This window comes from Aythya fuligula, chromosome 1 (genome assembly GCF_009819795.1).
Source record: "Aythya fuligula isolate bAytFul2 chromosome 1, bAytFul2.pri, whole genome shotgun sequence".
Taxonomy (NCBI): domain Eukaryota; kingdom Metazoa; phylum Chordata; class Aves; order Anseriformes; family Anatidae; genus Aythya; species Aythya fuligula.
In genome coordinates, this window is record NC_045559.1 from 110,884,920 (window position 1) to 111,139,161 (window position 254,242).

Below are 254,242 nucleotides of genomic sequence, written 5' to 3' on the forward strand. Positions count from 1 at the left end.
GGCAGCGCCTCAGGCACCCCTTCTCCCTTCCCCGCTCCTCCTTTGTTCCAACTCCCCCTCCGCGGAGCCGGCGTGAGGCGCAGCGAGGCCAGCTCCCCCCCACCCCCGTCCCCTCCCTCCCGCCCCACGCCCCCCTCATCCCCGCCCTCAGCTCGGCGCTGCCGCCTTGCGCTCTACCCACGGGGCGGCGGCACCGGCGGCGGCGGCGGCGGCGCAGGGGCTTGGCCCCGCTCCATGGAGACCAATGGCATCGCTCCCGCCCACCCCCGCGGGCCCGCAGCCCGGCGGCGCGCACGGCCGCACGCCTCAGCCCACCATGGCCCCGCCGCAGCCGCAGCCGCTCGGGCCGCCGGCGAGGTGAGTGCCGCCCCCCCTCACCCACAGCCCCCCGGCTCGGCCGCCATCGCGACGCGAGGGGGGAGGCAGGGGGGTGAGGGGGGGGGGGCGGGAAGGCGCTGCCCGCTCCTTCAGGGCCGTTGGCGTTTGGCGGTTGGGGCCGTTACGGCGGTTGCGGGAGGGGATGGGGGGGGCTCAGCGCGTGCTCCCGCTGGCGGGAGGGGGGGTCCCGGTGGCGCGGGAGGGCGCCGTGAAGGGGGGAGGGGGGAGGGGAGCACACAACATGGCGGCGGGGGGGAGGGGGCGGCGGGCGCCGCCGAGACACGAGACGGCCCCCCCCGCACCTCCCCCCCTCCCTCCCTTCCCGGAAGGCGGCCGGGGCCGCGGCTCGATGGTTGCGCAGCGCTAGAGCGGCGCGCGCTGCGTCACGGCGTTGGGGGGGGGGGGGGAGCGCGTAGCCAATGGGGAGGCGGCGTGCGCCGCGCGGGGCGGCTCGCGGGCCTGTGCCGCGGTGGCTGCTGGGAGCGCGGAGGAGCCCTCGCGGCTGGGCAGGAAGGAGGAGGAGGGAGGGGGTGAGGGGGGGGGAGGGCTGTCATGGCGACCAACATCGAGCAGATCTTTCGCTCCTTCGTGGTTAACAAGTTCCGCGAGATGCAGGAGGAGCAGCAGCAGCAGCACGGCGGGTAACGAGACACTCACCGGGCGGCACGGGCCTAGCGCCGCCTCAGGCCCGGAGGGGGGAGGCCCGGGGCCCGTTTTCGCCTCAACATGGCGGGGGGGGGGGGGGAGGCGGGAGCGCGCGTTGTTCCCCGGTGAACGCGCACCCGGTTTGGCTTTACGGCTTCCCAACGTTGTCCTCGCCGTCAGGGGGCAGGAGGGGAAAGGGCGAGCGCCCATCCGGCCCGTAACGCTCCTCTCCTTGCGTTTAACTTCACCTATTTTTTTTTTTAATATATATTTTTTATTTTATTTTATTTTTTACTTTTCTTCAGCCTTATCTCACCAAGCAAGCAAAAATCTGCTAGAGGAGGTTGTGTGGGGAGTTGAGGAGCCCTTTTCCACTTCATACCTAAACCCCCCGGGGGCTGGGTCGTTTGATATACAACCAATACCTTGGTCGTATTTTTTTGCTGCCTTGTATTCAGTTGGCACGAGGCGTTCTGTCGCAATGAAGCGAAAGTTAACCGAAAAGTCGGCGTTTCGCTGACAGCGTGGCTTCTTCAGGAGGCTAAAATGTTACGTTGAAGGGCTGAGTGTAATAAGCGCGCATGAATTAAAAGTCCAAAAAGGCTCAAAATTGCTTGTATTATGTTGATATTTTTTTTGGTTAGTGGAAAGGTAGAAGGCCAGCCCAATGGTGACACAGTCCCAGCTGAGCAAGCCAACCCTTCAGATGACACTGTTGCTGGTGCTGGGAGTCGTCAGAATGATCAGATAGTGCAGAAAATAGAGGAAGTGCTCTCTGGAGCCCTTGATACAGAACTGCAGTGCAAATCAGGTAAATGAAAACGCATTTGGCAAATACGTTCTTGTTTAAGAAGGCTGTCGTAGTTCTTAACATCAAGTCATTTTTACAGAGGCAAAAACATACTTTTCCATATTAATCCACTGAGCTTCATCTGACAAGTTGTGCTTATTGTAACGTTCATTAAGTATTTTTTTGTCTTCTGTGACTTAAAACTGCAAATGGACAGAGAAAGACATAATTGAAAAAATGACGTTGGTTAATACATAAAATCATTATTTAATATGGGAAAAAAATCTTCTCTGTCCATTACAATAATGATATAATATATAGATAATATCTATCTGCATAGAAAAAAAATATTTGTTGATACATCTGAAGTGTTTTGTGCTTTATTCTTTATATACCTGCTTCAGGGTCTTGGTATTCAGTTCTTATTAAGAAAGCTAGTACTGATATGGATAGAAGGACTGTTGTGTTATTTTGGTGTGGTTTATAAGATTATTTCTCAAAATCATCTATTAAAATTCAGAACTGTATAACTAACTGTTCTGTCGGAGTGAGATGCTCTGTCGTTTTGAAATTAATAATGTACTTACCTTAAAAACGTAGTTACTTAGATTGCAGTCTTCCAGAGATTAATACATTTTTACATAGCCATCTCACAGCATCAATAAATTACTGGATTTATTCTTCCAAAAAGTGGAATTTGAGTATCTCTTCTCATGGGACTAGTCTTTTCTCTAAAATTTCCAAATGGGGACAGTCACTGAGATGGAAGGGTGTCATTACTCGGCTTCTAATTTTTCAAATTTAGATTATAGGTGGCTGCTATGTTCTTGGTAAGTATAGTTCCAGATGGATTTTTTTTTTTTTTTTTAAGAGGCAGTATTGAAAACTTTGACAGAAATTTTATATTTCAAAGATGTTATTTGCAACGTTTTGGCATTGCTGCTTTCTGTTTGTGTATAGTGGGTTGTTTTCCTTGAGCATTTCCAACAGTCTTTTACAGGTATGCCGTACAAGTAGCGCTTCAGGCTGGCATCTGGTTTGTTTCTATTTTTGTTGTTCTGCTGTAGAAGAATGAGGCAAGTTAACATGGTAGTGAATATGTGAGAAACATTAATCTAGAAGTTGATAAACTTAACCTATGGCAAATATTTGCACTGTTGATGTGTAAAAGGAGTTAACGTTACAGTTAGTCAACAGGGATTATTTGAAACTGCTATGCAGAAAAGTTCATTTGACTTTGTTTGCAACTCTTTCAGCAATGTTGGTGGAAGTGCTATTTTTTGTTAAAAATATTATGTACGAATATGTGAGCTCTTAAAGCTGCCCGAGATGTGTTTATAGGATGTTATTGCTCTGTGAATGATACTACGATTGCCCACAGTTTTTGAATGATTTTGCATTGTTTACTTCAAAGAGTATGCTTTGTGGTCACAGCCAGATTATAATTGGAGAACCCATATTGCTGCGCTGGCCAGTATAAGTGTAATCACTTAAGGTAACATGCAGATTTTAATATATATCTCATATTTAACAAAGGCTGCAGCAATTTACCTCTAGAAGAAAAGTTTTTTTTCTCATGAAAACGTGGGACTAGATGCAAAGAAGGGTAAGAACCTAACACAGCTTAAATTCATAAGGAAATGAGGTGTAGAAATAAAAGGTGATAGAAATCCAGTTTTCCTCTTTATTTCCATGTCAGCGGCTGGCTGCCTCTGCAGTCACCCAAATTTATTAGTTTCCTGTTTGAAGCAAAAACTTCATTAGGTGCTTGCATATTGGCAGCATCTCACAGTAACTGCAGTCCAGTCTGAGCATCTAGTCTCCTGCAAAGTCTTAAAGCCCCTTTGGAATCAGGAAAGTAGATGCTGCTTCCCCAGAGACACTTGAAGAACTTGATCAGTCAGCGAGGAACTTAATTAGTGAATATGCTTAGATCAATTCTAACAGGCTCATAGTATGGGGCTCGCTCAAGAGCTGCGGTGGTAAAACTTTTTAAAGCATACTAGAAGGTAATGGGCTGGCCATATTTTGTATGCTAAACGTGCCACCACTTAGATCATTTGTCTGGAAAATGAGTTTTTCACTTCCATCTATACCTTGATGTAGTTTTAAAAATACAAAACAAGTCTTCGGCCTCCTGGGAGAATGCACCACCGAGTTGTATGTAGGTGGAAATTTATCCAACTACTTCTTGGAAAGCGTCCTGTTCCCAGCAGGAGCGTGTTGCTGACCAGAAACAATTAAGCTGTTTGAAAGCAGAATTACTTATTTTCACTTACAGTGATTACTGAGATGAAAGGTAAGAGTGCAGAAGAGGGAGTGTATGCCAGTTGTGCATGGTAGTTTAGTGAAGAAGGCATGGGTGTTAAGTTTAATTTTTTTTTTGTACCTTTTTTCCATGTACTTGATTACTAGCCTGAAAAGATGTTTTAAATGTAGTTTTAATAATATTTACAAAGAAAATATTTTCTTTTCTAGATGTAGACAAAAATACTGTGAACAGTAGTACTCAGTCTACAAAAAGAAGCTCTACTGCTGAAGGTGAAGATGAAATTCCTAGGAAAAAATCAAAAAAGAACAAAAAACACAAAAGCAAGAAGAAGAAGAAAAAGAAGAAGAAAAGGAAGAAAGAGAAAAAGCATAAAAAGCAGCCAAAGGAGTCAAAGTTGAGTGCACGTCATGGAGAGCATGCAGACGTACAGCCTGCTGCTCACTCAGTGCCAGAGAAATCAAGCTCCACATTGGCTGTACAGCATGGAGGACTTGGAGATGCAACTCTGGCTGTCCAGATGCAGCCAGAAGAACTGTGCTTAAAAGCAAATGAGGGGCTTGATAGACAAGCTTTAGGACTTGTTTCCCATTTGAGAACTGATTCTCAGCCATCTACAGAAAATCTTGGAAGTGAGAAGGGGACTTTGTGTGCAACAGATCCTCAGTTTAATTTAGAAGGCAGCCAACAAAATGCTAGTATGACTCAAGCTCAAATTTGCACTAGAGAAGAACAAATTAAACAGTCTTATGGAAATATTTATCCTGTAGCTGTTAATGTGAATGAAAAGGGTGACTTTTTCGTTACTGGAAGCAATGCTTCGTCTAGCATCCCATCTGGAGTTGCCAACAAATATGAACTTCAGAAAGCAGTTCTACCTTCAGAGATGACAGAAGCACTAAAAGGTACAGAGAGTGCTTTGAGACCTCAAGGCCCTGGGGAAGTGAAAGCTTTGGAATCTGAGGCCATGGAGGTGCTGGAATATTCGGAAGCATCTCTAAAATCTATGGCACAGGGAGGAGTGAAAGAGCTGGAAATGACTTCAGGATCTGTGTCTTTGACAAGTGATGTGACAACAATTCCTAAATCTGCAGATCTCGATACTGTGAAGGCAGCTCACATGTCTGTGGCCATGGAAGAAGTGAAAGTTACAGGAGCAACTGCATTAGGGGGTGTAAGTAGAACTCTGGAACCAGTCCTGAATCCTCCAGTTTTATCTGATAACTTGAGAGTGGCACAGTGCAGCTCCATGGAAAGTTCGAGTGTCTTGGCAGCAGCTGTGGAACCTGTAGGTATGATGGGAGATAGGAAAAGTAAAACAGACCCAGATGCAGCTTTGCAACATTCTCTTAAGACCCAGATGGAAATGAAAAGTGCCAAAATGCTCCTAGCAGCAGGTGAAGGAACTCCTGATTCTGCAGCAGCGTTCTTACAAGCTAAAGTCGTCACAGAAACAAGAGGCTTGACAGATGCGCATGTGGTTGCAGAGACAAAAGGTTTGCAAGCAACTTCAGAACCCGTAGCTGCTGTGCAGACTCTCATTCCCCGAACAGTTCCAGAAATCCAGATGGTGGAGGGTTTTCAAGGTCCACGAGCAACCATGGAAGTTGTGACAGGGACAAGAACAAAAGAAACAAGTCAAGCTACTCTGCAACTGGAAAATACTTACACTTCAAAAACTTCTGAGAGTGAATCAAACACGAGAGGTTTGGAAGCAACTCCCCTGTCTTTGCAGAAAGAAGAAATGAAAGGTCCAGCAGGAGTCTTAAGACCAATGACTGTGGTAGAATCAAAAACTTTAGGAGCAACTTCACCCTCTTTGCAAATAGGAATTACAAAAGCTTCAGAAGATTTAGGAGATCCAGAGTCTGCGGGCAGAGCAAAGATGAAAACTTTGGAAGCAGTTGTGCAGCCTGGGGCCCTTGTAGGGGCAAGGGGCTTAGGAGGAAGTGTGTATTCTGAAGCCAAAACTGGCAGCACAGTCTTAGAAGCAAATTCAGGATGTCTGGCTGTAGAAGGAAGGTCAGAGAGGACTCCCGAATCAGTGATTGCACATGTAAGAAAGGAACCAGTTACAGAAATGATGCATATGGCTGTAGGGGAGATGAAGGATTCTGAAGGAGCTACAAGTTCTGCCATTACACAAGCAAGAGGTTTGGGTAGCTTGACACAAGTTGAGGCAGTTGCAGAGGTAAAACGTGCAGAAGCAAGTTCCAAAACTTCAGGCTTAATACAGATGAAAAATCTGGAAATGGCTGTGGGATCTGAAACAAGGACATTAATGCAAGACCGGGGAACAAATTTGATACCTGAGGTGGAAGATATAAACAAAGCAAAAATGAGCAAAGAAGTAGTACTAGAACCTGTGCAAAGAGTAGCGATGAGTACTTCGGAAACAAATTTGAAACCTGTACACATGCAAGAATTGGGAGCAACTGTAGAATATGGGACTGGACAAAAGCCAAGTGAAATTGAAACAGCAGTAGAATACAAGGCTATCAAAGCAGCAGAGTATTCCAAAACTACTCCAGGACCTTTGCAGGAGCAGAGAGGTGATTCAGAAGCAGTATTAGAGCCTTTGCCAAGAGCAGAAATAAGTATGGCATCAGAAGCAGTGACAGAATTGAGAAACTTGAAAGAAACTTCAGAATCTATGATTTCAACAGATGGGAGAACTCAGGGACCTACTGTAGAATATGTAATTGCAACAAGGAGGACAGGCACAAAAAAACTTGAGGCATCACCTATGATTGATGTGGAAGAAGCTTCAGAAACTGAGAAAGGAATGACAGCAAAATATTTGGAGCCAGCATCAGAAGCTGGAGAAGTGAGGTTGTTGGAAAGGATGAAAGAATCTACAACAGCAGAAGTGGAAGGTTCTGAAACAGTCAGAGAGTCTGAGGTACACATGGATGTCCAAGATCTGGAAACTTCACAAAAAGCTGCAGTGATGAATATCTTAGAGGATGCTTCAGAAACATTGACTGTAACAAAACAACATTCAGAAGCTATTCCAGAATTCTTGCACACTGAAAAGCAGGAACATCTGCAAGCAGTTTTTGAAGCCAGACCTACTGCAGAAGAGGCTCCAGAAGCGTTGAGTGCTACTGAAATGAAATCTTCTGAAGCAGTTCCAATAACCGTGGACGCAAAAGATCTGGAAACAACGCTGGAATGTGGAGTGGCTGCAGAAGCACAATATTCAGAAGTGGGGCAGTGTCAACAAATGGAGGATGTGAGAGTTCCTCATCAGGCTCAGGAATATGACAGGCTTGTTGAGAAGAAAGATGCAGAGCAAAGTCTAGCATCTGAACCTTTTGTAGCAGTAAGTGGTCAAGAGATTACTCCAGAATCTGTGTCAGCTTCAGAAACAGCTTTTAGTTCTTCACATTCAGCAGGGACTCCCGAATCCATGGACACAAGACAGTTGGAAGCAGCTCCAGCTTGTGTAGCAGAAACAAAAGATTTGGAAGCAACTCCTGTTCCTGAGACTGTTGTAGAGCTGAAAGATGCAGAAGCAGTTGCAGGGTCAGAGGCAGACACAAAGGATTTGGAAGCAGCTCCAGTACCTGGTACTGTTCCAGAAGTTCCAGTGCTTGGGGCAGAGGCAGGTCAGTCGGAAGTAATTCTGCCAGCTGAGACTGACAAAGAAGCGGCAGCAGAAGAGGCATCGGAAGCGAGAGATTCAGAAACGTCTGATGTGCAGCCTGATGTGGCAGCACGAATGAGGGAGACCCTGATGAGGCTTCAGAAAGTTGAGAAAAGCAGCCATAGAAGCAGTGAAAAAAGTAAACATGATGCAAAGAAGCAAAAAAGGAGTCGCTCCAAGTCCCAGTCCAGGTCTAGGAAGCGGAAGAAAAAATCAAGGTCCCGTTCTACTTCCAGGCGTTTGACCTCTAAAAGAGCACGTTCTAGGAGCAGAAACTATTCAGATTCCAGAAAAAAGCATTCCAAATCTAGATCCCGGTCTGTGGAGAAGAGAGAGAGAAGATTGTCTTCCCGGAGGTCCAGGCGTAGACGTTCCAGGTCGTCTGACCGCTACAGGTCTAAGTCCAGGTCCCTGGAAAAGACCCGAAGATCTGGGCACAGACGTTCCAGGTCATCTGACAACTACAGGTCTAAATCCAGATCCGTGGAAAAGAGAGGGAGCAGATTGTCTTCCAGAAGATCCAGACGCAGACGTTCCAGGTCTTCAGACCGCTACAGGTCTAAGTCCAGGTCAGTGGACAAGAGAGGGAGCAGGCTGTCTTCCCGAAGGTCCAGGCGCAGACGTTCCAGGTCTTCTGACCACTATAGGTCTAAGTCCAGGTCAGTGGAAAAGACCCGAAGGTCCGGGCGCAGGCGTTCCAGGTCATCTGACCGCTACAGGTCTAAGTCCAGGTCGCTGGAAAAGACCCGAAGGTCTGGCCGCAGACGTTCTAGGTCTTCTGACCGCTACAGGTCTAAGTCCAGGTCGCTGGAAAAGACCCGAAGGTCTGGCCGCAGACGGTCCCGGTCTTCTGACCGCTACAGGTCTAAATCACCATCGGTAGAAAAGAGAGGGAGCAGGTTGTCATCCTGGCGATCCCGGCGCAGGCGTTCCAGGTCCTCAGACCGTTCTAAATCTAGATCCAGGTCTTCAGAAAAAAGAGGGGGCAAAGAGTACTCGTGGAGGTTCAGGCATAGAGGGTCTGGTTCCTCTGATCGTTCAAAATCAAGGTCTCGGTCTGTTGAGAAGAGGGGTCGGAAGACGTCTGTAAGAAGATCTAAACGTCAGCGCTCCAAGTCTTCTGACCGCTACAAGTCTAGATCCAGGTCAGCAGAAAAAAGAGATCGAAAGCAGTCGTCACGGAAATCTAAACGTCAGCGCTCCAAGTCCTCTGACCGTTACAAGTCTAGATCCAAATCAGTGGAAAAAAAGAAAGAGTCCTCACGAAAATCCAAGCGTCGTCGCTCAAAATCTTCTGAACGTTACAAGTCTAGGTCTAGGTCTGTAGAAAAAAAGCGCAAAGAATCTTCAAAGAAATCCAAACGAAAGCGTTCCAAATCTTCTGACAGCGTGAAGTCAACATCCAAATCTGTAGAAAAAAGAGAGAGTAAGTTATCGTCAGCAAAGAGCAGTAGCAAGCATGCAGAGTCTTCTGAACGTCAAGAGTCAAACACATGTCTTGACAACGTACATGGTCCTGAACCTTTCACAAGTGAAGGCAACTCCAAATCTTCTAATGGTCCCGTGTCAGCTTTGTCTCTTGAAGGAGTAAATGGCCCAGAGCTGCCACCATCGTTAGAAAGTAGATACTCCAAAACTTCTGATAGTCTTGAGACAAGCTTGTCCTCTGCTGAAAAAACAGCCGATTTGCAGTCTTCTGCGGTGTCTGAACATGGTAGCTCCAAAACCCCAGATGACCAGGAGATGAGATCCGCATCTGCTGAGAACGCAGAGTCTTCGGAGCTTTCTGTAAGACTTGAAAATGGATCAGCCGCACCTTATGGCTCTGACTTAGGATCTGTGCTAACTGAAAAAGCAGCAGCTCTGGAGTCTTCATCACCACCTGAACTCGCTTCCTCAGCATCCAAATCAACGTCCTCATCTGTTGAAAATACAGCGACAACTTTAACAGAATTTCAGCTTTCCACGTCCCATGAAGATGAGTCAAGATCTACATCCCTCAAAGAAATAGAGGGTCCAGAGCCTCTTCCGACACTTGAAAGTGGATGCTCTTTACCTTCTGATGATTGCGAGTCCTCTAAAAAAATCGAGGTTCAGGGGTCATCTGTGATGTCTGGAAGTGTACTTCCTGATGTGCCTGGCGATCGTGAATTGGGACACATCCCTGCTGAAAAAGCAGAGCTTCAGAAGTTTTTGCAAGTACCTCAAAGTGGATCTTCCCAGTTGGCTGCCAGCACTGAGTCAAGGTCACTGTCTTTTGAAACAGAAGTTCAAAGACCTTTTTTAGCACCTGAAACTGTTCAGTGCTCTGAGTTCCCTGATGCCCATGAGTCAGCCTCCTTGCCAATCGCAAAGGACCAGATGCGGGAGCCTTCTCTGGCTTCTGATAACGGGTCTTTGGAGACTCCTCACAGACATGAATCAGCATCCAGCTTTGCTGAACAACCTGAGGAGCTTCCGTTGACGTCTGAAGGTGGGTCCTTCGAGGCACCTGATGGAAGAGTAAAGGCTCCAGATGCTTCCCTGACATCTGAGTGTGGTCCTGTTGAGATCACAGCTGACTGCATTTCAACTTCATCTTCTGCAAAAATGCGGGAAGTTGTCTTGACAACTGTAGGACAAAGCTGCCAGTCTTCTGAAGCTTGTGAGTCCAGTTCATTTGCTGAGAAAATTTTAGATGGTCCAACATCTTCACAAGTACTTGGAGTTGGCTGTTTTGGGTCTTCTGAAGTAAGTGAATCACGATACCTGTCTGCTGGAAAAACTGAGGTTACAGAATCATTGGTGATGTCTAAAAGCGAAATTGCTGTGTGCCATGATGGCCATGAGTCAAAATACAGTTACTTTGAGAAAACAGAAGGTTCAGAACTGTCAGTGGCTCCTGAACGTGGGTGTTTTATTTCCCCTGAAGGCTGTGAACTGACATCCACTGCAGCTGAAAGACTGGAGACGCAGAAGCCTTCTTTTCCACTGGAAAGTGGATTCGTAAAGTCCACTGATGCTTTGGGATCAGTAAGCACACCTACTGAAAAACTGGAGGCCACAGTGCCTTCTCATACATCTGAAGGTGGGCTTTTCACATTGCCCGATAGTCATGACTTGAGAGCTGCCCAAACTGAAGAAGCAGAAGCACAGACGTCATCTTTGCCCTCTGAACTGAAGTACATTGCATCCTCTGATGAACACACATTGAGATCTGCCTCTGTTAAAGAAACCCAGGTGCAGGAGCCATCTCTGATACTGGAAAGTAGATACTCTGTTTCCTCTGGTGTTCATGAATTAACACACACCCCTTTCAAGAAAGCTGAGGTAGAGGATGCTTCACAGATACCTGGAATTGAGTACAGAGTGGGCCTGCATGGCCCAGAGTTGACATCAACCCCTACTGAAAAATCAGAGGTGCGGGAACTGTATCTGGCTAAAGAAAGATGTTCAGTGTCTGTGGAGAGCCAGGAATTGCTGTCGCACGCTTTTGAAAAGACTGAAGTGCAGGAGCCTGCTCTGACACGTGAAAATGAATGTGTTGTATCCTGGGACCACCAGGAATTGAGGTCTAGCTCTCCTGAGAAGGTGGAGGTCCAGGAGCCTTCTGCAGTACCTGACAATCAATATGCTTTGTACTCTGAAGATCAGCAATTGCGGTCTTCCCTTGCTGAAAAACCAGTGGTGCAGGAGCATTCTCTGCTGTCTGATAGTGAATATGCTCTGTCCCCTGAGCGCCATGAGATGGCTGCCAGCCCTGCTCAAAAAGAGCTGCAAGAACCTTCTCTGACATCTGACAGTGAATATCCCACGTTCCCTGAAGGCCAGGGAGTACAGTCTACCCTTGCTGAAAAAGCAGTGGTGCAGGAGGCTTCCCTAATACCAGGTAGTGAATATGTTGCATCCCCTGAAAGGCAGGAGTTGTCATCTGCTGTTGAAAAAACAGAAATGCAGGATTGTTCTGTGCTGTCTGAAAATGAATACGACGTATCTCCTGAAGGCCGTGATTCAAGATCCAGCCATGTTGAAAAAGAAGAAATGGGGGAACACTCTGAAACATCTGAAAGTGAAAGTTCAATGTCCTCTGATAGCCAGGAGTTGCAATCTACTGTTGTTGGAAAAACAGAGGTGCAGGAGTTGTCTCTGTCTGAAGGTGAATGTACCATGTCTCCTGAAGCTCAGGAGCCGCATTCCAGTCCTGAGAAAGCAGAGGATAAAGAACCTTCTCTGACGTATGAAAATGATCATGCTCTGTTCCCTGAAAGATATGAACAAAGATTGACTCAGGCTGAGAAAACAGAGGATAGGGATTCTTCTTTAACATCTGAAAATGACCATACTTTGTCTTTTGAGAGCCAGGAGGTAAGATTCACCACTGTTCAAAAAGAAGAGGTGCAGGACTTTTCTCTAACACCTGAAAGAGAACACGCAGCATCCCCTGATGGCCAGAGGTTGAGATCCCTCACCACTGAGAAAGCGGGCGGGCTTGAACCTTCAATGCTAAGTGATAGAGCTTCCATGTCCCCAGATATTAGTGACTTGAAATCTGTCCCCGTTGAAAAGATGGATGATGAAATGCCTATACTGCCTGAAAGAGGACGCTCCCTGTCCCCTGACGGCTACAGTGTGAAATCTGTGCCTGGTGAAGAAACAGGGGATCTTGAGCCCTCCTCAACATCTGAATGTAGACATTCCGCATCCCCATATCATGACAGCCATGAGCCGAAGTCTCCCATGGAGGAAGAGGCTCTAGAGTCCTCTTTGACTTTTGAACATAGGAGATCTGTGTCCCCTGAGGGCCACGACCAGAAATCCCTCATAGATGAGGAAATGGAAGATCGAGAGGCCTCTTTGACACCTGAACGTAGGCGCTCCACATCCCCCGATGAGCATGAGTCAAGGTCTAGCGGTGGTGAAGAAGCAGAGTATTCGGAACAACCATTGACAACAGAACGCAGATCCTCTGTTTCTTCTGATGAGCACGAGTCAAGGTCTACAGCTGGGGAAGAGGCAGAGGACGTGGAACCCTCCTTGACAGGTGAACGAAGAGACTCCACGTCTTCTGATGAGCGTGAGTCGAGGTCCACCACAGCTGAAGAAGGAGAAGATCGGGAGACCTCCTTGACAGCTGAACGTAGAGACTCCGTGTCCTCGGATGAGCATGAGTCACGGTCTACCGCTGGGGAAGAAGCAGAGGATTTGGAGCCCTCTTCGGGAGGTGACCATAGACGTTCTGTGTCTCCTGATGGACGTGAGTCAAGATCAACCACTGGTGAAGAAGCAGAGGACCGGGAGCCCTCCTTGACAGCTGAGCGTAGACACTCCACATCCTCAGATGAACATGAATCAAGGTCTACCACTGGTGAAGATGTAGAGGATGCGGAACCCTCCTTGGCAGCTGAACGAAGAGACTCCACATCCTCAGATGAGCATGATTCAAGGTCTACCACTGGTGAAGAAGCAGATGATGCAGAGCCTTCCTTGACAGCTGAACACAGACGTTCCACATCCCCTGATGGACGTGAATCAAGGTCTACCACTGCTGAAGAAGCAGATGATGCAGAGCCTTCCTTGGCAGCCGAACGAAGAGACTCCACGTCATCAGATGACCAGGAGTCTACCGCTGGTGAAGAAGGTGAGGATATGGAGTCGTCTTTGGCAGCTGAAGACAAACACCAAGAGTCTATGCCTCTTGAGAAGTCAGAGGGACAGGACTCCTCCTTTATGTCTGAAGGCAGGCGTTCTGAGTCTTCTGAACGTGAGAAATCTAGGTCTGAATCTGTTGAAAAAATATCTGACAAAGAGTCTTCACGAAGATCTAGGAGCAGGCGCTCTCCTACTCGCCAAATGAGCCGATCCGTATCTGTTGAAAAAGCGGCAGACAAAGAGTCTTCACGGAGGTCTAGACATAGACGCTCCAGGTCTGCTGCTCGCCAGAAAAGTAGATCCACTTCTGTTGAAAAAGCAGCAGACAAAGAATCATCACGGCGATCCAGGCGTAGGCGCTCCAGGTCCACTGCTCGCCCACTGAGTCGGTCAACATCTGTTGAAAAACCAGCAGACAAAGAGTCCTCACGAAGATCTAGGCGTAGACGCTCCAGGTCCACTGCTCGGCAGAGGAGTCTGTCCAAATCTGTTGAAAAAGCAGCAGACAAAGAGTCCTCACGGAGATCCAGAAGCAGACGCTCCAGGTCTTCCCAGCGCAGATCCCAGAGATACGATACAGACTCTCGCTCTAGACGGAATCGCTCCAGGTCTGTAACGCGGCGAAGAACATCAAGATCAAAATCTAATCGTCGCTCTAGATCTAGCTCGTTGTCGCGTTCAAGGCACAGAAGGAGGAGTAGGTCAAGGTCAGCATCAAGAAGGCGGCGTTCTTTATCTAGAGACAGACGCAAAAGATCTCAGAGAAATAGATCAAGATCTGCTGATAGAAGAAGGAGAAGATCAGATTCAAGGGATCGTAGGATATCCCTCAGATTACGGAGCAGGAGTCGAACACCTATCCGTCAAAGGCGATCGAGGTCAAGAGGAAGGAGACGGAGTTCCAGTAGGTCACCAATTCGACTGCGACGATCCAGGTCTTCAGGGAGAAGAAGGGGCTACAGCAGATCACCTGATCGCCGTAGGTCCAGATCATCAGAAAGATTTTCAAGCAGGTCACCTAAACGTCTTACGGACTTAGGTAAGTGATAACGTTTATTTTTAGTGGTTTCATAATTACACAATACTTTGCTTGTTTACACAGTCATATTTTAACACATCTCTGTAGCATTCATAAGGAATTTATCGAGGTCATTTTGTGCATTATATTTAAGCAGTAACTTTGAGAAAACGTTCATGTTGAACCTGAATCTGCACTTCCCCTTTGGATGCAAGTGCATTTAAAGCAGCGATACATGTATAAAGTTTATATATATAAATATACTTCAAGGCTTTTATGCAAAGGTAGTCTGCCGCAGTCTTGAGGAACACTGTTCATTGCAACTATTGGTAAAGGCCAAGTAGTCTCTAAGAAAGTTAAGAATTTCTAGTTTTCTTGAGAGCAAACTGGGAGTGAAAGAACATGCAAAAGTAAATGCCAGCTGGGGAGTTAGCTCTGATGTTGGCTGTAACTTGTTTTTGTGTTTCTTTTACTCTTTCTTGTCTCTTTTCCACTTTTGTATCTGATATTCAAAAGCATTGCTATAGTAAGAGGGAGGTTGTTGAACTGTCAACCAAATGCATGATATGGAGGATTGATGGGCTATGCTGCATGTTTTTATGGGCTTGGAAATGCACTTTTTTTCTTGATATTGATGTAATTGGCTAGTTTCTAGCTTGCTTAGTTCAGGTTCGTTGTGTCAATAGTGGCTGTTCCCTGGGGTTTTGTAGGTTGAGGTTTATTTGCAAGCAAGGCCTCAGACTGCTAGGGTGTGATACCAATTGGTGCAGGTCTTACAGTATGGAGATCAATGTTGGACCAAGATTTTTTTCAGTTCTTTTTCTTGCACTACATAGAAACAAGTAACACTCTAAGCACCAGGTTTATGGCCCTAAACGTTGTTTCTCACATGGTGTGAGAAACCATGCTTTGCTTTTTGATGTGGCTATGGACTATGTTCCTTGCTGTGGTTGCATGCATGTTAGTTATTCCTGCTGGAGTTTTGGTAGGTTAATGTTCAAAATGTAATGAGAAGTGGAACTTAAGCTTGCTTCTGAAAATACTGCCAAACCCAGCTGATTTGAAAGTAAGAAAAAATCCTAATGAACCTACATCACTTCTCTGTGACTGGAGGAAGAGATGCCTTGTAGTTCCTTTAAATCATAAGTTTCATAAAGAAACATCTCATTTTGAGATGAGCTCTTGTATAGTAAGCTCCATTCGTGGAATGTAGGATTTTTTTATTCCTGTCTCAAAAAAGTTACCATGAATGCCCCAGAGAAGTATTAGAACAGAACATCATTTTGTATAAAGTGTCCTTAGAGTCTACCTTGATGCTCTGATTATGCAGCAAGCCCATATATATTTCTATTGCTTAAGTAGTAAAGGAATGTTACCCTTTCAGGATTTTTGTTAAACTTTATTTGCAGAGGTAGTGGCAACTTACTTATTTGCAAGCTGGCAGATCAAACAAGATATACTTTATTTTCATTCCCTGTTTCTCTGATGCACAGAGGGGTTAACTTTCTTTGTTTAGACTTTGTTTAGTTTGCTAGAAATGCTTATTTATTACTAAAATATCAGGATTTTTAAAAAATCTTGTTTTTTTAAAAAAAATATATTTTTTTTTTAGACAAGGCCCAGCTACTGGAAATAGCCAAAGCTAATGCAGCTGCCATGTGTGCAAAGTCTGGTGTTCCTTTACCACCAAGCCTGATGCCTATGTTATCTCAAAAGAAGGACGACAAAGCCAGTCAGAAGTCGTCGAGAGATACACTGAAGGAACTCACAGAGGTAAGTGAGAACAACAATGCTGAACTTGAAAATAAGCAAGCTATTTTTTGTGACTGCTAGGTAAACTGTTCTGGGCTGCAGTATGCCTATAGTGGTTATGTATTGCTAGGTCAAACTGCTGTTGAATATAACGTGGGGATGTGTTCTGCACCTGGCCAACCTCAAAATATTTCATAAGAAATCTGTGATCTTTTAGAGCTGTTGCTTCTGGCTAGGTTTCTGCACTACTAGCGGAACTGAGGCAGTATTAGTAACTATTAATTCCTAGGTTTTTCTGTGTAGTAGTTTCATGAGTTTATTGGCAATTTTTTATACAGTTAAGTCCTATTCAATTGTGGGATGCCAGACAACCTTGCAGCCCTTGGCACACATTCTGAAACTAGCTAGTTTTACAGTTTTCTTCAGATTGGATTTAACAGTTTGTCTATGCTGTTTGCTGCATGAGTGTCTAGCAAACTTAGGTATGTATTTGATAATGCGTTTAAGAAGTCAAAGTACATATATTGATAACGTTCCTACACGACTTTCTCAGATTATACCTCCTATTTTAGAGAAGCAAAATATAATTTGTAAAAGTGTTGTCCATTTCTGTTAAAAGGTCCAGGCTTATTCACAAACGTTATTTCCCCTGACTTTTTTTTTTTCTTTTTCCCAGAAATGCAAGAAGATTGCTCAAAGCACAGATGATGTGATAGTGAATAAGCCTCATGTTTCTGATGAAGAGGAGGAAGAACGTCCTTTCTATAATCACCCATTTAAGCTCAATGAACCCAAACCTATTTTTTTCAATTTAAGTGTGAGTACTTCTGTGATTTGCAATGATGTTGTTTGTTGTTGAGGGGGTGTAAATGTCCTGTTAAAGCCCTTCCTTTTGACTGATGCTCTTTGAGGGCTGCTTTCGGCTTTGTCAGAGTTTGTGGTGACGTTTTCAGGACATGAGCATGTTGGAAAGAATGAGGGACTTTTTCTGCATATGCATCTGGCATTCATATGCTTTGAAGCATGGGTCTAGGTATATTTTTCAGCTGCATGTTTAGGGTTTTTTGTGGCCATGAAAGTTCGCCCTGATTTTTCAGAGTATAAAGTATCGTGAAAGTATTAATATGCTAAGTGAAAATATAAAAATAATGTATGTTTATATGTTTAAATATATACATTTTATGATGTATGCAATATAAGTAGTGATACATATTTACATAAAATGTGTGGTAGAAATAAATTTATGCTTTATATCATGCCATTAGTAGCGGTACTATGAAACTCAGGAAATCTTGGGGTTCCATTTAGGCTCTGAAGAGGATTGTTTAGTGGTCATGGGCTGCTGTACCTATTCTCCATAGCTTTGACCCATTTAGCATCATCCTTTCCCATTGTTTCTTTGTTCTCGGCTTAATTACTGTTCATATCCATGTTCCTTTGATAGTGGGAGTTTACCCAGCGTTATCAGCTTGCGTGGGCTCTGTTTGCCTCTTGCCAGAGGAACCTATCAGAGCTTTGTGTGGCCTATTAAGATACTAGCGAAACCTTCTAAGGAAAACAGCCTCATAGGCTTATTTTGCTTAGATACCCGTGTTGCTATTAAAAAACACTAGAAACTGAAAAGGTTGAAAACTACTTTCTGTATAGATAATAATGTAGAGCTTTTTATCATCATACGGGTATTGCAGATGCTTTTTTTTTCTTCCCAGAATTTGCTTTGAGTTTGATATCAGTAAGCAGGATGACTGTTTTGTGAAAACTAAGTACTAATACCAAGTGTGTATGCAGTATGCTATTTCTCAAAGACATGTTGCAAGTGTTATGTTTGTTCAGGTTCTAACTTTTTCCAACTTTTTTTTTTTTTTTTTTTTTTTTAAGACTCCCAGCATAAAACCAGCACCACCACCACAACCAAAAAATCAGGTCAGCCTGTCGAAGGAATTTCCTGTTTCATCTGGGTCTCAGCATAGGAAAAAAGAAGCAGATAGTGTCTATGGAGAATGGGTTCCAGTTGAAAAAGGAAAAGAAGATAGCAAGGATGATGTTTTCCCCAAACCATCCATTGAGGTAAGGAAGGGAAGGAAAGCGTATACTTTAAGAAAAAAGAAACCATTACCTGGTCAGTCTGGTGCCAAACTGCAGCCTGCGAAAAAAAAACGTGCGCATAGGTAGTATCTGGCACTCTAATAAGCTAATTAGCTGAACTGCTGCAGTCTCCAAGTTTGCTCACCGTGTTCGTTTGAGCAATGATGAAAGCATCCTGTACCCATACTGTGTGCTTTTGTCAAGTAGCAACTTTGTTGTCTCAATAGAATTGAAACTTTTGCTTGAAGATTGAAAAGCAAGTTTCTTACCCAGTTTCTCGGAAGGGTTGTTACCCAAAGTTGAGATTTTAATAAAAGGAGTAAGAAGTAAAATCGTCCTACCAATGTTAGAGCAATAACATTGAATCGGAATGTAATCCATTAAAAATAGATCTGAAAGTAGTTTTTAAAACTGCTGTTTCATTGGATGTATCTACTCATTTTTTCAACTTTATAGTCACGTTTTCTTATACAGTTGTCTTCCATATGGCCTTCTAAAGGAAAATTTGATTGTATGTATAATAAACTGAAAAAAATATGTTTTTCCCCTTGAGATGTCTTCAAAAGGATATTTTGTTGGGGTTTTTGTAATTAAGTAAATTATTTAAGATATTTCTTTTTTTTCCAAGTTGATGTCACTTTATTGCATCTAAAGACTTGTTCTCTCATGCCTTTCAAAGCAAATAAATAAGAAAGCCTTGCTTTCAATTTCTGATTAAATCATTTTTCACCTTGGTGCATTTTGTTTTTCAATGATTTTCTAAGATTGTACAATTCACTTCCCAAAGCACAGTTGGTATTTTCTTCTGTGTTTTTCACAGCACCAAAATCCGTGAATTTAACACATTCAACAGACACTTTTATTGTACACCTCAAAGGCGGAGTTTGAGGGTCAGGCACTGAAATTCGCTGTTGTCTCAGTGTAGATATTAACTGCTGTCTGGTCTGTGTCAAGAACCACTACTGAGCCAAATGCTCTGAAATGTTTGTACAGAATATTGTTCCCAGTTACAAGTGTATGTATTTTTTTTTAAAAAAAAAAAAGCCCATAGGGTAGGAATGTTTTAAGCTAATACTTGGCCATGTTTTTACCAGGTGGTAAAAAGTCTTCAAGTAATTAATGATAAGCTTGGTTCAGGCAAGCTGTGTAGATGTCCACATTCAGGTTGCCAAAGACAGGAGGCATTTGACAAATGGGGCTAGACAAGCACTGATGGTTTGTGTATTGATGATGTATAAGAAGCCTTTAAAAATGGCATTGGAGTAAATATATTCAACATAGCTTACCTTTCTGTCACGTGTATCCTTATAAATGCTTGTAACCATTTTGTCTGTTTATATATTTTGTAAATAAATATTTTCATTTGCATTTACCTTAACGTGGTTTGTGTTAAGGGTGATTTCGAGGGTCAGTAGCTGACAGCAGAACATACCCATTCCATTGTGTTTGGCAGTCCTTAATCTTGAACTATAGGAAAATTCTTGTAAGAGCAGGATCCCTGTACGTTTCTCCAGGGAGTTTGAAAGGTAACAGAGTGCTTCTCTGCTTAATGTTATGACTTACTTTTTTTTAAAACGTTACGGGACTCTTTGTGGATGAGATTGCTTCTGTTGAACATAATAAGCCAGATAAGCTCCCTTGCTGCTGGAGTAAGGGTAGTGAGGGAGCGTGCTTCAATCTTCAGGAGGTTTGACATACAATTTACCTCCATTCATATTGCTTGCTTGCTAATTTTGGTATGTGCTTGTCACAATTCTGATTCAAGTCTGTGTTGATACTAAAAATGAACATATAATTGGTTTTATTATCTTTTTGTTCAAGTCACAGGATTAGTTACGGTTGTAAGCTGCCTAAAACGGCCCTGCTAAAATATTACAGATTACATTAACACCCTAACACTTCATTAAAACAGTTGTTTGTGGTGGTACAAGATGGAGGAAAAAAGTCAAGCCTCTATTAATCTGAAGTATCGGCATGCGTGTAGATGCCAGGGAAACGTAGAAGGAACAAGTTATGTTTGAAAGCTTGAAAGTACAGAGATAAAATGTTGGATTTAAGTTTGGAATATACAGTGGTGACTATTATGCAGAGAAGCCCTCTTGATCTAAAATGCAGGAAATGCATTTAGTGTATCAGTGGACTAACAAAGTGTGTCACAAAATGCTCGTCTTTGTTGTCAGCTTCTTCCTGCTTGATTCAGTATTTGTGTGTGTGGGGAAAATGTTATGAAAACTCAGGATTGGAAAGGCAAAACTCTGACAGAGAATAGCATGCTGAACTTGAAACTGTTTTACTTGACTAAATAATAACAACTTTTCATACTTCAAGCAGAGATTTTTTTTTCCAAGATCCAAAGCTGCCATCGCGTGTCTTGACATAATACAAAGCCATGCTGGTCTCCAAAATGGTGACTGACCATGTGGGGAAAGTGTATGGGAATTCTAACTAACCAGGGTATCTACTAATAGGCCCCAGTCCGGTAAAGCACTAAAGTACACATGTATGTTTAAGTATGTGAGTGGTCCCAATGTGATTTCAGTGGACTACTTGCATGCCTATGTGTATTGCTGGATTGAAGCTTTTGGTGAGTAGAATAACTTTCATTTATCTCCTGAACCAGTTTCACAAACAAAACTTTAAAGAATTATTTGAACTGTATAAGGGGGAACTTGTTAATACAAGACAGTGTATAATGCAAACAAATGTTCTTTTGCAGACATAAGTATCGTGTTGAGTGATTGATAGAAAATCTTTGAATTCTTCTTATGCCTTGTTTATAGTCTGTGTTTTTGTCATGTGGGACAATACATAAACATTGAAGTCAGTTTCATAGACTCTTTGGACTTCATGGGATTTTGAGTCTGTCTTGGTCAATGCCAGATGCTTTAGCAACATGATAGGGAATGATACTCATGGAGGAAATACTTTTTGACCTGAGCTGTAAAAAAAAACAACAACAACAACAACAAATCACCTTCCCCCATCTTAAACTAAGATTTAATAGCCAGAATACAAAAATAATTGCTATGTTGCATGTGATTGTAGACTTTTTTCGTCTGCCTGTTACTGTTATTTCAGGATTTACTAAATTCTTGATGTGTCTCTTGTGGCAGGGATTTTCTGGGTTAGCTGTATTCTTCTTTCAGCAGAGTCAGTTTTAAATTGGTTTCGTTTTTTTCCACTGGCCCTTTATTCTAGTATAATGCGAGAGGCTGAGGTTGTGAGATGCTGACTAATACTAGATAAGTCTGTTGTAATACAAAATACCAAAACCAAACAACAACAACAACAACAAAAAACAAATACAAAACACCTAATTTTTGTCTCTGTGCCATTTGCTGTTTTGATTATTCGGTTTCTTCCATGATTTAAAAAGTTCCAACACTTTCAGTCTCCTTCACATGCATGTGTTCAACTAAGTTTCACGTGTCTCTGGGTATTGTTGTTTTTATCCCTTCAATCCATAAAGGAGATAGCATTTGAAGCACAGGTACTTACATAAGAGCTGTATACCAGCCATAATCTATGTTCTAACATACCCAAATGTTTTTTTTTTTTTTTTTTTTCTTGGCTGCTGTGCACACAGAGCAGAGATTTTAATTGATCTTCTTTGCTCCATATTTTTACCCAGATGATTTTGGTTATGTGGGAGGTTGTTTGATTTTTTTCATTAAATTTTATTCTGGTTTAGCAGCACAGATATAAATAATCCTTTCCAAAACAGTCAGTATTGTGAACTACGAGTCTGGTTTCACTTCTATGCAGTTTTTTTTTTTTAATGCTGTTTATTAAGCACTAAAGCCAAGTTCATGGAATGCATGGGATTCTTGCTGTAGTATAGCTTGAAGTTTTAGTGTGACTTAATAGGGTACTCATGTAAACAGCTCTATATGAAGGCCTTTTTTTTTTGTTTTTGGTAAAATTATGTTTAATTCTGTTGGTTAATAAGATTCCATTGAACTCTAACACCCAAGTATTAAAAAACAGAACTTTCAGGGACCAAACCAGATCTCTGAAAATAAATCTTTAGAGATTTTTTAAATAAATCTTCAGATATTTTTTTATGGGCAGATCATACTAAATTATCAGGGTGTTACAGTTTAACTTCAGATTTTCTATTTGTTTAGGAAAACTCAGTGTATGTACATAAGAAGTAGCCCCAGGATTTATTTTTTTTTTTTACGTTGCCTATTTATATGCCAAACCAAAACTTTGATGCGTAAAACAACTCTGTAGTACTTGTGATATTTGTTCTGCAACAGCTTTTTCCAGATCAGATGGGATATTACTATTTTTTGACGTATTTTTAAAAAACGTCTTTTTCTTCCTAGGGTGTGGACATAACTACAGCCATGAATGATCGAGCACTGGCTCAGAAAAGGCTTAATGAAAACACGTTCGATTTAGAGGCCATGTGCATGCTAAATCGCGCACAGGAACAGGTATGTTGCACTTTTTCATCAGTGTTTTGATCAAGTTAAAAAGTGTAAATGTTTATTCTTCATACCACTTGCATTTCCTATTTGTACATACATGTATATACAGCTTCGGTACATTTTTTTGGAAGCTCAGCTTATGGGCACATATTTAAAAAAAAAAAAAATAATAATAATTTGCCTTTTATAGTGCTAATATTGAACCACAAACTTGCTAGACTCAGAGTTCAGGCTTTAGAGTTGATATAAAAAGATACTCAGTTTTTTGAAGTCTCTGCATAGAAATGAGTGTTAATGAACATACTACTAAACACAAGTGGAGAATCATATGAAAGCTATTGAGAAGCAATAGGAAATGGTTGTGACAAAATGTGCAAAGTCTTTGTTTTGGTCTTACATTGATTTTTGTTTTGTAGATTGATGCCTGGGCTCAATCAAACTCCATACCTGGCCAGTTCACGGGAAGTACAGGAGCACAGATACTGTCTTCGGATGAGCTAACCAACAGTGGTCCTCAAGCATGGATTAGAAAGGTAGAAGTTATGCAGACATACTTGTCTAAATATCACATATTAAATATCAGTGAAAGTATCGGAACATGCCAGAAATGTGCTTTAAAAACCTATGGTAATGCATGTGTCAACTACAAGAGACTGAGTTAAATCTTTGTCTTCGATCAATTTAACTACTTGCTGCTGCTGTGTTCATTTTGTTGTGCGTTAAGACGTTGATCATGACATTTCAGTCGAACGTCTAGAGTACCGCAGTAAGATGTGCGTCTGATACTTGAGTCAGTTCATACATACTTACACTGAAATGACATTCACGATACTGGTATGGCTGCAGTGGTAGGTCCATCACTACTTTTACGGGATTGAAGCAGATCAGGCAAGGTTTGATCCTGATGTCATTGAAGTCATTGATACTTTGGCATCACCTTCAGCAAGCCAAGTCCCAAACGGCCATTCTGTTTGGCTTGGTTCTGTCTGATGACTGCTTTGCCTCTATTTGTATCACCAGTGTTTTCTGGGAGTCAAAAATTGGGAGTATTAAAACAGGAGTTGCAGTTGGGTTCATAAGTTCAACGTTATCCTCCAGTGCAATAGTTACCTCTTCCTACAGAGTACTGCTGGCTTATTTTGGGGGTGTGATGCGTCATACATACATGCGTTTTATAAGTTTAATAAGTCATGCTTCATCTTTGAAAACGAATGCTGAACTGGTTCTCTGTCAAGAAGTAGAACTGAGGAATTCAAGCAATATCTGTATTTCAGATGAAAAAGAATGAGTTATGGTGGTTATTTTCACAAGCAATGTAGTTGAGTATATGCTGGATCTGTTTATCCTTCCAGAATTTGGTGTTAAGGCAAACCTCAAAACTGGTAGGTTAGACTTGAGGCATAGCTAGAATTTTCCACAAAACCTGGTGTAAACTGTGAACACAGAAGTCTAGAATTATGGCAGCCTAAAAATAGAAATATTTTCGTCAAGATTCACTAACTTGTTTTTCCACTTTGTATAGCCAAGCAATACAGAGAGCCAGGCAACACAGAGGTCCAACTTGCTAGATGAGAATCTTGGGCTCTTGGTATGAATACCAAGTGTAGATAATAGTCTTTATTTTAAAAATTATCAACTTGTGAGATTGTGACAGAACAGCTGTGATTACAATAATTGTCCCTGGCAGAGGAACTTAGAAATGTAAAGCACACTCAGCAGGGAGGTGTGTTGGTGAGGAGAAGAGAGCTTTTTCTCCAAGAGGCTTGCGAAAGAGATCAGCAAGCTTCCTGAGGGTTCTGCCTTTCTGCATACCTTGAGTGGAATCCCAAGGCAAAGGAACGCAAGCATCTCAGATCATCTCTTTCCCAAGCCTCGTTCTCATCCCCTTTTCCTTCCCTGAGGTTCTGTGCTGGTGGTCTTCTGTGCCTTGCAGTAACAGGAATGTCCGCTAAGGAAAATTAAGTGGAGAAGTCATGTGTTTTTTCTTGGTCTTTTAACTGTACTCTGTCGTCCGACTGAAAGAAAGCTTTATAAGGAGAAAATGAGAGAAGAGTCTGGTGTCTGGCTTGTGGGCATAACTGCTGTGAGGAGCAGAAGCTTATTGGAATGTTTTGTTGAACCTAGAAATAAGAGTGAGTTGGCAGAAGCTCTTACGTCTTTCCCATAGCTGTAAAAATGTAGTGGTTTACGGTAGGCATCCTCCTTGGCAAGCGTCGTGTAGTTTGTCAGAATGGAGGCTGCTACTGTAAAGAAGAAGAGTTGTTGGGTGAAGATCACTTCACTCAGAGGGTGGTGAGGCACTGGCACAGGTTGCCCAGAGAAGCTGTGGATGCCCCATCCCTGGAGGTGTTCAAGGCCAGGCTGGATGGGGCTTTGGGCAACCTGGTGTGGTGGGAGGTGTCCCTGCCCATGGCAGGGGTTGGAACCGGATGGTCTTTGAGGTCCCTTCCAACCCAAGCCATTCTATGAAGATAATAAGAAGGACGCAGTCCTCTTTCCTGCTCGGCATTCCTCAGCTTGACTTCTTTTGCTCTTTCCAGGTTCATGTTCGCACACACATTGCCATCAGACTCATAGGATGACAAGTAGTTACAGTCATGCGCCCTCTGCAAAATGCGTTAGGGCTAACCAAGTGTCTTCCTGGTTTTAGGAACGGTGGGGCCCATGAAAGCCTTCCCAAAACTCAGGTTTGATGAACTTAATGTGGAGTCGTATCCATACGACTTCACAGGAGGGAAAAAAAAAAAAAAAGAATTAGGGATAATGAGTTCTGAATGCATGTTATCTTTCTCAGTGACACGAATACGAACCGACCATGAAATGCAAAGTACAGGTTACGTTTTATTTAGGCACATGAAGTTGTAACATAGTTCCTGTTAATTACGCGATGCAGTGCTTGAAATCAGAATTGTACTTACTTTTCTTTTCTTAGGACAAAACAAAAGGACATATTTTTGACATTAAAAGATATATTTGTAATTTTCATCTACTAGTAGGGCTATGGGACTTTTTGGGATATGTGGCATGTGTAAATTACTGCAATTTTCTGACTAAAGATGGAGTTTACTCCAGGTGATTAGGATTTCATAGGAGATTTCCATAAGAGAGCACGTGCCATAAGAGGACTTGTGGATGTGTACTGGTTAGCAGAAACAGAGGCAGTGTCAGCTAGGTATTTGGTGATCAGGTGAAGAGAACATCGGTAAACAGAACATCTGACATGCACAGACATTGTGCTCGACAGAGGTAATGACCAAACCAGGTAGCTGTAACGAAACAGAACAGCAGTGCCAGGAGGGGAGAAAATCTAAGGTACTTAGAGAACTTGTGTGATAAGTGCTTTTGTCACTTTGCATTTCCTGGATTTCAGCTTGCCATTTTTTGTTTTTTAAACGTTAAAAATGACTCTGGAGAGGTAATATGTACTCACACCAAAATATGTTCGGAATTTCAGTTTTATCTCAACCAAGTTTTGAGGGACTTAGCTACTGAAACAGTTCCGTGACACATTTGAATGAGTGACATACCAATTAGGAGTAAAGTGTGTTTTTTTAAAGTAATACACTAATTCATGATGTTTATGCGTAGGGTTCTGAGCAGTATTCGTAGAGGAATGATAATGTTGTTAGGCTTCTTTATGGTTACAACAATTACGAACAATAATATCGTTTTCTTCTGAAAAGTGGTTTCTGTTTCAGTTTATCATCACTGGTGTAATCAGTTCACAAATAGGACTCGTTCTGGAGGTTGCTTCTTTTTTTATTTCTTCTCACAAATACACAGTGCTGATTGAATAAATGTCAAATCAGTGGAAGCAGTCAGATTTTTTTCCAAGCAAATTGTTTTGAGCTCTGCTTAATCAGACTTTTAGCACAGTCACCACTTGATTCTGGATTTACCATCTTAATTCAACGGCCTGAACTTGCTCTCCAAAACAAGGTTTTTGCAACATTTTACATGCACAGAGTAATGCTTGGGGTTTGTTTCATTTCATTGTGCTAAAGCATGACAAGCGATTTTACAGTGGCCTCTAAAATGCTGTTTTTTGTGTAATAAGTTCTGAAAAATTGGATCTTTTCTTCCATTCTTCATAATCTAGCCATAGTAGATGAATAAAATGCTAATGATAGAGGTAAAAGTAAGTCTTGTGATTATTACTTGCACAAGGACTGGTATGTCTCTTGCCAAGCTGACCTTTTAGCAAGTTGTCAAAATACCGGTATTCTTACTGCCGTATGTGTCACACAAGGAGCTTTATTTGGAAATGAAAGCCAGGTGTCAAGGCAAATCAGCCATGTTATATTGATTGGTTATACCAGGCTGGCTTCTGCTCAGTCCTCAAGATGTTTTTTTCAACTATCCTCAGCTTGGTTTCGATTGATTGTCTGCAAAAGCTGTGAACAGAAATCCTGAAGCTGATTGTGAGCGTAGTTTTTGTAAGGCATTTGATGGGATCCTTTGGAAAGATGCTCCCCCTCTCGTACTGGGGAAAGAATGTGGCTTCAGCTAAAAGTGCCTCAGGTTGTATAATGGAAAACTCGGTTCCTTTCAAGTTTCACGAAAAATACTTCACTCATAAGTTCTTGGAAGTCATTCTTAAAGTAATCTGGAGACAGCCCGTTGAGCTACAGCTGGAACTAACTGCTGGCCTTGAAGGCTTTGTTGTGCTTTCCTTAATAAAGCATTGCTCAAAAGAGAGAAACCTGCCTTCTGACAGAACCTGGGCTTTAATGCCACATCAGCTTTGTGAGAAGGAACAGGTATTTTCAAAGAACGTCCGTTGATAATGTGCTTCAAAACCTCTCAAATAATATTTTGGAAACTGCAGCTGCTATTTTATAGTTTTATTTAATCCCGTATATTATCTTTTTTTTTTCCCTAAAGATAGCTGTTGCAGTAAAAGAATGGTGACTGTGTAGTTCACATTGTCTTTAAGCAAAAAGCAGCAAAATGATCTTTCAAGTGTGATTTTTTTTTTTTTTTTTTTGTTAAAGCCCCATACATGCTAATTTTGGCATTTGTAGTTTATTTTTGATAAGTGATGCTGATTTCTCCCCTTCTCTCCTAATTTGTTGCCCTAAAGTGCCTAAAAAAAGGGGAATAATTTTTAGTTAAAATTACTGGGGGGAAAAAAAAAAACAGCTCCTAACTGATCAGGTTTTACTGTGTAGCCTGCTTTTTAAAGAAAAGTTAGTGACACGAGAATTTGGCATGTTAGTTGTCTCCATCTGCTGGCAGAATGGAAATGTGCTTTAATTGGCTGACTTCATGGAATTCAGAGATCAAGAGGAAAGATGGCATCAAATTTTTGTACTGCTTTACTCAATTTGGGATTAAAGAAAGAAATATTATAGTTATTTTCTAAATAATTCATTCTGACAACAGAAACCAAGTACTTAGAAACCTGAGGTTAGTTGTATTCAATACTATTCAATTTGATACGGACCAGATCTGCAGGGGTACCTGGCTGTTAAGCACTTTGTGGGACAGAAGAAGCCTTTTACCATTTTTAAAACTGAAAAGATGCTTATATCTTGCTTCCTTACTCTTGTTATCATTTCTAATATTTTAAATTTTTAAATATGATGAGAAGCATAGCACTAATTTTTACTTATACTCCATTAAAGCATGGAGTACATTTGTTTGTATTGAATTACAAGAAAGAAAAGAGGCACATAGAACATAATTTTACAGGCAACGTTAGTGTTTTGTATTTGTTTTCTTACTTAAAATTTTTTTTGAAGAATATTTTTCCCTACTGCCGTCCTTCTTTGCTTCATTAATAATCTGAATCAAAGTAGGCGTCTTCCAGCTCTCTTCGTATTGGTGCTAGGCTTACTTGGTTTAGCATTTTAGTGTGATGCCCAAGTACAACTGTTCTGTAATGAAACAAAACTTAATCATTTCTAAGTCCTTGTTGTCTTGCTTATGCTGTGCATGTTAAAAAATCAGCACAATATTTAAAAAGAAAAAGCACAAACTACCCAAGTTATCACATAGGATTGTGAATCCATATACTAGAACAGATGTGGTTTTGCCTTTTTATTTTGATTTTTTTCTTTAATAAACTGCATTTTGGAATTTAAACCTCCTTATTTCCAGTATCTGGAATTTATTCAGGCTCTGATAATTATTGTATAGGAGCTCAGGGCTTTAATTTTCAACTTGGAATATCACTACCTTGACTGTTTCCCTTTTTCTTTATACATTACCCCGACCCTCAAATTGGTACGTCTGCAGGTGTGCTTAGAAAGCTGTGTCACAGTAAAATGACCTCGTCAAGAAATGTCACTCTTTCACTTGTGAACTGAATACACGCTGGTGATAATGAAACAGATGCTTACATTGAAAATTCTATCATTGCAAAGCAGGTACTAAAGAGGAATCGGAACCCAGGGTGACATTGACTGGGGTTTGTATCATTCTCGGCATGGTTGCCCTTTTCTTATGAGAGGTTCCTGGAAAAGAGAGGGGAGAATGAAAATGGAAGTAAGTAAAAGCCATTCTAGGTGTCTAGATCGAGGCAGTCTGTATGGAGGAAGTGATTGTCTCTGCACACACACACTGCATGATCTGCACCAGTCCAAACAAAAGTGAAACTGGAGAGGTGGGTTTAACCTCTCTGCTCTTCCATCAGAGCGCCCTGTGAGTAAATGCAGCATCCAGTTGCATGACTGATAGGTATTTCCTTCACTGGTTAATAGGTAAATATTTGGAGAAGTCTTACCACAACCTTCAGGATTTTTTTTTTTTTTTTAATCTTCTTAACACCATGAATAGCGGGGATTACACACATGCGTTATTGGCGTGCATCAGTTGCAAATGTTGAAAAGTTAATCCCCTTAAAAATCCGTGATCCTTGGTCTCTGCAAAAGTAAGACTTCTGGTTTTATTTACTTCCAAATTGGAACCAAGGAACTCTTGCCAGTCTTTCTCCAAATCTCGGAAATGCTTACTTTTGCAAGCACAACTCAAAATTCAGGAGGAGCAAAACAACAACAAAAAAAGGTTCTACTAATTTGCTTTGATAGTAAGTAAAATTTCTACAAAACTACTAGGCATTGTATCCTCTAACCTACTATGAGAAATAACTGATGGACTTATCAGTGCCAGTGTGTAAACTTGTATATTTTAAGACAAGCAATTTTTTGCCGTGATGGAAATGATTGACTTACTTACTTGGGTCAGTGGGTGGGGCAGAAGAGAGATGATAGTTCACAGAATAACCTGTGAACTTTCACCCCTCTATATGGAAACTTGTTTCAGGGTCAAATCCTTGTAGCTGCCTTCTTGCCACGGTCAATGCCAGCCCTACTATTCACAACACTGCGGCCATCGAGGCCTAGGTACGTAAACATTTAAGGAGTTTTTAAAGTTCTTTACATCAAAACAGATTTTTAAAATTTCTGTTTATAAGCTTTCGACAGTTAACAGCTATTGTGTTAATGATGATTTGAAAGAATGTGACGACTACTGCTGCTAAACTGTGTGGCTAAGCGCCTTTTTTTCCTTTAAAAAAAGAGAGAAAAGAAAAGCCTGTATCTGTTTCATGTGGATTTTCAGTGTAGAACTTGAATGTGCAACTGCCGTGTAATAAAATGGGGAAACTTTTTATGTTTAAAGTACGCGTAAACACGATTTGAATGTCATTACTAAATGTGCTTGTATTTTGTTCAATAAATAGGTACACTTGGCACAACTGTTGCCAGTTAAACAGTTAACACTGCCTCCATTCACGAGATGCGAAGAGACGCATTGGAACCAGAGTAGTGTGTTTAAAACTGAACGGTTATCATTTTGTTAAGTTCGTACGTCGGAAATGGGTCACTTGCCACTTTTGGATTGTGCTAGGATTTTCTTAAGTTGTTCTTTTTTGGCAATATTGATTTGTGTATTGTGTGTCTGCGTGAATTCTGGTTTATACGGCTGTAATAAAGCTAAGGTGTATTTTTCTGAATTGAGTCTGTGAAAGGTTGTTAGGAACATTTTTGGAAGCTCCCACTTAAGTTTTAAAATCCCAGTCCTAACTTTAGGATTTGTTTTACTTTTCTTTTTCTGGATAGGATCAGTTCTTAAGAGCAGCCCCTGTAACTGGAGGAATGGGAGCTCAACTGATGAGAAAAATGGGCTGGAGAGAAGGAGAAGGGCTTGGAAAAAACAAAGAAGGCAGTGTTGAACCTATTATGGTTGATTTTAAGACCGATCGGAAAGGTAAGCACTTCTTAAATGTTGTATGGCAGTATAAACTTCTTACGCATATTTTGAAGATAGGCAAAGTAATTTTTGAAGTAGTAAGCTTTTTTCTAGGTTCACTTCCACGGAGAAAATGAAAAGGGTGATGTAGGTGATCTTGATACTAGTGTTTCAAGGCCTGGATTAATTTTATAGGTCCTGTCCTTAAGCCTGGGAACACTTCCAGAAGTGTTCTTCTTCGTCCAGCTTCCCCTGACTATCACCTTCTACTTTAAAAAGGGTTTCTTAGCTCTTAAACGAGGGATATGCCTCAGTTGAATGTTTGGAAAAGGCAAGACAGGGAAATGAGTTGTGGAAAAAACACTGCGCTTGGTCTGGAGAAAGTGGCTGAAGCAGGAATGGGACAGGATGTAAGGACTGCTTAACTTTAAATTGTGGTGAAGGACAGAGCTGGGAGCTGCAGAGCTGAGTTACGGCTGCCTTTCAGCTGAAGTCCTGACGTGAATGGAGTGTCATGCTGATTTTTAGGTCTTCCAAACGGATGGTTTGCTTTCTTAGCCATCTGATATACCTGCTTCTCCATTTCCTAGCCTGATCCTGTGACAGCCACCTCTCCTCAACTGCAGTGATGTTTCCCTGCTTGCTTTCAAATGTTGTCTTAGCATCCTTTCCCCTTCATAAAGTCCATGGCCGCAGGTACAAAACTGTTGCACTGGTCTCATTTGATTCAAGAGAACTAACTTTTTACTTACAGGCTGCCTAAAGTGGCAGCATGACTTATACAGTTGGCCATCTTGCCAGCATATTCAGCAAGACTTCAGTGTTCAGAGGAGATGTTGATGAAAACTTTCCATCTGAAATACCTATTCAAATTTTGAACATTGTACGTAAAAAGATACAGAATTGTAGCAGTTAAGATTTATCATTTAATTATTCTAATATGCATGTTATCAAAGTAAACAACTTAGCGCTGACTGCAGGAAAGCATTCTTATTTGCTAGCCTCTTCAATATTAAAAATAAAATAAAAAAACAAATTGCACCCCAGAGTGGGGATTTTTATTATGTTATATAGATAACATCTAAAATTAAAGCATAAAATATTTTTAATTATAAAATTATTTCTACCTTCTGTCAATGCTCATAATTAAAGAAGAAAACAAAGCATGTAACTGGAAATGTGAAGCTTGTTTGCAGAGATGCTGTTAGTTCTAAGTACAGAGACAGTTCAGTACTGCTCAGTTGATCAAACTCATTAAAGTGTTAATTTATACAATTTGGATATTAAGGGAAAACATGAGAAATCTTGCCCAAGCTAGGAAAATATCCATTGCTTTCTGAATTCTGAAGACCTAGTAGCATAGTACCGTTTTACAACCGAGAAGTGCAACAGTCTCAAAATACAGAACACAATAATACAGACATCTTGGTTTAACACAAACAGTGACAAAGCTTGCTTTTCAGTTGTTTGTCTTCTGTGCAACTTTTCCATTTAAAGGGGAAAAAAAAAAAAGATACTCTGGTGACAGTTACTGTCAGGAAATTCTTCGAAAAATGTTCTCTTTGTTCCTGTTACTCATTTACTGTGGTCTTTGTAGATGCTGTGTTGTAGAGTTCTCACCGCTGGTAAGAGTTCCTTCAATTTAGCTTGATTATTTATCAGTCAGAGGGAAGAAATTGAAACCAGAAATTTGAGGATTGTTCTTAAGCAGCCTGCGTTACATAGTGGTGGCTTTTTGTGGTGAGGAGGGAAGAGTTGTCTCTGTACATTATATTGCTTGCTTCTTCTCACATCGTAGGAAAGAGGAAGCTATTGCTGCGCGTCCTGTGAACCCTTCTACTGATAAAAATAATTCTTGGGATGCACACTTTCATTACAGCTCAAATTTCTGGTTCTAAAAGTGTGCCCCAGGATCTTCCACATAGTTCCAGATACAAATTTCCTTAACACTTGCAGAATTTAAAATTGAAATTTCAAGGATCAAGCCCAAAGTTCAAAGCCAGGATAAGGTCCTCTTTGAGCTGGGCATGCTGTCACAGATAGTTTGCTGTCTCTCCTTCATACAGCTTATTTCTCAATTACATGAGGAAGAAATTAGGTGGAGCTAAAAGACATCAACTCCTAGCACTTGATGGATTCATCTTTAAATACTGATAAGCTTAGTGATGGATGGGTTTTGCTTTATTTTTACCTATTTTTTATATTTGGTTATTATCATACTGAATCTTCTATTATTCTCACAAAAATCTGTTCTGTGTTGATAAAGAATACGCCTGGCTCAAAATTAAGAAATATATTTATAAGGTGACAACTTGCATTATGAAGAAGCAATGCTTCACGCATTACAAGGAAGGAATTGAGCAGTGGTGATACATTCAAGAAACGTAGCTGAAAAGCTTCTTCATACGCAAGTGTTCTTGAATGCTTAAACGTATAAAAAAGTCAAATTTTCTTAAGTTCTTTGTGGAGGTTTAAAGACCGTTGAAGTGAAGGCTTAGAGAAAAAACGTTCAGCACGTGTATATCACTGAAAATCAGGCTGAGGTCTTAAAATGGGGTCTGTCAGTCATTAAGAAAAAAAACACAACCAAAAGAAAACAAAAACACAGAAACCTTCACATTTTTAGAACTTATTCACAAAATAAAATACTACTTCTAAATACAGGAACAAGCAGTTTACAGAAGAGATGTTCAGTAAGCTTCACTAAGACATGAACCAAAAAGTTGTCTGCCTGTGTCATAGGTTTCCATTAGACCCTGCTTTCTTGGATAGTGGTTCAGATCTGTGGTCCTCTGGCAGAATTGAAATTAAAAACCTTCTTGAACACTGCTGTTGGTCTCTGTACAAAGACACTTGCTCCACCAGTTCTGAGTGAAAAGCAGAGCTAATCAAAGTCTGTCGCAGCTTTTCTGAGAATCCCTCTTGAGCAGCCAGGGGCAAGGTGTGGAAGATGAGTGCCAGGGACTCAGAGTGAGGGAGACACAGTATTAATGCACGAGTGATGTAAGAATTGTTTGTTCGGAGGAACTCTTTGGTTATTTTGGATATAAACTTCTTTAATGAAAAACAACAAAAAAATACAATTTTCATTTTGATATCTATGGGGATTTAATGCTACTTGAAAAGTCCATATTTAAGAGCTGCATGAATATTAGGATGAAAATCTAGTAAGGAGGGGAGAATTTTCTTTTAAAGCAAAAACAAAAAGCCAACAAAAATAAGCTGAAGGAACAGGAGGAAACTGGAAACAAATGCAGTATCTCCCTGTCTTTATTCACCAAAGCAAGGAACAGAAACAAAAATTGAGGTAAGAAACAAAGTACCGTTGAAGGATTGAAGTCAGAGAAATTCTGAACCACCAGGCAGATACTTTGTTCATTTGCAGCTACTTAAGGTAAGGGCAAACTGAATTGAAGGAAACGTGAGTCTTTTCATGAGTATGGTGTGGTTATTGATATTTGGTACATTTTTGACGATTGTTATATTTTATCCTTTACTCTTGAAGATTTTAAAAAGGAAAGTGTTCTGCTGTTACGTTTCACAGTGGCTTCCACTGAAACTTGTGCTCTGTTTATTACCTTTGGGCCCAGTTGCATGCTTTTCTGCTATTTTATGTTCAGATGCAATTGAAATCACTAACTGGGCTCTGAACTTGTCTGTTAAAAAATAAATAAATTTGAATACTCCTAAATAAAGAGAGCACATGTTATAAGGACACTATTATTTGATACAGTAAAAGGACATACTAGGTACGTTTGATACTGGTCAATTGATGTACTTCACATGCTTGGCATGTTAAGGGCAAACTGTTAAGGTAGTGGATGGCTTTTAGGTTGCACAACAGTGGTAAAAATAGTGAATGAGAAAACGGTTTGAAGTTTCTCTCATTCAGTGTTTCTCCAAAGAGGGTGCAGAAAACCAGATGTTTCCTGACTTGCTTAAGACTGCTCAAAAGTTTCTACTAGTTTGCTTGCTAAGAATCTTACGGGAGCACTTGAGAAGGACGTTGTCTGTAGTATGGAGATAAAAAGAAAGTGCTGGATGAAAGGGAAGTTTGAAAGACTTCTGGGAAGACAGTCATACGATGTCACCATGTTTTTGTCTCCACTGCTGTGTGTTAATGCTTTCCTTAGGAGAATACAGAAACTGTAAGGTGAGAATCATAAATATAAACTTGATCATGTTTTTTCTAGGGCTTGTTGCTGTGGGAGAGAAGGCACAAAAGAGATCTGGACATTACATTGTGATGAAGGATCTTTCAGGTGAGAATCTTATCTTGAAAAACTCATTCAAAATGATTGCTCTGGTAGCAGCACTGCAATTTCACATTATTTTATCCTTAAGGTAAACATCCAGTTTCTGCATTGATGGAGATCTGTAACAAAAGAAGATGGTCACCACCTGAGTTTGTGTTGGTGGATGATAGTGGGCCTGATCATCGCAAACACTTCATCTTCAAGGTACGTTTGAATATCCTTGCTTGCTGTTCGTTACTCTATTAAAAGGTGGTATTAAATTTCTTTGTATTTGTGTATTCCAGGCTGGTGCATGCTGGGCAATGTCTCAGTGCTAAACTTTCAGTCCAGTTTCTGTAAAGGCCAAGTCAGATCTCTTAAGCACGTAAAATTGTAAATCCATCGAGAAACTCTGATCTCGTTCCACTTGTTAGTAAAATGATTCACTTGTGTGGAGTCACAGTCTCGCTTCTTATTTGCAGATGTTGTTTTAAGTCTTGATGTTTTAGATAGTGAGCAAGGCTTAGTTATTTCTGTCTGATCTTAGAATGTGGTCTTTGTTTTCTCATGTGATTATCTTCTATTAATAATTACCATTTGGAAATGATTACGCTCACAGACTAGAAAGGAATTCTGTCTGCCCCTGAAAGGGAAACAAAGAGGCTCTTGCTAACACATCTCTTTTCCCTCTCTCTCAAACAGGTGAGAGTCAATGGAAATGAATATAGGCCTACTTTTGCCAGCCTTAATAAGAAGCATGCTAAAGCCACAGCAGCAACTGCGGCTCTCCAAGCGATGGGACTTGTACCAAAGGAAAGCATGGTTAATACCACCATGTTTAGGAGTGCCTCACACCGCTAGATATTGTTTTTTATATTGACATTATTTCAGATAATTTTACTCTGCACAAAAATGGTATTTGCCCTGTCATGTTGTAAATACATTGGCAATTCCCACGTTGTAAAAACTTGTACAGACACCTTCAGGTTTTTCTTTTGTACCATCAAAATGTATTTAAATCATACTTAGTTTTTGGTATGTTTATATTGTTTACATTAGTGATGTAATTATTTCTTAAATGACTAAATCAGACGACAGACTCTGGAGGCATCAGTAATCTAAACCCTTGTTTTAAAACTCATGCAATTTCTCTTCAATATGGAATGTTAACACTTTCATACTGTTTTGTACGATGCTGCAGTTTTCCCTGGTCTCGGTAAAGCTACTCTCGCACTTTTGCCTACAGCTGGTAAAAGGCCACGCAGCTTACCTTAGTCTAGTCAAGGCTGGCGTGTACTGCTGGACAGATACTGGGCCAGTACTGTTACCCCTGTGAGAACGCAAGCAGTGGTAGCCCTGTTGTACAGTGTTAATTAACGCTGCGGCTTCTCTTGGAGTTTTGGTTGGGGGTTCAACTCAGTGGTGCACTGCAACTGGCCATGCAGCCCATACTCTAGGACACACGTGATTAGGCAAAAGACTTGCTGAAAAAAGGGATGGCAGAAAGTCCAGCAATGGAAACCGATGAGACCTGGCGATTTCAAAGCGACTCTCCCTGCATGTTCTGAGAAGGGAGATAACGGAGTTGTCTATTCCAAACAAAATTAACACACTGCCTGATGTTGATTGTATGGATTTGTGGTTAATGTGAATTTTAAAGTCTAACAAATCTACAACTGGATTGGGGGGAGGGAGGGGATAGAATGATGCTTAAATTGTTGTACCCAACTTGGTCAATAAAGCAGCACAAGTTCATAATCTTAATCACTGGTCAGTAAACAGTAATTAAAATCGATGCCAAAAGAGCTTTGTGAAGAAACGCACAGTATAAAATTGCCCTTTACGAGGAGTAGCGGCAGCTGTTAGGGCTGCGGAATCTCTTTAGTCATGTTCAGTTGCTTTAGACTCTTACCAAATTACGTCCTTGGGCTGACATTTTCCGTAACGGTACTCTGCCCTCAAGGAGACAACCTGATCCAGAGTTTTGGCAGTTTGATAAGGGAAAGGAGGTAGAAGGCTTCTCCTTTTATTTTTTTTCCCCTCTTAATTTAAGAAGTATTAGTTCTTTAGCTATGTGCACTTTGAATTGGCAAGGGCATTGTACACGTTTTGCCAGATGTGTCTGTGTTACGAGCAGACTGCCAGGACTTCTGTATGGATTGTAGTGGTGCAGGTGCTTACTTCCGAAAAGTCTTTGAGGTCTTTGTGTATTACATCTACTGACCAGAGCTTCAACGGGGACAGGAACAAAATATATTTGTACGCAGTAAGACTGTGCTCAGGCCTAAAGTGAATGAATGACCTTTGCGATGGCAGTAGGATCTTGGAGGTGAAGAATTACTAGTAGCTCTTCTTCCACAAAGTAAGTTATTTGTGTGTATTCTCTCAACTGTTACTGAATGAGGTCTCTTTCTTTGCCCTAAATGAACAAGTACCAATGTCTCATTTTGCATACAGCAGAGAAGAGGTACTGGGTTCTCTACCACACACCCAAGAAATAAAACTCCTTATTAGTCTATCAAAGCACTCTAGAAATGCCTAAGTTTTTTGTGGACGTAGTTGTCTCTAATTAAAGTTTTTTTCCCTTTGGCTTCTCACCTTCAGTCTCTGTGTAAAATTGTTTGAAGATCTCCTTGCCTCATTTGCTTGAACTAGTTGTAAGGTGCGTATTAAAAAGCTGAAAGGGATGGTACAGCAACGGGAAGGCCTGCTGTGGGAGAACTGGGCGTTGTAGCCATCGTAGCTAAGTCTGGCTCTTTGATGTCTGGCTCCAAGCAATTAACTCAGGATGTGGGAGGCAGCTCCTAAAAAGGCTTTTGGTTAAATGTCTGCTTTGATACAGCTGGAACATCAGCGATGTTGGTCGTTCTCTTCGGTTTACGGTGTCCATGTAAGCACTGGTTTCACAGCTGTTCAGTATCAAACCTGGAACATAACCTCTTGTACTTGTTAATTCTGTTCTTATTTGGTCTGTGTTCTCCATGTACAATGTAGACATACGTGTTATCTTACAGCAACAAGGAGCAGATGAATTCAGTCCCATAGAAGACAGCATTTAAAAAGTAACTGTTTAGGCAAATTCTGGATTTCATGCCTTAAAGACATGGTACTGTATGTAGATTTAACCTTTGATTTTTCAGGAAGACTTTAAAAGAAATTAAGGTGTGTAGTACCTTAATTACGACACTTCTTGACTTTGAGGTTTCTGTTTTAGTTCCGTTCCTGTTTAGAATGATATATGAATTTAAAGCTAGTGCAGAGATGTGCTTCTGTTAAGTTTGTAAATTTGCTTTGAGTGTCCTTCGCATGCAGGAATAGACAAGTAGTCGTATATTAAAAAGACCAACTAGGAAACACTCTCTCGGGACCTGTTTATTTATGCAGCGCTTTGGCTGTCTCAGGGGTGACCAGCCTGTGACTCCTGCTAGGGGATGACATGAAGTGTTTGCCTGTTGGATTTCCTCTTGGTGCGGAACTTGCCTGAGGAGTGATCTCACTGAAAGTGCTTCTGACCTTCCTGGGGTGAGGAGCATTTTGAAACAGGTGCCCGAGAACTTGTAGCGAGCTTCCACCAGAACAAATTCTTGTCAGTCTACTAATTTTAAATAGGTTGGGCTGGAGAGGTAGGAAGGTGAAGGTCCTATGCCTTGGGAAATTTGAAAGTGTCTCTTGAAGAGCAAAAACTGTCTAAAGTCTTCGTCAACTGCTGCAGCCTTGATCTCTCAAACAAGTCACACTTGTAATGAAAATTCACCCATTTGGACGGGTTAAATAGTAATTAAAAAAACAGTGTTGGAATAATGCTGATACATACTGAAAATACATACTTGGAGTGGAAGAACAGCAGCCTGGGCAGTGTAACACTGTAGCTCTTACAGGAAAAATTAAAGGGAGCCAAGCACACCTCAAGGGCAGCACACTTAACCACAGAGTTACAAGCAACAGCACCGTGCTTCTGAGATTGGAGGCAGAGCTGACTTAGAACCAATGGAGTTTGCATTACAAGGAGGAGCCACAGCTTCAGGTAATGGTGCACAGCAAGTGGTAAAAGTATCCACTAGCAAATGTTTTGACATTTCTCTCTCTGAGAGCCTAGAATGTGATTGTTATTTAACAAACCCAAATTCATACTGGAATGAGTAGAATTTAATAACTGCCAGCTATTAATTGCTGTTGGTTTATCTCCGGAAGTCTGACATGCTGGATGTGAAAATACCAACTGCAATTACCAGTAACTGTAGCGTTTCCTAGAAGCAGATAATCTGAAGTCTGCAATACTGAAATCGTTACCAGCTTGAGTAATTACAAGTGTTTTCCCATAAAGGCAGCTACAGCAGGGTTTTACTGTATTATGTTCACTGACTTGTTTTGTACACAAGCTGCTGTGGATGATGAGCTGGGCTAAAAAGTTGGTTTACAGCAAACTGCAGGGCCCTGCAGCAGAGCTAATGGAGAGGAAGAAGATTAAAAAGGCGTTGAAGTAACTGTTTTCTTAACGTGACTGCAGGTGACAGCGCTAACACAGCAGCAACTTCAGAAATGAGGTCTTCTGGTATTCCCTGTGATGCCACCAACACTCGGTTTTTCACTACTGGTGTTTGATATGAAGCAGTAATGTACTTCGACTGGTCTTTACATTTCTCCTTGAGTCAGATTGTGCTACATGAACACCACCAAAACTGTGTTTTTTAAGAGTTATCGTTTAATATTCTAAGCTGCATTTTTCCATCACAATATAGAGACCTTTATCCAGCTTTATCTAGCTTTCCAGATGTCTTGGCCATTAGACTATTAGCATCACGGTAGTTACTGTAAAGCAACAACGTAAACATAAACTATTCAAGTATAACTGTATACATGCTGTACTCAAGTGGTGTAGCTACAAAATAACTTGGGGGAGGGCAAGGTTTCATCACACCTCAGTCTGCAGCCATTTGCTGACAGACTCCAGTTTCCCCAAGTCTAATGTCACTGCTCCAGAAATGTGGCATTGAGGTGAACAGGACTCCGCTGGGGTAAAGATGAGAGTAGCATGACCACAAGCATTGCTTTTTCTTTGCAAAATAGCGGTAGAATTAGAAATTTTGCTTTGAGTGCACAAGCAGGACAATATTCTGCAGTCACAGCAGCATCGTACTGCCTCTCGTTTTCTCTGCGTAACTGCGTTGTTTCTCCAACTCGATCTGATTCATGTTATATTATACAAACTGCCTGTTAAAAGGGTCTTATTTCAAGATAAGTAGATTTGGGAATACTGGACGGTTTTGCCAGCAGTCCTAGCCTTTTAATCAGACTCAGCTGGAACTCTGTGTCCATTTGACTTTAGTCTTCTGGAGTTCAGAGGTTACTCTTAAACCAGGAGGTGCAACATTATTGAGGTTTAGCTATTGTGCTCCTGGCAAGGTGCTTTAAGCAGTGTCAGAAGGAAGGTGTATGCTGAGAATCCCACCCTGCAGGAGTGGGTTATGGGTTACTGCACAGAGGAGCAGCTCCCTATTTCACAAGGGAATGCACATGAAAAGAAGAGGCCTTCCAGCCTCAATTCAGACCACACGAGAACTGTTTTTATAAAATTTTATTTTAAAAAAGCTTTCTAAAATACAAAAGGAGATGTCCAAAGCCTTTTCCTTAATTTCCTTTGAAAGCCCTTCCAAGTGTTTTATGGTGGGTGATGTGCAACATTGGCTGTGACATTCGCCTAGGTTACGTCCCTCCTAGTGCCGCGTAGGTGCTGCCTGTGTGGACCTGAACGCAATACAGCAACTGCACCCTAGAGAGCTTCCTGATCTTGATTCCGAACCTGAAGTGACGTGTACCTAGGACTTCCAGGTATATGCGTAGTCCTTCATTTCCAGAAATCGGATGGAAGATTTTCCCAGCGTTGGCAGCTGGCTCAGCTGATCCAGAGTTTTAGAATGCAGTCCACACTTAGGAAGGTCTTTGCATATGGTTTCCTGAAGAAGTTCGGGAGAAGAGAAACGTGTAAACATAACAGTTTGAAACGCCTGTAGGTTTAAGTGTTTATTTATGTACCTCTGGGGAACTTGCCCTAAAAGCTAGTTTTTTGACGATGCCATTTCTGAGGGAAGAACAAGCCGCAGGGACTGCCGGGGGTGATCACAAGCAGTGGGGCACAGCCCTATGTATTTAGGAAGAGTCTTGTGTCACTCAGCACGCTCTGGTTTGTAATAAAGATGCTATTCCTGACAGTATTCCTGACAGGAAAGATGGCCTCTCCTAGTTTGCTTACCTTATTCGGGGCAGTGCTTGCGTTATCAAGGCTAGTGTTAAACACAGCTGTTGGCTCATGGGTGTAGAGCACTGCAGAGAACGCTCCTCTCTGCGCGGCCTTCAGCAGCATGGTCAGCGAATGGAGGGAGTGCGGCATGACGGGGCCGATGACCTCCAAGCTGAAGACATCTTCATATGCCAGGCGAACCCTGGCTTTCGCATTGATGCTTCGAGCCTGGAGACAAAAGCACAGAGGATTAGTTTTTGACACACCAAATCAAGTCCGAATTTTCATTTACCTTAATACTGCAGTGCCACAGCCCTGTTACAAGCTCAGAATGTTTTTAACTGTTGTCAACTTAGAGCTCAATACATACATACAAGTATCACGGCAGTCAAAATGCTGACTCAGGCTACAGCAACAGAATTTACTCTGTTGTACCTGAAGGAAATACAGTGACTATACAAAAACAGTGATCTACTTCTGAGTGAAGTACTTCTCTTCTGCTTCATTACTGGGAAATAGGGGCTGCGGCGTTACTTACTTTGAGCGTTTGCATTGTTCCGCCTCGGAAAGCAATGGGGGACAACAAAGTTGGTGGAAGCCCTGCCTGCGGGCCTGCCACAGCCACGAGGCTCTTGCAGTTTATCAGGAAGTTCAGTAAAGTGAAGGTGTTTGTGCCTTTCACCAACGCGAGGGATTCGGGCTTGTGATCCACCTGCACTTCATGCTTCTCCTTCTGACTGAATTGATTGGAGTCCAAGGAAAAACATCAGCAGGTGAAAAGCATCAACGGACCCAGGAATCAGAGCAGGGCAGGTCAAGAAATGCTTCTGCTCTCCCTACTCCTTCAACCAATCAAATCATTAAAACAAACAAAATAAAAACAACAAAAGCCAACCCTTACACTTAGATTTCTTACTGAAATATTAAGCAGTATCTCAAACCTGACTTCTGATTTCATTATTAAAGCTGTGAGATACGAAGTATTTTCAGGTCCGATGTCTAAACAGCTGGCCAAACATATTTAGTAAATATCTCTGAAGTTAGCAACTCCTAGTTTTACTATGAATTTCTCCTCAAAGCAAACAAAAAATAAGCATTTCACTTTAAATAAGGATTCTGCTTTTGAAGGGAGTCCCCTGATTGTCCCCACTTACGATGCATTGGTGTGAGGCAGCCTCAGGAAGCTGAGACAAGATTTCTCTTTTATAAAACTTAAATCTATACCACAAGAATTCCCGCTGGGTTTTCCCAAGCAATACACTGCGATATGCAAAGAAAGGATACAGTTTAATAGAGATAGCATCTTGTTTTTTAACCTTATCTCGGACTCCCATCTCCTCAAGCCAAGAGAAACTTTCATCATCATCACTTGTAGCAGGTTCCCTGAGAAACACAGAATCAGTTTTAGGAGCAATACTTTCTGTGAACCTTTTCCAAATGGAATGTGCAGGAGTCTAGAAGCGCCTTTGAATTCTAGCATTTGATAAGACTTACTCTCCGTCCTCAGGGCTTCTGCTCACTTCAGGGCTTTTAGCAGCTTCTGCTTCCAAATTCACTTCAGAGTTTTTCTGTTTTCTGGTTCTACTTTCTTCTACCAAAGGTAAGGAAAACTCTATGCCTTGAACAGAGGAGGAAGGGGAGCAATGACTGGTTTTGTAACGCACAACCACTGCGATTTATCAGTAAGGAGTGGTTTCACCTTACCTTCGTTTCTCATGGCCTCCCTTAAGCCTCTGGTTGTGGGAGAAATCACGGCTGTGATAACATCGCTCCCTGCAAGACCAGCTGCACGGAACAGGACGGTGAACTGGTAGGTGCATACGTAGAAGTAGGGACACAGCTTGGCTTTGAGCAGGTTGTACAGAGAGGTAAAGCTGACAGACCTGCAAATTAGAACCAAACAACAAATGAAGCATCGAAGACAACCTGCTAACAGGATTTAGAGAATTCTATCCAAATCAGCAACTGTGGGTGGAGAGGGGCATTTAACACCAGAAGGTAGCTTTGGACTTAAGTGTATTTCCTTAACCTGGTCCTCAAAATAATGAGCATTCTAGCTGAAGCAAAAACAAACAAACAAAAACAAACAAGCCACCAACCAAAAGCATGAAGAGAACTTCAAATCTCAATGTCTTAATCTTACTAAACATGGGAATTCTGTGGTTCCACGTACCATTCGCTCATTAGCGCTTGCTGCAAGGCTTCGTCCTGTGACCACGGGCAGGCCTTTCCAGCTATTTTCCTGTCTGCTCCAATACGAGGGAACAGCTGCAGCCAGGGCAGCGATGGGTGAAGCCAGTACACGAGACTTTGCTGAAAGGCACAACGCAGTTCTGTTGACAGTTTTGGTTCCTAGATTACAAAAAGAAGTTCATGAGGACAGCAGAACTTTACTTAAGACAACAGTTATATTTTGGGGTACAAACACAATTAGATGAGTAGTCTAAATGAACCTTACTCTTAATGCAAATAAGATCAATACAAAATGCAACCAACCTTCACTGCCAGCACATGAATGAAACATGCAAAGGTACGTTCTCCTTTATAAAGCTGGAGCTTCAAGCTCCCTCTGAAGTATTATTACCTGTACGCTCTGTGGCAAGTTTGTTTCTGCTGCTCTACAATGCTGAGCAAATCCTTGAGCTTCCTCTTGTGCTTTTAAATGCTCTGCCCAGGTAAAAGGTTGAGAAGACATAAAGAGAAGTCGTGTTTTAATACTCCAGTCTGCAGGAAATTCATGCCTTGGTGAGGTGGGAACATCAGGTGTAAGAGCAGGTAAGTGAAGGTCCTTACAAAACAAAAATAGCATCAGTTAACCCAAGGAACATAAAAATAATAATAAAAAAGATACATGTAACTAGCTATTTGTATTTTCATATGGTTAGGTTTCTTCCCAGGTTGATTTAATACACCTCTCCTGACAAGCAGACCAGATTGTGGACTAGACAAGACTGCAGCTATTACATGTAACATCTGAAATTCAGTAGCCTTTAAAAACACATGGCAAACCTGTCATTTCCTGGAAGTTTCTGTCCAGTTCAGTGTAAGAGCAAAAGTGTACCTAGCTCACGTTGATCTCAAGGAAGTATTTGCACTAGATTAAGGGCCCATACTTATTCAAAAGTAGTTTTTGAGACAGATTTTCTAGATTCCAAGCTACATAGTTTGACTTTTCATAAGGTAACCAAAGTGACAGTTTATATTCAACTGATTAAATCAGTAACCAAATTCTAACAGCAATACTGCATTGTATTGTTTACAAAAAATGATGGTTTTTGTTCACAGCAGTCTTTCCAAATGTCATTTAAAAAAAAAAAAAAAAAAAGCTTAGTCTAACAACAGCCTTTCATTTAGTCCTCTCTTGGTGATTGTTAGTGTCAGTTGCTTCCTAAAGGATAAAGGAAAAAAAAAAAAAAGTACTGGAGAGTTCCAGGGCAGCTTGTTCTCTTTGAGAGGTCATTTTTCCTATCCTGCTATGTTAGCTTGATGGCTAATGATTTTATAGATTCAGAAACTTAAGTTCATCTACTCAAAACTCTTTCAAGGACTGTTTTTCAGGTATTCTCTTTCCTACGAGCCTGGCGAAGCAGTGCATGTTCCCCTTCTGCAGCTGCTTAAGAACATCCTTACCTCAACAAAACTAAAACCTAAGAAAGAGGGGGATTACGGTAACTAGACTAATCAAACTGGAAGAAGAGAGCAACCTCTGTCAGCTACAACAGTGACAGTGTCAGGAAGAAAGCTGGCTTTTAAAACAATGTCACCTTGAGGTAAACTTCAAGGCAATTTAAGGAATCAGCTTGAACACTGACATGTTAGTACATCTTAGGTGAGGATGAACCAGTTCTAAGTTAAATAGCTTATTAGGCCTATCCATGAATTACAAACAGCTGGAGTTGTTTCAGAGCCATTACGTGAAGCTTCGTACATTGGCTAAGGTGAGGACGTTGGCTCCTTCAGGCCGCTCCGCGTTCCTGCTGGGCTTATCTTCGTAAGCAGACTCCAAGAACTGAAGGAAAAAAGAGCGTAAGACGCATGAACTGAGGTAACATTTTTAAAAAACGAGCTTTGCAGACAAACGCTAGGCACACACACGCCATAGGGACGTTTATAAAGCAGTTTAGAGGGAACCCATCCCCGAGGCCGCCCCATCCGCAGGCTCTGCCCCCCCCGCGGGGCTCAGCCCCGTCTCCCCTCAGGCTCCGTGAGGTCCCGGTGATGGCGGAGGGGTCGGAGGGACCCCCCCGGGCCCTACCTGCCAGAAGGGCGCCGCCGAGGGGGGCCCCCCCTCCGGCCACGGCTCCCGCGGCGGCTGCCGGCCCCGCGGCGCGTTGTCGAGGCTGGAGAAGGGGTTGCGGCGGGCGGGCGCCGGGGGGACCCGCGGAGCCTCGGCGCAGGGCTGCGGCTCGGCCTGGGGCTCGCTCCTCCGCGGCCGCTTGCGCTTGAGCCGCAGCGTGGCCGGCGGCTTCTTGAAGCCCGGCGAGTAGCCGGGCACGGCGGGAGCGGGGTCGGGGGCGGCCATGGCCCGGCGGGAGCCGCTGTCGCGGCTTGGCGCGCAGAGGGGCGAGCTCCGCCCCGGGGCGGCGCTGAGGAGGAAAGGCGGCGGCCGCCATTTTGTCCGGCCCCTTGTGGGGGGGCGCTGAGGGGTGGGGGGGGGGGCTTGGAGGGTCGCTGCCCACCCGCCGGGAAAAAGAATGGTTTAAAATAAATAAACAAACAAACAAATAAACAAATACATAAACAAATATTCAAAGAAGCCAAGGAGTTACACATCCCGTGGGGCTGTCTCTTGTCAGGCATCAAGGAAATCGCTATGTGACAGCAGTCAAAAGAGATGTTACACACCTGGGAAAAAACAAACAAACAACAAACAACAACAAAACACGCAAAAAACCACCTCACCCGTGCAAATATGATCACCACGGGTTAATATGGGAAAATAGGTGCAGACACTGTGTCTGTTTGGGGCAGCGAGCTGGGTTTGCCCATCAGCACCAGGTAGGGCTCACCCCTGGAGTTTTCTGCTTCAGAGAGGGGCTGCAAGGCGCCCACCACCACAAAATCTGCCAAAGCACAGAGACATTTACTTCATAACTTGATCTAGCTGAAAGACTAAGACAACTGCAGCAAGAGCTAGCCTTGATCTATTGCATACAGAGCTTAAAAAGCATTTTTATTTACAGACAGGAACAACATACCTATTAACAGAAGATCTAGTAAAATAAGAGCTATTATATTAAGAAAACAAGCTTTATTCTGCAGTTATGTCACTGGTTGTTCCTGTTTTATTAAGCCTTATTTCTTTACTCTTATTTGGTGTCCTCTGATTTACTTCATCTTAAAAGCATTTAAGCTAAAAGGAACATAAAGAAAAAATCAGCACTTGGGTAGGAAGCTTCAGAAATTTCAAACTAGCAGAGGATTTGCATACTTAGATGTGTGCACACATGTAAAAGCACTACTTATTTTCAAGGCTGCATTACATCACGTCAGTAGTTAAAATAAGATTTATTCATGCTTCTATAGACTTCCCTTGCGACATTTTATTAATAACCTATGAGTCCAGTGACTGACAGAAGATGGTTCTAGAATCATGGTTCTAGATGATCCATTTTCACTCAAATATTCTAACTTCTTACACTGGTTCAAAGTGCTGGTGTCCACTTGAAAAAAATTTGCTATCAAATAAGAGCAAGTAGGAAACCACATGCCTTGAAGAAAAACAGAAGTTCCCTCCCTACTACTGATCTGCAGAAAATGCATGGTAATAGAGGATGCTGGATAAACAGATTTGAGCTGTGATATGTATAGGACTGAGGTTAAAAAGGAGAAGTGAAAGTGCACAGAACACAAAAATCTTACTGGAAAGATATCAAAGAACATTATAGCAAGACACACAAAGTGCCTCAAACAACTGAATCACACAATCATAGTACCTACAGTCCATACACTAGTAAATCAGGTTTACAGTCTCTGGTTGCTAAAATGAAGAGAATCAGCAGGGGGGGAACTCCCACTGTCAGTACCATCTCTCCCCTCTAGGATCTTTGCCAATCCTGATGGCTTGGCCACCCTGTCTTTCAATTATAGAACAATTTTAAACGTGGATTGAAGACGTAAGTGTACTACAGACAGAGCTCAGTCTCAACATAGTCAAAAAGAAAAAGGAAACGTGAAGGGAATTATTGGTAGGGGCTGGAGAAGGGAGAACTAAAACAACCAAACCAGCATTTTTTTCCACTTTAATTTCTTACGGCTGAAAAACAACAAATGAGGTTGCACATACATGTTACTGGCATTTGTAAAGCAAGCAGGGCAGTCAAGATTTGTGTGTCAAGACTGTCTCTAGAAGTTGCTGATGGAAACATTTTGCTTAACTGGATCCCAAAAAAACCCTCTGAAGTCTCAGGAACTTCACAGACCATTTGTACTGAGGTACAAAAGATCTTTAAATTCTGGTTACAGAATTATTTGAAAGTGTACACTCATTTACTTCTTAAATATATCATGTTTCTTTATCTTCCACAGGCTTAGAAATTGGGAAATTATGTGTCAGAACTGAATGACTTGTCTTTTTCTTGCTTGATTCTTCTGAACTATTTCCATAGAAACTTTGGCTTCATACAATGGGATCGGTTCATCCAGCTGAGGCCTAAAATGGAACAGTGTGTCAGATATATCTGATGGGCATGCTCAGGTCAACAGAAACATTCTAGGACTACTGCTATAGACTTTACTTTCGCTATGCAAACTTTACTCCTTAAACACAATAAAAGTTTTATAGCTTTGCTTGAGTTTGCAGAAGAAAGAGCCTTAGAGCAAACAGGAAAGAGAAGTTTAATTAAAAGATATCATTCTTACAGGGAAAAGGTGGTGGTGGAGAGGCTTTTGCTTAACGCTCAACAGTAATACTGTTGAGCATTAATAAAAGGATCTTCCATTCCCACCTCATTATGGTTATCTTCCTATCTAGTGAAGCTGTCACTCTTACAAAGGAATATTAGACAAATCTATTGTCTTACACACAGCACCATTTCTCGGCCACACTGCTGAGCAGACAGATATATGCTCTTCCTCCACCAAGAAAAGAATGTGCTGCCTCTGTTAAATTGGCATCAGCAAAATCTGGGGTTTTACCTAATTACCTTATGCTTAGCCTGCTATATTACAAACAGACCATAAACAGAACCATGTAAGCTATTTGAGACATCTTTTCCTCAGCATCCCAATATACATTTGCAGTACAGCACTGGCAAGAGATTACTCCAAAGGCTGAATAAAGAAAAATAATCATCTCACCTGAAAACACTACTTGATAATTTCTCCATTATGTCTTCTAAAATGCGTATCTAAGAGGTCTGTCAAGGTAGCAGCGTATCTACAGATAATACTTTGAACCATCAGGTTTATTGGTAAGAGTCATTATTTCTGATTTATTAACGTATCAGAAATAACCGTTCCTACAACAGCATGTAGAAATTAAATATAGAAAATATAACTTAAAATAAAGCAAAGGGTTAAGACAGACAAATGCAGCCTGCAGTAAGTACAACACTAATTAATCAGAATGGTAACCACACTTTTTGTGCACAATAAAAATGACTGATTTTGGTAACAGCCAAACTATCCCTTCTATTCATAGAGAAATTAAAGGTAAAAATCATAATAAAATTGGAGTGTAGCAGAGCTTGTAAATTCTTGGAGCAACATTGTGCACTTTTAAGGATTCTAACACTCGTGTCAATGCAACAGATGATCCTCTATTTAGAGTGTATAATAAACTAAAAAAAAGTTCCTTCCTTCATTTTAAGAGCAATATGGTTAACATTTGAATCTCAAGCTGTTTTAAAAAGTTATCATCTTGTGATTTCTTCAGAAACTATTCATGCCATAGACTCAGGAATTGCACAAGATGTAGATATCTAAAAGCAGATTTTTCCTATCAACTTTTAAAGCCTGTGGTGATAAAGCATACTGTTATTACTACAGATACCATGGGAGATGACAGAAAAAAAAAAAAAAAAACACACAGTTTTAGTCAGTTGTTTTTTTTTTTTGGTTTTTTTTTTTTAATATGTGGGTAACTACTTGGTAAGCATTCAACAAAAATACCAAAAGATTAAACCATTTATGATAACCTATATCCCATAAATAGTTCCTCGGTGTGCCTGACCTTGCCTAATCTGCTTTAGAGTTCAGTGGAGGAGGGAAGGGCTTCCCTGCAGTATAGTTAGTCCTTTCTCAAATATAATGACTAAATCCTCACCTGCCTCAGCTGTTCTGCTAAACTGCAAAAGTGATTCAGCAATTTCATAAGCTGCAGTGCAGAACAGGGAGGTTCCTTAAAGCCATAAAGAAACCTTCTATTACTTGAAGCAATCCACTGAAAACTGTCCTGCTAGCAACAAGCTCAGAGTCCAGCTCCTTTAGACCAAACACAGGTAATGCAAATGAAGGAGTCACTCCTGTCTCCACACCCACACCTTTGCTCAGTGACATGGTACGTATATAACACAGCAAACAAGAGAAAGGTTATGAAGCCAAAATATTTCAACTTTTACAGTTAAACTGACTATATTCCAAAATCTTTATGTATAACGTAAACACCTGTAGAATTAAAGCTTCAATTAATTGGCTCAGTCTCAAACCAAAACACTACTTTCTTCAGAATGGGTTATGTTTCACCGTTACTTTTAATGAAGCGTGTACTTAGAAGGAAACCAGGACTTGCTTAAAACACAAACCTGTTATACTTCAGTTACACTGTAATGCTTAGCTGTGCTGATCTTTAGGTTACAGGTGTGAGTAGAAGAGAACGTGTTAGTTAATTTCTCTGTTACCTTTTCAGCCATCCCTTAGCAGTCAGTATTCAGTTACCATCAAAAGGATATAGAGATACTTCCCTTGCTGTATGTTGGACAAGTTCCATATCTCATCATTCAGAAAGGAGACGGTGGCTCCTTTAAGAAACAAGGAATGGCTGTCTGGGGGATCCAGCTTAACCAAAATGAAGAGAAATATTTCATTATCTTTCCCTTTTCAAAAATAAAGTTAACCTTGGTTAACTTTTACGGTTATTTTATATTTACGGTTAAAAATCCACAAGCAAACAAACAAACAAAAAAACACAATACACCCTTTGACTATTCTTCAAACAAGTAAAACAAACTTGTAATATTTAGTTTTCAGGGATACTTTTCTGCCTCGCCAGTTTAATATTTTGAGCCAAACAAAATAGATCCTTTAATATTTCCTTGGTATAGCCAAGCTATTAACTTACTATGTTAGAGCAGACAGCCCCAAAATTGTCTCAGAGGAAAATAAAACGAAAAATATGAAAGCTGAATGCTTTCCATTTTCTGGATATGAAAGTTTTCTTAAGTAAAAATTGATGTCATCTAACAGTGGGGAGCCATTCAGCCACGGCAGAAGCTCAGACACATTCATATAGATAATGCGGTACAAACTAGTTTGCTGACAGTATCTTTACCTGAAGATTTCTTTCTGTTGTTATCCAATGCCCCCCAACACCGAGAAGAGTGATGATATCATGCTTATGAGGCAGCAACTGTGATTTTGAAGTCGATTCATCTTCAGCACTATATAATTTTACTGGAAAAAGAAAAGAACAAATACATTTGAGTTCAGAAGAAAGCAGTCACTGTTGAAAATGAAGTGCATCTCTTCCTGCACTGGAAACCATCTTGGGATTCTTTTACAGTCTTAGGTCTTACAAAACAAGTTGGAAGCTATGCATATGAATACACACAATCAATGAGGGCTCTTTGGAACAGCACTGTAATTCTGTCATGCAGTTAGCCTCATGAAAATACCTCACAAAGCAGAAGATTCATAAAATTAAATATGTACTGCTTTTAAGACAGTGGAACTTTAAGAAGTTTTTTAATTATTTCATTTAAAAATAGTACCTTCAGACTTTTCAACTATGATGATTATTTTAGATTATTAAACTAAGGTAGCATAAACAATGATGTCATAGCCCTACTTTAAAAACGTTTCTTTTCAGCTTTAAATAGAGAAATATTTCCGACAAATTTAGCAGCTGACCAACATTATTAGATACTTCCACTAGAGGGTGATATGAGGAGAGCTTAAGGAGATCTATTGAGTAACGTTACGTGCATAAAATTATATGGGATCAAGAAGTTAAGTGTATAACTTCTGAGGTTATGCAGCTTCCACCTGTACTACTTGGAAAGAATAAACAAAAAAAACCTTAATGCTGCTCTGAAGACCAGGTTCTCATCGGTTACTTACCTCCAGCATCTACTACAATATCCACTCCCAGGCCACCTGTTTCTTCCAAGCAGCTTTCAGCCACGTCTATCTTCCCGTTTGACCCATCTATCACTCGGGCTAGACAAAGCAACACATTCAGTCAGTTGCAGTAAAAATATAGTTTAGATTCACAGCAGAAGAGTTCCTACTTTCTGTACGTGTTATGAGCAAGTTTACAGCTAAGCCAAAAAGCTAAGTCAACATATTGGTTTTCATTTCCCAATACAGTGCAAAATCAACACCAAAAATAAGTATTAGATTAATCCAGAAGTAAAACTCCAGTCTGTTCCTGATTTTTGGCAGGATAAAGTATGCGGCTACAAGAATTAGAATCCTACTGTAAGGTCATTCTTTACTATGACTTTTTTCAAAAATAACAAGTTCTGGAGATAAGGAGGTACCTTATTTCATGTCTCCAACTTTCAAATCATCTATCAGTCTGCTAACTGCAGCAGTAATGCATTGGGAGACTTTTTACAAGCACAGCTTCCTTTCCTTACTTTACATAAACACCTCTTCTTGCTAATCCCTTGCAGAGCCCTAACCCTGCCACATTAGTGGGAAACAAAAACCTGCTCTCCCTGACATGGAGTCCTGTCTCCCACGTCAAAAGTAAACACATAAAAGCCCAATAAATTCAGTTGCTAATGAACCACTGACTTGACTGTTCTTATGAAGAAACTGATCATTAAAAGAATATTAATAAATACTCGTTTAATTTTTTCTCCAATGAAATCTTAAGATGCAGTCAAATCTCAGGCCAATCATTTAATATTATTCACCCAAATCAAGTTATTTGGACAAAACCCATACATTGTCATGATTTAGTAGTGATGTGATAGTCATGTTTCCTGTATGCAAATAAAAAAACATATGTCTTTTGTTATCAGTTTCCGCAGTGAAGAACTTAAAGTTATTTTCTCAACAAGGCAATTTGACATGGTGCAGAGAAAATCTATCAATGTAGTTTCACTTCTTAAGAACAATTTTGATTTAATAGACTAAAAATCTGACTATCAAAAGGAAATAGTTTAATCATTTTGGCCACTTTCTGATTTCTGTTTAGCAAAAATTCAGTTCGGTTACTTAAGTCAATCCAGCGGTTCAAACGGTATCCATCAAAATGCTGTTCAATTTCCTTCCCAGCAAAATGCTGCAACAATTTCTCTCCAGTACTTTCTTTTTTCGGTATGGAAAAGGCTGAGCATCAAGTTATATTATTTTCTACAGTCCTTTGTAATTTCTCCTAATTTCTCACAAAACATTTGTAAATTGGTTCAGTTTCTCCTTTTGTGACTTGCGCAACTTCTAAACTAACATTATTCTGACTGGCGAAAAGGCTTTCGTTTCTCTCTTCTTTCACTGCTGATGAGAAGCAGAAATACTAAGATTTCTACTGCTTGCTTCCAGAGTTTACTCTCACCCAGCAACATCAGCTACACAGTTTGAGAACTGCCATACAAAAGAGCTGCTACTTGGTTTACTGAGTGCAGTCAAGACAGCCACGAAATCTCAGATGAGTTCTTACCAGAAACATTCACTGAAAGCTCAATATTGGGTTTAAAACAAAAAACAAGACAAGACAAAAAAAAAAAAAAACAAAAAACAGAACAAGGGGGTAGTCTAGGGAGCAGAATAAATACATGTTTATGCGTATATGCATACAGGTGTATATGTATATGCCTTCTGTTCTCCACCAGCAACTTATCATATTATTTAATATTTGGACTCTAGTCTGAAACATGGGCATCAGCATTTCAAAATTCATTATACTTCCCTCCTTCTTGTGCTACTACTGTATTTACTTCAGAGATTACTGAAGGCGTGTGAAGGCCCCCTCCTGTTGATTTAAATACAAATCCTTAAACATGAACTTGAACTTCTACTTCAGTCACACTCAAATGATGCCTCCTTTTCATGCTGTACTCAGGTTATATCTCTACTTGAAATCGAGTTGCAATTCAGAATTTCTTCCCTTAATGTCTATGTCCCCCAAACACTTGCAAAACTGCTAAACTAAACCCCTATGGTTGTCAAACAAGCACACACATGGGCTGTACATGCAACAGCCTTCTTACTACAAGAGGTGGTTGTTTCAACCATTTCACGAGGCAGTTATGACATACTGATAACACCAACTGTGGCTCATTGTCAGCTGATAGACTGGTATTAAAAAACAAAAAGCCAGCAAGCAAACTCAAAACTGAAAAAACCTGCACCCACAGACATTAGAAGCAAGCCGGCTCAGCTATCTCTAGCAAGACTTGGACTACTTATTGCATCTATATTAGCACTCATATAATTTAAAAATGCTAGTAAAATGTATGCCATGCAAACCAAACTCATATTAGCCTACGCTGACAGGGTTAGGATAATAAAATTGCTGAGTCCCTTCTTCCCTATTAAAGTTCTCATCTCAGCAAAATGAATCCCATATTACAAAGTGAAATTTTAGAAGGTCTTTGGTATTTACTCTTTTACCCTGTTGCAGCTGGCATAACAAACCTCTAGATATTGACAGCATTCACAAAATGCTTTACATTCTGGTGTCTGTAATGTCTTCTACTACAGTTAAAAAAAAAAAAAAAAAAGACTTCTGAAATGAAAGGAAAAATAGCTATTTTTGTGAAGGTGAGAAAAAAAAGGAGATGATATAAAAATCTAGATACAAGTCTGTAGGGTCTTTAAAGAAACGGTTACATTCCCAGCACAAAACTTTGTACTACCCTGTTGAAGATCATTATGTTGGACAGCAAAAAATGTTTTTCTCCCTCTTATTGTGTAATAACCTCTGCACAGCACTCCACTTCCTGCCGCATTATCAGCGCTCCAGAGCTACTACTGGAAGAGAAAACACTCACTTGGTAGGCTGGAAGAGAAAACACTCACTCCCCAGCCCTGCAGATGTGTGTGAATGTGCAGCCCTGGAATGCACATGCACACTGTGTTGTCTCTGTGCTTCCACTGCCAGTTCTGTTCTCAGGAGCCAGAAAGGAATCAAAATTGACAAGAACTCCGTTCTCTCAGTGTCTAAAGAGCAGCTCTCTGGCTTATTCCATCCCTCTGCTAGCTTACAATTCTGGAGCCAGCAGGGAGAACACAAGGACAATAGTATGTGCACCTGCGTAGCAGCAATGCCTGTTTTTAGTCACTCAGACCAAGAGACAGGATTTCAAAACTGCTGGTAATTCTCCACTTGGAAAGCCAACATTGTAAATAATTTTACTGCGCAAAACAACAAAGAGGAAAGGAGTCAGAGTCAGGGACAGTTAACCTTGACATTATCTTTTGAAATCAGATCTCATCTCAACTCATACATATTTTGATGCGACTGTAACATCCGTAGATATAACTGCATACACAAAGCTCCCCCTCATACTAGGCATTCTTACAACAACAGCCTCTACTTTTACATGTATTTCTTTAAATGACAAAAAAAACATACACTTAGAAATGTTAATTGTTTATTATACTGCGCAGTCTTTGCATTTTGAGGAGGAAGAAGAATCAGACACTAGTTTTAACCTTTCGATCGCTGTGCAGCCGAGTTTGTGGACTGCAATGAATTTGGATTTGCAATGCCATCCATTATTTTAGAACAGTCTGGATAAAGAAATATTCTACTTTCCTCAACTCTACAGAATTGGATTAAAAAAAAATTTGGTCAAAAAAAGATGCCAATATATTTTACAGAGCCTTCTCCCATGTTTTAAATGGCACTGTTATTTATGACAGAGGGGGGACAAGACAAAAAATGTAATTAACAGGGCAGAAATAGAAGTCATAGATGAATGTAAGTATTATACCTAGTGCAAAGCTCATTTAGGAAATAGGAAAATCCAACAAAGCCTTTGAGCATCTGACTGCTGTAAAATATGCATCATTTTACAGTTACAACAGTACTTGAAACAGCTGCCACAGCTTGATAAAACACTATTAGAAGGAATTAGAGTCTGATTAATAATTTATCTCAAGTATATGATTGCATCTGAACTCTGACTCAGGTACACAGATTACAAACTGTGAGACTGGTGATTTAGTAATGCTTTCTTCTTGTTCACAGGAAACACTTTCAGAAAGTGAAAACATTTCTGAGTGGCTAGGCCAAAAGTCAGAACTAGAGCCCTAGTATGTGAGATGGAAAGTACTTAGAGACAGACATCACCAGAATAGAGACAGACATCACCAGAATAATGAATAACAAAGAATAAAATGTAAACCAACAAGAAAAAATCCATGAAATACACCCAAAATAGAAGTTAAATAAGTATAAAGTACAAAATACATTTTAAAACTATTTAATTAGACTATTTATAAATTTGTATTTTAGTTTTCAGCTACTGAAATAAGCTTCTAGTTTAAAAATACACTTCAAGAAGTTCTCCTTAAGCATAAACTTTAGCACTGAAGAATGCAACCTACCCACAGCAGGTCTAAGCCTCTCCAGGAACTGCTTATCTTCAAGACTGTAGGCAGTAGATATCACTTTAGCTCCTCTGTGTTGTGCTAACTGAATAGTTATTGTACCAAATGGCTGCAGAAGAAAAGAAGGTAGATGGGCTTATTACAGCGACAATTTGATGCACTCTAAGAAATGTTATATTGCAAAGGCCATTCAGGAGTAGAGTAACCAGAAGTGAACTTACTCCTTTAATAAAATTTGAACCAAGAATTTGAATATTCACAAATCTGATTCTCTTTCAAATGAAGCCAAAAAAGTCTTTCCCTGTACTAGAAGCTATGAACATTTTTTTAGGAGTTAATGAGTTCTCCTCTTCACCAAAATAGCTCAGATCCTATCTTAGAAACATAAGTACTGTAACTGCAATTGTAACTTCTAGCTTTGGGCTTGCTCCATTGTTGAAGGATGAAGTGGTACCAAGAAAACAGCTGCAGCTGCATTTACATTAACAAATCTTGGCTGTGGCAAGCTCCACATCTTCATTAGCAATAAAGACTGCAGCAATGCAAATGAAATTATTTATATCTGAGAGAAGCTGAAAAGCAGTGGTGGGAAAGGAATAAAAAATTAAGGCACTTTCCCCCAGTTACACCTGAAGGCTTAGGGTAAAACCCCTCAAAGTAAAAGAGCAGAAGAGAACTACCTCTTCACGACCCACACAACACGTAGAAGATTGTATTCTTGGCTCAGCATCTTATGTGGGAGGGCCCTTCCTACTAATCCATTAAGCTAAGGGTGCTGCCAGGAATAGAATAGAGAGTTCGATAAGTTTAGCACGTTGTAAGAAATCCAGTGTTTCTGGTGATATGACAGTTATTTACAGCAGAGGCAATCTGTATCAAAATTATTACTGCACAGTTGTTACCTACACTTGCTCCATCCATTACAAGGACACTTTTTCCAGGGGAGACTTGGGAAAGGTAGTGTAAAGCTGTGTACGCTCGGACGCCGTCACGAACAGTCCCTGCTGCTTCAACCCAGCAAACTTTTTCTGGTTTACGAACTGTTTTGGGGAAAAAAAAAAAACAACACAAAAACAGATGGGAAAAACCAGCCAGTCCCCAACATTTCAATCTGAATGATTTTTAGGCTTCATCAGTTTCTAGAACATGAAAGAGAATTATACAAGTCACATCACCTATAAATGTAATTATAATCTATTGCACAAAGGCAATATTCCAATGTTGTGGCTTGTGGCAGCGTTAGAAGGACTGCATGAACTCGAAGTGGAAAAGGTGATTGTTAATATTGAGAATAATCAACTTGCTTCTGCAGTACCCTTGTGAGCACATTCACGTACAAGTCCAGCATTTAAACAGGAAAAAAGAAAAAAGACCCACTCCTACCATAACCACCTGACAGAAAGAATCTGAGGAGGTCTCTTCACAAGGAGGATTCTGATACTGAGAACATACAATGCAAGTTCCACCCCATGAGTTCATAATTCTTTCTCTACAGGTTATAATCTTCTCTCTACTTCATAATCCATGGGTATAAACAGCTTCTGGAGGTTATAGCACATTCTGAGAGAAATGAAGGTCAAGATAACATTATTTGTCATCTATTTTCTGTTGTCTCTATCTACAGGAGAAAGTGTTTTCCCATTCTATCCACATGCTTAAACGCCTGGGGAGGTAAAATTAGCAAACAGCTTTGTCAGCTAGAAATCCTGAGTTCAAGTATCATTTTTAATGTACGCAGTTTACATGATTTAGCAGACAGCTTGATACTAAGCAAAAAAAAAAAAAAAAAAAAAAGTCTGTCACAGAACTGAATAAGCAAGCACCAGCTTCTTATGGCACTAGAAAAGAATAATGGAAGAGTCTGGTCTGCCTCTAAGCCTAAAAATTGGCAGTTTAGCCTGAATCAGGGGAGCTACATAGGACCATAAGCAATGCAATCACCTAGAATCATTTATCTATGTGCTGGGAAAAAAAATTATAGGGATTATCATCAGCATCAATACTTGTACCAGCTGATACTGCTAAGCACAACGTAAAGTACTGAAGGTTTTAAAAAAGTCAGAAACATTTTCTGCCTATAGCTAATCGTAAATATATTTATAAGCACACATCTTGGGATTTGTACTTTGAAATGTTAGAAAGAACAAATGTTTTTCATCCCCATGAGTCCACAGCTTCCCTTTCAAAATCTGCCAAAGCTAGTCAGGAAGACTTCATTTTCAAACAAGTGTTGTTTATGTTGAGTTATGCCTCGAATATATTAAAAATGACAGCATGGAAAGGATCTTTTGACTTATTTTAAACAGCAAAAGAAGGGATTTAGTATTGGCATAAACAAATTTAAAGGAGTCCTCTCTTAACTGTAGAAGTTGAATCCACGGACAGTCACAGAAGCACAAACTAATTTGAGCAAGAGTAGCTTACTCAAAGGGATACAACAAGCAGTCAGGAGAAGCACAGACTCCCAAATTCAGTATTCTATACATTAAGGCACTCTAAGCCCAGGAAAGGGAAACTGGAAAGTTACAATAGCTGAGAAGAAAGTTTAAATACGGGGTTTTCCCTGATCCTCAATCCCTGAAAATTCCTTTCTCCAGCTTCCGGTCTGCTGATTTTACCCCATCTGTTAGTTCAGTCATAAGTGATGTTCCTGAATTGGGTCAAAGTGAGGAAAATTTCTTATTAAATTTTTTGTCAGAGGAGATGAGAACAATGGAGAAAAAAAAAGCGAAGCAACAAGAAGGGAAGTTAGAAGGAAATAAAAAAAGATGAGTCAGCTTGCATGGTTTAGACAAAACATTAACCCCTTAAAAGATAACAGCAAATAAAAAGCCTTTGAGGTATATGGCATTCAAAGCTTTCATGAATAGGTGGAGTAGACAGGATGTCTGAACACTGCCACACAAGTTTGCCCCAAAGTCCAAGTGACTTAACTCCCTAGTACTAAAGCGAAACCAAATTCTAAAGGTACAGTAAGTGTAAATATTAGCAAAATACGTGAACTACACACCCAAATAATGCTCATGAACTAGAACAACTTCACAAAGGCCAGACTCTTCAGAATCCAGGGGCAAAATTCCTGAAAAAAAATTAACACAGACCTTTAATTTCAAGCAAGCCTACAATATAACCAAAACAAGCACCTAATGAAATTTTTAGTCCCACTAGGCCAGTGGATCAGTTGCCCTCTTGTCAAGTCTATGACAGGTTAAGAGAACTGGACAAGGTAACTCCTTGTCACAAGATGGTTCCAGAGGTGCTCCAAACAACACTTCAAGGTTGGGTGGATAAAAAATGGGGACACTACTGAAAGACTTTCACTACTGGCACCCTTGATTTTTGTCAGGTTATGTCTGAACTCATTTCACACTTCTCTCACTGATTAGTGCTCCACTTTCTGCTCTGGACCACGGCTAACAAGAAAGAAAATTGAGCTCTAATGTTGCAAATGGGCACAGACCAAGCTACGTTACAGCTACAGGCACTAGAACAGAAGACTAGAGGTAAGCACGTTGATAATCCTTAGCAAATCTGGCTGCTATTTCCGCTGCTCTTTCACAACTCCCATTCAAAACCACGTGCTGCAATATACATCTGCAGCTCTTTCAAGGCTTTTTCTCTGGAACAGCAACAATAAAAAGCTCCAAGTAGCTATCTACAGCCACTGTTATGCAATTAGGAAATAACGCAAGAAGGGCAAGAATCTCAGAACACACTTTCTTACAACATCACGGACAATTCGATTTTACTTTCACACTTAGTCATCCTCTAATTTAATGTACAAAATATCAAGAAATATAAAGAATGCCCCTAAGAAATATCTTCTATCCTAAAGCATCGCTGATGATTAATACAGTATCATACTCCAAAGGAACATATTTTTATAGTAAACTGTAATATAGTTTGTTATATAGACTATAAACTATAGAATATATCTTTATAGCAAACTATAATAGCCTTGGCACCTAAAACAGTTTGCATTCTAACATCTTAGAGGAAAAAAAAAAAAAAGAGCAGAATGAATATTACATGAAGACATCTCTTTTCTAAACAGATGAAAAAAGTTAGGTACAAGCTGCATTATGTTCTAACACTAGAGACTCTAGTATGTTACAGCCTCCGAGGAGTCATTATACATCGCTGTCAGCTTGCATTGATTTCAGGGTCTCTAAAACCATTCAGAAGAATGACCCTTATGCTGAGCATAGGAGATAACGGCATCTTAAAGAACTGTGCCCTTGACCTTCTTAAGCCAGTACACCTCATAATGCCTCCAGAAGCTCCAACATTAAGCATAGACCTTTATTTTCTATTTGCTATACACATCAAGCATTTGACACGAGTACAAAATCAGATTTTTCACCTTATTTGTCAGAAATACTTCACATAGCATAGGGCTTTCATGCATTTATTTATTTAGTAATGAGGCACGGAGAAGAACTGACACTCAAACTGTCTAACCATCATAATTTCTAAGCAGATACATATTATATTTAGGTACGTGTCTCCAAGTATTTACAGCTGATTTAGCTCTCCAGATAATTTCCCCTGCACTCATTTTAATGAGCAACATGGTATAACTGATTGCTGAAAGATGCTGAGAGCAACAAACAAAGCTGACATTTTTGATTCCTTGTCAAGTAGTATCTCAAAATGGCAGGTCTGAGGTTATACTCCTGCATATATCTTAACCAAACAGAAAGCTGTATTTAAGAGAATACGCTACATAGACAAAGAAATCTCTTCTGGAAGGTAAAAGAAGGATCAGGGAAAAAACAAACAATCAAACAAAAAAAAAACAAGAACACCTTTAACAGGGAGAAACAATTCTTGGTATGATTTTAGCTATAGATTAAAGAATTAACACACCAGCTAGTTCCAGTGAACACAGTATTATTTTCACATGAAAGAGAAGATTTCTAAATGGGAACTGTGTTACCACATTATTACTGTTACACTCAGTAAGATGTATATACCGGGGCCGTATTCTTTGACAGAAGGACAAGCTTCTTGGTAAAATTTAAGTGGATGTGTTTCTGACAATTATTTTGGGACAGTTTGATGTTATTAAGCACACAGGTAACCAAATCAGTTGGCAGTTGCTCATTTTCTTTTGAAAGTGCTCATTCATCAATTACAAATAAACTCTCACCAGCAATAACTGGGAAGCGTGCCTGTCAGGAAAAATTTACTACAGAAAAGAAATATTTCACTCCTGTGTTTTGTCTTTATAGCAAGAATATTGGATACATAAGGATGGACAGGAGTTTGAAAGGAAATGCAAAGAGATACTAGTATTTCAGAAAAAGAAACATGGGCTTTCTTTCTTTCAGGGTTAAAGTTTTTAATGCTGTTTTCTTTATCTTTCTCTTTCCACAACTGTAATTCCAATTATTCTGTACCTGAATTTGCAAACATTCAGTATTCAAGAGTTAAAAAAAACACAACAGAGAACTTGGACAAACCCAAAACCCAGACAAAATGAATCTCTCCTTCTCTTGCAACCCAAGTATGGATTCCATGACTGATTCCATTCCCTTAATGTCAGACTTACAACTACTCCCACTCAGAATGCTACTTAGCACTCTCAGGTCCACTGACAGGTTTTCAGAGGTGTATTTTTCCACTTAATTACTTACTGAAACTGTATTCCCTCAGCTACAACAGAAGTTGATTGAAACAAGTGTTATTTTAAAGTATTCAACAGATGGAGCATGTCAGGTATCCATCCAAATGAGCAATACTGTTCACAATAACGATACTATTCATAATTTAAACTTATTCATGTGCAAGACTTGAAAATGCTTGGCCATAACTGTCCTACTTTATTAAACAAAGTAAAGCCATTTCTGCACCCCATAAAATGGAATAGTAATTCCAACCTGCAAGGATTACACTTTCTGTGGTGAGTAAATAACAATGATTGCTCATCTCATTCTGCTAAATTTGAAGCTAATGATACGAAAGGTCTGCCAAAGTTCCAGCAGGAAAAGCCCCTAACACTTTCCATGTGATTGATCTAGAAGTCTGTTTTCAACAAGAAAACCCAAACAAACAACAGAAGTACAGTGATTACCACTTGCCCATCTGATGGACTTCTCTGCCAACAATCTTACAGCAGGATCAGAAAACACAGGCTCCCTACAGTAAAGTTTGTGGGGAAAAAAATCTACTCTCATGAGCAGAATAAAAAAAATATTCTCATCTGCAGTAAAAATGAAGATTCTAGGAAATAAGCAACTTGAACCAGTGTTGCCTTTTAAATGTGGCCTTGTAGCAAATGTAGCAAGCTACCTGAGCACATTTCATTACTTTAATCAGCTCAGAAAATCCACTAAAACTGGTGGATCTACTTGCAAATTCAAGTTACGACCACTCAATTTCTTCACTCAATCAAGAACTGATGTGATTTAGAAGACACTGAACAGTCTTGTATGCTTGCAGAAGAGATTCATCACTAGCAGTTAAAGGTGTATTTTTAATATCATCCTCCAGAAGGCAGGAAATACAAGCCTAGACTTTGTATCACACAGAAAAATCAAAAGGTACGCATTAATTACATCAAGGAGGTGTTACAACTACAGACTGCTGTTGATTTATTCAGATGGTTGCCTCTAGATTACCCGGTTTGCATGGCTAATAGGACAAGTATATTCGTTATACACGAATATACATGCCTAGTGTATATTCTTGTAGATACGGTGAACGCTGTAGGACTATGATAGATGTCATTAACCGGCAACCCAAACTTCTTATAACCAAAAACCCTCCCTAGGAGAACACTTTAGGTGAAAATTTTCATTTATAGGTGCTTATTCATGTGACGCCAGTTAGAAATTTCAAAATACACCTTCAATTGTAGCTTTAGCAATGACTATAAGCTCAGCCATTCATTATAAAAAGATTAATAATTGTGTTAGCTGAGAAAACAAACAAGTGTTAGCTTACCTACTACTTCATCATCCGGCTGAAAAAAGGACACCTTTCTTCCAACTGGTGAAGAATAGAGGAATATGAGGAAAAAAGGTATGGACAGAAATGTTTACAGATGAAATTAAGCATGCATTGACAGTGCTGTTTATCACTAGCTCATAAAATTAAATAAACCCTGCTAGTGAAAAATGTATGTTGCCTGTTAAACATGCACATACCGAAAGAGAATCTTTTACTCCACTAAACTTTGGCACCCCATCTACAAACAGTTACATGCAAGCACACACACGTACATGCATTTGAAAGACCGAGGCTTTAAACTACGCATCAAAGATGGATAAGCAAATGAAACACTGCAGGAATTCCTGAATGCCTTCACTATTCCAACAAGAACTTTTTACAAATAAATTAAAGGTTATTACAGCATGTGGAGATAAGATCTTAAGATCTTTGTATATTTCATTTAGAAAGCTGCTGTGCATTTTTTTTCAAGCACTCTGAACAGATAAGCAAGCACTACAGCTCAGTTCCTTCACTTTCATTTCAGTATCATTACTAATTTAGGGAAAGCCTCGTTACGAAAACAAATTCTAGTTCCTACTATTAAATGTGTAGCATGCAAACACTATTTGTTCTGGATTACCAGACCTCGATTCTTGCTCCATGCACTCACAAGACAATTGTACTAACTTACCTTCTAATACAATTCCAGAAATTTCTCGACCAACAGGTAAAAGATCCTTCTCCATTTTCATTTCTGACAGTAGCTACATGAAAATAATGGTTATAACTTCCTGCTATCACCAAGACTCGAACTATGCATGTTTATTATGATCTTACAGCGTTTGATATTCACAACAGGAAAATTGGGCCACTACCAAATGGGGGGAGGAGCAGGTACCCATTCCTCATTTAATATTAAAACTTTTCTTTATGTATTTAAATTTAGAAGCATATAAAGAAAAAATAAAAACAGTCATTAGCTGACAAGCCAAACTAGGACTTAGTCAGTGTGCAGAGGATGATAAAAGGGTTTTGCTGGAAGAGCTCACAAGTGACAACTGATCTTTCTCCATAAATTAGGAACCAAATCACAGGTGCCTTTTATTTAAAGAGATATAAGAATACCACATCAATCCAGTGCCCTGTTTCTCAGTGGTAACGCCATATCCTCAGATAATGGATTTGTGCCAGGTACCAGATAAGGCACTGGCTTAGAACTTCAACGGAAACTGTAAACACCCCTGGCTTTCACAAAAAAAAATAAGCAAATACCTTTGTATCTATCCAGCTCAGCGCACAGGCTCTAACTTGTACTTTCACATCATTGTCTCTTGTAGGATGAAGGTTTTCCTAGGACAAATTTACAGACATTATACAAAGCAACATGAATGTGCCAGTAGAATCCTCTCAAGCTCCTGAAAGCACTTTCCCACAGTCTTTTAGATTGTCTTAGTAGATTTAAAACACCAGTTTGAGCACATAGAATCATGAAAGTTGGAAAAGACCTCCTAGATCATCTGGTCCAACCATTCCCCTACTACCAGTGTCACCCACTAAACCCTGTCCCTAAGCACCACGTCCAGCCTTTCCTTAAACATCCCCAAGGACGGTGACTCCACCACCTCCCTGTGCAACCCCTTCCAATGCCTGACTACTTTTTATGAGAAGAAATGCCCCTTAATTTCTAACCTGAAACTCCTCTGGCACAACTTGAGGCCATTCCCTCTAGTCCTGTCACTAGTTACCTGTGAGAAGAGGCCAACCCCCAGCTCCCCACAGCTTCCTTTCAGGAAGCTGCAGAGAACAATGAGGTCTCCCCTGAGCCTCCTCTTCTCCAGACTAAACAACCCCGGTTCCCTCAGCCGCTCCTCACAGGACTTGCGTCCTAGGCCCCTCACCAGCTTCGTAGCCCTTCTCTGGACACGCTCCAGGGCCTTGATGCCCTCCTTGTAGTGAGGGGCCCAAAACTGAACACAGTGCTCGAGGTGCGGCCTCACCAGAGCTGCAGAATAAAATCACCTCCCTGCTCCTGCTGGCTATACACACTATTCCTGATGCAAGCCAGATGCTGTTGGCCTTCTTGGCACAAAAATTTGGGCGTTTCTGCATTGGCCGGGAATCGAACCCGGGCCTCCCGCGTGGCAGGCGAGAATTCTACCACTGAACCACCAATGCCAGATACAATGTATACATTGCTGCTACAAACTGACCACCCTGCTGAAACTCCATTAAAGTTACTTGTCTTTTATGCTCCTGCACGTTAAATATCACAGCCTTACCTGAAAGAGTTACACTATGTAATTCCAACTATATTTTAACATTAAAATAATTTAATAATTTAAAAATATATTACGTTTTGAGAGAATTTTGACACCAGTGTCTGAGATACTGCGCTGTCATACTGAGGTAAATATTCAAGTAGTCCCAGTGATGTCAAAGAAACTGCACCACTAAGGACTGCTGTTGAGCCCCACAAATGATGGACATCTCACATACAAGAATATTCTACTAATGAAGCCTTCCCTTACTATCCCAACTTCTGTTTCTGGGACCGATACCTGAAACGATTTGAAGCAGCTGCTAATTTAAAGTATTTAAATAGCTAAATTGAGTTCTGGACTGGTGACTCCCCAGTTTTTGAAGAGATACCTCAGGTATTAGAGGCAAAATCAACTATTTCCAGGTTATACTGTGGCCTGTAACATCTGTTGGAGGCAAAATGAAACAATTACAAGAAAGTCATGAGAGCTTAGTTTCTACTTCTAAAGTCAAGACATCTTCTCTAAGTGTTTAACCTTTCCTTCATCTGTTCTTTAAAACTGTTCCCAACAAACAGCTGTTGCTTTTCTCCTAGGCTTAGCAACGTGAAGGGGAACCTCTGTGTGAGGAATGCTGAGATGAACTTTTTCTCACCCCAGTTGAGCTAAACACATGGTGTTCCTTTAAAATTGGAAGGCATTTTGCCAGTCGGACTGACCTCCTGCTCCTCAAACAAACCAAAGTGGATTCTCGCTCTTGGTTCCACAAAACAGCCTAGCCTGTAGGCTGATGAACTACATGAATACTGCATCTCTGGTTAAAATAACCCCCCTAACACTTATAATCTAAGGGATTTATGCAAATTCAATCTTATATATTCTTTGGAAATATCTTTTTAGTATACATAGCTCAGTGAGCCTAAGTACTGCTACAATGCACATAACAAACCTGCTTTTTTTTTTTTTTTTTTTTTAATAATACAAGAATACAAGCCTTAGGAACAAAAAGAGACAACAAAATGTTTGTGCTGTTAACTGGCTCCTGAATTCGTAACTTAAAATGCCAATATTACAATTTGACCAATCTCCGCATAAGGAAGGTTTGCTATTCTTCATCCAAGCCCCTCATTTTCCATTAACCAACTGCTGTTCCATTAATAGCTCTTTGGTCAACTGGCTCTTCTTTTCCTCATTTTTTCAATATTTATTTCAATTTCAGATCAGGATCCCGTAGTATTGGGTGTTATACAGACACCTGCAGGATCAGTTCCTATCTGAAGAGCTTTCAATAGGCAAGTGCTCAGACAAAGAATATACCCAGGAGTGCAGTTCAAGATCTAATTTAGCATACCTAAGACTGTACCAGAGCTGCCTGGCCTGCCTGCTGCCAGCATCTACATATTCCCAGCCCCTCCTCCACGCTGGAGCTAGCAGTTGTGAAGCCATCGCACAGATGTGAACTAATCTCTAAAAAATTACTAGCTCTCAGTCAGACACGTGGGCTGATCTACCTCACCTTATTGCTGCATGACTCTTAAAACCATTGAAAGAAAGAGAACAAAGCCGTGCCGCTGAGGGGTGATCAAGCCTTTTCTGAAAAAGCACAATTTAATAATCAGCTTAAGTGGATTTAGGATAGTTCCCTGAATATGCATCTTGGCAGTACCACAATCGGCCATCTTATTGCATCCTTCTCTTCAGGCAGTTCAGCAAACGTGCCTCACTTCTGTGACTTTACAGCGATTCAAGCAAGAGTCACACCAATACTACATCATTTCATTTTGATATGTGGCTTATAGGTATACTGAGCTATCTATATTACATAGGTATACATTAGTTTCTTTTATACATGTAAGAGATTCACTTAAAAACACAGGTTCACATCCTCAGAACCATGTAAGCGTTCTTCTACTGTTCAGACACCCATACTGCATCAACACACACTTGTTGACATCCTGTTTTAGCCTTACGCCACCAATTTGTGTACGCTTAGCCAATTAATGTTTACATCAAACAGAGAAAGGCTCTTCAGTACAATAGTTTCAACTGCGTTTGATGGAAAACTAGTTGTCTCCTTGTTCCTTCAAGCTGCAGGAAGATGCACTGTGCTTTCAATCGTTACCAAGAGCAAAGAACTTGTGAGAGGAGAGAAAGTTAATGGTAGAATCTTTTCAAACACAGTAAATTTCTCAAGCTCTACTTCTACTTTTTCAGTGATCAGAAAGTCCAGTCAAGGGACATGCATGAGTATGGAGCCAGCGGTTATTTATTTTATGCTCAAAAAAGCCATTTTTAAAGCATAGTCACCAAAGCTAATATATAAAATATAGTCTACCATTGGTCTGGCCAAGTGCTGCACCACGATGGCACGATATTCCTGCCCTACCTTCCCTCACCTGCCTGTCTGTGCGATGATAACACTAATTCAAGCCTAGCAAAGCGCTGGGTGATCTTACATCCTTGTGGCACCCAGCCAGGGTCTCCGGGCCCTGCAGGACGAGCCGTGGCACTCACTCTTTCCTGGAAGACAAAGGTCAGCTCCTCCCCAGGTGCCTTCTGCTGACAGAACAAGGCCTTCATCGCCACCCGGGAGAGGGCACGGCAGCCACACCGTGCCTGGCGCGGTACCTAGGAAGGAAACGAGTTAACCGGAGCTTTGTGCTGTTAAGCAGAATGCGAATTTCTTGCGAGCAACGTGAGGCCTGTGAGCTCAGGGCAGGTGTAGGCGGGGGGGGGTCGCCCAGCGCGCCCACCTCAGCCAGCGGCAGCCAAAGGCTCAGGGCGAGGCGGCCCCGGGCGGCGGCAGGCTCCCGGGCTTCGCTAGGCCGCGAGCGGCGGTTGCCATGGCAACGCGAGGACTTCCGCCTCGCTCCCTCCTCGGGCCCCGCCCCGCCGCGCGGCGATTGGTGGAAGCGGCTGCCGCTCGGCGTAAAAGCGGGGGTGCGATTGGTTGAGCGGGCTGTCGCTCAGTGCCGGGGGGGAGGAGCTGCCCGCGCGGACTACATAACCCAGCAGGCGGGGTCACGGAGAGCGCCGCAAGACAGCAGCCTCGCCCCTTCTTCCCTCCGATTGGCCAGCGGGCGCGGGGCCCCGCCCTCTGATTGGCGCAGCGCGCTGCCCGTCTCCCCGCGCCGTGAGGGCGAGCGGGGGGCGCGGCGCTCCTCCCCTCAGCGGCCGCCAGACGGCGGCGGAGGAGGCGGCGCAGGGGCATGGTGCGGCCGCGCCGGCCGCCGCTGCTGCTCCGCACCCGGCCCCGGGCCCCCGGACCCCGCCGCCGCCTCCAGGGCTGTGAGCAGGGCCCGCGGCCCGGGCAGCGATGAGGTACGGCCCCGGGGGGGGTTCGTGTGTGTGTGTGTGTGTGTGTGTGTGTGTGAGGGGGGGGGGGGGAGCCGGGAGGGGCGCCCCCCGCCATTTGCCCTGCGCCCCCCCCCCCCCCCCCCCGCGGGTGTGTCGCGATTAATCGCGGTGTTTTTGTGCCCCGCGGGGGGCTCTGTGCTGGTCTGTGCCCCCCACAGGGGTGCTGGGGCTGCCCCCGCGCCCCCCATCCCGCCCCAGCTCTCGGGCACGATTTTTGGTTTGGCCGCACGCAGCTGTTACCTAACGCTTGTATTTAAACAGGGAAAAAAAAATCGATAAAACCCTCAAATGCGTGCGTTTCCTCCTAAATAGCAGCTAAAAACCGAATCAGCGCTCTCTGTGTGTAGGTGCCAGCGAGTGGGGAGCCTCAGGCTCTGCGGTGCTACAGGGCTCAGCCCTCGCCTCGCTTTCCTCTGCCTTTTCCTTTCTAGCCGCCAGCAACTTCCTCCAAGGAGCAAGGTGACATCCCATATATTTTGTTTTTTTTATTATTTTTTATTTTTTTTATTTCATTTTTTGACGTAGCACCCGTCGCTAAATTCCCCTTCCCATTATAAAGCGCTCGCACCGCATCCCCGGAGCTGTGCCGGAGGGGTGAGGTGTGGAAGGAGGAGCCTGGCGGCTCGGCTGCCTTCAGGCTCCCCGCTGCAGGGCCGGGGGTGTCCCTGCTTGGCAGGCCAGGTGGCCTGGAGAGGCACAGGTAAGGAGCACGCCCCCGTCCTCTTCTTTACCTTAACATTTAAGATAAGCACTTAGGCAAGCACATAAGTCCAAGCAGCTCGGACCATTTCAGTTTGCGTTATTAGTGCTTGTCCGCGCTCACTGGTTTTGGCAGCTTTACAGGGGTCATGTTTCGTACAGATGAACCGTTTCTGAACGGTTTCCCCAGTGTGTGAGGCTCAAACTTCATTTGAGCCGAGCAGGTTGCTCTTTGTGCTTGCTGCTTCTCAAGCCGTGCTTAATTCTTTCAGTTCTCGTGTTCCCTCTGTGATATCTTACTGTCTTTATTCCAGATAAGTTTGTTTTCAATGTAGCTCTTTTTTTTTTTTCTTTATAATTTACCTTTATATCCCGGTTGAGTGGAATAACTACAGAGTATGAGTTGGTTTCCCAAAACAAACCAGAGACCTGCAATCAGTGCCTGTGCTGCCTCTTGCTGCTGTTAGTTAGCTGGTGGAAAGTCTGCATGCTTTTTCATTAATACCTCTGATTGTGCAATTAGGTTAGATGTGGATTCAGCAAAGAATGTGAATCTAGCAAATAGATCACAGAGTGGTGATGCTGAATAGCCTTTTCTGGTCTATCTTACGCTGTAGTCACAGGTTGCAATTTTAGTTTTCAGTAGGGTAACACCAGGGAAAACAAGAACTTAGAGAGCTCTGTTTGTAGAATAAAGAGAAAACAACAGAAGTTGTTTTCAAAGTGTTGGCAAAGACTTGAGGAAAAGATCATCAAGGAGAGTTATCAACCACGACCACTTACTTATGCTGTCTTTAGTCATAGGTAGAGTAGGATAAATCACAAGCAGAGCCATTTGTTTGCAGCGAGCATTTCAGGTAGTGGTGTCCCAGTAGTTTCCCTTCAGGGAACCAAAGAGATAAGTTCATTTTTTTTTTTTTTTATCATTAGAATAAATACTGCTTCTGTGCCTGTTGTCTGCTGGAAACATTGACTGCTTGTTGCCATTGTGTTTAATACAGTTGCTGAACTCGAAATGGCCCCTCCGCAGTAAATTGGTTTTGTTTTCACTTACATAGCATGAAGCTGGGTAGTATGGTCGACAATTACAAATTTGCTCTAGTCAGAGATCTAATAATGCGTTCTTTGTATGCATAAAAGTGTATTCTGAGGTGCCAAGGCTTCAGGATGATATTTGCCAAAAGTGGCTACAGTGTTTCAAGAGTACTCTTACTAAAACACAGTGTAACAGATTCTGCTGCTATTTGGGGTGATACCATTACCCTTAAGTATGTCCTGATACCAGTGCTGCAGTTGGGGATTAAAATAACTGCATTTGCCAAGCCTTTGTACACCAAACCAAAAATGATGTAATTCTGGGGTGTGCGTGTGGATGCCTAGCTAATCCACCTGTCTACAGTGAGTCCGTGTAGGTGGCTGCGTGTGTTTGTGCAGGAGGCAGAGGTGGTCAGCTTCTTGACAGAGCGTGCACTGTTTGTGTAGGAGAGCTTAGTTTCTAATTACTGATCTCTTAAGGGCTTTCCTACGATTGAAACTGGAGTTTGTCTACCTACTTTGGAGTGTCAGAGGATTAACTACTTGGCCAGCGTGGGAAATGATGAGAAGTAAAACTTGTGTGTGTGGGAGAAGTATCCTATCTCTTCCCCAGAAAGAAAAGTTGTTTTTCCTTTTTATTTCTGGTGAAAAAGATGTGTTGTGATTCAGATCAATCAGAATGCAAACAAAGTGAACGAGGTGGTATATACACTCAGTTTGGTTTTCTCTTACGAAATGCATTAAGCTCATGTATGTCGGACATTTATTTTTCCTTTTTCACGTGCTGCTCATAAGATAAATGAATTAATTAGTGCTAGTGTCATTTCAGAGGTCATCTTTCCTTTTCCCTGTCAAGTCGTCTTCTCAGAAGAGTTGGGTGTGTGAAATGTGCTTGGAATTTTAAGTAATCGTATTATTAATTGCCTGAAACCCAAATCCCCACTGTAGGTCTCTCTCTTGCAGCATTTCTCAGTCTCTTCCCCCATCCCTTGTGGTTGTGTGTGCCCACAGGATATTCGTGGTGACCGCAGTTCTGGCGGTCGAAGTCTAAACACTGCAGATTTGGAGCAGTCAGGTTTTGCCTCATGGCTTGCCTTGAAAATCGTGGGCTTGCTGGTATGTTCCCTTGTGTTTCTCGGTATAATGTGACAGATTAAGCAAGCCCTAGCAATGCTTTTAAAATAATTTCAAAGGTACTTTTTCTCCAAGAGTCCAGGTTTTGCTTTGTGGGTGTGACTTGTAAGGTTTGGGCAAAGAATCCACGTGAAGAGGATCTAGACCCATGGGTGAAGGACTGGGCAGTAATTAGTCTGTGTTCTTTTAAGGTACAAGTTTGCTTGCTTCATATAATTACTTAATCTGTAGAAAAGTTATTAAAATACTTTAAAAATGCACAGGGCATCTGAGTTTAAATCTATGATTTTTGAAAGAGTGCTCCTGGAGAGCCACTGGAAATGACTGGGACTTTATCAGAGGGCTCATAACAAAATGCTTTCGGTAGCACACTGCTTTCCCTACTTTTATATAAAACTGTAAATATTTACAACTAAATATCCCTCTGAAATCCTTCATGAGATCTATGTGAGGACTTTTAGAAATTTTCTAAATGGTATAAAAACTTAAACCACACGTTATCAATCTGAAGTAGTATCTTTGGACCAGTTCACTAGTCAGCTGCTCTGCTTGTGTTTTAGCCACGCTTTTTAAAGATGCCTTCCAAAAGTGATTCCTGGACTCTACGACTAAGAATAACATGATGGAAAGTGAAGTCTCTAACAGATCTTGTGCTTCATAGGAGAAACTTCCAGCTCACATCACGCATGCTGTGAGCAGGCGGTGTCTGGGTTTCCCAGCATCTTTGACAGTTAACAGCAGCTCTTTTTTGTTGTTCTGGTCCCACACTTTTTAAAGAAAGCAGCAGTCAGTTTCTGTGCCCTGTTTGGTGTTAAAATTTGTGTATGCTTTTACTGAGCAACCACTTATCCTGGAGAGGAAAATAAAGTTACCTATCAACAGGATGTGTTTTCTAAGTAGTGCTCATCGTGCAAAATATACACTAACTTTCTGTCCATTGCCCTACCAGCTGAACTTAAAGGATAAATCCAATATTGACTTCTAGGAAGCTAATTCATGCAGCTGTCTCTGCAGAATGGAGGAGTCTTGCATGCTCATAAGCCCATGGCTATCCTCTATGTTACATTTTAATAGAATCACAGAATGGTTTGGGTTGGAAGGGGCCTTAAAGACCATCCAACCCCCTGCCAAGGGCAGGGACATGTCCCACCAGACCATGTTGCCCAGAGCCCCATCCAGCCTGGCCTTACAATGCCTATGCTCGTGTTTTGGATTTATTCTGCTTGTACCTTAAGTGTTCATATGAGTGATCTGAGGACTCTGAAGGTACAATCTGGCTAAGTTTGTGATTTTTGGGTCATTTCTTTATTTCTTTTAAAAAGTCTGTTAAGTAACTGTAAAAATGATTTTTCATGGACTTCTTTTACATTGCAATTTCAAGTCCAAAAGCACAAGAATGTTGTAAGGAGCAATATTTAATATATTGCAAAATAAACTTTCAAGAGGTCACAGCAGGATCTGCCAAAATTCCGGCGTTAGCTTTTGTGTCAGTCCTGCAGTGCGGGAAGGTAAAAGGCTGAGCAGATCTGCTCAGTTGCCTAGTTCCAGTTATTTTCCGCCGTGTGGTAATCCCGTTCCTGTGAGCTGTTAGGTGTGAACGTGTGTTTGTGCCCATACAGGGCCGTGAGCAAGAAGCAGTCACGCTATGCAGATGATGCACCTGCAAAGAGCTCCCTGGAGCTGCCTCTGGAGGTGCTGCGGACATCCCTGTGCTCGTGGTGAGGAGGTCCAGGCAGAAGCTGAGTTACCTGGCTGTGTTTTGTGGAAGAGGCTCAAATAAGGTCAACTGGAGCAACTGGCCCCCTCCTTCAGGTTTCTGATGATGGTGATGCTCTTTGCGGGAAAGAGGCTCTTCAAACTGCTTGTACCACATTTCTCAATTTCCCCTCATCTTTGCATCTAGAGAAAAGAGGTGACTGCGTGTTGTAGGACTGTAACGAGTTCCTTGTCAGCTCAAGGAGCACAACAGTATCGTTTAGGTGGAAAAGAGATCACTTGAAATCCAGTGTTGTTTTTGCTAAGGCGTTCCAGTAACTTCCATAAATCTTCAGGGTATTTTGTGGAAATAAAGTTCTTTCCTTACAGAGAATCATGAATGAAAATTGACAACTGCAGAGTCCTGCCTGCTTTTATTTTTTTAATAAATAAAATGCCAGTGATCTGATCACATACCAAGGGCGGTGGTTTAATAGTTTAACTTCTGGAACAAAAATACTGACTTTTCTTTGTTCGAATCACATGTGAATCCCAGCTGGATAAACTTGGCTCTCTGTTTTTCTGAGGCAGACAGAAAGACTCTTGTGATGTTCAGGTGTTGGGGTGTGTGTTGTTTTTATTGGTTTTGTCATGAACATCCAACATAATTGACTTTTTGGAGATAGGACCAGGTCAGGGAACTCTGCATCTGCTGCCTGTGCTCCTGCAGTGCTTGCTTGCCTCGCTCCTTGTCTCTGCCAGCCAGCAGTCCTCTTACCTGTTCTTTTTTTTTCCTGTTGTATCTGTATTATGTTACTTTAATTGCCAAATATATTTCAGACTCATATAAAGTCTGGCAGGTGTTTTCCTATTGAAACTTTGTATTTAGAAATATTTCTGTACGCTGTGCTGTTGAAGTTAGAGTTTATGTGGCACACGCTGATGTTTCTCTCAAATTTGCTTATTTTTGTAAGGGCCAAACACAAGAAGGAGAGGTTGTTATGAAGTAAACTACCGGGAATAATTCGTAGAGTTACCTGAAATACTTTAAAAGTTTTTCGGAGAGAAGCCTTGCATTGTAATACCTCTGCTCTGCAGCGTGTGCTCATGTTTCAGAACAGGGGGTGTAGTGCACAACAGAGCAGGAAAACTCCTTGTAAGCACAAAGCAGCGTGGAACTGAGTTGCTGCAGGTATTCAGGAAATTGCTGCCTTTAGAAAACAGGCGTGCAATGAATCTCTTCTCCAAGTCATTCCTTTTGGTTGTCTCTTATTCTAAATCCTGGCTTGTAAAACTTCAAGTTCAAAGCCTGAAGGTGTGAAAGGATGTCTGAACGCTGTGAGATCATCCGTGCTTGAACTCATGGCCAGAGATCACGGATATTGGGGCTGTTTGATGGCAGTTTGAAATCATCCATTATCTACCTTCGATGTTTCTGCACGTTCTGTTGCTCCTGCCTGGCTGTGCCTAAAAGCACAGCCAGCAACCTGACGTGCTCATAAAAGAACAAATGGCAGCCTGCTATCAAACGCATGCTAATTTTAAGAGATAGGATAGAAATTAAGCGTCTTGGAAATAGCGTCTGCTGCTTCAAGGAGCACTGGCAGCTGCTTTGGTGGTGCAGGCAGGGGGAGACACCAAAAGCAGGCTCCTTTTTCTTAGAGGTGCATCCCTTAACTTTAGTGCTGGCTGTGAGCCCTTCGTGGGGCATTGGCGGTACAAAGAGGGTGGTCTTTGACTTTGAGAGATCTGCAAGCTTGCCAGTAAGAAATGGCTGAACCCATTATCCATGCACGGGCAATGTTTCATTAGCACAGCTCTTACCAGAATCATCGGAGTGGAGTCGAGGCTTGTGCAGCATTTTGTCTTCATCAGTTCCGTGGGTTTTTGGTTGATCAGTCATCCTCTTTGCACAATGAGGAGCTATGGATGAACCCTAACCACGTGCTGGAATCCACTCTTGTGAAACAAAGGTCTGCAATGCCTCAGGGTGAATTTAGTGGATCAGATGGGGAAACTGATTGAATTCTTAAGTGTGTCCCAAAAATATGTTTGATACTATTTAAACTTGACATTTAAACCTGACAGGATTGCGTAAAACCTGTGCTGCCTGGTGCAAGCAAAACATTTTCACTTTGAGATCTTTGGGGGCAGGAGGGAGAAGGAAATATCCTTTTGAGTCAAGTACTCCTGTTGTTCTGAACTGCGGACAAATGCTTTTGCATGACTTCTTAAAGAAACAAATGATTTGAATTAACTAGTTGGGTGAATTTAACCCAAAGAGCTTTAAATCTGCTTCTATTTTAGAACTTACAAATAAGAATATGACTAAGTAACAACCCAGCGGAGTCCCTAAGGAAAGCTGTCTTCCAAATTAAAACCCCACCCCCCAAACCAAGCCAAAAGCAACCACCAGCTCTGCCTGAACTTACCTGATGTGCTCTACAAACTTTATGTAAGACCTCGGTGCTTTGGTGCCCCTTCCAATTCTTGCTCAGTCTTAGGAAATCTGGCAGCTTTTTGTTCTCTTTGTGCTGCCTAAGAGTTCAGGTGATGCTATCGGGAAGGTCCTGGTGAAGACTGTAGACTAGTTAGTGATAGCTTTTTTTTTCTTTTTTCTATTAAATGGGATTTTAAAAGTGGAGTTTGCACTGGAATCCTGTAGTCCTGCACCAGGTGGTGGTGGCTGATGTGCTGTGTGAATAAGGAAGAAATAAAGGAATATTGGGTTAATAAAAGCAGCACAGTATTTATGTATGTGAGACTGGCTGTCTCAGTACCAGCTCATCTTAATGCCCCCAGAGGAGAGTTAAAGATGGTGTGGGATAGAAAAGGTTGAAAATATTTGAGTTTTCTTTAAAAAATAAAATAAACCCACGCCAAAATCCCCTACAAAAACAGCCAGAGGCAAGGCTTTTCCATGTGAACACCATCTGACTCTACCCTTAATTTGAATATAGTCTTTGTATGGCAGAGACTTAATTTGACGTGATATTTCTGAGTTTCTGTTGTTTAGAAACAAATCTCCAGTTGTTTCTCCTTCGCTCGTTTCCCTGTCAACCTTCAGCAGAAAGCTTTGGTGTCGCTATTAGGTTAACTCCCAATTTCATGGGCAGGTGCCAGTGGTAGGATCTGGGCCAGCTCCCCTCTGCTGCTGCTTGTCGGGTACAAATTCCTAGCGAGGAAGGAGAACCGTAGGGCTAAAAGGAGCAGGAGCAGGGAGAATCGTGCCTCTCTTCTTCTCCCCGGCCTCCTCGCTTGCTAGGAGGCACGGGTAAGAGCACTGGAGCTTTGACCTTTCGGCGGTTTTGGCTCTCACGAGTTGCTGGCTTGAGGAGTTGAACGTGGTCCAGGGATGACATGTTAGCTGGAATTTCAGCAGGCTGAAAGGCTCTGGGCTTTTCTGCTGGTAGCTGGTTCTGGGCGCTCAGGAGGCTTCATTGATAGCTGCATAATAAACCTGCCTAGTGTGCCTTACTGGTTTGCAGAGAGGTTAAAGTACTTTGTGGAAGAGGAAAGATTCTTCCCCTTCCCTAATTGGCAGTGCTTCTGATACATAATAAATTCCTCAAGTCTTGTGGACCTTTAGAAATCATTTTGCATTTTCTTTGCATTTTTTCTTCCTTTACATTTTTTGAGCAAGGAAAAATCTATACTGTAGCACCCAGGAAAATGGGATTCCCTGCTGAAGTAGCTTAATTCCTAGAGCTTCAGGAATTTGCTAAGGCAGTACCAAGTTCCTGCTTTTCCTGGATTACCCTGATCCGATCCTGAATTAAACCACAAGGGGGTTAGTGAGGGAAAGCACAGTACAGGCGAGCTGGGGCTGGGGAGCTCCGGCATTAAAATAGCTTTCCTGACAGTATGTAGGGAATGTCTCCGTGCTGAATCTATCTTCAAAATGCCCATTTTTAAGGTGGTGGTCACAGCAGTTTCTGGTTCAGTAGCAGACCATGTACAAGAGGTACATTCAACTTTCCTGGCGATCTGCAGGGCTCGCTCTGAAGCAGAGGTACCCACGGTATTTGTGATGAGCTGTGCTCTACAGCAGAAACACTCAGTTGATAAAAATCCACTGGAGGAAACCCAGCTGCAGAGGAAAAACAGGACCCTGCCTTAAAGAAGATGTTTCAAACATCTGCCTGTTGCGTTCAGTTGTTATCCCTCTGCTATGTAATGAGAGAAGATGAACACAGTCCTACCATAAGTCCGTCTTGTCTTAGCTTGCTTTGTCTCTCATTAAAGATTAAGGACTTTATTCTGTGAAGATTTAAATAGAAACAAGCCTTATTGTGATGAAAGAGAGAGAGGTTATGAAGTTAGCTTGGCTCTACTTCTTGATTTGTAGGCTTCTGGAAAATGACTTGTGGAGATGTCTTGGGACAATGTGTATAAACCTAATATTAAGATTAATTTTTTCTCAGTCATTTTTCAAGTTAACTAGAGCTTTCCTTTGCATGTGAGCTAAGGGAAACTGCTCTCTTGGATTCCAATGGTTTCTGAATCTCATTTTGCCTAGAAATGTTTTAGTTGATGTGTTTGGAGGTTGGACCCTGTTACAGATGCGCGCATGAGGAGACACGCAGCAGGAGCGGTTGCATCTGGACACAGAGATGACCAAATTGCTGCTTTCTTCAGGGAGCTTACAGAACCCGGCTCACATACATGTGCAGCTGCCGCTGGGGACCTGATGTCTTCACGTGGCTGTGTTTATTTTCAGATCTCCTGAAGGGGAGACATGGTAGGTGATGGGAGTAACCAGAGTCAAAAAAAAAAAAAAAAAAAGTCTTGCAGAAGTGCTGCTCCAGAGGAGAGGCCTCACATGATGTCTGTTCTTCTAGAGTAACACAGATTTGCATACCTACAATCTGTATCAGTATATTTACCTGTTCCTGGCCTCCTGATCTGTTTTATAGTGCCCCAGTTTCATAATGACCTCAGATTTACACTGCATCTTGACTCAGAGCAGCGAACATACTTTCCTCCTCCCACTAGGAACGGGCTAAATTTGTTGGGAAAGTATTTGGCAGTTGGATTCGCCTCATTCTGCTTGAAAAAAAAAAAAATATCTCAGCAGCTGGTTGCTATAGAATCGTTATTTCTCTTCCAGATTTTAATGTTTAGTGGGTTGGATACAGTGGGGAGGTTATTGGCAAGGTAACTGAAAAAATGTGTTAAGTTCTTTCTCCCTTGGGGTGCTGCTGGCTTGGTGCCTCTTTGTAGGCCGCCTTTATTGCTGGTTTTCAATGGCTTGCATGAGCAGGGCTGGGGGGATGCTGTGACCTTTGGCGGTGTGTATCTGGTTACTCATATTTTTGGCCAAGCTGGAGCATTTTAATGTTATGGCTCACATTTTTTTTTTCCTTGTATCTCCGTGTATCGGTTCAGTTGGTGTGCCAGCCTAGAGATAAGCATCTCAAAAAATGAAGCTGAATCGAGTTTTTACTGCAGGTCTGCAATAAACTTTGCACTAAAAACAGCAATCGAATTCAATCTGTCTTGCAACTGTTACGGATCGCTTGGAACAACCGCAGTCCCCCCCACATTGATACTTTTTAATGATTTGGGTTTGTTGCTGGGGCTTTGTAACCTGAAATTGCTGCTTTCCAAAGCAGACCAGCTCTTCTGTCACAGAGAGAATCTCTTCCAGGAGTCAATTAAATTGCAGTGTGCAGTCTTCTGGAAGATCAAATTTAAAGATTTGTCTGTGTATTCAAAGCTTTTTTTATTATTTTGGAGGGAAAAAAGCCTGAAGTATTGGCTATTGTTAGGATTGTCCATGCATGTTACTTTGTGTCTGGCATAAACTGCGTGTATCATTATAATGCCTCTCTGCTGTTTGTGTGCTCAGGCAGGTATCTTTTTTGTTTTGTCTTAATGTTCTAAATGTTTCAGTTTAGAAGCAGTCTGGTAGCTTTGCTAATTGCCAGTAATGAAGTCAGTTCCCTAGAAAGACCCACAAAAACCACGTGAATTTTGAAGTAAACTAATATAATGTAAGGGATGAGTAAAACAGAAACGTGCTCATTTCCCTGTGTGGCCTGATGCTGTCCACCAGCTGTTGTTTCTAGCTCTGATGGACCAGTCTGCCTTTTGGGAAAGTTTGTCTCCTTCCATTACTACCATTAGATGGTAGCTTTCTTACTAATATTTTCCTACGAGTAAATAACATGCATTGTCTCGAGGTATTACATTTTCTTGCTAGTACCCAATATTTGCGCTGTTACCCAGGTTCTTTGCCTCCATCTCAACGTGATTCTTCCACTTGGTACTTTCAGCTCTCCGAGGACTTTAACTGTGTGCTTTGACAGCGTACTGGCTGCTGGCAATCAGATTTCTTGAGGCTTCCTTTAAGTCCTCACTTTGGGCTGGTAAACCAACAGGAACTTTTCAAAAGGCTAAAGTAATGACTGCAGGACTGGGAGATGCTGATTCTTCTGCAGGGCCTAATTCAAAATTCTTTCTCTTGTCTTAGTATCTCGAAGGTGCCAGATTTTTTTTCCTTTTTCCCTTCTCCTCAAGCATTCCAGCTCTCAGCTGTGCAAGCAATGATTAAATGAGCGACACAGTAATGTACATGCCAGATATTTGTGTTATTCTCTCACTTGTCATCGGGTTTTTAGCATTTAAGAACTGGTAGGCAAATAATTAGCGAGACTTTTTCAGTGGGTTTTAAAGTAAGAACACGAACTGTTGCCACATACAGGAACTCCTGCAGCTCAAGACAGTTGTCATGGACGTTGTTCACTGGAGAATTAAAAAGAAAAAGGGGGAAAAAAGTGTAAATGGCCTTTTCAGTCTAGAATGTCAGTGCATCTCTTGGCACTGCTTGCTGAGAGGCTTTGAGAATTACTTGCTGCTGCTTTTTTCTCCCTGGAGTACATGAACTGGCATTTTTTTCCCTGGAATTTTTTCTTGCATAATTTGGGGTTTCCTGCTTCAAAGTTGCACTACAACAGCTGTACGTTTCAAGGAGCACTTCGAGTCCTTGGGCTCTGAAACTGTCAGCAGCTGTATGCAAGCAGATGAGAGCTGAGGCATGTTCATCTAATTTTCTCTCTCTGGGTGCTTTACTTCCTCACATAAATGAGCAATAAAGTCGATTTGATAGGAGACTTATGCTATAGTGCTGCTCTGGACGGAAACCTGTGTGTGTCAATGCCTTAAAAGAAGAGAAAATAGCACTGGAGCTTTAGGAAATTTCGTAGTTATCACTAAGTTTTTTGATAAAACTAATTTAACAACCTTGTTCTTGCTGTGTCCCACACTTCTTACAGCTTACTGCTTGATGGGACTTGTTACATCTGTTCCCAGCTCCGGAACTGAGCATATCTAACAGAAAATGAGGGATATCTGACTTGGCACAGTTAGTGCCTCTGCTGGTTAAATAGCACTCAAGTTCTTGGCTAGACATGTGTTCCTCGTTCTGGTGTCAAATGCTTGTGAAGTAGTAGTATCTTCTTCTTTTCCCAAATGGAAGAGTTAGTTTTAAGGCAGAAGTTCAGGTTTTGTCCTCGGCAGGTAGCAGACTCTTCTTTCCAAGAAGTTCCCTTTGTCTTTTGCCGTTCATTTCAAGCCTCAGTAAATGCTGTGTGTATTTTTCAGGTAAGTTGAAAACTAGACTGAGTACTTGAGATTGAAGGCTTTTTGTCTGATGGAGCTTTGATTGCAAGTGCTTCAGTACACGGGGTTTTTGAATAGCTAAGTATTGACAACTTCACTTTTAATGTTAGCTGTCTTTAGCCTATGCTTCTCCAGATAAATGATTACAAGAAAATCTTTCTTGCCCTTTTAGAGGGTAATTTATTAGCTGTAATGATCAGGGAAGGCATGGAAGCTTCAATATAAGCTCAGATTTCATTTTGAGGTCTTGGCTCAGAATGTAAATAATCAGAAGTGTATTTTTGGAGTCCAAAGTTTATTTTTAACATCTTGGCAGTTGCCAGCACTTAAAGTATGCTGTGCTGAAGCCAACCAGCGTGTGTTGAGAAATCACTGTTGAGCGTGCTGCCAGTGATGCCAGCCTCTGCTGTTTCACGCTTCCTTCACAGCTGTCCCCAGGCCTCTTTGTATGATGTCCCTGTTGCAGAGCCTGGCCTTCAAGGTGTCTCCTGTTGGAGTCACAAGACTCAGCTTTCAGTGTAAGCTTGCCCCTATTTTTGACACACCAAGCTGAGAAATGAAGCAGTCCTGTTCCTGCTTTGTGAGCGAGATCACCTTAAAAGTTGCAGTAGCTCCTGGAGGAAGAGGTTGAATGGAGACAGCGCTCATTTTCGCTGTCTGGTTTTAATCACTGCTGAGTGTGAGCTTTAAGTTGTGCAAACTCGGCTTCCTCCTGTACTATACAACTTAGAAACCTTTCACATCTATCATTCTCACATGAAGATAAGTTCCATTTATTTACCATTACAGGCAAGTAGTTTGTAATGTTAACCCACAGCTTTCTGCTCCATCTCCCCTATAAATGTGATCCTGTTAGACAAGTGAGGCGGGTTCATATTCCAATAAAAAGAGGTTCCCCTTTCTCCAAGCATTTTTGGTGCCCAGGAATATTATTTTGTTATATCAGTTATTTAAGCTGGCACTTAGTATTAAAAGTGGAGAATCTTGAAAAGTAACGTTCCTTACTCAATACATTTTTGAGGAAATCTTATTAGGGTTTTGCTTCAGTTTATGAGAAGAGGTAACTGCCTTACGTATGACATAGGTCTGCCACAGATACTGTGCTCTCTGGGCTAGGAACAGAGTGACTTATGCAAACTAAGTCAAATTTGGTTTATAGATTAGTCACCTAAACATCTAGGAAAAAACAGGAGAATTCTCTGGGCAAAGTCCATTTTAAGATGGGACCGTGACTGGTCAACTGGATACGTTACAAAAAGGCAGAAGAACTTCTTAAATTCACTTTTTTAAATTCAAGGAAGATTAAAACTGCTACAAGTCAGAAATGTCCTTTGCATCAGGATAACTTTATTCATTAAAGTATCTCCGTTATGGTCCCATACATACAGCAGTCCTTGTGTTACACCTAGTTGGATGTTTTCAGTGCTACTGCATATATGTTGTGTGCTTCAGAAGCTTTCTGTGCTTTGGCTGCATACTTTATCCTGAACTTGAAACAGTCTTTTCATAGCCTTTTCAATGAGTGATAATGGTCTATATATCACAAAATCCTTTTTTTTAGTGTGATTATTGCCTCTTTCCTTAGAATTGGATTTCTAGACACAGAACTCCCATTTTAGCAAAGGTAATGCAAATACCTGGATTTGGTCCCAGGATTTCACTTTGTAACTGTTTAAAATTGATATTAGAGGTGGCATTTCTGTTTCATTCACTGTGAGTCTTGGCTTCATCCCAGCCAACGTTAACTTTCAGTGAACCAAGGTAAGCTCGTGGCAATGAATGTACCCACAGAAAAGTGACTGGGTGAGGTGCAGCGCTGACAGCTTCTGTAGGGAGTTACAGCTCAGGGTCTAACGAGATGACTGGAGTTGAAGTTAAACAAGGAAACTTGTTATTTTTCACTTCAGCATCTGTGTCCTGCAAGAATCTTGTTCAGGGTTTGTATTGTGAGGAAAGGTGAAATGGAGAGGGACTTACAATCCGTACTGTAAAAAGAACAGCAAAGCTAAATTTCTCTCGGCAAGCCAGATCCTAAAACCGAGTTCTGTCATTACATTGTCATCACCAGGCAATGGGGATAGCATTGTATTCTGAGGATATCTGAATGATCTCTTCCCAGAATTGGAAGACTTGGAAAGGTTAATCTTTGTAAGGCTGTACAGGAGTGCTGTGAGAGCTGCAGGAGTTCGATGGAGGACTGGCACGAGCTGCATTTGAACTTTGAGGTGGATGAGCTGTGAAGTCTGCTGTGAGCATCGTGCCCTTCCTGCTTTGCCAGGCTTGTCTTGCTTCTCTGTTTGTTGGCCCTCCTCTTCACGAGCTTTCTCTACTGCTCCCATATAAATAAATGTCTTATCTCTTCACTTACGTTTTTCTGTCCCTGCCTCTGCTGAGGAAACAAGTCTCCCGAGGGCACAGAGTTCAGGCTGTCTCTGTACAGTAAACAACCTGCTGCCACCAGATGATTTCAGTGAATAAGGCTCACGCTATTACATGCCTGCAGACCTGCCCTTACATGTGTAGTTGGTGTGCTGGTTTTACCCTGCTGAGCAGCCAAACTCCACCACAGCTGCTCTCTACCTCCCCCTCCTCTAAGGAGATGGTGGAGAAAATATGATGAAAAGGAAAAAAAGGGCTCACGGGTTGAGATAAGGACAGGGAGATCGCTCACCACTTATTGTCATGGCAAAACAGACTCAGCACAGGGAGATTAAAATAATGCTCCTGCGGGGGCTCTCCATGGGCCGCAGCCTCCTCCAGGCCACATCCACCTGCTCCACCGGGGGCTCCTCCACGGGCTGCAGGGTGGAGATCTGCCCCATGGGCTCCTCCCCCATGGGCTGCAGGGGGACAGCCTGCTCCACCGGGGGCCTCTCCACAGCCCGCAGGGGAACTGCTGCTCCCTGCCTGGAGCAGAATCCAATCTGCTCTCACAGAGGTGCACCCAGCATTAATGAGCTGATGGGCTCAGCTCTGGCCAGCAGCAGGTCCCTTTTGGAGCTGACTGGAGCTGGCTCTGATCTGACAAGGGGCAGCTGCTGGGCTCTGCTCACAGACACCACCCCTGCAGTCCCCTGCTACCAAAACCTTGCCATGTAAGCCCGATAAGTTGGGCAGTGACGAATAGTTACCATTCTTAAAACTTGCAAACATAGTGGTTCTCAAGGAGGTCAGCAGGCTTGTTTTCCATGGCTGTCTTCACTTTACGCTTGAACCATACTTGAAAGGTTTTTTTGTAGGTCTATTATGTTGTGAAATCAGGACATCTTATTATGACTCTTCAACTTAATTTTTTCCTAGTTGAAGACAGCCCCGCAACCATGATGTGACTTGTAACAAATTTCCCTGATTACTAGGTACTGAAAAACAGATGACTCCTGAGGTACCCACAGGGGAGAAATTTGTAAGCTACAGTAAGTAAGCCTCACTATCCTGCAGATTTATAACCTACAAGAAGTAAGCCATTAGCACTAGCAGTAATGTTAATTTTCTTATCCTCCTTAATGAGAAGAATTTTTATCCTGGAAAGAGGTATTAAAACACTTCAGTACGTGGAAATCTTTTCAGAATTATTAACCATACAGATTTCCTTGGTCACTTATGGAAGGGCCATAACAAAATAGTTTGCTTTGCAGATCAAGCATGAAAAATGCCTGTGCATATGGTTCCCTCTCCCTCTAACACCTGCGTTCTTAAGAAAAGTAATTAATTTGTTGGCTATAAATATTTATATACTTCAGAATGGGCACCTCTTTTCAAACTGTTTAATACACATGTTTTTTCAAGTGGTCAGTCTTCTTTGCTGCTTTTCCTGTAGCTAGTTTGTGTGCACGTCCTGGTTCTTTCTTGCATAGGCTTTAAGTAATTCCCAGCCCTTGGCAGAAATGTGGGGCGCTGCTAGCCTGGAACTGTGCAGCACCATGCTGGAGTGATCCCATTGCTCCCTCAGACAGTGCTGCTGTGGAACAGGGATTGCAACATCCAGCTTGTTTTGACTAAAACCCAAATCTCTCCATTCTTGCAGTAAGCTCTTTCCTTACACTTTTTTTTTAGTGGGAGAAACCTTCACTGCATATGTGCCGTGCAGGTCTGTTGCTCCTCTCCCTTAGTGAAGTACATGGGAAGCTTTCATTTTTTCACATGGTTGCTAGGATTTCCTTGCTGCCTTTAAACTCATTATTACCCCTATTACTGTTGTTATATCCATCAAGACGATTCCTGCACTTAGTCTTGAAGAATCTCGTACCCCAGCGAGGGTTCAAAACCTCTTCTGTTGTTTTTGAGAGGCAGGAGGCTGCTTTATGTGGAAGTGATGGAATGAATATTTGTCTTCTGGAAATGAAACTCGTCGTGCACCCTTAAGCAATTTTTGTGCTGTTCAGCTGCACTTACAGTGGTGGTGCTTTGATAAGCCAGTTTAATATTGAAATAGGGTTTATAAATCGGAATAAGCTTTTTTGATTATTTATTTAGCATTTCATTTTGCAAATGGCTTCCTTTCCCTTATCCTTTTTGCATGTATCAATTGCTTAGTCTTGTGGACACAGCTGAAATGGTTCTGCTGTCTTACGAAAATCCCTTCTAGGCATTTTAGAGAGGAATAGATACTCCCCAATGGAAAAAGGAAATAGAAAGAACTTACTTTGGGATATACTCTGCCTTGTGCAATTGAATCTTGCTTTCAGCTCATCAGTGAGTTTGTAAACATCTTTTAAATAAGAGACATTACCCCTGGTAACTCAGCTTTAACACATTTGATTTCTTGTTTAAGCTTTACGCAGATTTTGTGCCTACTTGGCAGTGTAGGAGAATCCTTTATTCTGCAATATGTATTGTCTGATGAGCAGCCTTTCCAGTAAAATACATTAATTTTACAAATGCTCTAGGGTCTGTCCCGCTTCAAATACCTGTTTGTGAAAAATAAGAGGAAATTTCAGTATTTGTTCATCCAACATTTGCATTTTTTCACAATAAAGTTGTTATTTAAAGTGCTGATTTGTCATTTTGTTGTCTGCTGGAAACACAGTTAAATGGTGTACTAATATCTGTAGGTAATATCAGATAAGTATTTTGAAGAATATTTTTTCCCTAAAGGTGTATTTTCCTTTATCAAAGTACATAACCATTGCTTCAGCTGGGTTGGCTATAAAAGAAGTGTTTCACTTCTTGTACAGCTGAGAACTGATGATCCTACTGCTGGAAAAGGAGTTCCAAATCTTAGCACGAGTAAATCTGTAAATAATAAAGTGGTCTGCTTTTTTTTTTTCTTTAAAAAAAAAAAAAAAAAGAAAGCTTTAGGTACTTCCTTGTAATATCTCAGCTGCTTTAGACTCAGGTATGTTTTCTGTACTCGCTTGGGAGCTATTATTTGTATTGTTTTATGGCTACAGTTCTCTGAATACTCTGCTAGAGGTGCCTGCCTCTAGGTCTTGTTCAATTTCTGGGAGACCAAGGAGGGTTATTGAATTGTGTCCTGTGTGGCAGGTGCTGCTTATTGTACAGGTTTCTTACTTGAAGTAGAAAAGAGACCATGTCCTCTTCTTTAATCTCTCTTTAAACACAAATTGTCACAGTTTCCTTGACTAAAATGTAGCATTAGTAACTTTGTCACCTTGCTACTATGTACAGAGCACTTTGGCACAGTCCTCTTGAAGCCTTTTGTGTGCCAAACCTGTAGAAGTCAGTCAACATGTACTTCCATTCAATATTTATATATACTTACATAAAAAATAATTCATAAGCCAAACCAGTTTTCTCTGTTCATGCTTCTTTAAATTGTGTCATTTCCTATGCAGCCTTGGATGTTTCCTAAAGAGTCAGGGTCGTCTACAGCTGGCATAGGGGCTTCTTTGAATTAAGTTACTGTCCTGTGGTGGGTTGCACTTGCTCAGCTGTGCTCTTGCTCCACTTCCTCACCAAAAGGGGGGAGAAAATGGGATAGAAAACTTGTGGGTTGAGATAAGGACAGGGAGGTCACTTGTCAGTTTTGCCCATGGCAGTAACTGGTTTGATTTGGGCAAAATTAAATCAATCACCAATTAAAATGCGTATTGGGAAATTAAAACAACACTTTCCCCTTTCTCCTAGGCTCAGCTTCACTCCTCCATTCCTGACCCCTGCTTCCCCTGGAACAGCAGCTGAGGTCAGGCCATTGCAGCTCCTCTCTGCTGCTGCCTCCCTGACTCATTTTTCCTGCTCCAGAGTGGCCTTCCTGTGGGCTGCAGCCCTACGTGGCACATCCACCTGCTCTGGAGCAGGGCCCTACATGGGCTGCAGCGTGGATATCTGCTTCCTCGTGGCCTCCATGGGCTGCAGGGGGATCTCTGCTCCAGCACCCAGAGCACCTCCTCCTCCCTGTCTGACCGTGGTGCTCACGGGGCAGTTTCTTGTGCTTTTCCCTCTTCAGCTGCATTACTGTGGTATGGCAAATGCTGTTCGCTGTAGTCAGGCAGACTAGTCAAGAACTGTTACTTTCAACCTGTGACTGAACAACAGGATCACGTGTGACCAAAAGAAAGGTGAGTAACAGCAATATTTGTCTGAAGGACATACTACTTGTCTACTTGTGGATCTAAAAATGCTCCTAACATCATGCTGAAGAGTTAGGAAGGCAGAGACAGGAAGACATTTGGAGCAGAAAGCCCATGGGTTGGCTACTTCACTCAATATTGATGTTGTCTGCACTGAGTTTCTGCTATGGCATGATAGATGCTGAATAACTCCTAATAAAACACTCTGAAAATCTGACTATGGCAAATAGCTTTTGCTGTACCACTTCTTAGGATCACCATTCCTCTTAGAGTTCAGAAGAGCAGGTGCTTATGGAAAACAAGCTGACCTCCTCTGGAGTAGTTCAAAGGACAGGGGCATCTGCGCCTTCCCATATATCATCAACTTTATCCCATTTCTTCCCACCTAGAGCTACTTTTTTTTTTTTTTGGGGGGGGGGGAAGCGAATGGGCACACAGCTCCTGCATTCTCTCAACATTTATATGCTGACTCCAGCATTTTTGTTCCTTCTTGCCCTTCTGCTAGCATAAAAGTTAACTTTGGGGCAGAATTGGGAAATATGAAGTGAAAGAACTTGGAACATCTGAATCTTTTTCCCTTCTTTCAATGTCATTGTTGGTTAAACTCAGACAAGAATGGGGATTTGCACAGCCTTGCAGGTTATATGGATTGGAGGGATTAGAAATCTGGTAAGGGAAATCTGCTCAGTGAAATAGAAGTGATTCAGTGCTGCTTTGGAAACAACTATGCTTAACTCCCTGAAAAAGTGGAGCTAAAAACTTAAAGGTGGCTAAGTTGCAAGTATGATTTGGCTGTCGGTGTGTTCTTAGACTGATACACAAATATATGCATAACGTGGCACTCACACCTGGCTGTTACCCAGACTTTGTCAGGTGTTGCTTTCCTTTGGCTAAAGCTGGATTCCAGGCTTTGTCCACTTTCCTCTTTTAAGATGTCTTTTTAAGAGGACATCTTTTAAGACATTGCCATTGCTTTGTGATCCTTGAGCCTTGGAGGCAGCCAGTTTACAAGTTCTGAAATAAAGCATCCTTGTTTCATTTTATGTACTGTAAATAGCAGACCCAATCTGCTTTTTCTGATTCTTTTAGCATTCAGGATAACTATAAACCAGTATTTACTGGCAGTTGAGATCACTGCTCAAGTTCATGTTTGTGAAACAAAACGGACTTTGAGGGTCTAAGTGAGCACAATACTTCCATAGCTAGCAGTGATGTCATGCATTTCCTTGTCCCCTTACTAAATCACTCTTGAAGTAAATGCCAGGGTACTACCGAGGTTATCTTGTGGCTGTGGCATGTATTTCTAACTCCATAATTCTTGCTTTTCAGATTTTTAGTATAAAAACTTCTTTTGAAGAGGGAGGAGTCAGAAATTCTCAACCACAATTGTGTTAATGAAGCTTTTTAACATAGAAAACAGCTTATTATGCCTCTGTAAGTAAAGACAACAATTAGGAACAAATAAAGCTCTAAATGCTCAAACCCCTAGAAGTTCATTTTAATTTGTGTGTGTGTATATGTATATATAATAAGAAAAATCACACCTTAAAAGATCTGCTGTTTTGGAATGAAGTCATCAGATATTGAAACGAAAATAAAACAAGATTTTTAATAAAGATTTTTAGAACCAGTCGATGATGCAGTGAATTTTCTGTCCCATTGAATTTTCTATCATGTTAAATCTTTTAAAACGAAAGCCTGTCATCTCTTTAAAAAGATACTGCAATTCAGTCACAGTTCACTCATGACTGGAATTAGTGGATGAAGTGCTGTCAAGATTAAAACCAGTGCGTATGTGGGTGAGATTAGCAGCAGCCATTCAAATGGTGCTGGCTAGACTGTACAACGAAATGATCTCATCACGGCAGCCTTTGCTTTCCTCCTGCTGTTAATTGCATTTGATTGAACTGGGAACTGCTTCAGGGAAATACTTTTGCTTGGTTACCCAGCCTTTACTATCCTGGACTATTTTAAATGTGGTGCTTCTGAGCTCTGTCAGTACTGCTGGTAATATGTAGTCGTCAGCAGTGTTTTTTATGTGGATGAAGTTGCTGAATGGAGGAAGAGGTCTGGTTCTTTAACTTCATGTTTCCAATTTTATCATTTAGTTTATCTGCTGCTTGTTCTACCCTTCTGCAAAATATGTTCTTTTAGCTCATGATAAGGCTGAATTAGGTTTCTGTTCCAAGTTAAGCTGTTCGCTTTTATCTTGAATTATTATAGAATAATAGTTGGGTTGGAGGGGACCTACAACAACCACCTAGTCCAACTCCCTGCCTGCCTCAGGGCTAGCCACAAGATAAATCGCGTTACTGAGGGCATTGCCTAAATGCCTATTGAACGCTGACAGGTGTGGGGGCACCAGCCACCCCTCTAGGCAGCCTGTTCCAGTGTTTGACCACCCTCACGGTAAAGAAATGTTTCCTCATGTCCAGCCTGAGCCTCTCTGGAGCAGCTTTGTGCTGTTCCCGTGTGTCCTGTCATCAGTGAGCAGGAGCAGAGGCCGGCACCTCCCTCCCCACTTCCCCTCCTCAGGGGGTCACAGAGCAGTGAGGTCGCCTCTCAGCCTCCTCTCCTCCAGGCTGGACAACCCAAATGTCCTCAGATTCTCCTTTTTCCTTCCTAGAAGGAAGAACCTAGAATGGAATCTGCACACCTTGGTAGGCAAGCATTTCAAACGTGCTCCTTGGGGCCACACCATCCCTTGGCTGAACCCCATTGTTCATAATGGTGTCCTCCTCCCCCACTGATCCTGGTGTGAAGCCCTCTCAGACTCACCAGGTTATGGGCCCAGAGACATCTCCTCCATCAAATGCTTTCCTGCCGTAGCTTCCCCAGCTTTGAAATGGGGATTAAAGCGGGGATTGTCGTTCCTCTTTGCTTCAGAAGAAGCATGTCAAAGCTAGTAAGCAGTTGCCTCATCGCTTCTCATCTGTTGGAAGGAAAAAGGACCGCGTTTTCAGGGAGTGAATCTGTGAAGAAATAGTCTTCTGTGTTTCTAAATAAACCCTGAGCACCTGGCTTACTGGTTATGTAAATGTAAAATTATTAATATAAATATTTACGGGTTAAAGAAAAGGGAAATACGCAGAAGTATGAGCTAATGTAGCCTGGAAAACTGGTGTTTGCTGGGAGAAACTGGCAGAAAGAGCACGCCAGTTGTTAATCTGGGTGGCAAATGAAGCCTTGTCTGGACCTTACACTTGTCTGATCATTGACCAAGTGTGTTCTTCATAGCGTTTCTCTTGAACTTTGACCTTAAGGCCATGAAGTAATAAAATGAGTTTTGGACAATGTGTCCTTTATGTAGTATTTGAGCAAGGAGAGACAAAAATCTGGAGGTTCCTGGAAACAGTCGAGGAGGGCTTTCTTACAAAACCACTTGAAGCAGGAGTGACAGAACCAGATGAAGTGGCAGTGCCATGGCAAAAGAAAAAATAAACAATGGCCATAATTGCTTGCAGGTTTATTGTCTGCAGAAACATCATTTTTGTTGTCAGTCTGGGGCTTCCACCACAGCTGTCAACAGCCTGTTGATAAATGTCTCAATTTCTCCTGGTTTTTGGAAGTAAGGAGCTTGCCCTTGGACTCTGGAGCTGGTTTCTGACCTAGAGTGGAGGAAAGAGATGAACACTTCGGTACCACACTTGTTGCCTGCCGGGTGGGTTTGTAGTGATTTCTCTTCATTTGTGCCTTTTTCAACACCTTGGGAAAAAAATACAAGGACCAGTGGAACATCCTGACGTTTGTGAGGGTGTTTACAACCAGAAATGATTCCTGTGAAGAGCTGAAACTCTGAAAAGTTCAGCTCGAGCTGGTAACTGTATTAACCATCTGATCTCCAAAGAGCAGGAGGCAGACTCCCTGTGAACATCTCAAATTATTTTTGTTTTCTGACATCTATCTTAAATAACCAGGCTTTGCTGAAGCTGCCTGAGTCCTTTTATTAATAGTAGTGTCAGGACTTCTCCGTGTAACACGGGAAGGCAACGAAACCTGCTGTTCGTCTGTGATGCTCGGAGATGACGTCCTGCCCGGGGTGTTTTGCCATAACGTGGAATTCGTGAGAAGGACGTGCTTTATCTGCTTTTCTTTCTTTGTTTGTTTTCCTGCAGGAGGAGGAAGGTGACTGATAAGTTGCCTTGAGGATTACTTCATGTAGTCTGTGCCCAAGATACATGAAGGCTGTTGAGGAATAGAAATGATGTGCTGCGTTTTAAGGAGAATAAAACTACTTTTTTTTTTTCTTCCCCATGAGACTTGTCCCTGTAAAGACACCTAGCACAGAAATAGCAAAACTGAGCTTAATTTATACCTCCTATGGGTTTTTTTATGTCTTTCTAAGAACATAGGCAACTTTAAATAGAAATGACCAAAGTTTTGAGACGTGTTGTTAAAACCTATATATAATACGTAGTGGAGGGAATTTTCATACACCTGACTTTTACGTCTTGTTAATGTAGTTTTCAACCTGATCACTTTTCAAGGTGAAATTTTAAAGAAGATATCGGTATTTAAATTTACATCACCACCGTGCTCATGTATGCGGAAAGCCTCATTTAGCTCTGAAGCCTGTAGGAAATCATGGAGGGAAGGGCTGCATTTATTTCGGTAGGGTTGTCCCAGAGGAATAAAATCGGGGCTGAGAATCCATCTCCAAGCATTGCCCATCTCCTCGGCGCTGAGAAATAGCGCTCGGGTGAGCACTGAAAAGAGGCTGAAAAACGTGGGCCCATCTGGTCTTATCGACCCCATTATTTCTGAGGAACCACACAACCTTCCGTCCCAGCTTTCCTTGCTGGAAATGGTCACTGCTGGTCTTTGTGGGCATCCAACCTCCTGAGAACCGGAGAGGTGAGACCCTTGAACACAGCAGGTGTGGAGTGAAGCTGGAGGATCACTGCCTTTCTAAGGACAATGCTTACAGTTGACTGATGGTGCACTTGTGGTTCCCCTTATTGGCTTTCTTCCTTCTGCTTGAGTAACTTCTAAACTCTTGGTCAACTGCAATCACATTTGTTAGAGAATTAAAAAAGAAAAAAAAGCCAAAATAACCAAGTTCATACAAATCTGAATGCCAGTAGTGGGTTAGAGGGAAACTACTGCTTTCCCACAGGGACCTGCCAGGGCTGTTCACCCATACTGCTTTGCCGTCAGCTTTCTGCTTGCTTCCTAACTTTTGTTTTGCCACATTACACATTTTTCTTATTGGGGGTTGCTGGGAGGATCGAAGAAGGCTCAGGGAAGTGTTCGTGCTGTTGTGGAACCAGCAGAGATTAGGGTTTGAAGAATGCAGATCCAAAACAGCTCGCTGCTATTTCAAAATAATGTTGTGAATTGAAATACCTGTTCTTGTATTTCTATCATGATCGTTAGAAATATATGATAAATTTATAGCATAATGATCATGCCAGGTATTTTTCAGATAAATAATACCTGCTCTCCATCCCAGAGATCTTCAGCTGCCCAAAAACTCAAAAAAACACCACATCACCCAGCATGAGAAGGCTGTGAAGTTTCTGCTCTCCTTTGGTCTTCATTTTCATAGGTAGCAACCCCTGAGCTGTTGAATTCAGCTGTCTGCAGCTGCAAAGTTTAATTCCTGCAGAGGTCGGGCCCCTGGCATTACCTTGGGCATGTGAAATGAAAGCTCTGGTTATGGAAGTCTTGAGACTTCCCCCTCTCTTCTGTCTGACGTGTTCGAGGTAGAGGAGCAATAAATGACCAATTCTTTTGGAGTTGTGGTCATCTAGGGAGGAGAGTCCATAAAGTGACCTTAAATCCACCTCCCTTAAGGGACTAAACACTTTCAGTCCTTTTATGCACTCTTCTGTCCCAGTTCTTAAAATATTTCGCTTTTCTCAGCTTGCACAATTGAATAAGTGGCTATCTTTTATTTCTTTTTTAAATCCTAGTTCGCTTCCTTCTCAAGTTCGAGTTTCCTGTCTTTTATTTTTTATTTTGTTGGCTTTCTGCTCTTGTCCTCCTGTGGCTGCCTTGAATGCTTTTCCTGTCCTTCTGCATCGTGTGGGAAATGGCAGCAGGAAGAGAATCTGTGCTCCTCTGGTGTCCCTCCTCTTATCTCTGTGACACTCGAGCACTGTAAGATTCAGCCGTACATCTATGGAAGCTCTGACAGCTTTTTCTTCTAGGGTTTACTCATAGTTTTAAAGAATAGAAGCATCATAATAAAGATACCGACTGCACTTTATAGATTAAAGTGGTCATTTTTCAGCCCTTTAGAAACGCTTTTGGAATAGCCGTGCTGCCAAGGTAGCCGGGCTTGCAATATTTTGTGAAAATACTCTATCAGTATGTGTAGGACACCAAACTTCTGAGTCGATGCCTTCTCTGCGTGAAATTGGTATCGGCTGCGTTACCTGGCATTTGGAAGGAGGTTTCTGAGTCATGCACCACGCTTGGTTGCCCTGCCAAATTACGAGGAGAAAAATCAGTATTTTCTTTGTAGGGCTTTAAATTGCAATTGATGGGGAGACCAGGTTGCAAAAATGCTCTGTTTTTTTTTTTTTTTTTGGTTTTGCTTTTTTTTTTTTCAGTGACATCTGTGGTGTGTATATATAGGAGGTTCCCAAGTTGGAAGCCAGAAGAGTATGTGGGAAGTGTGAAAGGGGGATGGGGAGGGGAACAAACAAGAAATTCAGACAAAAGGAAATTGGTGGTGCAACTTAATGCCTTCTCTTGGTGATATTGATAAATTTCTGCTGCTGTTCGAGCAGTCTGAATTATTCTCCTTCTGGTTCTGTTTCCTTTTGCTTTTCTCCTGTTGCCTGGAAGACATGAGTGGAATCCAGTAGGGCAAGAGGCTGCTTTTTCATTGTTTTGCCGCTCTCTTGCTAGCTATTGTCCTCTTGGCTCAGGCAATTCATGTCAGTCTTTGTGTGGCGAAAGAAAAATGTTTTTCCTTTTTTTTTTTTCCTTTAAAGATTAAATTTCTGGACTCTAGATTGCTGTTATTTGAAAAGTAAGCAGTGTTAAATTCAGAGTATCTCCCACCAACTAAAGCATTTTTCTTTGCGATGCCAGCTTCAGCACTCTATTCATTTGAACACACTTATTAAATTTGCGGGCCAATTTCAGGGTAAAGGAGCCTTGCAATCCAGTTTCATTTTTTAATGTACTTTGTTTAAACAAAGGAGCTAAGCAAGACAGTGCATTTTATGATTTTTATTTTTTTCATCAGGAGTGAAAAACAGATCGCTGACAATGTTGTGTGTTTTCAACAGTTGGAAACAGAGCCAATTTTGCTCTTAAGTAGGAGCAGAGCTGTTACACCCGGGAAAGTAATGCAGCGTTGAGCAGTGTCACTGAGATCTTGTCAGTTGGGGCTGACTTAGTTCTGTTCTTTACTACATCACCGATTATTTATAAACGAAGATTATTTCTGAGGGCACTCTTGAAACAGCACTGAGATGTAGCTATGTTTGCTAGTTTGAAAAGACACTTGCAGATGGACAGAATAGCACAAAAAATGAGACATTTAGATCTCTTGTAAGTAACTATTTTGTCAAGTAGTGTTTGCGTGTTACTCTTTCTTCATTGCCCTGATTTTTCCTGCACTAATTGATGGTGGTACAGAAAATGTATTGAAAGTGGAAGATACCATAACCATTGGTGATTATTATTGCTTTTATTTTTTTCAGGCATCTATTAACAAGCTAAAAGTGACAGAACCATGGCTCAGTTTCCAACACCTTTTGGGGGTAAGTCATTTGTGATGTATCCCGAACTGTTCTTATATGAAAAAATTCTGCATAAATGTGTTGTTTTTCAAGTATGTTCTGTATGGAAGTGTTTATGGAAATGCATCTGCCTGAGGTGATAGTTATCAGACTTGTGATGTTTTTGCAGACCCATTGGAGAACACGCATTACATTTTGTGGAGACATCTCAAAAGAGCCGAGCAGAAAGGCTGCATGTTTCCCTTCTTGTGCATTGATCCATTGCAGTCCTTCTGTTTGTTCATAGCTGTGGGGCAGATCCAGGCCACTCAGTCACTGACAGTAGGGCAAAGCCTCCGTCTGCAGTTACCTAGCTTCATCTGCTTGTTTTAAGTTTCCTGACTCGGTTCTGTCTGCATTTCTCATATTTTTTTTCAGAGGAAATTCTAAAGTGCCATTTAAATATTATAAATTCTTGCTGCCTAAGCACTATTTGTGGTTGAGAAGTGGAAGTGCTTTTTCTTTTAGGACTCCTGGACTTTTTCATTGCTGAAAAGTATGGCAGACGCTTTTGTATGCCATCACTTCTAATTTCTTTCCTGTATTGGACCATAATCTGTGTTTAGATAAGAAAAGTGCTGTGATTTTTAGCACTCCATTTATAACAGGGGAAGGTAATACATCTTGAACTTCATTTTTTTGGTGAAAAATCTAGAAAGGGCCCTGGTAGTGCAGTACAGACATTGCTTTTTGCTACCCATATGAAATACGTTTTTGAGCAATCTGTGATCCAGTTTTTTTGCAACTGATCTGAAGGAAGATGACGAAGATAGATTTCAGTGCTGAAAACTAGTAAGTAGTGGAACTAGTTTGGTTCCCCTTAAACTGAATGATGCATCTGTGACATGCTTTTCTCTGAAAATGTAGATGGATTCTAATTGTGTCTGTAAGTATTTGTGTATGAATTCGGATGCAAAAAATGTGTGTGTAGGTATACAGGTATACAAATATATGAATATATATGGAAGTCTAGTTTTTGGGATGTGATATAGCTAAGAACTCAATTTCTAACTAGTGTTAGTGTTTCAGTAAGAGACTTTAGCAAAAAAGCGTGTTATTCAGAGTGTGTTGTTAGAGAGATGCGGTTCTTGTTAAACATGATTGATTGGATGCAATCTCTGCCAGTCTGAAAAAATCCATGAAGTACAACAGAAGGAACACATCTTTGCAAGTGGTAGCTAGAACAAACGTTTAATTGGAAACTGTCATTCACTGCCTCGGTTATCTTGAAGTCCAGCCCTCTGGAACTGCATCTTGGAGCGAAACTAGCTACCAAAAGTTTTCATCAAATAAACTCACTGAACAGTGTCCCATAAGATACCCCTCTAGGTTGTGTGAAATGTTGGGAATAGCTTTCATGTCATCTGATTTTCACAGTCTAAGAAAGTCGTGATGTGAATGGAATCTGCTGGTTTGGACTGGAGTTCGGGCTGCGCTTCGCATGCACCGTATTTAAACACATGCGTGCGTTCTTAAGGGAACTCTCCTCTTCAAAGCATTCTCCTTTGCCATGTTTAGAAAGTTCTTATTGCTTTGCAGATGGATAGCATCTTTCTTTTTTCAACTTTATGTATTGCTATTTGATCTTGCATATGTTGTCCAGGATCCTGTTAGCTGTACGATGTGGCTTTAGGAAGGAATGAGTTTACTATTTCTTTTCAAACAGCTTTTCCGATCTGGCTGCTCTACAAAGAGTGGGTTGAAATAAATATGTGGCTAATGTAGTTCCTGGAGTATCTTTAATTTCAAATGTGGTGTGAAGGAAGTCTGTTTTGATATTTGTACTTAAAACAAATCTACCAGGTAGCAGCAAATCTCCTCTTAGATGAAGGACAGCAGAAGTCTGAGATTGTTATGAGAGGAAATAAATGGGGTTGTAAAGAAAATTCCAGTTCTTATGGGGAAACGTATCCCCCTTTCAAGAATGCAACATTTTCTGCAGTCACTGATCAAGATGCAGATGAAATTTATGCAGTCTTCATCTTGGGAGAGCCCTTGCTCCAAATGAGTGATCTCTGGTATTCCTCTCCATGTAAATATAAATAATTTTCATTTTGTTTTTATTTAACTAATTTATTTTTAAAAAATCTTCCAAAATCATCTTGGGGAATGGGCATGGAAACAGCACAGCACCCACCACGTGAACTGGGCTGACTCACTGATGTTCTAGAACACTGTTCATTTTAAGGATGACATTAACAAAATTGAATGAGCATAATAGGATTTCTTTTAATTGTCGGGAAGAATGTGTGGTGTGCTCGACCTTCTGTTGATTTGTCCAGGAAAAGAAAATGCCCATTTTATGTACGAGAGTGCACTGCTTCACTTTGGCAGATGAGATGATTGCTGAGCCTTCTGTAAGAAAAGATGGTTAGAGGGCTTGCTACTGTGTTCAAGAATAGCTTTCCTATGAGTCAATTTTGTGGTTTGATGACTGCTTCCTTCACATCCAAATATATTGAAATGCCTCACAACTTCTGTGTTGGCATCCAGGACCTGAAGCCACGAGTGATGTCTCGATGCTGGGAAGGATCCTACTTCATGCCCTCCCATAGATCTCATTGTTTCCTCCAATAACAAAAGATGGAAATGAGGCAATATCAGAGATGCCATTCAGAGCTCTTGTGAAGAGGCTGCTACATTTGCTTGGCTTAACTTCATCTCTTTTGATGTTCATATCCTGCAAAGGAGATCTACTGTTTCAATACCAACCAAGTCTCCATCTGGAAGAGTAAATACTGACCATCTTTTGTTCTGGTTTCAGGGAATCCAGAGAAGAAATAAATATTGTTTTAAAATAGTTAATAGAATACATTTTTGGTTACCTCACGCCATAGGAGTTTTTAGTTATGAGTTGTATTTCTTTCTTTGGAGAAGGATAGGAAGAGATGTTCTTTGTTGTTTGTGGTGTTTTTTTAGGGGGAGTACTGGAGTCATCTATACCTCAAATTGAGAGAGAGAGCGCCAGAGAATCATTACAAAAGTCACAGTATTTTTCTTTCTCCCCACATTGTGTTCAAGAATTTTTCCCTCCAAGTGTAAATTACCACATCCAGCCTTATGATCTCATGCCAGAGTAGTCATGTTTCCTTTACGGGGGATGGTCATCTCCCATTGCTTGGCCTATACTAGCTGGCCTAGCCCGTATATTGGTCAAAAAGTCTTAATCAACACTATCAACTTAATCAACACTCCTGCCGGGAGTTTGCAAGAAGATGGAGGTGATAGTTCCTTATGTGAACTGTAGTGTTTTGGCACATTCGTATTCAAAGGAGAATCCCATTTCAGCCTCACAGGGAGCACAGCTATGAAACCTGTTTACAGTGCCTCTTGTTTCTTTGGACTAATCTTAAAATGTCCTTTGTTTGAGTGAGATATTATCAACCTGCCTTCTTCTAGAAATACACAGATTATCTGAAACAGAGATGATAATTTTTTACCAAGAATGTAGCTTTCCTTTCATTAACAAAACCAAACATTTAAAAGGATGTTTCTCTTCCCCTTGCCCATTTCATTTTCTCTCCAAAGTATGTTTTGCCACATTAAAGTAGTTTTTCAATGGAAGAAATTTAGGAGGCAGGAAATTCTCATGTTCTTCTTAACTGCTGAGTTTGATTCTGACTCAGCCTGCAAGCAGTTTGAAGTACTTGCTGTGGATATTTGTGGTCCCTATTACCTGAAATTGAATCTCTGAGAATTTAGTGCTGAGACAGAGCAAATGCTAGATTTCCTTGTTATTTTCACAGAACACTGATTCCATTAACTTGGATGCCTTCAGATCATGACATGCCTGTACAGCAGGAGTTACAGGAAGTCGCACCAGCACAATGTACTTCTCCAGATGTTGAAATCATGATGTGTTACTGGTCTACAAATTGTTGAGACATGCCTGCAATATAATGTTAGATAGTTCGTTGGAGGTCTCGGGTAGAAGATGAGATGTTGTGTTTGCTCTGAGTACAAATAATCTGAAGGATGAAAGTAAAATGTCTGGAAGAGGAGAGAGAGTGGATCTGTTGCAAAAATGAAAGTAGAACTAAAGAACACGTTGTAGGATCATGGCATTGTAGAAGGGGTAGTAAATCTCAGCGTAAACTAAATATTTACCTCTGGATTAGGAGCGTGGTGTGAAGAATCTGGTCCTTGTAATGTACTCTTACTCAGACTTCTCAATCTTAAAAAGAATGATGAATGTACTTTCCTGAACTGTGCTGTTGTTTCCAATGAAAATTGTTAATCATCTGGTTTCATCACACTTTTCATAGACGAGTAAGGGGAGTTCTCCTCTGGTGCTTAGGGACATGGTTTAGTGGGTGATACTGGTGGTAGGGGGATGATTGGACCAGATGATCTTGGAGGGCTTTTCCAACCTTAATGATTCTGTGATAATATTCTATAAGTACTGACTGGCTATTTGGGGATTCACGGAACTTGCAACTACAGACTTTGGAGGAATAGCTTCTATGCTTTTGTATGTTGTTTTCATAGGTCTGGTATGGTGTGATTTAATTATACTCAGAAATAGGGATTTTTTCTTTTTTTAGATGTTTCTTAATTTTGTTTTTCTGTCTCTCTTCAACTAGGCAACCTGGATATCTGGGCTATTACTGTGGAGGAGAGAGCTAAACATGATCAGCAGTTCCACAGTCTGAAACCAACATCTGGATTTATCACTGGTAATGAAATAGTTTTCGCTTCTAATTTCATTTAAGTAAATCTTAACTAATGAGTCTAAATATGTACAGAGCTGCCTGGGAGACGATAGGGCATAAGAATTTAAAAAACGGAACAAGTCTTACTCACTTCCCATCCTATTTTTCATTTGCCTTACTACATCAACTCCACTTTTTCTGATATTTTACTGTAGACACTATACCTGGTTTATGCCACTAGCTTTTTTAAGTAGAATTAAAATGATTTATAGCTGGCTCTATACAGCAGCTGTATTGTGTAGAGGCAGCTGATAGTTATGAACTGCAGAGTTACAATTCAGAATGTGGAATCACCCTGATGCTTAGTAATATTTATAGTGCTTTAATGCCCTCGGTGAATTAACTCCCTGTCCTGAGCCTGGCTGAGATAGCATTAACTTTATTCGTGGCAGCTTGCATGGTGCTGTGTTTTGCAGTGTTGATAATACCATTTTGGCTATTGCTGAACAGTGCGTGCACAGCTTCCAGGATTATCTCTTTCTCACACTGCTCCCTGCAGCTGGGAGGGGACACAGCTGACCCAAACTGACCAAAGGGATATTCTGTACGGGCACGCTCAACAGCAACTACAACAACTAGGGGAGGTGGATGCACTTTTTTTCAAGGTAGCCATTGCTCAGAGACTGGCTGGGCATTGGTTGCTTGCAGGAGGTGGTGAGTGATCACCTGTGCATCACTTGGTTATTTTATTTATTTTCCCCTCCCTCTTTCAATTATTAAAACATCTTTATCTCAGTTAACAAGCTTCCTGACTTTTCACACTTTTGCTCTGCCTATTTTCTCCCCCCTCCTGCTGGGGAGAGAGAAATTAGTGAGTAGCTGGTCGGGTCCTAATTTCCGCTGGGGTCAACCGGCTACACTAACATACTAATAGACTAAGAAGTCTGTTTAAATAAAGATCTATTAATTTAACTGAAGTCTGTTTCAGAAACTGATTGTTTAAATTAGTGCAATCATTGTGGGTGACCTTTTAAAAAAACTAAATGGCAAAAAATGATGTAATTTGTGGGAAGCAAGGCTGTGAATAAAGGCTGCATTGGTCCTGCTAAGTTTTCGTTTAAAACCACTGATTTGCTTCAGTTTTGAAGTCAGTATGGTGTCTACTTTTGTTTTGTTTTGTTGCATTAAATTCCCTTAAGTGCTATCTAAAATCTTTTGCTCAATGGGAATAAATGCAAGGTAAAGCTATGTTCTACTTTCTTTCTGCTATCTGCCCATCAAGATGATTTCCAGCGTATGAAATCAAAATTGGATTCTTAGCAGAGTCTCATCACACCCATACGTAGCTCCAAGTATACAATTTGATTGTTCCTGCTCCTGTTACATGACAGACTTGACACAAAATCTGTTGTAGTTCAGTATGTAAGCTAGTACAGTTTTTATCGACTTTCTGTGATATTTAGTGATATTTCTAGTTTGTTTACAAATTTCCTTTGCAGGCCACGTTATTTCCAAGGGCCTAATCCTTTTGTAATTGTTTTTCTATCCTTATTTCTAATTGATATTTGGAAAATGATTGAAATGTACCATTGTTTTCTTTAAGGGTAGCTTTATCTTGGGTTACACATCAGGGTAAAGACCACTTTATTTTGTTTGTGGCAGCTGACTGGCCTTGTACTACCAAAAATCTAGGATAGAGTTTGTATTGATATATAATTTCTTTGAAGGGAAAAATTTTCATGTTCTCACCAAGCACATGATTCCTGCAAAGAGAGCCATTGACACAAATTAGGGACTGTAAGCTGTGAGTTTTCAGTTGTACTAAATGTCCAATTGACTTCATGTGGTGCTGACTGTTGCAGACTGACAAAGTATGTCCTTGTTGGAAATACCTTGTAGGCTCTTGAGTGACAAACCATTAAATATCATGCTCTGTTATATATGTATAGCATTAAGTATTTATGGCTTTGCTGTTGCTTCTGATTTAGATATTTTGACTGATGATTTCCTCTTTACTCTTACGGGTATTGTTAGCATTTTCTCAAATGATGTCCTATTTATTTTATAGGTGATCAAGCTAGAAACTTTTTTTTTCAGTCTGGGTTACCTCAACCGGTGTTAGCACAGATATGGTGAGTATATGGAGGAAGCGGGAGATTGCGGTTATGTTGGAGCATGAAGCTTATTTGTACAGACTTGGGCAGTAATTGTATCTCATATTCTGGGGTTTAAAATCACTCGTTTTGTTCAGTGTGCTTTCAGAAGTCTACAAGTCAAATATGCTTTATAGTATTGTTTACCTGAGTTTTTAAGTTACTTATCCAGTTACTGGAAGTAGCCATCCTCCTAGAAATGGCATTTTTGAAGTTGGTGATTTGGAACTCTCCTTTCAAACTACCAAATGCTTTCAGTTTTGTTAAAACTATACTAATGCAATCATTAAGCATATTAAGTAGTAGTCGAATTCTTTCTAATTAGACAGCCTGTGCAAGACTTGTAAAACTTATTACCACATTAAGACTGACAATAGACTGTTTTCATTGTAGTTGAAGATGCAGCTTGAAAGCTTGAAATTTTTAGTATTTCTTGGTGAGTTTAGACATCTCACAGTCTTCATTGCTGTACATTACACATCACAGATACTTCTGCAGTCTCGCAGTTTTCTTCATGCAGGAGAACTTTTGCTGTAAATTACATGACCCTTCTGGATCTGGAAGTGCTAACTGTAGACTATTTATAATTTGCAGTAGTTATATTACTACTAAAACCTTCTAGAGTGGAAAAAGCAGCAGAGCAGTGGATAACTTTCAACAAATGTGCTAACTTTTTCTCTGATGTTAGCTGTTTGAAAGAGAGGGTCATTTACTGCACTTATAACAACTTTTTGTTGTAGTAAGGGCTTCAAAAGGCAGAGTCTTGCTCTGACTGGAGGAAGAAAGTTATTTCCTTGCAAGAAAAACAATCACTTTGGAAATCTGTGTGCTTTAAAGAGGGACTGGATTTACATGGCTTTTAAATAAATAGCTTATTTTCTTTTCAAATTACTTTTGTCTTACAAATGTCCAATCTGGTCTTGTTACCTTATTTGCTAGAAGGCTCAGTGAAAGTTCAAATGTCCCTGTGGAACTTATCTTGCTTCTTAATTAAAGAGTGAAAGAGCTTTTGTCTTAAACAAGACATCCTTTCTCCAAAAATGTTCCATAGGCATTAGCTTTAAATAGGTGTTAACAAAACTAAACAGTTGTAAATAGTCTGACTAAAAATCTCTTCCTCTCTAAATTATTCAGTTTTTCAGCCTCTTGAGAGGGAGAGAATCATTCCACTAGTTCTGTAGTTGTCATAGAGACAAGACCTGAACTTGCACATTTTTTTAAATAAAGCTGAACTAAAACTTCTTCGTGCTGCCTTTCTAAATCATACTAAAAATGTAGGTATCTCTCTCATTGTCTGTCTTCTTTTTACAATCATCTCTGAATTAAGAGAAGTAATTATGTAAGTTAAAGTCTAGATCAGTTTTCTGAATTCTTAGTTGGAACTAGAATAACCAAGTAAGACAATATTTGTATAGTGATTGTAAAAATAAGAGACCTCTTTAAAAAAAAAAAAAAGAAGAAAAAGGAAAAAATCAACCCTTTTTCCCACCACTTGAATGATGTAGCTCTTTTGATGAATCAGTGAGTGTTTGTTTGTAACCTACCACATATTACTGCTGTCCCACAGAAACAATAGAAGTTAGGCTGTTTAGCAGCAAGAAGTCCTTTGCAGCCTCCAAAGGACGTCACAATATGCTCCAGACTGCAGTGAAAAATGTGAATCATTGTTTGCCTTAGCTCCCAGGGGTAAGATCTGCAAGCGGCACTTGCTTTGTGGATTTAGAAGTTAACAGCAATATTCTGAATGTTGCCTATCCAAATTTCTATTAACATTGATGTAGGACTGTGACTATTTTAACAGAGGGAGAAAATCTGCCATAAAAAGCCGAGAATCTCTGTAAGAGATAAGACCTACATAAAATATTTTTTATCACTATTTCTTAAACAGATGGAAATGCTTACTTTATATAGCATGTGATTGAGGAAGATAGACAGAGGAAGAGAAGGGAAAGTAAAACACTCTTTCAGAAAGGAAAGTTACATTCTGAGTTAGAGCAACTTGTACAAGTCTTCAGATTAATTTTCTGATCCTAAACATATGGAAGCATGGGCATACTGTATGTTGCAATATCCTCAATGAGCTGACTTGCTTGAATCCAGTTTATTATATTAATGTCTGTAAGGTAAGAACCTAGCATTTGTTTCATAAAAGGCCACCTACAGCTGTGTGTAGACAAACGGACGCTAGTACAAAGTGCCATCTGGTTTGTTGGCCAAGGAAGTTCTTGTGTAGAAAAATAACAACTGGGAAAGGAATTGCAGGGGGTTGGCCTAATGAGTGACAGGCCAGCTTTCTGAGCTTTCTGCAGAAAAACCAAGCACTCTTTGACTTTCCAAACATATTATCTCATGACTGAGAGAATTTTGTTTAAGTGAGCTGTATAAGGACTGTAGCTATCTTATATTTTAAGTAAAATTGAATTGCTTTTTTTTTTTTTTAAATCATGAAAAAGTAGTTTTTACTAGAACTTCAAGAAATACTAGGTAGCTGAGTATCAGTTAAATGTTTTCTGCTTCAAGGGCTGCTTTGATGGTATTCTGCAGTTGGTGTAATTGTTTTCTAAGATGAGGCTCTGAAGAGTATATCTTATTTAAATTTCTGCTATTAGTCAAAGCTTCCTTAGTACTCATTTTCTTTAATACAGCAGCTCCATGCTTTTTAGCACTGAGAATTCCTGTGTCCCTTCTATGCTGCATTCATGTAAGAAAAAAGAGGTCTCCGTGTCCTCGGTGGAGCAAACTACTGGAATTACTGTGATATGTCATGGATACTACTGATCTACCCTTTTCAGGCTTTGTAGTATCCCAAACTTTTTTTTGTTTGTTTGTTTGTTTGTTTTTTTCTTTTCTTTTCAAAAGCCTCTAAGTAGGCATTGAATTGAGACAGCAATGGCCTGAAAAATAACTGCTTTTAAGTAGGTAACAACCTGGCTGTCTTCTAAAGCTCTCCTGAGTGTTGGCCTCGAAAAGCATCTTCTGTGTAGCCTCTCTTGAATTAAATGGGAACTAAAATAATCAATGCCAGCTGTTTTTGTGTGTTTAGAGTTATTTGGTTTTGATTTTTTAGGACAGATTAAAGCTGTCAGGTGACACTACCTTTTCCTGACATGCATTTCCCTCATAAGCACACAAATTTCTTAAATTTCTATCAAAGTGTGGATCTGAAAGATAAAGGGGTGGCAATTCTATGAGTTGTCAATCTTACTATACATGCATTAAGTGAATGATGGAAAAAAAAAAGTAATTTCTCATTTTATGCCTGAATTTTAAGGCACAGTATGGGATTGTATAATCTAATATGGGAATGTAAAGCTAAATAATTCCAGGTTTTTCAACTGCAGGCTGTTTCCTTGCTTTAACACTGTTATTTGCACGGAGATGGGTGTTTCGTAGCCTAATTGTAAGCACATTTAAAGGACAAAAATGCTTGCATGCTTAGTTTCTTTCTTTCATAGATGCAGAAACAATCAAGTTGTCTGCATTCTGCAGAAAAAAAAGGAGAAGAAAGAAGCAGGAAAAGATCTGTAGGGGAAGAATTTTGTCACCACCTGTAATCTAGCATTGTGATGAAGTCTGCTGTAGTTTTTCTCATTAGAAAACCCCTGTTGTAAACACAGGCGTGTTCTATGAAACATAATCAATATTTAGTCAGTGTTTAATTCATTTACTGCTCTCCACTAGTTTCCGGCCAGGCCTTAAATGAAGCAAATTTAAGGACATTACATTTTTCCAAATTTCATTAGAAGCAGAACAGTGTAATTAGTGCTTTCTGTCAGGCGCTTGCTGGATTTAAGGTGATGTTTATTCGAAGTCGCACTGTAATCTAACAGCATGACAACTAGGTTCGATAATTAGAAATGGAAATTTGTCCTATTTATTCACTAAAGGTTTTGTCAGGCCAAAGCTGATACTTGTTAAGAAGCTGTGAAAACATGTATAAATTCTGTAGCATGTATGGAAATTTTTTTTAACTGAAATTCACGCTATTGAATTAAGTAACAAAGCCATCGGTGTAGAGTAAATGAGTTGAACAGAAGGTCAGACAGTAAATTAAAGCTTACTGATGATTAAGTGAAAAGAGTTCAGTGAAAGCAGTAAGGCTGGTGCATATCAAAGTTTCTTATTACTGGTCAGTTAATATTTTCTTATGGTGAATGCAAAGACTTACTGTGTTCTCGCAGTATGCTGCTAGTGTCTGGAGAATCGAGGCTGCCTACAGCTCAACAAGGATTTACTCTTACCGCATTTTCATGGCCATGTATTTGACAGTCTCAGACATTCTGCCTGTGATGGAAAGCCTTCAGTTTTATAAATCAAAGTAGCTGCATGTGTAGAAGCCACTTATGTTGAACAAATGGCTTATAAATACATCTCGTGTAATTACTTTCCTTAAATGCAGAGGTGTAAGGAGCATTGCAGCTATTTATTTGAGTTGCTGGTGCCAGTTGGTCACAGCGGAGCTGACTGACTTCTCTGTTGAGGAAGGTGTCTTCTTTGGGAGGACCACTGATGACTGAAGTCAAAAAAATAGTTTCTCCAGATTGTTTTCTCTGATTTTTTATGCACATCCACAGGTTTGCTAGCTGTATAAGCCTGGATTTTACTCTCCTATTTCCACTGGGCATCTGACAGAAGAATGGCTAAGAAAGCATCGAATAAAACTTTCATTTAAAAAAAGAAACAAACAAACAAATAAAAATAAAAAAAACATTTTCCCTATTTAATAATTCTGCATTTTCTTTAATTGCCTTTGGAAAGGTGCAGAGTGTGCTTGTAGCTAATTACCTTCTGGTTTCCATTGTTCTTAGCACTCTTATTTTTCTAGCAAAGCTCTCTTACCCTCAGTATTTGTTCACTGTACGTTGATTTACTTTCTAATGCAAAACCCACACAGGGGAGCACTTCAAAAATACAGTTACCCATTTTCTGACATTCTAACACTCCACATAACTTTTGCCTCATCTTACCTAGCATGTCTCAGGTTTGTAAGACTTGCAGCCTTATTTCTCCCAAGTGGGACTTTTGGAAACCTAACGTCACTGTTTATAGGTGGTGACTAATGTGTGTTATATGAACTGTTTTGGTTCTAAAAAGTAAAAGGTGTGTGAAGAACAAATTAAAATATCCTGAGTAATACCATTCCTTGTAAGCCTGAGAGAAAATTCTGAACAGCAAAAATTCTGCAACGTATTGTGGGATATTTTTTTGCTGGCTGTTGTAAGAATGGCATTCTGTCTCTTTTCGTGTCACAGTTAAACTATGAATTCCTTCAAAGTGAATTAGGGCTTATCACAGGAACTTTAAGTTGAAGTAAACATTTCTGATATAGAGAAAATGTCAGAGAGATGCAAATGTCTTTTTCGGGTTAATCCCCTTTTCATTTTATAGGAGGAACTAAATACATGCAATCTGTATAGAAGCTTTTGTATAGTGTCTTGTGGCATATATGCTGGAAACCAATAAACTCACAGTACTTATATGTTCAGAGAAAGCTGTTGCACTTAAGAATTAGCAGAATGTGGGTAACCTCAGTAACAACAAGTGAGAAGCCTACTTTGCATTTTACCTATTCTCCGGAAGTAACTATACCTTGCATTTCAAAATACACATTTTTTATTAACAATTACTGTCATCTAACCTTACTGCTCAGAGTAGAGAGACTTCACTAGGGTTCTCCCACTTGTCTCTACAAGCTGCAGGACAACTAAAATATTACATTGCCATTTTAACTTAGCCTGCCATTGTATCAGGAGGTACCAGTATTTTGCTTGCTCTTCATGGCAGAGTGATCAGAGGCTGAGACTCTGGAGGGGTGGTGCTCTGCAAGGAAGAAATACTCATTCCAAAGTTGTACTTCTCTTGGTCCAGGTTTGCTGTGCTGGTCTTCTCTCTTCCTTTTGCCGGTTGGACTACCATAATTGCAGTCTAACTGCTGCAGTAGGATCTTCTTAACCCATTATTTGTAAAGCGAACAACAGACTAAGTGATACGACTGAAACTTGAATCCAAATTGCATCATGCTGTCTGGGTCCCAGAATCAGTTTTGACTACAAATTCAGGTTTTCAAAGACTAAATGAGATTAAAGCCAAGACTAAAGTTACTGAAAAACAGACAGCTTTTATGTGTAAATCAAACTTCCTTGTGATACAGAGCTTCGAGAAACAACAGCTAGATGTTTGCACAGCCAAAACTTGTTCTCCAATGGAATATATGTAGTAATTCAAAATCTTTGAGGGAGTGGTGCAATGCATTTTCTTTCTAACTGTAAGCCCCAGAGTCTACAGTTCGCTCATAAGACTTCCTTCTTTAAATACTGCTGCCAGATTCTCAGTTATTTTGTCTTACTCCACCAATGTCACAAGGTTGGCTACACTACTGAAAATGGCTTAAAAGTATTAGGAAGGGTTGGAGTGCCTCCAGTTTTGGGGAAATGCTACTGGCAGCTTAAACCAGGGGAAACTCTTAAGATACATGGTTCATCTGTAGTTAATCTGCTGGGATCTACCTCTTTGTTGAGTTTTCCTTTTTTTTTTTTTTTTTTTTTTTTGGGGGGGGGGAGCTGGCTAGGCTGGGAGGGTTTTGAGATTTTGAGTGCTTTACCACTGTTTTTACCAAACTATCTACTTCTTTAAGTATTAATTATAAGTAACTGTCCATTTATTGTACTACTTTCTTGATTACTTCTGGCATACATTGATGAAAGCTTTTGTTGATGGACATTTGATCCAGAAATAAAGCTCTTTTTTTAAAATTAGACTGCCCAGGTCCTTTGTGTTGTCCTGTACGTGACATATAATGTATACCAGCACTTAAAAATGTATAGTATTAAAATACTGAAATGTGTACTTAATTCTTCAAATAAATGCAAAGAAATAAGCATAATGTGAAAAACTCAGCTTATAACTGATTACATTATTAATGTACATTTACTGTATATTTTGGCTTGCAACGGCAGGAACCAACATTCTTCTTCCTGCTTCTCCCCCTTTCTACCCCTCCACTCCCAACCCACTCCCATTCCCTGCTGAGCATGGTTTTCTTAACCAGCAAATGAAGAAACAAAAAAAAGACCATTTAAGTCAGACTACTCGAAATGAAAGCCTATTCGGGATCTAGGCTCAATGTTTTATCTTGAGTATTATTGTTTAACTGAAAACCCAGTTGCACACTTGCAGATATAATGGTGCTTAGTAAATTGCACAAATTTAAAGAACATTTTGTTTTAAGTGAAGATAAAGTCCTAATTTGCAGACTAAGTCATATGATTCCCCGTGGTGCTATTTGTAGTGCCACATAGATTTATTTGTGTGATTTTTGCAAAGTTTTAGTACAACTACATTAATCCTTCCTCTCAGGTTGCTTTGCTGTAATTCCTCTAAGAGTTGAAAAGTGGCTTTAAAAATATTTATTAGTCACTCCAAGAAAGAAATCGAGAAACTTTTGGTTTCAACAGTGTCTTGTTTAATGACTGCTTTTAGCACGGTATAATTATTTTGGAGTGGAAATTAATTAGTCTTGAATATTACACGCCTGTGTGTGCATGCATGCTACTAGGTCAGTTCCTGAAGTTCATAATTAAAGAATCTAACTGTGAAAATTGTGTATTTTTGTAGGGCTCTAGCTGACATGAACAATGATGGGAGGATGGATCAGCTGGAGTTCTCAATAGCTATGAAACTCATCAAATTAAAACTACAAGGTTATCAGCTCCCATCTGCACTGCCTCCTGTCATGAAGCAGCCACCTATTGCTCTGCCTAGTGCACCAGGGTTTGGTAAGCTCTTCGTTGTCCTCCTGGTTAGCTTGTATTATAGAAACTAAGTGTAATTTGATTTTCATTTTATGGTTTCTGAAACAATGGTACTTGGACCCAAAACCAAATGCTTTCACTTCCATGAATATGCTAAAAGAAAAAATGTCAATGAGTTTTGCTTTTAGCACCCAACCATACTCCATAAAGTCAGCTGGGGTCCTGTTTGCTTCAGGCCTTATACTGTTCCCCATATGCTCCGAATAGAAGTGTTTGTGAGAAAAAAAAAAAAAAGATAAACCACCTAGCAGGGCTAGTACATCCAAAGTAATGGAGTTTTTATTTAAACTATTTTTATTAATCTGTATTTTTTTATTAAGGGATCTCCAGCTTTGGCAATACGTTTTTCTTGATTTTGCACAAATCAGGCTGGTAATGCACCCCTCTGCTTTCAGTTTGAGAACTAAAAGCAGAACACCTCACTGATACGACCTAGAACAACTGCTGATTCACTTCTTGTGGTTAGTACAGCCAAGTTCACCATCATTTCAAGGAAAGTAAAATAGGATAGAGGGAGAAGCCAACAGGGGTTTATGAAGGGCAGGTCCTGCCTGACTCACCTGGTCTCCTTCCAGATGACCCCACTTAGTAGACAAGGGAAAGACAGGATGTTATTTACCTGGATTTTAGTAAAGCATTTGACACCGTTTCCCAGCGTGGCCAGCAGTACCAGGAAAGGGATTGTCCCATTGTATGCAGCACCAGTGAGACCGCACCTCAAGTATGGTGTTCAGGTTTGGGCTCCTCAATACAAGAGGGACATTGAGGTGCTCAAGCATGTGCAGAGAAGAGCAATGAAGCTGGTGAAGGGACTAGAAAACAGGACTTTCGGGGTGTGATTGAGAGAACTGGGGTTGTTTAATCTGGAGAAGAGGAAGCTGAGGGGAGACCTCATTGCTGTCTACAACTGCTTGAAGGGAGGCTGCAGTGAGGAGAGTGTTGGTCTCTTTTCTCAAGTGACAAGTGATAGGATGACAAGGAAATGGTCTCAAGCTGAACCAGGGGAGATTTAGGTTGGATATCAGGAAGGATTTCTTCCCAGAGAGGGTATTCAAGCATTGGAACAGGCTGCCCAGGGAAGTGGTGGAGTCTTCACCCCTGAAGGTCTAAGAGATGTGTAGACGTGGCACTAAGGGACATGGTTTAGTGATGGGACTCACTAGCTCAAGTTCATGATTGTACTTGATGATCTTGAAGGTCTTTTCCAACCTAGGTGATTCTATGATTCTGTGTTGAAAATATCTAACTGAAGCTGAACCTCATGTTTGACACCTTGATATTCTGCTGTACTGAGAGGTCTTTTACGTTTCTGGTTTAGTCATTGCTGTAACTGGGGTTGGTTGGTGCCTGAGAATTACTGCCGTCATTATGAAAAGGGAACAATGCACTTGATAAGCAGCACACTGTCCTGTTGTTTGATTACTTGTTGCTTACGCAAATTTTACAAATTTTTATTTCTCATTGTAAGAAATCAGTGAAGTTGAACAAAACAAATACTGCTCTAAGTGAGAAAAGGCATTATAAAGTCACTCCCCAAAAACCAGCAAAATCCATGATTTTCTTTTTTGTTATTCACTGTAAACTTGATCTCAGCTGCTTGCACACAGCCTCATTCTTCCCATTGGCATAACTGGACCTCCTTATGCTCCCTGTTATCCATGCAACTGTGCTTACACCTAAAATACCTCATTACTGTGCTTTATCCTATTAGCTTTGCACTGTTTCATCTTGACAATAGTCTGCAAGCAGTTATCCTGAAGCTCGTTCCTTTCAGCTGTGGCTACATGTAGACTTCGGGTTCATTACTCACTGGAAGTTGACAGTACTGCTCTTCATTTAGTTCAAGGGAAACAATTCTTTTCTTCAGCAAATGCTAATTGACTTTTTTTTTTGGTCAGCGTTGCATCCAGTGTGATCTTATATGCATACATGATAAAATGGTATTTTGTTCCCTCGACATTGTTTTATGCTGCCCTGCCATGGTAATGGTGCAGCGGACTGTAAGAGCTCTTTAGAGGGGTGTGTAGAAGTTTCCATTTCGATTTGTTCTTTAATTCTGCATTTACTGCTGGCTTGCGGGCTGCCGGTAAAGCGTTACATCATGCTAGGAGTCTCTAAGTCAGAAAAAATGTCTCCTTTTCTCCCCCGTAGGTATTGGGGGCATTGCCAGCATGCCATCTCTTACAACTGTTGCCCCAGTGCCAATGGCATCAATTCCAGTAGTAGGAATGTCTCCGCCGTTAGTATCTTCTGTTCCCGCAGCAGCAGTGCCTCCCCTGGCTAACGGAGCTCCTGCTGTTATACAGCCTCTGCCTGCTTTTGCTCATCCTGGTATGCTACCTACTGAAACTCTTTACTCTCTTGCTATTAACAAGTTAATTTGCATTTTCTTTGGATCCGGAGAAAAATAGATGTGGAATCAGCTACTTTATCTTATTTTAAAGAATGGTTTTGGATTAGGACTGTACTTTGGTTTAGCCCAATGTAATTGGTTAGCAAACTTGTTAAAAGAATGGACATGCTATGCTGTAACAGTCAGTCATGTTGAGCAACAGTGTGATAAATCAAGCTTGCCTGTAAACTGTTGACTAGAAATTGGTCTGTTGCTACCTATTTATAGCAATTGAGTTACTGCTATTTGTTGGTATTACTTTAAAATACTTAATACTTCTTCAAGGGATGCTATCAAAAGAACCATAATATTTTTTTTTACATTAAGAGCTAAATGAATGTAATTGAAATTATACAATTTAAAATTCTAGTACTAAAAAAGACATGCATTTTCTTATTTACAGCCACGTTGCCAAAGAGTTCTTCCTTTAGTAGATCTGGTCCTGGATCACAGCTAAACACAAAACTGCAAAAGGCACAATCATTTGATGTGGCCAGGTAAGTTGCTGGACAATGAGTATACGTTTGTATCTGGTTCCTCCTTGTTAGCAAAACAACTTCTCTAACAAAATTATTCTCTGAAATAGTATTTACTTGCAGAAATCAATTCCTGCTGAGATACTACTTCAGGATTTCATAGGATACTGTGGTTTTACAAGAAATGCCGATGAGTAAGGAACAATTGAAATATAATAGGCTCTTACAGTATGTGTTGATATAATTTGCAAGCTCTTGAAAACTTAATTTTTAGAAAAGCATATGATTCCATAAACATAATTTGCATTGTATACTACTGCACAGGCACTCTCCTGTTAGTGTGGAAACATAAGTAAAATTAGCAACTGTAGGGTTATTTTTTTAAAATAAATATATTTAATATATTAATTTTTTCACTGTCTGCTCAGTGGACCAGGGAAAATGGATTTGGTGGGTTCAGTTCAGTTTTTTCACTGTTGTTTGATTGGTATACTTTCAGAAATGCTTGTATATATATTTTTTTTTTCCCTGAAAAAAAAATACAAAGTTTGCATGTGCCTAAAGACAGAAAAACTACACTTACTGGTTTTCAGTATGAAGACTCGTCAGACTAGCAGTTAAAGACAGGGTAAAATAAGATATTACTTCCACTGACTATGCATTTCCTATCATATGTTTAGGTAAAAGCTTTTAGCTCCTCTAAACCGTTTAGGTTACTTAATTTCTCTGCTAGTAAAGGAAAAAACAGCAACAATCTTAGGCCCGTCATTCATCTTTTCCAAAAAACAGCTTCTAAGACATAACAAATGTTTTGAAATATGAAGTCAAAATTGTTGTGGTTCCGGGAATAGAAGGGAATATTTGGAAAAGAAACATTTCTGGATAAAACTTAATCTCCGTGCAGCACTTCATCCTGTTGTACATATCACTTCATGCTATTGAATGTAATACCCCTCATCTCTATCCCTTTTTTAATTCTAGTGTGCCTCCTGTGGCAGAGTGGGCTGTACCTCAGTCATCAAGACTGAAATACAGACAGCTGTTCAATAGCCATGATAAAACAATGAGTGGACACTTAACAGGTATTGAAACACTTATTGTTGTTTCCTTTTTTAACTGTAAAAGGTCAATTATAATAACATTCTAAGCACTGTTTAGATGGTAAGAAACTCTTCTCTCTCCAAGTTGTCACTGACAATATTTTTCTGTTCAAATTTCCCAATTCCTTAATGATCTCTGATATTTAGTATCCTTTTCTTACTTTCCAGTCCTGTACTGGGAAATGATTCTTGGAAAGGGTACAATGTCTTTTGTGAAATCTTCTGTAGCCATTTGTTATGTTCGACTCATCTATTGATGGGTGTTCCTATCCAGTTTCAGAAATAGAATAGAACAGTACTCTGGCTTAGTTCTGAGAGCATCTTTGCTTTTCATAGCTTTTTTTTTTTTTTTCTTTTTTTTTCTTTTCTTTTTGAGTGTTGTGGAGGACAAAAGGGTTATCTATTTTTTAGTGTTTTCTTCTTGAGGGGGCTAGGGATAGCAGTGTGTATAGCCCGTTCACAATGATAACATCTCGTTGGTGGTACCTATTTAACACCAACCTCTGCTTTTGCAATAACTACATGGCAATACAAGGAAAGGAGAAACATGCTTATATGCTTATTAACCCTTGTTTTAATTTGTTAGGTCCACAAGCAAGAACTATTCTTATGCAGTCAAGTTTACCCCAGGCTCAGCTGGCTACAATATGGTAAAGATAAATCTAATGATTTCTACACAACTGGAAACTGTACTTAAACCTCTATAGTGTATCTTGTTTTTTTTCTCCTCTTTTCAATCTCTCTCCAGTGATAAATCATTATATTTTGCTCTTTTGAATGTTTAACTTTATAAAACAAAGCCTGCACTCTGCACTGCCATGCCTTTATTAATATTACTCCACAAAACCAAAAAAGAATTTAGTTTACGTTATACCTATAGGTGTTTTATATGTTGGGTTTCAATTTTGGGGGGTTTCAGGCAGATCAAATGTTCAGCATTCTGCCTTCTACATCCTCAATCATATGTGATACAGCACCAGTGAAAGTTACACATTTGCACAGGTAGTACAAAAGGAAATTTAATCCAGAACCGTACTTTCTTTGGGGCTTGTCTGCATTTTACATGAATTTCTAATGCTTATTTTCAAGGATCTGGAGTTACGCACTTCAATTCATGAATTTTAGCAGTATGTGTCTTGGCTTCTCTTTTCCTTTCAAGTTCTTGTTTGCCAACATTTATTGTGCTCTTATGATCACACGGATTAGTCTCTCTTTTCCCTTATACTTTTGAGGGTCATATTTTCCTGTGTACTGTGTAATGTTTCTACTTCATTACTTGGTAGTACTTAGTTACCGTTGATTTATGGTTATCTTTGGTGACTTCTCAATGGCTTTCACACTGCTTCTGTACATTTTTAATTTCCAGTTTCTCTCTGCAAATTATTTCTAATTAACCTCTATAATTTAAAAGTCTTTCCTCAAACACCACTGTCAACAAAATAACCTGTCTGACTTCTGTTGTGTGAGGATGTCAACGATGTTGTCACTGTAGTGTGATGGTTATGTTGCACTTACTTGCTTTGCTAAGCACTGATGTTTTTGTTACATGAAAAAACAAACACTCTCTCCTCTGTTTCCTAACAAAGCTACTATAAGGAATAAATAGCAACCCGATCATCCAGCAGATGATTAGTCAGAAAATTCTCTGCTTGTTGCCAGTGCTTAAGTAGGTTGTGTGGGCAGGGGAATGACGTCAGCGTGCTCCAGGATCTAAACAAAGCTGTTGTAATTTTTGACATTCAGAACTGCCGGGTCTATTGAGATAAGGAATAGACTTTATGCCTTTGTTGGCCTAGGTATTGTTCCCTTTCCTGATTTTTATTCTCTGGCAGTGGTACCACTGGGGCAAGGCTTTTCAGTCTGTATTGGCCGTAGACTCACCTTGTTTTAAGAGTGGATTCACTGATTCATAGGCACACAAGATAAAGTACCGATGTTCAGCATGTCAGCTATTTTGTAACAGCTGTTTCGGGGACAAAGACGCGGACCCATACTGTTAGAGTAGCTGAATTATATCCTTGCATGCTCCATTTTCATTCTACATGTTGTTCCTGTGCCTCAGCTTGTTTCTGTGCCCCAGCCTGAGGAGCTCAGTAACACAGGTGTGGACCAAATGGGGCTGTCGTAGTCTTCTAAATTTAAATCCCATAAACAAAGTCCTGTACCTTGAGGAATCAAAAGCATAGATCAATTGCTCACCTTAGATTTTCACAGTATCATGAGACATTTTCCTTTAGGATTAGAGTCAGAAGCATGCTGGAGAAAAAAAGCTGATATTTAGGCTGTTAAATTTTGTCCAAAAGCACCCTAATATGAAGGCATTTTTGGACATTTCATGAACCTGTTGGAGCACTGGTTTTAGGCCATCCTGAGGCCTGACTGCATCATTTTTTTTCTGTATGCATGCCAATAAAATGTTTTTGTGCTTGTCTAGGCTAAAACATTAATGGTTTTGATTTTAATGCAAATGTTTGCCCAGGAATGCAAGAAGTAGACCAAATCAAAAACTTCTACACTTTCTTGAACAATATTGTGTAGCGGATGTTCACAAGGTATCCAAGAAAACTCCATTGATTAACATTATTTACATGGCTTATAGTACAGGCAGCACTCAAAAGCAAGAGAAGTAAAAACCATGGCTGTAACAATAGTTTCAAGGAAGACATGCAAGAGAAATATGGGAAATACTGATGCATTTGGTTTTTGCCTTTTATTTGTTTTAAAGAAGTAAAGTAGTGTGAAAAACTAATCGAAAAATGAATCAATTTGGAATTGAATATACCAAAATTGTGCTTTTTAATGGTGATTTTTAATCTTTAAGAATGTACTTATTTTTTGTATTTTTCCTTCAAAAAGGAATCTTTCAGATATTGATCAAGATGGAAAACTTACAGCTGAAGAGTTTATTCTGGCTATGCACTTAATTGATGTAGCTATGTCTGGTCAGCCACTGCCACCTGTACTGCCTCCAGAGTATATTCCACCTTCATTTAGGTAACTGGTTATAATTCTGGAATCTCACTCCTAAATTTTTGTTTCATTTGGGAAAGCTGTCCTGTGAGAGTAAAGGGCAAGAGACTGAAAAGTAACCCTCCTTGATTTCGTGCTGCGTAAAGGGCATTTTTTGGTTTTATTAGAAGAGCTGGATGCTGAAAATAGCTCTGTCACAAAAAGTCCTTGTAAGAATACAGTTTTTGTCAATGTTTTATGCTAATAGACCTTCCAAAACTTACTCAGTCTGGCTACTTGAATTTAAAGAGTCGTAGTTTAGGCTTATGTTTCTATACAGCAAATAAGATGTATTAGAATTCAAAACATGCCCTGCATTTACACTGTGGCAAATTCTGATGTTTTTTTAAACAGTTGTATCTGTGAATAGTGCTGAGTCAGTACTTCCATTTCTCTATTTCACTTTTCTTGGAGAAATGGGTAGGAAGACAGTTACAGCAATGAGAAAAATGTTTGCATATAGTGATAGCTTCATGTTCTTCAGGTATACTCTTGAAGATTACAATTTTTTGTTTCTTCTGTGTGGTGTCTTGTTTTCAGCTTGACTATAGTGAGCTCTTTCTCTCTCTTTGCAACTTTTGTTGTAGTTTAATTCCCTGTTTCCCCAGCTTCAGACTAGTCACAAGTAAGAGATCTTGGTGACAGAGTTGAACACATCTGTAAGCTGCATGATGCTGTGAACTTTGAACTAGGGTGCTTAGGTCACCAGTGTGTGCTGTTGGGACTTTGGGGGGTGCTGTTATTTTAATGGCAACTGCAGATTAAAATGCTCTGGACAACGCTGAGGGAGCATTAAATATCACTAAACATTACATCATTGCATTTAATTTATGATTTCATCATTAAATGATAAATTTGGCAGGCGTATGTTCTTTTAAGCAACTTGGAATTATCCTTTTGTTGACAGAAGAGTACGTTCTGGTAGTGGCATATCTGCTGTAAGTTCAGTATCTGTAGACCAAAGGTTACCAGAAGAACCAGCATTAGAAGAAGAACAGCAGCAACTGGAAAAGAAATTACCAGGTGAGCAAGCATAAATAGCGATGTGTTGTGTGCTGTTATCAGAGAGATCATCAGGTTATATTCTGGGAAGTTCTAATGACATGTTAAAAAATATTTTCTTTCCAAATGAGGTTTTGACATGACGGAGGTATAACCAAGACAATGCTTGGTCCAGCTAATTCCCGACTGTTGTATGATCCTTTGTTACTGACAACGGACATATGAACAGCTTTCAGGCTGCTTATCTTACGCACTCTCCATAGAGGCAGCACTTTGCAGCCCTATTACAGGACTATGGTGAAAACTTTTAGTACCTCCATCTTCTGACTTCGGTGTGGTATAGTTTGTCTTACATAGATACAGAGGCCTGTTTCACTGCAGTCTGCGTAGCAATATGCCAGTTTTATACAAGCTTTAGCAGCTCTGTTTAAAAAATTAAAATAAAAGAGAGAAGTATAAAGTGTCCTGGATGCTAAATGGCAGGAAACTTCTTTACACTTCTGACCACCCCCTCACACTTCTTTCTTTTATTCTGTTCTGTTCTGTTTTGTTCTGTTCTGTTCTATTCTATATACAGTGGAAGATGTAGCAATATGATAAATGTATACAGTGTGATAATAATGCTTTTCTGTTTTGTTCTAAACTCTTTTTTTTTTCTGATTAATTTTATTGATTCCTAACACTGTTTTGCCTCTTTGATCACAGCTTAGATCTTAGCCGATGTTTTCAGAAGACTGTCCACTGTAATGCCAACATCCTTACACAATATTAACTGCTTTTAGAGTCCATGACCATGTGTGTTTAGTTAGGATTATTTTCATTCTCCAAATGTGCTGCTCTGTATTCATTAATATTTCATTTTCCTCTGCTTCCTCATTGCCAGATCACTCAGTTTTGTGAGATTCTTCTAAAGCTCTTCACAGTCAGGTTTTTATTTTAATACCTTGAATATCTGGCCTCATCTCCAGAAGTTGTCTTGTTACTTTTCAATCTCTTCCAGACCATTGTTGCACACTGAACAGCACAATTGCTAGTAGAGATCTTTGAAGGAGGCTACTAAGAATCTTTCTGTCATTGTGAAAGTTGGTAATTTATTTCACCCCTTAATTCCAATCTTTTAACTGCTTGTTAATTCCCAAGGACTTTCTGTCTTTTTCCAACCCTTGTCTTTGGTTTGTATTTTATAACTAACTGCTGCTAGCAGTCTGCTGAGTAATTCCTGGCTGTAGAAGGATAAAGTGAGATAGCAGGGGCTGCTGAAGCAGACCTTAGTGAGGTCTCACAGTGATGTGTTTGGTCACAGGTGAGATACAACTCTCTTACACATTTTGAGGCGTAAGTCTCGTGCCCTTGGAATTACAGGATTTTGGGGTACAGTTTGTAATGCCAGGAAGGTCAACCACTGCCTTTGGCTTATTTTCTTTATTAGGCTTCAAAAAGACACAGGCATCCTTTTATTGACCTCATCTGCTTTGTCTTTCTTATTGATAACTTTCTTATTGATAAAATTGGGTGGGGACAGATCTCAGCCCTCTACTGTATTTGAGAGGCAGCTCTTTCCTGCATTGGCTTTTCCGCATGGTGTCACGTGTAGTCATGCATACTAACTCTTTGTGTATTGTAGCCTCTGCTACTTTGACCAGCATGGGATTAGACTGACTGGATTATAGCTTTCAAGATCATCACACTGTCTTTTCTTAGTGACTGGTGTTGCATTTGTCCTCTTCTAGATGCACTGAGGCTGATTAAAGGATGGATTGCACAGCCAAGCTAGTGATCACAGGATCACAAAATAGTTGAGGTGGGAAGTGACCTCTGTAGGTCATCTGGTCCAAACCCCTGCTCAGATGGGGCCACCTCTTGTAGTTCATGAATTTTGTATATGAACTATGGATTAGTATTGTCTGGGTTTGGCAACCTGTTACTCTTCATTTTCTTGGTTTTATTTTTGTTCTAAAGCCATTTGTTTCCAGTTTCAGAATAACTAGACTGTATAAACCTTTTATTGTATTTGATGTGTAGATTTTCCACTATAAAGACCACTCATATAGTGAATAACTTCTGGATCCTTCATTGGTTTTGCTAAATCTGACTTTTTTTTTTTTTTTTTTTTCTCTTGAGGAACGCAATTGAAAGAATTTTTGTTGCTGTTTTCTTGAACCTTCAGAAGCTATCCCATAAACATAGTAACACAAGCCAATAGCTACTAATTTCATTTAATGTGCTAGAAGTTGGTCTCATCTGTTTTCATACTTTGTTACCTCTAGTAGCTACCTTGATTTTGTTGAATAATCATACTTTCTTGTTGGGCAGTCTTTTTAGGGTTTGGTTTTTCATCTTGGTGGTATATGCTTTCTTTGAGCCTTTAAGGCAATGCTTAAGCAATGCTGATGCTGCTGGCAAGCTTTTTGTCCTTTTCTTTTTATCGACTTCCTTGACATAAATATAAATATATGTTTTTTCCTTTTTGCTTGGTTTCCTAAATTGATGGGGGCTATTCTCTATCTTATCAGTCTTTATTTTAATATTCTTTGAATCTGGTGGCTAATTTTAAACATTGAAGTGATTAAATTTCTTCTTCTGTGAAAATTTGTGATTGGCAGTAAGAAAGACTTACTGACTTAAGAAAAGATAAAAATTCAACTGGTTGGGCAGATGTCAGCCCAACATGTCAAACACTTGGTGCATGCACACTTTGAAGTGAACATGTACTGTCTCTTGATTTGACTTGCATGCCAAAAAGGTACATGTTGGGCGTGAGCGAAGAGAAATACAGAATATGAGGTATGGGAATGGGACACAGAGAGTAGGAAAAGAAACTGAAGGTGATTTGGAGGGAATAATTTGGAGGAACTGTGTGAGAGAGGTCTGGAGCATTGAATAGGGATAATGCCCGATATTACAGAAGAATGTCAGGGAACCTGTGCTGGAACTGAGGGTGTTGTTTTAGGACAACAAAAGATTAGGGTGTGAATCTGCAGGAATCTAGTCTTTCTGAGTTCTTGTCAAGAACTTAAGTAAGCTGTTTCTTTTCCTGACAGTAATGAGTGATCTTATGAGAATATCAAGTTTGAATAAGTTCTGGTCATTTGCATAATGGCTTTTTGATAATATCTTCAGCTGAACTCTTTTCCTTACTTGTAGTAATCAAAGTGATGGTTCTTGTGCTGTTACTATTATGAAATGTGTGGAGGAACTCCAGCACACTCAGGAATGTGAACTGAAATTCACACCGTAGTTTCCTTAGGATGTGGGCTTAGGGAAAACTACGATATAAATGCTAATGATAAAACCTGCATTACCTGTAGAGCTATACTATCAGTATATTAGAGAGCTCTTTCTAGTCCTGTTGGAAGATTGTATCACTTTGATTCAACATAAATGGAAGGTTTTATTAAATTACTAGCAAAGTTTAATTCTCCTTTACCCCATGTTTCTACACACTAAAGTTACGTTTGAAGATAAAAAACGCGAGAACTTTGAACGTGGCAATCTAGAACTTGAAAAACGGAGGCAGGCTCTCCTGGAACAGCAACGCAAAGAACAAGAGCGTCTAGCACAGCTGGAACGGGCAGAGCAGGAAAGGAAAGAACGTGAGCGGCAGGAGCAAGAGCGGAAAAGACAACTGGAGCTAGAGAAACAGTTGGAAAAACAGCGGGAATTGGAACGGCAGAGGGAAGAGGAAAGGAGGAAAGAAATAGAAAGAAGAGAGGTAACCAATTGGATAAAAGGAAGGTGGCTAAGTCATTGAGATCTGTGTTTGTTTAGAACAGAATAGAATATATATACTAAATATTTTGTCATCTTTATTTTTAGTAAGTAAATGTTCAAGCAATACACTTAAATTTTGGGGTTTTTGAAAGTGAGGAAATAGTTGTCAATCTCTTTCTTAATTTTTCAAGTGTAAAGCTGGAGAATGCCAGATGTTGGAGAGAGATTTGATGTTAGTTTGGAGGATTCTTGAAGTCTTAATGTGAAACAACATATTAAATCAGAAAATTGGATCTTGGAAAACTTACTAAAATGGAATGGTATTCTGTTTAGTTGCATATCCACTCTACAGTGAAGCAATAGTACTTTTAAGTGAGCATTTAAACAATTGAGCAATTTCTGTGCTTAAATAGGGAGGTGCATACTTATTCCACTGTTTAGCAGCATGTTTATATTAATATTTTAATTATAACTTAGAATATGAATATCAGTGGTTAGAATAGTTTCTCAAAACAGATCTTTCATATTTTTGTTGTTGTTGTTTTCTTCTTTGGTTAAATGCTGAAGGCTGCAAAACGGGAACTTGAGAGGCAAAGGCAACTTGAGTGGGAACGTAATCGTCGGCAAGAACTACTAAATCAAAGAAACAAAGAACAAGAGGACATAGTTGTTCTAAAAGCAAAGAAGAAGACCTTAGAATTTGAGCTGGAAGCCCTAGTAAGTGATCGTATTGCAGATAAAACACACAAGTATGGTAATGCCTGTGATAAGGTCCTATTTGTTTTCTATAATCTCAACTTTTAATTGTGGAATTGAAGTACTTTCTAGATCTTGATTTGTGTGACAAAGCATTCTGGTAAAACAAAGAAATCTTTGTCTTTTTATCTAAAGAATGATAAAAAAAATCAGTTGGAGGGGAAGCTTCAGGATATCAGATGTCGGCTGTCTACCCAAAGACAAGAAATTGAGAGTACAAATAAATCTAGAGAACTGAGAATTGCAGAAATTACCCATCTGCAACAGCAGCTACAGGTGAGAAAATATTCTCTGATTTTGTTCTTAGCTTTGTGCTTTGACCTCTTTAACTACATCAATATCCCAAGTGAACTTGACACAAAATACATGTTGTTTCTTGTATGTGAGCAATTGCTGTAGATACTTTGTCCCTTAAAGTTTCTGTTCTTCAGTGATGTAAGAAGTGCTTCCTACACTTCAGGGTATAGCTGTGATTACCACTTCCTCCTCATGGAATCCTCTTGTGCAGAATAGTAAATAAATTGTTTAGCTGAAGATGGTTTTGGGGACAAGGAGAATCAAATTTTGTGACATTTTTATTGCATTAACTTCTGTTTCTGTGCTGAAAGAAATTACCTCTGTAAAGTGACTTGATGATCCTTTTATTTTTTATTATAAGATAATGAACTTTCAAAACTGAAGTTACTAGTCAAACCAGTTAGTTCTTAGCCTAATCCTAGCATTCTTCTTTCCTGCTTCTCTATCTAAAATTCTCTGCCAAATTGAAGATGGGACTGATTTGATGTCTGCTTTGAGTGAAAATGTTCTGTGCACTTTGTAAGGGTTTCTAGATAAGCTGATAAAGGCATCTAGATGGATAAGGGATTTTTCTGTTTATTAGATATTTTATATTGCTTGAAGTTAATTCTTGACCAGTAATAGGGGCTCTCTGTGCTTCTGTACCATTTCAAAGAGGATCTTGCACTTATATTATAAGGCCTTAAAAGTAAAGACTGTCTGAAAACCCAATCCTACTGTTCCATTTCAACTTTCTAAATGTAATCAATAAGGTACATCCATTTGAACAAAAACAGCACTTGAGAAATTAATTTCTGTTTGTTTGTTTTAAGCATGCATATTTTTGGACTATTTTTCTTATTTCATAAAACATCTTTCATTTCTATTGAAGTTTTGTGTACACTGTTACACCTGCCAAGAGAAAGATATCTTTTTTGGCAGCAGCTTGATCTGAAGAGTAGAATTTAGGGGTCATATTCTTGCACAGTGTTTTTGTCCACTTAATACAAACAAGGAATGCTACTATGAGAAACTTGTGACATTAAGAACTGCAATAGTTAGCTTAAAATCACTTTTTGGTTTACCAAAATTATGATCCTGGAAAGAAGTACTACTAGTTAGTAGAAAACTAACTAAAAGTAAAGTAAAAATTTTTATCTGAGGAGAACCTAAAAGAGGGGATAGCTTTTTCCTGAAACAAAGATGAGTATCTCAAATATCCTCTAAATTTTACTATCTGATTTGTAGAGGAAAGAGTAAAATGCTATGTGACTTTTTTAAAAGGCGCTTTGATCCTTTAAACTCTCCAGTAGATGAAGAGTCAATATCATCAATTCTCTTTGTAAGATATTATATCTTTACCTGGAAATACTTCAGTTTAATACATCTGGCACTTGATGTGGAAAGTGAGTTAATTAAAATAAGTAATTATTCTTTAACCTGTTAATTAGTTTCAAGATGGAATTTGATTAAAATTTTGGAAGAAATCGTATAACAATTTATACTGGGTGATGAAAATTTGTGGTAGTTATGTAAATCTGTGCTATCTGGTAGAGTGGTGTTTCCAGGTGTGTTTGGAAGGATCCTGCCTTCCAGACACCTTAACTGTATGTGTCTGAACCATGTTTATACTGTCTGCAGGGCTTCTGCTAGTTACCTGGAGAGTTTATTGCCTCCTTGATGAATAATTTGGCTCCCAAGTAACTTGGCTTTCCTCAGAATCACTGGGAGCAGGGTATGTGGTTGAGACTTATGATGAATTAGTGGTATCTCACTTTCTCATATGACCTTTTGCTCAGGGCACAGAGTTAGAAGAATTTTCCCTCATTGGATGAATGGGAACTTTTTTCTGTTTGTTTGTATTGGTGGTTTGTTGGGAACAAGGCAGGCCTCCTCAGGCAGATAATTTGAAAATTCTACATTATATATTGCTGTTTCTCTTTGGTTTCTACATAGGGAGTAATAGACCCATTACAGGAGTATCTGTCCTTCATGATATCGTTGAGGAGCTGAAAATGATCTACTCATGCTATGGGCAGTACAGCTGAACAGTGTAACCTCTAATAGTAACATGCATAGCTTATCTTAATTTTTATACTAAATGAATTTATAAAGTCCTTGACCCTGCTGTGCTACCTAAGTATGTCTTCAGAAACCTAAGAGATTAGAGTTGTCTGTGGTCATAAGCATATGGTATGAGCCACAAACAGGAGGCTCAGTCAAAGACTGCCATGAGCAAAGTAGGACAACTGTGAAGTCATGTCACTACAGTCAAGCTTGTGTTCTTGTAAGAAAAATAAAAAACTTTTCATGGGACTCACTCCGGTATTGAGTGGTTAGTGGTTTGCTTTTAGGATTGTATTATTTCATTTACAGTCGTTTGTGACAAATTGAAATTATCAGAGGTTCCTCAGAAGCCTGCAATTCAGGGTAGCAGCTGAAATAAATTACTTAGTTTGTCTGAAAAATGAGTTGTTGACACTTGGACAGCTTTATAAAATAAGCTGTTTCACATCATGCTTCTAGAATTTGTTTTGACAACTTGAAGTTGGAGGCCAAGGTGTCTGAAAGGTATATGAAGTAGCACTTCATCCTCCAGAAAGAGCAGGGAATATAAATGATCCACCAAAGGAGGAATTTCTCATCTGCAGTGTCTCCTGTAATTTATCAGTGCAAAATCGTATGAATGTTTGTTGAAATTGAGAGAAGACATAATCCTCTTTCAGGAGTACTAAATATAGAGATCTAGGAATCACATGTTCTCATCTATCAGAGTTTGTGTGACATTGTTTTTGGCCATAATGTATTCCTTTAAAGTGAGAGCTTTTTATTTTCTTTTCTTTAAATAAACTGAAAATATTTGTGTTTTATTCTTATCAAAGTTGATGTTTATTTATTAAAGTGAGAAATAAACTGTTAATAAGTGCTTGTTTTAACATATCCTGAAATCTATGTTTGTCTTTTTATGTCCTGAATTTCAATTAATTCCAAGCCAATTTGCATATTTAATGGGAATCGGTTCTCAACTATGCAGCTTAAATTTGATATGCCTACTTTTTTGTACTCAAAAAAAAAAAAAACCAACACAACACAACAAACACAAAAGGAGGCAGGACAAACTGGCAGAGAACTGTTTCTGAGTGGTCATACCACACAGACAGTGCTTCTATAATAGCAATAATAAATGGTTTACTCTGTGGAAAAGTAAAGAGTTATTTCAGAAGAAATGAAAATGAGAGGTCTTATGGCTAAGGTCATCACTCACCTTTTCTGTTTTTTTCTTGTCTTGTTTTCTCTCTCCTTGTCCTCTATTCAGGAATCTCAGCAGATGCTTGGAAGATTGATTCCAGAAAAGCAATTGCTTAATGATCAACTGAAGCAAGTTCAACAGAACAGTTTGCATAGTAGGTGTATTTTTTTGTGTATGTATACATTAGTTAGTAAAAGCCACGATGTTGCAATGCACAGCGTACTTTGTAATATTTTGGTATGTTTCAAGATGTGTTTTGAAAAATGTTGCTTTCTGTGACATAAAATTCTCCATGTAAGAAAATATTTATTTCACAATATGTTTAAAAACAGGAGATTCTCTTCTTACTATCAAAAGAGCCTTAGAAGCCAAGGAGCTAGCCCGTCAACAGCTTCGAGACCAGCTAGATGAAGTAGAAAAAGAAACCAGATCTAAACTTCAGGAAATTGATATATTCAATAATCAACTCAAGGTAACCCTAGACTTTTTTGATGCTTACTTCTAAATGTTCAATTAATCATTTTCTAACTTGATTATGGAGAAATATATTGAACTGAAATGATTGATTTAGAATGTCAGTGTTGACAACATTCTGAAATCTATCATTTGTATTTCTAAAGAAAATACTACTGAGCATTCAAAGAGTTTGAATCAAGTTAATCTGCAGAATTTACTTAAGAATATATTTGAGGTCTGATTCCAGATCTATTATTACAAGTATTAAATTGCCAGTTTATGCCCTTTTGCATCAAAGAAGTGCAAGACTATATATCAAATCTGCTGGACATCAAATCTGCTGGAATCAGTACTTCAAATCTTACAGTGACTTAAGACTTCCTACTGACACACAGAGTTTTTTATCTGCTGTTCATAAGCTCATGGTTGTTTCTGAATGTAGCTGTCTGTTGTTTGTGGTTTCATGCTTTATTGATCAGTCTTTTGTTGAAGCTGTGTGCTTTTGTTTATTTCTGCACAAGGAAATAACAGAAATTGCAAAAGTCAGTAGAGGAAGTGTTATTTGGAGAGGTTATAAATCAGTCTGCAGTTACAACCTTTTAATAGTGTTTTTTTTCTTTCTTGTAATAAAATATTCTAACATCTAAGTACTTTATCTGCTAATTTAACTGATGGTTTCTTGTGAAAACTGACTAGTAAAATACTCAATTTCCTGCAAGATATAAAAAGTTGTGCTACAGGTATTTAGAAGGAAAAGCACAATGATCAATACATTAAAGTTTCTGTAGTCCTTTTGAAATTAGATCAGCTATGACTATATCATGTGCTTTAGAAAGGAAGGTGTATTGGAAGTTAAGCAACAAATACCTGCTTTCAATACTAAAATTACTAATAACTATAAGAAAAATAAAAAACTGTAGACCATACCAATAGCAGGGAAGGAAGCAGAAAGGGATAATCTCCGGAGAGTCATACCAAACATAAAACCAAACTAAATATTCAATTAACTTTAAAAGGAAACAGAACAGTTTACCTTATTTGCATTTCCTCTATCTCTCTGGGCACATTATAACACATTCTGCTTTTTGTGTGTGTTTTTCTTTTTAACGGAGTCCTTTTGAACCAATTTGAAGATCAAAGAATATTTGTTCTAAAATTAGTGTCAGTACTTGGTTTGTTCATAGGTGACCCAAACAGTTTATAAATGGGCAGAGAGGGGGGTGAATAATCTTAGTCCCATGACATAAAAAAAAAACCAAACAACTACTTAAATTTATTTTTTAAAATACTGAAGGGCTCAACAAATAACAAGCTAATGATTAAAAACTGAAAATTCACATTAAACAAAGACATTGGTTTATCAGAATGTCTGCCATCTGTCTTAGAATACATCATCTAATGGTAAGCTATTTTGCAGCTTAAGGGGAAAATTAATTTCTGTGTTCAAATCTTAGTTATCACTTTATATGCTGAGAATTAGTCACGAGGACAGTTTTTAGGATAACTTCAGCAGCCTTTCTTAAACTGAGGATATCCTGTTCTCGATTTCACAATATGTAGACACAGTGCTTGACAGGAAGACCATTTTGTGATGCTGAATGTTAGTATTTTTGCCTTGCTGCAGTTTTCTGTGTTTGCTTGAAGAGAAGAGTTTAAGAAGCAAAAATGAGGCAGTGGGGCAGTTGTACTAATGAAACCGGGAGGTGGGAACAGAGGGAGTTGTATCTTCTCCCTTTTGTCATTTCACTAGATGTGCAAGATGCATTTTTGAAGGCCTGGATGTCTTTTTTGCTAGGTTTAAATATCTGCAAAGATGTGCCTTTTCCTGGGTTTAGCATAGGGTGATTGTGGCAATCCCATTGGAAGAGAAGCTGCTTGGAAGATCCTGTGTGTACAGCAGTAGTTGAATGGCCATTATCCTTGTGGAGGAAGTTTTCAGAACACCTTGCATGTGAGACTTTGTGCGCAAAGTTAGTGAAAGATTTCCTGAAACTCTTAGTTTTGGTAGGGTTTCTGTGAAGTGGAAGTTCTGTCCTGAAATGAAGCCAGAACACAACTATGCCTTAGATAATAATGGTGCTCAACACAAAGGAGTCCAGGAACTGGAATAATTCTTTTAATCTAAACAGTCAAAAACCTGTGACAACTTTAAGAAGCTGCCATTGGAAAGATGGCTTTTTTTTTTCTATTTGGTAATAATTTCCCCAACTAACAGAAGAATGTCTTGTTTGCTTATTTAGTAGTAACAGCACATAAGTATAACAGGTTAATTTGGTGCTAAAATATCTTGCAATTTGTATAGTTATCAGTCAACTGTACAGTGCTCACATTGAAATGTAAATCCTTTTCACATAATATATCAAAAATTCAACCATATCTGAGCTCTAAATATAATAAGGGCTTCTTTAACTTCAAAACTAAAGGGAAATATGTACAAATGGGACACACTTAAAGATTTATCTTAAAAATGTCTTTCTATTAAATGAATAAAATTTAATCTCCATTTTTAATTAAGGCTGTTCCTAAATTATCTGGTAGTTTTTAATTCATAGGCCATTTCTATGGTGATCTACCCTTCCTTTGTTGCCCTAATATATAACTGAGATGCACGCTGGATGGGGTAGCTGTTAGAACAGCAACACCCAAATTGATGCTGCCTTGGGCAGCTGTTGTTCTCTGTCGAGTAATAGAGAGGCACTGGTGCTCACCTTGTTTTCTATAATACAGCTGACTTCTGGTCTAGTAGCAGAATGATGTGGTATTTTTTGTGAATTCCCAGAGTTCCTACTGCTCTCTGAGAACATATGCCAAGCTAACTTACTAGTTTTGATGAAATGCTTGAAGAGACAGTAAAATTGACAGCAACATGGAACCATGACCTTTTGTTATCATTGCTGAGATCTATTCCTCATGTTTTGGCTATGAATATCTGTTCTATTATCTTCCATGTGAATACACCACTTAAATTTTGCAACACTATGATTAATTCTCTTAAAACAGATAACACTTGATCCACCGGTATCTGATAAATATGTTGAGATAGTGCAAGTTAAAGTGAACAGTTTAACTAGTGTCTAGCGTGCCTTTTTGTTGATGTGACTGTAAGGCTTACTTGATGTTCTAAGGTATTTTAGGTTACAGGTCAACTTTTTAACATATCAGATACAGTGGGTTGCACTGCATTTGCCTCCATATTACAATTCTATGTTCTGCAGTAAGTGAATATACAAAACTGATGTTAAATTACCTCCTATTTGCTTCTTGTCTTAATAGCATATACAAGTGACTAGGGAGATAATTGAAAGTTTGTTTTTTTTTGCTTTTTTTTTTTTTTTCTCAGTTAATCTTTTTTCATCCTTCCAAAGCAACTGATTTAAATTTCTTCCCATTAATCCTTTAGATCTCAAATACTTCAGTTACTTCTTTTTCAAGTTAACATCTCAAGAGTTTGAAACGTTCATAGAATCGCTTACTTTTCAAAAACTTTCTGGAGCTTGAATTATTATTAATGTTTCAAAGGAGGTAGATCCAGGTATCTCTATTGAATATCTGTAGCTAGAGCCACATGGTTTGAGCTAACTGGTAGTTCTTAGAATTACCTGGCTTCTAGGGTGCCACTGTGGCCACAAAGTCTAAAAGTCTAAAGTCTAAAGCCACAAAATTGACCAAGTGTACTTGTTTGGCAAAGAAATAGGCACCTTAGCTTGGAGCTTGTCAGATATCTCTTAAAATCCTATTTGAGGTATTTTATCAAAGAATATAATAGTCTTGTGGGTTGCGATGTATTTGACTACAGAATAAGTGACTGAGTTTGTAACAAGGTTGAAAATTAGGTCCTTAATTAAGTTCAAGGAGTCTAACTTTCAGTACTCTTTAAAATCCTAGCCTAGAAAGCTAATAACTAAAACTGATACAGGTACTAGTAAAATGTAACCAGACACTTGTTTTTTCTATATAAAATAATTTTGTATAATAGAAGGCTTTACGTTAGGTTTCCTGTTTGTGTATATATAGCTCTCCTATAATTTACCTTTAAAAATTCTACACTCAGTGTGAATTCACGTTTAAATTTTGCAATGGTCAGTCATTACACAGTCAAATAAAACTATTAAAATGGTTCTTAATATAGTTTTATGAAATAACCAAGCAGTTATTTCATACAGCATTAAAGAATCATGTATTTGGAGCTTATCTGAGTTACTGCACAGGAGAAAACAACTAAATGAGTGTTTCTGAAATATGTTAACCTTGCTGAGAAGCTGTTCTCAGTGCCTGGAAAAAGTGGTGAACGGCTAGAATCAAGTTCTTAAACATGTCTTACATTTTGTGTCATGTTCCAGTTGTTGTCAGTCCCTGTCTAGTCAGTGTGCACTGGACAAGTCTTGCATATGAATGCCTGTTTACATTTGAGCATTTCTTTCTTCCAGTCAGTGGCAATGGAAGACGCAATGCTGCAGTGCCTGGCAGTTCTCCTGGGCTGCGTCAACTACTTAGACTCCTTTCTAAAGGTCTCCATGCCATACTCAGGCAGTACACAACTATCTCAATCTGAGTGATGAACCTCCTCCAGTTATGTGCTTCACTTTACCAGATTTGTTTACAGATGAGTGTGCAGTGTTTAACTAAGTTAGTATTTAATGAAAGGTGCTAGCACTAAAGCATAACCAAAGAGAAGAGTTTTTGTAATCTTATTTATCTAATCCTTGGTGTTTAAATGAGGAGTGTGCCTTGATTTAGAACCTGGGCAAGGTACTAGCTAGTTATTTTTGTCTTTTGCATATCTTGACACTTCAAGATTTTAAATTAATTGCCTATTTTGGTCATCATCAGAATTTTAAAATGTAAATGAAAAAAACATTAATATTAAGCATTCCTACACAACACTGTAATTTGTGATTCCAGGTATGAGGGAGATGGCAATACATTCCCTTTATGAAATCCCCCATAACTATTATATGGGGCTAAAGGAGGAACTCTCTCTGTCCAGGACAGAAGAGGTGCTTTGGGGTCTGGGGAATTGGGTAGAAGAGTATTGCTGTGGGAAAGCCTCAGTGAGCACAGAACTGTAGGGTTCTTTCCTCTGGGATCAAATGCTCTGGTTTGTCTCAAGAGAAGATTTGATGGAAACCTTGTGCTGTAATCCTTGAAGAGTGTTCTAAGTTGTCCTGTCTTTCTGTCAGAGGGCAAAATTTGGGCTTAAACGATTAAATTTTTGAAGTTAAGGTTTTCATATCAATATCACTTGTCTGTATATAGTGAATATTATTCTGCTGTATGAAATTAATATTTTAACTCGTATTCAATATTATGTGGGTACCTAAATGTGATTATTGTAACATCTCAAAATTATTTTTATACTTGTTAGTCTGTTTGTGAATTAAGAGGAAAGGTAACGATTTCTCTCTGCTTTTAGACTAAGACATTCTTTGTCCTGCACACCAGAAACAAGCAAAGCGTTCTTATGTCTTCAGAGTTACGATGCACGATTTGTACAACTTCTAAGTTGCTTGTGTGTGTAAAGGATGAGCGTAGGACTGTGCTGAATATTCAGCTGGCAAATGTTTTGTTCTGTTGACTGTTGAAGTGTTACTATAATTCTGTTCAGTTGGTGTCCTGCAGCACTGTGGGAGATGGTGATTCTTTCTTCCCCCATCCTCCCACTGGTACTTGGCAAAGCAACAGAGCATCTATCTGCTGCATGAGATACCAATCAAATCTTTATTTCCTCCTACTTGATGCAAGGAAGGATATTTTTTGCATTTTTACCTCCAAAATACTCCATCTAGTGCTAGGTGTGTTAGCTAGGTTGGATTTTCTTAACTGTTACAGGTATGTCATGCAGAAAATCTCTGCACAAAATACTGAACTAGCAGACTGGCTTAACTGGGAAGGAATAATGTGTAAAAAAGTCTGTGGAAAACTGTATAAAATACTGAACTAATATATTGGCTGAGCTGAAAGGGAATAATGTGTTAAAAAGTCTATGGGAAACTTTATAAAACTGTCACCTGAGATCCTAACTTAGCTGAGCATACATATAAAATGACAAAAAAAGGAAAAATAAAATTAATTATTTGGACTGAAGTTAATGATCTTGCTGTATGTACTCAATATGAGAAATTATTTGCTTCAGACAGCCATGGAGACACGGTTCATAGCTAGAACCTTCTCAGTTTCCTATTTGGCACTAGAAGTGGTATATATTGTACGTTCAGTAGTGAGATAAACTTGTCTAAACTGTAATTAAAATATAAAGTTCAGGCTAGCCTTGCAGTTAGACACCTAGTGGAAGTAAATAGTGTTTGGTGTGTACTAGGCACTGCTTTGGTCTTGCAAATTCTTGCATGTTTTTATGTATTTGAGATTTGAGGATGCTTTTCTGAATGGGGGAAAATACCAGTTGTTTTTGAATTAGAGGATTTGAATTCCTCCTGGTTCTGCGAGCATAGGTGAACCAAATCATTCTTTTTAGTGTACAAATTTCTTGTTAAAAAGTAAACCAAGCTCACGTTTTTTTCATCTGGGTTATCACAGATTTTGTGTTTTGTTTTCATTTAGCTAAGATAGCCTTCATACCCTTGAAGAATGTTAGTTCCTCTTTCTTTGCCGTATCTTTGTGATAACTCCTATTTAATTGCTCATGCAGCAGAGTTTGAGAAAAAGATGCAAAGGGGAAGAAAAAACAAACCTAGAAAGTGCTTTTGTCTAAATAACTTTTGCAAGTAACAGTAGGTTGTCTTCAGTGTTGCTTTATTAGAAATACGTGACTACCTCAGGTCTCTCTGATCTCCTCAAGCAGAGTTTTCCTTTGTCTCATCAGCCAGGACTCAGAAACTTGAGCTTCTTGGCATACAGGTTAAGGGACGGCAGGGGAATGGAAGTGAAGGAAAACAAGAGCAAGGAGAACACCACAGGATTTCTAGACTGAAGGCTGTGCTAAAGTTGAACTAAATGTAGGAGTCAGCAACCTGTGCTTTGGGTAGCAGTCTCCTTATCCAGAAAGAGAAACAGCTAGTTAAAATCATGAATACCACTCAGGATACTTGATACTTCACAGCACTAGTATTTTGAGCTTCAAGAGCTTTGTAGAGACTTTGTTTTGCACGTGTGGAGAGTTCTGTAATATACAGAAATTCATAATACCGTTGAAAGCTGTTTTCCATATGGCAAACTGGGCCATTTTCTAACCTATATCCTTTCAGATAAATGCTTGCAAATCACTGAACTGCTAGTGTATTTGTGGTTGTATAGTTGTCCTTTGCACTTGTACATATTTTTTATATAAATGAGGGTTTGAGTGATCATACAAAGAAGATGGTGACTATGATTCCTTCAGAGAAACTAATTGGAACCAAGGGTCAAATCCTTTGTACCTCAATATATTACAAGTGTAACAATATTAAAGAAGCTGAGTTCATAACATACAGTTATTGGAAAAGACTTCTTACTATAGTTAACGTTACAGAAAAGTCTGGTGCAGGCCACATGTAGCTCCAGCAGCAGTTGTCCAACTGTGTGTTCACTGAAATATCCTAATCCCTTTATTTGCTCATTGTTCTTCATGGGCCAGCTACTAAGAAACCATTATGTTGAATATTGCTAATGCTTTGCCCTTTTAGTATCCCTTTTCCTTAGTCCAACGTAAGGCTATGCATGAATATTTATAACCATGGGCATTCAGGGTTTAAAAATTTTGCCAAAGGCACTAGCCTGCCTGAATAATTCTGGTGATTTCACAGGAGTAGTTTATTTTATATTCTGTAATATCTATTCTAGATCCTTTAGCTAAGCTTTCTTATGACTATGGAAAATAATGACAATCATGAAATATAGTATTGCCCAAATTATCTCCATATTTCAATGAGTTTCATGGCCTTAGCAGAGTTTATATTAAACTTGTATAGGAACTGATTATCTCTTTAATGATGCTGAACTCAGTTTTCACTGAATTCAAAATTGAGGATCATTAAGAAAATGTGACTCAGGACTAGGACACTAAATGCAACTTAACTTTTTAAAACTTTCATTCATATATCAGAAATGTTTTAATACCTTGCAAAGGTCAAGTGCTACTCCTCTTAACAATGTAGTTTTAACTTCATCTTAATATTTGATGTTGCACAGTGCAGTCTTTAAGCACTAATTCATGTATTAATTTCACTGACAGAAATTTTTAGATACATTATAAATTTAATCTGTAAATAAACAAGTATTAACTTTCAACTTGCATGAAAACTAAGAAGTTACTAATAATTTTGTGCAATTATTGTGAAATTAACTCACTTTTCTGATTTGGGCCCTTTGAATCACATGATATTTACTTATTCTCTTACGCAATTTGATATGTTTTGGTCAATGTCCGAGGATAGTTGCATGAGGTCTTCATTTGGCTAATCTGTAGATTATGAATTTCTGAAAAACTACCACAGTACTTCCAAGATTACTTATTTCGGTGCCTGAGTAAATTAAAATAAAGCTTTTAAGGACGCAAGAACTAAACAAACCTGCTCAATGTGAGTCATATTTCAATAAAAGCAGACGTTACTAAGATACAGATTTAGAAACAATTTCCTGTTATAAACTTTTTCTGCATATTTTGTGTGTACTATTCTTTTTCAATGTGGACTATTTTCAATGAAAATGATTCTTTTGTTTCTTATAATACTGAGGAGTTTAGACTCAAAACAGAAAAAATCTAGACTCTAGGTTACACAAAGAGATGCAAGATCTAACTGGTATTTCTGTTAGTAGTAGATGTTCATGCAGAAAACAAATCTTGAGAAAATATGATGTTTTTGTTATTATTTGTATTATAAAAATTTCAAGCACTGTCTTTATAATTAACCAAAGGAAAACTAACTTGTATATGGATGAATACTCTCTGTACCACAGTTTCATCCCAAAGTTGTTGCTTAAGGAATTCTATCCCCTGGACATAAAACAATCCCGAAGCTTCTTTAGTAAATCACCCTTAATTTCAATATAAAACCAAATAATTGAAGCAGTTGCTATTATGAGCAGTTCATAGGCCAGATTTTTGTATGAAGTTTAATAAATTCAACAAATCAGCAAATGAAATAAAACATAAGTGACTATTCAGATGAAACTTTGTCAAAGTTTTGTCAGCTTTTTAGAGTTCCACTTTAAAAAAGGCTTACTTGTTTCTTAACTGTTTAACATCTAAGCTAATAAGGTTAAAATTTAGGAAAACGTGATATGTTTTCCTTATAGTCCTTTGAAACCTACCTTAAATGCCTGCCAATGCATTTGGCTATGCTGAAAGTTTGAAGAGATATCCAACCATTTGCATTTTTTGTTGCCTCACAATGAAAATGTTACGGGGCCATTAATTCTGATTCACATACTGTATGGTTACACATATTTTACTTTTTTGTCTAGGAGCTGAGAGAAATACATAACAAACAGCAACTACAGAAGCAAAAGAACTTGGAAGCTGAGAGGTTGAAACAGAAGGAACAAGAAAGGAAGACAGAACTAGAAAAGCAAAAAGAGGCTCAAAGGTAACAAAATGCTCTAGTTTATGCCCTTCCTGTGGAGATACTGGAGTGCAAAGCATTTTGCAAAAAAAGTCAAATAAGCTTTGTATTTCCAGGAACATAATCTGATCCTAAATAATATGTTACTACGTGTCAAGAATATCTAAGACCTAGAACAAGTTTTGGTTCAGTGATAATAACTTCTTTAGAAATGAAGGGTTTTTTTTATTCTTGAATGAAAAGTGTGTTGTGGAGATGAGCTTCTACATCTGTCTGTGACTCTTAACTGTCAATGACACATACAGATTTCAGCAGCATTACTTAAAAGGTGTAGTGTACTTCTACATTTAGAGATTTTGCTAATGGCTTTTACTATACACCTTGGAAATAACTTTTTAAATGTATTTATAATATATTTATGGAAAATAAATGGCAAAAAATCTAGCAAGCAGTTCTATTCTGACATAATTTATTTGTAGCTTCTTGATTAAATTTTTAGCAGTTTAGGGGTTTTTATGCTGTCAATCTGGATAAACACTGGTCAAGAATGAACACAAAAGCCTGGGAACAAGGGATCTTAAATTATTGGTTATCATATTACATAGATTGCGATCTAAAGCAACTTCGTTGTCTGTGTTATTTCTTTGTGAGTCAAGTTAATTTTATATTTCAGGCAAACCAAAACAAGGTCTCAGTAAAAAACTCATCTTCAAACAGAAATCTTGCACATAGAAAGTAGCTAAATTAGGGTAATTCTTTAATTACTTGCATAGAGCCGGTGCCTTTAAGAATCTGAGGTATTGACTTCAGAAAAAGCAAACTTTCTAAGAAAACAAGAAATCAGTCCCCTACCCCTGAAGTACGGTTTCGTCTGCTCTTCTCAATCCAGCAGCTAGAACAAACTTGGTTTATATCTGTGGGAAGAATTAATTACTCTACTAGAAACAAAATTAAAAATTCATTTTCTAAAGCCCATCTGACTAAACTCACCAGGTAAGACACCACTGAAGTTAAAAAAAAAAAAAAAAAAGAGTGCTTTGTGTCTGTATATGATGCAGCCTCAGTGTTGCAACAAAACTGCTGAGTAATTGGCTCTGAATACTTTACAAATGAACATGCCAAGGACAAGTTCAGTGATTGAAAGAGGAGGTTGACAGAACAGTGAATTTATTAAATTTTTAGATGACTTTACACTGAAGGCAGAAATGTATAGCAGTAGTTTGTAGAGGAGTAAGTAATATCATCACTGGTGTCTTAACCTGTACTCATGGTATACTGATGTGAAATACTGAGATTGTGTCAGCAGTTTTGTTTTGAACCAAGGATGATTTTTTTTAGCTTCTGAGTTAGTAGTTGTCATATTACACAGGTACTGAGTACCTTGGGATCTCTCAGAAAATGTTTTTGTCAACTCAAAACTTAAAACGACAGAAGATGATATTTGCCCTCTGGTGCCAACCTACCATTTGGAAAGTGAATTTCTACCCTTAAGTATTTTGGCCAGAAATTCTTGGCACTCTTGGATGAAATATGTGCTATACAGTAGGCCAAGTCTGTAATGACCAATTTGTTCCCATGCAATTTTCACTAATTTTGTAGTTATTAAGAAAGTATGGAAGTGGAACAGGTCAGAGTACACATCAAATCACCCTGTGTGTCTGTTACAACCCTTTAGAGTTATCTTTACCAGTAAAAGTTGTTTCTAGGAGACAATACTTACCTATTTTTTTCATGTCCTCTGTCAGTGGGTGGAAAGGACTTGTTGGCTTTCACAGGTAGGAACGTTAAATTTTCTGAGTAGTTCTGTAAGAGTACTGCGTGAAGCTGGTGGATATTTTTTTTATTCCTTGCCCCACAACAGAAAGATCAGGTCTGCCGTATTTTCTGATTGCCACTTTTTTTCTGATTTGGATATTTTGTGTCTTACCTAGAGATGCTTGTAGCTTTGAGAAAATAAGTAGAACCAATTTGTTTGAGCACTATTCCTGACTTTTTCCTGCATTTTAAAGCTAAAGTGAGTGTTGAACAACAGAAATGGAAGAGCATAATTTGCTGCCTGTTTTGTTTCAGAGAAAACTATAGAAGAATAAATTAGTGAAAACATCTGGTGATAGTTGTAGCTGATATCTACGGTTCTAGATTAACTAAAAGGAATTGTGGGGCAAATGAAAATAGTAACTCATAGAGGTGATATAATGGGATGCTCAGATTGCTCGGGAAGAGATTATGAAAAGCAGCCTTACAGGGTCGTGAAGGGCTTATTTATGGGTTCAATTTTTTTTTTTGTATGTATGGTTCATTACTTAAAACAGTTGCATTAGATTTGTGAATCCCATGGAAAACTATGAAAAGAGAATACACAAATATTGTTGAATCCCCATGTTGAGACTGATATTGCTAAATTGAAGATCTGGGACTGAAAGTGTAAAGACACTGGATTGTATAAAGCTTATAATTTTCAGAGCACTGTAAGCTCAGTAAGAGACTGTTACAAAACACGCATGTAAAGTTTCATACGGTAATTAGAAAAACATAGTTAAACAGATTTATTTTCATGTCATTAAAGAGGAGAAGAAATCACAGTCTTGATAAAGAAGCAGTTAAACTGTTACAATTCAGTCAGTAAGAACGCTTAAGTGTTTAAAAATCTCTGAAGAACTCTTGACGAGAAGAAATTGTGTTAAATGCTTTTTCCCTTCTTACATTCAGCTCCAAACCACAAGTATTTAATTTCTCACTGTATGCTGAGGCCTTTTCAAGAGTTCTGTGGAATTGTGTTGTAAAGGCATAGACTTCACATGTGAGTTAAAATAAAAAGTGATATTAAAGTTCAATTTTAGATGCAAAGACAAAACAGTTTAAAGCAATAGAGTCATGCAGTTAGTAGCAGATTACACAGATTAGTGTTCGCTCGCTTGTCTGAGTCACAGCTCTTTCTTTATGAATGCATACAATCTTTGCCATCTAGGAGCCACTGTGTAAGAAAATGTTGTGGAGTGGTTGATAACTCAAAAAATAAAATTACCAGATCTGGTATTGTAGATTGTAGATCTATTTTGTAGATTGCGCACAAGGACAAGTAACTTCTGTGGTCTTTTGTTTGACTGACTTAAAAAGCAAAACAAAACACTTTTACTTGTCCAACAGACGAATCCAGGAGCGGGATAAACAACGGCTTGATCGAGTGCAACAAGAAGAAGAGCTCCAGTGGCAAAAAAAAAATCAGGAAGATGAGAAGCAAAAAAGGGAAGAAATAACCAAGAAGAAGGAAAGCGAGGATAAGGGGAAACAGGAAATCCAAGAGAAACTGAGTAAGCTTTTCCAACCACATCAGGAACCAGTCAAGCCAGCCATCCAGGCTCCTTGGTCAAATGCAGGTAGAGGAAGAAATCAAGAAATGCCGTTGCACACGCCTTTTGAAGAACCATATGTTTCACAATTGAATTGTTCATTTTATTGAAATAAATCATGAGTGGTTTGAGCTCTAAACTCCAAAAGGTTGTTCTCTTCTAGGCTTCAGTATTCTTCCTAAAAGTATGGTGTTCAGCAGACAGAATAAAACACAAGTCAAAGAGACTCGAAGTGTGCAAACTGAAGGAAGAATCTTAGATAAAAAATGGTCTAAGATGTTGACGTAAGGTGTCAAAAATTACTGCTGCGCATCTCGTTACAAACTTTAAGAAATCTGGATTTTTTTATAGTATCTGTGTCACTTAGCTATCCTTCTTCCTCTTCCCCTTTGACATGCATGTTGCTCACTGAACAAATGACCTGAAGTCTACGATATAATCTTCTTTCTTCTGTTATGCACGTAATCTCTTTCAGTTGAGAGCTTTTTCTCTGCATTATAACCTGATTTTTGCCCATATTTGGAATCATCGTACTCTCTTAAGTGGTTTTGATAAATATACATGAGAATTGATCGGGAATGTAATATTTGTCTAAATACTTGATCAAAGGACTGCATAAAAGGGAAATTACTTTCTATCTTTTAGGACTAATCTAGAGTTGACTTTATCAATTATACATTCTTGTTAGGTATTATTTGGGCAGAATAGCTGAGGGCACTTCTGTGACAGAATACACAAATAGGAACTGCATTATATAAAAGAAATTTAGCTTATCTTTTTTTTTTTTTTCTCTATTCTTCTTTTCACTAGTAATTCATCTTTAATACGAGCATGTGATTTTTAAAACACCATCTGTAAGTGACCTCTTTTCAGCTAATCCGTGTGTGTTAGGACATTCTGAAACATCTTTTTTCAAAGTATAGTCAGGCTGCAATTGAGGCTGCTGCATAAGCAGGCTCTAAAACTATTGGGCATACCACTGATACATGCAAGAACATCACAGTTTGAATTGAATCTATGGCTTACTGCTCAGATATAATCTACAAAATCAGTGATGCATTTGAGAAGTCATGTATGTTGCATCGTAAGTGCATGATTCTTTCTACAAATAGTTGTGTACATCATGTTAGTTAAAATGCAGTAATATTATACATATTAAGATGAGAAAATAGTAAGCAATCATTTAAAAACACGCTTTTTCCTATTTCCCCTTGTGTAAAAGGATAATATACTTTCTACAGACAGTGTGAGGTTTGTTACTTTTTTGTATCCACTTTTGCCTCATTTTTCAAGACTGCAAAATAATGCCTTTTCTTTTTTTTTTTTTTTTTGTATCTGTGTTTTTTTCTTTGCTCAGAAAAAGCTCCTCTAACAATTTCTGCTCAGGAGGATGTAAAAATAGTGTATTATAGAGCACTGTATCCTTTTGAATCAAGAAGCCACGATGAAATCACTATTCAGCCTGGCGACATAGTCATGGTAAGAAAGGATTGTGATATTAAAAAAAAATAAATATATATATATATATATATTTTGCATTTGTGTGAGAAGAATTATATGTGGCAGTATTTTATTTTTTTTTTACAAATTGGAAAAAAATATTTCAGTGAATATCAAAATATACAGGATGTGATATTGCAGATTACCTATTACAATAACATATAGCTTCTTAGAATTCACTGTAATGTAAAGTTTAAACATAATCTATGAGCAGATCATATCAGCTGTAGTATGCTGAGCTGTGTGTGTTTGAGGTGCAAAATGTTTGAAAACGTTCCTTTACAAAAGTTGTCATTGTGAGAGGTTTTTTGTCCTTCAAGGTAGCTAGGGGTTAAAGTTACTGTTATTTTGTATTGAGAGAGTGGCTGCTATGGGTTAAATCAAAAAGTGGCTTTGATAAAAGTATGTTTTTAATAAGAAATTTAATTTTTTTTTTTTTATGGGAGTAGTACTACAGCAGTGTTAAAAAAAAATAATTTTAAAAACTGCCTTTGTTAAGAAAATATGATGTCCATTGTAATACCAAGTGAAACAATCATACTAAGCTACAGGATGGCCATACTTCTGTCAGGATCCCATAAACATTAGCCAAGTCTTTGTAGGGTAGTGTTTCTAGCTTTTTTTCTACAATTCTTTTGGTGACAGTTTTTGAGATAATGACCTAATTTAATTGTAACTTGGAATTATTTCTGTAATTACTCTGTTCTTATTTTTTGCTTTTTATCTACTTAACTCTTTTGTGAGACGCTTTTACATTTCTTTTCAAGAGGATATAAAGTAGATGAAATGTCATTTCAAAAAAAAGGGAAACTTCAAAACCTAAACATTTGATTGCAGGTGTGTTGATACAGAAGCTTTTCCATTCATTTTTAAAATAGATGATGAGAGAATGGAATATGGGCTGCCTATAACTGTTGTGTTAAACTTCATATTCTCTAAAGCTGTCTTCTGCTTTTGGCATAACTATATTTTTAAGTTACAATTCTGTTGTTAATGACTGCAGTATTAATATTAATAACTGGCTAGTATGATCTTAGCATGCTCACGTCTATTCATAATGAAAATGCCCGGTGTGGAAATTAAATGCTATCTTGTTCACTGTAGGAAAGTATATTCATTATAGTGTTCCAAAAATATTTTAAGAGTCATTGCATTTTGACACAGTTCAGTAATAATGGATTTTAGAAAAAAAATACCCTTTGTAGACTGTCATAAATTGTAATGATATCTATAAAAGAAATGCATCTATTCTAGGGAGATGAGCCCTCATCTCTCATCCTTTTTTTGTTGTTGTTGTTGATTCAGCTGTGACACAATGAGGTATTTGTGACATTAGAATCTGCTTCTGGAAATTAAGTGAATCCTGTGTTAGCAGCAGTACTGAATGACTTGGGAAGAGGTCTGATCCCATTCTGAATAAAATTGCAATGTGCTATTATTCTTCATTAAGAAATAGTATTGATCAGTCAGCTGTTAAATTAGAGAGGATATAGGTACATGAGTCTCCTTGGGCTCTCAGAAAATGCTGTATCTCTCTTTCTTGGGAAATAGATTGTAGCCTAGACATATAAGAAATTTTTTTTTTAATTATTTTTTTTCAGAAAGTGCTCACTATTAGGTAGACTCACAGGGAAATACCATTTTGCCAAAAATATGTGATTTTAAGGAGCACTTCACATGTTTTAAATAAAGTCTTTGTTACAACATAAGTTTTCCTATATGTTATTTTGGACTTTATTTTAGCTTACTCTAGAAGAAAAAATTCTCTAGCTCAGTTTTCTTTATTTAAAACACTTCTAACAATAATTAAACCTTATGACTAATCCTTGTGGGATTTATCTCCTGCTCTGTAGTAATTGCTTAAATGGGCTACTCTTAGAAAATTAATATAAGTAAAACACTTTTGCGAAATGTGTTATAATTCTGCCTTGCTTTAAATCATTGCTTTCCTGATGGAGGTTAAAAGGGAATGGGTAAGTGTGCCATATGACTGTTAGGAAGTCTATGCAATTTATTCATTTTCATAAATACAGATTTTGTTACCATGTAGTTTACTTGTTTTTGAGTTTATGTAGGGTGAAGTAACAAATCAACTCACATTGTCAAAAGTAATTTAAGTACAATGGAGCAGAATTTACTTTTGATAATGGGCATTTGGATTCCTAGACTCTTATCTGTCCTTAAGTGTTTGTTGTGTCATGTGGGTCTACAAGGTTTGAGTCAGTTATGTCTTTTGGAAAATAATGATTTACAAGCTTACATGTTAAAGTGTGTCTGATGTTTCATTTATGACATAAATGCAACTCTGTAGTTCAGCTGACCTCTACAGTTAGGAGTTTACTGTGTGCAACAAGAAAAACTTTGCTTAAAGTAATTGTGTTCTAACATAGGTAACTTCAGTATTTACCCATTTTAACACTATAAAAGGCTTTGCCTGTGCAGGCCTGTGAAATCATGTCCTGTATCATATAGATATACAGGAGATGTTACCCAAACTGTCACTGCTATGAGCAAAGAATCCAGCTGAAGCACACATCCATTGACAGAGCACATGGAAAACAGGCCTAAATCCTGGGTTTAAACAGGACTGCAGAATTCATTATGTCAGAATGACTTGAGGCTTTAATAGGTGTATAGCTTGTAAATAGCATTTGACAACAGTGTAATTAATATACTTTTACACTGTGCATGAATGTTGAGGTCTGTCTTGGTAGGAATGAAGGAGAAGAAGGCTTCATTCTGAAAGAAGTATTTGCAAAAGTGTAGATGGGGAGAGCTTTCTTCTGCTTTACTTTCCAGTACACGTGCTAGCTATCTGTAGGACTGATATATGTGAAATGGTTTAGAGAATGTGTGGGGCATGGGCTGTATTTTTAAGAAAACACATCTACTTTTTAATTAAAGGATTTTTGCATCTTACCTTGGATTTCTGCTTTCTCTGCTTCTTACCTTTTTACATACTTGAAATAACTTCTACTGTAAGACTGTGAGGCCTTTCACTATGTAGATTGATTTATAACCCTAACTATAAGTTAACCAAGCTTTTGTTTGGGAACAAAATATATTCTGAGCCAAGAAAGCCATGCCTGGTTCAGGGCTCTGTCTATTCAAGAACTTAAGTTTCTATTATGTGTACGGGTATGTGTATGCGATGTGTGCAATTCTTTTCCTTTGGATAGCTCTCTGACAAAACGGGTCCTGCTGGCATTTGCTGTTGTTAGGCTCCATCTTGGAGTAAGTGAATGGATTCTGTTGTTACTGGCACTCTTTGATATAATGCAGTTTATTTAAATAAACAAGTACAATTCAGTGAAATACAGTTGAATTACGGAGTTACTGAACTGCAGTGGCTCTGATAGTAGAACATAAGTTAAATAGAAAGTTCATAAAAGAAGCTTAAACGAGAAGTCTAAGTCAATATGATAATGGTAGTTTGTTGTCGGTTTTGTTGGCTGTTGATTGTGAAAGTTAGAAGGACTGTTCTTTGTATTGGGTACATAGGCAGCCTTGTTGTCTTAGACCCTGCGTAGGCGTAATCAACATATGGCCTCTGGCGTGCAGAGCTTATATTCAGCATTGTACTAGGAAACCCAGTAGCGAGACCAAAGGCCTACACATGAAGTAGAATTAAAACGACAATTCAATGGGTAGCTAAACAAAACAGACTATGATACTCTGGTTAGCTTTCATTAAATACTTTTTGGAGAGTATTAGGTTTTGACTTCATATGTAGAATTAATTGCTACTGTAAAGCAGGACTTCTGTTTTTGTGTACATGAACTGCTAGTGATACGCAAGCCAGCTCAAAGCGGGGTAGGCCTCTGCAGAGCTGACAGAGATATTAACTGTGCCTAATGCTTCTGTATCTAGGAATGGTATTGCTGTAACCTCTGTTGTTTGTTGTGTTGAACCACAGGGAACGAGAATTTGTAAGCTGTGGCTCTAAAGGACAGTTAAATAAATGAAAAATACACACACTGTAATGCAGTGTTCAGGTGTACATTTAAAGTCTAGTTGTATTTTGGAAAAAAAAATATCTGCAATAAAAGTCTGTTGTAGGGACTTGGGATGGTGGGTGTAAAAATATAAGGAAATTGGAACAAATTAATTTTTAAAAGGTTTGAAGGAATGTATTTAAAGTTCTAGTACTGTACTACAAAAAGAGATGCAGATTATATTTTATATGAATGACTGAGAGAACATTTTTAATGAATTATAAAGTGAAAATGATATTTCAAAGTGTCTTTTCATGAGTATATGATGAAAACCTAATTTGACTGAATAAGCATACATTTGAGTATCTTAATAAGCTGTTTTAAGAATAATTTTAACTTAAAACTCTCCTAAGGAGACATTAAATCAGTAGCTTTAAAAATCCCTTTGGTATTTTTTTTGTCTGCTTGTACAAAACATATTTTTTTCTGAAAACTCACAGTGGTTTTTGTATTGCTGTGATTTGTTTCAAGGATGGCCATTTTAGAAGGTCATGGTAACAGACTTTTGGTCTTGCTGTGATTATTCTTTTGTATATTAATGATTCTAGTTACTACCTGAAAACTGAATGAGAGTCCAAACTGCGTGTATATTATTACTGTTTAGATTTTAAACTTTGCATCAGGTGCTGATGCAAACCATTTCTCGCTTGCTCTCCCAAGATTCACCCTCTGCTGTGACCTCCCATCACTCATACTGCTGCTCTAACAATCCTATTCAGTGCTGCAGTGGAAATTTTGCTCTGCACTGCAGTAAAACCACATTGAACCGGTCAAGCATGTACTCCATTCATTTCGCTTTGAGTTAATAGGGGCTGAGACAGAAGATGGGTGCAACAAAAAGCAGAAATAATGGATTGTTTTGCACCAAAAGAGGAGTGTGGGATAGAAATTACAATAGTAGGCAGTCAAAGAGTCAAGACATGGAGTAAAGCAAAGCAATCTATCAGCAGCTCAAATGAGTAACCTAGGGACAATCAGAGGCAGAGGCTTTGCTGCTTCAGTTTGAGTCACTTCTCTGCAAAACAACGTTCCCACCCTTATCTAAAGCAACTCGTTTACACCATTGCCACAAATGCTTCTTTTTTACCACTGTTCCCCCCCCGCTTTTTTTTTTTTCAAACAGCTGATCAGTTTATATTGTTAAAATTAATAGAATAAATAGGTAGGTGTGTTTCCAACTGTCAGAGCAGCTAGCTTGAGATACTACTGTATGCCGTTGCTGTATAATGTCATTATATTCTGAAAACCCCGATGTCTGAAAAGGATACTATTACTAATTCCTTAGCTCGTGAAGCATACTGTTAACAACAAATCCTTCAAGATGCTTGGGAGGTAGGGTCAAGTGATTTCAAATTATAGATTTAAGCATCTCTCACTGACTGCTGTACTGTTAACTGCACCAGTAAACTTTTGATTTATGCTCTCATTTGAAACTTCTAAGTATTTTAAAATACTGATTACTGCTGGACTAAACGGTTGAGAGAAATTCTTGCCAAAAATGGCCCTTATGTAGGGCTAATCATCTGACTTTCCATTACTAGCCTGATTTTACTGCTGACTTGATCATTGCTAGGGAAATCTGCAGCTACGCACAGCAGATAGTTGTAGATAGTAGACATTATTTACATGTAAAAGGTGCAAGACATATTTGTATATAAGGGTTTGCTTAAACCCTTAAAACTGAAATTCCTCTAGAGTATCAAAGAGGTTAGATGGCTAGATCACCAAATTTACCATAATTATTATAATTACCCCTAATAAAATTACTGCCTTTTTTCTTTAAAAAAAGTTTCTGCAACCTCCAGATGCCTTGTCAGTGTTTAACCACCCTATCGATTCATGAGTCACGAGGGGTAGCAATGGTGAATTATTTTTCTTCTGCAATTCTTTTTTTACTGAGGAATTAATTTGAATAAATACAGTAGATTTGTTTTGTTTGGTTTGGTTTTGAATTTCTTTGAAAAGGGTTAATTTTAATATGCTGTGTTTCTGTTCTATTTTCTGAAAAAGGAAATCTGGGGAAACTTGTTAAAATCTGCATGTTGCATTAGTTAAACCAGAAATAGCACTATTTAATGGGGTCTCCAGAACTAGTATCTCTAAGTCTGGTTTACTATGACAGACTTTCAAGCAACTGTTTAAAAAACCCACGCTTGGCTTATGCATTAGGGCTGAAATGAACCTTTTTGTACTTCATCACCAAGAAAACCTTCTTGATTTTTGAAAAAAAGGGATTGCAAAGCAGTGTTGCATTGCAAAATATTTCCTCAGCTGTTGATATGCCATAGAAGGAATAGCTGACAACATAATCCTCCAACAGTACATTTAATAATAACAACAAAACTCTACCTAGGTGGAACTTGTTTTTATAATGAAGGTATAATTTTGCTGTAAGTAAAGAAAGTTAATTACTGTGGATGAAAAGGATTTTATGTCAAGTAAAAATTCCAGTTATATGTTATGTTTCTTAACCTTCTAATTTAATGCATCTACAGGTGGATGAAAGCCAGACTGGAGAACCAGGGTGGCTTGGTGGAGAATTGAAGGGAAAAACTGGATGGTTCCCTGCAAACTATGCAGAGAAAATACCTGAAAATGAAGTTCCAGCATCTGTAAAACCAGTAGTTGAGGCTGCTGCTGCACCTAAAGTTTCTGTGCATGAAACAACTACATCACTAGGAACTCCTGTGTCTACAGAGTGCACTACAACTGCCAATAACTGGGCAGACTTCAGTTCAACGTATGTTTGGGTAGTGATTATCACCTCAAATGTGCTTGAGTCTTTTTAAATCAATTGGATTGCAGTGGGCTGCTAGCACAGAGTACACAGATTGCAAAGCAACACAAAAAAATTGCTCCCATCATGTCTGTCTGAGCAGTAGAGAAGGACACATCACAAATGGGAGACATTTCTAAGTGAGGATGGTGACACCATGGTAGAAATCCCAAGAAGTTCACCTTTCTTATCTTTTACTGATTGACATCAACCCTCATTGAAGGTTTCCAACTTGGATTATGCAAAATAAGTTAATGACAGAGTTAAAATAAAAAGATGACTTATTAGTTCCTTATCACAACATTAATAAGGCTGATAGAAGTAGAACATGTGTTCCAAAGATGTCTTATTAACTTCATACAATATTGATCAACCATTCAAAATTTTCATCAAGTAGGTTGCAGTAGTACTACTGGATATTTAAACTTCTTCTGTTCTACTAAAAAAAGTACTTTATCTCAGAGGTGAGGGAGGGATAAGACTAAATATTGAGCTTTCTGAAGATGTTTGGCATGTATGTGCTTTATTGCTTTTAAATAAACAGTGCTTCAGTTTCAATACCCAGAACATTTATACTGATATGACATGACATATTTATACTAATATGACATACAGTAATTGACATGATACAGGTTAGTGATGTTTGTGGCCTTTGGGTGAGCAACACTTGATTATTCGGACTAATAGCACAAGAAACAGTTAAAGACTTAGATTTAAGCTGGGTGTTTTGTTCATGCTCCTAGAGGTCAGAGAATTTTGTTCATTTAAGAGGATATTTTGAGGTGGATTTTGAGATTTGGTTGACATTTTGAAGGACAAGAGAGAGCATAAAACTAAAAAGCTGAAAAAAGTCCATAGGAGATAATTTTATGAAAAAAAAAAAAAAAGGTAAGGATTTTAATAGTGCAAATAAGCAGCAGCAATATGATGCATAAGTGACATGCAGGTATGAAGATTTCAAATCAGTTTTGTACTGAATTGTGACTATTTTCTATTAAGTTAACTCTTTACACTGTGCATAGTATAGGCTGTACTACCTACTATTTTCATGGTATCAGAGCACACCTAAAAAATGAAATTAAATTAAGGAATAGCTGGCTGTAAATGAGCAAGGACAAGCAACTGTTCTTAGAGATCACCTTTTAGAGATATATTTATTATAACCCTATGTTTGATTGCACTACTTCCACCTGAGAGTTAAGCTGCTAATAACTCATGGAATATTCAACTACAAGAAAGAAACCTAGAATGTAGACTTTATTTCTGTACAATCTTCCCACATGAACATTGTTATTCAACTGAAAATAATAATGTCATTTTCTTATTTTCAGATGGCCTACAAACACTAATGAGAAACCAGAGACAGATAACTGGGATGCCTGGGCAGCTCAGCCGTCTTTGACTGTTCCCAGTGCAGGGCAGTTGCGGCAGCGATCAGCTTTCACTCCTGCCACTGTTACAGGATCATCTCCCTCTCCTGTCTTGGGTCAGGTGAGCAGCTATGTTCATTAAAACTCTTCTGACCCAGCATGAACTTCTGGAAAGCAAAGAACACTGGCAGTTAAAGCAGTCCTCTGGTGGTGAACTGTATCAGTTTGGAGTGATAAAGAGTTAGTGGCAGTGGCACAATTTAACATGAAGAAGCTGCTATTCTGTGCTGGCTTTTTACAACTGTGGTGGTCCAGTCTTAATGTTTTGGCAGGGTGCTATTTTTGGGTCACTTCCTTTGGCTTTTATTGAATCACATGACAACAACCTTTGTTCCAAAGTGGATTATGTAGTTAAGTGGTATAGCAATGGCAAAGCTTCACACCAGATGAGTTCAGTCCATCTGTTAAGGCACTACATTTTCCTCAACTGGACGTACTGTTTTTGTAAGCTAATGTGCTGTTCTGAAAAATGCTAAATACCTTAGTGTCTTAGAGCAAAACTAAAAAGTTGGAGTATACAATACATAACTTGCAGCAAAGCATCATTTTCCATAAAGTTTACTTTAAACCCTGCCAAAATAGCTTCATCAAGGTTTAAGACATGTATATCTTAATTGTAAAACTTGTAAAAAAGCAAACCCCCAATAATTTTGCATTGTAGCGCTTACACATTAACAGAAATGGAGGAGGATTTTGAACATTTCTTGTATTATTTTGTAATTTTAATTGATATATTTTGCTTTATGCAGTTGAGGAGAAGTATGTGTATTTTGTTGCTAAATAAGTAGCACAAGAATAAGATTCCTTAAGGAGCTTTCTTTATGAAAGGTGGTGCATGACTGGCTACTCTCTTTTTTCAAATTTGCATTAGGGCGAAAAAGTGGAGGGGCTTCAAGCACAGGCTTTGTATCCTTGGAGAGCAAAAAAAGACAACCACCTTAATTTCAACAAAAATGATGTCATCACAGTTTTAGAGCAGCAAGATATGTGGTGGTTTGGAGAAGTTCAAGGACAAAAGGGGTGGTTTCCTAAGTCATATGTGAAGCTTATTTCAGGCCCCATTAGGAAGTCAACAAGGTATTGTATTTGCTTTTACCATACTTTATGTCTATAATGTCATAGTTAAATAAATATGAAGAGTTGCACACTTGAGTGTTAAAGTTTGGAATCTACTCTGTAAAAATGATTTTATGCAACTCTTCTCTAGGGTGTTTTGGCCTCCAACTCTAAAAGTTCAGTTTAGGAATATGTAAGCTGATCTCAGTTCTCCTTCCACAATGCATCACCAACAAAGATCTAAAGTTTAATAAATTCTTAATTTTATGTGACTTGCAACTAAAAAATAGTATTTTGGATATTATGAATTACATCTATGTAAGTCTTAGATTATCTTTCCCCAAAATTAAAAGAAATACCTCAAAGCTTAATCACTTACCATTACTCTTGGAGGATGAAACAATCAGAATCTGGTTCTGTGTAACATGAAGGCAACATTAACATTAGTTAAATAAATTAGAATGATTTTAGATTTTTTTCTCTTTTGAGGGAAAAGAGGAGATGTAGCAATTTGTGTATTGAATGTAATTTCCTAATTTTAACCATGACTAGCCATTGTGCATAAAAGCTTTAATTTGTAAATTCACTATCTCTGTTTAAGGGAATTGCTTATGGATGTATATGCATATTTTAGTTTTAAAATACAGTAAGCATCCTCTGAAAAGGTTTAATTTCTTAAATAACCGTTATTCTCTTCTAAAGCATGGATTCTGGTTCTTCAGAAAGTCCTGCTAGTCTGAAAAGAGTAGCATCACCAGCAGCAAAAGCAACTATGTCAGGTGAAGGTAAGCATTCCAAACTGAATAGCACTAACAGTATTCTACTATGTAATGAAATAAAAGCAGTCTACATATTACCAGAAAACAAGCCTAGAATCATCAAAACAAGCCTGTTTTAAGATTATGCCTGTTAGAATTGAAGTGCAAATCAGTTTGCTTCTAGAGCGATTTAAAGTGATTGTAGTAAAAATTTGTAGATGTTGTGTCTGTAGAAAAAATAATTTCACATGCTATTAAAATTTCTTCTACTGTTCCGTACATAAATATTTTGGTAACCAATGGAAGCATTTAGGATGTTTTTTTGCAGAGGGCCAAATAAACACATAGCTATATATGCTTCATGATGTTAGGAATTATTAATAGATACCTCAATTGCACTCAAAACTCATTTCCAGTGTTTCATTAAAGCTATTTATAGCTAATTTCTTTAGCTGAAAGTTGTGGTCTTTGTAGCCAAGGCTACCCCTCATTTTTTAAGGATGCAGCATGAGGCGCAGACAACTGTCAGTTTTCTGGAGGGTTTTTAAAAACTTGCATCCCTGGTTGTTACCACTCTTCATCTGGAGGTTAATGCCTCCATATGAGCTGTGTTAACAGGCTGTGGGCACTCTTAATCCACTTCAGGGCAGTGCCAGCTAGGTTAATTTAAATTACAGAGTAAATCAATTAATCTAAATATAGTTTACAAATGAACATTTTTATATAATCTCTACAGTACACCTGAAGCTTTTCAACTACAATTCTACATAAGATTTCAAGTGAAAGAATCTCTTTGGTTACTGACGTACTTAATTTGCCACAGGCATTGAGCACTAGAAAAATTTAAAAAAGAGAATGTTAAAGATCTATCCAAAATGGAAAGTGAGATAATAAGTTATTTCAAAATATAACTAGTCTGGCTTGCTATATATTTCAGGAAATGCAATCTAGAAATGCTAAGTATTTTTTTTTTAACATGGAATATCTCAGGTTATATGTTAGTATTAAAAGGGGACACAACTTTTATAAAAACATGTCCAAAAAGCTGTATTTTTAAGAAATAATCACAAAGAATCGCAGAATGGTTGAGGTTGGAAGGGACTTCTGGAGATCATCTAGTCCAATCCCCTACCAAGCAGGGTCACCTAGAGCAATAGAATAGAAGATGCTAAATCCATATTTCATTAGGTGTAGAGGATTTAAGAAATACGTATTTAGCATACATTATGAATTTTAATGTATGTGTCTATATGTGTACAAACAGATGTACGTGTTCTTCAACTGCAGTCATTAGACAAACCATACCTTTCATTAAGGATGGTAATTGTGGTTTGAATTCTTGCTGAACTTCAGTAATAAAGCTGAGGTTTTTGGTCAGATTTAGTGTTCAAGCAAAGAGAACAGTTGCCAGCTGTAATGGAATACTTGCATGTTTTTGTCAAGTATTCATGTAAGTCTGCCTGAAGTATCGTGAACTGCTCTTACTTCCAGAGCTGGTCCTAGAAACAGATGATATAATAGTCAGTGATCTATTTTATGCCCCACAGAAAGTGTGATATTGCTCAGTTAAAGAAGAATTGTATAAAAAATGTTACTGGATTGTCTGAAATTCTTCGTAATTCTTTGTGTAGAGTTTTTTCATGTAGTTCTGTGATTCAATTACGCATTGCATTTCTCAATGTCAGTCTACATTAGTGTTTTTGCACTTGAATACTAAGTAGTTGACTGTGTTTTAACAAAACAGAACACATTCGGGCTTTGTCTTGACGTTTCCCAGCCATCTGTTGCATAAGATGCAAAGAGATGTGTGCCCTTCATGCAAAGCCTCAAGTAATGAAAGAATTCATTGTACATGAGTGCCAAACAGCATATGTAAGATGAAGACTGTATCTACAGATGTTTGGTTACTGAGATTTTTCTGTCCCCAAGATTGAAAATGCTAGTAATCATCACAAAACAGAAACCATTGAGAAATATGTTCAAAGTAGTTTCTGATACAAAGTAATAATGTATGTAAATTTTAATTGTACTTGCAAATTACTTTATCAAAAAGATTCCTTCCTTCAAGCCGCCTCGTGATAGCTTGTATTTAGTTTTGATCTAGAAGATTTCATTTTATGTATTAAATATCGAGGAATTATCAATAAAGTATTTAATAAATTTATCTTCTATCTAGCCTGTGGATAGATAATGTTATACTAGGTTTATCAAATGATAATTGAGCAGTTTATCAAGTGTTTTCCCTTGTTCTGTATTTATTTCTCTCTTGCAGAGTATATTGCTATGTATACTTATGAGAGCTCTGAACAAGGAGACCTAACCTTTCAGCAAGGTGACATGATTCTTGTGACAAAGAAAGATGGTGACTGGTGGACAGGAACACTGGGTGATAAATCAGGAGTATTCCCATCTAATTACGTGAGACTCAAAGATTCTGAGGTAGAGACATTGAATTGTTATAAAATTGAGTCGGGGGAGGTACGTTTTGCTCGGTGTTGTAGTGATAGTTGTAAGTCAGTGGTTCATAAGTGAATGAGAAATATTTACTGAATGTGAAGTTGGGAAAAAGCAAAAATAATTACATTTCACAACAAATTCTTAAGTAACATTGCAAACCATTTATGAAAATGACTCTTGCATATGTTAGCAGTTAACTTGGCGGTTTTGTAGAGACAAGTCAAAATAGCTGTGATTACTTGGTTTTCCAGGTAAGTTTTTAATGACTGAGTTGTATCTTACTGTTATTTTCTTTAAAAAGATAGTAAGGGAAATATTTCAGTTTATCTTTTTTTTTTTTCTTTTTCTTTATTTATTACAGTGTTCTTGCAGTCCAGGGGAACAAATTTGGCACCAAAACTTGTCTAACTGCTAAATTTATTTTAAAGTTATTTATTGTGTAGAGGTTCTGTCTCATCTGAATTTATCCCAGAATAATCTGATAGAGGATGTCTGTATTATTTTTTTTCCTTCTTTGTAGGTATTCTTAAGAAAGATGCTTTCTCATTATATTCCATATTTATTTGAAACAATAATTCTCACTTACCAGTAGGAATCAGCTTAGTGTCAGCTGCATAGAGTACTAATCTCTTGACAGAAGGAGTTCTTGTTTGTGTCTCTAAGAATAATAGGGTTTTTAAAGATGTTAAATGCAAACAAGACGCCTAAGTTCTCTACTGGATTTTCAGAAATCTAGGTGGTAAGGCTTTTTCCATAAGTGTTGGCCTCTGTGTTTATGTAGCAATGAAGGACTGTAACCTGCAGTTGTGGAGACTGGGCAAAGTCATTCCTTAAACTTGCTTCTGTTTATGAAAAAGCAGAAAAATGAAACCTGCAGTGAAACAAGTAGCTGTAGAAAGACTTTATGTAGTAATTTTCTAGATAATAGAGAAGCATCAATAACATCCTCTGGGATAGGATCAAAAAATTATCATTAATTATGTTTAGTCTTACAGTCCTTGGGAGAACTAGTAATGTGATACTGCTTTCAGAAGCATTTTAGAAAATTTTCTTATCTATATTTTGCATCATGTAACTATTTCCTTGAATCTGTAGACTATGGAGCAGCAGATGAAGTTGGATCAGGTCCCAGACTAGAATAGCAGTACTTAATAGTTGTGTTAGTCAAGTATTGTAGCACTATGGTGCCCATCATAGCAGACTAGCTTGGCTTTTTGTCACCGGGAGTAAATTTTTTACAGTAGCAAGTTGTGATGTTGCTTCAGTAGGCAGGGTAGAGGTAGTCCAGGTGTGCTTTTGGAGTGCAGGATGTGGATTATAGTTCAGTACTGCCTATAGGTCTTGACATACATCAAAAAGATGTTGGCTTGCCCCATGGTGGTAGAAGCAGGTGTACAGATAATTAATTCCCTAGCTGTGGAAGTTCATGTGATCATGAAACTGAGCCCTAAGTCTCTTTATGTTACTTGGAAGTTTATATTGTAGTTGATGAGTGGGAACCTGCAGGGTCAGCTTCCTAAAGCCCTGTGAGGCCTATTTCATAGGTGGATAGTAATAGTTACTAATTAGTTATTTAGCACTAACGGAGAAGTAACTGAAGTTAAGTTTAATTTGAAGGACCTGTTTTTGTTTTCCTTTGAGATATCCTTAACACAGTTCAGTCACAAAACCTGCGAATTTATATTCAGATATGGTGAGCTGCCTTTTGTGTGCCCTGAAGGATTGGACATACCAGATGCTTGTCCTGTCTGGCGAGGGACAGGCAGACATATTGGCAAGTCTTTGTAGAAAACTCAGAAATAGACATTTAATTCTGAAAACTATCTGTATTAGAGAACTCAGTTTGATGTTTCGCTGGTCTCAGCTTGTCTGGGGCTCAAACAACTAAGTGCAGTTTATCAAAAAGTGCTCCAACTGCCCTTTTTGCTGATGAAAACCACATCTTCAGATAAAATCTTGATGAGAAAAGGAGGAAAGAGCACAGAGCTCACGGAGATCTTTGTATTCAGGACGCTTATTTTCATGAAGTGATTCACATGCCCCACAGGAGATAGTTGTTGTTCCAAGTGGATAATTGCCATTACACATACAGGGTTTTGCTATTCAGCTTGTTCAGAGAGCCAGTTTTTAAAAAGGATTTCACAATAGCGGCTGTCTTAACTTTCAGATGTGCTGCTGTGCTTGGACAGCTGCTGGCTGATCGTGAAAAATCTTACTAAAAAAGTAAATTAATTTAATGTGTTCTGCACTGTTGACTCAGGCCTGAAGAAAAATTAAAGGCAGTGCTGATCTTTCAATAGTGCTACCCTTTTGCCTCAAGCTACTAAATTAAAGAATTTCCTGTCCCTTACAGTTTCAACACATTAACAAAGTGAAAACCCTTATGTTCTTCAAGTAAACAACTATCCTGGTTGATGGTCTGTTATCGGAGTTTTCAGTAAGTTGAGGTAGATGTATACAGATCTGTAACAGGTTTTTATTTTACCCTGCCTTTCCTTGAGACTGTTAATAATTACCTCTGTGTTGGGGTACAGGGCTTACAGGGTAGAGTTGGAAAAACAAAAATTTAGACCCCTCAATGAATGAGACTTTGTATAAGTGTTCTGAAAACTCTTAGCAGTCTGAACGTATTTACTCTACATTGTAGGGGTCTCATTGTACAACACAACTGGCAATTCTACTGCTGTGTCTTACTAAATTAGCAAAGCAAGTTATTTTCTACTGTTTCAAGAGACTTTATCCTTTGTCACAAAATATCCTCATAGGCAGTTATCATCTTAAGTGTACAAAAGGGAAATAGAATAAGGTATTTCCTCTCCATGATGTTTCTCTTAGCAAAAGGATACAAAATATTTCTCCAGCTCTTCAGGTAGCCAGCAGTTGGGTCCATCTTTAAGTGCCTTATTTGTTAATTTAGATACTTTTGAAGCACTGAAGGTGTTTTCTATGTATTTCTTCTGCTTTTTACCAAAGGTGCAAAGAGTCTTTGAAGAGAAATCAGACTGAGTCTGCTCAATGTGATTTTGAAATTCCTCTCTCAAAATACCCTTGATATGTTTACCAGTAAAGTGCAAAGAGACAGTGTCACAGCCTGTTTTATCTGCCCATACCTGCCTCACCTGGCAAAGAGGATGTTGGTTAAGTGATATTTGGAAGGAGTTTGTTCTTTTGGAGGTCCAAATACTTGTTCTTTCTTAATGGGTGGTGGTTCTTTGCCAAAAATGCATACCAAATTGTATCAGTTCCTGATGCTGTCATGTCAGTGTCAGTCGTCGCCCCTGGTTCCAGAACTTTTAGTCTGCCCTACTCGGGACTGTGGCCCTTAGTCTTTGTATCTGATCTCTGTATGATGCTTTCCTATTTCATTTTGTTAGTTGATGTAGGTCACAGTGGTCATAGAGAAAGGTAGAGGGCAAAAGAGAAAGAAGGGAACCTAGGGAAGAAAGGAAGACTTGCTGGCCTTCTAGAAAGTAATTATAATCAGTTACAATTACAAGAAAGTTGCACTGAGACTGCAGTATCCAAGTGTTGTTTAATATAAAGTATCCACTTCCCACAATCCTTCCCAAAATTTAACTTGCAAAACGCCAAAGAGAAGTGTGTATGGAAGATGCTTTTGTGCCAGATGTTAAATAAGAAACAAAATAAAACCTTCCCCATCCCATTTCCCCACTCTCATCTTCCAGTAGCAGTTACAGGTTATAGGGCAAGCCATGCCAATTCTGCTGACTAATACAGCATTGTGAAGTCTTATACTTTAGCCGGAATGGTCAGGCTTCATTCAGGAAAATGTCCAAAATGTTGTCACAGAGCAGCTACATAATCTTCAAGACAGGTATTTTCCTAATAATCTATTTTTTAGAGGCATTCAAAACCAATGCACATTTTAAAAATGGCACTGTACTGTCAGTTATTTAACTAGTTTTCCAGTTATTGATTTTATTGTTTTATGTGTCAGAATCCACAACTTTTTAAAATGTCAGCTTAAGGAGAATATTGAGGATGAAACCCATCTTTTCCACAGAGAAATTCTGAAATTCTGGGATTCTGAAAATCTGGGATTCTGAAACCCTTTGGGTCATTCATGTAGGCTGCAAATGTGTGGGGAGGATCCTGAAGAAGTTGAGGGGAGACTGAAGTGTTGTGAGCCTCCCTTGAAGTTTTCCTTTAAGGATTTTACAGATATTCAATATTTCTGACCAAAGTGCAGTTTACGTTTGGTATGTTGCCGTTATCCATATCTGACGTTTTTATTGTAGAAGAAAAGTCTGGCAATGTTCTGGGAAAAAAATGAGGTAATTATTTAAGGGATCAGGGAATCTGTCCTATACAGGGTGTTGACCAAAAAGGTTGGCAAGATAACTGAGGAAGGGTGTGTGCAAGGGGTAGAGTCCAGATTACACATGGTTTCTGAATACTCAAATTGCATGAATAGCACTAGATCTGCAAGTGCATTTAAAAAACAACAACAACAACAACAACAACAACAACAAAAAAACAACCAACAACCAACCAACCAAACACCTCCTTCCAAATAACTGGTGGCCTTAAGGGAAGGTTTCTTTTTCAGCAAAAGAACTTTGAGTTTGTAAATTATGAAAGCTTTTCATGCTAAGTTTTATATTTCAGTATAGCTGGTTCCCTACACATAACTGAACTAGTTCCACTGCTTGCTGGATTTCTCATGGGTGTTCACAGGGGCTTTTCTTACGTTTCTCTTGGCCTGGATGGTGGTGATGTTCATTCTTCATCTCACCGCATCTAGATTTAGAGAAATAACTACCTTTGTCAAAACAAACAGCACTTCAGTAGTATTCAGCTATAGCTATTCAGTGTCCTGTGCTCTCAGTTGTGCATGAAAAAGGTGGTGGAGTTTTTACTAGTGTAACACATATCACCTACAAAGTTCAGATAACTCACCTTAGAAATGCAGTGAAGGATTTTTGCGCCATGTTAATCTGCTGTGTAAGAAATTTTAGAAATTATGGATATTATTGAAATAATTATATGGGTTAGCCTTTTAAGCATATTTGTAATCCTAACTATTTGTAGAGTTGAAAACTACTATTGCTGTTTTAACTCAATTTGGCAGAATTCACATTTTGTAGATATCCGGATTTACAGTGAAAATGCTCTGTAATTTGGAATTACATTGGTATTTGCAGTCTACGAAAGGCAAGAGTTCAGGAAAGATGTTTTTATATAGTTATACACTTCCATGCACCATTTTTAATTTATTTCTATATATTTATTGCCATCTCAAATACTAAGAGTTCCTGCAAGAACAGAGACTTCCTTTGAGAGATGTTTATTCTCATCCTTTATTGGTGTGTTATAGAAAAATGTATTAAATAATTTTCATATACTGACAAAATAATTATGAGTGCTAAACTTACATCTTACTTTCTATTTCAAGGCTTCTGGAGCAGCTGGAAAAACGGGAAGCTTAGGGAAGAAACCTGGTGAGTTATATATAGTGACAGCACCTTATATCTGTTATTGAATAGTATTTATTTCTAATCGGTGAGAAATTTAAATGGAAACAGTATAAATTCCATAGAAATGATAAATTGGTTGCTCTTGTTCATTTGTAGATTATGAAATACATTGTTCTGCTTTAGTAATGTGCACTGATGAAAACTGTTGTCTATATTAAAATAATGTGTAATCTGTCAATCGCTATATCAAAATAGCATATAGCTAGAGAATAAAAATCTGTTTGCTCAAAAACGAATGTAAGCTTCATGATAGATCATCAAATGGAACAGTGGAAGCCTACAAAAAGCTCAAGTTTACCTCTGTTTCTAATTGGAAGTACACATTCCACTCTGTGGTTTTCCAGCATTTTGCCCAGAACAATGCACAATATGGCATACATTGGCTCTGAGCTGTTGTGCCTGCCTCCCGTTTTCAAGAGCACATAACCTTGTTTAAAAGTTTAAGAACAGTTTGAGAACAATCCTGCCTATTTTTCAGCAAGGAGATTCGTGGATGTTTTTGCTATAAATGAGCTTCAACAGCTCAGCCAACAGAAGTGAAACACTCATGAACAAGGTGAAATATTCCAATTTATTCTAGAAGCAGCAGAATGAGCGTGTGGATATTGGTAATAGTGTATGCTGAAGGGCAGGGAAAAATAAAATTGTATCTTTTGGAATTTAAGCAGCTATATGAGGACTATTATATCTGTGAGAAGACATTTATTTCTTTTTTTCTAAATGAATGTGTTTTGGGAGAGACACATTCTCCTGACCCAAACTGTGACTGAATTTGATCTCTTCTACTTAATTCAGTATTTAAATATATCAAAATTAAGAAGTCCTTCCTGGAATGAAAGCTATTTCTTTCATTTAAACAAACAAACAAACATAACAAACAAACAAACAAGACAAAACAAACAAAAACAAACAGAAGTTTTTGCTCAGTGTTTTCTCCAACTTTCTGCTTCTCTGTGACATGCAGGAGCTGGATGCTAAACTTGTAATTCAGACTGCAGCTTGTTTAACATGCAATCCACAGTAAAAAATCTTTATGTTGCCTATTGGTGAAAGGGGATGTCTGCTACCTGGAGCCTTGTAGATCATAATTTTGTAGATAAAAAGGAGAAAGTTCTTGTTCTGAGATGCAAGCTGTAAGATTTTTGCTCTCTCAATAGAATTGCATAGTGTGATGTACTGAATATTATAATTGTCATGGTAGTAAGAGAAGCTTTTCATAATTAAAGAAATGATTTTTGCAAACTCCCACATTTGGTGTCTTTGCTTGTGTTCATTTTGCATTCTGAATGGCTCTAAGGCGGAGGAGTTGATGTGGTTCTGTGAAAAAATTGTAATTGCAGGAAGCTTGTAGACTTTTTAGCAGAGTAGCCGTGTTTCCTGCCAAATACATGTAGTTTGCTTTCTTTGCCTTGATCCTGAACAGCTTGTGCTGCTGCTGGCTTTTCTATGTGTAAACCTTTCTGTTCTCCTACTATCACCTACTGTATTTTACTTAGCAGTTCTTTCTTCCATCTTGTGCTTTCACACTTGAAATGCTACTTTTTAACTTCCAGATCCACGTGTAAAATCGTTCTAACTTTCAGCTACTAGTATTTTCATCACCTGCTTTTTTCTATCCTTGCCTACGTGCTCACATTGGCGTGCCTCTCTTCAAGGCCAGGCTGGATGGGGCTTTGGGCAGCCTGGTCTGGTGGGAGGTGTCCCTGCCCATGGCAGGGGGTTGGAACCAGATGGTCTTTAAGGTCTCTTCCAACCCAACCCATTCTGTGATTCTCTGAGGGAGGTTTTGCTGTAGATAGTTCTGTATGTGTCTTTGTTTCCACCAACCCCAGACTGCTTGTCACCACTCTAATTCTTCATCCTCCATATGTTGTTCATTTGCATCTTCAGTACTTCTCTTCATTTTTCATTTTCTTATCCTTTTCTTCTAGATTTCAAGTAAAGTGTCTGGTTGTTTTCTTGTGTCCTCAACACACTTTGTTGTTACTCTCCTGCAAGAAAACCTCTCTCTATTTCAAAGGAGATACCTTTGGGTTACCTCTCCTTAAAAAACTTCATTTTCAATAATTGCTCCCTTTTTCTCCATTACCAACAGATGCCCCCTCCTTTCAGATACGCTGTTACTGAGTGCCTTTACTGTTTCCCATGGCCAGAGGAGGTTTGGTGCTTGCTGACAGAGAGGGCCATGTAGGATGGTGCCCAGCACTATTCTACTTTCATAGTGTGGGTAACCTTGTGAAAGCTGGGAACCACATCTGTATACTCACTTAAATGTGGCAGACTATTGGGTTTAGTTTACCAAAAGGAAAAAAACAAAACCACAAAACAACACAAATCTACCATATTTTGTTTAGCAAAGGTTCTCAATAATCAGGGTATCAAACATATTCTCCATCACCCTAACCGTGTTTTGATGACATGATAAACTTGGCTTTAAAAGCTATCAGTAGGACATTAAAAAAGCCCACAGCTGTTTATAAGCTCCTGTCAGTTCAAATCTGTTCAAAAATGCGTTACCCTGCCAGGCTTTGTGGTGATTAAATGATCACCTATCTTTCCACAACTACTGTAAAAAGGAGTAAACTGTATTAGCTACTTTGGCTAATTTAACAGAGAGAGAATTGTGAGCTTACCATTACTCTGTGCCAGATTTGTGCTGCTAGGTGACTGAGTAAGGCACCAGTTTTGTATTAATGTCCATGAAACAGAGATTTCAAAATAAATCCTGTTTGTCACATTTCAAAAGCTTTTTTTTTTTTGTCTAGTCTGGTAGTGAGAATTTTTTTGCAGGTTTCATTAGTTTGCACCTTTGTTGTTACAACTTCTTCATTATAATTATCACCAACATCCATCTTCTTCCACTTTTTGGCAAGCATAGTCCAAATGGATGATACAAAAAATTATTGGAAATTGGTGTTTATTGGAAAACAGTGTTATGACACTTGATTTTATGTGCTAGCCAAATGACTTTAATAGTGGCCATTATTATTATTCTCTATTTCACGTATTATTTGTATTGTACCCATAGAGTTGTTGCACCTCTGTTTTATTCCTGTAGTATTGTGAACTTAAGGAGGAACATCTGATCTGTTTTGTGATTACAACTGTTTTTAAGAAACTACATAAATATCTTACAATTTTATAGAAAGAATTGCAAAATAGAAATACTGTGCCAGTGATAATAGTGGAGTTAATATTGTATAGAATATGTTCTATTTTTTTCCCCAGATTAACTTTTTTTTTTCCATGCTTTAACATAATTTTTTCTTTTTCTTTTCTTTCTCTCTTTTTTTTTTTTTTTTTTTTCTTCTTTAACAGAAATTGCCCAAGTTATTGCCTCTTACACAGCAACGGGTCCAGAACAGCTTACTCTTGCTCCTGGTCAGTTGATTCTTATCAGAAAGAAGAATCCAGGTGGCTGGTGGGAAGGAGAGCTCCAAGTTAGTTACTGTTGTTTGATTTTTATTTTTTTAAATGAAATTCCATGTAAAGTAATCTAATAAGTTCAAAATGATGATTGCATCAGCATCAACTAAGCTATTACAAGTAAAATGCCTTTACATTCCAGTTCATTGAAATTGAAATAATTTTGAGAACAGCAGGAGGAAAACTTGTCTCATTGTAAGGCAAGACCAATGTAAGACCAATTGAAAAGTATTTTACAGCAGTGCTTGTTGTGAGATGGCCACCACTTTTTCAAATTGCTTAATGAATGTGACAGTATAGATTACCATTATAATAGGTTCACCTCAGCAATTCAGCAATGACTTAATTTTAATGTAGAAGAGTAAAAATAATGGTGTCTGTTGCAAGCATCAGGGAGGAGAGTGTTAATGTTGTGTAAGAAGATAACAGATAATAAAATACTGCAAACAAATCTGAAGCTTTTTCATTGAAAAAGCTTTCTTTTTTTCAACTGTTCTCTATACCACCTAATGGTTTTTTTTTGTTGTTGTTGTTGTTTTTTTTTTTTTTTAATAGGGAACAGTATCTGAAAAAATGTAATATATTTGTTTGTAATGCACGTGTTTGAACTAATTCAAATTTGGATATTTTTTCCATGTTACTACCCACCTTTTTTGCTTTTCCTGGTGGTGTTTTTTCTAATTCTTTTGTGGATAAATCATCTTCTGAGATATGGTTTTCATTCTCACTAACCTTTATGCTGTTGTTAACTTTTAACTTTGAGTCTCAAATTAAAATTGTGAAATTGTGCAAAAAAGTCACAAAATAAGCTTCACTTGGCAAGAGCTGACACAATTACCAGTTAACAGCTAATGAACAGAGTGAAGTTTTTTTTTAAGTTTAATTTTTAATTGTGTACTTATCTGTAACTTTGGATACCTTACTGTCTTATGTTTAGTTTTCCAACTATTTTTTTCATTAGAAATCCCCTTCCTATTCTTTTCACTCTCCTCTTCCAAGATTGTAATACTAGTCTTTGCTCCTTTGTTATGTGAGCACAAGGGCTAATGGAGCAATATTGGTGAAACAGATTGAGGAACTGATTAAAGATAGAAGCAACAACAACAAAGCAGTTTTAATAAGATGACTGGATTTGGAGAAGGACATTGATATTAATTTCTTTATGTATTTAATTTCAAAGTGGCGGTTTTTTTTTTTTTTTAAATATATATACTGTTAAGTTTCAGCCTAAAGTAAATATTGATCGTACTTGTCTGAGAGGTCATAGTAAAGGTGAAATAAAGTAAGGCAAATGTGTTACATTACATTACATTGCTGGGTGCAATCTTCCAGAATATCTTAAAATGAATGATCTAGAAACACTGTAGATCAAATGCTGTCATTTTCAGTAAAGAAGAAAAGAGGGAAGGAAGTAGCTAAGTAATACTTATATGTGTTAGATGATTTTTTTCACTATAATTAATATCTATTTTGTTTTGCTTATTTTTGTTAAGCTACATGCTTAACATTCTAAGTTTATTCTAACTACTAAAAAGGATAAGTAGCTAAAGTAATTATTAACATAGTTTTAATAGATTTAGAAGCAGAGATTTGATTCAAAGTTTTAGAATAATGTCTGTTACTTGAGAAAAATAAAGGGTTTTTCTTCTGATTTTATTTGCAATGAACAATGCAGTTGATGAAATAACAGGATGTAGTTTCTGTCAAATTTCTATTATGGTTTGGTAACACAGGTTTTGTCACAGCGGATCAGGCCTGCGTTTGTCTGTCCCAGTATCCTCTTTCTGAAAGTGACTAATTGCAGCTGCATTACAAACCTTAGAGCCCTCTTTTAGGTCAGGTGTGTGGTAGTCTGTTTCTCTCTCAGCACACACACAGACCACACGCACACTAATACGTGTGTGCACAACATTTTTGTAGTGATGTTATCTGATTAGAGAGCATGAGAACATCTGGTATACTTTCCAGAACCCTAGCATCTGTTAATTAGGATCATTTGGATAGTATCTACCCGTATATAACTGTATTTGCCAGAGCTTACTTTTTGTTTGATTGGAACCCAGCTTGGGGATTTTGTATTTGAATCTGAACTTGACCCATTTTTTCAGACCATAATGTTTTACTGTAGTTCTAACTCTTGGTTAATGTGACAAATGTTTGTACTCCTCCTTCTGTTGCCTGGGCAGGAGAGACTACTGCAAAGTAGAAACTGTTCCTTAAAAGAAAAGAAGTAATTGAGAATCTTAATCTCTACTTAAACTATTACAATTGAGGTATCAATTTAAATGCAGTCCTTTCCATCATAAAAAGCATTTTAATGTTGCTACACATTATTGCCATTGCTAGCCTAACATTCTAGAGTTATGGCTTAAAAAAAAAATTGAGAAATCTTTTAGAAGGAGTAGGACTGTAGTATTAATTACAAAGCACACAAATTAGGAAAACCGTTCAGTGAAAAATTACTCAAATTAGTAGTAAAAATTGTTTAGATGTTATAAAAGCTTACTTCATGTAATGTAAAAGCTTACTTCATTAATATCATAACATAAAAATATCACCATGAAAATAGCTGACTGTCTCCTTATAAAATTAATTTTTCTTTCTCTAAATTGTTAGTGTGGCTGCAAGTAGTTAAGATACTGACTGAACTGCCTTGTCTAATGATCTATTGATGTGCTTATTGCTCTTAAAATATTTTTATTTTTTTTTTCACTAGGCACGAGGGAAAAAGCGGCAGATAGGATGGTTCCCTGCTAATTATGTAAAACTTTTGAGCCCTGGTACCAGTAAAACTACACCAACTGAGCTACCTAAATCAACAGCATTACCTTCAGGTAAGCAATGTGTTTGCATTAATGAAGTTTCTTTTGTAATGCATGTCATTTACAGTAAGACTTCTAAAACTAATTACAGATATTAAATATATGCCATAGTAGCCACTTTGGAAAATCCTTCATTATTTATTTTTCTTTTAAATAAGAAAAGCATACAGTTGGTCTGTATATTTATTGTGGTCGTCTCTCAGGTGTAATCTTTTGCATGACATTACACCTTAAAGAGTAAAGTATTCAAATTATTAGTCCTATTTGTTTGCTCTAATTGTAGTGAGGGAGCTTTTAAGGGTTCAGGATGGTCCATGGGCTTAGCAGCTGATGTATTTCTCATTCAGAACCTTATATTTTTCCTAAGCTTACGTGTGAGAAAAATGCAAGGAGATGTAGTTTTTTGTCCTAGACAGCAACTTATTTTAAGGCTTATGAGTGGGTACCAAATTGATAGACCTTTGTACTTTTAAAATCTATTTATTACATTTTCACCATGGGCAGTAATCAGTCTGGTGAATTCTACTGCAAGGTATAAAGCCAGGCAGATGACTGAGAAAAAAAGTTCATTCCTTGTGATTGTTTCAGTCTTTAACAATTTTAGGTTCGTTAGTTGGTGTGTTACCAGGTGGAGAAGAATCTTGTTGAATCAAAAATGTGTAGAACAGATGCATTTTTTTCCACAAGCCACCCAAAAGACTTGTGGTGGTTGTCTACGAGTTTGTGTCCTGTAGTTAGAGCGGTAACTCAGCACTCATACACAATACCCCAATGTGAAGAGATTTTTTTTGTAGTTTTTGTTATTTGGATTTTGACAGTCTGGGACTTTTTTGCACATGCTAATAAAACTTTTGTTGAATAAACTTTCTAGCACTTTTCTCATTGCCTACAGAATATCAAAATCTTAACGGCTGTCATTCTTAGCAAATTCAACTTTGTTGGAAACCAGTTATTTCGGAAAGTGAGAGGAAGAAATAGAACAATCTTGCCTTTCTATTATGATAGGTAGTCTAACTTTCTGTGTGGCTAATGTAAGTAGTTAAGAGGTTAACATTTGAGAAGCATCTTCATGGAAGAAGTATGTTAGTGAGGAATCTTGTACTACAGGACATGGAAAACCTGAAGAAAGCCATTCACAAGGGTAGACTAATGCTCAATGTGGTGTCCTGTGTAGTGTCTAAGTGTGCCATGACTGTCTAGATTTTGAAGGTAGAGGTTCCATCAGAAACTACCAATATTAAAGCCTCCCCTTTGACATTTTGTTTATTTTGGTGTATATGCTCTCCATGTATCATACTGTGATGCAAACCGCATGGTTTTAAACACCTACCCCCCGTTTTTTTTTTTGAATTCTGTTGCATGGACTCTTTTGTTTTATAGTTTGGTTGTTTTCTTAATTTCCAACTGCTTTGTACCTGTTTTTTTCTAAAGTTGCATCATGAACGTGTTTTTCCTGGTTCTGAGAAATGAGAAGAGCTGTTACTGCTATTTGGAGATAACCACACACAAGGAAGTGCACAGTACAGGAATAGCAGGGAAACGGGTTTCACCCATTCTGCTTGTTTAAAGAAAAGCAACGTTATAGCTTGTACTTACCATCAGTGTACCTTGAGAACCTGGATTCCCTCTGCTGTTGACTAGTATTAATCAATAGACAATATTTCTAAAACAGAAATAAATGGCTAAAAAGCACTGGAGCTCAGAGAAGATAGGCTTTAGCCTGCTTCTGTAGTAGGCAATGGCTTTTGGAGCTGTTGCTGTTAGGTGTTTAAACTAAGTGAAGAACTTTCTTGCTGGGACTACTCAAAGAGCTTTCAATACAGGATGCAGGTGTGTTTTAAGCTTTGTGACCAACTGTAAACGAGATTAAGACGAGGTCAATTCTTCAAGTTCAACTGAGGAATCCCAGTTCTTCAAGAGCTCTATTAAATTACCTCCCCAGGTTTTTAGGTCATTCTTCTGTTCCCATTGGATCCCATTTGAATCCCATTGAGATATACTGTTGATACTACTGGACAACACCAAATTTCATAAAATTCTTTGAAGCAGAGGCGAAAGATCTGAATGAAAAAATCTAGGAAAAAGTTAACTCTAGAATGGGTTAAAAAAATTCTTAATGCGCATACTATATGGTCTAGCTTAAACTTTTTTAAGTTTAATTTTAAACATAATTATTAGTAATAACCTGTAAACATATAACAAGAATATTGTAAAACAGATGCACAGTTTTTTTAAGTGAAATATGATCATCAATGCTGTTCACACATGTAAGCTTATATTAGCACAAAACTACCTAAAGCAGGAGTACATAATAATATATTTTTCTTTAGAAATGCTGATTAATATCCAGTATGTCAGGGAAATGTATGCTCTGGTTAGTTGATGTATTAGTTGATGTATTAGGTATGATGAATGCCCCTTTATCCTTTTAGTTTTTATTATTAGTAGTATTATTTTTTTCCCTTTTACAAGTAACTAAGCTAAATTTTGAAATATATCCAGAGATCCCATTAAATGCAAAGTGTATTTGATTATAATTGTGAACGGGCACAAAGTGTTAACTACAAGGAGTTGAATAATTTCTGGAATATAAATTCTAAAAAGAGGGAGGAACTATTTGCCAAATTTAAGTAAGTTGCTCGCTGTGTGTAAGAATGAAAATACAAGAAAATTTTAGACTGAGTATAACAGAGACAACCTGACAGCAAGGCTAATTAGATAGTAGTTTTGTGTCTTAGGGCAAAATACCAGAAGCCCTGTGACTTGGCATGGAGAAACCATCGGAGAAATAGAGAAAATTAGATATTTAAATAAACACTCCTGCTGCTCTAGATAATTAAGAAAATTACTCTATTATAATTGAACAGAAACAACTGTATCCTGAGAACCAGTCAGGTTTGATGAGTTTCATAGTAAGAAAATAGGAAGTACGCTTCTGGCAACAGTCCTATTGGCTCCATCAATGGACTTAAATGACCTCATATGCTTTTTATTTTTCTCACCTTTCCAAAGTTTTAGTGTTCCTAATATCTATAGGGCAGTACAAGGGTATCACCGTTGGCTTTCTGTAGAGCTGTTAATCATGTTCAGTGCTAATTAGAAAAGAGTGCCTTTCTCAGGCTTCAGGCAGTGGAAGTTCCCAGTCCATTTCCCAGACTTTTTTGTCCATTGAACAGTTCTACTAGAAAGGATTCTTATTTAGAACTGGTTGGTGAGGATGCAAAATGCAGATTTTTTAAATGTACTACAAATTTGGTGCTTTTATGGACAAAAATGTTTATATAAAGCTGAAGAGGAGTGTCAGTAGAAAGCTAGCATCCTTGAATTGTTTCACTTTTTGTTCAAATTCAATTCTTTTTCCAATCTTCTCCCACTGTCGAGCTCTTCCCATGAAAAATTATCTTGGGTGCAGTTCCAGTAGGTGACACCGTTCTCAGTTCGCATTGTTGTGCTCTGCCCTTCCTGTTGTGATCCTGACCCCTCAGTAAGCTGACTGAGAGAATAAAGCTGCTCTGAATGTCTTTGTTATTTTTTAAATAACCTTGAGCCAATGTAGTGAGGGCTCAGATAAGTACCGGTATAGGGGCAGAGGAGAGAGGGGCAGGACCACAGCAGTACTGGTGCAGAGCAGCGTAGTGTCCAGGAACTATCCTGTGACGTCTGTAGTGTTTGCAGTAGGTTTACACGTAGCTTATGTTTTGCCAAAATATTGCCAGTACTATAGAACTCTTCCTTTATCTTCCAGTGTGCCAAGTAATTGGCATGTATGACTACACTGCACAGAACGATGATGAGCTAGCATTCAATAAAGGCCAGATTATAAACGTCCTTAACAAGGAAGACCCAGACTGGTGGAAAGGGGAGGTGAATGGACAAGTGGGTCTCTTCCCATCCAACTATGTGAAGCTGACAACAGATATGGACCCAAGCCAGCAATGTAAGTGACCCTCTCTGCTGTCATGCTGTGATTATTTATGTAGTACTTTAAGATGAAACATGCAGCATTGCTGTGATTCTGCTGCGGTTTGCAGAACTCAAAGCTTCACCACTGCTGCACTTGTCAAAGTCTCTTTGAAGACCTTCCGTAATGCAAACCTTATTTTATGTTTGTTTTATTTTTAGTTCCCATCCCCTTTGTAGCATGTTACCTTTTATCATTTTTGCACCATGCTGTTTACATGCCTGACTCATTTTCCTAGCTTGAATTTGCTCATTGTTTTGTTTTGCTTATGTGTTGTTTTCCTCCTTTTTCTAGGAATCATATGTTGTCCATCCCCCACTCAGGCTTGAAAGTCCTCAAAGAGACCCACTATCCCATATCACTGCCCAGAGGGATGATGGGAGATGCAGCCTTGATCATGTGGCTTCCAGCATGATCATCTACTGCCTTCTGAGTAGAAGAACACACTGCAGAGCAGTTTACCTCATTTTACATTAGTTGCATGTAATCGCAATGTTTGAGTTAATTACCTACAGATATAGACGCAAAATTAAATGAAACAAACAAAAGAAAAAAAAAAACACAAAAAAATCAGAGGATAGTGGGTCCTTTTGTGGCTTTCATAGTTACCAAACTAATTTTTCCACCTTTGCACAGGTGCTTTTGTAGTTTTAAGATTATTTTTAAATATATATTTTAGCCTTCTAAAGGAAAAGTATAAATTAAATTTCTTCATTGCAATTTTGTTTGTGCAAAAAGACCCACTATCAAGGAATGCTGCATGTGCTGTTAAAATTGTTCCAAATGTCCATAAATTTGAGACTTTATGTATCTTTCTTTTTTATTGTTCACTTGTCCAGTGTTGTCAATATGTCTTTTTTTTTTTTTTTTAATTATTATTACAAAAGAACAGAAGGAGTTAAATCAGTTTAAGGAACTTTAAATGTGCCCAATTACAGATAAGGTATTTTGTTGTAGTTCTTGTACTGTATGTATCAGGTGTTCCTTGTTGAGTGTATAATACATTGTGGAGAGAGGAAATTAACTTCCTTCCAATGCAAGAGATATTAACCTTGCATAATGTTGTTATCCCAGTTATGTTAATTTTATTTTGCACATTACTTGTAGCTGCATACAGTTAGAAAACATCCCAGTTTGTGTTTGTCTCAGATGTTTCAGTTTTGGCATTTTCGTATCAGAAATCAATAGAATGCTACATTCATGTGAGATTTGAGAATTAACTTCTTTTTTTTTTTTTTTTTTTTTCATCTTGGTTACATGAAGTTTGATTTCTCATTTTTACTTTCTCATGACTATGGAACAACACTTTTTGAACAAGTAATTTTCCTGACAAGAAAGAATGTATAGAAATACTCCCTGCAATTAATTTCCAATGTTTACATTTTTTTTAAACTAGACTGTGGAATTTATACAAATTAATATTAAATGGAGCTTACAGTCAAGTTTATGTAGTAGGTGTGCTGTAGCTAAGCCATGTTTGTCTTTCCAGCATTAGTTACAAGCTCTTGATGAAATGCCTGGTGCTGTCAGTGCAGAAACCCTCTCTACCCAATGCCTCAAGCACAATATAGCAATTACACTAATTACTTTACCATTTCGTTATGTTCTGTTTTATGTATTTCATTTATTTCTGAATTTCATGCTGGCAGTGTTGTAGAATTTCTAATCCTACCCCATCTCCCTCCTTCTGACCCACCGTGCAGTGCAAAGAACAAGTGAAGCTCCGTATTCAATTGCACTTCAGTATTTCATCAATATGAATGTAAAATATATAAATATATAAAAACCTGCAGCTTTAACAACTGTAATACAGCCTTTAAAATTAGTTACATGTATAGATAATTAAATTCTTCATATAAAAGCTAGACTAAAATGTGTTTGTTGTCTTGTTGCTGTGTACACACAGAATTCACCAAGTGGCATTAGTGCATGTAATGAATTTGCCACCAGCATAGCCTGAAGCCATCCTGTTTAATTTCAGAATGACACTTGTGTTGTTTCTTTGAATATTATTTGCATATAATTACTCAGATTGATCGTGATTAACTGCAAACTTTTGCACCTTTCTTTCTTTTCTCAATGCTTTCTACATGTTACAAATCAGTAGATATTTTTGACACTATATTAGTAGATATATTAAGTATACTTTATTGTTTTACCATGGGTTTACATTGACTTAGGCTCTGTGTTATATGCCAGAAGCTCTAGTCTTAAAACATGCACAATTGCACAGATTTTCTGTATTTTTAGAATAGTATTTAACATGCACAAATTTTTCATTTATCACCCTGCCATAAAAAAAAATAAAATTTCTTCATCATAGCCACTTGCTGAAAAATATGCTGCCTAGTATCTGACAGAAATTGAACGTAACTTAATACCTGTAATTTTCAGTGCCCATTGTTTTGCTTACTGAGAACTGTGTAGCCAGATTCTTCTCCATTATTTCAATATTTCATGCATTAAAATGTTATTTTAATGAAAGGGTATCTCTATGTTCCCGTAACGAGCTATTGTGTTGAAAGATTTATAACATGACTAAAAGCATTTGTCCAAAGGGACATTGTGGTTTTTATGACTTCAGGCTAGAAACACATTTTCTCTAAATATTGAAATATTGGCAATACTTTGGATATAGGAGATTCGGATGCTGTTTTTTTTGTTTGTTTGTTTCTGTTTTTTTTTTTTTTTAATAATTACGTCAAGTAAGAAAAAAATAAAACTATTACAATATCTGCAGGTTACACGTTTCCTAACGCACTTTTTAAAAATGCTGAGAGTGATGTCTCATAAAAGATTTTCAAAATCACAGTGCCCTTAAAGTTCCTGGGGTCAATTTTCCACTGAACTGAATAGGACAGCCTGAAGTTGTCCCTCTGTAGCCACACACACTGGTATACGTTGTGCCAGGATTCCTCATACAGAAGAGTACTGTGTAATCCTCAACAGAGCAACAGCTTTATAAATCAGTCTATTCTTGAGCATAGTGAACTCACAAAAACCTCAAAACACATTTAGAATGTCCCAGACAAAGATATTCAAACCATTGTGGCTTATATTGAAATTTGTTGTTGAAATATCTATGATGTTTATTTACTCAATTATTAAAATTCTTAAGCGTCCTACGATAGATCAGCATGGTAGCGTTTAATCTTCCTCACAATCAGTTATCTCCCATGAATAGCAGAGGACATTATATTGCACTTACTCTTTTTTACCTGTCTGGATTTTTGTTAATATATATGAGAAAGGGAGTATGAAAGTAATTCTTTAATAAAGAAAATGGATTATTTCCATCAAAAAGAATAGTTTTTCAGGGTTATGTCTTGATCCAGTTTTGACTTTCTGCTCTTCACTAGTTCATCTGAGAAGACCTTTAACCTCATAAACCACACAATCCCCTCCCAAAAGCCACAGATCTGGACTGCAGCGAGCAAACCTGGTTGGAAAAAACACTTGCCTCCTGGGATGGAGATGTGCCCACACTCTTGTCTCTTCAGTTCTTGAATTTTTGGCTGCAAAGCCAACAAACACTAATCCCAGTCAGGGCTGAAACAAGATCTACTTTGTCAAAGATAAGAAACTATTCAGATGATTTCCATTTTGATGAAATCTTAATGAAGATTTAAGTCATCTTAAGTCAACATTAAGAAAAAGAGCAAGAGCAGTGTCGCTACTGCCTAATCAATTGAATGCATTCTTTATATTAATTTTGATTTGTGAAGCCCCTGGTACCATTGCATCAAATCAGGAAGAAGAGCTGTCAACTGAGGGATGTAGATGAGACTAGATTTAGGGATTACTGCAACTGGTGGTGTTTTTTTTTCCTTCACAGTTTCTCTGCTTGTCTAGAGAAGAATTTCCTCTGTGTTGAGATGCTCAGGAAGCATTTCAAGGGATTTTTTAGTGTCAGTTCCAATCCTTCAAACCAATCCAAGGCGACTCAGGGGCCGCGATGCCGGTTTATCAGGAATGGTCTGCTTTGCATTCAGAACCAATTCTATTTAAATCTCAGTTCTTTGGAGTTTCAGTGGTATTTCCTTCAGTCCCCATGAGTTCACTGAACACATTTTAAAACAGTCTATTACCATAACTTTCCTGCAAGGCAGCAAAGTAGCTGCATGCTCTGGTTTTGTTCTCTGTTTTTAAAGCAGTTGTTCAGTTCTTCATGATTGTTGTCTCTGGCTCTTTAACTCCTTACAACATATCTCAAATATTATTTGATCGGTTTATGGTAAGCTAAACAGAGAAAGCTAAGACCTTTTGATTTTAAACCCTGAAAGAACATTTTCAGAAGATTGTCTTTGATGAAGTTAAAAAGTATTTTCATGAAGACTTCATTTCCTGGATGTAGATCTCACCGGCTTTTGTACTGGTTGTTAGTTTGCAAAGGAATATTTTGCCTGGATAAGGACTCACTTCAAGTTATTGTCTACATGAAGAGAAATTGTGAGAGTCACCTTAACTTTATCTGGCTTAACCTAGTAATGTTAGTAGGATATGTAGACATAATTCTGATAGAGGCAACAAATTTCCACCATTTGTTACAGCAAGTTTCATGGCTGTTTCATTCCCCTCCACCTTGTTAAAAAAGAGAACAAAACCCAAGAAGTAGCCGAAGTGCTTCACCTCAGCACAGAAATTCAGCACAGGAATGCAATGTCTGTGTGGAGCCAGAAACTAATTTGAATCACACCTATAACTCTTCTTCTGTAACTTCTATTAAGCCTGCGGAAGAACACAGATTAGGAAGTCGGATTTTAGAACAAGTTTAATCTTGTGGAATTATTTGAATTAAACATTTCATGGAAAAGGTATCTGATAGTGTGTTTAGGTGGAAGGATGTTTATACCTGAGGTAGCTCTTCTACAGCAAGTGAGTTTAGAGTTTTTAGAAGATGCTGGATTCCCCGTATTCCCTGTGAGACTCTGTGATCAAAGGATTTGGCTACATTTTCCAACATAAGTTTCTCATTTGTTTCTTCATGTCTCCCCTACCTTTTTTGAGTCAGGCCCCTCAGCAGCAGCTAGCTGTACCAGCAGCAAGAAGAAAGCTCCCTGCTTATCCTCCATTCACTTCCTGACCTGCGTGTTTGGTTTGTACCCCCTGATGCTGCCAGCTCTGCTGACACCCACCAGCATACAGCTGTGAACTGGTGCTGGCACGAGCAAAGCACTGCTCTGAACCAGGATCACACCAGTGCCACAGACAAAGGTTTTCTGTGCCCTGGCCCTACTTGCTGAAACCTGGTTTCATTTTTTTTTTTTCTTTCCCATCACATTCTTCTCTGCCAAGTGCAGTTTTCTCTGCTAAATAGTATCATATGTTGAAGTAATTCTGGATCCAGATGAGCATTAAAATCCATCTGGTTTGATTACTTCATTTAAGCTTTTTTTTAGAGGAGAAGACCTGAAGCCAGGAAAGGTGATGGCTGGATATTGGTATGAGGAAGTGAAATTTTAATAAAACATTTCAACTGTCAGACTACTTGATACCACATTTCTGACCCCAAGTGAAGTACTTGTATGGCATCTTTATTTTTGCTGACACCATTTTAAGACTGGATTGTGCAGTTCCTTCAGATTGGATCTGTGCCTGATGCTCTTGACTGATTTGCTGTTACTGTACAGGAAGTGGTCAGGGGCTCAAGATAGGTCCTGGGTCATAATTCAGAGGTGAGATTTCAAGTTATCTGATGTGATAAACCAGTCCAGGAATTGGTTAAGTCTGCCACTATATATTTTTAGGTGTATCCATATCCTTGCCTCTATATATTTTAAGATGGACACACAGGATTTTATTCTCCCTTAGAGGATTATGGAAGGGGAGTGGCAGACGTGTTCTCTTAGTTTCCGAAAGAATTTAGAAGGTTGCCTTCCCAACCGTCTCACCTGTCTTCTTCCCCACCTTTTAATTCTAAAACAAATTTTTGCATAGAAAATAAGGTACTAATGCAAAACACTGCAGAAAGATTTTGCTATTGCAAAATGAAGATGATGGTAGCGAATCAAAAGTGTATATTTTTGAATACTACACAGCTAGCATTTAGCACTAGGGCATGTTTTAGAATTAAAAAAAAAAATAATAAATGTTACACAAGATCCTTGAGTTTATTTTTTGGCCTGTGTGGGATGGCAGTGGCATTCCCTCTCCCTGGTAATAGCTGATCAGTGTGAACAGGAGGAGGAGGTACATGTGTTGCTGGTGCCTGGTCTTAGCGAAAACAAAGCTGTGTTTAATATTTTGCAAGTGGGACTTTCCAGACTTGTTTCTTCATCCTCCTTCTGTACGTCCTCGGGGGAAATGCTCTGCTGTACCAGTAAGTGGGCATAGTGGTCCTGTTAAGATATTCTAAACATGCTGAAATCACTGAAAATAGCTGTGAAATGTAATTTTGCATCACGGAAGATAGAGAAGGAAAGGTCTGTTGGATCACCAGCTGTCCTCAGCAAAAGCTTGAAATAGTCTCAGCAGCAGGCCCATCCCACGAGATGTGCGCAGGAAATTGGTGGTTGTATCTGAAGTGGGTTGATAAGAGGAATGAATGCTCAAACGCTGTAATCTGTCTGAGGGAAGGAATGCTACTGAGGTGCCAGGTGTGCAATTTCTCCTTGCTTAAGCTTTTGGAAGAAAACCGTGATGTAATTTGTTACTGCTTCTGGTTCCCTATAATAGAACAGACTCCTGTCTACTGTGATCTTGTCGTTACGGACTGGGCCAGTATGAAGTTTATGGTGAAATCTGGCAGCTACATTGTTTAGAAAATTTCCCCAGATTAGAAGAAATCAGAAATTGTGCCTATCTATATAGATCAGTGATTTCCACAGCAGAACTCTGTTTCTGAAGAAACACGATCTATGGTGGATTGCTTTCTGGCTTAGCGATTAGCTAAGACCCATGTTGTGAAGAGGCTGTCTGTGCAAGAAAAAGGGAACAACACTCTTACTTTTTGGAATGATATTTTAAATTATTGTGTTTACATTTCTAGAAGCCCTCAGTTCTGCAGGTCCCATGGTGATGAGAAATCAAAGGACAGGTTTCTAGGTACAACACTCGTAGGCTGGTTCTATCAGTCCAGACACAATAATCAGTCTGGTGAGCATGCATGCGTGCCACTGCTTGGATTCATAGATGTTACTCAACTGAAGGGCAGAAATTTGTATTCACTGCACTGTGAACATGCTGAATTAGCTATCCTAAGTTCTCCATTATTTTCTGAATTTACTAGATTTTTTTGTAGTTAAAGAATCAAATTCAGCTTCTGCAGCCTTTCAGATGGAATCCAACACTTTTGCAGAGTTGGAAAGAAAATACAATAAAATGGTGAACTCTGATAACTAAAAAGGCAAATTCCAGTGCTTAATTTTAAGTAGCTGAATGGCTTTGTGCTGAATGACTGTGAGCCTTAAACTAAACACCAACCAGCTCTATGCTAAGGTAAGGTGCTGGACTTCACCCATTGCAGAACATTCCCATTTGTCAGGGAAAATGTCTGATATCAAGAACACTTCACAAGGAGTTTCTTTTAGTGGAATGAATTCATGAATGATATTATTACAGCTGCATGTGGAATTTGGATGTTCATAAAAGTACTTTACACAGTACTTTGCCTTCCATGAATAACTAGCTAGAGCCCCATGGCCTTGACATTTCAACTTGAAAAGGAACCCAGCTCTTGTTTGGTGCTTATGATGCAAAGATGAGAAAATTCTTAGTACTTGTGTACCTAATAAAGAAAATCCTTTATGAGAAAAGTCCCTCCTGCATATTCTGTTCTAACTGAAGTAGGCTATTTTCCCAAATACGTAGTGTTCAAAGACAGGCCATCTGTTGGAGTTCAGAGTAGCCCGTTTCACTCCCAGCTGCCTATCTGTCAAGCTAGCCACTTAAATATTGTGGTTCAAAATGTTAAATGCTTCCTCTAAAAGGCTGGTGGTTGGAAACAACACTTCAATGCAAGGTCATCAGCATCTTTGAACACTAAAATTCCCCAGTCTCTAGAGAAAAATCATTAAGCACTTTGTTCACTTTTAATGAAGCTGACACTGCTTGGGGAGAACTGATTCTGTTCATTAGACCTCTGATTTACATAACTAAGAGAACACTTTGAAGCAGTCATTTATTAAACAGAATTGAAACTTTTGGCTTTTGAAAAGTGCCTGGTATTTTGATTATTTTGACATTAAGTTGATAATTGATATTTCTCAAAACCAACCTTTTTATTTTGAGCAATGTTTGAATTGTGTCTTTTAAAGGACTGCAATATACAGAATCCCAAAGGAGCATTATCAGTATGCTACGCTTCCATTCTGATCTGTGCTCATCCTAATATAGGGGAAATTACCTTGATTGTCTGTATCTACTTTTTTTTTTTTTTTTTTAATCAAACTTTTCATGACCTTTTCTGGAGCACAGATTAGTTAAAGCAAGTTGTTCCAAAAGTAGTTCATGAAAAATTTAATGGTGATACTTGTGGACCGTGCTGGTTGCATTGTGCAGAATCAGCTCCTGAATTACATTCAGGAAGCTAAAAATGTAGGAAATGCTAACAATGCAAGAGATACCATCTACTTATTAACTTTATGTGCAAAGAACTGAAAGAGTTGTCCAGGGCATGATATCATTAGGAGCAGTAGTGGTTTGCTTTATGAAAGCATTTGAGAACGTCTGAACTAAAAATACACCCATTAGATCTCATTGTATTGGTGTCATGATTGATGCCGGTGAACAGTTAAAAATAAAAAGCTTTGACCATTTAAGACTCCATGAAGCAAAGGTCTCACTGGATGTTTTCAGTCAGATCTTCTTCAATAGGAAAAACTGTTTTGATGGGGAATATACTGAATTTGCCAGTACTTTATTGAGGGGTTGGGGAAAGAATTAAACTGAAGAGTTTTGATTGTGTCATAGTCAATACTTAAAGAAAAACATTTTAAACCTTCTTCAAAGCAACTTTTATTTTTGAAATACATTTTTTTATACAGAAACATAACAAAAATAGTGTTAAGAGTGTTAAGATGGGAAGAAAATATTTTGCTTGCCAGTTTCAGAAGAATTGAATTGATCTGTGTTGAAAAAATACTATCTTACAGGGAAAAATGTAACTAAACATTCTGTTGTATTTCAGAATAGAAAATAGAATGTGAAATTTGAAATTTATTGTAGTATAAAAATTCAAGAATCTACAGAGGACAAATACACAGGCGGTGGTTTTCAAAAAGAGAAGGAAAAAAATGGTAGAAGATGAATTCTTTATTACCAATTTTTCTCATGCTTTTAAAGGTAGAGAAGAACAATAATCAACCCCTTTGGCTTGGTCTATAAATTAGTGAAATGTGTGAGGTGATCTCCATTGACCTTCATGTGTTTTTGCTCAGATCCTTCAAAAATTTTGAAGTAATTTTTAATTGAAATGTGAAGAAGTAAATAAACCCTACAGTACCATCTTGTTGAGGATGCCTACTTTGACTAGATTGATTAAGGCTAAACTTGAATTCAGAGTATGAATATGCTGACGGCTGAAATTCCAAAGTTCCCGTCAGAGCATTAAGGGTCACTATAGTGCTCTTCCTTAATTCCGTTCCTTTTTAGGACAAAGCAACAAAGCTGTATGTTCTTTGGCAGTAAAGCCAGGTGAAGTCTTTGCCCCCCTTTTTATTAACAGTAATCCATTTGGAGATTTATTTTACAGTGTGGTTCCAGCTGAATGACACACCTAAAGGGACAGTGAACTTCGGAGAGAGGTTGGAAATGGGCAGGTAGTGGTGAGGAGGACTTTAAGGTTTGCCACCAGAGAAGAGACATTTTTAGAAATCTTGTTAATGCCACAGGGAAGGCTGCTTTAGTTGTGTCTGGACTGCATGCTTTCATTCTAACAGACCTCCATTCACTTGCCTTATTAACTAATTATCACCTAGAAATGGCCTTGATTAGAAAAAAAAAAAAAAGTCAGAGACAATGTTTTGAGTCACTAAGGGATCAAGTATTGTAAGCATTGTGCCATTACATGTGAATTATGATTAAATGAAGAGGCAGTAGTTACTATTCATTAAGCATTATTTGACCTACTACAAATCTGGATCAATTTGAAAGTGACCATAAGTGAAATCTAGGATTCTTTTATGTTTTCCAGGGTGTGCAGACTTGCATCTTCTGGATATGTTGACACCTACTGAAAGGAAAAGGCAGGGGTACATCCATGAGCTCATTGTCACAGAAGAGAACTATGTAAATGATCTGCAGTTGGTCACGGAGGTAAGAAGGCGCAGCATTTTTAGGAGGAGGTTTTATTCACTCATGTTTTTGAATGGATTGATAATTTCACTGTGCAAAGTCATTTGACATCACTGGTCTGTTTGACTTCCTAGGAATGATCTGTATTAAATCTTCATACATACATATATGCCTATATGGGAGTGTGTGTAACTAGTGGTAAACCCTTGTGTTACCATCACCAAAACACTGATGTTTACATTATCTTTCCAGTAAACACTTTTCACTCCAGATTTTGAAGTTTTGTTTCTCACGTGTAAGCTCCTAAAGCTTGAGGCGTGTTGTGCACCAGTTTCCACATTCACAGTGGCACTCAGTTATCATTTACTCTGCTTCTCTTTAAATGTTACAAAATACATCTCACATGTGAAAAAAAAGGAATTTGTATAGGCTTTTGCTGTGGGTAATTCTTTTCATAGAGAGTGAAAGCTCTTTTTTGAAAAAGAGATCAAGGTATACAAACCTGGCTCTTTTTTGAAAAAGAGGTCAAGGTATGCAAGCCTGAGACACTATAAGGTAAATCACAACTTCCATAAAGGAGTCCAAATTCACATGTATTTTCAGTTGTATTATCAAAGTAGTTCTGGGATATTTTACAGGAGACTTCTGACTAAAATTCCCAAGCTTAAAACAGGTTATCCAGGTCATAATGAACACCACCAACACCAATTCAGATCATTCTCTTTTAAATAAATATGCTTCTTACAAAGATATTGTTAGGGAGCACCATGGATCTTCAGGGCACAGTGCACGCTTGAAGTCTGTTCCACGGAGTATCATGTGCTACTCTGATGTAACGTTGTCTTGCTTCCAGACTAAGGAAGTCTTAGACATCATCAGCCTTAGTCACTTTGATTATGCTTAAGACATGCTTTCTAAATTGCTTAATTTTCTAAATCTATAGATCTTCCAGAAACCACTAATGGAATCTGAGCTGCTAACAGAAAAAGAAGTTGCTATGATTTTTGTTAATTGGAAGGAACTGATTATGTGCAATATAAAACTACTGAAGTAAGTTTTTTTCCCCTCCCGTACTTAGCAACTAAAAAATCATGGTCTTTCCCGCCCCTCCCCCCCCCCCCCCCCCCCCCCCCCCCCCCCGTTTTACTTTTAGCTGCATGAAAATATTTGCCACTTACAAAAATAGTCACCAAAAGAGTATTTGCACGTACTTTGCTCTTGCTGTGCCCATGCTCCAGAAGGCAAGGTCAACTTCTCCTGAAGAGCAGTGCTTGTCAAGGCTACCCACAGTCCATACGTTTACTTCCTATTATCTCTGTCACAGCCCAATACCCAGTTCCAGTCCTATTACCTGTGACTGGAAAGCAAAGCACAACAGTCTCTGCCTCCCTAATTCTGAGTTAGCTGATGTATTCCTTTAGTTATTGTAGGCTTATAACATCTGAATGAGCTGTTTTGTGAGAAGCATCGCCAACAAAGCCTGGTTTCCTATGGATTTGTGTCCAGTGTACCCTGCACCCTTCCTTCCAAAGTCTCCAACTACTGCAGCCCCAACTCTCTACCATGAAACTCCACACAGTGCAAGTACCCTTATTTCTCCCTTCATTCTCTGTGGCCTCTGGTGGATCCTGTCTTCCCACCTGCATCTTTCTCACTCATCCCTACTGCTTCAGCAAGGCACAGTAAATTCTGTGGCTGGTTTGGAGGCATGCTCATCTGATTGCTCATCTGGCCATTGCCAGACAAAATGAGTAAGGATTGAGTTAAACCTTCATGTTCATAAGCAGGAGGATTAATAAACTTCCTTTTTTTTTTTCCCTACTGAGCTGCTATTTTTTATTGAACTTATAGAGACTTAGAAATTTTGAGATATCTCCTCTTTTGTAGAATGTGTTTGAAAATGGCCACCAATATGATAAGTTATGACAGTGGTAGGACAAAGGCAGCTTGATAACAACAAACCTCCTTTTCCTTAGGAAACCAGGCTGAAAACTGGGTAGGTTTGGGGTTAAGGAAGTGGTACTGTTTTTATCCCTCATTCAAGAGCATATCTGTCCTCTCTAAATGAATAGAAAGGGAAATTAGATTCCCTTTTATGTTGTATCTGATCTGGCTTTGTGATAAGTTAATACCAAATTACAGTTTGGTGACCTCAGGAGGGAAATGATGTTGGCCAAGGGTACAAAATTGATTGTTATGTTCTTACAATATGCAGTAAGTCTTGTGGCTGATCTATTTATTATTCAGAGGTCTTGTCATTTCAGTAATGAATAAGAAGCAAATAATTTATTTTATAAATCAGGAATTGTTGTTTAGTGGTCTACCTGCGTATAAAACACCCATGACCTTTTCATGTTTAGGGCTTTGCGAGTGCGTAAGAAGATGTCTGGGGAGAAGATGCCAGTGAAAATGATTGGTGACATACTGACAGCCCAGCTGCCACACATGCAGCCGTACATTCGGTTCTGTAGCTGCCAGCTGAATGGGGCAGCCCTCATCCAGCAGAAAACAGATGAAGTCCCTGAGTTCAAGGAGTTCGTTAAAGTAAGAGAAGAAGCAAACACCATGAATAATATTCACCATAAGTTTAGCTCATTGCTTTTCTAATTTCCCATGCATAGTCTCCCTCTTTTGGGCTAGAATGAAGAGTCTTCAGACTTAAGCACTCATTTAAGGAATGCATTTTTTCATTAAAGGAATACCTTTTTTCAAAAAACTGTAGAGCCATAAAATAGTTTGTTTAGAAATGGTTTTGCAGTAACGTGCTGGGACTTGGAAAAATAATAATAAGAGGCCCTTCTCCTGTACAGGCAAGATAGGTGAAGAATACTTTGTAAAATACAATAAATTCTACTGCATTGTTTGTGATCTAACAGATTTAGTTGGAGCATTATGCTCATTTGTTGCCTTTTCCTTTCTTAGAGGAGCTTATTTTGCTGGGTTTTAAGCAAACTGACTAACACCATTTTACCTCTCTAATGTTTCAGAGGTTAGCAATGGATCCTCGCTGTAAAGGAATGCCACTATCAAGTTTTCTACTAAAGCCTATGCAACGGGTAACAAGATACCCACTAATAATTAAAAATGTACGTTCTTTTGCAAAGATGATGTTTTTGATGCTGCTTTGCTTACAGCTTAATTACAGGATAGTTTCCCTCTTTGTGTTGAGCTTTGTCCCTCTTAGATATCTGATATACTAGGGAAAGTGGGGTGCCCTTCTATATTTGATCACACTAAGAGCAAATGCAGAAACTCCTTTGGCTTCAAAAAAATGAGTCTGGATTTCTGCTAGAAACTGAGGTGAAACTTGCACACAAAGAACCAAAAGGCAGTAAAAGCTGAATGAAAAGTTTAAAACTCAGAAAATGGGAGTACTAGGTCTATTTTATGCTCATCCTTGCCTTTTTTCAGTGTCATTCCCTCCCCACAGTCTCATAAATGGCATTCATTGTGCAAGCCTGAATACCAAATCGTTGCAAGTTACCTTACTGCACAGCTTACATTACTGGATAATTTATAACCCTTTCCTAACTTTCATTTGTTGCCTAACACTTATCATCTTGAATAATACTATTGAAATTGACCCCAGACCTTCATAGGAAATAATCCAGTTACAAATTGGATGTTGGCATTTAAGAGACTCCTTAATCAGCCATGGACATGTTTCTGTGGCTGGAATTTGCATACTTATGTCAGCAGAGTGAGCAGCGTGCTGATGGAAAGGCTCTGCAGACAGGCACTAATTTCAGCTGTTCACATACCAACTGTGAGTTTGTCTCTTATTTTTCGTGTTTGTCAAGCAGGAAGAGAAATGTGGAACATGCTGGCTAGCTCTGATGAAAATTAAGAAAAGAAGCAAGAGTTCAGGCTGTCAAGATGAACGCATTTTAACTGTAGATAATAAAAAAAGCTAACATATTTTATTTACCTGTAGATAATAGAAAACACTCCTGAAAACCACCCTGACCACAGTCACTTGAAGCACGCTCTTGAGAAAGCGGAAGAATTATGTTCTCAAGTAAATGAAGGAGTGCGGGAGAAAGAAAATTCAGATAGGCTGGAGTGGATCCAGGCTCATGTTCAGTGTGAAGGCCTGTCGGAGGTAAACAACATGCTATCTAGAGTAATGCAAATGTGGGCACACTTCACTGTTTGGGAAGAACCCATGGCTCACATATGGCACTGCATCAAGGGACAAACGATGTAATCAAATCATATAATCTTTACTCATTTGTTTTCATCCTTCTTTGGTTCCCTTTCACTCGTGCATGTAATCCTTTTTGTTGCTCTTGTTATTGCCTTCGATGTGATAAATGCTGCTTTTGTTTCCTGCCTCTGGACTAGTGCCAGGTTAAATGCTGCAATTTTCAACCACCTTTCAGTTTCATAGCTCTTTACAATACAGCGACAGTTGTACTGCTGTATCTCATCCTGAAGCTATGCCTGCCCATCCTGGAGTTCTTTAAAACTCATCACAGAAACTATTTTCTGTGATAAAACTTTGTATACTTTTTGAAAGCTCAAGAATGCTGATCAAGTCTCTCTCAGGACTTTACCTAGAGAATCACTGCCTGCTAATGCACATTAGTTTTTTAAGGTAACATGCTAAGCTTTTCTACTGAAACTATAATGAAAATATTTGTGGTGGACAGAGGATACTTTGATCCTGTTATTATACCCTGTTACTGGTGAAGATAGAGGCAGACAGATCACAACTTGATTTTCAAAATATACATAGAGCTTTCAGTTCAAAAGATGAAAAAATAGTAAGTGCTGCTTGGTTTATGAACTGGAGAGCACTACTTTTCTTCTTACAAAATCTAACTATTTCAGGGTCAAAGTTGTGTTCAGCTTGTTATAACTACTGCCTGAAGGGAGATGGCTGCGTCATCAGCTCGGTTCCAGTCACAGAAATGCATGCATGTGGCAGAGAAACTCAAAAGGAGGCACAAATGCTTTTGGCTTTTCTCTGACTGGTCAGGACATGCCTTGCACAACTGATGGGATGCCTTAATTTTCATATAGTGTTTCTATAACATGCGCTGCTTATCATGCACAAGGCAGAGACATCGCTCATCATCCCTGTGACACAACTTAAAACTAACATCAGGACTCAAAACTATATTTGATCTCTTTCAGGGGAACCTCGATTGTTTTACTTTATACAGTGCGTTGTTCTTCTTCTTCTACTTTTCGCAGCAACTCGTATTTAATTCTGTTACAAACTGCTTGGGACCACGCAAGTTTCTGCACAGTGGGAAACTCTATAAAGCCAAGAGTAACAAGGAACTGTATGGCTTTCTGTTCAACGATTTCCTCCTCCTGACTCAGATCATAAAACCTCTTGGCTCCTCTGGCACAGACAAGGTCTTCAGCCCCAAGTCTAACCTGCAATACAAAATGTACAAAACTGTAAGTACCATTCTTAAGCAGTGACTAAGATAGTTTTATGCTAACAGAGGTATAGGAGGCAGCAGCCAGCATGATGGACATGTGGGCAGTAGCCTTTATATAGAAGAGGTTTGAAGGCTTTGGCATATGCTGGGGATTCCAGGGACTGATGGTGAGCAAGCTGGTTGTTTGCTTAGCTAGATGAGAGAAGATGCTTTTGAAGATTGGCTAAAACAACCTCTTCAACAGAGGTTGTGTAACAGGGAGTGATGAAGAGAGTAGTGTTTGCTGCTTCTTGTGGGAAAGGAGAGATTTCGATGCGCCATGAGGCTGTTTTATTACTTCAGGAGAAATGTTCCCAGACTGTGGAGGCACCTATATCTTTAATAAAAAGAAAATTCAAAAAATGACATATCTGAAGAAAGACGGGAGGCAGGCTGAAGGGGAGAAGATAGTGTAGGCACAAAAAAAATCTGTTGTGAATTGCTCTTTATTGAATGCATCTGTTCGGATATTGTGCGACAGAATTCTAGCTTTGCCTAATGTTTTACAGCCCATTTTTCTAAATGAGGTACTAGTAAAATTACCCACAGACCCTTCTGGAGATGAGCCCATCTTCCATATCTCCCACATTGATAGAGTCTATACACTCCGGGCTGAAAGCATTAATGAAAGGTAAGTACCTGCACAGGCCATGTTAGTCCTGAATTTGAAAAGTCTGATGCAAATGTATTTGATGTACACGTGCATAACAGTCTCCAAGCAGCTAATATCACAACACTGGAGAATTCCTTGTGCTTGAGAATGTGGTGATACTCATGAAAAGGATGGAGAAATGATGATGCTTCCTGAATTCCAGTAAGACCAACAATGAAATGGCTAGGAGGGCTGATATGATAGGCCACATTTCACATCTCATGTTAGCATAAGGAAACTAAGAGATTCAGTCCTATCTTCTGTTACTATCCATCGGAGTTTTTGTGCCAGTGTAAGCATCTGTATGACTGTATGTTGAATGAGATTCAGGAACAAGTCTGCATTAAAACTTGAAGCAAAAACACACGAAACAAAACCCAGTTAGTTTTAACCTGATTCAGTTCAGAATGAATAAGTGAGAAGAATGACAACCTCAAAACCTCTGCTGATGATTTGTGTCTCTGGCAAGCTTAAAAAGACTTATGCTGACTTACATTTTTGCAGACAAACCTTTTCAATATAAGGTAAACGAAAGAAAAAAAACGGAGGCTGGAAATCCAGCAAAAAATCTTACATAGTATTGACAGTATTACGCCACCTTGCAAATGTGTTGCCTGTAAAAATTCTAATGCATGAAAAATTATAAAACATTGGTGTTCCCTGCCTGCCTGCCAGCATTATTCATTATCAGTTACATACACGTATTTATTCTTGTAAAGAAATGTATTTTTATGGATGCCAATTGTCCTTTGGGACGCTGTCTGTCCCTCTATGCCAGAGAATGAACGAGCATCAGGGTTAGCTCCTTGCTGATGGAAATTGACACAGCCTTTTCAATTTAGGATCTGTTGTGCAAATCAGACTATAGCAATAACCACATGTTGTGGGTCAGAGCACTCACTACAGTAGTCAGAAACATGTAAACTCTGATCCACGTTCATCCTACCTAGCCTGAGGAACTCAAGGGAGATGCTACCCTGACCCATCAGTGGAAGCAGACAAATCAAATGCTGAACGCCCCCTGGAGGTGCCTGGCTCGCTCCACTCACTATAGAGAGAACCACAGAAATTGCTATCAGAATTTAGGCACTCTTGTAAAATGCTTTTATTTATATGGGGTACAGCCTTTGACTGTCTTTTATCCTAGACAGCTTGTTCAGCAGAAATGCAGAATTTTAGATGAGATACCTCCAAGTTTTTATCATTCACTTGTTTTTAATTAAGAGCAACGGACAAAAAAAATTAACATCAATGAGTGATTTATGTGCCCATTTAATCTTAAAAGACCCGTGTGATCAAAATCTTGGTACAGTTCTGAAGCTGCCAATTACCATTTAGGGGTGAGCTGGAAGACAAATTGTCCTTAAGTGTTTTGTTTTCTTAAACAGTTGCCTCTGGAGAATACAGGCGCATGTTTAAACCCAAATCCAGGCCACTGTAAGTAGGCACAGTGCATTGTAGACCAGCAACAATTCATTCTGGGATCAGAAATTGATTCACACCTGCTCTATTCTCTCATTTTGCCTTGACTCAGGTCTTGGGCTCCCTTGTATGTCACAGGATATCCTTTCAAACACTTCAGGTCCATAGGACCCCTTCTTCCATGCTTTTTCTCTGTCCAGCTTTCCACACAGACTCTTAAGGAGGAAATTATTTCCCTAACTACAATTACAAAGCTTCCCCTTCTTCTTAGTGACATCCCTTTTGAAAACCTCTTTGAGCCCAGCCAGTTCTTCAGGCAGCGTAATCCCTGCAGGTTAGTAAAGCCCAGGAGTCATTAGGCTGTGCCTCCCAGGGCACACATCTCTCACCATGTCTTCCTCTTGGGGCTGTTTCCTCTGAGCAAAGAAAGGCTTGGGAAAGGCAAACCTGCTATCTCTACTTTTTGGTTTCTCACCATGTCCTCTCCTGTTCGTAGTTCTCTGGAGCTTGCATTGTGTGACGGGATCTGCTAGGCTGGGATGATTAAATTTCTGCAGGTGCTGTGAATTGCAATAAGGTCTCTGCCAGGGAGACAGCTTCAGCCTGTGGTGGGGTCAGGGCCTGAGACTGCAAGCGGCTGGGAAAGAGGGCCAGCTTTACTTTTGCCTGCAGTGCACCAGGGAGGAAAAATGGAAATGGTATTTTGCAACTTTTTTTTTTTTTCCTTTCCTTCTGAAGGACTGCCTGGGTTCAGAAAATTAAAGCTGCTTCAGAACTTTACATAGAGACGGAAAAGAAGAAGAGGGAAAAGGCCTACTTAGGTACAGCACGCGGTGCAGGGGCTCTCATCCTTTGGGGGGAAGTCTGTGGGCAGGAAAACACATTAATGAGTTTTGTCTCTCCTCTTCTGTTTCACCACAGTTCGCTCGCAAAGAGCAACAGGCATTGGGAGGCTGATGGTCAATATTGTTGAAGGCATTGAACTAAAACCTTGCAGGTCCCATGGTAAGTGCCTTGCATTGCATAAAGTGCTCTGTGAAGAAGACATTACTATTTGTCAGACTAACTTTGAAGGAGGCTCTGTCTAAAACGTGGTTTTGTTTAATAAAGCAGTTTTAATGAACTTGAAATACATAGAGGTGATTCTGTGCAGTTCAGTAGCGGCAATGCAGTTGTCTTGCACTTGAGCATTTGGTACAGGCAAACTTAGCTTCTACGATGTCAATCAAATCATATCAAAGACATAATAAGCCACAAAGTCCTGAAATGAAAAGTGGAAAGTGCTCAACACCTTGCAGAACTGTGCCCCTGTTTACTGAAATGGCAGTGAGGCCACCATCTTTGCCCAACCAGTTGGCTGTAGGAGTAAGAGGATGTTCAGGCACACTTGAAAACGTGTTTACACTTTTCTGTTTGTTTCCTTCTTCCCAGGAAAGAGTAACCCATACTGTGAGGTGACGATGGGCTCTCAGTGCCACATTACCAAGACGATACAGGACACCCTCAATCCCAAGTGGAACTCCAACTGCCAGTTCTTTATCAAGGACCTCGAGCAGGATGTACTCTGCATCACGGTGTTTGAGAGGGACCAGTTCTCCCCAGATGGTAAGCAGGGGGCAGCCACCCTTCCAAGGGTATTTTCAAGTCTCCCATTTTGAAGAGGCGTGTGCTTGCTGAGGTAAATATTGAGCCCCTTTGCATGTTTGGGGCCTGACTCACCCTCACTCCCCAGTCTAGTCATGCCAGTACTGGGAGATCTGTTCTGGGGGATTTCCCTTCTTGTGCAACTTGACAGCAACTGAAGAGTGGTTTGCATTTCTGCTAAGCCTTTAGGTGGAACTCTGGTTGCTCTTTGCTAATGGATAAATTCATGGAGGAAGAAAAGAAATGTCTTCAGGTTCCTGTAACAAGCAGTGAAAGTGGCAGAAATGAACCCAAGATTGAACCTACCCCATTCTTATTTCATAATCTGCAATAGACGTATTGAGCGTTGAGGAGTGTATTTTGGAGTCGTTATCTCTGAGGAAGTATTTGGATAGGACTGTCGTTCATGTGACCAGTGCAGATTGCCCCAGTGACCTTGTCACTAGTGCAATGCATTCCTTGGCTCTATCATCTCCTGAAGGCTTCACACTCAGTTCAAACTGTGCAGTGACCTTCAGCCTTTTCTCTAACATGTCAAAAAATAAATAAGCTACTTAAGCAAGGCAGCTGTGAAGTACATGGTGGATTTTTCTGCTTGTGGCACCATTTATTTTTAAATACTTCTGCTGTCTAACACGGTCCAGATGAAATTCTCTACTGTGCAGATAGGAGGCATTTGACCTATTTCAACTGCAAAAGTGTAATTGGACTGAAGACTTGTTTTCTTCTTTTGTTATGTGTAGATGGAAGCTTAATTCCTCCTGCAAAATAGCATTTTTATTGGAACATAAAATGGTTGTTCTGTTTCTAAGCATGCTGTCTTTTTGCATTTCAGACTTTTTGGGCAGAACAGAGATCCGTGTGGCAGACATTAAGAAGGATCAGGGTTCAAAGGGACCAGTTACAAAGTGTCTCCTTCTGCATGAAGTCCCAACAGGAGAGATAGTCGTCCGACTAGACCTACAATTGTTTGATGAGCCTTAGAAGGAAAGGGACCAATGTTTTGTTTGTTTTTTTTTCAGTCTGAGTTCACTGCAATAGGTGTCTGCAGAAGCTGTCACTAAATCCTTATTGGTTTGGTATGAAACTACTGCTTGCCCTTCACACACAAGAGGGTTATCAAAGCAAACAGGAGCATCTTTGTGCCTTGATAATTCTCACTGAAAAATGGGTCCCAGTTTAGTGAGGAAATCTCCCTCAATTTCTCTATGTGGAACCTGATGTTAGTTTCCTGGGTTTATGAAATAACCTAGTTGTTTGTCGTGCTCCAGTCTGAAAGGCTGGAAAACCACATAGGTTTCTGTGCTTGCTCCAGCTACTCTACTCTTTAATTTACAAGAAGAAGGCAATGTTGGTATGTTTGGAGGCTTTCTGCAGGGTTTTCCCCCTTAAGGAATTCTGTGCCTATTGCTCAGCAAGGTGGTGTGTAAATGTTTTGTGAATGGAACAAGCAGTTATGCAGTAAGAAGATCTTTGAAGATCTTCACACTGATGCTGAAAAGACTTAGAAAATAAATAGTCTATATCTATAAACAGAGAAGATTCTATTAAGATACCACTTCATGACTCACATTGCCCCCAGAATAAATATATGTACAGGCCTTCTGCACAGAGATGAGTTGCACTCCAGAAGAGTACACCCACTCAGTACCTTCGGAAGAAATGTTTGAACAGTGAGTGAAGGATCAAATATAGAGCCGTGATGAATGTTGTGCTATAACACTTCAATACTGCTTTACTATGGCTGCTTAATTGTGAACGCAGATGGATGATACGTCACCTGCAGTGGGGAAGAAAAAAAAATCATGGCTGTGGCTCAGGAAGCTAATTTCTACCCCGCAGAGTCTAGTTTGCCAAGCAATCAGTGGTGACCCGTTATTAAATTGTACGGTGCCTATCTGCATTTGACATCATGTTACTGAATTAAGGGTGATAGCATACTGTAGCTCACAACAGGGTTTGTTGCAAGCCGGGTTGATCACAAGTGTGGTGGCAGCGATACTAGACATGAAGAGAAGCAGAGAGTTCGTGATTGTACAGAGTGGGTAACCCCAAAGTAAAAGTCTTGTCGTCTTGGGGAATCAAAAGTTTCTACATGAGTTTTACTCAACAAATACACACATATAGGCCAACATTCGGCAAAATTCCTCTGTTTGGCAAAGCACCCAGCTTTAAGCATGCACTTATGTTGTGTTTCCCTTAAGTACACACATAGGTGCTTTACTAAGCCCGGACCTGAGATACGATAGACCCCTTAAGAGTAAAATTCATCTTTGTTCTGCCTGGATTCATTTTGTTCATTACCTATCATGCATACACTGGTATTTTTGTAATGACTTTATTTCTGAATGGGAGGTGTCAGCCTGTTTCATTAGCATGTGAATGTTCTTGTGGAGCCTGTTGTTAGGTTTTGATGTTCCTTGCATGTCCTTTCAGTACTGGTTTCCACCTTTCCTGTATAGGCGGTGTTTTCTAGCACTACAAGTCTTATTGATTTCCATTAGGAAATTAGGATATCTTCATAACAAATAGGTAGATGCAGTATGGTAACAAGTGTAAACTGTGCTGGAAAGTGTCTGTGTACTATAATTTCCTACAATACCACTGTAATGTTTCAAGCAATGGGAAAAAAAAAAAAAAGTATGTTGGAGGGACAACAAAGTTTACATTTCATACTTTTCAGAATCGCTTTATTATTTATTTATTGAAGATAGTGTAGAATTTTGTATCAGAAATGACAGACATACTTATGTATTTTTTGAAACAAAAACAGAGATACACACTTTAGTTAGAAACTTTCAACTGACCACGTTTTAGAGGGAGTTTAACTTCCAAGGCATGCATTTGTTTACCACTAACTGGCAGAAAACACAATTAAGAGAACTTTAAGTTTCTATTTTTCAATGTTGTTAAGAAAATTGTTTCAAGTAAAATATGTAAATAGAACTAAACCCATGTTTTCCTAATTCCATATCTATACATTTTATTAAATATAATGTATATGAAAATACACATTGTTGTGGTAGGATTAAAAAAAAAAGTGATAAAATCTATTAATGGAGTAACATTAAATGTCATTGTCTAACATTTTATTGCTGTCCTAATTTTACTCAGTAGCTGTAAATATGGTGAACATTCATTTCAGTGTTTAGAAATTAGAACCACATTTTTATGGTACCATTTCACCAGCATGAATTACAGTAACAAATAAATAGACAATTAGGGAAAAAAATACCATGGATGCAATGCAGAAATCCAGGCCAGGTTTTTGAAAGGAGCCTCAAGGAGCTGCATATTCCTCTGCGATTCAGCTGGTGTTTGACGTGGTGGACAGGTAGCTGCAGGGGCACCTCCCAGATTGTGACCCCTTATCCTGAGCGTGTGGGATTGCACCTTTTTGAGTAGGTGTAACACAACCGAGCACCTTCCTGACCACCATCACTCATGATTTCCATCTTACCCTCAGTGCACAGGAATGTTTAGTTCCTGCTAATGCCAATGGAAGTTATGCAAACATGATGATGATGATGATGAAAGGCTGGGCTTCAGCTCACGGATATCTAACAAATCCCTTGTGATCGGTCTAATCCTGAAGATGAAGCTTGTCCTAATCCCTGTGCGTCGAGGACAGAATGTATATACCCTCAGAGCCAGGCTATTGTGCATCAGGAGGTTGCTATTTTCTTTCTTGCTTGCCCTCAATACTCCATAGCATATCAGCGTGGTTGACTTCCCAAGTGGATCTGCTTCAGGGTTAGCCAAAGGTTCTTAGAAATTCATCAACTCCTGCCTATTTTTTCCTGTTCAGGCACAGCCTGAGCAGCCACACACAACAGGATCTTAGGAAGTTAGATGTCTTTTAGTGTATATAGAAAGGTGGCTGGGATCATCATGACGTGTGGATGTTAACCCATCCGTCCTCTCTTAAGGGTGTCATGTCCTGGCTGTGTCAGGCCAAACTGCTGGCCTCTGCTACCGTTGTTGACCACCTCTGGTTATTGATCTCTGAATGTATTGGTAAAATAGCACACCTTAGAGTACGGGTCCCTTTGCAGCCTTGTTGAGATGTGTGCAAACTTTTCCTAATGTTTTGCAAAACTAACCCAAGAAAAAATCTAAGCCCAGGTAATACTTGATCACATTTAGGGGTGAAAGACCCATCTGAAGGATTTCTTCAGATAAGCATCTCCACTAAACTTACAGAGCCTTGTACCATGTGTTGTGGAGCCCTTGGACTGGCTGTCTTCATTTGCTTTTATTCTCCTATGGCAAAATTCATCCTTGCACAGAGGGTGTGTATAAGGCCTGCCCATTACCAGCCCTTGAACTGAGGCACTGGTGAGATTGAACGGGTACGTGGGCCGCTGAGACAGGCTCTCAAGACAGGATCTCATCTCTATCATCTTTTTACAGGCTCTACTTTATTGGAGAAGAACATTTGCTTAGAAGTAGTACTTCATCAGCAAACTCCTTGGCTGGCATTCAAACCTTTCTAAAAATAATACTGTGACTTTTTCATGCATTCACTGCCTTCATTGAAACAGTGATATTCTGCTTTTGATAAACTGGGAAAAAAAAAAAAAAAAAAAAAAAAAAAAAAAGTAAGAGAAGAAATGGCAAAATCTGCAAATGTGAGAAAACATGCAACAGAAGAAGTTGCTCTGGTAGTTTGGTTTCCAAACTGTCATTCCGGGAATTGCATTCTTCCTTCACATACAGTAAGTTTAGCGAGGGGAGTGGTGTTTTTCCCTGGTGCTACCTTGGCTTTATGTCTTGCAGTAGAACTGAGTTAATGGAAAAGAAGCTGGAATAGACCAACTACTTTTTTTCTTTTTCTTTTTTTTTCTTTTTCTTTTTTTTTTTTAGAACTGATTGAGATGAGTTTGGAAAGATGGAGGTAGCTGGGAACAGGCAGAATATTGATGTTATTGTGGCTGCGGACAGGATGGAGTACTGAAGAAAAATGATTTGTTGTTGTTAATTTAAAATCAGATCCACACCATCACAGTGGAACTTCAATTATCAAGGGCCACAAGCATCCACAATAATAATAGTAGCAGAAATAACAACATCGTAGTAGTATCAGTAGTATCAGTACAGTACCAGTACAATAACAAGCTGTGCATTTATCCTCATGCTGGGAGAAACACGTTGAATTTAATGCAGATCTGCATTTATGCAGGAATTTGCTTGTCTTTTGCATATATATATATAAAACTGGAGCTTTTAATTGTTTTTGACAGCCCTTCTACTCACCTTTCCAGGAATTGCCTTCTGAGATGTACCTCTGAGGTTCTCAGGCACTGTGTTGTTTCAAGATGCATTCACTAGGGTTTCGTGGGCTTATAAGTATTGCTGTCATGCTCCTTGCTTTCATGGTGTGATCCAGACAGCTCTCCTGAACATCCAGGAGATATATGCCCTTTCCATGCAGGGAATCGGCTGCACCAGCACCAATGTGCCAGTTTTCCATGTCTCAAAGGACTTGCTGCCCAGGGAAGTGGTTGAGTCACCATCCCTGGATGTCTTTAAAATACGTTTAGATGTAGAGCTCAGTGATATGGTTTAGTGGAGGACTGGTTAGTGTTAGGTCAGAGGTTAGACTGGGTGATATTGGAAGTCTCTTCCAACCTAGATGATTCTGTGATTCTGTTTCCCCAGCTATATGAGGTTTTCATCAGCAATGTCATCATACACCAGCATCTGTCTTGTCCCTTGTACCCATTTAGGACCTCTCCATCATTGCAGACACTGGGAAGGCTCCTTCTGATTGCCATGAGGATCAGCCTGAACTTATAGACAGGTTTCCTCCCTGGGGGCAGGAATCAGTTCTTGGGCAACCACCTGAGCTCATTTTCCTTGGTGCTCAGTCAGATGCAGCTGGCAGTCATTATGTCCAGGGCAGGTTCAGCTCTCCTCACTCACAGACCTGCTGCCTGAGCACACACCAACACCGTCTTTCCCAGCAGGGCCAGGCTGTGAGTACCAACTTCCCACCCTGTGATCCCAGAGGCTCCAATCCCTTGCCATCAGGGTTGAGGCTCACATTTGAGATCACCCAGGTCCCCTCCCAGCCATGATTTTTTCCACCTGCTGAGCCCGTTGGCTCCCTCCGAGCCAAACTCTAGAAAATACATCTCGTGTCATCTCCGTGCCTTGCTCCTCTGCGGTCCCACTAGGTTTTTCTTCTGCGTGTGTCATGTGCACAGTAGTGCTTCTGTCCTGTAATTAATGACATCCTTTGGAAAGCACTGCCCTTCCCTTCCCCTTGAACTCCACTGAAGCTCAGCTGTGTGAAATGGGGCTATTTTGGGGGCTCCTTTCCAGGCTTCTGCCTCACAGCTCAGCTGGCAGCTGCTCCGTCATCTCGTGCAGCTCTGCAGCCCTGGCTCAACGAAGCGCTTCAGCTGATGCTTACCTCTAATTTGTGTCCCAGCTAGTACGAAGGCATACTGAGAGCTAGCTGGAAGCCTGTGTGCTTTGCTGGAGATGAAGGGATGAGTTTGAAAGGCATCCGTAATATAAAGTCTATGTTATGAAGTTGATTCAAAGGCTATAAGGACTGGAAGGTTGCAATAAGTATAACCAGAGCATCAGACAAAACATCAAGGTTAAGGTAAAAATCAGCAGTAGTTTATATTCTTTGCAGATGGATCTGTTTTCTTTCTTCCTGAAAGTGAATGGTCACTGGGATATAGCCACTAAACTCTCCAGAATTGTATTTACTGGGCAAATCAGAGTTTATATACCTACAGATTACAACACATTTGGAAGCACTGTAAAAATAATAATAATAAAAATAAAGCTGATCTTGGCTCAGAAATACCAAGCATCTCTCCAAGATTAATGCTGGTAGGAAGGCAGCCTGTAAAGCCCTGAGAGGTTGTATGCAATTGGTGGTCCGACTTGGGCACCTTGGCAGACATAGCATGTCACTGAGCTGACACTAAGCCAAATGACTGATAAATTACAGAACTCTTTTCTAGATGCAATTAATTATTATATATTTTCTCAACATGAGTTTGTATGAGGGAACTTTTTAAACGTTCATTTTAGAATTTTTTTACCCTTAAAAAAAAGAAAAAGAAAATCACTTTTTGTTACATGTGAGTTGGGTTGGGTGGGGGGACATTGTGGATAATGAAGTTTTTGTAATATTATTAAATACATTTTCAAGACTAAGATGTGACAAATCCAGACTTTTACTGCAACAGTGGTGTCTACTTTCATGCTGCTCTGTTTGCCACTGTGATACTTCAGTTTGTTCAAATGGAGCAGTCAAAACCCTTGAAACAGAAAAGCTGGGAATCAGGTGAGCTCACCTTAGCTTTGAGGGGTTTGCTCTGTATGTACATTCCACGTGGATCCTGGTGTTTGTTCAGCCCAAACACTCCTGTCCTACATGCATATCAATGTATCTAGAGTTAAATACATGCTTATATATATATATGTGATTATTTGTATATATAATATAAAAACACAGCTACTTTGTCGTTGTCAAATACTGAGTAAATCTAACAAAAACGTTTATAGGCACACAGTTTTGTTTGTTCCTTTAAATATTTTACAATAATGGCCATCCTTGGGAAATTATTTTTCTGTACATATGTGGATATATTTAGGACCTAATTTAAATGAATAAAGAACATGTTAAACTAGCCTAGTTGCTTGATCTAGTTGTCAGAAAAAGGTTCTGCTACAACTGTAGGTGAATTCCTCGTGCTTCTTGTAGCACTGCAAAGCGTTGCTAACCCTGGATTTAGCGTTTGTGTCTGGGATCTCAGCCTGTTGTGCAAGTGAAGGGAGTTGTTGCTTCCTCTGAGCCCTTTTGTCAGGCTCTCAGGCAGCAGCTCCTGCCTTCCACAGTGAGCACAGATGACAGAAGAAGAGGGGAGAAAAGGAAGAAATAGAGGCAGAAAGAAAACATAGGAGCTTGGTAAGCAGCAGGCTCTTCTGCCCTCAAAAAAAAAAGGGGGTGGTTTGTCTAGCAGGTGATGGCCTGGCAGTGAAATCCCTCCCAGGCAGTGGCTGCTCCACAGGGCAGGGCCTCGAGGTGAAACCCACACTCACCTGGAGGAAGGGAGAAAGTGGGTGCAGGACCACAGAGCCCTCCTGGTGCTGGTCTGGGCGCCTGGGCAACTCGTGCTCTTGGCTCTCTCTTCCTCTTGCCTTGCCTCATCAGGGGTAAAATGCAAAGCCTCCCCCATGGGGATGGTTTTCCCGATGGGCTTTGGCTGAATGATCAGTAGCAGCCTTGCCAATGTTCTCCTGCTGTGGCTGATCACAAAATATCTTACGAGAACGTTACCCAACGCCTTTGCTTCAGCCTGTGAGGAAGGAATGGAAATGGCAAGCACGGTGCTCTTGGCACTCACCAAGTGTCTGCGCTGGGTTGAAGCTCTTCCTCCTGTCCAGGCTATAAATTGTAAAGGGTTAGCGCTTTTCAGCGGGCTAATTCACTGCTAACAGCTTTTGCAGAACACCCTATTTCAGTCCTCAACTTGCCAAAACAGAGTTTAGATTCTACCAACCTTTGCAGGCTTTGTCATGGGTACTTTTTACTTTGTGTTGGTAAATTGTTGAAAACTGTAGTATTTTTTCAATGTTATTACTTAGAATTGGGGAATATCCTCCCTGATGATGGTGGTGTTACTTTCTAGTGCACTTTTTGTTGCCAAACAAATGGTATCAGTTAACTTCTTTTTCTTAAAAAAGGAAGTGTTTTACTGTATGTTGTATTCATAAGATCCTAAAGATTGCAAAGGTGTAATAAAATAACTGTTATGTGTATGTCTTAAGATCTGGCCAGATAGGAGGAAAAAGTTACTTTTCCTTTTTTCAGAGAAAATACAATGCACTTGTTTTGTTCATTTACATCATAGGCAACTATTCTACAGTTATACATCCATACTGTGAATTTTTTGTTTGTTTGTTTAAAGCATTTGTAGTAGGTATAATGAATAATTACAAATCATATACCACTGTTTCTCATCGGACAATCTCAACTGTACTTCGGTTGCTCTGAATGTGTTGTTTCCTCTGCCATACTTGGTTAAACAATTCTATTTACAGGCGGTATCAAAACTAAACCAGTCTTTCAGCTGCATTCACCTGTTTGAGGAATTATGCCACATCCCAGACTGCATTCATCGAGGTTGAAACTGCAGATCGGATTTCAGTCTGTGCAATTCATTTGACACAGATGAGACTGTAGTTGTGCAAGTGAAATTATGCAAGAATAAACCCTGTTTTTTTTTTTCCAAGCTTCACTGTGTATTGTTACTTGTCTTCAGTACTTTTCAAGAAAGTGATACCATATTAAATCTTTAGAATCCTGTTTGAAAAAAGGACTACATAGCTCTAAGCCAAGGGATGACTCAGCAGTGAACGTTAGCAGCATTTAACACCTGTGACACACACCACCTTTCATCTCAGTAACAGACTGCACTTGTAAAAACGAGAGTTGGCCAAATGCATAGCAAGATAGAAAAAACAGCAAACAACACATAAAAGAACCCCTAAAAGGTGAGTGCTTAATATGCCAGGTGTCATTATTACTTTATATAGACCCTGCTCTGGGGCCAGGCGTGTCATCTGCAATGTTTATCCAGCTTGCTGGTGACTGTGCCTCAGCTGTACGAGAACATAGGAAGTCCCACTCTGGTCTTTCCCATTTTTTTGTTAATAATTACTGCCTTTGGCCAGCAGCCCTGAGGTCAGTGTCCTCAATTTCCTATGAAGAGGTGAGTCCATTTGTCTAGCTCTGCACTTGCTAAAGCCTGCACCTTGATCGATGTGTTTCTTTGCAGCTGTTTTAGGGCTGGGTTGGCACAATGTACAGTAGTATAGCCCAAGTGCTATTCCATGTTAAACTCCCCACAGAAAGATTTTAGAGGGTAATCTTAGTTTAAGGCATGTATATAGCTCTGTTGAACTCTACAGATGTGGAAGTAAAGCAGGCCTGAAGTAGCTGTTGAGAACACACTGATGACAAGACAGCTTCGCAGCCCTTGTCACCTTTAGGAAGGAATTTGCTGGTTGCAGTTTTAGTGTCTTCTCTTCCCATACAGAGAAGCAGCACATGAAGCAGCAGGATCATTGAACTGCCAACCAGACAGCTTCCTGCTTGGGAGTTTTCTCTGGAGACTGACTGCAACATTTATCAGCTAATACAGAGTTATTCTCTGTATCCTCCAGAGCAACATTCACCTGTGACACAGGTGAGCTGCATCACCAAAGGGTCAGTGAAGACTGTTAAACTTCCTAGTTTTATCATCTTTCTCCCCCTGCTGTGTTTTGGAATCAAAATACTTGAAACCATCAATTCAAGAATAGCTTTATTGTTTCCACCTTATAAGTTTCATTGTGAATGGACAGGACAGCTTGCTAGATAGTCTCTCTCATGATTTTGGTGAGTTTCTGGATCTTTGTCCTCGTCGACATATCTACATACTTCTCCCCAATATTGACGATCATTCCACCAAGCACTGATGGATCCGTCTAAAGAAGAAATATTGAACAGGAATTCCATTAGCAAAAAATTGCTGACCTAGTATACAATTTTTACATTTGTAAAAAGAGAATTTTGCAAACAGTACATTCTGAAGTTAAGATTTTAGTAATTAAAGCATCATCAGGTCTAGAAGAAAGCACAGAAGTGTATTAAATAAAATGAATACACACCATATTTTTATTGTTTGTTCCTTTTTAAAGAAAAAAAAATCAGAGAGAGAGAAGCTCAATTGAACATTAACTTGATTAAATATATGTACAAATCAGAAATCCGTACCTTGGTCTCCAGCTTCAAGATCTCTCCCTTAGCCAAGAATCCATTCAGAGCACTTTTTAGGTCAGTGAGACTGGCATCATCCAAGGGCTGAAAAATTTGAGCAGAAGACAAGGAAAATTAAGGACTTAAAAATTCAAATAATATAATGAGAACATTAATTTTTCTCTTCAGATTCTTATAACAAACGGCACTTCCAGCAAGGCAAAGTAAGCAACCTTCTTGGACAGCAATAACCACGTGACAGCACAGAAACAGAAATCACTTTGTGCTCCTTTAATTTCATGAAACGTTGTGTTCTCTGCATATGTATTTCTAGCAAAAGCTTCATGGTAACATCTTCAGCAAGCAAGCATATTTACTTGCCAAACTAAGCACTCAACAGAAGACCTTCACAGCATCATTTAGGCTATATAAGAAAAGATAAATTTTGCTGTTTCTAACAGTTCAGATTATTTGCCTAAGAAAAGTTTGATGTAAAGCACAGGACAGCAACTCAGGACATGGGCAGAGAGCACCCAGCTCTTCTACTGCAGGCTCGACCAATGCCCTTGGCTAAGTACACCTCTCCCCATCACCATAGAGGAACTTTGCATCCCCGTGGGAGAAGCACTGTGAAATTACCCTTGCATTCCCAAACAGCTGCTCATATATCACTGTGACAGAAATTAAAGATTTCACAGAAAAGTAGTGTTTTTGCATTACTGACAATTTAAGTAATTTCTGTTTAATAGCTAACAGTTGAGAGCCAAAAGAAACCATCACCGCTACCGCCACAACAGGCAGCGGGAAAGTAACTTTACTTATGAATTATTTGGGAAAATTCATGAAAAGGTTTACACAGGCTTGTGAGTTTACACATCCCTGAAGGCTATCAACTAGATTAACAGTCTGTGCTTGTGGCCTACAGAGAGCCAGTCACCCTGAGATAAGTGACACTTTTTACTTAGTCCACTAGGCAGTTCATTTTAGCCCCAACCAAGGCCTACAGAATTACTTGATGTACATAGCAGGCAAGCTCCTGCTCGTAACAGACCTGGGCATGGATCCATCACCAAAGAAATTAATTAAGTGCCAGAATCCCCACATCTCCATCCTCACAGCTTACGGATACATCTTCCTTCTCACCTTTATAAGAATCAGCAAGAAGCATCTGCCTTTGAAAAATTCCTCCCGCAGTTCCAGAATTAGCCACTTCCCCAATTACTGCACACAGCGAATTATGTAGCTGCTTCTTGCAGCTTCTCGCATTCTAAGAATGCCATAGGCTTTCTTAGTCCTCAGCCTTCTGCTTTGCTCTAACACCTGATCAGTACCATTTCAGTGACAGAAATAAGACCGGAGGCAGACAAGGCTGACTTATCAGCCACTGGGTTCACACGTAAGAAAGAAAGATGTTACCTGCTAAGCTGAAATAGCAGGAACACATTTAATTGTTTACCAACAATTTTTGGATATCAAAACACTATTCGGAGAGACACTTTCATCCTAGGAGAGGTGAGATTTTTCCTCACTACTCACACAGCAAGATGCTTGTATTATAGAAACCAAAATAAAGCTAAGTAATTTTGCCTTTTATGCCTGTATCTGTTCAGGTGAACCTAGAGGTTCCCAACCTACCTGCGCGGTGGTGACCGTGCACAGCACCTCTCCTCGGTACGCGCTCATGATCTTCCCAAAGGCAGACACAATGCCTGGAGTGTAGCGCAAGCGACCGTTCTCAGCAAGCAAGTCTGGAAGAAGTAGATGTGTCAAGGGTTTAAAGCACCCACTGGAAGCAGATTTGGTTTGCTACCAGTACCAACCAGCAGCCTTGGATGTTTCTCAAAATCGAAGTGATTACTCACTCATCAGGTTGACAGTAATAGGGGACATCTTCTCTTTTGCTAGAGCGTCATTCACAGCTTTTTGTTTAACTGTGCTCTTGGTATGAGGGTTCATGACAACGCTGGACAGTTTGGGGTCCTTCAAAAGAGTCTACGAGGACACACGCAACATTATAACAATAAAACAAACACACCACAAATCCTCCAGGCCTGAACAAACCATCCAAGTGGGCAACAAGGTCGCTCCTTGAGCAAGCCTGAAGAGATGAGATGCGAGCAGGACGATGGCAGCCCCAGGTGCAACTCACTTACAGGAGGCATCTTTGTTTTAGGGGTGTTTTAGGGGTGTTTTAGGGGCGGTGCTCCCCTCGCACAGCTTGGACCCGCAGTCCCACCTCCCCCCCCCAAAGCAGGGGCACCCCACGCCCTAGGTATACGGCTGCTGCCGGGCTGCTCACCCACACGCGGAGCAGCTCCTTCTCCACCTGCTCCAGCTTCTTCTGCTTGGTGGCGGCCGAGTACAGCGCGGTGGCATAGCGGCCCTCCAGCCCGTACACCTGCACGGGGGGCTGCGGGCGACAGCGCGGCTCAGGGGCAGCCCCGGCACGGGGAGACCCAAGACGGGGAGCCCCAGGACGGGGACCCCAGGACGGGGGGACCCGCCGGTTCCCACCCGCTCCCCACTCACCTTGACCAGCTTGGACACCGGCCTGGCCGCCGACGTGCTCAGCTGCCGCACCTGCGGGACGGGACAGCACAACAGTGGCCTCGCAGCCCCTCACCGCCTCCCCCCTTCCCTCCCTCACCGCCCTCCCCGCGCCATCACCTTCAGCGCCAGCCCGGCCGCCGCCATTTTGTTTCTGTCCGCTGGAGGTCACGGCGCCGCCCGGCCCCGCGCAGGCATGGCGGCCGCACCGCCCCTCAGCGCTGCGCGGCCCGCTGGGGGATGTAGGCTGCAGGCGCTGCCCTCCCCGCATCAGCTCCATGTGCAGGGCGGACCGGGAGCGCTAGGTGTTGCTGTTGCCACAAGTTGGGGAATTAGTGCTCGCTCAAAAGCAGAGAATTAGGCTAGGCTTTCCTCAAGACTTCCTCTTTAGGAAATACAGTCTGAATACGGAAGCTGGTACAGCATCCCCTCGGAAACACGATGCTGTAACCAACATGTGGTGTTCTGGGTGCTGGAATTGAGCTCCTGCTATCGCCGGTTGTATTTGCTCTGGGGACATGCAAACCCACAAGCATAGTTCATGATAGCTTTAACCATTCTAACACCATTCTTCTTGATATTTTTAATAACTACGGTACTAAGAAAAACACATCTAAAATGAAGAAAGGGATTTGTTTTTCTTTAAGGGAAAACATACATTTTTATTTTATTTTATTTTATTTTATTTTATTTTATTTTATTTTATTTTATTTTATTTTATTTTTGTGGTAATGTGCATGCACTGAAACTTCGGAAAAGTACAGAGAATGAATTTGTTTGAAATGGGGTCCTGTATCCAAAATTTCATTAGAGTAACCTTGAAACACTCCATGATCTTTTAGCACTCCGTGATCTTTTAGTCACTATCCATCGTATTTGAGCAGTTGTGACAGAGCAGTGAGGTTCCCACTGACTGGAAAAGAGGAAATATAATGCCTATTTTTTAAAAGGCATTTTTTAAAAGAGAAAAAAAGAAGACCTGGTGAACTAGAGGCCAGTCAATCTCACTTCTGTGCCCAGCAAGATCATGGAGCAGGTCCTCCTGGATACTATGCTAAGGCACATGGAAAACAAGAAGGTGATTGTTGACAGACTCAAGTTTTTTTTCCTCCTACAAAGCATTTGGACTCCCTGTAGCGCCCGTCCTTCATTATTTGACATTTACCTCCATCCCTTGTTTCAGCGTGTTCATGTAGATTCAATACCACTGAGCACTCACGCACATACTCTGATTACAAGGTCTCCCATGAGAAACACCTGGAAGAACATCCACTTGCAGGTCTGTTGGTTTATGTGGAGGTCACTGCTTGTGGCATTGTAACCTCAGAGTACTCATTCTTAGGAAATATAGTGTTATTCGTATTCATAATGCATCATAACAAGCATTCTCCTGTTGAGACAGACTAGATCTGAAATCCTACTGAATATATCCTCTCTACTTCTATTTGAGAAATCTTCAAAATAATTTTTAGTTTAGATTAATTTAAACACACATTTGTGCTTGTTGAAGACATGGACTTCACACATGCCTAGCAGCCACAGAGCTCACTGTAATCAGCACTTTTAAGTCTTTAGAAAGAATGTGTAATTCTTCATTATTATTCTACCATGGTAGCAGTGGGGAAGTGTTTCAAGCAGGGTCCAGCTGTATGCACCATCATAAAACTCGTAGTAAGACAGACCATTCCACAGAGTGCTTGCAGCATGTAGAGGTAAAATGAGATGAAGCTTGTAACAACACATCTGGTGTCCTCACGATGATGAGAGCATATCTGTTTATTTCCACAAAATATGCCAAACTTAGCCTCCACCAAACTACGGCCAGCTCCTTCAAAAAGCACATGAAACGCCAAAAAAAAGTCCAGTAATTAAACTAGTGACTCAAAATCTTTAAGGAGGCTAAAAAGACCAAGTACTTTAGTCCCTCACCTTGAAAATCACCTGAAACTTTAGCTTTCGGCCTGTTTGGAGTGCTCCTCTGCACCTGCTAGCCAGTAATTGCAGCCAGCTGTTTCCCTTTGGCTGAGCCTGGTATTCCCATACTCAGCATGGGAGGGTCCCAGAGCAGCCGGGGTGTAGCTGCAAACAAGTTCCTGACCTCTATAAAAAGTTTGTTATTAACAAGAAACAGAGGAGACTTCCACTCAACAGTGCTCAAGCTAGGTTCAGGGAACGTGACATAGAAAAGCTATGACCTACCTCACCTCTCTGTTGCTACTGTGGTTTTGCTCCTGTGGCTGCTGAAGGAAGCTTTTTTTATTTATTTTTTTTCTTCTTTCAGGGTCTGCCCTTTTCTTTCCCAGAAGCAGTGAGTGCTCCTGCTGAATCTAATTCACTTGGTTGTTTTTCGTACCTTTGCCCTGCAAACTGTTCTGCATGGGCAGGTAAGTGCAAGTGCTCTGTCACACAGGCTCCCTGGGGACTAAGCCGTCGCAGGTGGAGTGACCTGCACACTAAAACCTAGCTGCCTAGGCAAGACCTGACTCATTTTGCCATTAACAAAAGGGTTTTTCACTCAGTAACAGCAGGCAGACAACATTTTCTTTTTTCCTTCCAAGCTGGCAAGAGCGATTGTAAAACCACATAGATTGTTAGGGGAATTCAGAATAGGAGCAGCAGCCCTATTAATTGAGTTAGGATGCTGAACTCACTGACCTCAGCAACAGAGCACTCCACTGAAAATTATTTGTAGGGGTATTTGCAAAACCAAGCACCTGTGCCTACATTTTCCTGCCCTCCAAAGGGGATTTCCATCTAGCACTGCTATATGATAAAATGATAAGTCGTTATGATGTTATTGTGCCACGAGCACCCCAGAAGTATCATGTGTACGACAGTTTACTTTCTGTGCTGCCATAGTAATCTGTTGTAAAAGGGAAAGACAACCGCAATTAAGTACTTGTAGCTTCATTGGCAAAATGTCTGCTCTGAGTCTCTTTTAGAGTAATTTAATAAGCCTGAAAAATTGAGGTTGAGCTATGACATGATTTTAATAGATCAGCAAAATTAACACTAATCAGCAAGGCCTTATACTGGAAATGGTGATGAGGGCTCACTTGGACATTTGACCATTTTAGAAGACGTCCACAAAATATTACTTGTAAAAATAACTGATTCTGGAAAATATACAAATAATTGGCATGTTCTGGTGTAGGTAAGTGCTAACAGTTGAGCTTTGCCATCTCACAGATTGGCAGAGCAGCAGCTAGAACATTGTACTGAGACTCGGGAGAGTTGGGATCTATTTTCAGCTCTGCTTTGGGCCTGCTGATTGGCTTCTAATTATTCTGCACCTCAGTTCCCCCATCTGTAAAAAAGCAAGAATGAGACCAACATCCTTTACAAACAGCTTTAAATTTGGTCGATGAAACACGCTTTATTAATAGCAATGATACCTTCTCACACACGCTGCCATTAAAAAAACTAAATTCACAACTGTCAGTCAAATTATGGTAATGTGCAAGTGGCTATGGAGAAAATAAAGTAGAGGAGGACCTTCATGCCTGCTCCATTACTGCTGTGGAAAGCGGGATGTTAATCCTTGTCCCACCTCTAGAGTCAGAATGGCAAAAAAAAATGAGATTTTGGTCCATGTACTGGAGGTCTGTCACAAGAATGACCACTGAACTGACAGGCTCAGCAGAAATCCTTGACTGAGCAGGCCTAGAACATGAGCCACATCTCAGCCAGAGACAGCTAACAGTCTAGGTACCTCTTTTACAGGATTAAAAGTGCACCTGTGAGTGGAAAACATCTCTTGCTTCAGTTTAAACTTGGGCCAGATACTGGCTTGAGTCGTACCAGGGTGAATCTCTGATCTCGTCAGCGTTTTCTCTGCAGAGCTGAGACCCCAGGCTGCCATCCACTTGCTGCATGTAGGTCTTTGCATCTGCCTTGAGCTGGAATCAGCTGTCCTGTGCGTGGATGCAGGGGTCTTGCCGAACGAGCATATTGCAGCATTCTGTATCAGACAGATGCCTTGGCAGATTCTGGTTGCATATTAGAGCTACAGCTTGCTCGTTGCCACAAGAGGGAAGCCAATACTAATATTATAACTGCGTTCATGTAGTAACTATGGTTATTGTGGCAAGATTTTGATCCATTTCAAGGCTGTTGCGTGTCTCCTCTTTCCTTGTAGCAAACTTGCATTTGATCATATGTCAGCAACCGAGGAACATTATTCCACATTCCTTTGCTCAATGTCCTGTGAAATGAATTTCATGGATTTGCCTGCGTCGTTTGAACGGTGCATACATAAACCTGAAAGAGAAAGTAGGGACGGAACCGAGCTGGTTGTTTTCATAGCAAATCTGAACGGTCCACATGCAAGAAAGGGGAAATTTGGTGGGCACGGCAGCTGGTAAAATAAAGAAGGTGTTTTCCCTCATTTGGCTGAATATGAAAAGTTTATTAAAGAGTATTCAAGGAACTGTAGACATAACTATTTCTAGTAGCTCTTGCCCTGTAGTAATGATAAGTGAATTCAGCAAGTCTGCTGACTCTCGTTCCTTAGCCTGTTCTGCAGTGAACGTGAGCACCTCCTTTACGGATTCATTTATTACGGTGAGCCTGATCTCATTTACTGTGCTACAGACCGGAGTAACTGCTGGCTTCAGGAACTTCACTGAATCACTTATCTTGTGGTGTGTTATCTGTGAAAGTCACCCTTGTTTAGATCACATGTCTACGGCTTAAATCCGATAGGTCAAGATTTGTCGTTACATTTCATGCTGCGGCCAGACGCTGTGGTATGTGCACAGCCCTTGTCAGAAAGGTCTTTGGAAAGTGGCGAAAGCAGAGCTTTTGCGTAGGGGAATTTGAAGAACAGCCTGGGTGTAACAGGGATTCATCAATCACATTTCTTTGGTCAGTGCTTTCCTGGTCTGTCTTCTAGATCGCTGCAAAATAGAAACACACGAGAGAAGATTTCTGTAGAGCACTGCTGGCATATGACAATGGTTAAAGATCACAATTCTTGGTATTTGGAAGTCATGATTTGGCTTGTGTATTTTTTGAGGAACAGCAGAACTGCGAAGCCAGAAGCACTGCAGAAAGGCACGCATGTTGAGGCTTCCTAGGAAGCCCCCTGGGGTGTTCCCTGCAAGTGCAGGAGAGGGAATCGGGGCAAGGTTATGAAAGTCACAGACATAGATTGCAGTCCCCAAAGGACCTTTGCATAACTAGCTTCTTTGTTAAAGGATTTTTTTAAAAAATATTTTAGGAACATTTAATGATATATGGGATATTTTGTTCTCCTCCCCCGTCCCTTTAGAGCAGTTGTACCTTACACTGTTTTCCTAAAGGTACTGCTGGTCTCATAGAAATTGTTAAGCTTAAAAGGGGAAACCTAGCTGGAAATATTGTAATCCCCCAGGTGGACAGACACCTTTCACAGACCTTACAGTACGTTGTTCTTCCCATAATACTTCTGTTTCTCCTTTCCCTCCATTGCTGTTTCAGGCCCCAAGTACGTGAGCAGTCACACTGCCTCCAGTGAGAATATTCACATGACTAAGGCCATGCGCTTGCATAGGGCTTTCCCGAATCAAGGGCATGAAAGGAAATGGCCAGGTTAAAAATAATGGGTTGGTTTTATCCCCGGTGTAATGCCTTTGACACTAGTGGAATTATACAGGGCTGAAACGGGTCCAATCTGTCCAAACAGAGAACTGCCTCCAGCTCCCTCACCTGCTGTTTTCTGTATCCATATTTATGGCATAATCAAAGTCAATACTCCATTCCCCAGCTTTGGCCAGCTGAGCCTGAGGGGGTTTCAGATCGCTTTGCACCAGCAGGAGCTGCTCTCCTTCAGCACAACATCTCCTGAGGTGCCAGGTGAGTTTTCCCCGCAGAGCTATTAGGGATATGCCTGTGGGGCTTCACCAGAGCCGATGATCCACACGTCCCCACTGCCACGGGGTGGCTGATGGCAGAGCAGGTTTCACCTCTCCTGCCACTTGCCTGCTCCTGACTGATGCTGAGCCCTTCTGTGGCCTTATCAGGAGCTGCTGGTCTTGGGGAGAGAGCTCCTCTTTTCTTAGTTGGTGTCTTGGTCGATCCACTTTGTGTTCTCCTGCACCAGTGCTGCCCTGCTCTTTGTGGGTGTTAAGTGCTCCAGGTGAATGCTCACATTTGAAATCAGCTGGTGCGGAAACACAAAGGTAATAATAATTAAAAAAAGAGGAGGGAAAAAAAAGGGGTTGTTAGGTTTAGAGGAAAACCCTCTTAAAAATGCTTCTTCCTCCTTTCTCTGGCTATCCTGCCCTGTGCCTGTGTGGTGTTAGGAGTCGCTCAGCTATGAAACTCCAACCTGGGACCCAGGTGAGCTCACACACCTCTGTGTGTGCTGCTTCTGTGCAGCCATGCATGGCTTTCTTCAGGCCAGGAAAAGCATCTGGTGTACCTGCCATAGGTACCACTCAAACACTCCTTCGCATGGGACGGACCTCCAAAGGTCAAAAATTATGGAGCCAGGAGAGAGGGGAGCAGCAAGGAAAAGAGAGGAGAGAAAAAAAAATCACAACAAAACATCTAGCATCCAGGGCTCATGACTGCTTCGACAAGATCTATCTTTAGTTATAATAGTGAGTCACATCATTGTGATCCGACTTTACGGGTAGTTTGAGGTATGAGCCAGGCCATGGGATTGCGAGCGAGAGCATCACGGGATGCAGCTGTAAAATTCCACTACTCTCTCAATCAGGTTCGAAGAGCACTAAGAAACAGGAAGCAGAGAGGGGAGGGGGGCATGTGTGTGTGTGTGTATATATATATATATATATGTTTTTTTTTTTTTCTTTTTTTCCAGTGGAAAATTATTGCAGCGCGCGGCGCATCGTGATGCAGCTCATCAGGGCGGCGAGCGCGGCGGCGGAGACGTCTCGGCAGCCGGATCCTGAGTGGAGCAGGCACCTCTTCCCGCACCGCTCGGGGTGTGCAAAGCGTCACGTCGAGCCCACCCTGCCAGCCACCACGAGCGAATGCAGGATTTTCGTGGCTGGTGCCGTGTCTCCTAGCAACATTGCTAGGCAGCAAGCTATACATCACGCGCGGCGCCGGCTACTACGGTATAGCGGGGCCGTTCCCAGCTCTTTTTCCCATCTATAAAATATTAATTTTCTGCTCGCAAAGGGGCGGCGGCACCTGCGGGTCGAGAGGCGCTCCCTCCCGGGTGGACGCGTGCAGCTCCCGTTGGCTGTCGCGGGGATCACGAGCAGCCCCAGGCTGGGCTGAGCTCCTGGTATGTAAAATGTGGGTGTGATTCCTGAGATATAAACACTTTCCGTGCCTGAGGTGGGGTACAGGTTGGCTTTGGCATGAATAAATGCATAAATAACCAGGCAGTGCAGATTATCCCCCCCCCCTCCCCTCTTTCCTTCTTTGACTCATATGAGCAGATCCTGATGCGAGGACCACATGTCTGTGTACACAAAGAGAGGGAAATTTCGTCGACATTTGGAGATTTTGATTTTATATTTTTTTTTAGGCTCCTCCACACCAGGGCACCGTGGATGAGAGCCCATATCACAAACGCCAGTGATGATTTTCTAGATTGATGGGTGTGATTTCAGCAGAGACTGCCTGCCAAGCCCCCTCCCCGAAATGATTGCATAACCCAGCTGTTGCATGCGCAAAAAAAAAAAAAAAAAAAAATAAAAAGGAGAGAGGGAGAGAAAAAAAAATAGTCCTATTCTATAAGAAGTGGAGTCGTTATTACAGAAGGTAAACAACAGAGCCTGATCTCCAGAGCTGCAGAGAAGACGTATCTGCAGCTCATTTCAGGTGTGCAGACCCAGAATAGGAGCTGCCTTGCTTGAGGGCAAAAGGAGCCTCTTGCAAAGGGTCTACCCAGGACAGGGTTTCAATAAATCTCTGGATTTAAAACCTTAATTTTTTAAACATATTGTTACTCACAGTGTTACCAGGTGGCAAGAAGGGAGGGATGCAAAAGAGCTGGTAAAAGGCAGCAGATTGGTTCTGGCGTCTGAAGGCTGTGTTTTTCTTCTGCATGTCAGCGGACAGACTTATTGTTTAAGCCAAAGCAAAGAGGGAAGCAAGAGGGGAAAACCACACTGTCAAAATACACAACGGTCTGCGAGATGAACAGCTGCATCGCCCCTCATCTACGCTTGCAGATATGGCAGCACTGACGGAGTCAGCAAAACTGCGTTTTGTCCTACAATTCTTGTTTAAGGGAGCAGAAATTTAGTTTTGACTTAACCCATTCTGCTGCGGGCGTATCTTACTGCATTTTGGGGTACATGGTGGAACCAGAGGAATCAGACTTCCCTACAACAGGGCGGTAGGTCTTCGCACTACAAATTTCTGAGGGGTACAGCGACTGCAGTTTGATACTGAAAGCACTCTCACAGTGTTCAGTGATGTTTGTCCATCAACAGAACAAAGCAGCACAACTTCCATTTCACATTTTTCATGAAATCACAGTAGACTGAAGTGAATTTGATGTCCAAGGCTCAGGCTCCTTGGTCTTTGTACATAAGGCCAATTTAATCCCAGGAGAAGATGCTCAGAATTTGCACTGAGAGTAGTATCTGAACGTAGCACTTTGAAGTGATAACTACTACTACAGAGGAGTAAAACATCCCAAGTAAAATACCGTCCCTTGCATACCCATGCTTCAGGCACATCTATAAGCCTGTCCTGGTTTTGCAGCCATTTTTGCTGATGATATACAAAAAAAAAGGAATTTTCATCACCTGTCTTTTTCTAACTTGAAGGAATTGGAATGATTGCCCAGTTTTATTTATTAATTTATTTTGGCAAGACATTTCTTCCATAAAATGCTTTGACAAATATTGACAGCAGCCACAGTAAAATTTAAGGTGTATGAAAAATCTGCAGAATTTCACCCTCCGTTTGCAAATCTTTCTGTCACTACACAAAGCTTCTCAGCTTGAGTGCTTGACAGCTGACGGAGCTATTATATTTTGGTGAACGAGGACCAAGTGAAAAACTACGAGGCCCATAACTGTGTGCATTCACCGACGCCTCAAGGAAATGAATGGCCCAAGGCTTCCCCTTGTTATTCAAGCACAGATGTGAATTGTTCAGACAGATGCCAGTGACTGGCAGAGGAACGCCAGACCCAGCACAGGTCTAGGACAGTGAGTGTGCCATGGCTGGTGCCTGCCAACGCCACGACTTCAGCAGTAGGAAGATGCTTTGCTGGGAGCTTTAATGTCATTTACGCCCGCTGCAAGACCTCTGCGGAGTCTTAATTCAAATTTGACAATCTGTCTCAGTCCTTCCTGAGGGCTGAGAGTTATCACAGCAAAAGTTAAAAGATAAATTACATCTTACCACGAAACAGTGCCAAGTACAACACATGCAAGTACCTAAGTCTGTGCAGAAAGCAGAAGGGTGTTATGCTGGGCAGGGGTAAAAAAAGAAGCAAGCTAATCTCTAATGACATTGGAAAAGAAAATAGCTGAAGGACTTTTTCTATCTGTGAGTTTCATGGTAAATAGCACTCGGTATTTCGGTATCGTTAACATCTTATTATTATGACTACTATTAAGCATCAGCCCTACCTACTTTTGCCCGTGTTTTCTGGGCATGTCTCCGCGTTTTACAAGTTAGAGGTTGTGCTAACAGCTGGAAATATTGTATCATCATTTCATTACCACCTGGCTTGAAGAGAGGATCATCCAGTAATTGGGTTTTGTGCATCTGCTGAGATAAAGTAAGGGAGGAGGCTGCTATGCACTCTGCTATAGTCACTGTGAAACTACATTTATTTTGTTAAAAAAGCAACACTTCTTTTCTACTTCCTTAAATTGATCATCACAGCTCCTTTTTTTTTTTTTTTTTTTAATCTCTCCTATTGATTTGCAAGAAATAGAGTTGGTTGGCTTGTTTCATGCCACAAGAAATATCACAGTCTTCTTTCTCTCCATATGACTCAGGGTCAATGTAATCTGTAAAATCAACTCTAACAAAACACCCTTTTTGCAGATAAACCCACAAGAACTAAACCCAGTGCAGGTCTCTTCCAAAAACTGTTTGCATATTTTCCTTTCCTTTACATCTATCTTTACTTGCATGTGTATATATAAAAGAAACAACATAAAGTTGTTCAGAAGTGGAGGAGTTTCATCCACATAAAGATGTGGATGAAAATGTGATATGTCGGAGAGGTTACATGTCACCTACTTTGCCTGGAAGAACTCCTGCAATGAATATAATTGGGAGAAAAAGTGAAAAACACTGGTGTTTTTCAACAACAACGACAACAAAAACCAACGATGGTGTTCTTAGCTGAAAGACAATCTGATCTTGAAATAAAAGGGTGTAATAATATGCACTAAAGGGCTAGTTAAAATACTTAAACCTATTTGGACCACAATGATCACTTCATCAGACTTCCTGCAAAATTCAGGCTGTTGATCCTTAGTCTACAATTTGTACCTCCACCATCAAACTACTGCTTGAACAAGTGACTGCTGAGACAGTTTTCATTTGTTGTTTGTTTTAAATTATGTTACTTGCATTTTGCCTTGCACTGTTGATTTAGTGTTGCAGAGCAGCCCCCCAGGTTTGCTTACAGTGACATGCACAAAGGCTTTGTTTGCAAAGTTGTATGTTAAATACTGCTGAAGAAGTCTCACATTTTTGCTTGTTTTTATGTATGTCTTCTTTTATTTATCCATATTTTATATTAAATATTTATGTTCATATTTCAGATTGCAGTGAATTGAAGAATGAAGAAAAACTTGTGTTTTGTTTGTTCGTTTATTTGTTTGAAGAAATAACCTTCCTAAGCAGACAAGAAAATAGATGCTGAGGATTTTTGTGGATGTAGACATTTTAAGAGGTTTTTCCTTTTTTGAGTGAGGGGAAAATTGAAATAAAAATAGTATAACTCCTTCCTCTAGTCAGTCATTTTTAATACCAGAGTCTTAAAATCTGGTTTGGAAGATGAACATTCATTACAGAAATATCTAAGCATGCATTTTTTTTGCACTGGTCCTGGATAAGTGACAGTAACACCCTCTTGAATATTTTTCCAATTCATGGGAGGCTGCTGATTGCCAGTTCATAGATGCTGGGGCCATTTTGTTTGTTCCTTAAAATCGTGTTAATGTTGCTGCCATCTCGCAGTACCGCACCATGCTGTTGCTAACTAAGAATTCACTGGAACGCTCAATTATTGAAAAACAGTCTCAGAAATCTTTCTGATTCATGAACATAGCTGTACGGATTCAGGGTAATAGCAACACAACCATAGCCAGCTTACTGTGTGTCAATTAATCTGTTGTTTCAGCCTGGATGAGTAATGCGATCTAGCTTTTGATATTATTCTGTTGTGCAGCATAGTAACGTTTGTGCTCAGGAGTAACATGAACCCGGTGCTGATAGCGTGGCAATGAAAGTGATGCCATCCTCTGCTTTAGTCAGCATGTTATTGTGTGTCTTATTCCAGATAATTGTACACCCATGTAATATATCTACTGTAGTCAACACTTCTTCTTTTTTTTTTTCTTTTTAGATCAAAAAAGAGAGTCTGATTCTGACCTCACCCCCATGAAAATCACAGGTAAATTAGTTACAACCAATGGAGCTGCAGTGCCCAAAAATTAATGAAGAGCTTGAAGGATTAACACCTGTGCTTTAATTTACACAGCAGTGATGATCCTGCAAGTTCATTCTCTTTGTTGGTGTGAGGAGGACAGACAGGAGGACAGAAGTTTCCAACTCCTTGCCTGGGCTCCCTGTCACACAGCCCGTAATTTGGTGCTGACTCTTCTCCCACTGACTCCTCCTCTCTAAATCTGCCCTCGAAGACCTTTGTGGTTGTCTTTCCAGCCTTCACAGTCTGCTAAAATGTATGCTAAATTCTGCATTCACATCAGAGAGGATTTTTTCATCTTCAGGTTTCAAAAGCTATCCATGGCACCTGATTACCACAGTCATTCTTTCCTTCCGCTCAGGTGTTTTCACCTTCTCCCATAGCTTCGACTTGTATTTGATGATCAGTGACCTCTTCAGGTGAATTTCATTTAATTTGTATTTAAAGTGTCTTTCAAACCACTGTGGTGGTCTAAATAACAACAACCAAGAAAGTAAAAATTAATATTTGTGAGTTATATGCTGCAATCCACAAGCAGCTCTGAAGAGCAAGTCACAAGAACCGGGGCTGGGAAAATCTGTTTGCTCATCAGCCCCGTCAGTGTTTAGATACTTCTCTACAGGATATTGTCAAGTGCTTTTTCCATCTGATGATGGTTAACTGGCCTGTTCCGACTGGCCAGATTAAACATTCCCATGTGGGTTCCCGTCGAGGGGGCTGTCTATTGCAATAAATGCTGTGAATACCCTTGAGCTCAGCTCGCCTTCTCCGGGCTTTGCTGCCTTGTTGGATGGTGCCAGCAAAGGAAAATCAATACAGAACACTTAAAATTGCTGGCCAGAGGTCTGGAATAACTTCTGATGCAAAGAAGGAAGATAGAGACCCCGTTTCTGGGAGAAATTTTTCCAGTGCTTAAATTTAAACAGGGTTAATTTGGGAACAGAAAGTTCTAGAATGGGCATATCTGTTTCCAGGAAAAAAAGAAAAAAAGCATGTGTTTCTCAATCAGCTAAAATGTCCCTGGCCATATGTATTGGCATTCTGACACCTCTTTCCACACAAAACTATCCCTGGATGTAAGAGCGCAAGTAATTTTTTTTGCTTAAAGTCTAGAAATAAATCTTTTCAGGATCCAAATCTTGTTAAATATTTTGTGGTGCTGGTGCTTGATAGACTGGGTGGAATAAAGCTTGCAAATATCAGATGTGATAAATTAACTATTAGGAGGGAGAAAATGCTCTGTGGGTTTCCTTCTCTCTTCAGAGACTTTGTATGGACAAACCCTAAAGCTGCCGAATCGTAGGTAGCATTGAAACAGTGATGGTGGTTAACAACTGGAATGGCTCAAGTGTTAGATGTAAAATGATTTAGAGAAAAAGCACTAAACAGCGGCTGTTAATGTGGTCAAATAAGGAAATACAGGTCAGATTTTTTAAGACTTACAGAGGTTTTAAAAAGAGTCTCTTCATTTTCATCAGAAACGTAACAGTTAAAATCTACCATTGCTTCTGTGTGTGCAACATCCCATCCAAAATCACGACTTTTACACATTCAGATATACCTTTTTCCACACAGAAATGTTGTGCTGTCAGAAAAAAAAAAGGTAAGCATCTACCATGAACTCGCAGCTGTCACGCAGATGTCCCAAGTCCTGTAGAAATGGCCACGGTGCCTGTGTCGAATAACTGTGCAAGGGATGTGCAATGAGTCCAATGTGTCTGGGATGTGCTAAGCATCCTGCTCTTTGGCTGCAGGATTGATCTGTGTGCCCAAATCAAGTCCCAGGCTGTTCCAGCACTGCATGAACTCATTTTGTTGAGATTTCCCAGATGGAAAAATGGGAGCCTGAGGTGGATGGGCAAGTAGGAAAAAAAACCCTGTATGGGTCTTCTCACAAGCCTGAACAACAAATGGGTGAAAAAGTCACCACTGAGTATTTGTCTCTGTATATTTGCACAACTGTCAACCTGCAGATTGTGAGCTTCTTGTTGGGCTGTGACTGTTCCTGTGCAGTCATTGAAAGGTGTTGGAAGAAAGTGAGCCCCCCCCGGCATGGGGATTATATCACTGCAGAGGGATCTGCAGCTCCACTGGCAATATTTTAGGGGTGAAAACTGGAACACCTTGAAAATACGGGTTAGGGTTAAGTGTAAAATGCTGGGTGAACCAGTGTGGCAGACATTCCTGTGTCTGCTTGTAGAATTTGTGTTTTGGCAGAATTTGATGTAGTAGTTTTCTGTTTACTCAAAAAAGTTATATAAATACACATGTACATATGCTATTTATACTTTAAAAAGTAACATACATTTTGAGGTATGTATGTGCACACATATATATACATGCATACACGTACCTCAAACTGTACCTTTGTTACTTGCCTGCCCATATGAAACGGGGAGAGAACAACAAGAAATGGTTCAAGGGACTCAAATGGCTGCAGGGCAGTGCTTGTCAAGAGATGGTTCAGTAAACACTGACTGAAGTGGCTTCACCTGTGAAACAAAAACACACACATCTTTTATATTTATTTTTTTTCCTTTCCTTTCTCCTCACTTGCAGACTACAATAGCAATAGCAGCCTTTATGGAGGGAATTGAATATGAGCCAGCAGTGTGCCCTGGCAGCCAGGAGGGCCAATCGTATCCTGGGGTGCATCAAGCACGGCATCGCTAGTAGGTCAAGGGAGGTGATTGTCCCGCTCTACTCTGCGCTGGTGCGGCCTCACCTCGAGTACTGTGTGCAGTTCTGGGCACCACAGTATAAAAAGGACATGAAACTGTTGGAAAGTGTCCAGAGGAGGGCTACGAAGATGGTGAAAGGCCTGGAGGGGAAGACGTACGAGGAACGGCTGAGGTCACTGGGCCTGTTCAGCCTGGAGAAGAGGAGGCTGAGGGGGGACCTCATCACAGTCTACAACTTCCTCGTAAGGGGTTGTCAAGAGGCAGGAGACCTTTTCTCCATTAACACTAGTGACAGGACCCGCGGGAACGGGGTTAAGCTGAGGCAGGGGAAATTTAGGCTGGACGTCAGGAGGGGGTTCTTCACAGAGAGGGTGGTTGCACACTGGAACAGGCTCCCCAGGGAAGTGGTCACTGCACCGAGCCTGTCTGAATTTAAGAAGAGATTGGACTGTGCACTTAGTCACATGGTCTGAACTTTTGGGTAGACCTGTGCGGTGTCAAGAGTTGGACTTGATGATCCTTAAGGGTCCCTTCCAACTCAGGATATTCTATGATTCTATGATTCTATGAATTTCTTCTAAATACTGGCTAACGAGAGTTAATGAGCTTCCACAATTTCTCAGTTCACCAGCTCCTCCCAGATGGTCACTAATCCCAGCAAATGCCTTGTACCTCAACTGCTCACTTGTTTCCTGGAAGAAGAGGCAACAAACCTTTAGTGCTTCAAAACGGGTGAGCCACTTTGAATCACACTGAAATTTTCTATCCAATTTTAGCCTAGTCAACCTTCAATCATGGCATGAGTGCAGTGCTTTCCTTTGTTCCCTCCCCCTGCTTTATACGATATCATGTCTTTCATAAATGCCAAGAGAAACAGGATCGTCGCTTTTAGTTCCTCCTCCGAGGTCAGCAAGTCACAGCTGACTCAAGTGTATCTGGTTCTTGTCCTCTCTGCAAGCAGCTATGGCTGTAAGAGAAAGTAGTTTAAATTACTATGATTACTCCTTGCCTGAGACAGTTCTCCTTATACCACAGCTTTGTTTGGGACCTATCAAAGCACATGTGAGGGGATGTTTTACAGAAGACAAGAACTAAGATGATGGTCTCACCCAAAGTCCAGAGTAGAGCTGGGAGCCTGCTCCCAGGGATTGGCTGAGATGCCCCAGTCATTGCCCCATGAGGCTGGCAGCATTATCTTGCAACACTGGCCCATGTTCCAGTTGTGGCTAGCTCTTACACAACCACTATTGAAGGAATGCCAGTGTGTATCGTTACAGGTAGGGATTTACTGCTCTCCGACATCTCTGTCGGTGTAAACGCAGGGTAATTTCACTGCAACAGCCATAAAATTGGTGAGAGACGGTACAACCCAGCCCACACTGTTTGTCAGATGAAAACAAGGGAATGTTGTGTTGAGAGGCATTGAAGATAAAAGTGGCCATTCATATTATCAAACAGAAATGAAAGAGAAAACAAATAGTGTAATTAGCATTCATATTGCTATCATTCATGCTGACTGTTAGGAGCAAACGACAGGTCTTTACTCTGCCTGTCACTGGCAGCAGGAAAGGGGCCAGTTTCACTCTCTGCTTTTTTGTTATTATTCTTACTATCTTAGTAGTACATTGATCAGAGTTTGTTGGCAAGTGTGTGGTGCAGATCACAGACATTCCTGGTGTTGTTTTATTGAAATGAGAAAAATGACATCAGGAGGACTGTTGACCCAATGCGCTTGGTTGTGGGGTTTTTGTTTTGTTTTTAATCACGAAATCTCGCTGGGCACTGATCAATTCTTTTTTTAAACAAGATTGCTTCAGATTAAGCAAGAATAATACAAACATAACCACGCAGGGTTTGCTTGTTTTGGAAGCTCTTCTATTGAAGAGACGTAGCTCACGAGCATCCTGCCAATTTGTCCAGTTTACCAGTGTGTTGGAGAAAGCATATAGTTAACTATTTATTATGCCAGCTACTTATGCAATTATTTGACGCTCCTTGGTTCATCTGACCTTTAAAACTTACTTTAAAACACTTTTGATCAAGTGGAGCATTAAGGTCAGTTCCTCCTTTCAGAGCAAAGTAAAGCCAGCCACTGCTGTGCAAGCAGAAATGGACCTTTTAAAGTATATCATTGCTTTTCAAATGCAAGAGAAGATTACTTAAAAAGTTAAAGACTAAAGGTGATTTAAACTATGCTTCAGAGCCAAATGAGTGATGCAAAAAGAAGTCCAAATGTAAAATGCTGTCATTTGGCCATATCATTTTATGTCTCTTAAACTTGATCCTGGTTATTTTGGGGTGCTCCTGAGTAAAATTAAACGTGTGAAAACGTGTGCAGAATTTGGCAGTCTTTTGTGTTCGCAGAAACAGACTGCCATTAAGAAGAGCACATTTCAGCCTTATGGACCACCTGAGGTGATCTTCAGCCATATAATAAGACTGAAATAAGATCTAAATGGCCAGGGGGTAAATGTTTCTCTTGTTCCACTCTTCACTTCCCCTTTCAGATTAAGCTCCCACTGACTTCATTGACAGTTTGTCTTAATGGAGAAAAATAATTGAATAAATCTCCAGGTATGACTCATACAATAGCTGTGTGACCCACCCAGATACAATAGCTCATTAGTTTATTAAAAAAAAAAAAAGCGTGACTGTTTTGTGTGATATTATCTTTAAGGAGGAAGACTTTGCCCTTTGGCTGCTGTTGCTGGGAGAACGTTCACCTCCTGTCAATATTGTGGTATCAGATTGGGGCCTCGTGATGCCCTCCTTTTGGAGATGTGGAAGCTCAAAGTTTAGCAAAGTGTCATGGCATGTGCCTTTGCCTTGGCGTTCAGTTATCAGATGAGAGCGGTGGCTATTGGCCTTGTTGGCTTTGACCAGAGATGAATCCTACAATCTGAGTTATGTTTCCTGCTAGATCCTCTGTGGACTTTGAAGGTTGAACCAATTTTAAATCTCACAAATCATTCTTACTCACCCAATTGACTGAGTTGAGAACAAATTGTCAAGGGAGTAAAATACTTTCCACTTGTTTCCACTCCACGTCCCATCATGTCATTAACACCTCAAGTCCTCTCGCCCACTTCCAGTGCAGAGGCTCCCTCTTTTTCACCCCTTTTATAGAGTTAGTGTTAATGCCTCCCACACCTTGTAACACACAGACATGTATCCCTCCAGAGCAGAAGTAGACCCATGTTCTGGTTGCAGTATGGTTTTCAGGGTTGTGTGTTAGGTGCAGCACATAGTAGAGGTACCAGATGTCCGACAGATCCTAAAAGGTCCTAATTCTTATCTTGGTAGCACAGCAAGTAACTGGAGCTACTAAAAACAATGCAAAACAAAACAAACAGAAAACCATAAAGCATAAAATGCTGAATTACTTTTCCTGCAGGAGCCTTCACTTGTGGGTGCCAATGATTCTTCTGCTGAGCTTTGTGCTTCTTCTCAGCACTGCACAGCCCATCTTGGTCAGCTTTCTCTCACTATGGATGGTCTGAAGTAGCATGAACCCATCCAGTCTTGAGATCATTTACTATCTCTTTCTCTCTTGGATCCCAGTGGATCTGGGAGTCTCCCCATCTACCTTTCCACTGAGCTCTGTCAACTACTGTTGGTATCTTTCCTCCTTTACCATGTCTCAGGGCATTTGCCAGTCCAGAACAGGAGAAAACTTGCTGCACCTAGCCCTTGCCTGAATAGCAAACCATTGGGAGTCTTGCATTAAATTGGTGCTTAGGGACATGGTTTAGTGGGTGATATTGGTGGTTGGGGGACGGTAGGACCAGATGATCTTGGAGGTCTTTTCCAACCCTAATGATTCTGTGACTCTATGAAATGATGTCCTTGCCAGTAAATGGTGAGCTCCACAGCCACACAACGGTATCTCGCAGCAGCTTGATGTTTCACAAGTTGTATACAAATATAAGCCACAGGTTGTTTTACGTGTGCAAATATCGATGTGTGCAGTGGGAGATGGGTGTAGATACAAAGAAGCACTGTACGTGAGTGAGTTCCTAATTACGACTTAGGAATTCACTCATGTACAGTGCTTCATTGTATCTGTAATGATCGAGGAGGGGTTATTCACTTAATGAACTAATCTGTAATGAGTCATAAGGTAAATTTAAGTAATTGCTCACTGTTTTGTGTAATCTAAGTGGTAACCAAAGATTTATGGATAACTGAAGATCAGCTGCGTGACAGCAGTGAGCAATCTGATGCCATCACTATACGTGCTGGGGAAGAGAAGCTCTTATCTGGCAAGGCAGCCGGTGCAGGTACATGGCAGTGTGACATGGCAGGGGAGACACGGGGCTGTGCTCATAAGGGAAAGGTGAGGGCAAAGCCCCCTTGCACCGCCCTGGTGCAGGCAGCATCTCAGCAGCTGTAGCTGGGTTTCCTAAGGAACTGCCCTTTGTGTAACCGCTGTCCTTCTCCTCTTCCTTCCCCACCAATTCGGTCCCTTGTGGCTAATTTCAGCTACATGGGATGGAGGGGCTGGGTTTGCAGAGATATTTCTTACCAGTTTCATGGAAATCAGAATCAGGAGAGCGAGGGGGTCAAACTAACACATCACCACCAAGTGATTTGCTGGCTGGTGAGCCCACGTGCAGCCCTGGACTAGCTGCACTGTGTGCTGCTTCTTCCTTGATAGGAATCTCACCAGAAAGGTGCAGTCAATTGGTTTGGGTAGGGGATAAAGGACAACAAATGGCAGAAAAGCTGTTTTTATTCATCCCATTGGTTTTATAATAAGGTGTGGAGTGTCACATTTCCCATGTGATATTTTCCTTCTCGGTATTTCATTTTTCTAATAAAATGATTTTATTAAGGGCTTCAAGAAGTTGATCTTAAGGAATTTCCCAAATCTGTAGTCAATCGTTCCTGTTATTTAAGGAAGTAGAATAGAATGAATTGGAAATGGAATTTTGGGCCTTTAGAGAAAGGCTCCAGGTGTGTGCTTTGGAGATGGATCTTATTTTTTCTCAAAATCGATGTGTTTTCAGATTCAGGACTCTGGTTCTGGATTCTCTTGGACTGTAATTTTTTCCTACCATACCAGCAGGGAATGTTTTCCTCCCAGGCTGGATGTTAGGGCTTGATGGACAAGCTGCCTCATCGGCTATGGCAGAGCCTATGTTTCTGCTAACATCTTCTCACGTAAATATTCCATTCATCAAAAACGTATGACACGCAACATAATTGCGTAAAAGGGATGATGTACGAAGAAAAATACGTAGTGCCCGTGGCTAAGAATTTCTTAGTCAGATGTTCAAAATGCACATCGATGCACCAAGGAAATATTTTGAGGTATATTGTTAAAGCTTGCTATGACTAAAGAATTTATTTATGTTAAACATGATAGCTACCATTGGAGGACAAATCATTGGGATGAATTAGCATTTCTCTTTTTCTGGGGCAATGGAAAATTTCCATTTTTTTTCCTTGTGTAAATTCAAACAAATCTGCTCTTTGGTCTTTCCAGCCAGATTACTTCAGTAGTTGCCCTCAGGACATCTTTTTGAGCATAAACTTGTGCAGGGTTCATGTTTTTGTTGTTGTTGTTGTTGTTTGTTTATTTGTTTTTGTTAATTCCAAGGACTTTTTTACTGTTTTCCCTATTAAATCTGAAGGAGGAGGGAACGATTTTGTCATTGCAACTATTCCCAGAAAAGATATGTAGTTTGACCCCAGAGTACTGAGCTCCCTCACTTTAAGATCTGAAATTTGTAAAGATTGGGATGTTTTGTGCTTGAATTTAAGAAGCGTGGGATACGGGAAGTTTTTGGTGTTTAAGTGCAACATTGACTTGCAGGACTGAGGACTGAAAATCTGAAATCTAGAGTAGAGAAAGTAGGAAAGAGAGAGGAGACTATGGTGTTGTATTGTTGTCATGTATCCTTAGTGAAATGCTGCGGTGAATTTATGACTCTAACCAAGGACAAGCTGCTTTTGACATAGCCTGTTAATTTCTAACAGGAATGAATGAACAGCTGAGTGGGTGAAAGCAGCAAAGAACAACAAACAAATAATACAAGCTTAAAGAAAGCAATATGCAATAAATGAAATGTTACAGTATGTGGCTACGCAAGAGAACCTGGGGGAACTAAAAAAAAAAAAAAAGGATTGAAAGGGAAGGGGAGTTTGTAACAGAGTAAATACGAATTAATATTAAGCTACAGTGAAATTCCCAAGGAATTATATTTTGCATCCACATGAATACTAGGGTAATTCATCATGATTAATGATGTTACAATGAATCCTGGTATGTGTTGAAATACTTTCCTGTTCTGAAAGTAGGAGAAAAATGTTTACTATGAACAGCTAAGTATGGGCATTAATCATTATGTCTTTAATGGCAGGTCAAAATTATTTTCCTGCTGCTAATATTCTGCCCGTTATTATAACATTGAGAGTTAATAGACCGACTGAGACAAATGTAAAATTCCTAAAGAAATTGTGCAATTTAAGCCAGAGTTGCACAGAAACTCCCAGCCCTCCTGAAATGTTTGGGCAGTCTCCTTTGTTACTTTCCATGGGGCACCAGTGCAGAATGGCTGGAGGAGCAGTCAACATGACACGAGATGTGTTGACACTGATTTCACAATATATCCTTTATCATTAAGGTGCTGTGCTTTTGGCTGCTCCTGAGGCTTGGAGAGAGCTGGAAGGAGCAGCGTGATCCTGGCAATCCCTGTCCGTTCACCCTGTTCCCTCCTGGAGCCCTCTGTGGAGGGACAGCTCGCGCTGTACGTGCCACCCAGACAGATGGACCCTGGGGGGACAGCAAGAGAATTTGGGGGCTCTGAGGGTGCCAACAGCCTGGGAGCTGGGCTGTGGTGATCCTTGCTACGCCACGTGCCAGGAGGCTGGCCTGCTTTTCCTCCCCACGCGTGCCTCCCACAGACATGCTTTTGAGGGGCTCCTCTCATGCCAAAATGGTTTTATTTAGGGGAAATTACCCTGGCAGGCGCATACCCCTATCTGTCTGTTTACATTTTGAAGCTTCTGGGGCTGCATCCAAAGTCCACTGAAATCAGTGGGAGCCTTTCCACTTATTCTGATGAGCTCTGGTCAGGCTGAGTATCGACACAAAAAGGAGGCACACACTTGTTTTGCCAGTATCCCACTCCCTTCCTCCCCACATCCCATGCCCCAGAGTCTTGTCTGCCTCCTCCTCTCCCCATCGACACCATCACCGCATAAAACAGACAGGTTTAACAAAGATTTGTGTTATCAGTGACACTTAGAGCTTCCAGAAATCAGGAGGCTTTGTAATCACGGTGGCGGGCTTTGTAATCCTCCTGTGCCAGGACTGATTATACAGGTAATGGGGTGCTATAGAAAATGTTATCACTACCTATTCAGAGTGCTAATCCAGTGACTAGAAAATTAATGATCGCATTACATTTGCACGTATTTCTGTCTGTCTAAGGCATGGGACTATCTCATTTTCCTTATTGGATTCACTTGCTTGGTTTATGTCCTCATTCCCCACAGGAAACACAACCACCCCACTTCCACAGCCACATGCAAAGAAACCGAGGTGGGCAAGGAGATGTGGGCACTCTGTGGCTGGACGTGGGCCTGAGCGTGTGTCACCAGGCACCAGGCTGGAGCACAGAGGGAACCTCCCATCATTTCAAACAAAAAAATGACTTTTTTTAAAATGAAAAGCCAAATCGGCAACATTTTGCAACACAAATGGCTGAAGTAATCATTACCAAGCAAACAAACAGAGATAGAAAAGGGGCAGGGAGAAGAATCTAGGCATTTTAACATTTTTTTTTTCATGTTGTGAGGTCTCATAGCTGAATCCAAGCCATACTTTCAGGTGATGCTGGAGCAACTGAGTGGCTTGCATGTGGGGACTGGTGAGACCAACAGTGCTCCTCGTTCACCCTTATGTTTCCTCCACTCTAGTAGCCCTGGCAAACATTTTGCAATGCTGTGTGTCCCTGTTTATAAGTGCCGGTAAGGGATGGTGATGTCTATGCCATGGAAACAGGACTTTAATCTGCCTTGGATGAGCATTTAGAGGAAAATTTCCCTGGAAAACGAGGTTTGCTACCCTTTTCTGTCCCTTCTGCTTCCCGGGCACACGGGGCCCACAGCCTCTGCAGGGAGCTGGCCCCTCTGCCTTGCACGGTGAGTGTTGGAGCAGGGGCCCCGGCCAGCTCCTGGGCCAGCAGAGGGGTGCACGGCCACCCCCGTCAGCTCCTGGCACGGGAGCGGAGCCAAGGGGAGCTGGCGGGGAGGAACCAGCATGTGTTGCAACCAGTTCCTCTCGGCTGACATCAGGGCCCCCGGGGGGCTGCCTGCAAGCCAGCGCAGCTTAAGCAGCCCTGGCACGGGTTATGAGGCACGAAAGTGGCTTGGAGCCACCTTTGTTCCTCCCCTGCTAGCCCCTCCGCTGTGCCCAGGAGCGGAGGATGTCAGGGAGCCGGGATGGAGGCAGCTACCAGCCAGGAACCCGCGGGGAAGCGAGAGATGTTTTAGTCAGCAATCGTTTCGATCAGCTCTGCAATGTTTTAATTGCGTCCTCCTTACAAGGAGTTGCAAAGACTAATGGCCTACGCGGTATGATACCAAGGAAAGGATTTTGTTTAACATAGTGGGGAGTGTATAAAGTAGCAGACGAGAGCTTTGGAAAGATTGGATTAAATTCAACAGATCTGGAGGAACTCTGTGTGCGTGTCTGTAAATCCTGGGGTCCTTAGCTTTGTCTTGGGCTCAGCACCAGCCGACTGAGGGCTGCAGCAAACTAGATTATCCCGATCTTATGCTGTCAGCTTTTATGCTCAGAGCAGCTTATTTCTAATCATTTCTAAATGATATTTAAAAGGCCATATGCATAAAGATCACATGTATTCAAAAGGTTCTTCTCTGCAATAATCTTCATGCCATGCTTTAGTCTTGGAAACAGCAGTGGCTTTCTGGAGTTAGTAAGCTGAATCCTATGGTTGCTCCCGTGTCCTCTTTGGAGTTTATTTGCTCGTGGTTAGATAAGCAAGTATGCAGGAATGGACCTAGTGGAGCGAACGTAAAGGGTTAATTAGATCCTCCCTACCACCAGGATATAAAAATGCAAAAACCAGACTTTAGAATGAAAGAGGAAATTGGTTTTCCTAATTTCAAGCAAGAGGTAGCAACTTACCACAGCTTGTTGCTTAAAAAAACTTGGTAAGTTAACTCAGTCAATGAAGTGGTGACATTTCTCAACAGTCCGTAGCATTGCCTCAGACAAACATTTATGTTTTTCATAAGCAGCAACATTAAATTTTTAACCAACGTTTGGCAGATGCTTTTATGTTTCTAAGCATTTCATTAAAGTTTCAGCATATGTGTCATATCTGAAAAAGCCGTTTTTGCTACATGTGTGAGTGCCCCAGAAAACTTTTCTGCAGACGGGTGTAATGGCTGGGAGAAGACTATATGGTCTTGTGTGGGGCTAAACACTCCCTTGGGAACACGAGATGGTGTGAGGGATGTGGAGACTCAGGAAAGCCAGCTCTGGGCAAGATGAGTGCCTGAGAGCTGTTGAACATCAGGCAGTATGGGCCGAGGCATTGCTCCTGGATGAAGGGTGAAACTGGAAGGAGTTTGCAGGGAGAGCATGCTTGTATTGGCGAGAATAGTGAAGAGCAGGCAGGCAAAAAGATCACAGGTGAGAAAGCAGTGGGGACTTGAGGAGGAGGTCCTGGATGTGTTGTGAAGAGGGGCTGCAACAGGGTTTAGCAGCAGATACATCGTCTCCTGAGAACCAGAGGGTATTGGAAGGCTTAACTGTGGTCTAGGATAGAGCAGCTCATGCATGGCCATGAGTGACTGAGATAATGAGGTGGGAGTGAGTGATGAAGGATTATATTCAGCAGGAGGGAAGCAGTTTGGTTCCGTCATTGCTCATTCCCAAGCACTCTAATGTTTGGGTGGTATTTCAGTGGCAGGGTTTTTATAAGGGAAGTGTGATGTTGTTTTATGGAGTGCTAGCCAGATCCCACTGAGCCATACTCTCAATCTTCAGTCTTCTTAGTCACAGTTTTTTCAACAGAGCATTCATCTGTTCATAAAGTTGCCAGTGTTTCAACATTATCATTGCTAAGGACTGGCCTACATTCACATTTTTTTGCCAATACAACTGTCTCGGAAGTGTGGGTTTTTATGGTTTTGTTTTGTTGTTGTTATAAAGGTATAGTCATTAGTAGGAGTGCATTTATGCCCATTTATACCAGGACAAATATCACTCACTATGGTGAAGTATCCCACTTAGTGCCTGGGAACTGCTGCACTACCATAAACAACTCTTCATACTGGTGTGTAAAGGATGCATTAGCACGAGTGTTAGCGGTATTGGAATGACAGAGTACTACAGAGTTGTAATATAGAAACAAACTTGTAAAACGATGTCAGAAAGGTGCTGCTGAGCCTTCAGAGTGTCTTTTTTGGTTTGGAGTTTGAGGGATCTTTCTGATACTCTAGAGCTTTTGTCTCTTCAAGAAGACACAGGTTTTGTAAATACTCCGTGTTTTGTCTAGGCTTATTTTTGAGCAGTCATCTGAAGTTATTTTCATGACACACCAACAAGGCATTTAGAAAAAATCTTTTCTTCAGCTGCACAGAAACAACAGTGCAACCAGTTACTTTTGAAACAAACACATTGTTTTCCCCTTTCCTGTGATACTCCTCCACCAGTTCAAAATAGCCTTATATTGGCAAGCAACATGTGATTAAAGTATTCTGGTTGAATCCTCAGTAACATCTTTTCCTTAGTGGACTAAGCTTTTCACCTGTGATTTTGGGCTCCAGTGGCCAACACAAGCCATGATACAAAATGTTTGAAACAAGATTGTCAAGTCGAAGGCTACTGAAGATGAACCTGCATGATTTAAAACCAAAGTGTCTTGTCAGAGCAGAGGGCTTTAGAGCAGCAATAATGCACATGTGGACAGTGAAAGTGTTTAAGGCAAAGGACATGTCAACCTCTGCAACAGCATTTTGGCTGACATACTGTGACAAGGGGTGCTTAAAGGCTCTCAAGCACAAGCCATGATAGCTTTACAGATGCCCACTGGGGCACAGTCAGCCTTATCCAGAAAGGTGCAGTGACTGATCCTTTCATGACCAGCTGGACATTCATCACCAGAGTTTCGTAAACAGAGCTGCTTGTTGCAAAATGTGCCCATGCCATCATGATGGAACCAAGCCGCAGATATTTCTGGAGCACTGCCGACTTGCTCTGGCGGAAGGTCTGGCATATGGGTTGCTTATGCAGTTCACCTTTTCTCATTTTGAATGTTTCATCCTCTTCTTTGTGGTTTTTGGTTGTGCTCTGGTGTCATGACTTCAGCTGTAGTGGTCAGTCAGGTATAACATATCTCTTGGGAGTGTTGGTATCCAAGAAGTTAGTTTACATTCATTGCTGTTCCTAACTGTAGGTTGGATTTTATACCTGGAGGCACTGTTTCTGTTAGAGTAAACATTAGGGTTGCTAGAGGAATTGGACACGTGCAATTTACTTACATCAATGCTCTGGCCCTGCCCAGTTTTCCTTCAGTACCTACAGTCAGATTTTGCATTGGCAAGGTCCAATAATACTTCAGATTTCGAATACCTCTTTGTCCTTCATTCTTAAAAGGGTGCAGTGTATTTTTCCAGGACACCTGCACCATTCAAATTCTAAGTAGACTTATTTAGGGATGAATAAGTCCAGTTTGGAAAGGGCTTTGCCACCATTCTGGAGGCTCAAGAAGTAGATACCTCTATAGCTAAATTTTAAAGCAAAGAGTTCAATGGCTTCTATTACTTTGGGACTAAAATGCAGTGATCAAGTCAAAAGAGTAGTTGCTTCTCAGGGTCAGAGTGGCTTTCTGTCGTGGTTTAACCCGGCTGGCAACTAAACACCACGCAGCCGTTCGCTCACCCTCCCCCCTCCCTCTCTGGGACGGGGGAGAGAAATGGAAAGTGAAGCCCGTGAGTTGAGATAAAGACAGTTTAATAAGACAGGAAAATAATAATAATAATAATAATAATAATAATACAATGATGATAATAGTACTACTAATAATAATATGTACAAACAAGTGATGCACAATGCAATTGCTCACCACCCGCTGACCGATGCCCAGCCTAACCCCGAGCAGTCCGGCCCCCTCCCCCCGGCTAGCCACCCCTATATATTGTTTAGCATGACGTCAGATGGTATGGAATACCCCTTTGGCTAGTTCGGGTCACCTGTCCTGGGTCTGTCCCCTCCCAGCTCTTACTGCACCCCCAGCCTGCCTGTTGGCAGGACAGAGCAAAAGTCTGAGGTGTCCTTGGCTTGGTATAAGCACTGCTCTGCAACAATGAAAACATCGGGGTGTTATCAGCACTCTTCTCATTCTAAGCCAAAACACAGCATTCCACCAGCTACTAGGAAGAAAATTAATTCTGTTCTAACTGAAACCAGGACACTTTCTCTTCCCTCTAACCATGGTCATTGCTAGAAGAAACAGCATGCAATCCTATTAATGAAATGATGACCAGATACAAACCTGTTTTTGGGGGTGAGCGTGAAAGGCTGGAAGGAGGGGGAGGCTGAAGTTGGATAGCAATATAGCAATGCAAATCAGCCAGTGAGTCAATGACAGGAGGGAGGGGACCAGGGCCTCCAGAAATTTAATGCTAAAATGTAAAAACAGAATAAAACCACTTGTTCCCTAAAGAGACCTAGTCAGATGGAAACCTGGTCTCCATAGCAGGCCTTGAAATATTCTGGACACGTTTTACATATCGTAATAAAAGTGACTCAGTACCAGCTTTTATTTTAGTAGTGCAATTAAAATGCTTTTAAAACGCAAAATAAAACCAAGAGACACATGATCAGCATGAAACAATTATTAGTAAAACTACAACAATCCAGGATTAAAATACTTTATTAAATAAAGAGCAAATCAGTCTTCATACTGAGTTAGAATTAACTCACCAAATGAAAGCCAGCTCTAAGCAATCTCAAGCCCAACTCTAGAAGGCAGAATACGAAGTTTTGCTACAAACCTCACCCAAGTAACTATACTGAACACTGAAATTATTAATTTGAATTTAGTTGACTTTTATAATGAGTTCAAGGGTTATTTTGATTGCCCCTCTGCTTTGATTAAGAGTATATTCTTTAAATTGCATTATAGTTTTACACGGCACCTTGAAAATTAAGAAAGAGGCTAGTTTGTCCACACAACTGCTTAAAACAAAAGACAAGAGAAGTTGTTCCACGAGGAAGAAGCTTTGCTTCCTGTGGGTTTATGCCCCCTCTCTCTCAGCCTCTGGTTTCTTAAATTCTCTTCCTGTCGGGCTGTGCAGGCAGCTGGCCGTAGGTGTGCTGACTGCCTGGCTGTTGGTCCCATGCAGGAGCACAGGTCCCAGACCTCTCCCTTGCCAGGTCAGAAGGAAGGCACAGATACCTCACCTCTTGGACACCTCCCTTTCTCCATTATTTGTGCAGAAATAAACAGCCAGGTTGCAGAGCTAATAGCTGGGCGAACAATGTAATCACTTTAGCTTTGTGTCCTTGGGAAACCAGGCTAGAGAACAGAAGAGTAAGTAAGAAGATACTAAAAATACGAGGGCAGTGCAAGCTCTTCAGCTCTCAGTCTTCTGCATGCTTGTGTAGCAGGGGCTGGGAGTGCACAGCAGATGTGGTACTGTTTTGCTGGCATACTGCTTTCCACTAGGAGGGATTTTTCAGTCTGGAGCAAGGAAAGAGATGATGGATTAGTCAGCTACTGAAGGAGCTTTTTTTAATGTCTGTGCAGTGACTTGCTTTTCCCCAAATGATAGCTGTTGATATTCTGAAGCATCAGTATTCCCTCAGGTTGCTTGCTGACCCATAAGACAAGGCTTTTCTGCCTCACCCTTGAATTTTGTGGGTTGCCTTGCACTATTTCCCTTAGGGCCAGGCATCTTTGTCCAATCAAGCTTGAATTAGGTCACTGTTAACTAGTGTCAACTTGGAGGAGTCTTGCTGAAGCTGGCAGTCTAAAAAAAAAATTAAATATTTTCCATGCCACAGAGACTATTGGTCTGTGACCCACCAAAATATCAAAAATCCAGATGTATAAGACCAATTCTGATGAAGTTGGCGTAGTCTTATCTGGGTCAATTGTCTTAACAAGACATTATGTCACCAGTTAGGGGAAAATACAATCTAAAACCCCTAAAAATAACTAATGGGAAAAACCTTGCACAATAAAGCCAGTCGCACAGCATTTGGTCATCAGAAAAATAAAAATAATTTCAGACTCATGATATATTTAATCATCTGTATTTATTCCTCTGCTAATCTAAAAACAGGCAAATGTTCTTTTTCTTCTTGGAAACAACACAGTTCCGGAAAACTTCATATTTCAGGCAGCTCTTCAAACAGCTTTTCTGCTAAAACTTAAATTTCATTTTTTGTTAGGAGGAAAGCAATTGGAATGAAAAAAATTTGAATTTTATATAAGATCCTTTACCATACCAGCTATGTTGAGGAGAACTATTCTGTGGGCTTTCAGAATAGACACCAAAATAATATATTTTGTATGTTTCATTACAGAAAGAGAACTAAGATTTTGTGACAGTCATTCTGATCTGGTCTGGATAAAGCAGAACTGAAGATACCTGAAGGAAGCTAGACCAAGAATGAAAAAGCATCAGATGGGAACAAATATAATTAATCCATATTAGCTGCAATATTGCCCAAGAAGGGGAGTGGCAGCTCCGTAACAGCAGCAGCAGAAAGAGCCCATGAAAGAAACAAAAAAGCAGCGGAGTCTCTCGTGTCACGTGTATGTAGAAAGCATCCTGTGCATGAATTATTTTGCTGTGGTGATGACTGAAGCCTTCAAGATCACTTCTTCATTAGGAGAAAAGTTAGCTAGGTATCCTTAGACACCAGCTTCCATTTCCTTTTTCCTCCGTGGCTTTTTCATATAAAAAACATCAAGGCAGGAGTACACCAAACTATGGTATTGAGTCCAACCATTTATGGAGATTTTCAAGACCAGCCTAGATTTGAGAGGAAAAGAAAAAAAAAGCAGTGCAAGGAAAGAGTTGTAAAGAGGATCTCTAAGTCCGTGATGCTGCAAAAGCTTGAAAGGTCCTGTGTTCCTTCACCACAGCATTATCCAGAAAACACAAGATGCTTTCAGTGAGGGGATACCTTTGAGAAAGGAGATGCAGTAAAGCATTTCAGATGCCTTGGAGTTCTTGAGGATCTTGAAAATGCTTGTTTGGAGTTTTTTTTCTTTTTCTAAGTGGATTAGAGATTTGGTTGGATTAGGGCCTTAATAAATACCTACAGTGTTTGTCTTTCATCTGCAAAATGTTTGCTTGCTTTTAAATAGACTATTCTTGTTTGCTCCAGTGTTGTCATGTTGATGTGAAACTCTGGAAACAGGAATTCTGCCCTTAATTCAATAAAAGGATTTGGAAACCTGAGGCCAAAACTTGCCTCAAATATAACTGGTATAAATCCAGAGTAGCAGGACTTTATTTCAGCGCTGGAGAAGCAGCAGGAGACTCGCTCCTTGACAATTTTTGATGTCTGGATGACTTGTTTATGTGCCTCATGATAGTTTGTGGTAGTGTAGCTATTATTTTTAAAGCTCAGCCCTGGCCAGAGGGCAGCCGTTCCGTTCCACACGATGGGGAAACCCAGCAGAGACAGTTCCTTCGTCTGGAGGACAGAAGACTGCTGGCTATGGCAGAGATGAATGGAGAGGCCAGGCCTGGCCATCTTTGCTGGTCCGGTGGCCATGAGATCATTAAACGAAAGTGGATCTTGTTAAACAAGAACAGATCTCATGAAATCTTTAGGTGGCCTTGAGTCAAAGATGTGCAAGGAAAGGTGCAGTGCAACAGTGCTTACTCCTGGTGCTGTGCATCACTGCTGCTGCTCCTTTGCCTGTTTTTCCTTTGCTGAGTGGCTTGGGTGGTCGAGGGTGCAGATAAGCCTGTGCATACGATGCTGTTGAGAAGATGCTGCCTCCTCTGTATCCATAAACAGAGGAGCCATAAAACCTAATCCCTGTCACTCTGGCTATCCTTTGGATGCTCTTAACTAATGAACATTTCAAAGGTTGTAACTCAATGATGACAATTTATTGCAGCGATTTATAACTTCAGTCATGTACAATTAACAACCTACAGGAGGGTAATGATGGACATCTACTGCAACCATTTCTCATTTGTGTTGGTGGCCAGAATAAAGTATGTCAAGGCACAAAGGTCATGGACCGAGGAGTGGGAGCCACCTGCCAGCTTTGTGGACAGGGAGGACTCCAGCTCGGAGTGCTGACTCATGCCACTGTCATGAAGTCATGTTATGGCACTGTCTTCATGTCATGAAGACCCCCTCTCAGTCCCTCTCCCATCGAGGCATGCACGGGCCTGGTTGTGTGCTGGCACCATGGGGGAAGTTTCCCATTGCCGATGAGGCTGAGGCAGAAGGTGACAGTGGGACTGTCAGCACCTTCCCTTGCAAGGTGGGGTGCGAGGTGGAGCTGGAGGCATGGGGAGCTGCACGAGATGTAATTGAGTCATCACGGCAGGCCTGGCCCGTGGTGGCAGGGCTCGGAGGGTGTTCAGCAAGACGGCTGACTCCCACCATGATAATTGCACCTGCTTCCTCCTTCTTGCCTACTCCCACTGCTCATCCCGCTCTCACTGCTCATCCACCTTCACCAAGAGATGGTAGCAAGAGGCAAACAAGACCCCTGCCCATTTTGGTGGCAGCGAGATGTGGGGCTCTCTGGAGTGGCCGGAGGGGACACGGGCCCAACCCTGCTTCCCAGCCATCTGGGGAAGTGGTAGGGTTGTGCCTGCTCTGCAGGCAGAGATCTGTTTCCAAGGGCATTATTGACAGTCTCTTTGTAGAGCGGAGATTAGCTCAATAATGAATGCCTCAGAATAAATCAATGGTGGGACAGCTTCTAGACCTGGTGATTTTCCACCCTCTGCAGCTTCTGGGTAGCACACGAGTGCTGGCTTCAGCCCAGCAGGGATAGCAGGGCATGCTTCAGCTCTGCTGGAAAGTGCTTAAGGAGGGTACTGGCTTTTGCCTCATTTCAGGAACGTGGCCTTTTTCTTCAAGGTGCACCTCAGCAGCATTTTACGTATCCTCCAGGCTGACTTTTTTGCTTCAAGGAGCTGTAAAGGTCACCTACAGGGCTGTTCAGATGTCATTACTCACTCTTTAATACTGAGTCCTTTGCCATCTGATCTTTTCGTATTTGTGATGATGGAGAGTGGTCTTCGTTCTGCCTGATGAAGACAGCTGCTAGCTTGCAGTGTTTATTTCTGCTCATGTAAAATCTTTTAAGAGAACTGTATTGATCTTTATAAAGGAAAATTACAAGGTCATAAGACAATTATCACACGCTGAATTGCATAGTGTACATTGGTATTGAAGAGGGCAAGTCCTACAAGTAAAGGTGAATTTTATGTGTGGAATATAATGAAAATTGACCTGCGTGTAACATCCCATAAGGTGATACAAATTATTACAATGTGTTACTTATATTTTAAGAATCCCATTTTTCTATCCACCACAGTCATATATGACAAAAAGAGTTTCTGTCCCAAAGCATTTCTTTTGGCAATGTATTCATGTGACAAAATGCAAGTAGGAAAGAGCAATAAGAAAGGAAGGTGGCAAAGGATGCAAAAGGACACCCATCAACCCAATGACCACAAATGTTAGCATACTGTCTACCTGCCCAATGTCAGCTGATTTGTAGACATAAACGATTGTTCAGCCCCATTTTTTTCTACAGAGATTGTTTTCAATACAGCCTTTAGCAGTCTTCTTGTTTTGTTTTGTTTTGTTTTGTTTTGTTTTGTTTTGTTTTGTTTTGTCAGATTAGGACAGCAGTAGATGAGTTGGTATTAGACACACACACAAGGGAAGAAGCAAAGAAGAAACCAGAAGGTTCATGTCAGACTGGAGAGTCAACAGGGAAACTGTTTTATGGTGGTGAGAGAAAGATGTCAAATGACAGGCGGAACAGTTTGGGCAAGTGGAGGTGTTATTCTTTGTGTCATTTTAATGGCTGATGATTAGAAAAGAAGAAAGAGAGGGCAGGCAAGAATATTTTGCTATTAAAAGGGATAAGAAAGAAAAATTGTGTGATCTCCTAGGACAGATCACACGCCCAGAGCGAAACTTGTCACAACAGAATCAGGTTGATTCATGAGTCTGTGTGCTGCATGTAATTATACCTTATTTAAAAATAATATTAATATATATTAAAAAAAAAAAAAAGGAATGGTCTCCAGGTTCTGTGGCGCTGCTCCTGCAGAGCGAAATCCTGCCCAAATTAGGATGGAGGAAGCGCTGCTGGAAGGCCCTGAGCCGCAGGGCTCCTCCTGGCCAAACCAAGATTCCTTGGGATGGTTGAGGCAGTACGTTCTAGAAACGAAAACACACCCGGGCCTTCCTCCAAAGGCAGCTGTCGTGCTAGCAAGCCTAATAAACTAGCCACCCCCCAAAACCACACGCCGCGGTAAGCTCTTGCGTGAGCTTGCCCACATGGTGAGCTGGTCCTCTGTGCTAGCTCTTTCTTGAGTGTGGAGAACCTGATCAGCTACACGGGCCGGAAAAAGAGGCCCCCTACATCTGCTGAACAGCACATGATAGGATTTAGCCAAGAGATGACTTAATTTCTGTGGAAATAGCCTGTTTTTTTTTTTTTTTTTTTTTTTTCCAGAGTGGCTGAGCACCACGCACATCCTACTGAGAATGAAGGGAGGGGGAAGAGTCAGGCGCTCAGCCTTGCTGATGACCACTGCGACGGGCTGTGCTCCTCGGTGCAACAGGAAGGGCTGTCAGGTTCTGCATGTCTTGCAGATGTATTTTTTTTTTTTTTTTCTCTTGCAAAATTCAGCAATGGCTGAAAAGATCCAATGAAATTTTTTCTGACACAAAGTGGGGAAACTTCAGCCTGAGCAAAGAATTGCTCAGAAGTGTAGGAATACGTGATAATGGGATTCAAAAAAAAAAAAAACGCACAGTGTTGTGGCTCAAAGTGAAGCCATTGCTGCCCCAGGGGCTCATGTATTCTGATCAGGAGTGGGAGGCAAATTAGGCTGGCAATGCCTCTGTCTAGTCACCCCACCTGCAGAGTTTCCGAGTATGGTGGTTGCTTTCTCTATTAAACAGCTGACGTTCAGCCCCTTCTGCACTGCTAAAACCATTTCTCTCTCATGTCCTTGATTATGTGATGGCTACTGATAATGTTCATCCTCTTCTGCCAGGTTCCCTTGATCTAAACTGCCACCCTTAGCAAGGACTTCGAGTCCAGCTGGCTGTCTTATTTCCTTCAAAACTGCTGTTTTTCATGACTGCCTCTGGCCAGGAACATAGCGAGGAAAGGAAGGCAGTGCTGCACAGAGGGCAGCGACTGGGATGGGACACAGACAGCCCGGGCTGCCAGCAGACGGGGGCCAGGAAGTGTTTGGAAATACCACGATCCTTCTTCACACTTGCAGATTCTGGCATCGAGCAGCGGTGCTGTACCCTGCTGTCGGCGCTATCAAGAGTCTGGAACTAGGTCAGTTAACAACGTGCAGGCTTGAGCTGTCCTCTGCTCCCACACAAGTTAACAGCACCATTAAATGTCAAATAGCTTTTGTCACCATTTTCTGCTCTTCAAGTGCCAGGTCTTAAACTGCATTTTGCTCATGTATGCCATACCTTCTCAGTGTTTTCATCTTCCTTCTCTTGTCATCTCTTGCTTTGCCTTGCTGGTGTCATGATTGCAGCTCTGGAAGCTCTTCAGTCTGGGGCATGTGTATTTCTGAGGCATGTGTGACTGGTTTTGCATTGTTCTCCTGCACCCTGTTGACTTAACGGGGGTGGCACCTCTATACCGAATAGCAGAGCATTGCTCTCTGAATGTGAAACACGTTAATAAATAATACCCTCACTGACCAAATGCCAGCTGATTTTGTAAGCCTTGAATGGATAAACCAGCAATAACTTGGTATTTGCTTGTCTGGTATGAGCCGCTCCATTTTGTGAGCCCAGTGTGGGATAGGCACAGAGATGTGACCATCAGGCTCATCTTTAATTCCATTTTTAGGGCTTGTTGGGTAAGTCAAAGCTCTCATGACACATCCTTGTCTGTGGACACAGTCTTATGCTGATCTCCATCCATGCAACTACTTTCCTCCACATGCCTACTCCCTGTTGACATAACCTCTGCTTTGATTTCCTGTGGTCATGCTAGTGCTCGTGTGGCCACAGTGTCCTCACAGCAATTTAGGGGCTAGCTGCTGGCAAGGGTGTGAACCAGAAGGAAAGGACTGACTCACGGTGAACAGAGAACTGTACTTGGAATTATGGCTGGTTGTGTGTGACTCCACACAGCTTCTTAGAAGAAGCCAAGGGGCCATGACCTCTTGCAGTATCATGATTTTGGTGAAGGCATAAAGATGTCCTAGAGGCTCAGTATATGGAGGACAAGAGGTTTCTGAACATGATCTGAACGTGACAGAGCTCTTCTGCCAGGTGGCTAGGTTGTTTTTTTTGGTCACTTTGCACTATGTAAACAAAGGGCTGGATGGAGCTCAGTTTGTAGTTGTGAGTGCTCAGGCTGCCCCGTGCTTTGCAGCATTGATGTTTAGGCACCACAAAAAAAATGTGGAATTGAATCCTGCTTTCTCCTGAGCAGAGTATTGATCTTTAAATAGGAAAAGACCAAACCATAAACCGGAAACTCTATATCCATGGAAACATGGAGCTTAGCTCCTACGACTCAACAAGCACAACAGTAATTATTTTGCTGTCATTTTTACAACTTCATAGCTTAATGGTATTAAACGACCCTCAGCTGCTCCAGTTGATTATTATCTGTCATTTGTGGTTAAATAATACTGTCAATAGAATATCACTGACTGAAATTTTATGTTCCCACTTAAAAAATAACACCTACCACATAATGTTGTATTAAGTAGTTCTTGAGTTTTTAAAATTAGATAGATAGACAAATAGCTAGATAGATATTTTGGTCTTTTCCCCCCCTCTAATTCATTTTTATTTTTATTTTATTTTTAATTTTATTTTTTTAAATTCAAATACAAACGCGTTCTTTAGTTTTATTAGAGCCTTGATAGAGCCTGTTAGCTACATTTTGTTTCCCTGGTTGTCAGGTTGGTCTTTCACTCAGTAGCGAAGGAAGCCTTTTGTACAAAAACACTGTTTCAAAACTGAAAAGACAACAAGAATACATCTGGCAGGACCAGTTTATGCATAAAGACTCCTTTTTTTACTGCAGCATCAATACTAATGGGACTGGTTTTAACAAAGAGCAGAACTGCTCCTGCTAGTGAAAGCTCTTTTGGCTTATCTCAGAGCTCTGGGGAGCAAATGGGGGGCCATAAGAACAGGACGGGGATGGGGAAGGTGGATCTTGAGTGAACATGACCAAGCTTTGGGTGACAGGAAGGTTCTTATTTTAAATAAAAGGTATTTAACTGTGTTGGATCCCATGATTTTTTTTTTTTTATTATTATTATTTCATAAATATCCACTTATTCACATTGTGGAAGACTGTGTCGTGCCATATGTAGAACAAACTAGCTTTAGATTGATTTTTTTTTTCTCTTTTTCGCCAGCTTTGTAACAAGCTGGTGGCAGGCTGAAGACAGCGTTGGAATACATGCATTGAATCCTGGGGAGAAGGAATGAAAAGGTCTGATTTCCTTACCAGAGCTTGCAGGATGCTCCCTAAGTGTAACAAGTGGTACTGCAACTCGCAACACAAAGGGCTCATAAACAAGGAAACCTTTATTGCAGAAAAGTTTCCACTGCAGCGAGTTCTCAAATGGTCCATAAAAGGGCATAAATTGGCTCTTTCATTTCAGAAAAGTAAAATGCCTTCCCACTTGATAGCACAAATAGTAGAACCCGAAGCCAGCTCTTGTTTAAGGCGTTTACAGGACTGGGCAGACACCAGAGAACAGGAGTGGAGGAGGGCAAGGGAGGAGCCCGCGCCTCCCTGTCTGGCTGTGGCACGTACCTGGGCCCAGAAGACTCAGCCAGAATTTATGTCAAAAGAAGCAAACAAACAACACCTTAAAGGTTTAAAATGCACTGGCAAAAGAGAAGCACCAGGAAATGTGCTGGTTTTGTTGCAGTCTGACAAAGAGAGAGAAGGCCTTTAATTTTAAGAGTTCCAGGGCTTTTTTTTTTTTTTTCTTTCTTTTTTTTTTTTTTTTTTTCCTCAGTTATTCGCATGAGAAAATAACTAGGCATTCCAACAACATCATTTGGCAGAAATGAAATCTAAGTGCTCCAATTTGAGTTTCAATAAATCAGTACTAGAATTGGCTCTGTCACTCTATAAACTCTTGGGCATTGGCTTTTATACCCTTTTGGAGCTGGCTGGCTGCTCTCTTAAACATGCTGATCGTGACGCAGTGATGGTTTCATCATGACACGCACTAATCAAAAAAAAAGGCAGGCGAATATTTGTACTGCCCCCCACCCCAAAGATGAGCAGCATTTTTAATGGTTTTGTTACAGCCTAATCAAAAAAGAACTGTTTAACATTTACACGGTTCCTCTTCTTTTCTCTTTCTCTTATTTCTTTTCTTTTCTTTTCTTTTCTTTTCTTTTCTTTTCTTTTCTTTTCTTTTCTTTTCTTTTCTTTTCTTTTCTTTTCTTTTCTTTTCTTTTCTTTTCTTTTCTTTTCTTTTCTTTTCCCTCCTTCTTTTCTTCTTTTCTTTTTTTTTTTTTTAATGATTTAGAAAAAATAAAAAGGCAATATGATACCACACAGCAGCCACTACTGCTAACATGATCTTTCTGTAATGGTGTGTGGAAAGAATGCACAACAAAGGAAGTAGAAAAGCTTTGTAAATATACATTGCACATTTTGGCAGAGAATAAACCCACCTGATTATCTTTCTGCTACTGCTGTAAATGATATTGCCCATTTATTGAACAGATGCAAGCCCTTCCAAATCCAATTAAAGGCTTCTCAGGTGTGCCCACATGAAGAAAGTCTGGATGCTGAGGTGTAAGTGCATTGGTGCTGCTACCAATATAGGCTGGCAGGTAGGTGTCATTTCTGCCATAAAAGCTATGAAGCTTTTATGAAGGCCTGGGTGTCAGTGTGCGTACATGGGGGACACTGCGCGTTTCTCCAATGTAGACACGCGGTCAGAGACTCTTAGTACCAGTGGATATGAAAAGCATTGTTGTTTCTCTAAATGTTATGGCAAAAGCATGAATGGAATTACAGCATTTCTAAATATTTTGCCTAATTAGTCTGTTGGGAAGAATTTGAACTCCACTTGTCCTGGATGTGAATGCAAAGTATTGACTAAACCCAAATATCGCACTTGCTGGCTGTTGGGAAGGCCCAGGGTCAGTGTCACCAGAGAGCTGCAAATCCCAAAGGCCATTTTTCATGAAATCCTCCCTCTTAGCCTTTGCATTTTTAAGTGTTTTTTTTTTTTTTTTTTTTTTTTTTTTGACTCAGTACCAGAAATGTCTCAGATTACAGGCCCAGGTCTTCCTCCCCTGGCTTACAGAAGTGTGATACAAACAAAAACAGAGGCATAGGCATTTAAATAAAAAGTAGCCCAGGAAAGGATTGTATTTCTCTAGAGCTGCTACTCTACTAGGCCTGGTCCAAATGGCCGTGTTCCTTTCTGCTGCATCCATCAGAGGGGAACCCTTTGGTGTGTTATTTCCTAGCTTATTCAAAAACAAAGCCTACATTCTGTGGTAGGTAAAGCAGCTGCTTTCCCACAGGGGAGAGAAGTTGGAGCGAGGAGATCTGCCTGCTGCTCCATGGCTGTTGCTGGCAGGGCTGGAAGTGGTGGGGCGAATATGGTTCATCAGTGTGACACGGGGCTGAAAAAACAAAAGGTCTTCAAATGCTCTCTCTGCCTTTGATCCTCTCTGCTGTGACTACCAAGACCACCACAGTAACAGTGAGTGGTAGGGTTCGCCAACAGAGATGTGATCCTCTTCTCTGAGTCTCCCTGGGATCCTCCAGCTCCTGCAAAGCTCTGGAGAGCAATGCGAGCACTCCTCACAGGCTCTCTGCCCACACCAGGAGGCTCTGCAGAACAGGGCCGTGCTCCCGGGTAGCTGAGCAGATCCCTGCACCTTTCCAGTGTAAATCCAATGGGAGCAAATCTTGCATCCAGTTGCAAGATCCACATAAGTCTCTGCAAGAATTGGGAGCCAGCAAAGGAGAGAAACAGGATGATGGGGGAGCTCAGCGGTGGGGAGAGGACATAGCAACAACATTGAAGACATTGCTGAACTGGAGGCAGATCAGTTTGTCCTCATTCTTCCTCTGTGGGCAGGTGATAGATGGAAGTTGTCTGTTGTCTACTTCTCTTCCATGAATAGGCGAGATACATGCACTCCTTCCCAGAATTTGTCTTAGTCAGTTAAGAGAGGGTCTTCTGCTCTGTGTGATACTCAGAGGCTCTTGGGTGCCAAAAGCTTTCCCAGGTACCTTTTTTCTGCGTATCTCTTTGGTTGTCCTTCAGGTGTCTGCCTGTTGCAGAACACCTTAACGGTGGTTGTCTGGTATATGAATCTCACTTTGGTTTGGACAGCCAATATTCATGGAATCACAGAAGTGCTGAGATCGGCAGGGACCTCTGGAGGCCACCTGGCCCAACCCCCCTGCTCAGGCAGGGCCACACACAGCAGGTTGCCCAGGTCCACGTGCAGGTGGCTTTTGAAGATCTCCAAGAAGGGAGACTCCACAGCACCTCTGGGTTCATACTGCTCCCTTTCAGAGAGGGGAAGGAGCAAAATCTGGGGGAAAAAGTCACGCTACTTCTTGTCCAAGGGCTGAGCTTGTGGAAGTGAAAATATAGGTGCTGTTGTGTGTGGCAAGCAAGTCTATGTGCAAGTCTATGATGCAGGCTAACCTGCCATCACCTGGTAAAAAAATTCACAGTCTCCTAATAAAGCCTGTTCCCACTAAGCTCACTTCTGCCTTCCACCACTTTTCCCTTCCCTTCCCTTTTCTCTGTTTCAACCAACCCCATATCTCACCAGGGAACAAAAAGCCCCAGCTTTTCACCTCCTGCTTTTGCACTGACACCTTACCCTGCAAAAAACTTCTGCAAAGACGGAGGTGTCATACCCCTTGAATCAAGGTGCACCTGCAGTCACTTCAGGAACTAGCCAGCGATATCCCAGGTATACTCTTGAGGACCCTAGCTGTGAGGTACTCTGAGACCTAACCTCTGTGATTCATGCTGGGTACATTCAGAATCACCCAGGCTGTGAAGATGGATTTGTTACATTTAAATAAACAAATAACTAGGAAACAGCATGTTAAAAAAAAAAAAAATCAGGAGAATGAGAGTGAGGAATCAAAATTAGTGAGGAACAAAAACTGGCAAAAATGCCTACTTAAAGGGGAAACAGCCAACAAATTCTGTATTAGTGAAGCTTGTTAAATTAGCAGCCTGTTGTGACTGAGATTGTAAGACTGCTAGTGGGCTTCCCACTATGCTGTGATACACTAAGTCTATTAATGCATGCTTCAGCCCTGTGATTAATTTTTCAAGCAATTTTTACATGTGAATTTCCTCTTCTTTAGTTTTTTTGTGGCCAGCGTTAATTCTCTGAAAAGAGAGGCGAGGTGTCTACCAGGTAATGTGTTCGGTATTTAAAAGGCATCTTTTATCCACAGCCATCATGTAATGCTATCAGGAAAATCGCAGTGTTTTCTCATGTTTAGAGTAGGAAATAATCATAAGATCTGAGATGTCTCACTGAGGTTACGCACACCAACTGCAGGCAATTGAGGAACCTTCAGATCCTTTTCTTCTTGAGTTAAGTAAACCACCAATCTGTCTCATTTCTACACGTAGCCCGCGTTTGTGGTGAATTATTCTTTGGTTATATTCTCATGTGCCTGGAGGCTTCTACCTAGAAGCTGAAATTTGTTCTTTTGTTTCAGGAAGTTGTCTTAGATAGGGTTACAGCAAATGGCCCGTGGCAATCCTTAATGCTAATCCTTCACACACTTCAGAACATTAGGTTAAAGGGAGGACAAATACAGCACTTGCTCATGCAATTGATATGTTGCCCCTTTCACTTCCCAAGGTTTTAGCCGTAAAAGTGAGGACACTGCCATTGTGCACATCCTTTCTATAACTGCTGGTAGTCCTGCTGGTGATCAGGCAGCACAAGTGTGTGTTATGCCATTGACCTGCACACAGGTCTTGTACTTCAGAACAGGACTTGTCTGTGAAGTTTCTGCTCTGATTTTTTCTGAGACTTCCCCAGGATGCACTGACTTAGGACCATGTTATCAAGGGCGTGCTGTGTGTTACGATGCCTTGTTTCTGAGCTGTGAAGCTGAGATACTTGGGATTTGATTTTCAGACCAAAGAAGTTCTTGCAGTGCCACCTGCGATGGGTGGTTGTCCAGCAGGAACTCAGGCTCAAGCGAACCCTCCTTAGAGGGATGCAGAATGGGTGCTGCTTCTGAAAGTGCTCGCTTCCTTCCTGCTTTTCTTAAAAATCACTGCAAGTATTAATTTCCCTCATCAGGAGATAATTTGGCTGATAGCCTTTCTAGTCTCTGTGGGCTGTTTCTGTCTGATGTGCAAAGTGACTGAAAGTGTCAGATTTAAATTAAGCACAGACTGCATTTTCTTACTCGGTAACATAGCCTATTTATTAAGTTCAAGGTGGCTCTTCCTACTCCTTGGGTGCGTAGTTTATTAAGCGAGTACATCCCTAGAAGCAGGGAATGGGAAACATGAATAGATAACACGGGGAGACGTTGATTCATCTTCATTTGTAGAAGCGACTGCTTAACAAGTCTTGAATAACAGTGACTTCTGGGACCGAGTCCATCTGGGATGAATAACTTTTATATAACGTTTGGGGGTCTAAATTAAGAGCTGGATTCTGCCCTTGGCTGGCCCCCACAAGTAAGAGCGTAGGGAAGCACAGATGGTAGAAAAGCTCGGTTTAAAGTAGTGACCTTACACGCAGTATGACTGCCCAGCCAACAAATCTGCTCTCTGCACTGGGAGATATTGCTCATGTAGCAGACTGCGCACTGAGGTAGCTCTTAGGAGCTAGAAAACAACGAATGGACTATTTCTTCCATGAGCATATGCACGTGCTGTTCTCAGCTGCAGAGGCAGGTGCTGATACAATGTGAGGTCAGTTGGGAAGAGGGACACGGAGCATCCCATGGCCCCAGGCTGCCTGGTGCAAAGTGGCCTTCTGTGGCTGTGCGCTCGATGAACTGGAGCCAGCAGTACCTCTGCTATTTGCCAGCTGGGTGGGATGCATTGGCAGGGTGGTCCCTGACACTTGAATGGCAGCAATCAATTGTTTTAAGTACATCTCTGCAGTATTGGGCTCATCTTTTTGTTTTTTTGGGGGGTTTTGAAGACGAGGGAGTGGGTGTACATCCTGCTGGAAGAATGCCTTTCAGGCCAACTGATGCAGGTGACTGAGTGCCATTCCTTGGCTGGTCTTCACCAAATGGGGGATAAAAAGAAAGGGGAGGAATATGTGACCTTCCAGCCTTACGCTCTGCATACCATTTGGCTGGTGGGTGGCATTAGCAAGGCTCCACTGTTCGCTGTTGTGGGTGTCTTTATGAACATTAGCGACAGAGAGCCAGCGGGCTAGCAGTAAATACAGGGAGGCACCACAATCCACTTTAGCACTTCTCCAGTTCATTGACAACAGAAAGGCTATTGGAAGTGCTCTCGTTTTTCGGAAGTTATGTGTCAAGTTTGGTTTGCAGTGGAGAGGTATTTAGGGCCATGGTGACATAATCTATCCCACCAAGCAAGCAGTATTTGCAGGGGACTGTGTACAAGCCAGCTATATGTGTGCTCTAGCCCTACTTAAAATAAACCTACACATACTATCACTTTCTTATTTTAGGAACCAGCTGAAGGGAACGAGGGCTGCAGCAGCTACATATCAGTATATGCTGCACATACGCTGATTACTCCCACTCTTGTCATGGCCATTTCTCCTCAGCATTGCCAGCGCTGCGGAGAGGCATAACTCATGGTATTTTGGAGAATGCAGGAACAGGGTAGTCAATGCTTGCTTTGCCCCCTTGCTGTTGTCAACCTAGGTGATGGATTTCAAACTGCACGTGTGCATGTGTGCACACCCAGCTGGGTTAAATTTCCTTGCTGGTGTTGAAGACAAAGGTGTATGCACTGAGGGGCTCCCTGGAGCCCGCAGGAATCCATCGGTGGTGTTAAAGTTGTAGTGTTACAACCCTAATGATGGCAAAGCAGCAGCATGGAAAATGGGCTTAATGCTCACTCAGCAAAGTCTACAGACTCTGCCACCCCCCTCCCCTCTCCCAGTCCCCCCATTCTTTTCCATGCAAGTATGCTGGATAGCTGGTAGAGCTGGAAAAATACTTTAGGATAACGATGCTGAGTCATTAACCACGAGATGGAAACAATTCATCCAGTTATCACCAGCCAGCTCCACCTCCAGCCTCCCAGTAGCTGGGGGCTGTGAAATGGCTGTCCCTCCTCCCCAGAGCCTTCTGTATAACCAGGCCCTCCATCCACGCCCAGGAGCATGCTGTGATGTACATATGGCTCATAAACTGGACACCACACTACCTATGGTAACACTTTGGACCCTTTCATATCTAACACAGTTGGGAAACTCTGAACTATGTAGAGCGGGGGGGGGGGGGGGGAGAATGATCATCGCCCCATTTCTTCTCTTTTACGTATTTAAACGAGTACCCAAAAAATAAATGAGTACCTGAGTACTTTAAAAGAGACCTCAGCTTGGCCTCTGAAGCTGTAAGTCTCAATTTTCACATCCATTTCTGCGTATGCACCATCCTGGGCATAGGTGTGCACACACTGCAGATGTTAGTTTGCATGTAGAAAAGCTATTTGTGCAGTTTAGAAGATGTGGGAAAAGCTTTTCTATATGCAAACTAACAACTAGATTTTGAAAATATGTCATTAAGTGGTAGTGTGTCACAGATTTTTTGCCTTCCTTCCTTCCTTCCAAAAGGATGTACGCGTGTGATTGAAATACTGTGTGAGCTGCTAGTTGGAACAGGATTTTCTGATTCTTCAGTAATTTATATTTACTTCCACCTAACAATGAAAACTGCTTACCGCACACAACTTTCGGCCTACTATGGATTAAAATGCATTTTGGAAATCTCCCCAGATTCCTGGCACATTTATTACAACAACTCGAAATATAGAGCGTTTTGGATCTTTAATCTTCACATTCCTGTAATACGAAAAGTTGTATAATCCATCTCTGAAGGACAAATCCTTATGAAAATATTGCAACCGCACACTGCTAGTAGACTTGCGTCATATTAAATCTCTCATCCATATTCAGTGAGGACAAACCTCTCATTTTCTTGCATTATGACATTTATTTGTTTGCTAAAAAGCACCCATGAAAATGCATTATTTTTTTTTTCTGAAGGTCCATTTTCCACCCCCCTTTTCTTTTCCGCACAGCTGGCTTCCTGATCATGTGGAATTTGTTGGTGGGCAATGACAGCATCCGAACAGAGTCTGCTGCAGTGCCATACCACCCAGGAGAGGGAAAAGAGGCAAGGTGCAGGGGATGGACAAGCAGATGGAAAGGCAGGGGCAAAGTATGGTGTACGCACTTCCTGCTCTTCCCTCTGTGGTGTACCTATTGCAGTAAGGAGCAGTCTTTTTCTGGCAGAGGTCTCATAGGTCATTTCCATCTCCAGCTTCTAAAGTGCTAAAGTTAATGGCGTTTTATTGCTTCATTTTCCAGTTCACCTCTAATAACTTGGCCTCCGCACACCGCAGCTGCAGATAAAACATATACATGGAGGAAAATTCCACTGAACATATTGTTTTTTTGCTTTCTCTTTGCTTCCAAACACCACTCTCAAAGCACGCAATGCCAAGTTACATATTACAAATTAGTCCTTCTTGTTCTATTCCTGGGCCCAGTACAGAAACCTGTTTGTCGTCTGTAAAAGCAGCCGAAGAGCAAGAAACAAATGCATCATTCTTTTATATGTGGGCCAGATAGAAAAACAGCTGAGCTGCTCTGTTGACAAAGACTTAGTATTAGAAAGCATACAATTTCCTGGAAAGGTGTGTTGTGCAGTGATCATCTATCTAAAGAGTGATCTCTGGATGTGACACAACAAGAAAAAGTCTAACTATTACTTGGATCCTTTCAGGGTAGAGACATTTTGGACAGAGCCTGAGGAACATGAGAAGCCAAAAAGAATCTGTTTAAACCAGAAAATCCCTTGTGGACAACAAACAGTGATTGTTAGGGATGTTACATAAAAAAAAGGGGGATTGAACATACCAAAACTTCAACAGATTCAGTTCAGAACTTTGATAGTCTTTTCCTGTATGACATTTATATCAATCTTTTTATCTATAGATATAGATAAACCTCTTTCCCTTGTCAAATGAAAGGATACCTATAAGTCATTCACATAAAAAATGAGATATGGGACCATTGTTTATATGACATGGAACAATTTCATTATTGTTAATTATCTATTTTGGTAGAATTTTGACTCAGAACCTCACTAGGAAGTGGTAAAAGCCTTTTATTTTTATTTTTTTAAGAAAGATAGGAAAAAGCAAAATTAAAGTGTTCCAGTTTCTTTGGCATTTTCATTATTGGTAATGGGCTTGCTCAGCTTCAAGACTTAGAAATGCTGAGAGCCCAGGAAGTCAAGGTTAAGACAGACAAATTTTGTCTTACCCCTCTGCTAAAGATGTGTCATTTCCCTTGCATTTCTAAGTGCAATTTTATTGTACTTTCAACTGTGGCTATCAAAAACTCCACCACAAATCTTATGCAGGTTGGAATTGCTTTTTTTTTTTTTTTTTTTTTTACAAACAAGTGACTGAACTTTTGTTTTGTTATTTTCCTTTCTTTGTTATCTCTGTGTTGTGTGTTCACCACCCAGTTCTGCAGCCTACACTCACCTGGAGCAGGGCCCGAGTGTCCTGTGCACATCTCTGCAGTGGATGTAGACAAGGGGTAGCACAGTTCCCACAGCAGCTTGAACCACCAAAAAGACACAATTACAGCAATTCTGGTAGTGCAGCTCCACAGTTTTGTGTTTACACTGCCACCAGAAACATGGTCCCACCTTTCCTCTGCTGCTCTTTCCTCCCCACATGCTCATTCCTCCCCTCTCTGCCTGCCAACAGTAGCATCTATCTGGCTGTATGTGGAGCCAAATCACGGGGTTGATCTGGCTGAAAATTAAACCAGCCCCACAGCCCCTCCATGAACACATCCGTGTGTACACACACACACACATGCATGCCTTTGGAGTTTGTGTAGAGTCGCCACCACAGGAGGCAGACACAGGTCACCAACCTGTAAATAGTTTGGGCATTGTCTTGTTTTGTGCTCACAGTGTGCCTGGCGTGCACAGAGCACTGGACAAATAACATTTCCATGGAAATGACCACAGCCAGTAATAAGGATGATCACTAGGATCTGTGTCTTTTGAAGTTGAAGGAACCCCTGGAAAATCATTGTATTGGTACCCCAGGTAAGGGAAAAAAATTTTGCCACTTAATCATTGACAACAGCTGAGACTTTAGCCTCCCTGGCAGATATTTCATGAGCAAAGAAACTGAAGGAGTGTTGTAGAGGGCTTTCTGTCTGCCAAGAAAATCCCTAGTGTGAACACTGCCTGGAGCACCCCGATGTTTGCACTGGTCTGGGACCACCATGGAGAAGTTGTTCTCACCGTCGGTACCAACCTGAGTTATTGCAGCCTGTAGTGGGAGCCCCGGACAGCACGGTTCCTTTGTGCTTGGTTCCCTCTTTGTGCATGGGAGGGCACAGCTCAGGCTCAGCTGAAACCAGTATCTAAATAGGTGAACAAACAAAGGAGGGGAGGATGTGGTGTTGCTGTTCTAATTTTACATCAGGGGATGTTGGCACAGCGCTGAGCGTGAGTAGCTGGTGGTGCCAATGGAAACCTGCCAGAACTGTCAGCTACTGCATGGCCAGTACTGGAGGGGAAGAGGGTGTAAAACGCTGGGTATAATTATGTGCACTGCTGCACCGTTAGCATGAGGTAGGTGTTTGGTACCTCCTATCTCAGAATCTAGATTTTCCATGAGAACCAGGAATGGGGCACATTAAGGAAGTGCCAGCTGAAAAAAAATGATCTCGAGAATTAGTGATTGTATCATATTCTCTGCACAATTTTGCGCAGGGAGGGAACCACGCAGACATTAATGCTAAGAAGCAAGGAAAGGAGTTGCTGTTATGTCCTGGGTTGTTCTGCTGAGAATAGCACAAGTTGTTCTGCCTAGCCAACTTGTAACGTCTTATTACACAATACAGACAATTCCACATCCCATAAAGCAATGATACAGTTCATTGTTTCACGGTGTCCACTTTTTTTTGTATCTAATTTCACCAGCGGAAATGGGAATTGCTAGGATGTTTTTTAGTGTATCAGCATTCATGACATCTCTGCAAGGGGCTATTTGATTTCCTACTTTCCTGCAGCTGTCATCTGTTTTGCTATTTCTTCCACATATTGTTGTGTGTTTCTTTTTTTTTTCCACACACATTTGCTATAGAAATAGTTCCGTGACTTACCTAATCATAACTTCTTTACACAGAGCCTGGTATTTTGCTGATACAATATACAGTTCTGAAAGCAATGTCCTGTTCCGATTCACCTCATTTTTTTGTAGCGTTGCCAACTCCATAATTGCTCTGCATGCATTGAAAGTCCAGTATTTGTGACAGCTAGATCACCTTCCACTAAGAAAAAAAGGTATGATTTTTTTCCCAGACACTTGTAGCTGCAAAAGCAAGCCTGAAAATCCTTATTTTAATAGGATGCACTGCTGAGGAACACTGTGGTACCTCATAAAGACAGTCCCATTCATTCTCACTTGCTGAACAATAACGCATGCATGCGTGTGTACGTGTACGCTCCCTCTCCTGCTCTGGGGAGGGCTATGTACACTTCTGCCAGGCTCCATGCTTGCCCTGACTTGCTGTGCCTAGTAACTCAGGTTCAATGTACTCTTGCTCTTACCAGGCTTGCTGTGTTGTTAAATTGTGTGTTAAATTGCAGAACAGACCCAGCAGGACTGTAAATAGAAAGCAAATCCTACTGATTTTCTCAAAAGCTAAGAAGAAGGCAGAGATTTGGGATATAGATTGGTATCCATAAGAAACGATGCTGCAAATTGTTTTCAGCTGTTGCTTGTATCATTTTTGTCTCCTGTTTTGAAGTTGCTGTCCTGAGAGAGGTTTCTGAGTTCTGATTCAAAGTATGGAAGAAACAGCCGATCTTCTGTTTTTCACACATTCCGATATTCTTGCTTGTACATTTTTTTCCCAAGGCTTTTTCTTTGTTACTTTACTGTGAATAAAAAAAAAAAAAAAAAGGACCAAACAAGCTGGAGCTTTTTCCCTCTTACAGATGGGACGGAGCTGATTATTGCATTACATTGAGTTAACTCGGCAAATTCACTGAAAGCAATGGGATAGCTAAGATGCCATTAAGGCCATAAAAAGGGCAACACGCTTTATGACTGGAAATGATGCTTATGCTATTAAAAAAACCTCCGGATTGATCCTCAATGCCTATGGTTTTATCAGGTCTGGGGGGTAGAATACGCTTTTATTTCTAGGTGGAGCACCGTTCCTGCAAAAATAACAGATAAAAACACAGAAGCCCCGATTCCTTTTTTTTTTTTTTTTATTTCTTTCTTTTTTTTTTTTTTTTTTCTTTTCATGGCAGAATCCCTTTTAAAAGTTCAAACTAATTGAATGTTTCATGCTCACAAATGCAGAGTTGGCCTCTAATTGTCACTTACACAGAACTGTAGTGTTCTGTCACTTCATTCACTGAGGGACTTGAAATATATTATACTGAAAATTTATTACAAGATTCATTAGCTTTTCCGAAGCCACCAAGTTCTTAATGTGGATTGGTTTGAATATAGCCATGATTTAAATATGGTAGATCCATGCACTGATTTTGTTTGATGGGAATTAGATATATAGCTGAATATATTTACCACGCAGATATGTCTTATTGCTTGCTATAAATCATTTCTCAGAATCCAGTATTTTAGTTACAGTAAATTTTTTAAAAAATATAATAAAAACCAAGACAGCAGATTACTTATTTAGTATACGTTTCATTATACTGTATTCCGTGAAAAAAAATGGTAGGCATGTATCAGTTCCTTGTCTTAAGGGAACTTAAAATCTAATTGTATTTGAATCAGATGGGTAAAAAAAAAGTAATATCCAGAGGTATTATCATTGTGTTGAATATTCATTGTTTAGCTAGAAAGCTTCATTGGGATAATTTAGTAGGGAATTAAATATTTTGAGGAGAAAGAAATGCATTCGGGCGACCACAAAAGTTCTTTCCAAATCAGTCTGTCCCAAGGGCAGAAAGAATATTGCCTGAGTATCCTTTTTCGCGTTAGCATTTTGTAGTGTGAAAACATCCCACACCATGCTTTTCCCCAATGTGTTTTCCCCCAGTATCCACTAAGATAATTTAACATCTGTAATACTTTAATTTCTGGTGTCATTTTTTCCACCTGCGCACTCTTTCCTAGCTCATTTGCAGTGTTTTATCTTCTCGATTAATGTGAGAGATGAAAGCAAACAAAAATAGGAACAAATGTGCGTGTTTATTTAAGATCTGGGTCAGTTGTTTTGGCAGCTCTGTATCTGCAAAGAGGAGAAGGGAGGAGTAATTGGTTTAGAAATCTGTTGTAATTTTAGTTCACGGTCACGGATGATCCTGGTCTGTCACCAGACAGCATCCCTCTGGTACGTACATCTCATGAGACACCTTTGACTGCAAGACCTCAGGATGAAACACCAGTTTTGTACCTAGAAATACCTTCACTTTAGAGAGGATCTTCAGCTGAGCGTTTTCAACAGCGTTATGCTTTTCCTTGTGTGACTTCAGAAGTGCAGAAAGAGCAAAGTTAGGCAGGGATGCAGCCTCACTTTCTGCTCTTTGTTGTGCTACGTGAGATTATTCTCATGACGCAGGGATAAACTATTCCACTTCCTCCCAATGAACATGCAAACTTTTTGATTTATGGTTTAAGTGAAACTTGGAGAAAGCATTCCTCAGAGCACCCGGAACCAGGAGTGAGTCAAGTGGGAGGTTTCATATTCCCCTGCTAACCGGAGGGGCAGTGCTTTAAACAGTGGTAGAAGCTGGTGTGCTTGCTGGGCTCTTGTGGCATTTTTTCTGTCCCACCATTACTGTGTTGGTCCTGCTTGACTTCAGACCAAGCTATTTAGTGCTCCCTTGGCCAGCTGCTGACCTTTTATAAGCTAGCTACCATTTCTCTGCAACCCAATTGACTGTATTTGTTCAGAAGACCCAAAAGACGGTCAAGGCCATTCCAGTGCAGCATATACCAGGCTGTCTTATAGCTTTTCCAAGACCTGGAACTTTCTTCTCTGTAAAAAAAATAAGAGATTCAGACATGCATCTATAATTTCAAGCCCCTAAATCTTGGGGGAATCCAGACAGATGTTCAAGCTTTCACTTTCGGTTTTGAAGTCCTGTTGTTGTACGGGATTTTGAAGAACTACCAAAAAGGCATTTTGTTAATGATCTCCCGTCCAGCCAGAAAGACAAATTACCAGAAATTTCACAATCATTTCAGAAAAACTGTTACTGTAAACTCACACAATTCTCAGCTGATCTGATTTCCCAGGTAGATGATATCAGTAACGTTAAGCACCTGTAAGTGGCCTGCCCTTTGTAAAGGATAATACACTTGCACAAATGTAAATTGGACAAATTGAGTAACAACTGCATTAGTCACCTGTAAAAACTGAATGTGAAACTTCTGGTTTTAACAACATACACATCTCCTGTAGGTTGTGTATGCAGGAATAAGTCTATTATCTGAAAGATTTTGAATTCTCTAATCGAACTCATTCATATGGCACCAGATAGATTTTTTAACATAATATTGCTAAGACTAAATTCCTAAATTCCTCTGTAGTATAACTACAGTGAACTGGAGTTAATACTGGGGAAAATATAGAGTCCTGTTTTTTACAGACATTTATCAATTGTTGCGCCATAATAAAGAAACCCATAATAAAGACTAACAGCAAGGCTTTTTATTTTTAATTTTTATTTTTTTCTTTTTCTATGACAATCTTTCAGTGGCTGGCAGCATGAGAGGCAAACAGAGAAGCCGGCTGACAAATACTCTTTATGTCATGCCAAGAGAGAATTCCTGAATCTTGTGGAACGAAAGATGTGGGATATATAGCACATCTCAAAGTGGGAGTAAAGCATGTCACAGCTAGCTTACTTGCCAGGTGGGCAGCCTGGGGAGAGGTAGATTTGCCTTCTCACCTGCTAAACGTACTTGGTTTAAGCTGACCATTTCCTCCAAATGTTTCTCTCTCTTCTCAATGGATCCTTAACTGCTCTTTCCTCTGTTCCTTTGAAAAAAAACATAGTGTAATTTAGGATTTAGCTCTAATTGTTTCTAATTTCTGCAGTATTTCTAATATCTCCACAAAGACTTATGGGGGTTATTTTTTATTTATGGAGATTGCTCAGAAAAAAAAAAAAAAAAAAAAAGGGAGCATGTTCTGGATATCGTGTGCTAAATCTGAGGCTTTTGGAGTTATTAGACTTGCTCTGCAGGGTGTTTTAGGTGGTCTGCAAATGCATAGTACGTCCAAAACATCCGTGCAGCATCAGAATTCCTGCACAGGTACTGATCAGCTCTACAATACCTGCACAGTAGATCTCATGCTTCTTGGAAGCATCAGCCTCCCAGTGCACGAAGCATAGAGGTGATCTGTGGTTACGTGATAGGCGATTCAATGATCGTTGGACACCCACCAGCCAGGCTCAAAGTCACACTTCCAGTCAGGCTGTCTGGTACCTGAAAATCGTGGAGAAATGTATGAAATCTGCATTTTCTGCCCAGACACAATTTTTGAATGGAGAAAGAATAAATGTCCAGGGAAGCCTGGATAAATGGTAACTTGGAGCAGAAATTATTATGCCCAGAAGAGAGTCAGAAATGAAAGCTGACTGAACATCCTTTGCTTCAATAAACTAGAGTTTGGGAACAGAATAGTCTTAAGCCAGGATGCAGGGCTTTCCCCTGGGAAATAGGAGACAGGTGGGCTACACTGAAATGAGAGAGAATTATACTTCAGGATTTTTTATCTTTTTTTTTTTCACTTTAATCATATATTTACAGGATTATGAGCATACATATACATGTCAGTATCACTAATAGGAAAATAATTGCGTATTTTTTTGCTTGTGTGATTTATAAGGGTGATGGGGTCAAACCTCATCACATCTCTAAATTAATCTGGGTTAGGGATTCCTCTGAGTGAAAGTAGTTTTAAACTAGATTACACAATTGGATCATTGTAGATTATTATATTTCCACAACACAATTCATTATCAGCAAATGCCCTCACACAGAGCATGGCAAACAGCTGTAAAACTAGGGAGAAGCGTTGTGCATGCGGGAAGTGACATTTTAATTTCACAGAATTGCATTATAGCTTTCATAGCACTAGAAAAATGCCTCAGCGATAGACACAGTCTGCAGCCATTGCCAACATACAACGCAACCTTCACATGGGTTCTCTGAAGAGGAAACCTAACTGTTGACACAAACACTGCTACAGCATGACAGCAGTGCTAGAAGGTTGATGGTGCTGGCATGAACACCAGGAAGCCTTGGGTTTTACTCCCACTCGTGTCATGAAAGTTTTGTGCAACGTGAGGCAAGTTGTTTTCCCCTCTTTGTACCTCTGCTGCTTCTCGCTCCACTTTCTTGGCTTGGCTATGCAGAATATCAGGCCCCCAGGACAAGGACAAGGACGTTTGCCTCCCAAATGTTTGCAAAGTGATGCAACAAAACAGCTTTTCAGGTTCGTGAGAAAACCTTCCAGTCTCCTCATAAAGGAGAAATGCTAGTGCTTGTTTGTCTCCCAGGTGATGGGATTTCAAGCTCCTTTGGCCAGAAATGCACATGATGTAGCTAGAAAAAAAATTCAGATAAGTTACCAGTGAAGGCTTAATGCCTGTTTTTCACGTGTAATAGGAATCCCCTGCAGCAGTAATTCAGCCCTTTTGGCACAGGCTGCGTCTACTTACAAATGTAGAAGGTAGGAAGAGGCCTCAAGAAATTCTCTGGGGGTCAGCAACCTTTCAAAATTCGCATCCAATTTCTTTCTCCCTCCTTTGAGGTTACGTGTGCTGGGCAAAGCTTAGCGATAGCTGGGAGATGCTTTTCCCAGTGATGACACTCTCCCGGTGCCACAACTCCAGCTCCAGATGCTACACAAGCCTTTCAAACATGTGCCTGCGAGCTATTACGCACACTTGCCTGACAAGCTCCGGCCCTTGGGTCTAGTACGCCCTTCCCAACACAATGATGTCTTTTTCAAGGGTGTTTTAAACCATCAGCACCAGAGACTCAGTGACCTGCCCTGGCACCAAGGCTTCCTTAACCTCCTAGCTAGGCAGGTGTTCCTTATGCATAGCAGAAACCCTAACTCCAGGCACCATTTAAGCTCCCTGCCTCCCTCTCGGCATGGGCAGCACTTGCTGCCTGTCAGCGAG

At 40.1% G+C, this 254,242-nt stretch overlaps 5 protein-coding genes and 1 non-coding gene across 15 annotated transcripts; 2 read left to right on the forward strand and 4 right to left on the reverse strand.

Annotated features, from left to right (window-relative positions):
* The first annotated feature begins 211 nt into the window (after window positions 1-211).
* SON (SON DNA and RNA binding protein) lies at window positions 212-37,675 on the forward strand. 3 transcript variants are annotated; one of them, XM_032182398.1, is made up of 12 exons: window positions 213-357; window positions 1,668-1,834; window positions 4,292-14,398; window positions 15,990-16,150; window positions 16,806-16,946; window positions 18,008-18,196; window positions 22,546-22,656; window positions 23,067-23,183; window positions 30,714-30,861; window positions 35,037-35,105; window positions 35,188-35,303; window positions 35,781-37,675. In XM_032182398.1, the coding sequence occupies exons 1-12, from the start codon at window positions 245-247 to the stop codon at window positions 35,937-35,939; spliced, it is 11,598 nt and encodes a 3,865-aa protein (XP_032038289.1). In that variant the 5' UTR covers window positions 213-244; the 3' UTR covers window positions 35,940-37,675. The 3 variants fall into 3 exon arrangements, with proteins under 3 accessions (XP_032038306.1, XP_032038289.1, XP_032038298.1); XM_032182407.1 differs by lacking the exon at window positions 213-357 and adding an exon at window positions 929-1,019; XM_032182415.1 differs by lacking the exons at window positions 35,037-35,105; window positions 35,188-35,303; window positions 35,781-37,675 and adding an exon at window positions 29,917-29,996 and having other exon boundaries at window positions 212-357; window positions 30,714-30,803.
* A 2,976-nt stretch (window positions 37,676-40,651) lies between these two features.
* On the reverse strand, window positions 40,652-45,838 carry DONSON (downstream neighbor of SON). The gene is made up of 10 exons (XM_032195996.1): window positions 45,572-45,838; window positions 45,245-45,325; window positions 43,901-44,104; window positions 43,490-43,668; window positions 43,021-43,199; window positions 42,811-42,934; window positions 42,601-42,699; window positions 41,855-42,053; window positions 41,329-41,544; window positions 40,652-41,032 (listed from the first exon to the last, which is right to left on the reverse strand). The coding sequence occupies exons 1-10, from the start codon at window positions 45,836-45,838 to the stop codon at window positions 40,895-40,897; spliced, it is 1,686 nt and encodes a 561-aa protein (XP_032051887.1). The 3' UTR covers window positions 40,652-40,894.
* A 1,703-nt stretch (window positions 45,839-47,541) lies between these two features.
* On the reverse strand, window positions 47,542-68,053 carry CRYZL1 (crystallin zeta like 1). Of its 2 annotated transcripts, XM_032207484.1 has the most exons (13): window positions 67,988-68,053; window positions 67,749-67,862; window positions 64,249-64,326; window positions 63,668-63,740; window positions 62,989-63,033; window positions 59,051-59,119; window positions 56,947-57,080; window positions 56,038-56,149; window positions 51,595-51,693; window positions 50,807-50,928; window positions 50,208-50,313; window positions 48,616-48,661; window positions 47,542-47,968 (listed from the first exon to the last, which is right to left on the reverse strand). In XM_032207484.1, the coding sequence occupies exons 2-13, from the start codon at window positions 67,812-67,814 to the stop codon at window positions 47,869-47,871; spliced, it is 1,050 nt and encodes a 349-aa protein (XP_032063375.1). In that variant the 5' UTR covers window positions 67,815-67,862; window positions 67,988-68,053; the 3' UTR covers window positions 47,542-47,868. The 2 variants fall into 2 exon arrangements, with proteins under 2 accessions (XP_032063375.1, XP_032063376.1); XM_032207485.1 differs by lacking the exon at window positions 59,051-59,119.
* TRNAG-GCC lies at window positions 65,081-65,151 on the reverse strand. The gene has a single exon. It is a non-coding gene; the product is annotated as a tRNA-Gly (tRNA).
* Window positions 68,054-68,416: 363 nt separating the features above from the next.
* Window positions 68,417-192,576, forward strand: ITSN1 (intersectin 1). Of its 7 annotated transcripts, none has more exons than XM_032203002.1 (40): window positions 68,417-68,555; window positions 94,969-95,028; window positions 99,630-99,722; window positions 101,767-101,830; window positions 109,466-109,626; window positions 111,814-111,993; window positions 112,458-112,551; window positions 113,512-113,612; window positions 114,217-114,280; window positions 116,487-116,624; window positions 117,547-117,662; window positions 121,091-121,353; window positions 121,920-122,069; window positions 122,244-122,384; window positions 125,701-125,788; window positions 125,955-126,106; window positions 135,490-135,611; window positions 138,735-138,964; window positions 140,295-140,416; window positions 142,396-142,410; window positions 146,928-147,172; window positions 148,540-148,699; window positions 149,510-149,715; window positions 150,397-150,479; window positions 152,725-152,891; window positions 158,326-158,371; window positions 161,726-161,847; window positions 164,550-164,667; window positions 168,401-168,592; window positions 178,749-178,870; window positions 179,793-179,899; window positions 181,210-181,393; window positions 181,837-181,935; window positions 182,784-182,951; window positions 184,049-184,261; window positions 184,794-184,915; window positions 187,097-187,179; window positions 187,280-187,363; window positions 187,790-187,963; window positions 188,838-192,576. In XM_032203002.1, the coding sequence occupies exons 2-40, from the start codon at window positions 95,001-95,003 to the stop codon at window positions 188,984-188,986; spliced, it is 5,166 nt and encodes a 1,721-aa protein (XP_032058893.1). In that variant the 5' UTR covers window positions 68,417-68,555; window positions 94,969-95,000; the 3' UTR covers window positions 188,987-192,576. The 7 variants fall into 7 exon arrangements, with proteins under 7 accessions (XP_032058893.1, XP_032058923.1, XP_032058901.1 ...); XM_032203032.1 differs by having other exon boundaries at window positions 138,735-138,898; XM_032203010.1 differs by having other exon boundaries at window positions 125,967-126,106.
* A 5,746-nt stretch (window positions 192,577-198,322) lies between these two features.
* ATP5PO (ATP synthase peripheral stalk subunit OSCP) lies at window positions 198,323-201,503 on the reverse strand. Its single transcript, XM_032192569.1, has 7 exons — window positions 201,441-201,503; window positions 201,303-201,353; window positions 201,073-201,183; window positions 200,636-200,765; window positions 200,409-200,521; window positions 198,792-198,878; window positions 198,323-198,502 (listed from the first exon to the last, which is right to left on the reverse strand). Exons 1-7 carry the CDS (start codon window positions 201,465-201,467, stop codon window positions 198,389-198,391), a joined length of 633 nt encoding a protein of 210 aa, XP_032048460.1. The 5' UTR covers window positions 201,468-201,503; the 3' UTR covers window positions 198,323-198,388.
* Between the last annotated feature and the right edge of the window lie 52,739 nt (window positions 201,504-254,242).

Coding starts and splice junctions, on each gene's coding strand:
- SON (XM_032182398.1), top strand. CDS start 245: ATGGCATCGCTCCCGCCCACCCCCGCGGGCCCGCAGCCCGGCGGCGCG. Junction 14,399..15,989: donor TAAACGTCTTACGGACTTAG/GTAAGTGATAAC, acceptor TTTTTTTTTTAG/ACAAGGCCCAGCTACTGGAA. Junction 35,106..35,187: donor TGTGATGAAGGATCTTTCAG/GTGAGAATCTTA, acceptor TTTATCCTTAAG/GTAAACATCCAGTTTCTGCA.
- DONSON (XM_032195996.1), bottom strand. CDS start 45,838: ATGGCCGCCCCCGACCCCGCTCCCGCCGTGCCCGGCTACTCGCCGGGC. Junction 42,935..43,020: donor GGAGGCCATGAGAAACGAAG/GTAAGGTGAAAC, acceptor CCTCTGTTCAAG/GCATAGAGTTTTCCTTACCT. Junction 42,054..42,600: donor GATGCTATCTCTATTAAACT/GTATCCTTTCTT, acceptor CAATCAATTCAG/TCAGAAGGAGAAGCATGAAG.
- CRYZL1 (XM_032207484.1), bottom strand. CDS start 67,814: ATGAAGGCCTTGTTCTGTCAGCAGAAGGCACCTGGGGAGGAGCTGACC. Junction 59,120..62,988: donor GCCGGATGATGAAGTAGTAG/GTAAGCTAACAC, acceptor ATTTTTTTTCAG/GAATTTTGCCCCTGGATTCT. Junction 48,662..50,207: donor ACAGCAAGGGAAGTATCTCT/ATATCCTTTTGA, acceptor CCTCTTAGATAC/GCATTTTAGAAGACATAATG.
- ITSN1 (XM_032203002.1), top strand. CDS start 95,001: ATGGCTCAGTTTCCAACACCTTTTGGGG. Junction 109,627..111,813: donor GCCTAGTGCACCAGGGTTTG/GTAAGCTCTTCG, acceptor TCTCCCCCGTAG/GTATTGGGGGCATTGCCAGC. Junction 117,663..121,090: donor ACTGGAAAAGAAATTACCAG/GTGAGCAAGCAT, acceptor TACACACTAAAG/TTACGTTTGAAGATAAAAAA.
- ATP5PO (XM_032192569.1), bottom strand. CDS start 201,467: ATGGCGGCGGCCGGGCTGGCGCTGAAG. Junction 200,766..201,072: donor AGGAGCTGCTCCGCGTGTGG/GTGAGCAGCCCG, acceptor GTGTCCTCGTAG/ACTCTTTTGAAGGACCCCAA. Junction 198,503..198,791: donor TCTTGAAGCTGGAGACCAAG/GTACGGATTTCT, acceptor TTTCTTCTTTAG/ACGGATCCATCAGTGCTTGG.